Raw genomic sequence first — 288,358 nt, 5'->3', positions numbered from 1 at the left:
TCCAGCATTCAGCTTCGACCTTTCACACACACACAACAATCCTGGCTATTGTTTTTTCTACAAACCAACCAGATGAGGGGTGGGAGAAAGGCTCACCCATTTATTCTATGGCACAGAACAACTTCTTTGGATATTCTCAATTGTGGTACTTAACTAGCCAGCCAAAGCCATTACTTTGACAAACAAAGCCAGGCTTCCTCTACCCTCACAATCCCTGGTTTTGGAAGGGTCCCAGGGTGTCATTCAGACAGACCTCCCCAAACTCACAACACTATCACAAAGTTTTTATTATTAAACGCTGTACAGTGGTACCTTGGATTAAGTACTTAATTTGTTCCGGAAGTCCATTCTTCCCCTGAAACTGTTCTTAACCTGAAGCACCACTTTAGCTAATGGGGCCTCCTGCTGCTGCCGCGCCACTGCCGCGCGATTTCTGTTCTCATCCTGAAGCAAAGTTCTTAACCTGAGGTACTATTTCTGGGTTAGCGGAGTCTGTAACCTGAAGCGTATGTAACCTGAAGCATATGTAACCCGAGGTACCACTGTAGACACCTTTCTACAGGAAACCTGTCCACAAGGTGAGCTTAGAAATAACATAAACATGCTTCCACATGGTAAAAACCATGACTGTAAAATGAGTGAAAAGATTAAAACAATAAGTAAGTGTGTGAAAGCATGCAGTCTCTCTGGGATTCAAGAAACTTATTTTATAATCTTATGACTGTTATAATTGGGGGGGGGGGGACCTGCAACTAGAACCCACGTCCAATTTCTGCTGCCTTTCCCTTCCTGCTCCTGACAACCTTGAACAAGAGTAGAACATATAGCAGAAGAAGCTTTTCCTGGCGTGGAAGAAAAAATGGCGGGAAAAGGTTTGCTTGTTATTTGTGTGCACGAGTCTGCTAAGGCCGCAAGAGCAGGGCGGGTTGAAACCCTGTGAATTTTTTCATCGCGGGTGTCAGCTCCTTTAGGATTTTCCAGAGTCCCAAAGGAATTCTTCCACTCAAAAACTGATAGTTCCGCCCCCCTCTCGTCAACCTCCTGCCCCCTCTCTTTAAGGCAGTTACAGATCAGACCTAATGTTTGTGCAACAGCAGACAAAGAGCACATGCCTGCGTTAAGAAACCTTTTGGGGAATGATTTATATCCTAGGCACATTACACAGCGACCCACAAAAGTCACTGATATATTACTGCAAGACTGGAGGCAAATGGAGCATTTTGGAATGATCTGCCAAGTGATTTATACTTGAGGCCCAAAGGACGTCAGAGCCTGACAGGTTCATTTGGTATAATCCAAGAGCAGCTGATTGTGAGTTATTATTAATTAATTATTGCTAACAATAATTGTTCCTTTTAAAACAACATTTATTTAGTTTAGACCTGTTGTTTTCCATCTTTCCCCCATCGGAGACCCTTTTCCACACAAACTCAACTGCTAAGAAGCCCTGCAATATCTGCCGTAGAAACCACAAGGCAGAGGATTCTGGGTGATATAATAATAATAATAATAATAATAATAATAATAATAATAATAATAATTTATTTATTTATACCCCACCCATCTGGCTGGGCTTAACCCCAGCCCCTCTGGGTGGCTTCCAACAAAATATTAAAATACAGTACAGTCATACCTCGGGTTGAATACACTTCGAGTTGAGCGCGTTCGAGTTGCGCTCCTCGGCAACCCGGAAGTAACGGAGCGCATTACTTCTGGGTTTCGCCGCTTGCACATGCGCAGATGCTCAAAATGACGTCATGCTCATGCACAGAAATGCAGAAAAGCGACGTGTGCATGCGCAGATGTGCCATCGCTAGATACGTTTACCTCTAGATGCGAATGGGGCTCCAGAACGGATCCCGTTCGTATCTAGAGGTACCAGTGTAATGCATCAAACAGAAGCTTCCCTAAACAGGGCTGCCTTCAGATGTCTTCTAAAAGTCTGGTAGCTGTTGTTCTCTTTGACATCTGGTGGGAGGGCATTCCACAGGGCGGGCGCCACTACTGAGAAGGCCCTCTGCCTGGTTTCCTGTAACTTGGCTTCTCACAGTGGGGGAACCGCCAGAAAGCTCTTGGCGCTGGACCTGTGTGTCCAGGTAGAACGATGGGGTTGGAGACGCTCCTTCAGATATATTCTTAGGTCCATATTTTGTTCCTGTGGAGTATTGCTTGAATCTTCTCACCCTCACCATCATCTTCTGCAAACTATGGGTAAAACTATACATTGCGTTTAAAATGTAGCCTGGGACCACAGTTCATCGGGTATTTTTGATCCTCCTCTCCTCAGGCATGACATCCCAAATCTCGCACCACATATAGGAATGGGGGAGAAATTCATTTGCATGCCACTGGGTCAAGTTTAAGATCTTGCGATTGGCATAGAAAGCCCTGAACAACTTGGGACCTGGCTACCTTGGTACCAGGTCTTGCTCTGTATACCTTGCTTAGACATGCTTAGTGGTGCTGTGTGCTCCTGAGGTGCCTCTTATGTCCACTAAAACCTGGACTTTTAGGGAGGCTGTGTCTGCCCTTTGGAATGCACTCCCAGTGAACACCAGACAGGCACCTACAGTACTGGCATTCAGGTACCTGCTCAAAGCTCATCTATTCACCCAGGCTTTCCCGAGGTGTGATAACAGCTCTGCTGATGTATTAATTTCATCTATTGATTTGTCATGCATTTTGTATATGCTTTAGATGTGGAAGGTTATTGTTGATTGTGCGCTGTTCACCGCCATGATATTTTTTTCCTAATTGGCAGTACAGACTCCCCTCTTTCTGCAAATTAATAAAAATATATGTCCAAGCAGAGCAAAGAAAGCCCTTAACGCACATAATTCACGCTATCCTGAAACAGATGGGGAAGGCAACTCATTCCGTTCATCTGGAAGTGTTTGGGAGAGTTTTCGCTCATGTAAAGCTTTTCCACAAATGCTGCTGTTTCTTGGGACTGCCACAAATCAGTTTGTGACAAACTGTGCACTGTGTCCTTGGCAAGAGGTGGGGAAATGACTTGTGTGACTCATTTAAAAGTGCTTGTAAAAAGATTTAAAACAAAACAAAAACCACCTCTGGCTGTTTAAGAAAAGTGTTGTCTAGGTCTCTTTTAGCATCTCTTCATTGCTATGTAAATTGGCAGAACGGCTAGACACAAACCCTAGACATAAGCTATCATGGCAGCAAAAATATGTTTTGCCTAAAGTATCTAGGTCAAATCAAATCAAGCCTGGAGCGTTATTTTGAGTGTATTCTGTGACATGTTATTGAAACAATAATAGTGATTTTATGGAGGATTTAATATTGTCTATTTGTTGTTCTCTATTGTTTCCTCAATGCTACCATATTATTTCTGCTTGGAGGTGCTATAGCATAACAAAAGTGGGGTGGGGGGAACCCCGCTTGCCCCCCAAATTTATGGAATTTCAGCAGGAAGTTACAGGTCTGACTGGAAATGAAGCAGCTTGACCGCTTCAAAACCTTTGAAGGCACAAAGAGTTTTGAAAGAGGAGTCATGTTTGACCACTTTGATATCATCATGAGCACACATAATCAGGAATGCAGAATTTTTAAAAAGTCTACTGGGGCCCAGAATAGTACAGAGCCAGTGGAGACAGAGTATTAGACAGATTTCTAACATTTCTTTTGCAATACAGTACCTGTTGCATTCTAGAATTATGTCTTGTTTCATTCGTATACCACAATATCTCACTAACTTTTCAATGGCAGAAATGAACTGTATGCTGGGATAAAAAAAAAGGAAAAGGACCCCTGACAGTTAAGTCCAGTCGTAGACGACTTTGGGGTTGCAGCACTCATCTCGCTTTACAGGCCGAGGAAGCCAGCGTTTGTTCACAGACAGTTTTTCCGGGTCATGTGGCCAGCATGACTAAGCTACTTCTTTTTTTTTGGAATTATTTTTTTATTCATTTTACAATACAAAAATATAAAAACACATAACACAATTTTTCACAAATACATTTTTTGGAGTTCCCTCAGCTCTTCTGCAAATCCTCCGTATGACTAAGCAACGGAACACCAAAACCAGAGCAGCGCATGGAAACACCGTTTACCTTCCTGCCAGAGCAGTACCTATTTATCTACTTGCACTTTTTTTTTGGCATGCTTTTGAACTGCTAGGTTGGCAGGAGCAAGGATTGAGCAACGGGAGCTCACCCCCGTTGCAGGGATTCAAACCGCCGATCTTCTGATTGGCAAGCCCAAGTCCCTATGTATGCTGGGATACCTCCTCCTATTTTGTCAATGTGAAATTCCTGCGATTTTCTGAGTTAGGGATATTATAAACATATTTTTTTCTGGAAACAACACGGAAATGAGTGCAAACCTTCCGATTCCACTGGATTTCCAGAAGTGGCTCTTATGTCATGTGGAAGATCACATAAAACATGAAAATGAATAAGTAAGGAAATTTGAAGATGGAGTAAAGTGTACCTGAATGCAGCCATTGTCTATCTACACTGCAATGCTTTTGATGAATAAGTGTGTGAGTGCATATTGGAATGTGCATCAGCTATCTTAAATATAATTTAGTTTGGATTGTGGCTGAATTGGGCTGTAAAGGGCAGGAATTTTTAAAAATTGCATTATTTGCATAAAGATCTCTTTAAAAATCTGATGCGAAAGCCACAAAGACCTTGCAGGATCAGCTGCTTGAAATGTTAAAATACCTGCATACAGTGAGAGATTTATCCATAGAAAACTGAATGCTTGTTAGATAGATGCTATGGCTTCTGCACCAACTCTTTGACCACTTGACAATGAATAATAATAATAATAATAATATTGCATCCCTCAAAGCAAACACAATTCAAGCATGTAAAATGCTGCGGGGGTGAATTTTACCACCTCAAATGATCACAAAGCTGGGGAGGTGGATTCCTGATGTGGGAAGCAGAAGATCTCAACTGCCTGAGATGGAGATTACAAGCAAATATAAATACAATGTAAAAATGGACTTGCACACATGGTAAGTCCACATCTAGACTGACTCGTGTAGGGTTGATGTGAGGATAAAATGAAATAAGGACATAATGTAACCTTCCTGGAGCACTTGGAATAGGAGAAGAAAGTGCTGTGAATAAATTATTTCATAGCTACAGCATGCATGCACATAACACACTTATTTTTGGCTTATACTAGTATGCCTTCTAGTTATTCCTATGAAACTTATGGAGTACCTATTTGCCGATCATGAATACTGATTGCTGGCATTTACTAGATTCAATCCCTTGCCTTTTTGACTGTCTCTTTGGCTGGCTCAATGATGCCCGTGTTAGGCTGGAATCCTATATGTAAAGTGGGACTGTGGACTTTCTGAGTAGAAACACACAGCATGGCTTGTTAAAGTGTTTTCTTCAAACGTGCTAGCATCTACGATCGATTTAAAAGTGGATTTCACAATGCTGTTTGACATGACACAAACTTGGAAATTTGAAACAAATGATTATGCGGTAATCCAAAACCACACGTGTCTAACACCTAAATATCTCATTATGTTATTTTTTTAAAAAAAGATGAGCTATGTCCAGAATATGACCCTTTCAAAGAGATATTTCAGCCCCAGCTCCTCCAAGGCCACAGAAGAATGCCTTATATCAGTTAAATATAGCCTCTGGAGATTGATTCTCCATTGGAACCATAGGTGCCAGCTCCAGGCAGCTGAGTGCAGGATCTTACCACAGCATTGCTTTGTACACCCAAGGAGATGCTTAGGTCAGATTTCATGCTTGGGCCGACTATATAACAAAACTTTGGCTGACAGCTGTGTTTCTTGGATATGATTAAAACAAGGCAACTCCTAGGAAAGCCATTTTTTTGCAGCTTCCTTTAAACTTTTCTAATGTTTGTTAGGTTCCATATTCAAAAAACTATCCAAGCACCTGCTTAATTCCTCCTGGCGTCATCTGGATGTGTATTTTAAGTGCTTTTCTGAACCAAGGCCTAAGAAGCTTTCAGCACCAGCAAGTTCGAATTCTGTTGTCACAAGTTTGCTTAATTACTTTGGCAAATCAAGAAATGTGTCCAAATCTCTTTTCAGCATTCTTTATTCAGCCTCCCCCACAGCTGATTCCTCTTAAACTAGAAGGAGCCTCAGATGTGCCTAAAATATATGCGGGTATTCTTGAGATTCTCCTGCCAAGATTGAGCCATAAATAGTTTTTCTTTGACCAACTAAATCTTACAGACAGGACAAAAAGGAAGATGGGGATTTGCCAGAGATGCTCATATAATGAACTCTCTGATGCCATCTTTTACAAAATAAATTAAGTTGGTCAACTTTTATGGTTTGCCAAGTCCAGTATAATGCTCAAGGCTAGTTTCCACCTCTTTGTCACTTGCTACTATAATATCAAGTGATGACTCACTCACATTTGGTGAATGAATGGTCCCACATGAGTAGTCACAATTGACACACACAAAAGAGGAAATACATCATAAAAAGGACACCGATTTGCATAAAATTTGCAATGCTGTTGAACATTTAGAAATCATTACTGTGATTTAAATGGATACATGCCCTGATTCCTGCCCCAACACACGCAAGCAGAGGCTTTTACTTGTAAATAAGAAAGAGATATTTTTTCAGGCAAATATAGTTAACAGGCTCAGCAGCAGATGCAAACCTTAGGAGTGGTGATTGAGGATTTCAAGAGCAGAGCAAGAGGTTCAGAACCGGGTGGAAGCAATGAAGATGTCCCAACAAATTTCCCTGCCCCTCCTGCCAATTTCTATGGATGAGGCGTGCTGCACTCAATTGCAATACTCTCTTGCCTTGTGGGAATGTCACGATTGGAAGCATGTGGTCCTTCAGGTGGGTGGGTGGATCTGCTCCTATCCGCAAAGATGGCACCTGGTTCTACGTGACAAAGCTGCACCCTCCTGTTCAGGCTCTTGTTGAGTCATGGCCACCTCCTGTTTAGCTTCCCACCTTGGGTGATCAAAGCCCCCTCCAGCTCCAGTGAGGCCCTCTGTCCCACAGGAAGGGGAGAGGGGAGAGCCAACATCCCTGCTTCCCTTTCCAAAGTGACTGGAAGCGAGAGATCCCCTCCCCATCTTCTAGCCAGACATCCATCATCCACTCCCTCTCCTCCTCCTCCCTCTCCTCCTCCTTCTCCTGCTTTGGAGCCCCTGTTGAGAGCTAGTGTGGTGTATGTCAGGAGTTCAGCCTACACTCGAGTAGGACTCTGGCAGACTGGCATGTTCCCTCCCTCCTGGTCGATCGTTCGGGAGCTTCATAAGCTTTCTTCAGCCCGAACATCTTGGCGACCAATGCCAACTGACACTGGCACACTTAGAGATCCGCAGAGTCTTTGCAGCTTGCGTAACAGACCTCAGCAACTCAGCATTTTGGCTAATCTACTTTATTTAAATATAAACACACACAGAGCACTGCAACATGGCTCCCTCTCTCTCTAGCATCAGACAGCAAAGAAAATGAACAAAGGACAATAGTCCCACTTCATGGAACACAGTAACACCAACATCCTGTTTCCATCACTTCCCACTCTGTGGAGTCAAAACATATACCATCATGTGATAGACAGCAATCCCATGACTGCAGTCATGGATCAGATTGCTGGACTAGACCAGGGTTCAAATCCCTACTCAAGCCATGAAGCCCACTTGGGTGACCTTGGGCCAGTCACACTCTCTCAGCCTGACCAACCTCACAGGGTTGTTGTCAGGATAAAATTGGAGGGGGGGGGAGTGTGTACCACCTTAGACCCCTTGGAGAAAAGGCAGGGTTTGACTGTAGGAAGTAAATAAATAAATAGTAAGCTAATTGTGTGTGGGGTTTTTTTTTGGGGGGGGGGACTGTTGGGTCACAGGTGTGGCACCAAGGATTAGCCCTGCCCGTGTGTTGCAACCCTGAATCAAAAATGGGGGAAAGTGGAAGAAATACTGCCTATGGGGGAGGCTGACAAAAGAAGAAATGATGACCAAAAATCAGGCAGGGGAACTACTACCAACAGTGGTTGCTTCTGCTGAATTTCCTAGATTCCCCCCTCCCAAAAGTGGTGTAGTGGTTAGGAGCAATAGACTCATAATCTGGGGAACTGGGTTCGTGTCTCCGCTCCTCCACATGCAGCTGCTGGGTGACCTTGGGCTAGTCACACTTCTCTGAAGTCTCTCAGCCCCACTCACCTCACAGAGTGTTTGTTGTGGGGGAGGAAGGGAAAGGAGAATGTTGGCCGCTTTGAGACTCATTCGGGTAGTGATAAAGCGGGATATCAAATCCAAACTACTACTACTACTACTACTACTACTCCTCCTCCTCCTCCTCCTCTTCTTCTTCTTCTTCTTCTTCTTCTTCTTCTTCTTCTTCTTGATGATCCTCATGATCCTTCTTGATGATCCTCATCAAACCCAAACTCCAAACTCCTTCCCATGCCACAGCCCACCTCATACAGCAAGGCCCACCAACCCTCAGGGGATCCTTTTGGGAGAGGCTGTGGGGGCTCCCAGTAGATGAGGGAATGGGAAATTCAGTTCCAATTTGCCCCGTGACACTCGCATTTCCCTGGATCCATCCCATTTAAAATATACATTAAGTAGTAGCAATTGTAATGTTAGTTTCAGCAGCAGGAATAAATCACGGCCCTTTCCTAACTGAGATCTCTTCCACTCATTCATCCTTGTTGATTTCTCCCCTTAGGAAGGGGTGGTGGGAATACTTAGTACTTTCTAAAACAAACTTGCGCAGTGGGTGAGAGGAAGCTGTCGTTTAAACCTCTAATTTATAGGCAGGCAACACCTCCCCTAAATATTAGCTGGATTTTGCATCTGAACATGTGCGATCTATTAAAAGAGAAGACTCGGAGACCTTGGCCTGCATATTCCTCTCACATGGACAGGAAATGGAAAGAAAATTTTTCTACATACTCTATTGGTTATAATACTTTTATTAGATTCCAAGATAAATGTATATATATAATCGATGGTGCCTGCTTCAGCCCATGAAGGGGCTATTGTAAGTCATGCAATTCTTATAAAACAGTCAGTGAAGGGAGCAGACTTGAGACACAAATGGTTTTATTGGAGGAGGGTTGTTTTTTTTAAAAAAAAGAATTTGTGCTTTTTGTATTTTTCGTCTGTACAGTATCTTGGTGGCTTCAGACTGTAGAGTGGGTTATAAATTAATAAAATAAATAATACTCGGCTTTCCTGCATCAGAAAAGGTGTTTGTGCTTAATGTATCTAAAAGCCCCAGCGTGAAGAACAACAATTCCAATAAAACAACATTATCAGTATCCACAAAATCAGAAAAAACATGAATATAAAAACAGTTTAACATCATGAGTCTATCAGCTGAATACCACTGGGAACTTTGAAAACCTGCATAAAAAAGCCATATTTTGAGCTAGCGACAAAACGACAACAGTCACAATGCCAACTAAATTTCAAGGGGCAAGGATTTCTAAAGCCAGATCTACAGCCTGTTCTTCTACGTGTGTTGGGTCACTGAGAAGTTGAGAAGGCCCCATGGTTGTCATGTCAAGCATGCTATTAAGCATGTGTTTTTGCCCTTTTCTGTAGCGTGAAGTTGTCAGACATGCAGATAGATATGAGGTAAGGGAGTAAAGGGACATTGACAAGGAAGGTTTATTTTATTCTTTATTTATTGAATTTATATACCGCCCTATACCCGGGGGTCTCAGGGCGGCTCACAGAATAGAATCAAGACATAAAATCACCAAACACCCAACAAAATCACCAAACACCTTCATCCTGAAGCAAAGTTCTTAACCTGAAGCACTATTTCTGGGTTAGCGGAGTCTGTAACCTGAAGCGTATGTAACCTGAAGTGTATGTAACCTGAGGTACCACTGTGTATATATATATATATATATATATAGAGAGAGAGAGAGAGAGAGTTTTAATTCTATCAATATTTAACTGTTTTTTTTAATGATTTCCCCTTTATGTCTTTAGTTGTTCTTATTTTTATCTGTAAGCCACCTTCAGTACCTGTAAAGTAAAAGGTGAGGTATAAAACAACAACAACATTAACAACAACAACTTGCATAGGTTTGGAATGTTAATCCAGACCTAAGTGGGCATGAACTGTCAAAATGTAAACCTCTTTGAGATACATTCCATTTACCAGGTTTCCAGACTTTGTTATAGTAAGCATTCTCAAGGCAAAAGACAACAATTCTTAAGTTGCATGATCTAAGATACACTTTATTTTTATCCCACTAGAAAAGAATAGAGGAATGTGCTGAAGATTCAGTTCAATTGGCCCACATTCAATTGGCTCTGAATATTCGAATCTTGACTCGCAACCCTACTGTTCCTGTGACACTGGTCGTTCCCAAACTTAGCAACACCTACTTAGCGATTTCCCTTTTCCCTTTCTCTTCTCATAGCATTTCTGGGCAAGGTTCTTGAGAGGGTAGCTGCCAACTAGATCTAGCTACTTTTGGAAGAGACAGATTTTCTAGATCCCTTTTGATCTGAATTCAGGTTTGGTTTGGGTACAGAAACTGTCTTGGTCACTCTGTACAATGACTTGGGTTGGGAAGAAGATAGAGGGGGTACAACTCAGTTGATGCTCACTGATCTCTTGGCAGCTTTCAGTACCCTTTTGGATAAATTGTTTAAGTTGGGTACGAGAGACACTGCATTGTGGTAGTTCCATTCTTACTTAGATGACCGATTCCATAAGGTGCTTGGAAATCTTGTCACACTGTTGGATAAAATGTTTAAGGAACATCTTTTGTTTCAATCCTAATGAACCAATAAATTCCAATACACTTATAATTACCAGTTTGGTCCAGAGTCTGTATTTCGGTCCCATCATGTACCCCAGAGTTTGGCACTGAATATCCTTTTTTTCAGACTTAATGTGTAACATTAAACATTTTTTTCAAATCAACATCACATCTGGACATCATTGCTAATGATTTGGTAACTTCCAGAAATCCCTTTGTTGCATTGTTCCCTTGGAATGGTTGTTAGCATTTTTGTTTTATGTCTCCTAACAGCTAAATGTTCTTGGTTATTTTATTAATGTTTGAATTTTAAATTCAAATTTGTAATATTTTTACTTTCTTATTGAAAGGAATGGAAGAGTAATGTGATTCACTTTAATGGACTGTGACCGTACAATTTCCCCACAGCTTCCTTGCGTAAAGGGAACACATTGAAGGGAAATACCAATGACTACCTCTTTCCACATGAGCTTACCCAGACTCTGAGATCATCCTCTGAGGCCCTTCTTCACGTGCCTCCTCCATAAGAGGTCCAGAGTATGTCCACACGAGAACGGGCCTTTTTTGCAGTGGCTCCCTGTTTGTCCCCAGGTAAGTTCGACTGGCACCTTCATTATACACCTTTAGGCACTGGGCAAAAACGTTTCTCTTTAACCAAGCCTTTGGCTGATTGACATCAGATGCCCTTTTAAATGTGCTGTGGAAGGGGCGTATGTGTTTTGGATGTCTTTTTCTTTGTTTTTATTATTTTTATTATGTATTTTGTGTTTTTCATATTGTAGTGTTTTTCATATTGTAGTGGATTGAAGTTGAATCCTGACAAGACAGAAGTACTGTTTTTGGGGGACAGGGTGTGGAGGACTCCCTGGTCCTGAATAGGGTAACTGTGCCCCTGAAGGACCAGGTGCGCAGCCTGGGAGTCATTTTGGACTCACAGCTGTCCATGGAGGCGCAGGTCAATTCTGTATCCAGGGCAGCTGTCTACCAACTCCACCTGGTACGCAGGCTAAGACCCTACCTGCCCACGGACTGTCCCACCAGAGTGGTGCATGCTCTAGTTATCTCCTGCTTGGACTACTGCAATGCGCTCTACGTGGGGCTACCTTTGAAGGTGACCCGCAAACTACAACTAATCCAGAATGCGGCAGCTAGACTGGTGACTGGGGCGGCCGCCAAGACCATATAACACCCGTCTTGAAAGACCTACATTGGCTCCCAGTACGTTTCCGAGCACAATTCAAAATGCTGGTGTTGACCTTTAAAGCCCTAAACGGCCTCGGCCCAGTATACCTGAAGGAGCGTCTCCACCCCCATCGTTCTGCCCGGACACTGAGGTCCAGCTCCGAGGGCCTTCTGGCGGTTCCCTCATTGCGAGAAGCAAAGCTACAGGGAACCAGGCAGAGGGCCTTCTCGGTAGTGGCGCCCGCCCTGTGGAACGCCCTCCCTTCAGATGTCAAAGCGATAAATAACTACCTGACATTTAGAAGACATCTTAAGGCAGCCCTGTTCAGGGAAGTTTTAATCTGTGATATTTTACTGTATTTTTTGTTTCTATGGAAGCCGCCCAGAGTGGCTGGGGAAACCCAGCCAGATGGGCGGGGTATAAATAATAAATTATTATTATTATTATTATAGTTTTATGTTGTGAACAGCCCTGAGATCTTCGGGTATAAAGTGTTATACAAATTGTAATCATCATCATCATCATCAGGGCTGTCTTAAGCATATGCGGCGTCGGGGTGCAAAGATCTGCCCGACGCCCCCCCCCCGGTTGCCCAGTCCCAGGCGTGCAGGAGGGTGGAGCCAGCTAGCCGCCTCAGCGTCTCGCTGGCTCAATCGCCCCCAATCTCACAGCAGCAGAAGAGCCCTTCGTGGCGCTCTGACCAATGGGTGGGCTCTTCCCCGGACTCAACTCTCGGGCCCTGGACTCTCGGCCTGGCGCCCCTGAGAGCCCGCCGTCCGGGTGTCCTGCACCCCTTGTGCCTATGGATAAGACGGCCCTGATCATCCTAATCATCATCATCATCATCTTTAGGCTAGTTTCTACTCACTTACAAGCCTCTCTCTGTTCTCCATCCAAGGCAAGGGACATCATTATAGTTTGTGGACACATTCCAGCTGTTTCAATGGTGCTTGAATACTGGTGCTTATATGTCACAGTGCTGCAGAAGAGCTGCTTGAGTAGGCATGCATAGATGCTGCATTGCTATGAACGATTTCCCTGGATAAAATCTTTAAAAAGCATTTAACACTATCCCTGAAAGAGGGCATTGCAGCTGAGCAATGCGTTCCAGGAAATAAAACATCAAAATGATCCTGATATTTGTTTTGTTAGGTTTCCCTTTGCTTTTGACCTTTAAAGGGACACTGCTGCCACCCTCTGGGTGGGCGGAGGAGAAAACCTCAAAGCCATAATTTCCCCTCAGCTCTTCTTTTTTGTGTTCCCCCCACAAATGAATTGCAGGCAAGTTAGAGGGGATGTGAACTGAAACGACCCCCAAACACATTTGATTTTCATTAGGCTAAAAAGCTGTCAGCGGTTGTTAGAAGCGAAACGGTTTTGCTGTGGAAAACCTAAGAGTTGTTTACTTCTCCTTCGTTCGATAGGGTTCCCAGCTTTTAAAAGGCAAAATTTCTGATATCTGGGTGTGGGCTGAGTCACAGAAAACTCTCCCTATTTTATTTCTTTCTTTCTATGCCTTACAAATCCCCTGTTATTAAGCAATGCCATTTCATTGACATATAACAGGTGGAGCCAAAGCAAGTCTAGGACTCCAACAGGTAGGACGTTATGAAGCAGCAGGCTGAGATCAAACTCTGAATCATCTATACTTGATCAAGAATCCAATTCAAACAAGAAATTTGAATAGAAATACCTCAGTAACATATAACAGATAAACCTGGAAAAACACTGTAGCTGGATAAATAAAAAACTTATAAAAACTGTACAAAACGTTGATCTTCAAAGCATTTTGACTTTGAAGTCTTCTTCAGTGTTCCTAATCGCATGTATATTTATTTGTCCACTGTTTAGCACAAATACCAAATATCAAAATGCTATTAAAAAGGGGGGGGGGGCAACTAATAAATAAGATAAGTGAGAAAAACATGTCAAGTAACATTACCAGTCATGGCTAACGATAATGATATCTGTCTGTAAAGCACCTTGTATGCATATATTCTTCAGAATAAATGCTCAGACAATTGTGGTTACAATAGGAGCCTCCAAAGATTGTCCAAAATTAGACCAACTGCTTACCTAACTGTTCATTATTATTATTTTTGTTGCTATTTATTAAATTTGTATACCACCAGCCATAGATCTCAGGGTGGTTCGCAACATAAAAATACAAGAAAAAGCACAATAAAAGCACAAAATACATAATAAAAACAATAAAAGAAAACACAAACCAATAACCCCTGCCTGGTTTATAATGTCATTTGGCTGTCTACGGACAAGTGACTCGTTGAGCTAATTTTGGATAATCTTTAGATGTTCCTATTGGCAGTGGGGAAATTGAAAAGAAGATTAGAAGAAAATAAAAACGGAAGATTCACTTATTTTTGAAGTGTCCCCTGAATTCTTGCCTGAGCTTTGTGTTCCCTTATTTATAATTTCTAGCCGTTGCTTGGCTTTGGCACGATCTTTGTTTTTTAACAACCAACCATTCATTTCCCTAAAAACCACACATTCAGTCTGAAACTGTCCAACTCAACTCATTTTCTGGTTTATACCTAGCTCTCAAAATCCATTGAATAAAATCTGTCCCGCAGGGTTTTTAAAGGAAGCTCACTGATTGCCTCTACTTTTCACTGACAGTGAGTCATATATTAAATGTCCTCAGAGACAAGAGGAACACGTGCAGAACTGTTGCTTTTCGAGGTCCTAGAAGTCTGGTCAGGAATGCGATGAAACCAAACCTTGCAATTTCCTTGAATGAATTCAGAGCGATAGAGCAGTAACATTAAGTATTTCAGAGGATTACTGGATTTTGGATCCTCTGCATGTGAGTTCTTAAATGGTTTCCTCACACATTTGTGGAATCTCCCCCAGCCATGCTACATTCAAAGAGTGTACAGTATACCTGTGTAGGCAACAGCTGAGCTGTACAACAGAACAAGTGAAACAAACTTTTACACAAACACTTGAGTGTGTGTAGAGACAGCTTGAACTTAAGCTATGTGTAACATTTGGGCACCCTCCGTATCTCTCCAAAAACAATTCTGTTATTTTTCCTCAGACTTGTTTTCCCTCAGGATATCCCTACCACCTACACAAAGTATGATAATTAATGGATATTATTATATTGTTGGGAGAAAGCAGAACCCTCTGAACAGTGATCAGATGAGGGGCCACCTGGGAACCACATGTCTGCTAAATTGGATTCCATGATGGAAGAAAGCAGGATATAAATGTAAGAAAATAAATAGCACAAGGCAATGCAATTATCGCTTAGCGATCTTTTACCCAATGGAGGATCAAAAGGATGCTTAATTTATTTGAAAGTCATTGCTGGAGGTTTAATCCTCAAAGAATGGATCACAATTATTATTTTTTTGTGGGCATGTCTGATTATATCACTCTGGCATTGAATACGGAGATGGATTAACAAACTGTTACCGTAATTTTGTGCTTCCATTAAATCCAGCAGGAAGCTTTACAGTTTCTCATTTTCCCACTCTTAAGTTCTCCACATTCCCACATCACTTTGTGATAGGCTGAAGAACTGCATTGCAAAATCTGAAAAAGGACAAAATTTGTTTCACATATTTTCCCCAGAAAGTGTGAATTACCGTAGGTAGATTTGCCTTTAAATGCAAACTGAATCAAATTTATCCCCCCTCCCTACAAAGGAATGCCTATATTTGCCTTATAACAACTGATAAACACAGAGGATGATCTAGCGGGCTGATGAAGTGCATGACAAATTAGACGCGGCTCACACTTTAAAGTTGAATAGCGCCATTGACATCAAGGAGACTTTTCTGGAAGAGTTTGAGACTTGTAGCCCACAGCCATTTTCAGAAAGCTCTTAGGCTCTGAGACCACCTTCAGGAAGCTCTTTGTAATACGAAACTCTTTGTTCCATGCAAAGCTTTGGCTTCCCAAGAGCATCTCTCCAGCGGAAGTTCAGTATTGTCAGGTGGTGTGAAAGGACATTCCACAGTCCAGTGATCTGCATCTGTTCTTACACAGCAATTCATTTGGGTATTAATATTTGCTGAACAAAGGGCAATATATTTTACCTTTTTAAAAAAAAAAATTTTTTTTTTAAACCGTCCATGTAAAGGAAGAGGTTACTTTTCATCTACTTTTTAGCAAACCTTTATTGAATATTGTTCTTTCTATTTTTTATTGTTTTTAAGTTAACTGCTTACATATATTTACTTTATTGAGTGGTGTGTTTTAATGAATTAATTAATGTGCATAGGATTCTGCTGTCAGAAAACTTGGTCTGGAAATGCTTTATATAAATGATATATTTAGCAAAATGACAGATGTCTTTCATTCGGTTTTTGACTCTCACAGGTCTTCTAAAAGAAAGAGTATAGAAATACCTCCGTATTTTTAGAGGTTACTGAACATGGTTGAGGGACCTAAGGATACATGTGACCTATTCATTTTTAAAGGGTAGTGTCAGGGAACTGCCATCGGCAGGACAGGAGGTGCCAAGGCTCTCTGAGGTAGAGAGAGAGACTTGACACCTGAAGAGGGAACCAGTAGGGGGCGAACAGGAACGTCAAGGGAAGGGGAGTCGGAGGAATGGCTCAGAGATGCTTCCAGTGAAAACAGTGGGGAAGTCTCAGGGCCCCCTATAGGAACACCCGTTCCTCGGCGGAAACTGTCACGCAGAGAGTCCAGAAGACGTGTTTCCGTTAAGGAGCTTTTATGTTGGAAACGTTTCCGAAAGCAGCCACTTTCGGATTCTGCTAGCGACTGACGCAGCCATGCTGGAGGGGCTCCGTCACAGGCAGAGGTTTGAGAAGCGGTTCAAACTCTGAGGGATTGCAATTTACACACAAGCAGCTCTTCATCCCATCACAGCAATCCGAAAGTCATCGACAGCTAGCTTGTGCCAGGGAGAGGCATCATGAGCGAACCAGCAGGAACCGGAGGGGCAGCTGGAGGTCCAAGCCTGGAGGAAAGGTATAGGACGTTGGAAATCCAGCTTGCCTTGCAGACGGCGAGGCTGGAAGAAAGGAGGGCTCAGGATGCAGAGAGGGGGAGGGAGAAAGCCACCCCACTCAACAGAAAGATGCCAGGATTGGTGCAGAAATTTGGGGGGGACCCCAGGAACTACCATGCCTTTAGGACAGAGATGCAATATGCTCTCAATCTGCAATTCGATGACTTCCCTGATGAGGAATCGCGAGTGGCTTTTGTAATTAGCCACCTCGAATCAGGGGCGAAGGACTGGGTTAGACCCTTGATGGCAGCAAATAATGAGATCCTAAAGGACGCGATGAAGTTTTTTCGTGCCATGGACCTGATGTTTTCCAGTGACATTGAGCAGGGAGGAGTGCGAAGGCAGTTAATGGCTTGCAAACAGGGAAACCGGACTGTCCGTGAGTACTGGACTGAGTTCACTATGTTGATTCATCGATTGGGGTGGGACTTGGCTTCTGAGCCCATTCAAATGCTTTTTGAAGAGGGTCTGTCTTCGTCCTTGAAAGATGAACTTTCCCGGAACCCCAGAGCAGAGTCTATGGACCAGCTGACTAAAGCCGCGCTAGCCATTGGAGCGCGCCAGGAGGCGAGGGCTTTGGAGAAGCGGGAGGGGAAAGGAGAACGTTGGAGGGAGCTCCGCATTCCAGACATTCCAGAGCAGCCTTTCCCGCCGGCAGAGCCGATGGAAGTGGGAACAGCGCGTGCGCGCACAGTTTCAAACATCGGTGAAGGGCGGAAGAAAGAGGGAAAGGGCGGGAAAAAATGCTATCTCTGCCAACAGCCAGGACACTTTGCCAGAGTCTGTCCACGGAGAAAGGAATGGCAAGGCATGGCAGGAGCTGTTGGGGGAGAGGAGGAGGAAAGCACAGAGCAGGTAAAAGCCAACGCCTGGCTGCCACCGTCGGGGCACAGCAGCCAGGCTCAAAAGCAGTGAGAGTGCCCGCACCAGAACCTCCCAGGCCTGCTCTAGTGATAGAGGTGTTGCTAGAGCTGCCAAATGGACACCCCCTACAGATCAAAGCCCTGCTGGATTCAGGCAGCTCCTGTAATTTCATGAGTAAGGAGTTCGCAGCTGAGCACCAGATACAAACCCTCCCCTTAAGTAAACCCCTGCAGGTAACCACGATTGACGGCAGAGAGCTGTTGGGAGGAGAAGTGAACCAACAGACTGTTCCCATGATAATGAGGGTGGCAAGACACACCGAGAGGATAGCGTTTAATGTGGCCACATTGGGAGGAGCTCCCATTATTTTGGGGATGAGCTGGCTGGCACTTCACGATCCTCTAGTGGGATGGCACCAGAGGGTGGTCTCCTTTGGGTCGGCGCATTGCCTGGAACACTGCAAGCAGGGGAAGGATCCAGGGGGAGCCAAGATCACCTTAGCTGGGATGGAGGTAATGAAGCAAGGGGAGGTGCCTCCGCAATATGCAGATCTGAGCAACGTATTCAGCGAAAGAGAAGCGGACAAACTGCCGCCGCATAGACCCTTTGACTGTCAAATCAACCTACTCCCGGGGGCTCAACTCCCAGTGGGCAAGCTGTACGCCATGTCAGACAGGGAGATGCAGGAGCTGAGGGAGTTCATTGACAAAAACCTGAAGAGGGGTTTCATCAGAGAGTCCCGAGCGGTGGGGGGCAGCCCAGTGTTTTTTGTGGACAAAAAAAACACAGATAAGCCGAGACTTGTAGTGGATTTCAGGGCCCTGAACGCCGTGTCGGAACCCCTGGCCTTTCCTATGCCCCGAATTGATGACATTCTGACCAGGGTGAGGAAGGGGAAGATTTTTACAAAACTGGACCTGCGGGGGGCGTATAATCTGATACGAATAAGGAAGGGGGATGAATGGAAGACCACCATGTTCACCCCTTTGGGAGCATTTGAATACCTCGTAATGCCCTTCGGTCTCCAAGCCGGCTCCGCATGTTTTCAAGCTTTCATCAACCACGTCCTGGGGCCGTTGCTCTACAAGAATTGTGTGGCCTTTTTGGATGACGTGTTGGTGTATTCGGAAAATGAAGAGCAGCATGTGAGGGACGTGAGAGAAGTGTTGGGCCGGCTGCAAGCCAATCAGCTGTGGGTGAAACTGGAGAAGTGCCAGTTTCATGCCAAGGAGGTGGAATTCCTGGGGTACCGCCTGTCAGACCAAGGATTGGCCATGGATCCAGGCAAGGTCCAGGCGGTGCTGGAATGGAAGACACCGAAAACCAAGAAGGATGTGCAAAGATTCCTGGGGTTTGGGAACTTTTATCGGAAGTTCATCAAGAATTTTGCACACTTGACGGCGCCCATCACCGACTGCCTCAGTAGCAAGAAGAAATTTGTTTGGACGGCGGAGGCGGAGAGAGCTTTTGAAGAACTGAAAAGGGCTTTCGCTTCGGAAGAACAACTTCTGCATGTGGACCTACAGAAGCCCATGAGGGTGGAGACAGACGCGTCAGACAGAGCGGTGGGGGCTGTGCTTCTTCAGCCGGGAAGAAATACGTCAGGGTGGAGACCGTGTGCCTTTTTCTCGAGGAAGCTGAATAAGTCCGAGCGGAACTACACGGTGTATGACAGGGAACTACTTGCCATTCACGAAGCGTTCCGGAGGTGGAGACATTTATTGATTGGGGCACAACACAAGGTGCAAGTGTGCACCAACCACAAGAATTTGGAGTATTGGAGAACAGCTCGAGTACTCAACCAACGGCAAGTGAGATGGGCACAGGAATTTTCCAAATTCCACTTTGAGATTTGTTATGTACCAGGCCCAGAGAACGTCAGGGCGGACGCTCTCTCACGCAAACCAGAGTACTTGGAAGGGGAGGGGGCAAGCGAAGAAAGACATGTCATTCCTGAGGACCGCTGGGTGTGTGGGGCGGCGCTGGTGGGGAGACGAGAGCTGGTAGAAGAAACGGAAACTGACGAATATGCCCAAAATAAGCTCAGAGGCCTCAGGGGAGAGGGTGAGAGCCCGGAGGGTTTTGAAGAAAGAAATGGGGCATTGTATTACAAAGGGGCACTGTATATACCAGAAGGTGAATTGAGAGGGAGGGTACTCAAGCAGTTGCATGATAGTCCCACGGCGGGACATTTTGGACAACACAAGACCATGTGGATGGTCACCAGGGAGTTTTGGTGGCCCAAGGTGAGGGAAGATGTAAAGGAGTATGTAAGAGGGTGTGACCAATGCCAGAGGGCCAAGGGGGAAAGAAGGGCGCCGGCAGGGTTATTGGAACCACTACCCACGCCAGAACGGCCTTGGGAGGCGGTATCAATAGATTTTATGACGGATCTGCCCAAATCCAAAGGGAAGACGGCCATCATGGTAGTAGTGGACCTGTTAACTAAGATGTGCCACTTTGTAGCATGTTCACATGCAGTCACAGCGGAAGAAACAGCGAAGTTGTTTGTAGAACACGTCTTCCGGCTGCATGGCGCCCCCTTGAGGGTTGTCTCGGACCGCGGGAAACAATTTACTTCCAGGTTCTGGAGGAAGCTCATGAGCTTGCTGCACGTGGAAGTCAATTTTTCGACGGCCCGGCATCCTGAAACCAATGGGCAGGCGGAAAGAGCAAATGGCATCCTCCAACAATATCTGAGGTGCTATGTCAATGACAGAGGGAATGATTGGGTCGAAAAGCTGGCGCTGGCAGAATTTGCCTACAACAATGCGGAGCATGTGTCCGCAGGGATGAGCCCCTTTTTGGCCAATTACGGGTGTCACCCCAGGGCATTCCCGGGGGAGGGGGGCGAGAGATGGAGCGTCCCAGCGGCCGAACAGTTTGTAGAAGAGATGGAAGCGATCCATCGTCAGCTTCAGCTCAACTTAGAAAGGGCCAAGGCTCAATATAAGAAGCAGGCAGACAAGAGCAGGAGGGAAGGTGAAACCATAAGGGTGGGGGATCAGGTGTGGTTGTCCACCCAAGGGTTGCCGTTCAAAGGGGGTTGTAAGAAATTAAGACCCAAGAGATTGGGACCCTTTGAGGTCATTCAGCAGGTCAACCCAGTGGCTTTCAAACTCCGGTTACCCAACCACATGAAATTGCATCCAGTGTTCCACAGGTCATTACTGTCACCGTACAAGGGGGGAGGTGAAGAGGAGCACACCAGGGGACCGGTCTTGGAGGAGAGGGAAAGCAGTAACCATGTAGCGGAAATCCTCGATTCCAGGTGGAAGGGCAATCAGGTGGAGTATTTAGTGGCGTGGGAAGGGGAACCGGAGTCAGAAAACACCTGGGTGACTGCAGAGGAGGTCAATGACGAGGTTTTAACAGAAACGTTCCACCAAAGATTCCCGCGGAAACCACAGCCGGTAGCAAGGTTTAGAAGGGAGTATTTCGGCACCACAGACGAGGAAGAGGAACTGGAAGGATTCGCGGAGTCGGAGTTGGAAGAAGGAACGGACTCAGATGACGAGGAGTACCGAGAGACTAGGAACCACAACGAGTGGAGAAAGGTGTTCGAAACTTCAGACGATGAGGAAGGTTCTTTCCGGGGTTTTACCTCCTCACAACCCGTAGGGGAGGAGACGGGAGGGGGTGAAGGGGGCCCTGGAGGGGAGGTGGATGTCAGGGAACTGCCATCGGCAGGACAGGAGGTGCCAAGGCTCTCTGAGGTAGAGAGAGACTTGACACCTGAAGAGGGAACCAGTAGGGGGCGAACAGGAACGTCAAGGGAAGGGGAGTCGGAGGAATGGCTCAGAGATGCTTCCAGTGAAAACAGTGGGGAAGTCTCAGGGCCCCCTATAGGAACACCCGTTCCTCGGCGGAAACTGTCACGCAGAGAGTCCAGAAGACGTGTTTCCGTTAAGGAGCTTTTATGTTGGAAACGTTTCCGAAAGCAGCCACTTTCGGATTCTGCTAGCGACTGACGCAGCCATGCTGGAGGGGCTCCGTCACAGGCAGAGGTTTGAGAAGCGGTTCAAACTCTGAGGGATTGCAATTTACACACAAGCAGCTCTTCATCCCATCACAGGTAGTATCCAATTGGTGTCGCCCTGTTGATGGAATAAATCCATCAGTGGGACATGTGTGTGTGTGTGTGTGTAGCATCTTTCAGTAATTCTTCCTCTCAACCTTTAGATCCCTTTTCTGTCCCAAAAATCTTCTCTGGAAGATTCCCCAAACCCTCTAGAGTAGATTTAGCAGGGCTGGGGGTGGCGGGGGGGGGGGGAGAGGGTACAGTGGAGGCGATCCTTGAAAAGTGCCTTCTCCCCAGTTCTGTTGCCAAAAGCCTTCTGCTGGCAGTATACTGTTTTTGTGGAAAACATAGTTTTCGCAAGTTTTGCAGCAACAATGTTTGGGTGGGTCAAGGGTCTTTCTGTTGCCTCTGCATGAGGTGGCTTCTCTTTTGTTCCAAGTTGTTGCTCTCCCCTCTGATGAACACACTGGGCTTTGATTCCTAGACTCGCAACACAATGAGCCACATTGTTGCTTCAAAGCAAACTTGCGGGTCAGTTCGATGAACAGTGCTGGGGTGGAGGGTGAGGGGAGCTCTCTCTCTCTCTGTGTTTGAGTGTGTGTGTTTAGGGGGTAGGAAACTCCTTCACAGAGAAGCCCTTACAGAGCTGAGACGACTGAGTCACCAGCTAACCCACGAAAACAACTTGTGTTTGCAAAAGTCCCATTGACTATGGCAGGATTAGTCCACGGGCTGAGAGGACAGAAGCCATAATGAGTCAGGAAGTAAACACAGGACTGGTGTCTCAGAAGAGTAGGGCTGCTATATTTATCCCCAGTTTCATGATTCACAAGACTGTATTATTATTTTTATTAGTGCTGCCCACTGTTTTGCACCACGGCACACAACCAGAGGACAAGAAACATGATTCAGCCATTGTGAGCAGAGCCTATTTTTAACATCTTTAGTACTAGACCCGCAAGGGTCAGGCGGAGAGGAGGAGGCCCTCAGTCAGCAGAAGAAGTTGCTGATGGCATGCAAATACTGCTGATGCTTGCCCTGGAATTTATTTAATTTATTAAATGTTCCTCCCACCCTTCCTTCCAAAGGAGTCCAGGCCAGCAAACGATCAAACGATGCCATTTAAAATTTCAGCAGTGGTGAAGGAGGAAAGCAAGCAAGCAAATCTGTTCTTGAATTCATAGGTGTGCTTTAGGAAACTCCTCCCCCCCCAAAAAAAACCCCTAGCATTTTTGAAAAACACATTTGTGAAGATATATAGGCGTTATTGAGGACCAAACACATTTACCAGGAAGCATAGTTTGGTCAATGGCCCGCATTCTGTTAATGGCAGCTCTGAATATAGGGAGTTGGAAACAAACAAACTAGAAATGGCTCTAACGGAGTAGGTCACTGGGGCAGCACTGAAATGAAACCCCCCTTTTAGCTTTTAAACAATCAATAGAAGTCATTACTGGCTTTGGGCAGCGCTCTGCGGGTTTCCCACTGGTGACTGTAGCCAACAGAGTATTTCAGCTCTCAACGCATTGTTCCATGCCTGGTGTGGAAAAACTTTTGAGAGAGATTGTGTACAGTGGTACCTCGGGTTAAGAACTTAATTCATTCTGGAGGTCCGTTCTTAACCTGAAACTGTTCTTAACCTGAAGCACCACTTTAGCTAATGGGGCCTCTCACTGCCGCCACACTGCCAGAGCATGATTTCTGTTCTCATCCTGAAGCAAAGTTCTTAACCTGAGGTACTATTTCTGGGTTAGCGGAGTCTGTAACCTGAAGCATTTGTAACCTGAGGTACCACTGTAGTTGTGAGACTCTTCTTCCTCACAACTACTTCACTCCCACCAGTGTTCTGGATGAGGCAAGGGGTTCCACTCCATAGGTGTGGCCACAGAGAGGGCCTCTCCTCCTGAGTCCCAACCAACCCTGCATGCCACCATCATGACACAAATAAGAGCTTTGCCAGCAGATCTTAGAGAATAAGTATGATCCCAAGCTGCTTAGTTTTTTAAAGGTAATTGCTAGGCCTCCAACTCCCATCGACCCCAGCTAGCCAGGACAAAGGCTGAAGATTGTGGGAGCACCAAGGGTTTTCCATTCCCATTGTTGCTGTTATTTAATGTTTTGCTCTGAAAATCTAAGCCTGAAGTATTCTACATATGTGAACTGCCCTGAGACTTGCAGGTGTAGGGCAATATATAAATTCAACAAATAAATAAATAAAATTATCTGTTTCAAAAGCGGTGCCATAGCTACGGGGAAGGGGGCATGCGGGCCAGGTTTTTTGCCCTGGGTGAAGCTTCCAGAGGGGTGCCATTGAGGCTCCCAGCCCCCCTCTCTCTCTCTCTCTCTCAAATGTGCGTGGGTGGGTGTGCCAAACCGGGTTTTGACATGGGTGAAAGCCTAGTTTCACCCCCGGCAAAAGCTCATCTCTTCATCATTTTGATGTGTCCCCTATAAAATCTCAGCTTCTTAACTGTGAAATACTGTCAGTGTCACTGTATATTTCTGCCCCCACCCCATTTTTTTAAACACTAAAAACTAACATTTGTATATATCTAATCCTATAATACTGAAATAAAATATCAGATGTCAAACATTTGAAACCCACTGTTGGCTGGAAGACCCACAGAATCCTTGCCCAATATTTGAATATTCAGATATTTTTAAAGAACGTTACAGAGGAAAATATGTGGGAGCAAAACCCACTGGCTTTATATTTTTCACTTTGTGATCCTACCATGGATTTTACTGCTGCTCTTATTTACATGCTGACAGCATGCTCATCAGTGCCTGTCATTCCCGTCCCCCAAAAAACTTCACAAAAACTTTGTTAAGAGGTCTTAGCAGGCACACTGAGAATTTCCAGAGGACTTCAAGAGGAAAAAACGAAACGTAAACACAAAGCTGTCTTTATTCATATGGGCCACCAAGTCTGCCACACCTCCAGCTAATGTACATTTCCTCGGAGATAATGTGGGAGATCTCCTCATTGCCCTCTCCCAAGCAAAATCTATATTTATAATGCATAGTATCAAATTTAGAGACAACTGCAAGAATTGCAGCAGCAGTCCAACACAATATTTTCACTCTTGTCCGATGTTAAGCAAAACAAGACCCTTCTGTCGGATCCCCCCCCCCTCCTCTGCCCCCATTCCTGGGGCAAAATATAATGCTCAGCTAGTGTTCTCTTTGCCTGGGGAATCAGGATAAAATGTGGTGCTCAGTTGCTAAACTAATGGAGAACTAAGTAGAGAAAACCATTAGTTGCTATACGCAATATAGATTTGCTGGGACTTTCGTAGAAGAGTCATTTAGCATGACGCATGCTGGCTGCGAGTGGGATTAAGGCTTCTCCTGGCATTCCTTTGTAAATACCAGCCCACGTTCTTGCAGCCAGACTCATGCGCTGATGACTGGAGCATCTGTAACGAGACAAAGGATTTCCATACCCCAAAACACTTTCATTCACTTTCAGAAACTAATGACAGGCATTTCTGGGAATGGACTCACAATTTCTGACTCAATTATGGAAGAAATTAGATTAGAAGGTAGGCTGTCCTACAAGGACAGGATTGAACGGTGCCATTGTTGTTAAGAGTTCAGAGACAGACTGTCAACAACCCCATCCGTGATCCAGGAGACTTCCATGGAGTTGCGTCCTCTGGCTTAGCACTGTTGTGAACCGCAAGCCCAACCAATTAGGTCCTGCGTTTCTCTGATTGACAAAATAAGTCTTAATCTTGGATGGGAAAACCCAGCCATTTCCCATGAAGACTGGATAGGTTTACAGAGATTCTGGCAAGTTGCTTCTTGTCATCAGAGGATGGTAGCTCAAGAGCCACCCCTGACGATATGGACCTACCCAGACCATGAGATAATATTTTGAGGCCCTTCTTTCTGTGCCTCCTCCATGAGAGCTCCAGAGGGTGACAACTTGAGAACAGGGACATGGAGAATGCTCTTCCTGGGGAGGTTCGGCTGCCACTTTCATTACACACCTTTAGTTGCCAGGCGAAAACATTCCTGTTTATCCAGACCTTTGGCTGATATACACCCAATGCCCTTTTAAATGTGCTGTGGAAGGGGGGTTATTGGTTTGTTTCTGTTCTTATTTTTATTATGAATTTTGTGCTTTTATATTGTAATTTAGGAAAGTTTTTAATGTTTGATGTTTTATTCTGTTTAATATTCTGTTGGGAGCCGCCCAGAGTAGCTGGAGAAACCTAGCTAGATGGGCATGGTATAAATAATACATTTTTATTTTATTTTATTTTATTTTATTTTATTTTATTTTTATTATTTATTTTGTGAACCACCCTGAGATCTTGGGATATAGAGCAGCATACAAATTTGATAAATAAAATAAATAATATTAGGGGTAGAATATGGCCAGCAGACCTATTGCCACCACTGACAGCCCTATCCTCCATGAATTTATCTAATTATTATTTTATTATTTATTCCCTAAATCCGGACAGATTTGTTGAGCTTTTTTTTTTTTTTTGAGGGGAACATGTTTGGTTTTCCCAGACATTTTGCCGAATATGCCCAGAGGTGTCCGGGAAAACCCAGACACACGGCAACCCTAATTTATATACTGCTGTATACCCACAGGTCTGTGGGCAGTTCACAGAATAATCCTCTTTTAAAGGCAACCAAGTTGGTGGCTGTCACTGCCTTTTGTGGGAGCAAATTCCATAGTGTAACTATGTGCTGTGTGAACAAGTCTTTTGTTTGTCCTGAACCTTCCAGCATTCATCTTCATTGGATGCCTGTTCGTTGGCTTCCTTGATAGTGCATCTGTTTGGCCACTATGGAAAATAGGATGCTGGATTAGAGAATATTTTGTCTGATCCAACAGGGCTGTCCTTTTCTTCTAAGCTATGTTGAGAAAAACTTCACCAGAACAAGACAGTTTGAGCATATAACACCAATCCTGGCACAATTGCACTGGCTGCCAATTAGTTTCTTCTTTTCTTATCTCTGCGGCTGCGATCTCCTGGGTGACATGGATGTTAGAATTCCAGAATGGGATTCTTGTCTATCACATGACGGTGTATGTTTTGACTCCACAGAGTGGGAAGTGACGGAGACAGGATGTTTGTGTTACTGTGTTCTGTGAAGTGGGACTATTGTCCTTTGTTCTTTCTCTTTGCTGTCTGATGCTAGAGAGAGAGGGAACCATGTTGCAGTGCTCCGTGTGTGTTTATATGTAAATAAAGTAGATTAGCCAATATGCTGAGTTGCTGAGGTCTGTTATGCAAGCTGCGAAGACTCTGTGGATCCCTAAGTATTGGCATCGGTCGCTGTGATGTTTGGGCAGAAGAAAGCTTTTGAAGCTCACAAACGATCGACCAGGAGGGAGGGAACATGCCAGTCAGGCATCTGTCTCTGCCAGGGTCCTACTCGAGAGTAGGACACGCTCCTGACAACAGACACTGTTAGGCAGTTGAATGTGCATGCATACTCCATTTCCCTCCCACCCCCTCCACATGGCCCCGGGCACTGGCAACCCATGCTGTGCCACTGGCTGAAGATCAGATTAGCCCACTGTTACCAAATTAGTCCATGGCTAAGTTAGGATTCGTAACTCTTCTAACTGGATTCCAGCGCACATCAGTTAATAAATATGTCATAGAATGTTTTGACCAGTAACCCTGTGGAAACTTGTCTCCAAAGCCTTTCTCTAAAGCAGTGATGGGAAACATGTGGTCTTCTAGATAGTCAGCATCCCTGAACATTTGCCATGCTGGCTGGGGCTGATGGGCAGTTGAGTCCAACAAGATCTAGAAGGCCACAAGGTTCCTCACCCCAGCTTCAAAGAAATCTCCCATGGGAGCAAGCCAATTCCAGGATTTGGAGATGCGTATTAAGCTACCTTTCACTGTGTCAGACCATTTGTCCCAGGAACTGATTGACAGAGACTCTTCAGGCTCTCAGCAGAATTCATTTGCCGTGCTGCTATACAAGAACCTTTCAACTGGAGATTGAACATAGCACTTTCTGCATGCAAAATAAATGCTCTAAAATGGAATTATGTCTCTCCATGATATATTTTGCTTTTAATTTCTTTGCTTTCTGATGTGTACGCATATGACACCATATTAATTATAACACTATCTTGGAATGACAGAGATACTTCAAAGCAAATTGAGGTATTGCCAGGAACATAACGATTTTGTACTTGAGACCAGTGTCATTTAGCAACTTTTGCTTAATTCAAGACAACAACTGGCTCTAAACTCAGTAGATAAAGGAATTTCCATACAGTGTGTGTGTGTGTGTTGAGTAGGATCCAGATATCATTCCTCAAGGACACGCTGTCTTGTGTGCATTTTCCAAACATTCAAAAAGCAACATTTTGCACATGGAAAAATGCAATTAGGAAAACAGGAAGCTGCCTTGTTCTGTGCCAGATCATTGGTTCATCCAGTCTGTGCTCCAGAGTTCTCCAGAGTTTCAGACTGGAGAATTTCCCAGATGTAGGGCACTGGACCTCAAGAACTTCTGTATGCAAAGCAGATGCTTAAGCTACAGCCCCTTTGCTGAAGATGGTGCACATGCAATCGTATGTGTGTCACTCACGTATATCAGATATGAAGAGACTACATAAGAAATTTGCTGCTGCATCAAGCGAAGGATCTATCTCATCCAGATTAATCTGGGATATTTAAAAGCAGGAGATAAAGACAACTACGCTCCCTGTTTGTCACTAGCATTTGGCCTTCAGAGACATTCTGCTCATTCCTTTTCTGCAAGGTATACAGCCAGCTGCCTATTGTCTAGTGACTAGCTGCTTCCTCTGCAGGTGACAATTTGTGCAGGCTTGCTCCAAAGCATGTTAGACCTGCTTTGAGAGGTGAGTTGTTGTTGTTTAGTCATTTAGTCATGTCCGACTCTTCATAACCCCATGGACCAGAGCACCCCAGGCACTCCTGTCTTCCACTGCCTCCCGCAGTTTGGTCAAACTCATGTTCGTAGCTTCGAGAACACGGTCCAACCATCTCGTCCTCTGTCGTCCCCTTCTCCTTGTGCCCTCCATCTTTCCCAACATCAGGGTCTTTTCCAGGGAGTCTTCTCATGAGGTGGCCAAAGTATTGGAGCCTCAGCTTCAGGATCAGGCCTTCCAGTGAGCACTCAGGGCTGATTTCCTTAAGTATGGAGAGGTTTGATCTTCTTGCAGTCCACGGGACTCTCAAGAGTCTCCTCCAGCACCATAATTCAAAAGCATCAATTCTTTGGCGATCAGCCTTCTTTATGGTCCAGCTCTCACTTCCATACACCACTACTGGGAAAACCATAGCTTGAACTATATGGACCTTTGTTGGCAAGGTGATGTCTCTGCTCTTTTTAAAAAAATAAAATGTATGAGTAGTCATACATAAATGTAACCAAGAAACAAGGCTGAAATCTACTGTAAAACTACATGCTATTCCACAGCTAAGCATTAAGAACATAAGAAGAGCCTGTTGGATGAGGCCAAACAGCATTTAAAACTGGAGTGTCTTAAACCAATTATTCCAAATTAAAATGTGCTGTATATGCAATGTTCATGATAAAAAGCATTTGCGATGCAGCTGTACAGAATTGTCAGAAAGCATAGCTGGGGCGCAGTGTGTCCTTTTTGACTTCCATTGTGTTTTTATATGTTGTGTTTTAAATTCAGTTTGGAAAACAGTTTATAATAGCAATTAAAGGCAGCAAAATGAAAAGAGTACAAAAGTGAAACTAGTCCATCATGTTGTTGTTGTTGTTATTGTTTCGTATCCCGCCTTTTTCCCTGATGGGACTCAAGGTGACTTACAGAGAAAAACAAGAATTGCCAAAAATTTAGAAAAACCAATAATTAAAAACCAATTAAACATGAATAGAATTAAAGCTATATACATATATAAAATCTGTTTAAAACATACAAATAATTACAATAAAAGCAGAATGGGGCCCTTTAATTAAAAGTAGCCAGTTCCCGAAAGCCTGTTGGAACAAGAATGTAGAGCTGTACGTAAGTCGAAGTTCCATTGTAATGCAAAATGGATCAATCCGTTCCAGACTTTTAAAAACAACCCCTAAAACAGCAATTTAATATGCATTTTACTATCTAATGAGACCATTGATCCATAAAATGAAAGCAATAAACAATGTACTACAGCCACACCATCAATCTATCAGTAGCTGAACTGGGTTCCACACAGTCACAAAAACAAAACGAAGAAGCCACAAAAACGCAAAATAAATAGCAAACACAGACAGACCTCAGCATAACACTCAAAATGGAAGTGTGGCACTCAAATCGGAAGCATAACACTCAAAACGGAGGATGTTCGGCTTCTGAAAAATGTTCGCAAACCGGAAGACTTACTTCTGGGTTTGCAGTGCTTGGGTTCCAAGTTGTTTGAGTACCAAGGCGTTTGAGAACCAAAGTATCACTGTACACCACGTTTACTTTAAGGGCGGCCAACAGTAAATTGGGAACACCCTATGGAATTTTTGATGTCCCCCCAACCCTGTCCTGTGTGCTACCATCCCCTTGTACCATATTTTGAACGGCATATGAAATGCCTTCATTTCAAAAGAGATTTTGCCACCCAGGGCTGTTGCTTTTTGACATTGTGGGGGAGCCCCCCCTTTTTTGTTTACTTTTAGAGATGGAGAGGGAGGTGTTTGGCTGATATGCGGTCCGTCTTAAATATGTTCTATTGAGATGCTGCCGCTTTAAATTGTAAGGGTTATTTTTACTGTCTTCTTTGCATTTGCACTGACCTTTGTGAGCTGCTGTGGGGAGGGACTCTTTTTTAAAAAAAAAGTGTACAGAGAAATAAACTCTAATTAAAACTATAACATGATAGGCACCCCCCTGGCCGAAACTCTCCTGAGCCCATGAAACTAGTTGGGTAGTTCTTTGGCTCTAGGCCAGATCCTTACGCCACCATATTAGGATGATGTGATACGTGCCTTTATTGCTGATTAAAAATAAGTGTTCCGCAAGCGAAAACAAAGCTGAAAACCGTGGAGCATCCTAGCAAGTGCCTAATTAGCTCCTCTGTGAACTATGATAGCTTTACACCAGTTAAGGAGGAAATATTCAGGGTCAGTGAGGTTTTCTTTTGTGTTTTGCGAGGATCATCGTTTGTGTTCCGTAAGGGAGTCACCCATATCAAAACGTGGTTATATGTACCCATCTGCCCTTGTGTCACCATTTTGACCCACCGGACCCCCTCCCCCTTTCCCCTGCCATCTCTAGAGAGGCTGGGAGAGTGTTTCAGATCGCTGGCCTGCAATGTGATTCATCCTGGGATAAGCTAAAGTCAGATGCAAGGGGATACCGTCCCGCCGCTGAGAGCTATGTTATCATGGTCTATGCCTATAATGCTATCCCTTACAACCATCTCAATTTGATCTGGACATCCGGATTTTGTAACCTCATTTTATAACTGTTCCTCTGTCCCTAATTCCATCCTGTAGAGTTCTGAGGACATGTAACAAGAAGCCACTCAGCTACTTTCCCCTCGCTGCTCTGGGCCAGTGTCACCTGCTGTTTTGGCATCACCACCCAGGCATGCGCTGCCGCACTCCCCGCTGGAATGTCAGCTCGGCGTTTGAGATTCACACCCGCACTCGGAGTGCAGGGAGGGTTGGCTTCTGGAGCCAGGGCTGGTGTTTGGGAGCACATAAAAGCCCCGGAGTCCCCTCGCTCTTTGGCAGGACTTCAAGGGCTCTCTCAACGAAGAGGATCTTGACAGCATACTTGTAAACTCCACAGGCCCCAGGGGGGCTCAAACGCCACGATATTTATGCTAGGCGGTTGGGATCGTCCAAATGCTTGGCCTGTTATGCAGACATAGGTCTCCTGGTAAGAACCAGCATTTCTGACACCTGTTAATTGGCATTTAAAAGCATAAAGACTGTCAGAAGTCAATAAGGGGAAACGGAGCAGGGCGACATTTGTTCTTCCTCTACTCGACGAAACAAAGGGGGAGGGGGGAAAATATTGTTTTAAAACTCTTTGCATAAGTGAGGGACCTGTCATAACAAACTGGAGAAAATAGGGTTTCCAATATCTTTTCTGCCAGGGTCAGAAAAAAAATGTATAGGCTGCAATCATCCTACACCCATTTAACTGGAAGCTAGCCCCATTGAGAACAACCGGACTTCTTTGTGGATAGATAGGTATAAGGTTTCTTTCTCATTGGGCATGTAATTGTTCACTTTGATAGTAAACAGATGGCGTGAAAGTACTTCCATATGGACAAAATGGTTAATCTATTAAAGGTGGGTTTTGTATGCTTGTCTTAAAAAAAATATTAATTTTCTTCACAAGCATTCTGTGAACTAACCTAGCATTTACCTCATTTGACAGAAGTGGACTGAGTCTGGGAGACAGTGGACTGATCACAGACACACATGGGTGAACTGGACTTTGAATCCAGGTTTACATGTCTGAGGTTGTTCCAAGGCCAAATGAACAAGAGGCTGTGCCCGTTTAGAGGGGCTCTTTTGCACTCAAGCACAAAAACTGCCCTTCTCCTAATGATGCCATGACAACAAGGCCATAGCTGGCGAGCGACAGGGGTGCAAAACCCAATAAGCCAGTCATCAATAGGGTGATCAGATGAGGAAAGGACTGAGGTACAGCCCCTCTTCAGGACCCCGGGTGCCAACAGGGTGGCCAGGTGGGAAAAGGACAGGGCACAAGTTCAACATCTGGCACCTTCAGTGAAAAGGATCAGGTGGTGAGAAAGGCCTGGAGACCTAATGCCAGCCAGAGTGATCAGTACTGTATAAAGTAGCAGTAGCAGTATAAAGCAGTATCAGTATAAATCAGTATAAAGCAGTATCAGTATAAAATAGCTTCATCTGATGGTCCCAGGATGTATTCTGAACCTTGTGTGTGTTTTGTGCAAGACATGGCCATCACCTTCTTTTTAAAAATATGATTTTCTATGTTATCATCCTCCATGTCCCCCACTTCCTTTTATTTTTTATTTTTGCTGCAATGATTTGCAATGCATTGTTTAATTTACTGTGGTGGTGGGTTAAAAACAGCCTGTCCACAAATCATTTTCAAGGGCTGTTCACCACCATTAAATAAAATTCACATACCTTAATACCAGTGAATAACAAAAACAATGTTTCCTTTTGGTTTTAATACCCAGTGCTGGATGTAGGACTTGATGTGAGCCAGAGTGAGGTTCCCATGGTTTGGAAGATATAAAGCAGCAATAATAATAATGATGATGATGATGATGATGATGATGAAGAAGATAATAGGAATCACTGTGTCCGTAGGCAAAGCACATTTTCACCACCTCTGAGAAACTATTCAGAAGGAAGAACTTTTCACATGGCACATAGTCAAACTATGGTATTCACGACCACAATATGTGGTGATAAAGGGAATGCATGAATAAGATAGTGAGGTTGTATATGCAAACCCTGCCAACATTCCTACTACTACTATTTTTCTTCTTCACCCTTTATCCTACAGTCCCCGGACAGGTTACAACAATTATAACCCAATGCTAATATCAATGTTAACAGACTTACAACCACAGAAATAAGGTAGATTTAGTGCTTTTCTTCTGGCAGTACTCAATGGTACACAGTACCGGCACCTTCCCCCCGTTCCCCCCAAATCTTGCTGCAGTGGACAAGGCCCAGAGCTTTTGGTGTGTGTGGAAAGAGGGGAAAAGAAGAAAATTGGGACACAGGGGTGGATGTAGCCTGGCAGCTGTGAGGGGACGGGACAGGGCGTCTGTCTGTCTGTCTGGTTTGTCAGGCAGTGGACATTTTTTTGGAGGGGGAGTGTCCTTCTATGTGCCTTCTGTAAACAGGGCAGCAGAAGGCAAATCACCAGGAACCTGGTGAGTATGGGCATATTTTTTTCTAGAAAAAAGTTACATGCTAAAAAATCACATCATGGCTGGGTATTTAATGTGAGGTTTAATGTGAGGTCAAGGTGGCACAAACCAGACATGGGACACTGAGAGCAAGGGCAGCACACATGTCCCCATATTCCCTAAATGTGTCTCTCCCCCCCCCCACAGCCCTCATGGTTTGCCTGAGGGCCCGGAGAGAGCTATAGATGGTTTTAGGTAAAGGGACCCCTGACCATTAGGTCCAGTCGTGGCGGACTCTGGGGTTGCGGCGTTCATCTCCCTTTATTGGCCGAGGAAGCCGGCGTAAAGCTTCCGGGTCATGTGGCCAGCATGACTAAGCCGCTTCTGGCGAACCAGAGCAGCGCACGGAAATGCCGTTTACCTTCCCGCTGGAGTGGTACCTATTTATCTACTTGCACTTTGACGTGCTTTCGAACTGCTAGGTTTGCAGGAGCAGGGACCGAGCAACGGGAGCTCACCCCATTGCAGGGATTCGAACCACTGACCTTCTGATCGGCAAGTCCTAGGCTCTGTGGTTTAACCCACAATGCCACCCGCGTCCCCCATGGATTGTTTTAAAAGGGGATTCAATGGCTACCCATGGCCAGGGTCAAAGGTTAGCATGGGTGGATCTGTTGAGAGGTCAGAAATGGTGCAGGGTAAAAGGATTCACCTCAGGCCACCAATACCGACTCTCTGACGCCTTTTATTTTAATGTGTGCATTTTAAAGCTCACACTATCCAATTCTATAGAAGCAGTTGGTGTTAATTTTTGGCAGGGCAATTTGTACTCGGGCTTTGCGCAGCTAGGCCTGACTTTGTTTTTGTTTGTTTTTTGCCCTGCCCATGGGTTTGCTCCACGCTGCACCAGTGGAAGCCTATCTCCAGCTGAAGTTTTGTTTCTGCAGAAAGGAGGGAGGTGGGGTTACCCATGTCCTCCTGGCCATAGATTGGGTGAGCTGCTGATGCTGTAAGTGGAGGACAAGCCGTGGGGCTGGCCTTCAAGTAAAGGCATGTTAGTCTCTGGGCCTCCTTGAGTTACAGCTTGCTGAGCAACAGAGGCTGAATAGGTCTGCAGGAAAGTCAGGTAAGCTTATGGGTCTAGCAGGCTGTTAACCTGACCGTTTGGCTGGAACAATGCGAGAATCCTTAAGGGGTGGGTTATTAAAAAAAACAAAACCCACAGCAATTCTACATAGGTGGGGAAGTGAAGATTGATTTCACAAACTGGAAGTTGAAAGAGGGCAGATGTGGAGTAGAGCAGAGCAGCTTACCGGGGGGCAGAGAAGATTGGGATGTTGGCTGGTAGGTCTTAGCCGAATAATAATAAAAAAGTTGCAGATGTGATTAGGAATGGTGGGACTAACAAAGCAGAAACCATTCAGCAAAGCAACCTGTTTTCGTTCGCATCGTGAGGTGATGGTGGTGGGAAGGAAAAGATGGACAAGATTGCTCTCTGTATGGCACAAGGTAACCTGCTAAAATGTTGACCCCAGCAAGGAGAGGCTCTAGTGCGGAACAGAGAAATACATTTGGCTAGTATTGTATTAAAGGGAATCTTTCTCAAGCCTTAGTTTAGGACCATTGACTTTCACATCTCCTATTGCTGTTGCCCCTCCCCGTTTTCTATCACCTGGGTGTTAAGGTTCCCCATTCACCAGCATGCTGTGAACAATGAAGCCATTTTAAACCGAGGCAGACCACAAGCACATCAACTGCACCTGGATACGATTCTCCCGGGTCTCAGGAAGAGGCCTTTCACATCTCCCTGAGATTCGGTGGCCATCAAAGCTGATCAGCATGCAGGTCAGGGGCTTTACTTCTCAGTTCTGGCCCCTCCTTAAGTTCTTGTGAAGTCCCATGGGCACTGAGTGTGTGTTTACCTCTATCTAAAAGCTAGCAGGTGGCGACCAAGTTAAAATACACTTTGTGGTATAATGTAGCATGCGAAGTTAGTGTTTCCCTATCCCTTGGGGAGTTAGGGAGGAAGAGGGGGAAAAGACAAAATGGACATTTAAAGGAGTAGAAAACAAGCAGAAAAAAAAGACAACCTGAGCATCCCTTTTTGGCTTAAGTGGAATAGGCTAAATAATTCTCCAAACTGCATTGATAGTCCAAGCTGACAAAGAAATCATTGCAACTTCAGTTGTCAGAATCAACTGTTGGAATGAGCCGTGTATTTGGCCTCTCGTAAGAGATCCTGTTTCAGGCTGTGTGCAAACTTTGGAAAGCTTTCCCGCGCTGGTTTCCCATCGGCTCAAATTTTCTGGGTACGCAAAAGACTAAATATATTCGTTTGAAATGAAAGCTAGGAATATGGAGCATGGATTTGGAACCGTCGTTCTGCAGCTAGGATGAAAACCCCAACACCTGAATGTATGTACCACCAGCACTACTCCTACTACCACTACTACAATTACACTTAACCCCACTTAAGAAAAATCAACCCAGATTCATTGAACTGATGCGCCTCTCACTACAGTGGAATTGCACTCTCGAAAAACCTGTTTGAGTGACAACGAGATGCAGAGCCTAAGTATAGTTGGGCCTCAAGCCATCTTCTCAGTCATCTAATCTCATAAAATGCATCCAAAGTATGTCTTACTATGAAAACCATCTTGTAACTTTGATCACTGAAAAACAGCTACGTGGAAGTCCCCGAGACTCCTGAAATAAATCTACCCTGTCCCAGATTTTTTTCTGGCTCAGTAGGAGCATGAAACCTTTGAACAGGGAGAGTGCTATTTCTTAAAGTTACACCTGCAAACACAGTCCTATCCCAGTTATGTCCGCTCAGCAGTATTGAGACTGTATTTGTGTACTGCTTTCCTTTACTTCTGAAAACAAGATGCTTCACTCAAGATGTTCTAAACACTCAGTATGTTCTAAACTAAAGTATGTTTAGAACTGGTTTAGTTTAAACCAGTATGTTTTAAGCTAAAGCTAAGGGTAAAATCCTAAGCATATATAATTGGAAGACGTTTGCACTGTAAGTCTCAACTATTAAGTTATACATTTGCATTTACAGTGCTACCTCGAGTTAAGTACTTAATTCGTTCCGGAGGTCCGTACTTAACCTGAAACTGTTCTTAACCTGAAGCACCACTTTAGCTAATGGGGCCTCCTGCTGCTGCCGTGCTGCTGGAGCATGATTTCTGTTCTCATCCTGAAGCAAAGTTCTTAACCTGAAGCACTATTTCTAGGTTAGTGGAGTCTGTAACCTGAAACGAATGTAACCCGAGGTACCACTGTATACCCCCCTTCTCCAAGGAACTCAAGTGGCAAGCATTTGTTTTTCTCTCCACCCCCCTTCAATAATACAAACTTTCCCCTCACAATAATCCTGTGAGGTGCATCAGACTGAGAGAGAAAACGATTGGCCCAGTGTCGCTCTGTGAGCTCAATCCAATCCAAGGAAGAAATTAGAGGGCAACTGCACTCCCTTCCGCACTTAACCAAGAACTGCAAGTAGACACAGTTTTTGTACTAATAATCGCAAACATTAGTAGAATCATTAGTGTTCTGCTGGGTTTGAGCTATTAAACCTTGCGGACACAGTAATAACTGATTCTTCTTCTGTGTTGCACTGTTGAGTGACCTCCCTTATCAACCGAGCTTTATAAGGCTAAAGTCGCTCAATGCACCTTCTGAGAAAATGTATATAAGATTCCATGGTTGGGCACACTTACCTGAGCCGAGTAAGTCCTATTAAACACACTGGGATTTACAGCTAAGTGTAGATACGGATAGGGTTGCACCCAAAGTTAAGAGATTTTATGTATTTTAATTTATGTAGTTTTATTTGAGCACATTAAAAATGGTTTTCGTTAGGTTCATTAATAAGATTTCTGAAGCATTACAAGATTTGCCTGTTTCTGTTCCTCTGAGGAAAAGTTCTCACCTTGATTTGAAATCTCCTGTCAAATCTTGAGCAGTGGGCTGAAAGAGTACCTTCGCTGCCTAAGTAACTCCATGCAGATGTAGCATACAAAACTTGTGTCTTTGACTCAGGAATCCTTCAACACTTGCGTGAGAGACTCTATAAGTTCTGAAGGACAAACATGCATTATTCCTGATAGCTATTTCCAAAGGGAATATATATTTCAGACCCGTGTTGTTGTTGTTTTATTAAAATTTGTATACTGCCCTCATCCGAAGATCCCAGGGTGGTTCACAACTGAAAAATACAAAATGAGAATTCAAAATACCTTTTTCTCTCCCTGGGGGGAATTTTTGTAACTTGTAACTTTAAGTGCAATACAGTGGTACCTTGGGTTAAGTACTTAATTCATTCTGGAGGTCTGTACTTAACCTGAAACTGTTCTTAACCTGAAGCACCACTTTAGCTAATGGGGCCTCCTGCTGCTGCCGTGCCACCAGAGCACGATTTCTGTTCTCATCCTGAAGCAAAGTTCTTGACCCAAGGTAATATTTCTGGGTTAGCAGAGTCTGTAACCTGAAGCGTATGTAGCCTGAAGCGTATGTAACCTGAGGTACCACCGTATAGATATAGATATATCTAATCAACTAATTAGACAACTTCCGGCTTCAATGTGATTTATGAGATGGCACACACATGGCTTGTCAGAATACAACGGGGTTCCCCCCTTTATCTTGGTCTTAATTTTTGCTTGAACCTGTAAGCATAATAGCCACATTTATTTCCAGCTGTTCAGTCGCTGGTTGAACCAATGCTTATTATCTCATTGGATCGGTGTCCATGAAAAGAACACACTCCTCATTCAGGGTTTAAGAATAGACAAGCAGGTGCGGGAAAGAACCACACAAACAACCAGAGCTTCGACTGCTCTTTTTCTTTCCAGCAATTTCCACTACCAAAGAGACTAGCCACCTTTGAAGAACGCCCCTTATCTCTTCAACACAGGGAACCCAAGCGGCAAGTAGAGTAAGCAAAAGCCCCAGTGCATTTCTGTCTGTTTGGCAGAGGAGTTTAACTCATTCTCTCACACTGCTTTCAGTGTGGATTCCTACAAAATACAGACGAGGCAATTTTGGGAGAGGCAATTTTTGATGGAGTCATGACAAGGAGAGAAAGAGAGAGGGGGACTTAACTATTGACGCCTCAGTCCCCACATTTGGAGGACTGCATACATTACAAGGGACGCGTGTGGCGCTGTGGGTTAAACCACAGAGCCTAGGACTTGCCGATCAGAAGGTTGGCGGTTCGAATCCCTGCGACGGGGTGAGCTCCTGTTGCTCGGTCACTGCTCCTGCCAACTAGCAGTTTGAAAGCACGTCAAAGTGCAAGTAGATAAATAGGTACTGCTCTGGTGGGAAGGTAAACGGTGTTTCCGTGCGCTGCTCCGGTTCGCCAGAAGCAGCTTAGTCATGCTGGCCACATGACCCGGAAGCTGTACGCTGTCTCCCTCGGCCAATAAAGCGAGATAAGCGCCACAACCCCAGAGTCGGTTACGACTGTACCTAATGGTCAGGGGTCCCTTTACCTTTATACATTACAAACCAAGCATGTTAATTGTGTCCACACAATTAATGTTGTGCCTAGTTTGAACCCATCTCTCGGCTTTTAATCATGGCCTATCAATATTGGTATCTTGGGCCAGGTGGTGGCTGGAGAAGACTTTGAAGGTCAGTGACTCAACTTGCACATAACCCCACAGCTAAGTATGAATGCTCCTGCCAACCTAGCAGTCCAAAAGCATGCCAAAAAGTGCAAGTAGATAAACACTCCGATGGGAAGGCAAACGGCGTTTCTGTGCGCTGCTCTGGTTTTGGTGTTCCGTTGCGCCAGAAGCGGCTTAGTCATGCTGGCCACATGACCCGGAAAAACTGTCTGTGGACAAACGCCGGCTTCCTTGGCCTGTAAAACGAGATGAACTCCACAACCCCAGAGTCATCTGCGACTGGACCTAACTGTCAGGGGTCACCTTTACCTTTTTAAGTATGAATGAGGAGGTGCACGGAGTGAAAAATCATAGCCGCTTTGCTCCTCCTGTGAACCCGCTGCTGTCACACTACCCAGAATTAAGCCATGGTTTGGCTTATCATTAGGTGCTAGCCCTGACTCATTGTCCCTCTTGCTCCTTACAAACCACGAGTGATAGGCCAAGAGCAAACCTTGGCTACAGCTTATGGTTTGTTTGCTTGGAGCGAGACAAACCATGAGCCTAGGTTCACATGTAATGCTAACCCCAAAAATGGCTTGGCTGTAACATGGCAGCGGCAGGACAAAGAAAGGGCAAGGCAGTTCCATGGTGCTCAGTGAATAAGGAGTGCCCCTAGGCGGTGGCCAATGAAACCTCTGGCACACAGTGGCTTAGCTAACTAATATATGGCAGCTGCTGAGTGCTTGTTTATCATATGTTTGATCCTTTCACCTGTTTCTGTGCCTTCCATGTGAATCCCACTGTGGGAGCAAAAGCTGTGGTGCTGTGGGAAAGAATGGGCTTCTGAATCCACAGAGGCTTAAAACCATTCCCATGCGCTGCTCATGTTTACTGTGGATAATCAGTGCCCTCTAGTGAGCTGGAACAGAAAAGGCAGCATCACCTTTCAAGAGCTGTCGCTTGTTTTATCAAAGTGGCTTAGTGCCACTTGGGGAAGGTTTGCAGTTCAGTGGTAGAGCATTCGCTTTGAATACAGCAGGTCTCTTTTCCCTTTGGGGAATGATAACCAGCTTAAGAAAATGTTCAAATGTTCCTTCCCTGAAAAACCTGAAGCCTTCCTGCTAGGAATTATGGGTAATGAAATCCCAAAAAAGTTCAGGAGAGTCTTTATGTATGTTACAGTCACTGCCAGAATCCTAATCGCAAAAGGCTGGAAGGGAGAGGATATCCCATCTAAATTAGACTGGCAAAATAAAATAAGAGAGTACACTGAACTGGTGAGATTATCAGCAAGGCTAAGAGACGTTACAGATGAAAAATTTACTAGAGAGTGGGGTACATACAGAGTCTATGTAAAAGAACATTGTCAAAAGATCAATCCGTTGGTGGGTTTCTATTGAGCTTCGGTGTGTAAAGAGGCTAATTTTATAAAATAAAATCTATAGTAAGTTAAATAACATGGAGAAAGTAAAGTTTAAGTACGTATTTAAAGGAATTTAATTTGGGAACACAAGGGGAAGACTGGAGGTCTTGTCAAATCTAATCACAAATGGATGTACAAAGCAAGTACTAGTTAAAGAATGAATAATTTTTTATTTTTTATTTCTCATTTTGCCTATAACATCTATGAAACATTTCTGTTATAAAGTTTTCAACCAAGAAAGTATTCAAAACGCGAAAAAAAGAAAAAAAAAGAATGCAGCAGGTCTCAGGCTCAAAACCCAGTATTCCTGTGTTCCTAATGCCAATCCCGTCTCTGCCTGTGCCAGGGAAACTTGTGCCAGTTTGCAAGTGCCTTTCACCACTGTTCCCCTTCCGATAATCCCAATAGCTTTATTATTATTATTATCATTATTATTACATACTATAATCATTACATTTTGCAGTAGCCACAGAAATAGGTTCAATTCAAGTTCTTAGATGTTGTTGTTACAGATCAATTTTTATTCAAGGGAGGGGCAATACGGGGCCCTCCAGATGTTGTTGGACTCCAACTTTCATCAGCTTTGACCATTGGTCATGCTGGCTGGGACGGATGGGAGTTGTCAGGTCTGCCCCATTTGGAAAACAGCTCTACACACTCACTTTTGCACTTACTAATTCTCTGCACCATGCTTCTGCCAAGAAGAGAGTGTGCAAAGTGTGATCACACGCTTTGTTCACAATCACATTTCTATTTTTACTGGTTGTGATAATATACAGAATAAGCTGCATGTACGTTGTCACAAATTGCTTTCCATTCGTGCCCTCCTGTCTTTCAGTTTAATAATAATAATAATAATAATAATAATAATAATAATCTTCACTTTGAGATTACTGTATCTCACTGGCCATTGCTTTCTGCCAAACCATTCCGAAGAAAGCCAGGAGGGCTTTCTCTCAAACCGGGAGACAGCTTGAGTCTCAGCACTCCTGGTGTCAGATCATGCCCTGAGCCTTTGCTGTGTCCTGAATCCTGCCCGATCTTGCGGTTTGGGTGCTCTGTGCCCTGCGTTTCTCTGTTCCTCATCCGGTCCAAACTTACATCCCTGGCTCTTGGTCCAGCTATTCGGCTTATGTCCCCATGAGCCCCTGGCACGTACATATGTGCTTCCGCAGGATGACGATGGAGGGCGAAATTAATCAGCCTGATTTAGCCTATCATTAAGTTTCTCTGCTGTTTTTCTCTGCTGGCCCCTGTTTGAATCATCTCACTTGATGTACTCTGTGTCGTCCTGTGGAGATTTTCAGGTGCTTTCTCCTTAGGGAACCTTCCTCTGCGAAGGAACCCCCAGCACATGGTACTGATTCTGGGACATAGTTTAAGGTGTGTGCTCACCTTACACGAGGCAGCATTAAACTAAAGAGTCACACACATGCAAGGATTACCACTCTCACAACAGGACTTTCCTCATCCTGTACGTGCCCTTTCCTATCCAAATATGCTCTGGAGGGTTGGCGGAAAACCCCAGAACAGATTTAGAGAGGGAGGGGAGAGAATGTTTTGTTTCGTAAAGATAATTCCTTGCCCTGACAGAACCAGCAACGTAGAGTTAATGTTGAATGCAGTGCTTAGACAACACCATTTCCCTTCATGAACTGAGACAGCCTCCATAGAAAACAACACCCAACATGCTTCTCTATTCCTACTTACTGAGAGGAACTTTTAGATTCTAAGCCTCTCAGAAGCCAAATCCCTGTTTTTTTCTACTTAGTAAAGTGCCATGCATGTTGATGGCCCAGTTCATCTGTAAGATCCTGTAGTCAGGCAGCTGCAGTCAGACAGCTTTTCAGAGATTCTCATCTGCTATTGCTGAAAAGCTTCCAAGGAACCCATGTTTCCTTTAACCACACTTGGGGAGCCCCTGTCATACAAGAAATCACATTTTAATTTTGTGTGATACTCCATTATCCTGTTATTGATTTTTCTGCAAGGAATGAACTTGCACGTTCTTGCTGCCTCATTCAAAATTGGTGGGTTTGATGACTTGAGGTCTTATGATTCTCCAGGGCTTCCTCCCAATTGCCTGTTTATTGAACATTCGTCCTGGTTCCCCCCCCCCCAAACTTACTCAGAGGTCATCCAATGTCTGCACTTTACTGAGCATTCATTTTGATTTGTTGGTGGGAATTCTACAACAGTGAGCACTCACCCTGATTTGTTTGCCCATTAGTTATGCACCTTCCCATCAATCATTCATTTATTCCACACTTTTTAGTGAACTGAATTTTCCTATCACTGACAACAAAAAGCCTGTGCCCCCCCCCCACAAAGTTGATAACTTGCACCCAGTCACTATAATCTATTTTAATTGCACAAATCTAAATTTCCAGTATGCAACAGAATCTCTCCCATAAAATACTGACTGTCTGGAAGTGATCCAGGACTGAAAAGAGAACAGGATCCAATCAGTTTTGCATATATGGCACTAGCAGTCCTGAAGGACATGATTCATAACTTGAAATGAACATCCTTGAGACCTTTGTACTCACAAGACTCATTTGTATTTAGCAATAGAAATGGTCAGGTCGTAAATAAAACCTTAGAAGGTTGTGAAGAGAGAAAAAGGCTGTGTAGTTCAATTCCTCACTGCAAGATGGGACCTTTGACCACAGACTGAGCTGTGTGATCCAGAACACAGCCTTTGGAACTAAATGTGTATCATGCTTGAAGGCTGTGCTTCTCCAGATCTCTCATGCAAATGAGCCACCTCTCATCCTACAGCAGAAGGTGGGGGGGAAATCATTTTTAAAAGCCAAAGATTATTAGCTAATTTGTGTTGGGCAACAAGAGTCATGCCCAGTCCTAAATATGGCAGTAAGCCTGAACTTGAGCAGAACTCATCCAAGTGTGCTAGTCCAAACCAACTAGCATTATGTAGCTGTGGCTTTTTCTGAAGCCCCAGAGGAAGTAAGCACACATATACTGCAAAAGATAAGTGACATATAATGCAAGGCTAAATCTCAGTTTAATATACCAAGATACGAATGAGCATTTTGCCTGTACATTAAGCTCCTTCATTCCTGGCACAAAACAAGTGAACCAGGAAGTCTCTAATTAACCATAGGTTCTTATTTTGTTGAAGCAAGAAATAAGGGTCCCCAGCTCTAACCAACTTCAAAATGTGGTTTAATATCCTGGCTAGTCTGAAGATGGAATAATAGTTTCTTGGTTTGGATGAAACAGGAAACCGTGGTTAATTAAAGGCTTCCTGGTTTGATTGTTTGTGTTGCAAATGGTCTGCCTCTGCAGTCAAAAGTCTTGTTCATATCTCAGCATCTTAAGCTGAGATGCGATTGTCCGAACTGGGCCAATGACATCGCTTTAACTCAGGAAGTTCAAGATTATCCTCCCATGGCATTTAAGGAACCTAGGCAGGCATTCCTGATTCCAGTTGCCGCATACATGAGATACTTCCAGCAGCTGGCCCTCATACCTTTTATAGGATCGGATTCAGCCTTCCTCGCATGGTGCACAGAATGAAAGTCCGGTCTAGGATTTAACTGTACCTGGTAGGGATCCAGTCTGCAAACAATAACGTCTGTGTGAAGCTCGGCCAGCCTTGCTGGAGCTTGCTGAACACGGTCTTGGTTGCCATTTCTGCAAGCTGTTCACTCTGCACATTGCTCTGCAAATCCCTATCCCTGATCTCAGATTGCATCCCCTAAATAACATAGTGGGGGGTGGGGGCTGAGATCTAGTGGCATGTCCTGAATGCTGTTTTGCTAGAAGAAAGATGACTATCTTATCGGGTAAAGTTTCTTTTTCTCTCTGCATCCTACACTGGGCTGCTTTAAGTGCCTGGATAAATCACTCAGCCAAGCCATTAGTTCCTGGGTGGCAAGAAGACAGATATCATGTGCTTAGCTGTCAGTCTGGAGGTGAGAACATCGGACAACTGTGCGGGCAGGACATCCTCGGCTAAGGACCTTACACTGTGGAACTCACTTCCTCTGGCAGAAGATCAAAGGCAGATCTTTATCCCTCAGGGCATGGCACCGGGTTTATCTTTTGGGCCAAGTCTTTGAATTATTTTAATGTGTTGTTTATTGGTGGCTTGCAATAGGTTGCAAGCCCAAAAAAGGTTTCAGATACATCTAACACATTGGGATTATAGCTGAGCCTGGGGTGGAGTTAGGATTTCGCTGAGATAATTTCTGAAAAGATTCCAAGAATGTTAGAAATTGGCCGGGGCGGGCGGGGTGTTTGGTGCATTAGAATGAGCGGTTATTTCATACCGATTTTGGAGGGGAGGGGGCGGAAGGAAGGCGGAGAGTGGAGGAACGTGCTAAAGTAAATACGGTGGGACCTCAGGCACCGGCTGCGTCGACAGAAGTAGTTTTCTTCTTCAAAGTATACAGTCTTCTATGCTCCTTAACTCATTTTTCTGTTCTAACTGGGAAATCACCCAAGAAACACTAATAGCATGCTGAACATTGTGACCTGATGCTATGTAGTTCTGAGTCCTGCGCACAGGGCCACCCGCCTGCCCACGTTGTTTCACTACACTCCTCAAAGCGTATTATGGGCTACTACCCCACCATGACAGCATCTTAAAAAGCAGAGACATCACCTTGCCAACAAAGGTCCGTATAGTTAAAGCTATGGTTTTCCCAGTATGGAAAGTGTATGGAAGTGAGAGCTGGACCATAAAGAAGGCTGATCGCCAAAGAATTGATGCTTTTGAATTATGGTGCTGGAGGAGACTCTTGAGAGTCCCATGGACTGCAAGAAGATCAAACCTCTCCATTCTTAAGGAAATCAGCCCCGAGTGCTCACTGGAAGGACAGATCCTGAAGCTGAGGCTCCAGTACTTTGGCCACCTCATGAGAAGAGAGGACTCCCTGGAAAAAACCCTGATGTTGGGAAAGATGGAGGGCACAAGGAGAAGGGGATAACAGAGGACGAGATGGTTGGACAGTGTTCTCGAAGCTACAAACATGAGTTTGAACATGAGCTTCTGAATTTATTATGTCTTGAAATACACATTTTAAAATATGGTTTGATAAAGACTCTCCTCCCAGAAGGGAGGGGAGTGGTTGTGGACGGGAGCCCCAACCCCGCCCACGCAGGGGCGGGAGCCCCTGCTTCTTCCGGCTCACCTGGCCGGTGCCTCACGCCCAGGAGGCGGCTCCCACCTGGAGCCGCCCGTAGAGGGGGAGGGCTTGACCTTAGTATATATGCTGGGGCCGGCCCCCTCCTCAGCCTCTTTCTACGTCGCTGCTTCGAGAGTCAGCTGGCTCGTTGGTCTAGGGGTATGATTCTCGCTTTGGGTGCGAGAGGTCCCGGGTTCAAATCCCGGACGAGCCCAACTTTTAGCAGGATCCTTAGGCTTCGGCATGTATTTCAGGGGTCGTTGGTGCGCTCAGCAGTGGCCTGCGAGCTGGCAGGGTACCGCCATCACTCGTGACCTTACTTTTCTCGAGTTCTTCCCTATAGCAGTAGCGGTACACATCTGGACAGAGGAGTTCCGAAATCGCCGGGTGTGCTTCAGATCTGACAATCAGGCAGTGGTAAAAATCTTGGCGAGGCAATCATCAAAAATGGCAAGGGTTTCCGCCCTCCTGCGATCTTTCGTCCTCCGGTGTCTTGAGTATAATATAGTCTTTTCAGCCAAATTTGTACCCGGAGTAGATAATAACATTGCTGATGCTTTATCTCGATTTCAGATGTCCCACTTCTGGTCGCTAGCACCTGGAGCTCAACTGTTGCCCAAACCCTTTCCGGAGCACCTGTGGAGCGTTGGAGACGCAAAGTGATCAAGGGAGTATTAGCGTCTATCGTGCCTTCCACTCTTAGGTCCTGCAAGAAGGCCTGGTGTGATTTCCTGGGCTTTAGGGTCAGGGTATCCGGGCAACCTGCTAGCGTGCCACCCACCACTGATGACGTCTTAGAATACTTAGCCCACCTGGACGACTTGGGGCGAGCATCTAAAACCTTTAAAATACATACGGCCGCCATCAGTTTTTTCGCCAAAGCGACATTGGCCTCTGACCCTTGCTGTGACTTTCTAGTTCGTAGAGCAATAGAGGGATGGGGTTGATCGCAACCGTCCAGAGCTAGGGGCCGCAAACCAATCTCATATAGGCTGCTCTGCCAGATACGGAAAAGCTAAGGTCGGTTTGTTGGTCCAAGTTCGAGGCCAGACTCTTTTCAGCGGCCTTTGCCATCGCCTTTTTCGGCGCCCTCCGGGTGGGCGAGGGGGTGGTTGAGGCAGCTGGAAATGGGTCTATGCGCGGGCTCCTGATGGAGGACGTCCACTTGTCTGAGGCAGGCATGACAGTCCGGATACGTCAGTCAAAGACGGATCAGGCTGGCAGGGGGGTCCTAATAAAGCTTACAGCATCAGCGGAGCCCGGGCCATGCCCGGTCAAGGATACCAGGCGTTTTCCTCCGCCTGCGCCCTCCCGGTCCTGGTCCACTTCTAGTCCACGAGGACGGATCTCCTCTGTTAAGACACCAGTTTTCAAGGGTGCTCCGCAAGGCCATTGACGCTTGCGGTTTACCCTCACGGGATTACGCGGCGCATTCGTTCAGGATCGGCGCCGCCACAACAGCCGCCTGCTTGGGCCTACCAGCTGATAGGATTAAGGAGATGGGCCGTTGGAAGTCTAATGCTTATAAAACTTATATACGTTAAATCGTGTCTACTTCCAGACCCCCCGCTTACCCTTTTTCTCTCTCCTTCATTTTCATAGTGGCTTTCAGGAAGACCGTGTGGATTTGTGGCCACAGTATTGTCCACTGGGCCCACAAGAGGGCTGTCAGCCGGGGCCTCACCGCCAGCCTGGGCTTGCATCCAGGAGTACGTGTATATTGGTACGCCAGAAGAGGCATGCTCTGGCAGGAGCTTATGCCCTTGCTGAGGGCGAAGGTGGCAGCATTCGGCCCCCCCGACATTCTGATCATTCAGTTGGGCGAGAATGATCTTGTGAGCAGGAAAAGCGTGGACTTATCTTGGGCCATAAGGACTGATATCGATGAAATTGCGGCTTTGTGCCCCGGAACGACGTTGTTTTGGTCATCCCTCCTGAAAAGAACTGTTTGGCGCGGTGCGCAGAATTGTATGGCCATTGAAAGATCCAGGAAAGTCCTGAACCGGGCCGTGTCCCGCTGGGTGCGCTTTTTGTATGGCCAAGTTATCAGTCATGACCGCATCCGGATTGGCGATGGCGCCTTATACCGGGATGACGGGGTTCACCTCACGGATAAGGGGAATGACTTATGGTTGGACAGCGTAATCAGGAGTGTTAGGGATTGGTTACGGCTTTGAGGGTATTGGCGGCGAGCCTTTTCGGCTCGGGTGGCGGTTAGGCATTGGATTTGGGTGTTATGCTGTGTGGGAAGGCTAGGTGTGGCCATCGCCTACGCCTTCGATTTGGGTATTCCGTTAAAGGAATCCGGCGGTCGTGTATTCTGTCCGATGCCTGCTTGGCTGGAGGCCATGGCACGACCCCGGTGACATCAGGGGTGAGCCTATAGTTGGATAGGCATCAACTGGCTCCGCCTACCCTACGGATGATTCAACCCCTCTGCTGTGGTCATCCAATGCCTAAGCCAATACCTTTGCATTGCAGTAACCAATAAAGTTGTGGCCTTTTCCATGCCCATAAACCTTATACCACGCGTCCTTGTGTGTTTATTTCCACCTCACGGGGGTTGGGGGTCCTCGAACCACAAAGACTCTCCTCCCAGAAGGGAGGGGAGTGGTTGTGGACGGGAGCCCCAACCCCGCCCACGCAGGGGCGGGAGCCCCTGCTTCTTCCGGCTCACCTGGCCGGTGCCTCACGCCCAGGAGGCGGCTCCCACCTGGAGCCGCCCGTAGAGGGGGAGGGCTTGACCTTAGTATATATGCTGGGGCCGGCCCCCTCCTCAGCCTCTTTCTACGTCGCTGCTTCGAGAGTCACCCACCCTCCACTCCCTCTAGCTCAGGGCTCAAGTTTTCTTCTGGCCTTGCTATGGACCTTAGGTTGGTCGCCCGGTTGTCTGGGGGCCTGGTAGGAGTTTTTCCTGTTGGCATTAGGCCTATAGGTTTTTTCGCCTACCTCGTAGCAATCGTCACAACTTTTGTGGTATTGGTGGGTAGGTTAGGCATTGGATTTGGGTGTTATGCTGTGTGGGAAGGCTAGGTGTGGCCATCGCCTACGCCTTCGATTTGGGTATTCCGTTAAAGGAATCCGGCGGTCGTGTATTCTGTCCGATGCCTGCTTGGCTGGAGGCCATGGCACGACCCCGGTGACATCAGGGGTGAGCCTATAGTTGGATAGGCATCAACTGGCTCCGCCTACCCTACTGATGATTCAACCCCTCTGCTGTGGTCATCCAATGCCTAAGCCAATACCTTTGCATTGCAGTAACCAATAAAGTTGTGGCCTTTTCCATGCCCATAAACCTTATACCACGCGTCCTTGTGTGTTTATTTCCACCTCACGGGGGTTGGGGGTCCTCGAACCACAAAGCGTGTTCTCAATAAAGGAGAGCACGTGTTGCGGATGGGGCCAGACAAAGCACCCCAGGGTTAACAGGCAGGCTAGTTTCAAAGGGATGGAACTGGATTGGTGGTTGGTGTTACTGGGGTAAATTTGATGTTGCCAATTTAGGGGTGGGATCAGAGCTTATTTAAACAAGGTGCACAGCATTTTCCTTTCTCTTTCGCTGTGGGCACCGGATCACCCGCCCGCCCTCCCTTGATTGGGCTTGCGCTTTGACCTTGCTATTGCCTGTCTAGGGGTCGCCTGCATTGGTGCGGGGGCCTGGTAGGAATTTACCTTTTGGCTGATTAGTGCGTGCCAATTGGGTTTTGCCTACTGCGTAGCAAATCGTCACAACTTGTAAGGTTGGCGGTTAGGCATTGGTTAAAATTGGTTGGTGGAGGGGTGTGGATTGGCTGTGCCTACCCCTCCAATGCTGCTGCTGCACGGGAATTCCGTTAAAGGAATTCAGGGGCTTACCATCCCCCTCGTCCAAACCCTTGGTGCAGGGTGCGGGCCGCGTAAGCTCCTGGGAGCAGGCAGGGATGGTACTGAGGGTCTGAACGGCGCAGCTCCAGTAATCCCTGGGTCCTGTTCCTCCACACTGGCTCCCGCCGGAGTCCGGGAGTCAGTGCTGTCCCCCAAGGCGGGGGGGACAGCTAGTCATAACCAATGCCTAAGCAACCACTCACAATTTGTATGATAATAAAGTTGTGGCCAAAATTATGCCAAAAACCTTAAACAAAAATGATGTGTGAAGTGTGAGTTATTGGGTTAGGGTGTTTTGGGGGACCTCAGCACGCAATTTTGTTTTGAGTCAAGTGTGTTGGTGCATTTGGGAGTTGTAAAACCTGGGGGGGGGGGGTAAGTTCCAGGTTGCACATTAAGTCTGGGAGGTGTGGAATAGGTCAGTTCATGTTGCAATTTTTTATCTTTTAAGCAGCTCTAGGAAAATATGAAATTTTGGGGAGCTCTTAAAGGAACTTCTTTGGCTCTCAAAGGCATATCCATATTTTTGGTATATTGTAAGCAAAAGTACAGACAATTAAAAATGTGCATCAATTAATTACATAAATGACAAATTGAGTATACAATGTATACACACATACACACACTGTATTTTCCCATGTATAAGACTATATTTCCCCCCAATTTTTTAAATTTATTTATTTATTTTTATTTAAATTGGGGGAGGGCGTCTTATACACGGAATGTTTAAAATATTTATTTCTTAGTTTGAGGCTCAAAAAATAGGGGTTGTCTTATACATGGGGGCATCGTATACACAGAAAAATACAGTATATATATCTATATCTATATATATACTGTACAGTATGGTATAGTATAGTATATAGAATATATAGTATATTCATTGACTGAATAACCTATATATTCTATATACTATACTATATACTATATACTATATATATAGTATATAGTATAGTATATAGAATATATAGGTTATTCAGTCAATGGGTATAATGGGTATAATGGGTATAATTTTTTTTATAAAGCTAGACATTTTTTATAATCCAAGTAAAGTAAAAGTTCACTGGCACTGAATAGGCATTTGCTAATCCTTGTACTTTCTTATTCCAGTTAGAACTAAACTCCTTTCTTCTATGCAGTTGTTATCTTTGTCTGCCTTCTGCCAAAAGTTTGTCAGGAACTTTTGCCATCCAAGAGTCTATAGATGATGTTAAAGAGCTTTTCCATTATTACTTTTTTACACATCACCACAGCAGGAAAGGCCCATTCTCGTGTTGCCACCCTCCAGACCTCTCGCGGGGGAACCACATGAAGAAGAGCCTCTGGCTGGTTCATATGGCGAGAGGTGGTCCTTGAGGCATCGCGGCCCTGAGCAGGCTTAATCACTCAAAACCAGAACTTTGAATTGAGACCAGAAACTGACATCTAGAGATCTTTGATGCCAATGGTATAAAATGGATTGTGTTGCATATTGCTGCAGCTGTTGCTACCTTTGGTTATGAATATGCGAGAAAGAAATAGGATGAGAACAACATGATATTGATAGCATTGATCACTGCCTCAAGAATGAGGAAACCCAGCCAGATGGGCGGGGTATAAATAATAAAATTATTATTATTATTATTCCTTCCCAAATATACAGTATGGTTTTTAAAAATAAAAAAATAAAAATCTCATTGTTGGCTAGCTTAGGCTTTTTTTTTTTTTGTAACTGTATGTATTCACAAGAAGTATGTATTCCCACAAGAAGTCTCAAAATAATTTACAACCTGATTAAAATACAATAACAAAAATACATAAACATGTTTTTAAAATGCTTTCTCTCTTTTTCTGTTTACAATGTACAATGCATATTCATTACGGCTGTTTCAAGTGCAGCAACACAGTACTAATATTGTGTATTAATCTTCGATGAGGCATTGAAGTTGTTGGCTTGTGGGAGTGTGAAGTTGGTGGGGAGGCAACAACATTTTGCAGGAGGAATTTGGTGTGGGTGTTTGGCTTGGGCATGTACACAAACACTGCTGAAGGCCTCTGAGGGCTGGACTCAGTCCACAGCTTGCAGGTTACCCACAAGCAATTTAGGATATAGCTATCCTCCTCTGAACGTGTCCAGAGGAGGGCAACCAAAATGGTCAAAGGCCTGGAAACGATGCCTTATGAGGAACGGCTAAGGGAGCTGGGCATGTTTAGCCTGGAGAAGAGGAGATTAAGGGGTGATATGATAGCCATGTTCAAATATATAAAAGGATGTCACATAGAGGAGGGAGAAAGGTTGTTTTCTGCTGCTCCAGAGAAGCGGACACGGAGCAATGGATCCAAACTACAAGAAAGAAGATTCCACCTAAACATTAGGAAGAACTTCCTGACAGTAAGAGCTGTTCGACAGTGGAATTTGCTGCCAAGGAGTGTGGTGGAGTCTCCTTCTTTGGAGGTCTTTAAGCAGAGGCTTGACAACCATATGTCAGGAGTGCTCTGATGGTGTTTCCTGCTTGGCAGGGGGTTGGACTCGATGGCCCTTGTGGTCTCTTCCAACTCTATGATTCCATTCCATAGGCATTTAATCCGTTTTCCTTCTTGGGAGACACTGTGAATTGCTTGTCCTGGAAGGAGGCTGGTGATTACTCTTTAAAAATTCTCATTAGCTTTCCCAAACTACAGTTCCCAGGTCAGATTCTTTCAGAGAAGCCTCGAATATTAAATTGGTATACCATGGTACCTCGGGTTAAGAACTTAATTCGTTCCGGAGGTCCGTTCTTAACCTGAAACTGTTCTTAACCTGAGGTACCATTTTAGCTAATGGGGCCTCCCACTGTCGCTGCACGATTTCTGTTCTCATCCTGAAGCAAAGTTCTTAACCTGAGGTACTATTTCTGGGTTAGCGGAGTCTGTAACCTGAAGCGTCTGTAACCTGAGGTAGCACTGTAAAGCCAAATATATGTTTATAGAATGGCTCCCCCCTTATTTTCTCTTTCTCTCCCTCCCTCCACACACACACACACACACACACACACACACACAATCAGAGCTATATTTCTCTTACAGTGGTACCTCAGGTTACGAACTTAATTCATTCCAGAGGTCTGTTCTTAACCCGAAGCCGTTCTTAACCTGAGGTGCGCTTTCGCTAACGGGGCCTCCTGCTGCTGCCGTGCCGTTGGCGTGCGATTTCTGTTCTCATTCTGGGGCAAAGTTCTCAACCTGAGGTACTACTTCTGGGTTAGTCGAGTTTGTAACCCGAAGCGTTTGTAACCCGAGGTACCACTGTAATATAGTTCTAAACAGCAGGTCAATATTGCAAATGGCTCTAGGGCTATATTTCCATTTATTTATTAAATCTATCAGATTTTCCTTGGAAAGGGAAAACCTGGATAGATGGGGCAAAATGTGAGCTGGCATTGTGTGGTTGTGGCAAAAAACAAAACAAAAAAACCCCACTCCTGCACATGCGTGAGGAGCATCCATGACACGACTGACATTCTTCGGGAAGCACCCTTAGTAGCAGATGCTGCAGCTGATATTTTTCATTTCTGTCCACTAGATGTCAGACAAAGGCAGCAGATCTCTGCCATTCCCTTGCTTAGACTCTCCTTTCATTCATTAGGTCTGTTGATGAATCTTTAAAAAAAATACATTTTTTTTATTAAGTTTTGCAATTTTATATTCATCACAATAACATTATATCAAGAAAAAAGAAAACTACAATTTCCAATCTCCCCCACCCTTCCCTCAACTTATCCTTCTGGTTCTTTTCACAATAACTTCTACTGCCTGGTGTGTGTGTGTGTGTGTGTGTGTGTGTGTAGTAATTATTTTCACATTGTCTCTTACACTTTATTATTTTCATATTATTACATCTTAATCTCTATGTTTGTTTTGTTAATTCTAAGTGTTTACTCAAACCCTGCTAGTGAGTCCACTACTGTACAATGCTTGTGTAAGTACAACGTAAATGGTTCCCAGTCTTTAAAAAAAATCTCTATTGTCCTTATCTCTACGTTTTCCAGTTAACTTTGCCATTTCAGCATACTTCACCAGTTTTTCTTGCCATTCTTCTTTAGTTGGTATCTTGTGATTTCCCCATTTTTGTGCTAGTAATATCCTAGCCGCTGTTGTAGCATACATGAATAGTTTCTTCTGTTCTTTTGGCAAGTCTTGACCTGTAATGCCTAACAAAAACATACAAAAGTTATTCTTTTCATTTCATTATAAATAATTTCCCTTTTTTATTTTATCTTATCATTCCACCACATATGAAAAAAATGTGCCTTCTTTTTCTTTACACTTCCAACACTTATTGGAGCCTGTTCTGTACATTTTTGCCATTTTTACAGGCGCCATATACCTTCGATGCATCATTTTCATTTAATTCTCTTTCAACAATATACAGTCAGTAAATTTTAGATTCACTTACCATAATTTTTCCCAGTCTTCCATTAGTATGTTATGTCCTAAGTCTTGTGCCAGGTCTGTTGCACTGTGTGATGAGCACGATTTTCCATCCATCCATATGTACGCACAACAAACCTGGCATGAAAAAGATGGCAAGGCCTTTGAATCTGCTTTTGCAACAGATGTGGTAGAGTTTTTGAACAACTTTGACGAAGGAGAAGAAGCCCCTCCCAATTCTACAATGGCAGAAAGTAGTGTCTATAATAATCAATTCACATGTACAGCAAACAAGTTATTGGTCTTTTTTTGTAAGAACTTGCTAGATATAGCTTTGCTCCAAATCACTCTTGTCCTTGCGATTGAAATAAAACATTGCATTTTTTACTGAAATTATAGAGAGTGGGGGGAAGTTCTGTCAATAGCAATTAACACCTGTGTTCAAAATCACTTCTTCCTGGTGTGGATTTCGGTTCGTGTTCTTAGCATTTCCATTGACAGAGCTTTCTTCCATTGATAGACTAAACCATTTTATTAAAAAGACATTTTGCTGTACAATCTTAACCAGCTGTACTCAGAAGTAAGTCCTATTGAATTTAATGGTGCTTACTCCTAGGTAATCAGGATTAGGATTCCAGCCCCTGTTACCTGCTTCTGAGTAGTAGTGCAGTAGGGTGAGTATGGATTCTATGCATTACGTGGTTTTATGGTAATGTGCTTGACTTTGCTTATTCCAAAATGTAGTAAGCCAGTCTTGTTCATGCTTCTGAGTGGGGACCCTGCACTTCTGTCCTGAAGTCCTGCCTTGATGGTACCACTGTCTCTGAATATCAGATGCCAAGGAGACCTAGCAGGGGTTGGCAGTATCTCATATTCTGCTCGTGAGCTTGAATAGGAACCTAGTTGAATGCTGCTCTGATCTATCAAGTTATTTTGTTTGCTTGCCATAAGTTAGAATAGGTGCGGTTAGAAAGCCTTTTTTTGAGAAATGCAACTGTAGCAAGTAACCTTTGACAGATAAACTTTGATATAACCCCGTTGGCATTTTCCAGCCAAAGATGAGGATTTCAGTTTTCCATTGCAGCTATAGGTGTTTCATCAGGCCTTTGGATAATTATATAATTACATGTTTTTCTCTGTACTCGCTGAGCTGCAAATTGGGACAAAATGTCAGCTTGCTCTATGCCGCATAGCTGGCACTTACAGTAATTGGAACTATCTTGGCTGTGGTGTTGTGGTACGGCCATTTTATGTGTTGGTATTTTTCAGAATTTTCACATTTTCAGTTCATAGATTTAATTTAATAAATTTCATTGTCTCTCTCTGGTCTCGTCCCCCACACACAGAGAGGATGGACTGCAGGTAGTTTAACGCTTTGCAAAAGATTCTGGATTCAAACTGAACATCTATATGGAAAGTTTGAAAATGTTCTGGTCTGAAATGTTGAAGAATTGCTGGCCAACAACACAAGGCCTGGGTTTTCCCAAACTTGAGTGTTGACAAAGATTATTGCCCCTGAGGTAGGGATTTCTGGTTCATAAAATCTGTCAGACAACTGTAAAATATTATAGGCACTTTGAAAATTTATCTCTCTCTTGTTTTAGTCTTGTATTCTGTGCCTCTCTCCATTTTTATTTCCTTTTCCTTTTGAACTGCAGCTCCCATCCTCTCTGACCATTGGCCATGCTGGCTGGTGCCGATGGGAGATTGAGTCCAAGAACATCTGGGTGATCACAGATTCCCCACCCCTTTTGGATCAATTGTCATTTTTCTAGGTTCTAAGTCATGTTGTTGTTGCTTAGTCGTTTAGTCGTGTCCGACTCTTCGTGACCCCATGGACCAGAGCACGCCAGGCAATCCTACTGCCTCCCGCAGTTTGGTCAAACTCATGCTGGTAGCTTCGAGAACACTGTCCAACCATCTCATCCTCTGTCTTCCCCTTCTCCTTGTGCCCTCCGTCTTTCCCAACGTCAGGGTCTTTTCCAGGGAGTCTTCTCTTCTCATGAGGTGGCCAAAGTATTGGAGCCTCAGCTTCAGGATCTGTCCTTCCAGTGAGCACTCAGGGCTGATTTCCTTCAGAATGGATAGGTTTGATCTTCTTGCAGTCCGTGGGACTCTCAAGAGTCTCCTCCAACACCATAATTCAAAAGCATCAATTCTTCGGCGATCAGCCTTCTTTATTCAAAAGTCACTACACCTCTAAATACCAGTTGCTAGAGAACAACCGAGCGAAAGCTGTTGCCCTTGTGTCCTCCTTGTGGTCTTTCCAAATGCATCCATTTCACCTTTATCAGAAGCATGAGCTGTGAGCTAGATATGCAGGAATCTGATCAGGCAGTGATCGTCTTACCACTTTTCCAAAAGAAAAGAAAAGTATAATCTTTATTGGTTTTCAACAAAAATAAAACGTAACAACTATAATAACAACCCCACAGAGTATTCGAACATTTCCTATACAGCTTTATTAACTTTTCTCCCCCCTTTCCAGAACTGTAGCACCAAAGATTTGCCAGAAGCATCGTCCAATGGTGAGATATCAAAGCAATAATAATGTTTCCAAAAAGATTTCTGTATGCTCAGATGCCATCCAGAAATCTGGATCCCCTTTCTTATTAAATTCAGAGAATGGAAACAATGTCTTTATAAAGTCATCTTTTTGTTGCTGTTTTTGCAGCCCCTCCGATTGTGGTGCATATTAACCTCTCAGATAGAACTAATTTCCAAACCCACACAACCCCTTCATTGATCGTAGGGCCCAGCTGAGACGCCCAGTGTTGTGAAATTGTAATTCTTGCTGTCGGCACAAGGAACCTCATTACCTCCCTAGTTCTTGTGGTTTTATTAAGTTGCTCCCTGGTAGCTATTTGCATGAACTTTGGCGTCCTTGAGCTCGGTCACAAGTTTTCTCACTCGATAGTTAACGCTGGCCATCTGCCTTTGTCATTTTATCTTTTTTACTTCCATCACAGAACACATACTTGCTTATTTGCACTTGACTTGTTTATTTGCAATAAGGCCTGCTGGTTTTCTAATTTTAACACGGCTTGCTTTACATGTTGGTAGGCCAAGCTTCTTCTGCTGTTGATGAGATCTATGCATGATTAATACTGAATGTGTTGCTATGTTTGTCCTCAATTCTTGGAGCAGATTTGAATTTTGCTGAGGTTTACTTCAAATGGGAAAGCGCCAAGTTTGCGGAACTCCAATATGTATTGGGAAATATATTCATGGCACCCTCAGTCGGATCACTCTGTTTTTTGATCTCGCTGGGCTTTGAAGTTTTCCATTCCTTTTACACTGGCAAATCTCACTCTCTGTCCACAAAAATGAAATGCTATTATCACTGCATGGTTGATCTGCTGTGAGACAAACGAACCTTATTTTCTTTGCTGCAGATGTCACGTTGATTTGAGAACATTACCTGCTCATTAAAACTACTGGTTTAATTGCAAACTTGATATTGTTCAGAAATTAACAAAATTAATCAGCACACGCTTGGAAACCAAGTTCTTAAGCATCACTAGTGCATAACCCATGATTAGCATGCAGTTCGAAAATAGAATTGGCTCCATTTTAATAGGTTGGCTGCAGGCAAAATACTATGTTTGAGCAATCATCTCCAGACGGACCATTTTGGAAAATGGCAGCTGTTGCCAAATGAAGTCCACTGCAATTTGGTCCTATTTTGACCAGCGTAACAAACATGACATTTCACCCCAAAGGAGCATTTTCCCATAAGCTTAGCTATATGGCACTCCTGTTTTGCAGCCACTAGAGTTGAAAGCATATTTCGACAGTAAGGATCCTTCCATAATGTCACTATTTTTTGTTGGGATTCAATCACATACCAGCAATTTCCGATTGCACAATTTGGAGCTTTTGTCCAGCAAATATGCTTCCCCTACCCCCAGAGGGGAAAAAAAATATTTTTTTGTATTAAGGAAATCCCCTGGAAAGTATGGGAAGCCGCTTGCTTGATGCAACATAGCTTCCCTGCACATGAATCAAAACGAATGCTCAGTAAATATCCAGCATTGCTTAACGTCCCATTAATCTTTGTGCAAACAAATCAGGGTGAATACTCAATAAGCAGGTTATGTTATACTCAATAAGCAGGTTATCTGTGACCCCTAAAAACTCAACCTGCTCAGACTGTAGGCTTTCTGCATAGGTCCTATTAGCAGGTGCAAATATTTTAATATCAAAAAGCTTTCCCTGGCTATCAGTTGTACTTGCTGACCTGCAGTAATGCTGCTTTTAGTTGGCTTTGGGATTCTGTCTCCCCTTTTACTGTGCCAATTCTGTTGTGTTTAGTCAATGAACATATTTTAATATTTTTATTTTCTGCGTGTCCATGAGCGTACTGTATGTAGTGTGTGTTTTTGCCATCTTTGTGTATATCCTGACTGGATCTCATTCGGCCCAGGTACAGAAGTTTATTTTGGAGGGCTGGGTTTCAAAACCTTTGCATCTGGCAATCTGTTGCCTGTACACATAATCTTTTCCATTTCATGACTAGTAAGCTGATGAAGGATATCCTTATCTTCTTCTCATGGGTGGTTATAAATTGCTTTTTGTCAGGATTTTTTCCCTTCCTTTGTTTTGAAAATTTACACATCTTCCAATCAAGTGATTCTCAAGCCTGCTTACAAGTGATAGGTCATAATACAGAATCTGCAAAACTCATTCATACGCACTCAGCACTCAGCAACCATTAGTCTCTTGTTTGATGGATGGTCTGGGGTGTCCCTTCCCACCTCTCTCTGGTCCTTGAATTCTCTGATCCTTGAGCAACTGGAGGTTGTAGTGAGCATCTTTCTGGAAAGCCTGAGGGAACCAATTTCCTTGGAGCTGCTCCTTCTCCGGCCAACCAATTCCCCTTGCCATGGCGTTCATTCTGGGAGAAGCAGAGGCCACGTTCTAGTGGTGATGGGGCGCCAGACTCCAGAGGCAAAATGGGCAGAGCAATAAATGCAAATGTTAACTTTGTACAGTAGGCTTGTATCTGTCAGGAGTAGGACCCTGGCAGAGACACATACCCGACTGGCATGTTCCCTCCCTCCTAGTCAATCGTTCAGGAGCTTCAAAAGCTTTCTTCTGCCCAAACATCACAGTGACCGATGCCAACAAACATCGGCACACTTAGGGATCCGCAGAGTCTTTGCCCCTTGCGTAACAGACCTCAGCAACTCAGCATTTTGGCTAATCTACTTTATTTACATATAAACACACACGGAGCTCTGCAACATGGCTCCCTCTCTCTCTAGCATCAGACAGCAAAGAGAATGAACAAAGGACAATAGTCCCACTTGAGCCAGTATGGTGTAGTGGTTAGGAGCGGTGTACTCGTAATCTGGTGAACCGGGTTCGCGTTTCTGCTCCTCCACATGCAGCTGCTGGGTGACCTTGGGTTAGTCACACTTCTTTGAAGTCTCTCAGCCCCACTCACCTCACAGAGCGTTTGTTGTGGGGGAGGAAGGGAAAGGAGAACGTTAGCTGCTTTGAGACTCCTTACGGTAATGATAAAGCGGGATATCAAATCCAAACTCCTCCTCCTCCTCCTTCTCTTCACGGAACACAGTAACACAAAAATCCTGTCTCCGTCACTTCCCACTTTGTGGAGTCAAAACATACACCGTCATGTGATACACAACAATCCTATGACTGCAACCACGGAGCAGGAATTCTAACAGTTTCTACAAATGCTCAAATGTCCGTTTCTTTTCTCCATTCAGACAAGCAGGAGACAACAGCGTTCAAGAATTCATTTGAGCCAGGCAAAAACACCCAATGAAGGCGTAAAGCTGCATCAGTTAGGGGTGTGTCATGGGGAAAGTCCTAAAGGGTGGACAGAGAGACCTTCAGCCCCCAGGTTTATAATACCCTGGAGGCTGCATAGCTGGCTGATTGGGAGGAACCCCTCAAAATCCTGTCTCGTAGGAGGAGGAAATCTGTTGCAGGATTTTGTAGCACTGCTACTTAAGAAAGTCACATTTTGAAGCTAGTTTATATATTCTGCACTTCAGGGGTAGCAAAATAATGTTGGGGGCATGAAGTACAAATATGTGTGCAGTTGCTCTGCATTGTTACAATGTGAGGTGCTCAATACTACATAGAAAGTTAGCTGAATGTTATTGTCTAGCCAGATGGAACCCTTTGGAATAAAGAAAATAATAAAACGAGGAAAACTGTGGCAGGGGGACAGTTAAACCACAATATCTTGTATCTCTGGTGGAGAGAAGCTTTGCAATATATAATGCACATCAATAGCTGCAGGATTCTACCAACCTGTAATCACTACAGATGATTATCTTGGCTGCAATATTGCATATTAGAGGGATGGTTGGCAGTATATACGTTGCTTTCCTCTGACTGCTGCATCCTTTTAATTTCCCTTTCCTTTTATTTATCTATGCTTAAATCATTGTCCCCCTTTGTGCGCTGAAAAGCCCATTGAGATTTGGTTCGCAGGGAAAACGCTAGAAGAAATAAACGTTTTTATCAAATAAAAAAAAAGTGTTGTTTTTAAATGTTAGTCATATTGCCCATTGATTTGATTTTTATTGCTCTCCAAACTCACAAGCCACTTTAATAGCAAATTCTTATATCCTTAACACCAAATAAACAAGAAAGGAATGAATAATATATTTTATTTATGTTGCTTTCCACAAGTTCAGTCTGAGCCCACCGGGCACTGATTTAATTTTCATTGCGCTGTGTTGCTAGCAGTTATACATCTATAATCTCCCACGCAGTGAGATGTTTGTATTGATGCTGGTTCCCTGTCTGCCCCACAGTTCCGCACTCCCATCATATTCACAGATGTTGATCTGAGTTCACCCTGACAATAAACTTCTGAAACAATGCCATATTATACACCCATCACTGTATTTTCACCCGCAGCTCTTGAAATACCTACACATAAATGTGGGAATGGAGTGGAGAGGCTGTCCACAGGCCCCCTCAGCTTGTGTGTATATGAGAGGGAATAAATGCCCTGTTGTTTGGCTCCAGCACCTGATCGCCAGAAGCGAGACCTGCATTAAAATAAAAAGTTGCAGCGCAGAGTTTCTCAGCAGTCCAGCCACTCAATTCCACAGCCACTGAGCATTCTTGGTTCTTATTGGGCTGCTTTTGGGGGGTTCCTCTCTCTGGTTGAGGAAGGGCCTTGGCTCATTGGCAGAACATCTACTTTGCATGAGGAGCATGTCAGGAATTACACTCGAGTAGGACCCTGGCAGACACATGCCTGACTGGCATGTTCCCTCCCTCCTGGTCAATCGTTCGGGAGCTTCATAAGCTTTCTTCAGCCTGAACATCACAGCAACCGATGCCAACCGACACCGGCACACTTAGGGATCCACAGAGTTTGCGTAACTTGCATGACAGAGCACAGCAACTCAGCATTTTGGCTAATCTACTTTATTTACATATAAACACACACGGAGCTCTGCAACATAGCTCCCTCTCTCTCTAGCATCAGACAGCAAAGAGAAAAAGAACAAAGGACAATAGTTCCACTTCACGGAACACAGTAACACAAACATCCTGTCTCCGTTACTTCCCACTCTGTGGAGTCAAAGCATATACCATCATGTGATAGACAACAGTCCCATGACTGCAATCACGGAGCAGGAATTCTAACAGAGCATTCCTGGCTCAACCACTGGCATCTCCAGGTAAAGCGGAGAGGAACCCTGGGCTGAAATCCCAGGGAGCCACTGTCAGCCAGTGTAGACCGTGCTGAGACTAAGGGATCAAGAGCTTTAAGGCAGCTTCCTATGCTCCTGTGTGATTTTTGTTTCTAAAGCCTTGTACTTCAGCAATCCCAGACAGCTGACAGTGTTGAGGGGTAAATGGAATAGAATTGGCTGTATCTTTGAAAAGGAGCTCTCTGTAGCACAATGCATGGTTCAGATCCCACTTCTGACTTCCACCCCACCAACACGACAGCCATCATGGTTTTAGCTGGCCTTTCTACACGGCATCCCATTCGGAGGGGATGTTGAGTGACAATTTTGTACTTAAGGCAATGGCTCAGTTAACTCCCCACCTCCCTTGCTCCCCGTAGCCTTTTATCATATTTTCGGACAAGTTTCAGAGAAGCTGCCGCTGTAAAAGGTTTCGTTTCAAATGCCTGCCGCTGATCAGCATAGCTGAGGGGGCTACAATTTATGAGGAGAGCTAATTGCCTTTCACACTGTGCGGGGATGATGTTAATTTAGGAGATGCTGCTGAGACAAAAAGCTGGCTGATCAAGGAGGGAAACTGATCGAGATACTTTAGATCCACACGGTTGGGATTTTAGTCTATCGCTTGGAAGTTTAAAGTTCATCTTTGATAACATTCCCTCTCAGTCACAAGCTGTAGAATTTTTTTTTTTAAAAAAAGAAAATTAAACTAAACTCACCATATGATTGCATTATTTAAGCAGGTTAGTTTCTACATAGAAGTCTGTTCAGATTTTGCTTGCATATTTTGCCCCCGTGTGAAACTCCCTTTTGGAGAACGAATGATGGTTAGGACTGAATTTTGCAGTGAGTGGTTCTAGAATGCTACTCATCTCAGCCTATTGATGGGGTGTCGTCCTGCTGGTTCCAACATCCCACATTTCCTCCTCCAATAATACCCTGCCCCTGTTTGAGACAAAAACATCAGCCTCTTATATTTCAGTGCAGTCCTAGCCCAAATGAAGCCAATGAATCCCATTAATTTTAATGGACCAGAATGGTATCCTGGCTGCACTAGTATCTCCTTCTTCCGGTTTCTGCCATGTTGTTTTGGGAGTTGCCAAGGTGGTGTTTGTGGGTGCCAAAATGCCCGCCAGAGCCTCCAATGACACCTGTGAAACGGTCTCAGTAAAAAATCCACTCAAAAGTCTACGGTACATAAGATAATGTTTGCTTTTCCTGCTCAGTTTTTGTTTGCACTGGCTCAGCCTATCCTACATTCAACACACAGAGATAATAAATAAATAAATAAATAAATAATAATAATAATAATAATAATAATACTTTATTTATACCCTGCCAATCTGGCTGGGTTTCCCCAGCCACTCTGGGCGGCTTCCAACAAAGTATTAAAATACAGTAGTCTGTTAAACATTAAAAGCTTCCCTAAAGAGGGCTGCCTTCAGATGTCTTCTAAAAGTCTGGCAGTTGTTTTTCTCTTTGACATCTGGTGGGAGGGCGTTCCACAGAGCGGGTGCCACTACCAAGAAAGCCCTCTGCCTGGTTCCCTGTAACTTGGCTTCTCGCAATGAGGGAACCGCCAGAAGGCCCTCGGCGCTAGACCTCAGTGTCTGGGCAGAATGATGGGGGTGGAGACTCTCCTTCAGGTATACTGGACTGAGGCCGTTTAGGGCTTTAAACACACAGAGACTTAAACATGCCAAATTTCATTCGATGTCAGGATTGGACACCCACCTTCCCCTCCATTTTGAACTGAGGAGACATGCAAAGAACTTCTGTGAGCAAGTGTGGCGTGGGAGCGGGTGTCATTCATTTGGGGATCCTTTTGTGTTCTGCATGCCGCCATGGTGGGCCATTTTTTGACTGATGCCCACGGCACATTCTTAAAATCCCAGATGTTCCCAACTTGCTCCAAAAGCTCAGCGACCCTCTATCTTGATATTATCTCTGTTCTTGACGGGTTGCTATCATTGTTGCCTGCCATTGTGGGCACCCAGATCAGGGCTTTTTCTGTAGTGGCACCCCAGTAGTAGAGCACCCTTCATTTGGAGGCACAGCTATCCCAGGCTGGGATAGCTGGGATAGCAGGCTTGTTGGTTTTTGAATGTCTGATGTAGATTTTTTCAGTTTTGTTGTTTTTTGTGGGACAATGACAATAAAGATTATCATATCATATTGTCTCGTAGATGACCATGTCACCGATGGTCATCCATCACATGACTCACTTATTTCCTCAATTCTTTGGAGGTATATTATTATTATTATTATTATTATTATTATTAATTGCTGATTGTTAGCATACCTTAACAAATGTGTTATTCCCATCTGTATTTTATTAGATATTAGGAATATGGAAGCTGTTTTAGACAACCAATGAGTATACCAATCAACAGTTCTACTATACATTATATTCTCCAGTGAAACAGTTTTTTTGCAAAACAATGACTCCTCTCACCACACCAAGCATGTACAGATGCAGAATACAATGTGGGATTGTGTTGAAGGGATGCTTAATAGTGCTGTTCTATGTATTTCATCAGCTATATGCGGAAAAGGAGGAGGGGAATGAACTATGAAATTTATACCAAGAACAAGACACGTTTCTCAAATTCAGAAGCTGTTATTAAGTAGGGATCAGGGTGCAAAATCCTATTTTATTCAAGGAAATGAGCTCTTGTTGGAGGGAAATAATACAGAAAATACAGCACTATTGTGCAAAATAAGCTACTAAGATGAACATATGGGAATAGCTAGCCAGCTCCTTAACTCTTTAATGGGTAGGCCTTCCGTAAGCCATGCAATGTGATATTGTGGTGTGTTCAGACCTGCCTTTCTGTAATCTGCTAAAATAAAGCATATGAGATCTCTCATTTGCTGCTACTCCTCACTGCTGCACTTCTCAGCTTTAATTTAATGAAATATCTTTTTATTCTCTCAAGAACCCTGTGCATTTTTTTCTTGCTTTTACATTGAGCCATAGACTTTTACTCTGTTTTTATTGAGATATGATTAAATTACCAAACCCAGCCAAGCCCTGTTCAGGAGGATAGGAGGCTGTTCCTATACTGTTCATCTGCCTAGGGTACTGATGGAGAACCTGTGACCTTCCAGCATTCTGACTGGGACTGAGGAAAGTTCTGGAAGGCTGTGGGTTCTTCATCCCTGGTATAGTGGCATGTTTCCTGCTTTGGGTGCAAGAGGGCCTGGATTCAAATCCTGAGCATGCTCATGTACCCTGTGGAAAAGAGAGTCAAATCAGAGTATACAACACTGTTCTTGATGTGCTTCAGAATCCATCATATGGAGAAAGTGGGGAAAGCTGTGGGTGAAGTCAAATATTGCCGCACATTCAGTGTAATGCTGCTACTTCATGGCTGTTTTTTTTTTTAAAAAAAAATTATTTAATTTTCCAAAAACGGGTACATATATGTATTTGTAACAATAAATAAATAAAATTTTCAAAATAATAGAAAGAAAAAGGGCAATCAATGGCTACCCTTGTCCGAGAAACAATACAGTGGTACCTCAGGTTAAGTATTTAATTTGTCCCGGAGGTCCATTCTTAACCTGAAACTGTTCTTAACCTGAAGCTAATGGGGCCTCCTGCTGCTGCCGCACTGCCGGAGCACGATTTCTGTTCTCATCCTGAAGCAAAGTTCTTAACCTGAAGCACTATTTCTGGGTTAGCGGAGTCTGTAACCTGAAGTGTATGTAACCTGAAGCGTATGTAACCTGAGGTACCACTGTATGCTGTTGCCATAAACTTTTATTCTATTCACCATCAATCATAGAATCACAGAATTGCAGAGTTGGAAGGGACCCTGTGGGTCATCTAGTCCAACCCCCTGCAATGTAGGAGTCTCAGCGAAAGCATCCATGACAGATGGCCATCCAACCTCTGCTTAAAAATCTGTCACCACTTGTCCTGAACTGGCAGGATGACAGGGAGGAGGAAGAGGAACCCAGCGAGAGGTGTAGCCATGACTGGGGCACACTGGGGTAAGCAGAGGATGCCGAAGGAAATACAGGATGACAGAGGATGGCGATGGGATCAGTGCACAAGACCCAGAGCCAAGGGATCCCAGAGCCCACAAACACAACAGGCTCTGAGGCATAGGGGAGGAGTGCTCTAGAAGGCTGAGGCAGGTAAGGGACCACAGCCAAGCTCATTAGCTGGCCAGGTGGGGGCTCACTAGTTCTGTGAAATATACTCAGAGTCGAGAGTGGATTTCATGCTCTTTATTCAGCTCATAGTGATGAGGAGGAATGGAAGTTCCCCCAGGATAGACATAGCTTTATATACGTTATTTACACAATGGGCCCCACTTGATTGGCTAATTCTGGGATTCTCCTGTAAGCCAATCAGGTTGCGGATTCACTTCCACCTGGAGCTGGATTGGGTGGCTCCTGTGGACCAATCAGACTGCTGCATTCTCAATCCTACTGTTCTAGGACCAATCAGACTGCTGCATTCTCGATCCTACTGTTCTAGGACCAATCAGACTGCTGCATTCTGAATCCTATTGTTCTAGGACCAGTCAGACTGCTGCATTTTGGATCCTATTCAACTCAGTACATAAGACTCTGGGAGGTGGGTTGTGATTCCTCAGCTAGAGTAGGCTTGGAACAGGTGAGGGTCACATACCTCATCAAGCCCAGATGCTGCAATCAGCATGCAAAGTATAAAGGAAAGCAGAGCTGAGGAGAGATGCCTACTCAACTGTTGATGGACCTTGGCTTGGGTGCTCCTGGACCTTTCTGGGACTGTGTTTGGGGTTTGACTCTTGACTGTATCCTGACTGCTAGACTTGGGCTACTTGGATTTACCATGGACTGTGTTTCCTGAACCTTGGACTGGCCTTTGCTTGGGTGGACTGGCCCCTGGTTTTTGAACTTTGGACTTGGAATACAGGAATACAGGTAGGCTGGGGGTTCAGGACATTGCTGCTCATTGGCAGGTATCAAGTGATCTAAATACTGGCAGATCTTGCTGGGAGAGTTTCTCGTGCCCTCCTTGTAGATGCTGTGGGTTGACCTTGGGTCCTTCTAAATGCAAAGGAAGTTGCCACTGAGCTGCAGCCCTTTCCTGACACAACATGCCATGCTCTAGTTTCTCCCGCCTCTGGTGTGGCAGCAACAGGAGAAGGGGAGTAGTGGGAACGTTTAAGCACAGCTCTTGCCACTTCAAGCTGCATCAAACCTCGGTTAGTTCTAAACAATGGTTTCGTTTACTGGAGTGAGACATCACCTAAAAACTGTAGCTGCTTGTAGTCAGGCAGAGATTGAGCGTAATGAGGCACTGGGTTAAGCTTCATTTGCAAATCATCTTCCCATGGCAACTGCAAAGCAGTCCAGTTGCCAGTGTCCAGCGCCATTAAGACTGTATACATCTGTGACACTTGACCTCTGCTATTGTGGCCGTAAGAAGTAATCATATGTTCAGAAGCAGTTGGACTTCAAGCAGCTTGCTTCTTAATAACTTACTTGGCTATAAAGGAGCCCACTTGCTGAAGCGCTAGCCAGCTGCCCTCTGTCCCTCCAGGATTTATTATTTCATCGTTTGTGTTGTATTGTAGAGTTTCTGCTGGGGAGGAAACATTATAAAGGGTAGGCTATTACCATCCATGATACGATGCAAGCAGGTACTACCGCACCTTGCTGGTACCATAGCATCAGACTGATCGTGTTTCTAACTGCAGTGTCTTTCAGAGCTTACTTCCACAGGCGTGCCCCAAAATATTCTTTTCAGCCCATTCACCAGGGACATAAGTGGAAGTATGACTTCCTTCATGCCTTTTCAGTGATGGCTCTGACCTGGTGGAATGCTCTGTCCCATGAGACTAGGGCCCTTCAGGATTTAACCTCCTTCCGTCGGGCCTGTAAGACAGAGCTATTCTGCCTGGCCTTTAATTTGAACTCAGCCTGATCTTTTATTTCCCTTCAATTCCCTCCCCTTCCCCTTTTATGAAGATCACCCACTCTGAGACCCCACAGCTAATTCTCCCCTGGCCTCCTCGCTGGCCCAAGTAGGACCAATTCAGCCTGCTAGCCCTGGGGATTATCTAATTGATTTTTGATTTTTGAATTTTATTGTTATTCATGTTTTTATACTGTATTTTATGCTGCTTTTATAATTAAGCGTTTTAAAGTGTTTTAAGTTTGTTGTTAGCCGCCCTGAGCCCGGTTTTTGAACTAGGAAGGGCGGGGTATAAATAAAAAATTAATAATAATAATGTTATTAGTGCCAACATGAATGTGTAAAGCCCACTTAAATCAGCTCGTTCACTGAGAGCAGCAGTATTAGCTTCAAACAAACACAATTAATGGATGGTTCTGTGTCAGAATGTATTCATGAAACAGGAGGATCCTGTTCATAATGTGCTCACATTGCTCAAGTTGTGTACTACCTGAAGCAGGGGCAATGCTGATAAAGGGGTGGGGGAAGGGATTGTCATCAATGGGATTCTTTGAAGCCACGGGGGGGGGGGGACACCTCCATCCTGATGTTTCTGACGCTCACGGTGTGAGTGACGTCACATATGCAGCTAAAACAGCAGCAACGATGCAGCTATACCAATTTCAGTTTCTCGGTTTCTCATTTTTCCAATCGAAATTGGTTCTCCAGATTTTTTTCATCATTTTGCGTTATTTCTTAAGCTTTCATGAAAATTCATCAGCCATTGAGCATGAATTTGTATTGTTTTGGAAAGTCTGAATTGGGCAAGTCCACATTTCAATGCAAACTGAATTGAATATCATCCCTCTCACTTAACTGAGGCACAAGGAGTTATCAACTGGCTTGGAGAAACCCAAAGGTTTGCAGAAGTTCCAAAAATCCTTTGGGGGGGGAGCTGAAGGACTCTCCCAAACATCCCAGTGAGGACTTAAGTGTGCTCATTGGCCGTGAAATGCTGACAGTTTTTGGGGGGCAGGGTGCTGGCTTAGGGAAGAAGCTTGAATTATTCAGGGTCTTCTACTCCCAGGGCACTTTGGTAAGTTCTACTTAACTAGCTTTCTGGATTTAGCAATAGATTGGATAAACTGTGGGAACATCCTTTAGGAAAGAGATGCCTTTGGCTTCCATCACTGTAATCCATTTATTCCTCACACAAATACACAGCTCTATTCTTCTCTCTACATACATGTTAAATCTGGGAGCCGAATTCCATATGTCTAAGTCCCAGTGAGAGCTGGACCATAAAGAAGGCTGATCACCGAAGAATTGATGCTTTTGAATTATGGTGCTGGAGGAGACTCTTGAGAGTCCCATGGACTGCAAGAAGATCAAACCTCTCCATTCTTAAGGAAATCAGCCCTGAGTGCTCCCTGGAAGGACAGATCCTGAAGCTGAGGCTCCAATACTTTGGCCACCTCATGAGAGGAGAAGACTCCCTGGAAAAGACCCTGATGTTGGGAAAGATGGAGGGCACAAGGAGAAGGGGACGATGAGGATGAGATGGTTGGACAGTGTTTTGGAAGCTACCAGCATGAGTTTGACCAAACTGCGGGAGGCAGTGGAAGACAGGAGTGCCTGGCGTGCTCTGGTCCATGGGGTCACGAAGAGTTGGACATGACTAAACGACTAAACAACAACAACAACAACAAGAAGAAGTTCCTACCTAAACATTACTGATATGGCTGCACCACTTAGCCACCCACACCTCTCTGGCCTTTCACAGTCCATAAGTCTATTCAGTGCAGATCCTATCTTTTCTTCCTCATTCTGTATTTCAGATTTGCTGTGGAATCTGGTATATCAGATGCATCTCAGTAACTATAAAGGAAATACAGGGGAAGGAATGTGGCTCAGTGGGAGAGCATCTGCTTTGCATGCAGAAGGTCTCAGGTTCGATCCCCGGTAATGACCCCTGCTTGAAACCCTGGAGAGCTGCTGCCAGTCAGTGTCGACAAAATTCTGACCTAGATTGACCAATGGCTTGTCTCAGTAGAAAGCAGCTTTGAGAGAGGGAGAGGAGATGATCTGTCGTATGTGCATCCTTCCTAAAGCAGAAAAAAGAGGTTTCTTACACAGAGAAGCAAAGGAGTGGGGTTGGGAGGCAGTAAACAATTACTATTATAACTTGATTTGGCAGTATGTACCACTGAGAAGTTATGACCCTCAGTGACCCCCTTATGGGAAAATGAGAGTGATTTGTTTGTTTGCTTGCTTGCTTACGTTCCTTACAAGGGCTCCCGCAGTGGAGCTCCACATTGGTAACATTAAAAGAATAGAAAACAATTTAAAACCATAGATTAAATGCCTATAGCATAATCAACCGAACCAGCATGTTTTAAATCAAACAGCAACAACAAACCGCCAGGAAACTCTGTAGCGCCCTAACAAGGTCTGACTCTAAATCTAGGATCTGGGAGGCGAGAAGGTTCAAATCCCCACTCAGCCATAAAGCACACTGGCAGACCTTGAGCCAATCACAGCCTTCCCCAAAGGTGTTACAATGCTACAATAAAAATAAAAATAACTGACTGAAATTTGTAAGACATTCAGCCATGCTTACTTCTCTGGGAGTGAGTTTCAAAGGGAGGCTTCTTGGTGTACCACATAGGTTTCTAGTTTAAAGTTCAGATCTCTACTATTCCACAACAGTTGGCAGTTTGTCTGTTGTTGTCTTTTAAAAAGTTGTTATAAAAATTCACCTGCATTTTAGTGAACATCTCTCCAGGTATACATTTTTTTTTAAAGCAAATTTTCCTAATATTTTTTTCTATTATATTTTCACTAAAATGCCCATTGTGAGGCTGGGACAAGAAAGGGACGAGGGATAAGATCTACGTTTGATAGATGGCTTCGTATTTTTTTTTTTCCCTTCCACTTTCTCTCTTCGTTTTTTTCCTATTTTCTTTCTTTTTATTTAGATTAGTTTGGTTTTTATTGTTTGTCGAAAAGTTTCAATGCAAACATTTTTTTTTTTAAAAAAAAAGTCCAAATGCTTGTGCACATGCCTGGAAAAAATAAGGCCTCAATCGTAAACAGATTTTTAAAGGAATGATTCCCATTGAACTCAGTGCAAATGACTTCTCAGTTTTAAGGTGCATGAGAATATTGTGTACTTCTCTAGGTTAAAAGCCAATGAAGATTTAGGCTGCTGACACAAAGGGGAAAGGGAAAGAACACCCTACCCTAACAATGACCCTCTGGAAAAGGTAAGCAAGCAAGATACTCTTTTATGTGCAATGCAACTCTTTTATGTTGCATTGGCCATTTCCAGTCTCCAGCAGGGAAGTGTGTTAGAACTCCCTCTGGCTTAACCTCCCGATGATCATATATCTGCACTGACTCTGACCTTCCACAAATCCCCTTGGGATGAAAGGGGATTAATTCTCCCTGCTAACTTCAGTCTCCGAGGCAGTTGCTCGAACGCTAGCGAGCTGTACGAGATGAGGGGCTCCACTCTGACACCAGATATCAGTTCTCATCTGTTCTGACACCAGATCACTCTGTATATTTGAAATAGCTTTGGGGGATATGACCCCAGCTTATGTGGCTTAGCAATCTGTCTCTGTGAATAATGGATTTCTTTGAAATTATAGTCCTTTAAAAGAAATTAATTGAATGTGCTTTAAGGAAGTTTGGGTGCTTGTGCGGTGTGTATGTGCGTTCGAAATCCTGCTGTGCAAGGTTGGGAAAAGTCACTGTGCGAAGACTACATCGCCCAGTTAATTTCCCCCTACCTGCCTGGGAGCACCCTTATTTTTCTTTGAATGTAGGAATACTGGTATACCTGATCCAATGAGAAATGGGTTACACAAGAGCACATCAGTTATGTTCCAAAATGTAGATATCAGCTCACAGTAGCCTAACAGGAGACCAGAATGATTGGTGACAGTATTCACCAGGGTTAGAATAAAGAATATGGGGACATTAGCAGAACTGTAATCTGACGCTCATATCTCTACACACTGCACACGGAAATGTGGCTAGATAACTATTCTCCTATGCAGGTGGCGCTGTGGACTAAACCACAGAGCCTAGGACTTGCCGATCAGAAGGTCGACGGTTCGAATCCCCGCAACAGTGTGAGCTCCTGTTGCTCGGTCCCAGCTCCTGCCAACATAGCAGTTCGAAAGCACGCCAGTGCAAGTAGATAAATAGGTACCGCTCCGGCGGGAAGGTAAATGGCGTTTCCATGTGCTGCTCTGGTTCGCCAGAAGCGGCTTAGTCATGCTGGCCACATGACCCGGAAGCTGTACGCCGGCTCCCTCGGCCAATAAAGCGAGATGAGCGCCGCAACCCCAGAGTCAGTTACGAGTGGACCTAATGGTCAGGGGTCTCTTTACCTTTACCTATTCTTGCCTCTTAAGTGCTGCCTTCAATCCAGGGGCGGAGCAAGGTGGGGGTGGATTGCCCCGGGTGGTGTCATCTCCGAGGGGGGGGGGTGACATTTAGCGTGCCAATCCATCTGGGGAGGGGGGTAGCTGCGGTGTCCCCCCCTCCCCCCTTTATTTTGGCAGCCTTGTGCTCCGAGCTGCTGGAGGACCAACTACCAACTTTGGCCAACCCTCCCCAACAACAACTCCTGGCAAGATCACAGGCAGTCTTTTTATATTGTGCTTAGATTGCAGTCTCTTGGGAGTCCAACTAGATTACAGTGTGTAGGGGGGGGGGAGTGACAAGAAATTTTCCACACCGGGTACCACCTGACCTTGCTACACCACTGCTTCAACCCAGCCTCACTTGAGTGGCAATGAAATGGGTTGTTTCTTATTCCACTTTATGAATCCCATTCCCCCCACCACAAACACACTTTTCTTCCTGTTTTGGCTGCTGTTTTTCTCTCTCCCTTGCCCTCATTTGCCTGAAGGTTGTTTTTGGTAATGAATTTTTTTTGGAAAGAGTTTTATCACAGTTTATCATTTGCAGCAATCACTTTTATGAGTTATTATGCTAAAATGTACCGTGCGCATATTGAGCTCTCTATAAAACCTCAAGGTCCTAAAATTGTTGTTGTTAACAGAGAAGCAAACCAACACACACAGTGTACAAGACCCTGAAAGTGAGAAGGAGTTTATATACGTTATATGACAACAATACTTACGGCGTAGTCCTGCAGCACAGCCTGCAAATCTATTCCTTAGAGAGCACGAGGGAGGTGTATAATATGTGTGCTCATTTATGTTTTAGTGTTTTCAACAACAGGAAGGCCAAATCGAATCCCAGAATGTTTGTTATTGAGTGGGCCCCTGCAACAAGACCATTTTAAGCATTTCTTCCTATCCCTCTAAAGTTTATTGCCCATCCAAACAAGAAGTTGCAACTCTGTCCATATGTTAGGTCTGTGAAGGGGTAAAAGTAAAGGGTAAAAGGACCCCTGACCATTAGGTCCAGTCGTGGCCGACTCTGGGGTTGCGGTGCTCATCTCGCTTTATTGGCCAAGGGAGCCTTCCAGGTTCTGGGGATACCTATGTGCATAGGCTTGTTCTACCTCCACTTTCCACCTGTTAAGTATAATTAACTGACACTGAAATGGAAAATGCCTGTATGTATGTTGCTTTGGTGGGTGCACAGTTTATTAATGCACAAGCAGTATCACTGCAATGGTAACTTTAATAGTTTATAGACGAGGGGCAGAAGCATGGGGAGGGGCTACAGTTCAATGGCAGAGCACTTCCTTTGCATTCAGAAGGTCCCAGATTCAGTCCTTGGCATCTCCTCTTAAAATACAGATGATGGGAATGACATCTTCCTCAAGCTCTGGAGAGCCACTGCTAATCAGAGTAGATAATGCTGGTCTAGATGGATTAATAGTCTGATTCAGCATTACAGGGCAATTTCCTATGTTCCATCTCCCTGTATTTTACAATCCGCAGAGCTTTTCCCGTGTCCTTCAGAAATCAATAGTTTCACTAGTAAGTTCACTCTGCAAAACAGCACTTCTTGCATCTCAACAGCATCTAAATGTGTTGCCCTGAGTGCTTGATTATTAGAAACGTGGCTGCATTTGTCAATGCAAAATTCTGACAGTGGAAACTTGCACCTTGCAAGAGGCAGTACGGCACACACTTCACTTTCTCCCTCTGAGAATGGACAATCGGTTTCAAAAATACACAAGGACATTTTTAACATATGCCCAGCCCCACCATGAACTGTACAAAGACCCCCCCCCAAATTGAGATCATGTCATCTCCTTTATGTTTAATTATAGGTGCCTTCAAGTAACCGTTGTACACCTGTGACATACCACTGTGGTCCTCTCCATCTTAGCACTGGGTGCTCCTCCTGTCCAAGATTAATTTGCCCTCTCCGAAACATAAAATGAATACTGTAGAGTTAATTCCGCCTGTCTCTGGAACTCGATAAAGCCTCCAAGAAGCTTTTGAAATATCATAAAACTGAAAAAGGACCTTTTTTTATTTATAAAAAAGTAGTTTTTCATGTTTGCCTCAAAAGAGTAATAATGCCTTTTTAAAAAGAAATAGTTGGTTGCAAGATCTAATCAATACACCATTAAGTTACTGACAGAACTGAGATAAGATTACATGGTGAAGAAATTGTGAAACCTTTTACTTTTCCCATTTTCAGAAAGGAGAACCTAAGAAAGCATTTACTTTTTTTGCAAAAACTTCATATCAGCAACCCAAGGTAATCTCGCTTCTTTACTCGCATCAGAAGAGTCCATCTGGGGTTCAGGTGGTGCAAAAGGACAAGGATTGTAATAGTTTCAGTATATCTGATTTCCCCAACCTGGTGCCCCCAGATAATTTGGACCACAACTCCCATCAACCCCACTGGCCACTGCTATTTGGGATAGGTAAAATCATTTTTTGAGCTTCCCAACTAGCTATGAATTGGTACTTTCAATAAATAAAAGCCAGTTTCAGCCAGTTTACAGTTAATTCAAATATTTTAGCAGAGTATTTTGTTTGTTTTCATTTATATCCAACCTTTTCCCCCACCCAGAAACCAAAGGCTGGTTCCCTGGTGGTCACCCATCTTGACACTGACCAGATACAGACCTGCTTAGCTTTAACTTAGTGATGTTTGTATGTGCCTTCACACCCAATTGTGGGATGTTTTATGCGTTAGTTCCTTGGCATAACAGAATGAGATGAAGATTTCATTGGGTAAACTAATACTCAAAATGCTAGAAAGAAAACCTCCTGCTTTCACATACACAGACCTTCAGTTGTGGGCATGGAAAATAGGAAAGGAGATATTTAATTGGCCACTGTGGTTGGCTGTTGGCAGAATGTGGCTCTTTTTTCAGAAGAAGAGAAAGGCAAACCCACCTTACTCCTCCTCCTCCCCAAAATTCTGCTGTGGCTTTTTGCAATCTCACCCACAAAGAGGAGCAGAAAGGTTACTCAGGAGCATCTCAATTTAGGTTGCTTACTTAGGGACAGATCTGCTGGGAGAACATGCATATGCAGTGTTCACATGGTGTAGGGACAGGGGAGAAATTTGAATGTGTCCACATTTAAAGTCAAACCTACCCAGTGCTTTTTTCTGGGGGTACACATACCCCTAAACATTTTGTGAATCTTTGTACTTTGGTCCATTTACTGTATTACTTTTTTCCAATTTGAAGTATAAAATGGTGATTTTTCTTGCGTCAAAATGAGAGTACCCCTAAACATATATATATTTTTAGAAAAAAGCACTGAACCTATCTAAATCAGTTTCTGAAACAATCTAAGAACCAAAACACAATCGTCTTTCAAAATTTGCATTTCTCTGAATTTTGTAATGCATTCTTACCTCCCGCCAAGTAATATGTTAAAAAAATGCGTATGCTAGGGTAAAGTGCGCATAAAAATGCATATGGTATTGAATATGACATACAAAAATCCATTATAGTAGGGAAAATTGCTTTGCAAAAAGTTGTATATTAGTCTAAAGTGCATACAAAAAATGTGCATGTTAGAAATTCGCACTAAAATAATGATGAATGTTCAAGAGGACCTTTGGGGGACAGGGAAGAGGACATATCTCAGGAAAATACCTGCAGCATTTGCATGGGTTATGATTATGAATGTAAGAAGGCAGTGATTTCTGTTCTGGCTGATATTTGTCACCAACGTTTCCATTCTGCTGCAGTTTGTCTTCCTCCCAAAGCCCCATTATTTGCCTTGCTGCCTACTGTGATGTCATTAATTACATAATTCCACACCATTCATTTCATTGCAAAGGAGATTTCAGAAAAAATGGGGGAGTGGAGTCAATACTTGCGTATAATTCACAGATTATTATTATTATTAAAAAACCAACAGCTAATACAGATCGTGTTTGCTTGACTGACTTCTGTTGTTGACTGCCAATCAACAAGCAAACTACAGCTTGTTTCTGCTCCTAAGTCCATTTAGAATGGAGTTTTCTGTCATCCCGAGCTGTGATATTTGTCTTACAAATTGCCTGGCCTTTTTAGAGGAATTGGGTTTCGGGACCCTCCAACTTTTTTTTTTACAACCTGTAACCATCACATATAAACTCCAGCACTACTGTGTCTACAGACTGTCCTACTGTTATAGCTTTAAGAGTTTTAAGCTGCTTTGAGGGTGGAACTGCATTATACCCTAGTAAAAATGTATTTCCAAATTCATAGCTGCAAAGGTAACATGAATACAGGGCATTTGGTAATTTACAGGGGAGGACTGGCACTAAGAAACTGTACCTAACCCTTTCCCATCCACTAGCAATGGTAGGTGATGAGCAGCCATGATGGGTGATGAACAGATGACTGACAGAGGCTATCAGACATGTTAAGTGTTGTGGCAGAAATAGAATACAACTGGTATAAAACCTTCAGGTCATGCTGTGATGTAGGCTGTACAATGGTGGGAACAATCTTCTGAACTGAATTTGCCAGGAACTCTTGCTGGTACACTAGCCTATTTCTTCAATTTGAGGAGGGCCAGGAAGAGAATGGAGAGAGAGGAAAGAGGGCTGCCCCTTGTCTGTTCAGAATGGGGCAACAGAGCTCTTTCACCAAGCATTCTGGACGTAAGGGACTCCTTAAACAGATACATTTATTTCAGCTTTGCTTAGTGTGAACTCTGGGAAATGGAAATTGGTTTCCAAAGCAAGAAAAGGAAATAACAAAGTTAAAGGTAAAGGGGCCCCTGACCATCAGGTCCAGTTGTGGACGACTCTGGGGTTGCGGCGCTCATCTCGTTTTATTTATTTATTTAGTCGGCGTACAGCTTCCGGGTCATGTGGCCAGCATGACTAAGCCGTTTCTGGCGAACCAGAGCAGCACACAGAAACGCCGTTCACCTTCCCGCTGGAGTGGTGCCTATTTATCTACTTGCACTCTGATGTGCTTTCGAACTGCTAGGTTGGCAGGAGCAGGGACCGAGCAACGGGAGCTCACCCGTCGCGGGAATTCGAACTGCCGACCTTCTGATTGGCAAGCCCTAGGCTCTGTGCTTTAGACCACAGCGCCACCCGTGTCCCTAAGTTAAGCTCATCTAAAAAAACAAAAACAAAAACCCAAACCTTCAACAACAAACACTTTGTCAGTTCTTTACAGGTTTCCAAATACAGCTTGAGAAGAAGAAATAACAGACAGAAGCTTGCTTTTTGAGTCACATATCTGAGATACCATGCTGTGCTTTGGATGAAACTAATTTGAAGCTTATTGAACCTTCCTTTTTTCATTGCTGTTGGCATATCCAAGTTCAGGTCCTACAGACACAATATTCTGCATCTACCTAGGAATCGTCATTCTTTGATTTTATTTCTCGCCTTGCCTGGTCCCAGAGGTAAATAGTGGACTTGTACCAGCAGATTTTTAAAAAATAAATAAAGACAACCTTTTAATGTATGACAGTAGAACTCTAAAGCTTCTCAAGAGACTTACTATTATTAGGGACCTTAAGTTCTGCAAAGACCTCAATTGCATCTTTTGCTTTCTGCTGAGAGCATTCTCCTACCCCCACCCCATTCTCACATTACACTGGTGATGTAAGAAATGCTGCATTGCTGATCACTTGGGTAACATTAGGTGTCCTGGGACACAGGGGAGGGCCTATTTTGCTGCATCTCCCTACACCAACATCTCTCCTCCAGGGTACTGTTGGCATGCGATGGATCTGCAGCTTAGGTTCTACCTACAGAGCCTGGGACTTCTGGCAGAGCAAGGATCAGCCCTGCCATTGTAACATGAGCCCAGTTTGTGTTGTCCTCTCTGTATACCAAGCAACAGCAGCAAGGGAATAGAGGAAGGCCTTATCTGTGATAGCTCCCGAGATTGTCTAAGGAAACCTGGGTGTTCTCCAGAAGCACTAAAAGGTTGCTCAGTTTGGCCAAGCATTTAGGTGCAGGAGATTGGCAAGGGATTCCTTTTGATGCAGTGTATTAGAATCTTAGAAATTTATGAAGCTGCTTTCTGCTGAATCAGACCACAGGTCCATCTAGCTCAGTAGTCTGCTCTGGCTGGCAGTAGTTCTCCAGGGTTTCAGGCAACCCTACCTGGAAAAGCCACGGATTGAACCTCAGATCTTGTGTGTGCAAGGCTATGCTCTAACACTAAGCTACAGTCCTTCCACAGAAACATCTTGTAATGTTTGCTCTCTTTACAGTGTTCTGGTCTTCTATTATTTTTAAGTTGTTACATGCCCTGAACCTTTGAGTTGATTATTTTTTTAAAAAACACTAAAACTAAATTGTGTGCAGCGGAAATATTATTGCAGAGAGGTGGATCAACTTGGTATCACTGCAGATCTCTGGAATCAAGTAATTTGTAGGACTCCCTTGTTCTGCCTGTCTCTTTGCCCGAGCCCTCTGCAGTGGTGATGGAGGCTGGCTCACATTGCAGGTTTCCCTGTATTAGTCACATTGACGTAATCTTCACCATCATGAGTCCAAGTTTTGTGACAACCCAATGAAAGATGTTCATGCAATGTGCAAGTACACACATATATTGTATTAACACAGACCATAATAGAAGATGGGGATACGGAATAGGGAGAAGCAGTTAATGAGCCTTCAACCAAACCTCTCAGTTGTGCGTGTGTCCACCACTCCACTCCACTGTATGCTAAAGTTGTTGCCTGCTAGGGATGTAGACTGTGTCCTGGAGAATGCTGGACTTCCTTAGTAAGTAACGTTATAATGATTTCTCTGAAAGACAGCTTGCATTGATGTGTAGAACGCATGGTGGGGTTTCTTTTTTGCACTTCAGGCTGACAGAGGCTCTGTCAGGGCAGGGCTCAGGCTGATGTCCGGAGCCCCACTGAGCAGGAGAGCTTTCTGGCTCACATCATTATGAGGAAGTGAAGAAATACATGACCATCTGCCCTGCCTCCCCACACAGCTAGTAAGACCATTATCAGCAGACCCTAAAATCACTTAGCTCCACCACTGCACGTGATAAGCAACAGTGGAAGCCAAGCTTAGCCAGGGCAAACCTAAGGCATTTTGACACCTGAGGCGAACCACTAAATGGCAACTGCCACTAAATGGGGAAGAAGATGTACATCAGGAGCAAGGAGACTAGCAGCACCTCCCATTTGCCAAGAGGCCACTGTAGAGACGGCATTGGGGCAGCTACCAAAGAACAGCAGGCAGTGTATTTGTGGGATGCCGGATCTGCTGCCCCTGTGGATCTTGCCACCTGAGGCAGTTGCCTCACCTTGCCTCATGGGTGGACTGGCCCTGGGCCTAGCCTACAATCTGCGTAAACTTTGTGGGATGTGAAACACAAGAGCAGTCAAGTACAACATTCCTAGAGTGAACATGTTTACACATGGGGAGGAATGTTTGTCCAGCCAGCAGGTAAACTTCCTGATTCCTTCTGGGCTGGGACAGACTTCCTCTGCATGTGACTAGAGGTAGGCATGGTCTCACCTGTGCAGGTAACGACAAAAGCACAGGGCAGGGCAGGCATCTCTCTCTCTTTGATTACATGAATAGAAGAAGCAACATCTGCTTAACCAAAGATGCTCTCTTGGCTTCCAGCCAAGAGAGGACAAAGGGACTGTCTTCTTATGAGATAGTTTCCAGGTTTATGTTACTTTTCTAAGCTAAGTCTGCCTTCTGGGATCTGATTATGAACAGAATGTGAGTAAACTCTTTTTATACTTTTATAGAAGACTGTGTTGTGCCTTATCTTTTATGAGGGAATAAGGGGGAAATACCAGAACAGTTATTATAGAGGCTTTAGCGAGCCTGAGCAAACACTGCCGTTGCAAACTTAAAATAAAGGGGAATGTTTTACTCTGCTGAAATTGGGAAACTTGTTAACACAAGTTGGAAAGGCTATAATCAAACAATATATCCTCTCCTGCATCCCTGAACATTCCCACAAACTTTGTGTGTGATCTCAGGCCTTTTTTGACACCCACCTCTAGTCACATGTAGAGGAAGTCTGTCCCAGCCCAGAGGGAAACAGGAAGTTTACCTGCTGGCTGGACAAACATCCCTCCCCATGTCTAAACATGTACACTCTAGGAATGTTGTACTTGACTGGTCTTGTGTTTCGCATCTGTCAGGGGTTCAGGAGCAGAGGCACAGGAAAGGGAGGAAATAGAGAGCGAGGGGGAGGAGTCCGAAGGAAATGTTAGCGATGACAGCGGTCCGAGGTCTCTGAGTCTTTCCAGCGAATCGGAAGATTCACAGAAAGGGGCTCCCATGGTCAGAGCAAGGGGGGTGCCTAGGGGGGCACCCCAGGAAGAAAGGGCCAGAGGGGACTCAGAGAGCAGCCGTCAGGAATCAGTGCCAGCGTCCACACCAGAGTGCAGTAGGGGGGAGGAGTCCCAGGCATCGGGATCAGGCGGCGCACTGCCAGCGGGAGGACATGAGTCAGGATTGGCCACGCCTCCATCGGAGAGCGAGGAAACGGTCGAGAGGAAGGTTGAAGGCTGGGCGTGCGCGCCAAGTTCAAATGTACAGGAGGGCGGCGCAGTTGGCAGCCCGGATAGGGAGCCAGGTCCCAAAGCCCGCCGAAAAGAGCGGGAGGAGTCAGGGGGGTCAGCATCAGCGTCAGAGGAATCCAGGAAGGAAGGGACCCCGGGGGGTAGCAGGACCCAGAGGAGAAAGGAGAGACGGAAGAGGTGGAGTAAGGCTAGAATCTTAAACTGGTGTACAGGGGGCGGAGATTCAGATGGAGCTTCGCCGATCTAAACCCTAGACGTAGAGCTGGGGTGCTCCGGCTTGAAAATGGAAACTGTACTTCAATAAAGACTTTTGTACATTACTACCGGCTAGCGTTGGTCCTCTGTGAGCTGGGACCTGGAGCCAGCTCTGACAGCATCCCACATATTTATCTGGCTCCTGGGGCTCTCTCCAGGAGTCTCAACTCAAGCATCCATGACAGGTGGCTATCCAACCTCTGCTTAAAAACCTCCAAGGAAGGAGAGCCCACCACCTCCCAATGAAATCCATTCCACTGTCAAATGGCTCTTACCACCAGAAAGCTCTTCCTGAAGTTTAGCTTTCCTGATGTTTACATGAATCAAATGTGCCTTTGAACCCTGATAATGCCTCTTATCTGCATGGATGGAGGATAGAGATGTGTTGGTACAAACTACCATATAAAGGGGGGGGGACTACATTCGGTGCTCCACCCCCTTTTTTCTGTGGGCCCACCCATCACTGGGTGACACCCCTAGCTCTGAAGATTGCCCGAAAGTAAATGCAATCCATGAGCTGAAAAGTGCTCTCCACTCCTTCTCCAGAGCATCCCCCAGAATCCTTTGCAAAATATAGGATATCCATGACAGATACGCAGAGGTTGACAAGTTGGATGTGGAAAGGATTCCCTGAAGCTAGGAAGTTCGGAAACCACTTTCCCATTTTTGTGCCTGAGCACAAGAGTGACTAATTCATTTCATCTAATAGTTTTCTTTACTCTCAGTGCTTTAGTGCAATGAATAGCGTAAGATAAACTCCACCTGTGTTTATAGCACTGACTCAGACGGTTCTTTCACGGAGCTCTTTCCCAAGACAGAGATGTGCCTGTTTTTCCATCCATCACAAAATGAAATTTCTTGTAAGCCTGCTGGACACACTGCTATTCCTTTTAAGCCACAGGCTGCCCATTTAGCCACCCACAGGATAAGACTTCCTGATTTTGCCGGACTGTTTTCAACTAAATATCCTGTTGTGTGGGATTAAAAGCAAGCCCTTCCAGAGCAAACAGTTTCCAAAACGTTGAGGGATAAAACCAGGTGTACGGCGCTGAAATAAAGCAATTAATATGCAGCCGGATAACAGCTCGAGCATTTTTTGTTTTTTTTAAAAATTGCTTTATGAAAAAAACATTATTGAACTCTGCAGAATGAAATGGAAATTAGGGGGTTTGGTAATTGGTATCACTCCTCCCCAAACATACAGCTCTGGCATCTTTCTTTCTTTTTCTTTTTAAATATATTTTTGCTGTTTGCTTCTACAAATGCTGGTATTTTAATTGGCACTGTGGAAACGCACTGACTTTTGGAATGGCACTAGCATTTCCTGTGCAATGATTATTGCAGGCCTAATGTAGCCAGACATAAGGTCGTGCGTGCATCAACTTCAGAGGCTATGAGTCAGGTCTGTGAGGCAGGGAGCCTATACCAGTAAGGCTTGGAGAAGCCTATTAACATACATTTTGAGCAGCTGTTTTGCTGTGACTCGGTGGCAGAACACATGCTCTGGATGCAGAAGGTTCCAGGTTCAATCCCTAGCATATTCAGGGAGCACCGGGAAAGGTTTCTGCCTGAAACCCTGCCAGGCAGTGCTGACTAATGCTGTGATTTTTTTCGCCCTGCATTCCCCGCCATTCCTTCTCCCATCAATTACCGTATTTTTTGCTCTACAAGACTCACATTTTCCCTCCTAAAAAGTAAGGGGAAATGTGTGTGCATCTTATGGAACAAATGCAGGCTGCACAGCTATCACAGAAGCCAGAACAGCAAGAGGGATTGCTGCTTTCACTGCACAGCGATCCCTCTTGCTGTTCTGCCTTCTGAGATTCAGAATATTTTTTTCTTGTTTCCTCCTCCAAAAACTAGGTGCGTCTTGTGGTCTGGGGCGTCTTATAGAGTGAAAAATACGGTAATAAGGAAATAAATCACATTCAAAAATTATCAAAGGGGGGGGTCCTCACAGGTGGGGAACAGGGCTTTTGTCATATTTCTGCTGCTTTTGGGGGTGCTTGTGGCTGTCTCTCATTCTACACACATCTCACCAGGCCTGTGGCTCAGTGATAGAGCATCCATTTTGCAGGCCTAAGGTGCCAGGTTCAGTTCCAGGCTAGAAATGTCCCTTGCCTTAAATCTCTCGTCTGAAACTGCCCCTTGTCCGCTACAGCCTGTAAGATGGGACTAGCTTTTTAACCATAAATTGATTTACCTGCTTTTCTATTTCATTTTAGCCTGAATCAGTTTTGTGTACCAAAATGTCTGTCCTACAGTTTAATCTGCTTTTGGAGGTTCCACTCTAAATATGGTGTGTAGGGTAGCTTAATGTTTCCCCTGTCCATTATTTATGCAGTAATTTTCTTTATGACGACAACAAAAAGGGGAAACTTTTAAAAAGTTGTGATTAAGGAGCCTTGGTGGAGATGGGTTAGTGACATCACAGGTAGCAGCCAACGGGTACCCGCTTCAACCGTTTCCCCCCAAGCTGTTGGAAACAGGCCAAATCAGGTTTGTTTCTTAGTTTTTGCATTCAACTTGGAGCAGGAAAATATATATCCATTTGCAGAGCAGTAAAATGATCACCCCGTTTACAGTTATACATCTTAAAAGTGAGAGGGGAAGACGGTTAGCTGTTTACTTTGTGGAAAGGGACTAGCAGGAGACTTCCGCTCCAACACAGCTTTCTGTGCAGTGCAATCCCTTCTGTGCTTGCATCTGGCTGCCAGCTGGATTCTCTGCTGGAGCAATGCTGTGAAGATTCCCTAGGAGCCTTGCAAAGTGGCTCTGTGTGCAGCCACCTAGGGAATTGGTGCTTTTCAAACACCGGGAGTGTATTCCCACAGGAACCTCAGCAGTAAAATATTTCACCTCTTGTACCGTTTGAAAATCGCCACCACGGTAGCAATCAGATGGCTGCTGTCCGTTTCAGCATTTTGCCTACATGCTGAGATGAAAGGCAGCTTTTGTCCTATTGTCAGTGTTAACTGGTGCCCACAGGACCTGGTAGAGCCTGCTAGACTGTAATGGTGTGTTTTTGGCTAATGAGGTAATGGACTGTGTTCAGGTTGTTCAGTGCTGTCCCCCCCCCCCCAATGTCCTTCCTTGCAAAGATACTGTGGGCACTCAATTTTTACTGGCTTGCAGGTGTGTTTTTAGGAGTTGGTTTGGAGGGCCAGATCCTAGCTCTTTCGTACCAGACCCCAGATCTCTTGCTCCTCATTCCTTCTTCAAACTTATTTTTACAACTCTGCTTAGAAAAATGAACTTGACTATTCCCCATGTCCCTTCCTTTCTGCTACATACATCTGAAATTTGAGCAGGATTATGATGGCATAATTCCACTGGTAGCTTACATTAATTAGCAGAAGGTTAGGGACTGAAGATCCAAAGGTCTTGTCTACTTGATCATCACTTCTGAGGGATGTCAATTTACAAGCATGAGATGTAAAGGTATTATATGAGGATAATGCATCCTCTTAAGGCATTGGATTGAGGTAAGCTTCCTCCTTAAAGGGACATCCCCCTGCTCATGTTTTAGTCTGCACAAACAGCAGATGAGGTGGTTCCTGAGCTGACTGACCACTTCAGAAGGCCCTTGGGAGATCATATTATTGAATTCTGCTCTCATTGTGCTGTCTAAGGGGGATTAACAAATGGCACCTGCTACCTCAAGACAAGGTCAATTTACTTTGGCACCTGAGACACAAAATCCTACAAGCACCTCCCTCTCCCTGGCAACAGAAATATAGCAATAATACATTAAATAACCAACAATTTGTTCCCTTTTCCTGACACTCCAAATCTGCAACCACTTTGCTTTACCTAATAGTAGGGCTGGTCTAAGGGTCGCAGGTGGTGCTGTGGTCTAAACCATTGAGCCTAGGGCTTGCCAATCAGAAGGTTGGCAGTTCGAATCCCTGCGACAGGGTGAGCGTCCGTTGTTTGGTCCCAGCTCCTGCCAACCTAGCAGTTCAAAAGCAAGTACAAGCAGATAAATAGGTACCACTCTGGTGGGAAGGTAAACGGCGTTTCCGTGTGCTGCTCTGGTTTTGCCAGAAGCGGCTCAGTCATGCTGGCCACATGACCCAGAAAAACTGTCTGGGGACAAACGTCAGCTCCCTTAGCCAGTAAAGCAAGATGAGTGACGCAACCCCAGAGTCGTCCGCGACTGGACTTAACGGTCAGGGGTCCCTTTACCTTTACTTTCAGGGCTGGTCTAGTCTCCTTTTGATACAAACACTCCCCGTATAGAAAATTAAATGTCAGGAATGAGTATGCTAATTTTGTATAAAGAAAATAAACTTAGGGGACACAGAAAGGGCTGAACTCCTCAATGCCTTCTTTGCCTCAGTCTTCTCCGATAAAGAAAACAATGCCTGACCTGAAGAATTTGGAGCAAATGATTCAGTAGAGAATACACAGCCCAGAATAACTAAGGAGATAGTACAAGAATACTTGGCTAGTTTAGATGTATTCAAGTCTCCAGGGCCAGATGAACTGCATCCAAGAGTATTAAAAGAACTGGCAGATGTGATCTCAGAACCACTGGCAATCATCTTTGAGAATTCCTGGAGAACAGGCGAAGTCCCAGCAGACTGGAGGAGGGCAAATGTTGTCCCTATTTTCAAAAAGGGGAAAAGAGAGGACCCAAATAATTACCGCCCAGTCAGTCTGACATCAATACCAGGGAAGATTCTGGAGCAGATCATCAAGCAAACAATCTGCGAGCACCTAGAAAGGAATGCTGTGATCACCAATAGTCAGCATGGATTTCTGAAAAATAAGTCATGTCAGACGAACCTGATCTCATTTTTTGACAGAATTACAAGCCTGGTAGATGAAGGGAACGCAGTGGATGTAGCCTACCTTGATTTCAGCAAGGCATTTGACAAGGTGCCCCATGATATTCTTGTAAAGAAGCTGGTAAAATGCGGTCTTGACTATGCTACCACTCAGTGGATTTGTAACTGGCTGACTGACCGGACCCAAAGGGTGCTCATCAATGGTTCCTCTTCATCCTGGAGAAGAGTGACTAGTGGGGTGCCACAGGGTTCTGTCTTGGGCCCGGTCTTATTCAACATCTTTATCAACGACTTGGATGATGGACTCAAGGGCATCCTGATCAAATTTGCAGATGACACCAAACTGGGAGGGGTGGCTAACACCCCAGAGGACAGGATCACACTTCAAAACGACCTTGACAGATTAGAGAACTGGGCCAAAACAAACAAGATGAATTTTAACAGGGAGAAATGTAAAGTATTGCACTTGGGCAAAAAAAATGAGAGGCACAAATACAAGATGGGTGACACCTGGCTTGAGAGCAGTACATGTGAAAAGGATCTAGGAGTCTTGGTTGACCACAAACTTGACATGAGCCAACAGTGTGACGCGGCAGCTAAAAAAGCCAATGCAATTCTGGGCTGCATCAATAGGAGTATAGCATCTAGATCAAGGGAAGTTATAGTGCCACTGTATTCTGCTCTGGTCAGACCTCACCTGGAGTACTGTGTCCAGTTCTGGGCACCACAGTTCAAGAAGGACACTGACAAACTGGAACGTGTCCAGAGGAGGGCAACCAAAATGGTCAAAGGCCTGGAAACGATGCCTTATGAGGAACGGCTAAGGGAGCTGGGCATGTTTAGCCTGGAGAAGAGGAGGTTAAGGGGGGATATGATAGCCATGTTCAAATATATAAAAGGATGTCACATAGAGGAGGGAGAAAGGTTGTTTTCTGCTGCTCCAGAGAAGCGGACACGGAACAATGGATCCAAACTACAAGAAAGAAGATTCCACCTGGACATTAGGAAGAACTTCCTGACAGTAAGAGCTGTTCGACAGTGGAATTTGCTGCCAAGGAGTGTGGTGGAGTCTCCTTCTTTGGAGGTCTTTAAGCAGAGGCTTGACAACCATATGTCAGGAGTGCTCTGATGGTGTTTCCTGCTTGGCAGGGGGTTGGACTCGATGGCCCTTGTGGTCTCTTCCAACTCTATGATTCTATGATTCTATGACTTGCAGTTTGAAATCATCCCGCTAATGTACAGCGTTACCACATCTCCAGTTGCACATGTGAGCTTGGTTTGTCTTCCACCTTTCATTTCCCCCTCTCACCTTCCCCATCTTGTTCATGCAGCATGGGGGTCTATTCCTGAGTGGCATTCAATTAGGTTTTAGTCGTAGCAGACCTACTGAAATTAATAGACATAACTTAAGCTGTGTATACACTCCTGCTTATTCTGAATCCAGTGTGCTCTTACCATTGCATTGAGAAGTGGTGAACTCATATGACTAGCCACAATCCATATCTATTCTGTATCTATCCTGTTGTTTCCCATACTGCATTTTGATGTCTCTTCCTGCCCTGCCCCCCAGAAACCAGCTTCAAACTGTACTGAAGAACAATCCACCTGTGTTTTAAGCTGGTAATGTGTACACAACCGTAGTCAATGGGTCTGCTCTGAGTTAAAGCTTAATTGAATACCACTCCTGGTTCCCTATGGGTTCAGGTTACCTTCCCCCATTCCTATTCCCCAGCTTGTCGTCGTTGTCCTCCTTGCTACTAATCTGTATGGAAGTTACTATATTAGTCTGAGTGGCCAAAGTGGATTCAGCTTCCATCTGGAAAGATTAACCTTCCTTTATCTGCTTAACCCAGTATCTGCTAGGACACTTAACAACTCAATTCCCTAACCATATTACTTGGGCATCAGCCCCATTCATTTCAATGGGACTTATTTGCAAGTATTTGAGCTTACGGTTGCAACCCTAGCCTTCTGTCGCTCATATCCCTGTGCCAAAACTTAGCAGAATCTCAAATCCAAGATAAACTCAGTGGTCAAAATTCGCTATTAAAAATCCCAGTGGGTTCAGGTCTAGAGGAGAGGTGAGGAACTTCTGGGTCATGGGCTGGATGCAACCCTTGGGGAATTCGCACCTGACCCACAGGACCTCTCCTGCTTTACCCTGTTCCTCAGCATCCATTTCTTCTCATTCAGCCGGAAAACAACAAATTACAGGTTCCTGGAAAGGATCGGAGAAACAGAAGAACGCTTGAGACAACTTAAAAAATGTAATCCCTTCCTCTCCCATGTGAAGCGATATAGCCCACTCTACCACCACAAGACTCTACCACGTTCTTCAGCTGCAAGCTCAGAACAGGCTTCAAATTAAGCCCAGGAGAGATGGGAGCTGATTGTGCATTCTCTATTTTGCAGGAAGTATTTTAGATCAGATCTTCTGCAGAGAAAGTGGGGGAGGGCGGTGGAACCCAGAGTATGTTACGGATTGAGTGGCAGGTTCACAATTCTAATAATGCCCTTTGGGAAGTGATCTGAGCTTTTCTGAAGGAGTGGCATTGCAGAGCTTCTGGGCTGGGAAAAAAAAAGGTAATTTCATTTCAAACAGTGAGGGGCTGATACTTCCACAACTGGTAAGTGTCCCTTATTGTGTGGGGACGTGGGTGGCGCTGTGGGTTAAAGCCTCAGTGCCTAGGACTTGCCGATCGAAAGGTCGGCGGTTCGAATCCCCGCGGCGGGGTGCGCTCCCGCTGTTCGGTCCCAGCGCCTGCCAACCTAGCAGTTCGAAAGCACCCCTGGGTGCAAGTAGATGAATAGGGACCGCTTACTAGCGGGAAGGTAAACGGCGTTTCCGTGTGCGGCTCTGGCTCGCCAGAGCAGCGATGTCACGCTGGCCACGTGACCCGGAAGTGTCTTCGGACAGTGCTGGCCCTTGGCCTCTTTGAGTGAGATGGGCGCACAACCCTAGAGTCTGTCAAGACTGGCCCATACGGGCAGGGGTACCTTTACCTTTACCTTATTGTGTGGGGAAGTTTCTAATGTGCAATATGGCTCATTGTCCACAAGATTTATAGTACAATCCTATACATGTCTACTTACAAGTAGGTCCCACTGAGTTCAATAGGGCATGTTCCCATATAAACGGGTAATGGACTGCAACCTTGAAAGTGCTCTAATTTCAGCTTGTTTAATTCAGCACAGTATTTTTCACTTGGGAAGTTTATTTTGTGTTGCCTGCAGCATGAATACTTTATTTTTATTTTTATTTAAGGCTCGCTTCTGCTTTCTGTCCCATGCTTGCAGTTATGCAGAAGCAGTGCAAGAGAAACTCAAAAGCATGTTTTAATATCATGTGTGATGTAGAAAATGCCTACAATTTCCCCTAGGGGGTAGACTATTATGAAAGCCTCTCTGAGAAGTTTGGTTTGGCTCTGGGAGACTGTGGTTTAAAAAAACCAGGCGCATAAATCCACTTCTGCCACTGGATTCCACAAGCAGCCTTGGGCAAGTCTCATTACCTTTCCGAGTTGCAAGCTGGAAAGAGAGACTAAAAAAAAAAAAATTATTCTGAAGGGAAATGTCATATGGTCCTGAAAATCATTAGCCACCTTGGATTTATTTGTTTATTTTCCTAAGGAGGGATACATATTTAAATAAAAATGATGAATTAAAATAGCGTAGCCAAGGGGGCAGCTCTGCCCCAATCAATAAAAACACGTAGCAAACTGAGGTTCTGGCCACCTAACAAAAAGCCTGCCCCCCCCCAAAAGCTTGGCTACGCCCATGAATAACCCTTTGAAACTGGAACGTTTCAAATGAAGAGTAGGGAGGGGGCATTAATTTGGCAATTGTTCTATGGGGAAACTGGCGAGCCGACTCCCCAGTTGGAGGAGCGGAGGAGAAATCTAAGGGAACGTTTGAGGAGAGGCAGCGTGTTTTTGGAGAAGGGACCCTGCCACGGAAAGTGGGGGACTCGGGGAAAGAGCCGGGTGTGGTGGTGGAAAGGGCAGCCAACGGCTCTGCTCTTACTGCGAGAGGGAACCGGCCGTTTTGCGCGGTGAGCGTTTGGAAATACGCGCTCCGCTGCGGCGCGCAGGGAGCGACGGATCATCTTCCGCAGGGGGGCGTCGCTGGATCGCTCCTCAGGGGGGAGGTGGGCGTCTTGTTGGATCCATCCTCTCAGAGACGATCCCAGGGGCGGAGTGGGGCGCAAGTGTGTGTGGGGAAGCAGTTAAGAGGCGCCTCATCCATTCGTTATAGTCGCTGTGCGCCCTCGCATTACTGGGGATTCTTCTAATCCCATCAAAGGGCAGGTCCCCGCCCTGTTGCGTGCGTAAAAACCGTGCTGCTCGCTCCGTGCCAGACCCACTTAAACCCGTCTGGCTTCCACAGACGCCGGACTCGCGACTGGTCGTCCTCGCCCCCGCTTGCAACCCAGCACAAAGCTCCTCCCCGATTACCATAATCTCTAGGATCTTTTGGAGCGTCGTTACCACGGATTGCAAAGCCAGCCCTTCAGCGCGCTCTGCTCAACTTGCTCAAACTTTGCTTAAAATCATAATCATTCTCCCCCCCCCCCCCACACACATCGCAGCCGGTGTGTTTTGTTGGAAACAGGCCAATCCGATTTGAGCCAAAATGGATTTACACTGCCGGTCTCGCTGCAGCTCCCGCCGCCTGCTTTGGGTCCTGCTGGCTTGTTGCATCGGACCCTTAACCGCAAACAGAAGAAACATCCCAAGGAGGCAAGGTAAGAAAGAAAGAAGGAAGGAAGGAAGGAAAGAAGGAAAGAGGGGCGCGCCAAACTCTCGCCGACTCCAGTGCCCTCTCTCGTTTCTGAGTCCCTGGGCATCTTTTGGGAAGATCAAAAAAAGTGCGAAGGAATCGCAGGCACGCGCCCACTTGCCCTGCTACGTGGTGCGCATAGGTGGTGGGTGGACGGGGAAAAGTTAGAAATAAAAACAAATTAAAAATAAAGGGCTCCCCCGCCCTGCCAAGTAACGCGCGCGCTCTTAAGAGACGCACTTAAGCTCATTCGATCCCGTATCCTCGCACACCTACTCGCCACCACCAGCTCCTGCTGCGTAAACCTTAGCGGTCTGGGGAAGCCACTGTTTTGGGTTTCATTTTCATTTTAGCCCCCCGAAGAACGGCTGAGAGTTCAGACAGAGTCCATGTGATCTCAATTACTAGGCATTGGCGAGGGAAGAGAGCAAAGGGTGGGGCGGGGGGTTCCATGCCTTTAAAAGAACCATTATTTAATCCATATTGTCAAAACAGCTTCTCCATTTCCTGTTGGGAAAAGAACAATCGGACGAGTCATCTCTTTCTCCCCACCCACCCCACAAATTCCATCCCCCCCGGTTTATTTCGCGTAAAACAAATGAAAAAGGAGCCGAGGCAAATTGTAGGAAAGAACATCCATTTATTTTAGGTCATCCCCCCCCCCCAAAAAAGTAATAAAATTCCTGAGTTCATCATTGACTCCCGGGGGAAGAGTATGTTTATGGTTTTAACTAAAATTCATTAAAAAGAAAAGACATTAGCAGATGTGTCTTATGGTATTAATGATCTATGCGAACACTGGGAAAATATGTTGCTAGTTCAGAGTTTACATCAAGCTTTGAGACAGACAGACAAGTCAGGCTTACTCCAATGTGATGTTTTACTAGAAAGAAAAGTTGAAGGGATTTGTAATCTTCCTGTCCTCTGTCTCCCAGTGGTGCTCCTTTGCCTTTTAAAAAACAACAACAGCTGAGTCTTTGTAAGGCAGAAATTCAACCAGGTAAGTTTCTCCCCATCAACACCCCTCTTGTGGAAAAAGTTGAACCTGTTGAATTTCTGTCTGACATCAATTGCTAAAGGAGCAGAAACCCCGCTCTGTGGTCTGGTCCGTTTTACTCCAGCTGATTTCTTTCTAGCTAGCAAGTTCTGCTTTAAAAGTAAGTGGCTTTTTTGTCAAAAGTTATTTGTCATTTTCTCCTTTAATTGGAAGCGAGAATGCTCTGGGTGTTAGAAGCATTAGTACCTGGCTGATTAATATTTTAGTGGTTCATGATACTCCATTTAAAAATTAACTTTTTTTCTCCTGCCCTCTCATTAAAGACAGGCTCATTATACCACTTGATTTTCCTGTTAACTTGTTTCCATGCTAAACGGAGTCTGTGTAACACAAGCTCTTGGGAGAGTTGCCCCTTATTCTGTTTCATTCATTTCAAAAGTGATAGCTGATGTGAATGCCTGCCTGCCTAGTATTAGGTTCTCTGTCATCTTATTGTACAAAATGTCAGTGTGTTAATTGGATAGGGCTTCTGTCCTCGCCTTCCGTACAATCAGTGTTTCCTTTTGCAGATAGCAACAGAAAGTCTGGGATGATTAGGCAAATAGAAATATTAACAAAAATAGTAGGACTTCAGAAATGTAGATTGTTCCAATAGAAAGTAAGGTATCTCATAGACGTTGCCTAGCCCAACTCTTTAGAGTTATGCCTAAGTGGTAGAGCAATGCTCTACATAGAGGTTTCAGGTTCAACCCCTGAAATCTGCAGGTAGGTCTAGGAACCCAGCATGGAGAGCTACTGCCAGTCACTGAAAACCCTTTTGGACCTGGCATCGCCAAACCACCCCCATGGCTTTGACAGGTAGGTGGGGCAACCTTCCTGCCAATCACCAGGTGCCATTCTTGTTCTGTCAGCTGGGTTTTCCCATCCACCTTCCTGTGTGACTTGTGCAACACATCCGAAGCACCCTATAGCCAGCTAGTTGCCAGGTACTTGGGAACACAAGGGGCTTGCCAGCCCTATGGAAGCTGCGAATATAGGGTCACACAACTAATCCAGCAGGGTTAACTGTCCGGCAGTTGATGGGTGGTTACCTCAGTGCTGCTTTTTGCAGGGATGGGCTGTGCAGTCAAATTTCCCATGGCTCAGCCTGTCACATATAATTTCAGATGTAGGGCAGATGGGCATGGTTTGGAGTAAACAAGCTTTGTGGGCCAAATTGCGCAGTGCCAAATTTTGTCCATGGGCCAGATATTCCGCACCCTAGGTGTACACCATGGGTAGCCAACCTAGTGCCTTCTAGATGTTGTTGGCCAGCTCTTTCTTCATCCCTCACCATTGGCATGGGAGCTGTAGTTTTGTTGAACAACATCTGGAGCCCAGCCATATTGTGCTGGATGGACCAGTGGTCTGACTTAAACTATACCTGGGAAATGTTGAGCTCAGGTGAGCTCACAAAGCAGTCTTGCGGATGGCACCAGTATATGCTTATTCTGAAGTGCAGTATTGTTGATGCACCTGTTACTTATTCAGACAGCATCTCCACTTTGGACTCAAATGTGGAGAATTAAGGACATCCGTGCTTATAGACCTCTCCCATATGAGGGAGAACCCTAACCGGGTCAGGAGCTCAATGCATTCGTGTTAGCATGCAGATAGACGCCCTTCTCACATGTGCAAAATGGATGGGGTGTTTATTTGGTCATTAGGTACATTGTTGGGTGATTGTGACGTGGGTGGCGCTGTGGGTTAAACCACAGAGCCTAGGACTTGCCAATCAGAAGGTCAGCGGTTCTAATCCCCGCGACGGGGTGAGCTCCCGTTGCTCGGTCCCAGCTCCTGCCAACCTAGCAGTTTGAAAGCACGTCAAAGTGCAAGTAGATAAATAGGTACCACTCCGGCAGGAAGGTAAACAGCATTTCCGTGCACTGCTCTGGTTCACCAGAAGCGACTTGGTCACGCTGGCCACATGACCCGGAAGCCGTACGCGGCTCCCTCAGCTAATAAAGCGAGATGAGCGCCGCAACCCCAGAGTCAGCCACGACTGGACCTAATGATCAGGGGTCCCTTTACCTTTATCTTACATTGTTGGGTATGACCTTCATGCACCCTTTAAACACCTGAGGGATCATCTGAAATCCCTTCACTATGGACAGTAATTCTACCACTTGGTCCATTGCTTATCTGTTCTTATATATAAGAACTCTTTCCTGTTATGGAACTTAAAAGCATGCTATGTTGCAACTTGAGATTCTTGCTTTTTCATCAGCTTCTTTCAGTAAATATAATACAAGTTCTCAGTTTTCTTTATGGAGACATTTTCAACATTTGAAAAACTACTCGTTTGGATACTTTGTAAGCAGCTGCGACGGGAGGGACACGTAATAACTTCTGCACATTTGTTAAGTGATTCAGTACCCTTCTTTCAAAAAATGGTGGTTGAGTCCTGCTTCATTCATGGAGTTGGACTTATTGATGACCCTTGGGGTTTCTTCCAGTATTACAGTTCTGTGATTCTGTGGAGCCAAACTCTTGTTTGGGGAGGAGGGGTCATACTTAACCAAGGATAGCTCAGTTGGTAGAGCATGAGGCTCTGGATCTCAGGGTTGTAGGTTCAAGCCCCACATTAGGCAGAAGATTCCTGTGTTGCAGACGGTTGGACTATTGTTAAGCCTTGTGGTCCCTTTCAACACTACAATTCTATGATTCAGTGGTAGATCACATGTTTTGCGTGCAGAAGGTCCTGTGCTCAATCTTGAGTATCCCCTGTTAAAAGGATCAAGTAGCCAATGATGGGAAAGTCCTCTTCCTGAGACCCTGGAAGGCTGTTTAACTAATGGTCTGACTCATTACAGTGGTACCTCCGGTTGCGCACGGGATCCATTCTGGAGCTCCAGTCGGATCCTGAGGAATTCGCAACCGGAGGTGCCTGTTCCGTGCATGTGCGCGGCGTGGTGTGGTAGAGAGCTTCCGCGCATGTGCGTACAGCGCTTCTGCGCATGCGCATGTGGCGAAACTCGGAAAAATACTTCTGGGTTTGCTGCGTATGTAACCCGTAGGATACGCAATCAGAGGTGTGCGTATCCAGAGGTACCACTGTATAATGCTTTCCTTACTGTATGCGCTTACATTACAGCCTACGAGGCTTCTAGGCTTTTGCGTCTAGTCCAAACTTTACTGTAATTTCCCTAGAGACCATCAGTTAGCACATCCCGTCGTGCAGCTGCAATATTAGTATTATTGCTGGTGAAACGCCCACCAGATAACATAAGGCAAGTTTATGTTTTAAAGCTGGAGAATGTCTCTTGACTAACAAGTAGACTTTGCTGTTTGTGCAAAACCTTGGACAATTAATAAGCCTACACACTTAACCCCTTCCCAGGGAATCAGTACTGTACTTATCTACCCTGATTGTTGCCCATTTCCGAAGGACTATGTTCAATCTTAGCCATTTGATTACAGGCCTGTTCAGCGGGGCAGTCATTTCCCCCCACTTTTTAAAAGAGTGAACTGTTTTGACATGCAAATAGGTACAGTGGTACCTTGGTTTACAACCACAATCCGTTCTGGAGGTCCATTTGTAAACCAAAACAGGTTGTAACCCAAGGCGTGCTTTCGCCAATGGGGCCTCCCAAAATTTTTTTGTTCGTAATCCAAAAGACAACAACAATGGTTGTAGTAAAAAAAAAAAAAGGTTGCAAACTGGGACACGCACTTCCGGGTTTGACGTGTTTGTAATCCAAGACGTATGCAAACCAAGGTACCACTGTCCTGAGAAGAGAACAAAGATTGGGATAATGGCTGTTGATGCCTTTATGGTTGCCCTAAATCAGCTACGTGCTGTAATGCTTTCATATGAAGTTCTTAAAAAGTGCATAGGGTTTCAAATGACTCATGTGTTGACAAATAGGGAGAGGATTCATGCTTGTTGACCATGCTCCTGCAAGCTGCTTGTTTGACAGAAGTGTGAAGGCGCCATATGCGCTTCTCCACCTGAGGAGAACCTTGGACCACTTAAGCTCTTTCCCTTTCTTACTGTTTCACAGCTGGTCTTTGGTAGCATGCTGGATTTGCAATCCATTTAGGAAGACTGAGGGGAACCACTTGCATGGGATTTATTCAGATGTGCTTAATTTCTTTTCTTTTTAAGTGCTTGGCTTGGAAGTCAGGTCGTACCCCCGATCCCAGACGTGTGCAGTCTAGCAACAGCCACCTATTGGGATGGAAGAAAGTGTACATTTGTATATATTCAGAAACACTTTATTTTGCCTTGCTGCTTCACACAAATAACGTCTTTTTGAACCCAAGTCCCACGGGACTGAGCTGTGTTGATCCCTGGCACAAATCAAGCCCTGCTTTTAAGCCTCAATACTTGCACATAACACACACACACAATCGTATTGATCATCTGAGGGTCCAGACTGGATGACATGATGCGTACACTCTGGTTTAAGTGGCCTGTGCTTTGGTGACTGCAGGATTGAACCCTGGAGCATCTGGGATGCTAAACAATGAGGATTTTCATGTCCATGTATAGCAGCTCCTTTAAAGCATAAAGATGGGGCTTTCATGGACAGGCAGTTTTTGTAAACTTCGTTGGGGCTCTTGAAAGAGACTCTTAAGGATACATAAAAGGCCTTCAGAATCTAATGCTACTTTTGATCTGTAGCAGAATCCCTGCTGACGTCAGTGAGTCTTTTGCATAGGGATCAAGGGCACGGGGTTTGGTCCTTGATGTTGAAATAGTAGAGAGCCAGATTAAAATGATCTTTGCACTCGGAATGAATAGATTTGGAGGCAAAATGCAGGCTCTGATGAAATATCTGAGGAGGATGCTCACTGCATTAGGTCACTGCCATAGTTGGGGGCCCACTGCACTGGGCACATCTTTGCAAGCATGAGTTAAATGCATGAGAGCTGCATAAGAGCATGGTGGTTTAAAGAAATATATACATGAGTTAGTTAGGAAGTATAGGGAAGTTTTAAAAAAATGTTTTATTGTGTTTTTATATATGTTGGAAGCCACCCAGAGTGTATGGGGGAACCGTCCCGTAAGATGGGTCTCTAGTTTTACAAATAATAAAATGATGATGACGACGATGAACGTTTAAAGCTTTGCTTCATGCAGGGATGCCACAGGCTCAGTACAGTGGTACCTCGGGTTACATACGCTTCAGGTTACAGACTCCGCTAACCCAGAAATTGTACCTCGGGTTAAGAACTTTGCTTCAGGATGAGAGCAGAAATTGTGCGGCGGCAGCGTGGCAGCAGCGGGAGGCCCCATTAGCTAAAGTGGTGTCTCAGGTTAAGAACAGTTTCAGGTTAAGAACGGACCTCTGGAACAAATTAAGTTCTGTACACACAAACTGTGGCTTAGTGTGACTGCACTCAATATGAGAGATTGAGGCTGCTTCACTCATTCAGTTCTTCTGCTGTGCTGCTGTGAGATAAGCCATGGCTTAGCATGTTGTCTGAACCCAGCCTCCTGTTTCCTCTAGACAGACCATGAATCCAGGTTTGGATGACATGCTAACCCAAACCGTGGTTTAGTTTATAGCAGCAGCAGGACTAGAAGGGGAGTATAGTGGCTTCTACCTCCTTTTCTGTGAGCCCACATACTCACATGTTCATGCTAAGCCTTGGGTTTTCCCCCTTTATACATACATGCTTCTTTCCAGCTGAGGTTACATTTCACGCAGAGGGCTTTAGTCCACAAAGGCAAATGCTGCAATAAATTGGTTTGTCCTTAAGGTGCTGCAAGATTATTATTTTCCTGTTACACCATCCCTCTGAAATTTAAAAATTATGGCATTCCGATGTGCTGTTTGCTTATGACTTCTGGTAGTTTCAAATCCTAGGCTCCGTGAATGAGCCAAAAGTCTTAATGGATCAGTCAGTGAAATTAACTGGGTCATTTGTTAATTTGCAGGATAAAATATGCATTTCAGTCAGATTCTATTTGGGGATTCCTCTGTTGTGAAGGGGTGGTGGGATAACCTACATTCATCTTCCTGAATCGAGTGAAGGGATAGAGTGGGCCATGTTCAAATCAATGATACGATGAATTGAAAGATTGTATCTTAATGTCTTTAGGATGATTTTCTACATAGTAAGCATTTTCTTTGGGATATTAAGAGAAACTTTGAGGATTTTTTAAAAATATATTTGACTTTCCTTGAAGTAGTTTAATTTTTACTTGGAATAACTAAGTGGTTGATTAAAACGAAGACAGTTAATCAGTCAGTCATCAGTAGCTGTGATAGCATTGCAATGAGAAAGGAAAGACTCACCTGTTGCATGAAAACAGCATTTTTTTTAATAGGCTGATGTAACCCAGTGATTAGTTTGTGCAAATTCTACACAAGAACTCTGCAGAAAAGATAGCAATCTCCTGTAATATAGTACTATCACACATTATGTTTTTATACATAAGCCTAAAACTTTAATGGTGACAGCAGCCACGAAATTAAGCGACGCCTGCTTCTTGGGAGGAAAGCAATGACAAACCTAGACAGCATTTTAAAAAGTAGAGACATCACCTTGCCAACAAAGGTCCGTATAGTAAAAGCTATGGTTTTCCCAGTAGTGATGTATGGAAGTGAGAGCTGGACCATAAAGAAGGCTGATCGCCGAAGAATTGACGCTTTTGAATTATGGTGCTGGAGGAGACTCTTGAGAGTCCCATGGACTGCAAGAAGATCAAACGCATCCATTCTTAAGGAAATCAGCCCTGTGTGCTCACTGGAAGGACAGATCGTGAAGCTGAGGCTCCAATACTTTGTCCACCTCATGAGAAGAGAAGACTCCCTGGAAAAGACCCTGATGTTGGGAAAGATGGAGGGCACAAGGAGAAGGGGACGACAGAGGACGAGATGGTTAGACAGTGTTCTCGAAGCTACAAACATGAATCTGACCAAACTGCGGGTGGCAGTGGAAGACAGGAGTGTCTGGCGTGCTCTGGTCCATGGGGTCACAAAGAGTCGGACACGACTGAATGACTAAACAACAACAAAACTTTAATATGAAAAAGTGTGAATTAAACAAACACATATTTGCAAACAGGCGTATTAAACAGGATTTCTCGGCAGAGAGCCAGGATTGATGGCAGCTCATTGTTGATACACAGCCTTGTACTTTTCCTCTTATCTTCAATGCACCAGAGGATTAGATCAAAACTTCTACTTCCACTTTTAAATAAGCCACAGTTCCTTGTGATGTGTGAACTCAGAGAACTGTGTTTTGCTTAAATTATGAGTGCCAAAAAGCCAAGGGTTTAAGCCGCAGCAAACCATAGCACTCTAAGTAGTGAAACCACAGTTTAGTTTAAAACCAGAGGTGGATGCTTCCAGTGCTCTCGTTTGGTGCACCAAAGAGGGGTCCTGGGTCTGATGTTGAAATGCATGGTTTCTGAATTAGAGGTTTCTTCTTCAACCCAGCCACAATGCTTGGCAAAATGTGTACACCTTTTTCAGGCATGTGTACACCTTTTTCAGAGGTCTCAGAATGGGATTAGCTCCATAATGACAGGTCCTTCTCAGTTGTTTTCCCAACACCCTCCTCTCCTCCTGACTGCCACACACCTTGCCCAATGTGAGGTTGGAAAGAGCTGCTACTTACAGTGGTACCTCAGGTTACAGATGCTTCAGGTTACAGACTCCGCTAACCCAGAAATAGTACCTTGGGTTAAGAACTTTGCATCAGGATGAGAACAGAAATCGTGCGGCAATGGCGCAGTGGGAGGCCCCATTAGCTAAAGTGGTACCTCTGGTTAAGAACAGTTTCAGGTTAAGAACGGACCTCCAGAACAAATTAAGTTCGTAACCCGAGGTACCACTGTATTCTTTTTTCCTGACACCTCACAGACTGCACCAAGGAAAATAATAGCAGTTAAAATTGCTTATCGCAAGCTTGAGTAGTCACTCTGAATTCCAATTCTGTGAGATTACTCCAGAGTAAGAGGTTTACAGATTGACAGTTCTATTTCAGTGGAAGTTTGTATTAGTTGAGCTCATCATAATTTGGCTTATCCAGAGTACCAAGCCTTATTCCCAGTCTGGTAAATTTGGCCTATTTCGCTCATTAGGGCATAACTTGCATGCAAAGTTCAGGTCCTTTAAAAAAAATGTTTTGGTCAAACAATAGTGTAAAGGGAGAAACAAAATTATAAGATGAGTCATATTGTTGGTCATGTGCAAACAGCACAGTTGGAGGCATAATACTTAAGAGCAGGCTGAGCTTAAAGCTTTTATTGGACAGATGGCTAATTTTACTGGCCTGACCTCAAGGACCTAGCTCTGTGATCCCTGGTTAGCTCAATAGATGCCAGTAAATACTAGGATAATTGAGATGGACAGTGTTTGTGAATTAAATGGCCATCAGCTGCAGAGACAAGCAGGAAAATAAAAGGACAAACGAGAAACTGCTTTTAATGTTTCTCTAGCTTCTGATATATTAAAAATATAATTATTTGGGGAGGAGGGGAAAGGCCCATATTTGAGCATTGTCCACTAAAAAAAGATATGTTAGCTGTAAGTCAGAGAGATGGTTTGGGGCTGTTACGCAGGCTTGCCTACGGCCACCTGCCAGTTTAAGATGCCCCTGTATCTCTTTTTCCCCTCCATCCTATCTTAGCAGAGAAGTCATTTTTCTGTCAATCACAAGAATGAATCCCATCTGGCAGTGAGGTGGAGGAATCCAATGGTAGTTAACACTGGCCTCGGTCCAGTATACCTGAAGGAGCGTCTCCACCCCCATCGTTCTGCCCGGACACTGAGGTCCAGCTCTGAGGGCCTTCTGGCGGTTCCCTCACTGCGAGAGGCCAAGTTACAGGGAACCAGGCAGAGGGCCTTCTCGGTAGTGGTGCCCGCCCTGTGGAACGCCCTCCCATCAGATGTCAAAGCGATAAACAACTACCTGACATTCAGAAGACATCTGAAGGCAGCCCTGTTCAGGGAAGTTTTTAATATGTGACATTTTAGTGTATTTTTCATCTTTGTTGGAAGCCGCCCAGAGTGGCTGGGGAAACCCAGCCAGATGGGCGGGGTACAAATAATAAATTATTATTACTATGATAACCCATCTCCCAACTTCCCAAAGGTGTCAGACCATCAAAACTGCTGCATTACACATGAGGAGACCAGTACCCTGTTTGTAAGTCACTGAAATTCATAGAATCATACAGTTGGAAGGGACTCCATGGGACAACTAGCCCAGGCCTTTTGCAATGCAGGAATTCTGCCCATAGCTGTCCGTGTGTGGGCTGGAACCACTAACCTTCTGGTTAGATGCACTGTCCCACTGCACCACAGTAGGATTAAACTGAATGTGTGTGTTTTAAAGTACCATTCTGGTTTTACATTCCTCCTGCCTTTTCTATTCTAAATAATCTTCACACCAAGGGATACTGCCAGACTCATGTGCCTAGATAGTCATGATTCCTGCTATGTCATGGGCAATATGAGCGGGGTTGGGCAGAGAAAATTCAGCCACCTTGGGCTCTGGAGAAAGGTAAGCTGGATGCTCTCTCGCAGTGGCGTAGCGTGGGGGGTGCAGGGGGGGCCGGATGCACCGGGCACAACATCGGGGGGGGGGGTGCACTCGCACTCGCAGCTCTCTGCCCCTACCTGGCTCACTCACTCTCTCTCACTGCAGTGCTGGCTGTGCGAATCCGATCCGAGCCGCCGGGTCGCCGCCCACTGTGGAGGGGAGGGTGCCAGGCGTGCGGTGTGGTGCGGAGAGAGAGCGAGGGACTATCTGGGGGAGGGACAGTGCAGCGGGGGGGGGGGCGCAAATTACTTGCCTTGCCCTGGGTGCTGACAACCCATGCTACGCCACTGCTCTCTCGGTTTCCCCTTTTAAGATTCCTGGAAAGTTCTCCTGTCCAGGGACAGAGGAACTTAAAAAGGAGTGACAACTGACTTGAAAGCACACAACTGGCCTACGCAGACTGGCTGTCATGGAAAGAAGTGAGGATAAAAGGTCTTCCCCACTCTGCCACCACTAGAAGATGGACATACAGTGTGACCTGACCTAGGGCAGCATCCTTTGTTCTTAGTGTGGTCTGATATTTAAGAGAAGGGGCTTGTGTTGATGTGGACTTATCTGTCCATCTGCTTTATCTGTTCATCATGAATGGGCCACAAAAAGGATGTCTGGAAAAGCCTTTTCAGACGTCCTTTTTGTGGCCTATTCATGATGATTCGTGCTCACAGTGCTATCAGGGCTGTCAGACGCAATCCCACTGTCAACACTGTGGGTTATATTCAACTAAGTCATAAGAACAGAAGAAGACCCTACTGGATCAGGCCAGTGACCCACTTAGTCCAATGTCCTGTTCTCACAGCGGCCATCTAGATGTCTGTGGGAACGCCTGCAAGCTGCCATGAGTGCAACAACACTCACCTCTGATTCCCAGCAATGTTGGCTCTGACAGTGGATACAGAACAGAGCTGTCATGGTTAGTAGCCATTGACAGTCTTGTCCACCATGAATTTGTCCAATCCTCTTTTAAAATCATCCCAGGTTGGTGGCCATCCTTAGTTTAACTGTGTTTCAGCCCTACTCAGAGTAGACCCATTGCAACTACAGTCATACCTTGGGTTAAATATGCTTCAGGTTGAGTGTTTTCAGGTTACGCTCCGTGGTGACCCAGAAGTAACGGAACGTGTTACTTCCGGGTTTCGCCACTCGCGCATGCACAGATGCTCAAAATGACATCACACGTATGTGTGGAAGTGGCGAATCGCGAGCCACACATGTGCAGACATGGGTTGCATTCGCTTCAGGATGCGAACGGGGCTCCGGAACGGATCCTGTTCACATCCAGAGGTACCACTGTAATGGACTAAAGTTAGGCTCTACTCTGAGAAGTGTTCACATTGGATGCAACCCTGTTGGTGCCTACAGATGTTTGGGGAGCAGTCTAACTGCTTCATTTCCAATTAGTGTGTGTCCCATAACATCCTGCTGGAATCCCATAACTTTTCCTACTAGAAATGTTCTGCTTTCATTGCACTGTAGTCCCTCTGGAGAACCATAACATGACAGCACTGGGGAAGCATTGCAGCACAAACTAAAGCGGAATAAATCCACCACTAAGGCACTATTCTTGTGTCAAAAACACGTAGCAGAAAACACCCGCAATAATACACTTTTCTGGTGGAGCCCATAAAGCAGCTTCTTATAGAAGATTCCTTCCTTGGAGGGGGTTCGACTAGATAACCCTCATGGTCTCTTCCAACTGTACAATTGTATGGTTCTTCTCATGCCAGCTTCAATCCAAATTTAGGAAAAACTGAAATTTAAACTGGTAATGTGTACAGAGCCAAAGTGTGTGTGTGTTCCTTCTTTGTAGAGGTTTGCTTCATTGCATACTCTGTATATAATACCACAGCACTTATCTACTGGAGCCATTATCCCTTAAGACACCTGTTTTCTCCTATTTGTCTTTAATTTTGTTTCTGCTTTGTTTACCTTCTTGGCTCCGCTTCCAGTGAAGTCCTTATGAGTGGCAGAAAAACATTTAGAAGACTCTTTGCAGATGGGGGCTGCAACCTGCCCTCGTCTCCCCCACTTGCAGCTCAATTTAGGGAAGGCTAAACCCCAGGAGAGAAACTGCAGCCGTGTGCAATTTAAATCCCACCTACACTATTCCAAAGGCTATTGGAATTGTGGGGTTTTCTGAGAAGGCTTCGATTGAGTCCATGCTGTGAAATATCGTTTTCAATAAGCTGAGTACAGAGATCGTTCAGGTAGCTACGCAGCTCTGTTTCAGTCCTGCTGTTTATCATATGTTGAATGGTTAAAAAAAAAATGAAAGGCACCTATCATTTACCTGGAGGAGAGGCAGCCCCAGAAAACAGGGGGAAGCAGCAACAGGTGAAGAGGTGGTACCTAATTCTGAGAAATAATAATTGTTGAATGTAAATTGCCCAATGCATTTTATTTCTTCCTCACAAATAACAAATAGGAAGGCGAAAGAGATGTTGAAATGAGTGCAGGTAATTGCTTTAGGGTGGTTTTTTTCTTTTTGCATTAGTTTTAAAATCTGCATGTTATTTGTGAGCCTCGGTTTGAGATTCTGCTTCTACTTTCTTTTAAACAACAACAAAAAAAATCTCATGTACAGAGACATCAAAAAGAAGTGGGTGGACAGACGAGACAGCAAGGACTGTTTCTTCCATGGTTTGCTCTTTTAATACTGATAGACAAAGTGAGTTAATGCTGGAATTGCATCTGGAAAAGGTCAAATTGAGAGTGGCAATAAAACTAGTCCCGTTTCAGTAATGAGATTTGACCTTGAAAGGGCTTGATGGAGTAAAAGGAGTAGCCAAGCTCACCTTGTAGTTTTTCTCTCGCTCCCCCCCTCCCCCACAAGTTCTTCTGCTCAGAATCTTGCTGGTGTACACAGATCAATTTTGTAACCCCCAAGAAACAAGCGACTGAGAGAGAAATCTATTTCTGAAGGTGGGGGGAGGGGGGAAAATCAGCTGTAAAAATAAATGCCACAAATGCAGCTTGCTAAAATTAAACTCCAAGATCAAAAACCCTTGTGGGTCCGATTCGAAACCTCTTGATGGCTGCTGGACTCATTCTGAACATTTATTTATAGTCATATTTGAAATGCATTATGGATGAGGAAAAAGGAAGTCAAGCACAATTTTAAAAAGGGCAAAATGAAACTGTAGCTGTCAGGAATCTGGCTATATCAATAAGTGAAATAGACTTAAGTTCCCCAAAGACTTGAATATTTCTATCCTTATTTCCACCGTGTTTCTATATAATTGCCAGCGGTGTTCATTGCTTAATATTCATGCTGTTCCTTCACTTTAGCTTTGCGCTCGGCTGCTGTTTTGCGCATTCTTTCCAAATCTCATTGGATGGTTTGTTGAAGTAGTTGAAAAACACAGCATTCACCATGTGTAATAATAATCACAATAATCATAATAATGAGGCTTAATAGTGCTGTAATTGTGTGCAGGCAGTGAGAGAACAGTTCCCTTAGGATAACTTAAACTGTACACTGTTCACTCTCTAGCTCATTGCAGTTTCCTCCATAACAAAATATTCTAATGTTAAAACCACAACAGGGCAAGGTAAAGAAAATGCAAACCATATTAAAGCACTCAAGAGCAACTGCGTATTAGAGATAATGGACACACAGCAAAGCCTCAAAATTAACTTCCAAGCTTCTCAGGAATGAATCCCAGTAGCTAAGAAGGAATTGCAACAGACCAAGGGAGGATGCTCGCAATCCTGATATGCCCTGATTGTATGTTCACCCCTTTATTTGGGGTGATCGGTACCCAAATCAACAACTAGGTTTGTCTGTTCAGGTACAGTGTGATTCCATGGGGCTATTTTAGCACCTGTGCAACTTAACTGTTGCTCCTATCAACGCACAGTAGTTGCTCCTTTCTAGTGATGCTTAAGGAATTCAAGTTCTGTGAATTTCATCGTGAATTGACCTAATATGCACTTCCCAGACTGGTAGGCAGATTGTGAGATACCAATCCTTCAGATCTCACACTTTTCTGAATTCTTGTGGTGGAAAAGAAAATAGTACCAAAATGTCTTTTAAAAACATGCAATTCAGGACAAACCCTGTTTAGAACCGTGTGCATTGGTATTTAAATGTGCATTTTCTGATATTTAAGTCTGATTTTTAATGCAGATTTCTTTGGGGTTTTTTTTTTATAATCATAGATAAACAGGACAGAACAGGCTTAGGAATGAACACTTGTGAAATTGACAGGGCCTGGAAATAGATGGATGAGTCAGTCCCTACTCCTTACTGCAGCTCCATAGGCTAGTTCTCCCCCCTTGTGGGAGCGTGGGTGGTGCTGTGGTCTAAACCACTGAACTTCTTGGGCTTGCTGATCAGAAGGTCGGCGGTTCAAATCCCCGTGACGGGGTGAGCTCCCATTGCTCTGTCCCAGCTCCTGCCAACCTAGCAGTTCGAAAGCATGCCAGTGCAAGTAGATAAATAGGTACTGCTGTGGCAGGAAGGTAAACGGTGTTTCTGTGCATTCTGGTTGCCGTCACAGTGTCCCATTGTGTCAGAAGCAGTTTAGTCATGTTGGCCACATGACCCGGAAAGCTGTCTGTGGACAAAACACCCGCTCCCTCGACCTGAAAGCAAGATGAACGCCGCAATCCTAGTCGCCTTTGACTGCACTTAACCGTCCAGGGATCCTTTACCTTTACCTTCCCTCTCCCCTTTTGTGGTTTCCAGCAACTGGTATTCAAAAGCAAGGTTGCCTCTGCCACGGGTACCAACTTGAATAAAATAGCACGGGCAGGTAAGCCCCACAAAATCGATCAGAAGATGCATACCATTTGAATGGCAATGCGCATCAACATTTGGGGCCCCAGTTCCCTCAGTTTGGGGGAGGGTTGCAGGGACCTCGACCCCTAGGAATTAGCTCCTGTGCTTCTGACTGTGGAGGCAGAGCCTGACCATCTGACCATCATGGTTAGTAGCCACTGATAGTCTCACCCTCTGCTGCTTTGCTGTGTCAGGTGGGTTATTGCGTGTTGTAATCCAAGATTCCCGGAGGATAACCCAGTTGGGGAAGGCTCCTGTAAGTGGTACAGTTCTAGTTCAAACTGTACATGTACTGCAGGGATGTCCAACCAGTTGACTGCGATCTACCAGTCAATCGCGGGTTGTCCCTTGTTGTTCTCGTCATCTTGATTGATAACCCAAAAACAACAACAGCAAAACAAATCTGACCAATGCTCTGCAAAAAAGCTCAACAACTTTGGTCAATACAATGGGTAGATCACTGCCAGGTTTTTGTTTTTTTCAGTGGGAGTAGTTTTCTCAGTAGTGATTATGGAAGTGAGAGCTGGACCATAAAGAAGGCTGATCGCCAAAGGATTGATGCTTTTGAATTCTGGTGCTGGAGGAGACTCTTGAGAGTCCCACGGCCTGCAAGAAGACCAAACCTATCCATTCTTAAAGAATTCAGCCCTGAGTGCTCACTGGAAGGATAGATCCTGAAGCGGAGACTCCAATACTTTGGCCACCTCATGAGAAGAGAAGACTCCCTGGAAAAGACCCTGATGCTGGGAAAGATGGAGGGCACAAGGAGAAGGGGACGACAGAGGACGAGATGGTTGGACAGTGTTCTCGAAGCTACAAACATGAGTTTGACCAAACTGCAGGAGGCAGTGGAAGACAGGAGTGCCTGGCATGCTCTGGTCCATGGGGTCACGAAGAGTCGGACACAACTAAACGACTAAACAACAACAACAGATCGCAGTCTCTTGGAAGTTGGACATCCCTGCTGTAATGTATCACTTCATACTACAGGTGAAGGGCGGATGATATGATTCCATGCTCCTCCACATAAAAACGCCTTGCACACCCACAAAAAGCAGCTAGGATAAGGGTTATAGCCCTTTTGTCCACCTGGCACACCAGTATTCTATGGCCAATGATTTGCTTTATTGGGGAAGTCTTCCAGTTTAATGGGAGAATGGCTCCACCACCTGCAATTCAAAGCTGTGCTACCAAGGAGCAGTTCACGTACATCAGGCCACAAGCGGGGAGGAGACTTTTAGCAAACTTTGCCGACACACTCAAGCCACAGCTTCTTCTCTTAAAAATTACATTCGCTTTCTATTCCTTAGGTTTGTAAGTTTCCACCGGCTGTCCTCCAACTTGACATCTTGAGAGATCTTGAGTAGCAGAGCTGGGAAAGGCCTCTATGCCTGATTCCCCAGAGAGAGAATAAGTTTCACGATGTGCTGCCAATTAGAGCTGACAGTCGTGTCCTAGCTGGAGTCTTGGTCTAACTTTGCTTATGTCACAAATGGCCTTTGTTCCAAAGGGAGTGGGTGATGGGTGGAAGCCACAGCGTTTGGACTGTAAAGCAGCACCTAGTGCTTCATGGTTAGAACCGTTCTCCGTTCTTAGATGAGTGGCAGGAAATGCGCGCTCATTACGTGGTGAGTGTGAAAAAATGCCACATCAGAGGTGGGTGAGAAAATGGCTGCAGAAATGCTCAAGAACAGCTTCTAGTGACTGATGTTTACTTGGGAGTGTCGCTCCTTTGTGTACCAGCTCAGACTTTGGGCCTGTTAAAAAACAAACAAGACAGACAAATGTCATTCCAGCATTGACTTTAGCATTCAGGTCTGATCCTTTTGGAGTTCTGCAACTTATTCTAGTGAGGTTGCAGATTGGTTCTTGTTGCTATGTTTGTTTATTCTGCATGCTGACTTTGCTTCCTATCATGTTGATGTTAGAATTCCTGCTCCATGATTGCAGTCATGGGATTTTTGTCTATCACATGACGGTGTATGTCTTGACTCCACAGAGTGGGAAGTGACAGAGACAGGATGTTTGTGTTACTGTGTCCGTGAAGCGTCCTTTGTTCATTCTCTTTGCTGTCTGATGCTAGAGAGAGAGGGAGCCATGTTGCAGTCCTCCGTGTCTGTTTATATGTAAATAGATTAGCCAAAATGCTGAGTTGCTGAGGTCTGTTACGCAAGTTGCGAAGACTCTGCAGTTCCCTAAGTGTGCCGATGTCTGTTGGCATCGGTCGCTGTGATGTTTGGGCTGAAGAAAGCTTTTGAAGCTCCTGAACGATCGACCAGGAAGGAGAGAACATGCCAGTCGGGCATGTGTCTCTACCAGGGTCTTACTCGAGAGTAGGACGAGCTCCTGACAGTCACATGCATGCTACTTATCTGTATACAGTTTGTGGAAAAATATTTTCTTTGTTTTTCATATATAATTTACACTCTTACAAATTTTTCACGTTCACACTCACCTGAGGCAAAACAGGAATGTGCACCCCCACTGTGTCCCCCCTGCAGCCTGAGATTGTTGAGAGGAGGGTGTTCCAGTGGAAGTGGCAGAGCAGGTGGGGCTCCGCCTAAGGCAGCCACTTAACCCCACCTCATGGGTGGGCCGGTGCTGTTCTACACACACACACACACACACACACACACCCCTACACACCCCTCTGCCTCTAGGCAAACAAGAAGAATGTCCAGAGTTCATGGAAATATCCCATCCAGATAAAAACACTCAAGGAGGATGCCAACCAGGTGTGTGACTTGGGGAGAGCCCTGAGGTTCATGTAGAGAAGCCAGTGTGGTGTAGTGGTTAAGAGCGGTAGTCTCGTAATCTGGGGAACCGGGTTCGCGTCTCCGCTCCTCCCCATGCAGCTGCTGGGTGACCTTGGGCTAGTCACACTTCTCTGAGGTCTCTCAGCCCCACTCACCTCACAGAGTGTTTGTTGTGGGGGAGGAAGGGAAAGGAGAATGTTAGCCGCTTTGAGACTCCTTAAAGGGAGTGAAAGGCGGGATATCAAATCCAAACTCCTCTTCTTCTTCTGAGTGAGCTGCTCTTGGTTCCTGAGGCTGAGCTTCCCCATCTCAGATTGAGAGGAAGATGGAGAGAAAAGCCCATAAACTTGATAGCCAATGTCAACGTGTGAGGAACATAATAAGAACGTTTATGAAATGACTTACAGGTTCATCCATAACCCAAGATAGCCAATTTCTGTATTTACTCATGGGTAGTTCTAAGCTTCAGTCAGTGTTCAGGAAGTCATAATTACGTTTCGCAGCGCAAGCTCCCTCCCTCGTAGGAACTTGGGCTTTGTAATAAAATCAGCACCTCTAGCAGTGAGGGCTTTGGGGCTGTGGAGTTTTGGCACGGCAGGCAGCATTTTCCAAAAAGAGATGTAACATTTTTAAAGCGTGGACTTTCTATATCTCTCATCTTTTTTTAAAAAAAGTAATTTTCTTTTCATATAGTGAAACCGTGGGCAATATATTTTATGACAACTTAATTAGAGTTTGGCTGAGCCTCTGAGACTAGATGAAATTGCTTTGTAGGCCACATTTGGCCTTTGGACTGCAAATTAACCATCCCTAGTGTAAAGATTTATTATTATTATTATATAGGAAATTACTGAAATCTATTATTTCTTACGTATTGTAGCGGATTAATTATTTAGCACTTCAGTATATAATATGGCATGCTTTACATCCCTTTTCTCAGTCAGGCTGCAATGCTATGTCCACCTATCCAGGAATAGGCACCATTAAACTCAATAGGGCTTTGTTGTTGTTGTTGTTTAGTCATTTAGTCGTGTCCAATTCTTCATGACCCCATGGACCAGAGCACGCCAGGGACTTCTGTCTTCCACTGCCTCCCGCAGTTTGGTCAGACTCATGCTGGTAGCTTCGAGAACACTGTCCAACCATCTTGTCCTCTGTCGTCCCCTTCTCCTTGTGCCCTCCATCTTTCCCAACATCAGGGTCTTTTCCAGGGAGCCTTCTCTTCTCATGAGGTGGCCAAAGTATTGGAGCCTCAGCTTCACGATCTGTCCTTCCAGTGAGCACCCAGGGCTGATTTCCTTAAGAATGGATAGGTTTGATCTTCTTGCAGTCCATGGGACTCTCAAGAGCCTCCTCCAGCACCATAATTCAAAAGCATCAATTCTTCAGCGATCAGCCTTTTTTGTGGTCCAGCTCTCACTTCCATACATTGCTACTGGGAAAACCATAGCTTTTACTATACACACCTTTGTTGGCAAGGTGATGTCTCTGCTTTTTAAGATGCTGTCTAGGTTTGTCATTGCTTTTCTCCCAAGAATCGGGTGTCTTTTAATTTCGTGACTGCTGTCACCATCTGCAGTGATCATGGAGCCCAAGAAAGTAAAATCTCTCCCTGCCTCCATTTCTTCCCCTTCTATTTGCCAGGAGGTGATGGGACCAGTGGCCATGATCTTTGTTTTTTTGATGTTGAGCTTTCAGACCATATTTTGCGCTCTCCTCTTTCACCCTCATTAAAAGGTTCTTTAATTCCGCCTCACTTTCTGCCATCAAGGTTGTGTCATCTGCATATCTGAGGTTGTTGATATTTCTTCCGGCAATCTTAATTCCTGCTAGGGATTCATCCAGCCTAGCCTTTCATATGATGAATTCTGCATATAAGTGGTAGAAATCTGCAGAAGGTCGCAGGTTCAATTCCTGGCACCTCCCAGGTAGGGATGAGAATGTTCCCTGTCTGATAACCCAGAGAACGACTGCTTGCCAATGTAGGCAGCACTGAACTAGGCAGATCTATTTAAGACAGCTTTCTAGGTTGCTGCACTACAAGTATCTTTCTTTGTTTAAGGTTAGGAGTCTAATTCACCAACAGTTAAATCGTATCAGTTGTTTGCTGATTGGCTATTTGGAAATATTTGACCATGGTCAAATTTTCGATGGAACTAAGACAGGGCTTGCAAGAGATGCAAGTCTGTTTCGTTACTATTAGAAATGTATGGATTACACTTGTTGGCTACTTTTCTAAATTAGAAATGTATGATGCTGTAGGAAATAGCAGGAGGGAAGCCTGGGATTTGTAAACTACTCTACCTCCTTATTCAGGTTGGGAAACAGTTTTCGTTTTACAGTGGTACCTCGGGTTAAGTACTTAATTCGTTCCGGAGGTCTGTTCTTAACCTGAAACTGTTCTTAACCTGAGGTACCACTTTAGCTAATGGGGCCTCCCGCTACCGCTGCACGATTTCTGTTCTCATCCTGAAGCAAAGTTCTTAACCCGAGGTACTATTTCTGGGTTAGCGGAGTCTGTAACCTGAAGCGTATGTAACCGAAGCGTATGTAACCCGAGGTACCACTGTATTTTCATTTCGCTTTTAATTTGCATACCACCTTTCTATATTACTAGGATTTACAAGCTGAAGAAACAACGATCACACACCTTATAGCAATCTGATGCAATACAAGAAAGGTCATAGTAAAAACATTACTTTGAAATAAACAACTTACATCAAATAAAGTATTCTTCAATAATTCATTAGAATAAAACAGTACACAATAAAATTAAATATCAGGAAATAATTAAACAACTTCAATCTCAGCAGTTACAATAAATAATTACAAAACTATAATCAACAAAAACAGCAGCAAGTCGCAAAGCATAAATACCACAATGCATACAAAAACATGTAGAAGGATCAGATTGAGAAACAAAGACACACACATTTATCAAAACAGGAAATTACAGGTGGCTTATTAGCAAATGACTGGGCAGAGCTTTTCAAACCTTTCCTGTTGGTGGTACACTTTTTAGACCTGTATCATTTCACAGCACAGTAATTTAGTTTTACTAGCAAACCAGAGGTTAAACTAACCCCTTTCCAGCCCCGGGAGGAGTGCAGGGAGTGGTCGCACAACACACCTACACACTGCAGCCGACACACTAACGTGTTGTGATACACAGTTTGGAAAGCTCTGCTCTAGTGAGTAAAGGAGTAAGAAGACACCAATTTCCTTTCTGCCTGGCATTTGTTGCATGCAGTGCTGTTTCCATTTTGCTGCAGTTTGGCTTCTTCTGACAAAAACTTCATTATTCACCCTGCTTTCCACGATGGCGAAATTTTACATAATTGATTGCACAGTTAATTTTGTTGTCATTACATTATTCCACACTATTCATTTTAATGCGAAAGAAAGGCAGTGCAAATTGGTAATAATAATAATAATCAGTCACATATTGTTATGTATTGCTTGCAGACTGAAAACAGCAGCAGCGATTACTGATCCTATTTGCTAGATTAGTTTCCATTCAGAACATGAGAGGAACAAGCAAATGCTGGCAATTTGCACAGCTGTTTTCATCCGAATTCCCCAGCACTGCTATTAGTGATCATCCCTTATTATTATTATTATTATTATTATTATTATTATTATTATTATTTGCAAAGGGGTTGAGACTAGAAGGAAGGACAATGTAGCACCAGAGCCTTTGAAACCTAGAACTGATTCCAGGGTGGTCTGGTTCCAGTTTGCAATGGGTATGTTCGAATTTTAATTGCAAAGCATTGCATTTGAGGTGAGAGACTGCATCTTCCATTAGGACCGCTTCGTATGTGCGATTAACCACTTGATGTTGCAGTAGCCAAGGCAAGAACAATCATGTGCGAACCAGTCCTAAGAAGCCAGGTCACTCTTTTACCACCAAAGCAGCTCCTTAGCTGCTGCTTCCTCTGTTGAGCTCCCTGTAGCTGCACTCATGTGGAAAAGGGTTTACAGAACTGGAGGCACTGAATGAAGAAATACGTTTTCTGTGATGAATTCATTTCAGTAAAATAGTGCTCCGTGGAGCCCTGTATCGCTACTTGCCATTCCTGTGAAGAACTGTTTCTGTCAGCCGGTAATCTTATCTGAGCCCTTTCAGAAACTGGGAGCTTAAAAGATGCATGCACACCGCAGACTCCAATGTTATTATTGCCAGAGGCAACTCTTTCTAGATTTGAGAATCCAGTACCAGCTAAGTCAGATATGTACCTCAGAAACATGGTTTGCCATGGTCTCCCCAACCCTTCCCATAAAACAGTTTAAGAGATTAGCCTTTCTAAGGAGCAATGGGCAGTTAAAGGGATAGACATTGGCGTTGTTCCTCTCCTCCATGTTTTTTTTTTTAGCAGTGCCCTGTAGTGGCTAGAGGGTTGAATTTGGATTTGGGACTGAATTCAAATCCCTCTTCAACCACAAAACTTGTTTGTTGACCTTGGACAGAGAGGATTGCCAATGCAACACCTATGGGTGCCCGGGTGCCCACCGCTACTTCCTATGGCATACACAAAGGAGCTTAGCAAATACCCCCTCAGAAATTCACAATGCATGACAGACGGTTGGCTCTGCCTGTTCCTTTCCTGTTTGCACTTGTTTGGCATCTCTTACACTGAAATCAGCACCTGCTTCCATATGCCCACATTAAATCTAGCAGAGGGTAGCCGACTATTTGAGTCCAGAGCATTGATATATACAGTGGCAGTTTGGGTTAAGTACTTAATTTGTTCTGGAGGTCCGTTCTTAACCTGAAACTGTTCTTAACCTGAAGCACCACTTTAGCTAATGGGGCCTCCTGCTGCCACCGTGCCGCCGGAGCACAATTTCTGTTCTCATCCTGAAGCAAAGTTCTTAACCTGAAGCACTGTTTCTGAGTTAGTGGAGTCTGTAACCTGAAGCGTATGTAACCCGAGGTACCACTGTATATAAAATTGAGCCCATTACATCTTGGGGGTGGGGGCAGGCAGTTTACCTGTGAGAGCACCTTACCCCATATATGCCCACTTGACCACTTTGATCCGCAAAACTGGCACTGTTACAGGTGCCACATAATACACCGTTCAACTTTGTAAGAAATCACTTGTTTAGTGGGGCAGCAACTACACTTCGGAACTCCCTTGTCTATTGACATCCTGGCAAAAACCTGTTTCCGTCTACCCAGTCTAAGTCTACCCAGACATGTGGAGAGTGTTTTTTTGTTTATTGCTGATCTTAATCTTTTGTATGTTCTAAATAGTTGTTTTGAACTGTTTTAACCCGCAGTTTTATTGCTTCACTCATTTGTAAACTGCTTGGAGAGTTTTGTTTTTGTTTTTACAGTCAAGCAGTATATAAATTTCATGAAATGAATACATAAATAATTTTGTTGGATCCCAGGATTGGACACCAACCCTCCCATCTTTGTTCTGAACAGAAGAGGGACACAAAGAGCTTCACTCTGCCTTCCCAACCCATCCAAGTGATGGCGTGGGTAGTGGAGAGGTGCCCTCACCATTTTTCAGTCCTGTCTCTCTCTCTCTGCTTCTTTAGGTGCAGTAGTAGTAGTAGTAATAATAATGATGATAGTAAAATTTATTTATACCCTATCCATCTGGCTGGGTTTCCCCAGCCACTCTGGGTGGCTTCCAACAAAATATTTAAAAAACAATAAAACATCAGACATTAAAAACTTCCCTAAACAGGGCTGCCGTCAGATGTCTTCTAAAAGTCAGATAGTTGTATATTTCCTTGACATCTGATGGGAGGGCATTCCACAGGGCGGGTGCCACTACCAAAAAGGTCTTGTGCTTGGTTCCTTGCAACCTCACTTCTCGCAGTGAGGGAACTGCCAGAAGGCCCTTGGAACTGGACCTCAGTGTGCGGGCTGAACAATGGGGGTGGAGACGCTCCTTCAGGTATACTGGTAGGCTTCTTGTGTTATGCCACACACCCAAAGCAGCCATTTTGTATCATGGACCATCCGTCTAACTTGGCATAAGGCGCCTTCCTATATTCCTGCTGGTACTACAAAGAGTAGGCATTCTTCCAAGGAAAAAAAAAAAAGCTCAGCTTATCATAGAATCATAGAGTTGGAAAGGACCGTAAGGGTCGTTTAGTCCAGCCCCCTGCAATGCAGGAATCTTTTGCCCAACGTGGGGCTTGAACCCACAACCTTGAGATCCAGAGCTCTACCAATTGAGCAAGCCAAAAAACTACAACAACAAAACACCTAGACAAACTTGTGGAAACTGCAAACTTTACATATCTCATGAAGATACACAACTTCTGAAATGAGTTTCAAGTTTTAATTATACCCTATGCTGTTTGAACAAGAAAAATAGGCACTTAAAATTGCTAGCACCTGTTTGTGTGAAATCTCCTGCTACCTAATGTGCATTAGGAACATTAGGGAATTCTGTAGATTGGTGAATATTTTCTCAAAATAGAAGAGGCACTGCGAGTGTACACAGTGTGTTGTTTTCAAATTCACGAGACGATAGCATGCCAAAAACATTAGTCTAAGTATCTTTTGGTAAAAAAACAGAGCTAGCTTCAACCTCCCAAAACACATTGGAAATGTTCTTAGAACTTACACAGCTAAACGTGATCATTAACTGGAAAAGGTTACAAGTATAGCAGAACTCTGAACTTTACTAGTGCAACAGAGATCATTTCAAGCCATGGAGTTTAGATATTTGAAGAGATTCTCTGTTGCTGGTTGACTGACCAAACCCAAAGAGATCCACTAACCCAAACTCACTCATAGTTCCTCATCATCCTAGGAAATATGAAAAGTGAGGTGCCGCAGGGTTCTGTCTAGGTCTTGTTGGTTGTTCAACATCTTTATAAACGATTTAGATAAAGGTATTAAGGAGATGCTCATCCAATTTGCAGATGACACCAAACTGGGACGGGTAGCTAATGTCACTGTAGACAGAGTCAGGATTCAAGATGACCTTAACAGATTGGAGAACTGGACCACAGCTAACAAAATAAATTTCAATGGGGAAAAATGTCACATTCTGCTCTTAGTCAGGAAGAACCAGCTGCACAAATAGAAGATGGGGGACACCCGACTTGGCAGTAGTACATGTGAAAAGGATCTGGGGGCTTAGTAGACCACAAGCTTTGCATGAGTCAACTGTGTAATGCAGCAGCAAAAAAAAGCTAATGCTATTCTGGGCTGCACCATCAGAAGTATAGTATTCAGATCAAGAAAAGTCATAATACTGCTCTATTCTGTCTTGGTCAGACCACACTTGAAGTACTGTGTCCAGGTTCTGGGTGCCACAATTTAAGAAGGATATCGACAAGCTGGAAAGTGTGTAGAGGAGGGCTACCAAAATGGTGAAGGGTCTGGGAGCCAGGCATTATGAGGAACGGTTGAGGGAGTTGGGTATGTTTAGCCTGGACAAGAGGATACCAAGAAGTGATATGATAGACAACTGGAAATTGCAGAGTTTAGAAAAGATGAGAGACAAAGTGCGAGACTGGTTACAATATGCTCAGATTAAAGAAGTGTTTAAAAATGACAAAAAGCTAGGATTCCAAGTGGAAAAGTCAAAGTTAGAAACTGAACTGTTAGAACCTAAGACTAAGGTACTTTCAAGAATGTATAACTTGCTGCTGAAATGGAACACACATGACGAAATGGTAAAATCAACAATGATAAAATGGGCGCAGGACATTGGGTATAATATTATGTTTGAAGATTGGGAAAGGTTGTGGACCTCTGGGCTGAACTTCACTGCATGTAATGCGTTGAAGGAAAATGTGATGAAAATGATGTATAGATGGTACATGACCCCTGTTAAACTGGCTAAAATATACCATTCGTCTGATAGCAAATGTTGGAAATGTAAGGAAAATGAAGGAACATTTTTTCACCTCTGGTGGACCTGCCCTAGAGTGAAGGCCTTTTGGGAGAAGATATATAATGAATTAAAAAAGGTGTTTAAATACACCTTTACTAAGAAACCAGAGGCCTTTCTCCTGGGTATTGTAGGCCAGAGTGTGTTAAAAAAGGACAGAACATTCTTTATGTACGCAACAACAGCAGCAAGAATATTAATTGCCAAGAATTGGAAAACTCAGGAGCTACCCACTGTGGAAGAATGGCAGATGCAACTGATGGACTATATGCAATTAGCCGAGATGACCGGCAGAATTCGAGACCAGGGAGAAGAAAGGATGGAAGAAGACTGGAGGGAATTTAAGATTTATTTACAAAAATATTGTAATTTGGCTGAGTGTTGAATTGGATGCCAGTGCAGATAATTGTCTACCATTAAATTAGATTTAAGGCTGAATTATATGTCAAACCAAATTAAGATTATTAATTAAGATGAGTTAAATGATAATTTGTTTGAAATAAATTTAATAATGATGTAAGTGTATGCGGGAGGTGTGGGGGAGTCCCATGTAATAATTGAGAGATGTTAAATGGACAATGATAAGTTGTGCTTATCTAATATATGCTTTATTTGAAAACTTCAATAAATATATATTAAAAAAAAAAAAAGAAGTGATATGATAGCCATCTTCAAATACCTAAAAGGATGTCACATGGAAGATGGAGCAAGCTTGTTAGATCCTGCTCCAAACCAATGGATTCAAGTTACAAGAAAGGAGAGTCCAATTGAACATCAGGTAGAACTTTATGACGGTAATTGCTGTTCGACAGTGGAATGGTCTCCCTTGGGAGGTTGTGGACTCTACTTCATTGAAGGTTTTCAAGCAGAGGTTGGATGACCATCTGTCATGGATGCTTTAGTTGATATTCCTGCATTGCAGGGGTTGGACTAGATGCTCCTTGGGCTTTCTTCCAACTCTGTGATTCTAATAATTTGAAGGTTTGACACAGCCTCATTCGTTAAGCACTCAACCTTCCTACCTCAACCATGAAAACTAGTCACTGTCTGGATTTAACATGGAGATTGCCCAGCCTTACGACATTTCAAGTCTTCCATTAAACAGGCTTTCAAATTATAACAATATGATTAAAGGGGATGGCAGTCATGTAAAAGGTTAAAGCATGTGCTGCCTGTTTTCAAATTGCTCATTTCCTAGCTAAGAATGGAATTATGCAATCATGTTTTTTAAGTTGGTCTATTACAGCTGTCTGGCTGCCATCAACTTACTTTGCAGCAGCAGCAGTGTCTGAGAAATCTTTGGGATTTTATTCTTACTCATTACGGCTGAGCTGTGGTCATTCAGACACACGCAGGAGAAAAGAACATTTCACATCCCCTGCTCCATTTTGGATTTGTCGACCTTAATTTCTGCCCCACCCCGCTATTTTGCCTTGGAATCTCCATCTTTGTTTCTTTAACCCAGCCGGATGTGTTTTTACTTTTACATTTTATTGAAATGCTTTCGTCTCCTCTCCATCTCCCTTCCCTCTTTACTTCTATTTTCTACTGTTATTGTTGAAAACTGCTGTGCTGCAGCAGAAGGGTGAGGTGGAAGTTTAACAAGCACAATAAATAAACAAATAAACTGCTGTAGCTGTTCATAGTTTCAGGAAGCACTTTCTGCACAGATCAAGCAGATTCCATGGAGACACATTGTACTAAACTTACCCACTGCCAGAAGTGTTGTAATACTGGTATACTAGGTCCAGTCGTCACCGACTCTGGGGTTGCGGCACTCATCTCGCTTTATTGGCCAAGAGAGCCGGCATACAGCTTCCGGGTCATGTGGCCAGCATGACTAAGCCGCTTCTGGCGAATCAGAGCAGTGCACGGAAACACCGTTTACCTTCCCGCCAGAGCAGTACCTATTTATCTACTTGCACTTTGACGTGCTTTCAAACTGCTAGGTTGGCAGGAGCAGGGACCAAACAATGGGAGCTCATCCCGTCGCAGGGATTCGAACCACCGACCTTCTGGTCGTCAAGTCCTAGGCTCTGTGGTTTAACCCACAGCGCCACCCGTGTCCCGCTATACACACCTCATTAATCAAGAATATTCTTGAGAATATTCTCCAAAAGATTATTCTCAGGAGTTTAACATCACTACCCATGGGGAGTCTCAAGGGCCAGACAGAGAAGCATGGGGAATCACATTTGTCTTTGGGGTGTGAGGCTTCCAACCTCTAAATTGAAGACCGCCCCCACCCCCACCGCCCCATTGGCCTGTGAACAAATTTGGGAAAGTTTGAGAAAGCTCGTACTACAGTGGTAGCTCGGGTTAAGAACTTAATTCGTTCCGGAGGTCTGTTCTTAACCTGAAACTGTCCTTAACCTGAAGCACCACTTTAGTTAATGGGGCCTCCTGCTGCCACCGCGCCACTGCTGCACGATTTCTGTTCTCATCCTGAAGCAAAGTTCTTAACCTGAGGTACTATTTCTGGGTTAGTGGAGTCTGTAACCTGAAGCGTATGTAACCTGAAGCGTATGTAACCCGAGGTACCACTGTACATTTGAGACAGGCACAGCAATCATGTTTCTCCTTGATCCCCTGCTCCAGCTCACTTCCATCCCTCTAAGCTCCCTTCCCACAAATTCTCCCATAGCAGTAAACAATCAGATAAATTATTTAAAAGTCCCAAATGTCATCTCTCTGCTTGCTTTCCCTCCCCATCTCTGAACATCTTGTTGCTGATCAATACCGGTGAGTATTTGTATGGTGTTAAGTTTTGTGTTTAGCTGAAGATCAAATGTTTGTGGAAATGACAAGAGCAAACCTGATGGAAGCCTCATCTCACGTTTTCCAAAGTGACCTTTAAGATAACTTCATTTCACCTGGCATTTTTGTTAGAATTGGTTGAAAAGCCCTCTCTTCGCAGCTTTCCACCTCTGTCACAACAGATAAGGTCGGCAATATCATTAGCTTGCAGAAAATAAAAGTGGTGTTTGTGTACTTATAAAGACCTTTTGCCAAGAAAATTGTTATCTAAGAGGTCTCTATAGAATGTGCTTTTGGTTCCGAGATCATATTCTTTGATCACTTTTAAGTCCTTTTAAAGAAATGTAAGCCTTTTATTTTGGTTTCAGTTCCTATTAAATATAAACCTCCCATTCTATGGATTAATATTGAAATATTTAAAGAACAGAGAAGAGTAGCCTTGACTCTTTAGTTACTTGGTCTCCATATATCAAGATGCTCATGCTCTAAGATCAGCATATGAGGTGATGGTCAATATGAGGAAGGTCGGGTAATAGGGCCTTTTCAGTGGTGGCTCCTTGCATGTGGAATTCTCCCTGAGGTGCATCTGGCTCCACCTCTTTATAGTTTTAGGTAGCTATGCTCCTGCTCCTGGAAGGCATTTGAAGGCAAAGAGACCTGACTGCCCCTGCTGTTCTCAATAATTGTTCTTTACTGACGTGTTATATGTTTTTAAGGATTGTGAGTTTTCTATAATCTGTATTCCTGCTGTAAACTGCCCTTATGCAAATGGCAGAGTATATATTATGTAATAACATAAAAATCGTATATGAGGGGTGGGAAATCTCAGGGCTTGGGACCAAAGGTGGCCCTCCAAACTTCTTTATCTGGCCCTCAGGACTCACCCCAGGCACCTACTCTCACTGCCCTTGGGATGATAAATTTTTTGGCCCAGTATACCTGAAGGAGTGTCCAGTGGCGTAGCGTGGGTTGTCAGCACCCGGGGCAAGGCAAGTTTTTTTCACCCCCTAACCCATGGATTTGTGCCCCCTAACCCGTGGATTTGCGCCCCCTAACCCTAAGCCCCAGATGTTGCGCCCGGTGCGGCCGGCCCCCCTGCACCCCCCACGCTACGACACTGGGAGTGTCTCTACCCCCATTGTTCAGCCCGGACACTGAGGTCCAGCTCCGAGGGCCTTCTGTCGGATCCCTCCCTGCAAGAAGTGAAGCTACAGGGAACCAGGCAGAGGGCCTTCTCAGTGGTGGCGCCCGCCCTGTGGAATGCTCTCGCATCAGATGTCAAGGAAATAAACCACTATATCTGACTTTTAGAAGACATCAAAGGCAGCCCTGTTTAGAGATGTTTTTAATGTTTGCACTTTTATTGTGTTTTTAATATCCTGTTGGAAGCCGCCCAGAATGGCTGGGGAGGCCTGGCCGGATGGGTGGGGTATAAGTAATAAATTATTATTATTATTCCCACCTCAGTAGTAAACAGTAACATGTTGGCCTGAGACCAATTTTGCTGCTCCAGACATTCTGGTTGCACATTCTAGATCACTTGCAAACTTGCAGAGGCCATACTTGACAAGGTGCTGCACCCCTTTTACTCCTGTGAGTTTTAGTCTCATGCTCTATGTTTGGCTCTCTGAAAATGTTGCCATCCAAGCTTCTTCCATTGCTTTTGCCAGTCTATGCTTGTCCCATGCAAAAAATTAAAAATAAAACCCCCACCCTCTACTACAGCCACCAGTCCCACTGCGTATGAGTGAGTTCCGTGAACCGTGTGCTCCTGTGCTGATTTTCATAAAAGGAACAATAATGGGTTTTTGTTTTTGTTTTAAAAAAACACTCATAAAACATACAGGAGGAAACACTAATGTAACAAAAAAAATGTGCAAGTTCCATAACAGAAATAATAATGAGCTGGGAAGTAGGGAAAATAGTTCAGGTTATACTGAAGTACTTGAGTAGCTGTATGAGTGGCTGGGGCAAGCCAGCCAGATGGGCAGGGAATAAATAATAAAAATACTATTATCATTTATAGGAGGTTAGAACATCCAACCAGAGCCACACATGAAGTCTTGCAATATGTCAACAGGTTAAGTGTTTGTTTGCATATGTTATATCAGGATACTAGCTTACGGCGAAATTGTCACTATGCAATTACCAGGTGAAGACTTTGAATTTGTGTTTCATAAACAAAGCTAACATCTGCCAGCCCTGCCCAAATTTTGCAGTTGACATCCATTCATTGTTCCTAATGTACTGATGCAATAGAAGATTTCCCACCCAAAAAATTACGCACTGGAAATTTTTCCACTTTACATCACTGGGGAGGGCTACTGTTAGTTGCTGTACTATTAAGCTTGGGACAATGGTCTTAATTGGTATAAGGCAGCTTCCTCTGTCTTGGAAAATTAGCTTCCAGTATTTTAACTTGGTATTAAAGGTAAAGGGACCCCTGACCATTAGGTCCAGTCGTGACCGACTCTGGGGTTGCGGCGCTCATCTCGCTTTATTGGCCGAGGGAGCCGGCGTACAGCTTCCGGGTCATGTGGCCAGTATGACTAAGCCGCTTCTGGCAAACCAGAGCAGCTCACGGAAACGCCGTTTACCTTCCTGCCAGAGTGGTACCTATTTATCTACTTGCACTTTGACGTGCTTTCAATTTTCACCCACCAAATGCACAAGGACATTTCTCTTATCCCTGCCATGCTGTTCCTATGTTGAAAGAAGAGGCTGTTGATAGTACTGTTGTAAATAGCACCATTTGTATTTTCAGATTGGTCCAAGAGAAATACATTTTAAAATAAAGTATGTAAAACATGCCTGTACCTGTGACCTACTAGTCACCTGTGGCGAGTAAGAATTGTGCCCTGGCAATCAGGCAGAGAACCGTTTGTGTATCGGAAAACAGCTATCAAATAATGGGGATTAGTTTGAGGTCTGATCAATTTACTTCATTGCTGAAGTTATTTTGATGAGAACTGTCCATGTACTGGATAGATTCCCTGCCTTAAACCTTTTTTAAAATTATTAGCTGCTAAAATCGGACTAATCCGGCACAGCAGTAATTCCAGCAGTCATGGAGGGGCCAAAATGGTCAAATTGATAGATGAGTTTTACCACAGAAGCAGATCTAATCTCTTGCTGAACCGAGAGAACATTGGACTCATTCATTTTATACCAGAAGCACACGTTGGATTGGATACCTGTCCCCTGATCCCGCTTGCTCTGTGAAGGGAAGTAGGTGTACACACACATCTGTGCAGGGGTGTAAAGTCTGAATAGAGCCTACACAGGTAGAATGAGCTCCTGCAATCGACCTGAAAGGTGAGGATGGAACATCTATTAAAAAGCCACCCAGTTTTGCTCCAGGCTTTTTGGATGTTATATGCATGCTATATGCCATGCATAGGTCTATCAAATGGGTGAGCAGGACATATATGGGTGAGCAGGACATATTATTATATATTATTATATAATAATAATATATAGTGCTCTATATATGTATACATGCACAATAATAATTTTATTAATAATAATTGATATACAGCTTAATACCGCGTCTTAGTTCCTAAGCAGTGTACAATATGGATAGAGCACACATCATAAAAGCAGTTCAAATGAACCGTAACATCATAAAAAGATTCCAGTGTGATGGGCAATCCAACCTATGATTATATAAAGATCAGAATCTCTCTTGATAATATAAATCTTTTTCATTGATTTTTTTTAAAAGAATTAGTATCTATTCTCCTTTTACTCGCCTAATATAAACATGTGTGTTGACTAGCAATGGTTTTAATGGGCTACTAATGTTTGAACATTTTATTTCCAAGACAGGAAAATAAATAAATGTGCAGGTAGATCGAACTTGTGATACGAACAGCTTTAAGCTTTCTTCTAGCCGGAAAATAACTGGACAAGCTCTACTGATTCTTTGCTAGCTGAGGATGTGTGTGTGTGTTGCAGTGTGTGTTGCATAATCTCTCCCTCACCCCCAATATTCATTCTTTCTTTGATGGTCTTGCCAAGGATAACCAGCAATTAACCAGGAAGGTCTGTTAGCTTCAGCAACAAAGGGGTCCTATGATAAAAATCAAAAAAGATCCATGGCAATGATGAAATGAACGCCCATGGCAAACCTTTCAGACCGAAAAACAGCTGAAGAGTAACTTGAAATACGGGGCAAACTGCTCCTATAATTGCAGCTGATGTGCATGAGGGATAGCCAACCTGGCGCCCTCTAGATGTTAAGATTACAGCTCCCAAAGCCGCTGACTGTTGGCTAAGTTGGCAGTGGCTGATGGGATCTGGAGTTCAACAGAATCTGAAGGGCACGATGTTGGTTAAGCCTGATGTACAGGGTAGAGTGGCTACATTCTGGAAACATGATGGGATATGTGGATGTCTGAGTTTGAACAATCTATCTCCCTTCCCAGGGATTTGTAGCTCTGTTAGAGTTGTAGCTCTGTGCTCTGTGAAAGGAAGAGGAGCCTCCTAACATCTCTCAGTAAGGGACGCAGGTGGCGCTGTGGGTTAAACCACAGAGCCTAGGACTTGCCGATCAGAAGGTCAGCGGTTCGAATCCTCGCGACAGGGTGAGCTTCCGTTGCTCAGTCCGTGCTCCTGCCAACCTAGCAGTTCAAAAGCACATCAAAGTGCAAATAGATAAATAGGTACCACTCTGGCGGGAAGGTAAACGGCGTTTCCGTGCGCTGCTCTGGTTCGCCAGAAGCGGCTTAGTCATGCTGGCCACATGACCCGGAAGCTGTACGCCAGCTCCCTCGGCCAATAAAGCCACGACTAGACCTAATGGTCAGGGGTCCCTTTACCTTTACCTAACATCTCTCAGTACCCTTGACAAAATGCAGCTTGGAGGAAGCTGTGGCTGTTTAAAGTGGTATCATAGGGCTTTAAATGTATAGTGTGAACATGGTCTTTGGCTTGAAACGCAGTTAGGTCGTTTTTTCACGCTGCATTTCAAGTTGAATTTGCTTGTCACCGTGTGCATCGGAGGGGTATTCAGTGCAGCCTGAACGAGTATATCATGCTCAAGTTGGATTGGACTGCATCAAAACACAGCATCTCGCCAGAGACTACAGGATAGCTCTGTGTCCCTGGGTAACGCCATGTGTTCACAGATTCAAAAACAAACAGTGGGAGCGGAGGACTGGTGCCACAGTAACTGGTAATGTGTACACAGCTTTAGGATTACTAGGAAAGTGGCAACTCTGCTCCATATGGTTCTAAAACGAGAGCTGAGCATTTTAGAATTTAGAAGTACAGTTAGCAGAATAACTCAAATATGGCTCGGGGAAATTGGATGGATTCGGTTCATATGATCACTTTGCATCCACTGTGAGATAATTATTACTCAATCAAATCTCAAAGCTTCATGAAAGCTAAATAGATATCACAGCAAGTCCGTTATGTCTTCAGGTTTCTGTGCGTAAGAAAAGGTAATACATATCTACCCACTGAGTGAGCCCAATATGGTCCTTGGGCAAGGACGGTTATTAAATGTAGGTGCCAGATTGAGACTACCAGCTCAGCTGTCCAAGATGCATGGTTCTGCTCTGCTTGTCTTTTTCCATTGACACGTCTCACATGGTGGTTTGGGGTGTGCACGAAAATAAAGCCCAGTTCAGGGGGTTGTCTACTGCACCTCTTGGGTAATCTGTTAAAAACTGAAACTTCCAGTGTAAAGAAGCAGCACCACTGTACAAGTCTAGGAACACAGGAAGCAGCCTTATGCTGAGTCTCAGACTATTGGTCCATCTAGTTCAGTATTGTCTACATGGAGTGGCAGTGGAGTGGGACCTTTTACATGCAGAGCAGATGATCTACCACCAAGCTTTGACCTAGTTTGAAAGCTGCTGCTCTACCCCTGAGCTACAGTCCAGTCTATCCCATTGATTTTAGTGGTCCTCCAAGGTAGGTTTAAGGATGCAGGCTGCCGTATCTGCAGCTCCACAGCTTGCAACACGAAGGATGGAGTGGGGTGGGTCTTCTTGGGTTGTTGTTTTGCTACAGTAGCTCTCTGACTGGCGCAACAACAGACCTAGATCAGGCCCCTTGCTGACACTTGCCAGAATCCAGCAACTTTAACCTCTCACAACCCCCCAAATGCCCCGTTTGGGTGGTTTACACTAGCTTTCACCCACCCACACTTTGGGCAGGTGCATCAAGGAGTTCCAGGGTGGCAAAGGCCTTACACTGGCACAGCAGGGCCAGGCTGGATGGAGCAGTATTGCCACCTTGTCGAAATGCCCCCCAGTCCAGCAGTTCTGGGGTCTGGGCTGCTCTGCCCACATCTTAAAAAAAAATTAAAATTCAGGAGGGCTTTCCTAAAAATAGAGGAGATTCAGCTGTTCTCCCCCCACATGCACTTTTTGTCCTCCATATACAAACAATATTTTTATACCCTACAGCTTCTTGTCCTTTGCCATTTCTTTGCCACAGATAGGCTGGGGCCACCTCTGGATATAACCCTGGATTCGCTGAACTGCACGGCATTTAGTATACAATGGAGAATGCCTCGGCAGCATGCAAGTTCCATCACCGGGTATACTGTGAGTACCTTTCTATTTTGGCTATGCAAGGAGGTATTCCTATGCCCATTTTCTCCAGGGCCGGATTTAGGTTTGATGAGGCCCTAAGCTACTGAAGGTAATGGGGCCCTTCATATGTCCAGCTGTCCTTTGTCAACAACAAATTGTCGCTGTTTTTTGTGTTGAATATATGCTATATGGTAATTTATGGACATAATAGGTATCTAAAGCCATTGGCACATAACAAAATATGTACAGCCTACACAACACAAAACACTGTTGCTGCATGTAGGTTTTATTTTATTTGTTTTTTATCTTATATTTTGGAAATGTACATTCAGTTTTTTTGCCCTTTAAATTTTCTGGGGGCCCCCAAGAGAGTGGGGCCCTAAGCTATAGCTTGTATAGCTTATACGTAAATGCGGCACTGAGTGTCTCAATAGCTCGTGGTGTCATGTTTATGTGAATACAAAATTCTAAGTACCAGTGATACAAATTCAGGGAGGAATTCGGCGTCATGCTCTTGTGATTGTTCTTTTGGCACAAGTTGCATATACCTTGAACCCTGAGCTTGTTGTGGATGTGCAGCCAGCTTTTTTTAGCCGAATGAGCTCAGGAGCAACCCCTTCTTCTCTTTCCAGTAAAAGCTGGCTGTGCCGAGTCCTGATTGGTTGGACCTTGTGACCAATCAGAATACCTCTTCTGTGCAGACTGCAGATTGGCTGGCTCTCAGAGGAATCACAAAACTGCTTTCCTAACCAGAGCAATGTTTCCAGTTTGGCCAGTGATCAAGGACAGTAGGAACTGTATTCCAACAACATCTGGAAGGCTGCAAGGTCTCCACCCCTAATTTAAACTATTAAAGGAAAAAGAGTCCTGTTCCTTGCAGAATTTGGTACTCCAATTGAAGAACTGACTCTGTGCATACTTTTCAATAATTATGATATCATGGGCACAATGTTATTCCTAAAGCGCTCTCGAATAAATAAGAAACAAGACAAACCCTGACCTCCAGGCTTGCAATAAACATAGGGAAAGGACACACAGGAAAGGTCATGCCTGATTTTGTGTAGGGCTGCCACCTCCATTTCTGCCTAAAGATCCTGTGACTTTAAAATCTGTAGGGCTAAGAAAAAGCCCAGCAGGTCTGGGTTTCTTTGCTGCTGTATACGCAGCCAAAGTCTTTGGTGGTCCAGCTGTCCAAACTCTCCTGGGCATGTTTAAGCTAGGTTGGATTTCAAGCAGATGGGATGTAGCACACAGCAGGCAGCATTAATCTGAAAATCTAAGGGCAGGGGAATCCAAAACTACCATACGTTTTGCCTTTCAAAGGATTATGGTGCAGTAGTCTAGTAAAGGGTGTGAGAACCCTGATATTGTTTTGTTAAGTATGGTTTGGTTTCCTGTTCGCTTTCATATTTTATCTGTCTAATAGTTCTTACAGAGCCAGGCAACCACACTCCTCAGTATCTTTAGGCTTAGCTATCCCCCTTTGCCCTCTGACCCTTTCAAAACTAGCACTTTCCCTATATTTTGATGAAATGAGAGAGTTAACCCTTCCCTCTCCCAACTGCAAGTTTTCCTCCTGAAAGGGCCCTCCAGGATCACAATTTGGCTTGGAAAAAATGTTGCTGTGATATAAACCCAAATCAGTGTTATTTTTTTAGAAAAACGGTGTTGGAGCTCACCATGAACGTCTCGCCTTCTCTCTTAGAATCTGGCAACCTAAAAGCAACACACTCCTCCACTCCTTTTGCACCAAGAAGAGTATCCCACCACAATTGGATATGTGTGTGTGTGTGTGTGTGTGTGTGTGTGTGAAGGGGTACTCCTCCTGTCAGAGCCAATAAAAGGCTCCTTTCATGCCTAATTGCCTTGGGGGTAAAAGCTGAGTTGAACGTCGATATTGCTTATACTCGCAATGCTTCATTTCACTGCCATTCTTACTAGTTTACCTAACCTAACCAATGTATTTTAAAGGTCTATTACACCGAGTTCAAGGCAGATAAACCAATTAAACAGCAGTCCCATGATGTGCCTCTTAGCCTGGACATGCTCAGTATGGTGAGTATTTGATATTAAGCATATGCGGTTCTTGTAGGTCAGTTTAACTGATCAATGGAATTTTATCAGCACATGGGCTCTGCTTAGATCAATAAAGTCTGGAGCAATGTTTCTCAAACTTGGGTCCCCAGCAGTTTCTGGACTACAACACCCATCATCCCTAGCCAGCAGGACCAGTAGTGAGGGATGATGGGAGTTGTAGTCCAAAACACCTGGAACAACGCCATTTTGTTCCCGTAGACTTGAGTATCATGGCTAAATGACAGCTTTCCATTTGCTCTGGAAGGCCAGCCCATGGCCTGGCTCACCCATCACATTAAACCATAGTTAAAAATAAACTGTGCAGCATGCTGGTGCGTTCTTTTGCAAAGTTCTTGCTCCTCCACTCCTGCTGCTACCGCTCCACAAGGAAACAAACCAATGTTTGGCCCTGCTGTGATATCAAAAACTTCTGGAGGAAGAAAGGGGAACCTGCCCCGTTGTATATTTGGGGGGGGGGGAGCTGTGTGGATTCCTGGGAGTATTCCTGGGAGTTTACCTTAGTGAGGACCTCGCTTGGAAGATCTACATAACTCAGGTGGTCAGAAAGGCCCAACAGAGACTCCATTTCCTCGGGGTCTTGCAAAAGAATAATGTTAAACAACAACTGATGAACTCCTTTGACCGGTCCACAATAGAAAGTGTCCTTTCATATTGTATCACAGTGTGGTATGCTGGCCTGACAGCCACGGACAGAAAGTCTCTATAGAGGGTGGTGGATACAGCACATGATATCATGGGCTGTCCCTTGAGCCTGCTAGATGACATCACATGGGATCGTTGCCTTAGGAGAGCGAGAAAAATTCTCAGGGATGACTCACACCCCGGCCATCACCTCTTTAATCTTCTACCCTTGGGCAGGAGATATAGAAGTACAGTGGTACCTTGGGTTACATACGCTTCAGGTTACATACGCTTCTGGTTACAGACTCCGCTAATCCAGAAATAGTACCTTGGGTTAAGAACTTTGCTTCGGGATGAGAACAGAAATTGTGCTCCGGAGGCACGGCAGCAGCATCCCTCTCTCTGCATCCCTCTTTGTTTTGGGAGGAGCTGCACCTATTGCATCTCTTGGTGCCATGCAACTGTTAAAAAGTCCCAGCAGCCTCTCAGAAAACAGACTTGATGTTACTAGGCCTAATTGTGTGTTCTATAAGAAAACCAATGTCTGACTTTACTATTATCTTCCATTTTTGTTTTCCCCCCTATTTTCTAAATATATATATATATATAATTTCAGAAATTGTAATCTGGGAAACATGGCTGTCTAAATTAAAAACATGTGGTAGCCTTGTTACAAACTGACTTTAAGTATGGCATTTTAATTAAGGAGACATCTGCATGTGTGTGGAAAAATATACGAGTAAGTGAACAGCTCTGTTGGTCATTCCCAGTGAACTGTGCCATGTGGGACCGATCAGAGCTCTTCCATGCACAAAAGTCTTTCTAGGGTGTGCTCAGGCCCGTTTTTATGCAGCAGGAATGGAAAAGTAAGTGGGTGAACAAAAGCAAGCTATGAACAGCAATCCTGCTTGCTTTGTGTGCTAACAGGACTTGATCCTTGTGGGTGGAATTTTAAAATAGCAGACACCCGATGCTCCTGTTTGCTAGTGTATAATTCCTGGCTTATAGGTTTATTATTTGAAGAGAAATTCTCATACCCCTAAAAGTAGTGAGGCCTTTAAAAGAGGATTAGACAAATTCATTCAGGGTAAGTTTGTGTTCTGCCTCAGCTGTCAGAGGCAGTATATATCCCTGAATAACAGTTGCTGAGAACCACAAGTGAGAAGAAGAAGAGGAGTTTGGATTTGATATCCTGCTTTATCACTACCCGAAGGAGTCTCAAAGTGGCTAACAAAATCTCCTTTCCCTTCCTCGCCCACAACAAACACTCTGTGAGCTGAGTGAGGCTGAGAGACTTCAGAGAAGTGTGACTAGCCCAAGGTCACCCAGCAGCTGCATGTGGAGGAGCGGAGACACGAACCCGGTTCACCAGATTACGAGTCTACCGCTCTTAAACACTGCACCAGTTGTGTTGTTGCAGTTAGGTATTGTTTTGAGGCTTGCCATAGGCATCTGGTTGGCCACACTGAGAACAGGATTCTGGGCTAGATGCCTTATTCTTAGAGACACCAAGCCTTGCGTGAGCATATGTTGCAAAATGGCAAGTGATGGAAATACCCCAGGGAAGACCAGGACCCAAATTTCTGCATTTCCGCCTCTTGGCACCTTCTTTTCTTTGCATTGTGTTTTCTTGTGTCTTTTTCGGCATCCTTGCTCCCTTCTCAGGGTCCCACTTCAGAAGGAAAGGGGGTTTGCCTCACTCTTTTCTGCTGCCTCCTCTTGTTCTGACCTGGGGTTGCCTGCTGGTTGGCTCCTGTGCATTTGCTATGCAGAAATCAGTGGCTGACACTTCAGTGGCGTGGAGTTAAGTATTGCCACTTGCCTGGGAGTTTGGTTCAGCTCACATTTAAAAGTGAGCTTATCTAATATTCACTTTCAGGAACCATTCGTGAGCCATCCTTCAGTGTTCATTCTTTTCTTACTTTTGAGATACAGTTCTCCAGCCAAGTAATGTGTACAAAAACACAATTTCTAGGGTAAATGTAAATGTATATGTTTTTTGAAAATAGCATATAACATGTATTACGTTAGGGAATATTGCTTTGCAAAAACGTGCGTATTGCAGCCAATATGTTTAATCCGATATGTTTATTTAATTATGGCACTTCATTAAGAAGTTCTTTTTCTTTTCCTTCTACCAGGGTCAAATGGATGGGCAAGCCATTTTTGTAAGTATTATATTTCCGGAGATTATTTTTTTACATTTCTGGGCAAAGTGGCCAATTTCCACTTACCTTTTCCAAACCCCGCCACAGCATTTATGGCCAGTATTCTCCAGCTCTGGTAAATGACTAGCAGGCAAGATAGAAACGCCTCTGTTGTTCTTCCTTCTTCCTCCCTCAAGAGAGATGGATGGTTGTTGCTGGTGAAAAAAAAACAAGTGATCTTTCAGTAGCCGGAACATGTGTGCCCGAGAGCTTGGACTCTAGAAGTGAGGTTACAGGGAACCAGACAGAGGGCCTTCTCGGTAGTGGTGCCCGCCCTGTGGAATGCCCTCCCTTCAGATGTGAAGGAAATAAGCAGCTATCTTCTTTTTAAAAGACATCTGAAGGCAGCCCTGTTTAGGGAAGTTTTTAATATTTAATCCTGTATTGTTTTTAACACTTGATTGGAAGCCGCCCAGAGTGGCTGGGGAAACTCAGCCAGATGGGCGGGGTATAAATAATAAAATTATTATTATTATTATTATTATTATTATTATTATTATTATTGAGTCCAAATCACGACTTTAGTAGAGAAAGCCATTTTCTTTTCTCCCCACCCCTCGTTGACCTGGGGGTGAAAATGAAGAAGCCATGGCAAGGTCTTCATGTGAATCTTTCTGACAAATGCAAAGAGAGAGAGTTAAAAGAAGGGGGGTGGAGAGAAGAACACAATGAGATTTGGCAGGCAAATCATTAGTTTTCTGCACCTGGAAATAGAATTTCAAGCTGTTCTGAAGTTTTCTGTAATTTTCCATGTACTGTGAGTAAGATTTTAGGTATCTGCAAACAAGAGGGGCAGGGAAGGAAGAGCACTGACAAAGTTTGCAGAAATGATTCTGATGTGTCATAACTGAATTTTCCAAGTGCTCTTACTTCAAGTCATTTTGGCCATCAATATGCATCCGTTAGACTAGTCCTAGACTGTGATTTACCACTGACAGAGACTGGGACACAGGGACTCTGTGTAGGGGCAGTCGGAGCCTATGACATTCGCCTCAGATTTAGCAGCTCTGAGCTGTGTTATCCAAAGGACAGACTAAAACGTACAACTTGGGTTCTGTTTGGTAAAAATGTCAGCACATCTGTTTCCATTGTGTCCTTGTGGGCGTCAGTGAGGTTAGAATTTCTCTTCGCACTGCTGTGGGTTTAAAATTAAACTAGATCGTGCACTTAGTTGCTTTTGATGCTGGAGGAGGATGTGGCGTAACTTTGCTTTTGACAGCAAACCTCTGTCAGCGGCAAATTTACTTCCAGCACAGACGTCGGAACTGTGCTGAGAGATGGGTGTAGGCCAAACAGATACGACTCCCTCAGGAGAATTTTTCAGGGGAAATGCTTGACCTTACTTGTAGTTGTTTACACGCTCAAAAAGAAAAGGAAAGGCACACTCTAATTGGAACCCAGAACTGGATGAAGTGCTGATCATGGGATTGCTACCAACAACACCAGTCCTGTGTTGAGTTTCTCTTTCCTTCCTTAACCTAGTATCCTCTTGATGTTTTGGATTACAACTCTCATCATTCCTGGCTGGGGCTTATGGGAGTTGTAGTTGAAAACAGCAAGAAGGTGCCAGATTTGGGAAGGTTGCACTAGCCATCACATAGTTAAGGAAATAATAATAACAGTTTATTATTTATACCCCACCCATCTGGCTGGGTTTCCCTAGCCACTCTGGGTGGCTCCCAACAGAGTATTAAAAACACGATAAAAGATCAGACATTAAAAACTTCCCTAAACAGGGCTGTCTTCAGGTGTCTTCTGAAAGCCCGGTAGTTGTTTATTTCCTTGATGGGAGGGCGTTCACAAGGTGGGCGCCACTACTGAGAAGACCCTCTGCCTGAAATCTAGGATGTGACCTCATCATACACATTTTGGCCCTCTAGTCCATATTTTTGGCTGCTGCTTGCATTGGAAAGGGACCTGCAGAAACTCACAATGTGATGATATCATGTCTTGCATTTCCTCTACTACCCATTATGGGGAGAAGGCGAGGACCTAAAGAACTTGGGGATGGTGATCCAAAGGGCTGCCTTCTTCCACATGAGCCTTCTTGAACCTTGCAATGGATATTTAAGTCCTTCTTCCAGGCCCACTGCCATTTGAGAGAGGCCTTCTTGGTTGTGGCCCTTTACATTTTGGAATACCCTCTCCTGAGTAGCTGAGATTTTTAAAAAAAGCTTTGCCCAGACATTTCCTCAAGTCAGATAGTTACAATTTTTATTGCTGTTTTAGCCTGGGTTTATTCTTGGTTGGTGCTGCTCCTGTACTTTAATGTTGTTTTATAGTGGAAGACTTCTTATTGGATAGTTTTGTTCTTTGAAGTGTGGAGGTTTTAGTTGCTTAGCGTTATTCTTTTAACTGTGTGCTGCCTTGGTTGCTGAAGGGTGGCTTAAACATCCCCTTAATAAGAAAATGAACAAATTCAGCCTGAAGTTGCCATTTCTAGCAGAAAGAGGATTTGTCTAACTCTGCTGGACCACACAAGATTTTACTTATAATCAAACAGTTATTTGTATTTTTTAAAAAATACATATATATATTTCTCCCCAATTTATATTTCAAACAGGAAGTTGTCATTGGAGATTTGAAGCCGGGCACTTTCCACCGTGTAAGTGTAGGAGCTTACGGCTGGGCAGGAAAAGGCAGACCCAGCATGCCCAGAAATGTAACGACTTTATCGCAAGGTAAAAGCTGAGCGAATAGCTTGCTATTGTGGATGCCGGTTGGGGCAGAGATAATCCCAGGCATTGTGTTTTGCTGGCAGGTGAATGCATGCTGACAGCGAGAGGGTACAGCGTGCAAATTGCAGCTGGGGATGGAGGGGGATGAAGATTTCAGAAGTACTGCTGGTGAGAGGGCAAGATGTAGATGTATTGGCAAAACAGCCAGGAGTGCTATTAAAGATTTAAAAGGAGAAATGCAGCCTGATGTGGTTTCTTGGAACCTTCGTAAACGTCCTTGAAATGTCTCCACAAGGGCATCGAAGCATTTGCTTTGCTTCATACAGTTTCTGGCCTGCAAGGCTGCCTCCTTGTCACAGCCAGGCACTTCGTTGACCTGGAGATGCCAGGAGTTGGATCTGGGACCTTTGGAATGAAAAAACATGCGCTCTATCACTGTCCTGTGGCACTAACTACAGCCACTAGGTCTAGGGGAAAGAAAGTGGGTTGCAGGAGCTGGAGGTAACTGTGAACTAAGGAAGCCAACAAAAGATTCTGATGAGATGTCCGGTACCTTTAAAAATAGAGTTGTATAGATGTGTTTGCCACAGCAAGAAGTACTTTCTGGGATTCTCCAAAGTGATTGATGACATGGTATGATTGGCAGACACATGCTCTTCTTCTGTTTTAGATAAATGCATGCCTCCAGATCCACCATACCAGCCTCAAGTACTGGTCGTTTCTGACTCAGAAGTTGCTTTGTCGTGGAAACCAGGACCCAGTGAAGGAAGTTCCCCAATTCAGTACTACACAGTGGAATTTATAAGGTGATTTTGCTTATAGGATTCGCATTTGCGTACACTCTTGGCTCATTCTAGGTGGAAGTTGGTTCTCATTTATTCATTCATTCAAATGTCTTGGGCCCAAAGAAAGCTCCTTCCCTTCTTATGTCCTATTGAATCTTTTCATGTGCTCCTCTTTGGACAGCGAGAGCATACAGAGAACATAATCAGTGTCCTGCTGGATCACACCAAAGGCTCATCTAGTCCAGCCTTCTGTTCCCACATTGACCAGCCAGGGGCCTATGGTAAGCCTGCAAACAGGACCAGAAGCATACTGCCTCTGATAATGGAGGTAATTTGAAGCCATTGGGACCAGCAGCCATTTCTGTTGCTCTCTACAACTCCTTTTCCTCTGGAGACACTTGGAAAGCTCAACATCCTTCCAAAGCTTTGCAAAACCACGTTATTTCTCCCAACTTTCAGTGGCTGTGAGTTTAGGGATATATAACGCCATGTTCTAGTTGTTTGAAATAGGTGTTTCATATTATTGCATTCACCTTTGAGCATCAGCAAGCTCACCTGTTTAGATGTCAAGCTGGAAATGAGCAGGAAGTGGAGTCACGGCCCCTTGGCTGCCAAATCTCAGTTGTTCTTGGCCGCCTTATGCCAGGCAGGTGAGTGGGAACTTAGAAAAGAGTGAATGGGTACATTTTGTTAAGTTCAATATACAGATGATTGCCTTGACACCTTGTTTGTGCAAGTCGGTTGAGCAGGTGTGGAGCCTTTTGGTGAACACAGATGGACAACAGCTGTGCTTATCATGAATGTGATTTATTTTGTGTATTGTTAACCATCTTCAGGATAGCCATTTTATGTTTGTTTGCAAATTGTTGTCTGGGTCACGGTGATCTTGCATTTCCAGGAAAATGTGAAATGCTCAAAGCCATCATAATAATGTTTTGCTTAGAAATGCGACTAACGCATTTCATTACATGATTTACCTGAATGCATATGGTGCTAAATACTAGTCAAGGCAGCTTGCCTTCTGCAAGACATATATTTGTGGTCACTGCTGGAGATGTTTCTTCTCCCGTTGTGATGATTGTTAAAGGTGTAATGGCCATTGGCTATGAAAAGTAAAAATCTGTTAGACCGATTCTTGAAGGTGTTTGGTGGAAAGGCACTCCTACGCATTTCCATTATATCTTACATGAGACTATCTTGTTTCTGACTCATGTTCCTGGCTGCCACTGCAGGTCACCTCCCAGTCTGAGCATCAATCAGCTGTGTGAAACAGGGAACTCCCCCACATATACACCTGTATTCCATTGTATATCTATATTGTCTTGTTCCCTACCAAAGTGCTGGCTGTTATTGTGCATTTGACTATTAGATGCAAAAATATCCAAGGTTCAGGCTTACATAGTAATTAGGTTACCTTGGACAAATTTCAGCTTTCTACCCATTTTGGAAATGTCCTAACCATTTTGCTATATCCATGAGCCATTCATGTTGAATATATCTATTTATATCTCTCTCTATGTATTTCATTCTTAGTTTATTTGTGTAAGACAGTTGCCATCTTAAAGCAAGTTAAATATTCTCCATTTGAATTAAGATATTTCGTTCTGACTTGTTTTAATTTTTTTAAAAATTATGTTTATTATGTGTACCCCCCAGAACGCTAGTAAATCACTTCTAAATGCTTGTCCCTATTGTGTTCCTAAGAGGAGTTTTGGTGCTTTTGCACAGTTTTCTCTGCTATCAACTCAGATATATTCAAATCAGCTTAATACATTTTAGTTCTGCAAATGAGTGGTTTCCAAATTCTCCCTGTGTGTATGTAACCCCATTCTGAAACTTGTGTTTTCCCATGACCCAAGACTGCATCTTGATTTGGAAGCCAAGAAACTGTAAATTAAACGTGTTTTACTGCACTGACATTATTCTGTTGTGCAACTCATGGCTTTTGGTGGTCTGTAGGGATTAGACTGGATTTCATGTGGATCCTGTATCTTTGACCCCCCAAATTGTTACCCAGCCATCCAGAAATTCATTGTGTGCTGTAACATTAAATCAGTTGTCCTGAAACCCCCTGTTTAAAAACACAAGGCACATAATGGCTGAGACAAAGAGACAGTTAAGTAGCCATAGAATGGGATATGGACAGGATGGTGGGAGATGAAGGATTGTGTGTGTGTGTGTGTGTGTGAGAGAGAGAGAGAGAGAGGGGGGGGGGTTCTGAAATTTTCTCTATTAGAATAAGGTCTGGAAACATTTGCATCTTCTGCAGTTTCATATCCATTCTGATGTACATATGAAAATCCTAAGCATGCAAGTGTTTCATGTCCATTGATAGGGAGCATATGCAAACAGATCCTTATGTAGAGCTTCATGATTTGTAATTTATTTTTATTTCACAAGATTTATATACAGCTTGGTTGTAATGTAGACACATGTTTGAGGATCGGGACATTCACAGGGAAACCAAAATGCTTGTTTACAAAGCTATTATACTACCAACCTTACTGTACGCTTGTGAAACATGAACCACTTCTAAACGCCATCTCCAACGCCTCGAAAGATTCCATCAACAGTGTCTCTGAAAATTTTTACACATCACCTGGGAGTACAGGCGAACTAATGCCAGTGTACTGGAAGAAGCAAAGATCACCGGTGTTGAATCAATGATTCTTCAACATCAACTTCGTTGGACTGGTCATGATGTGCGGGTGCCTGATTATTGTCTTCCAAAGCAACTCCTCTATTCTGAACTTATGGATGCGTAATGCTGGTGGTCAACAAAAGAGGTTTAAGGACTATCTCAATGCAAGAAAAAAAAAGTAGCATAAACACTGACAACTAGGAAACACTGGCCTGCAAGCGCTCCAGTTGGAGAACAGCCTTTCCCAAAGGTGTCATGGGCTTTGAAGACGCTTGAACTCAGGACGAGAAGGAGAAATGTGCTAAGAGGAAGGCATGCTTGGCAAACCTTCACCGTGATCAACTCCCACCCAGAAACCTATGACCCCACTGTGGAAGGACGTGTGGATCCAGAATTGGCCTCCACAGTCACTTACGGACTCATTGTTAAAACCATGTTTATGGAAGACTTTTTTACCCAAATATGAGTGATCGCCAAAGAAGACGACGTAGTAGACACATGTGCATTCATGACTGTGGTAGTATATGTGCTTTTTTGCTACATATGCATTTTAGATTTCTTTTATGGGTAGTGCAACCTTATACATGTCTACTGTAGCAAGTTCTGCTGAACTTAATTGGACTTCTAGGTTTAGAACTGTACCCTCGTAAAGCAGCAGAGACAGGATATCATAATTAGGCTTTGGAAGTCTGGGATCACACCCTGTAAAGCCAGGATTTTTTTTCCACTTTTGGTCTTTGTTCAGAAAATACTATACCCTACTGACTGTCTGGGAAGACAAATAAGACGAGGGCTAAAGTGTACATATGTACTCTAAGCTAAATGAAGATTGATGAAAATGAAAGGAAACTGTATAAGATGAGATGGATGCTGACATTGTTAGCATAATTTCCATCTTCCTTGCCCAGCTTTGGAGAAACAGGTCTAATAAAATATGGGAATGTGTAATTTGTAACATTCTGTGAATTACACCATAGGCAGAGTATTTTTCATAATTGTGAATTCACCATTACTGGCATTTAACTAATTACTAGGATTCATAGAAGTGCAAGAACAGGGCCCTCCCCAAACGGAGCTTGTTGGTTCAGCTAAGCGTGAGCCCTGCATTATGGACTTGAGAATTATATATTTCAGATTGCTAGCAGATGTTTTTACAGGAAAATTATTCTCCCACATTTCCAGAAGAAAGAAGTCTAAACATTGCACTTTTGCATCAGGGGGAAAAAAAGAACCTCTTTCCAAATTCAGTTGGACATTAATCAGAAGGAATGGTTGTAAAGGGAAAAAGCAGATGGTACGTGTAAGATAAAATGGTACGAGATAAAATTCTCCTCCCAGATACACCTGCAGGTGCCTGGTATGTAGTAGTTCATATATTTGTAGTTGGCACTTCAACACTGTTACAGAATTTCTATCAAGGCCATTTGAGAGCCAAAATTGTTCCTCAAAGCCTTCTGGATGATTTGTTCACTGGGGCGTCTTAAGATGCTATATTATAGTATTTTGGCCTTAAAGCTTTATAGGCTGTTTGGTGCATATATATATATATGTGTGTGTGTGTGTGTGTGTATAGCGAGAGAGAGATCAAACAGCAGCTTAAAATGAGGCCGCATGCACACATTTTATTCTAGAATCAAAGTAAGCCACATACAGTGGTACCTTGGTTTACAAACTTAATCCGTTCTGGAAGTCTGTTCTTACATCAAAGTGTTCTTAAACCAAGGCATGCTTTCCCATAGCAGCAGGGGACTCAATTTAAAAATGGAACACACTCAACAGAAAGCGGAACATGTTCCGCTTCCAAGGCAAAGTTTACAAACCAAAACACCTACTTCCAGGTTTGCCACATTCTTAATCCAAGTTGTTCATAAACTAAGCTGTTCTTAAACCAAGGTACCACTGTACTTGTATTTTCCATGTAGTCTGCAGACAATCTAGATCAACCTGCATAGTTTTTGCCCCCGAAAAGCACCTTATGAGAAACTGGCTTCATTCTGAAAGCAAAAGCTGATGGGCGATTGATTTGCTTTACTTCACAGTGTGCCCATTTGAGAACAGATGAAAAATGATATAGGAGTTCCCGGCAATGGGAGTTGTATTCACAGCAGCCCAATGACATGGGTGGCCATATACCAAGATTACCATCACCGCTTCCTCTTTGCATGTGCAAGGAGAAATAGGCATGGATAACCTAATTAAGAGGAGAGTGTTGAAACATGTATCAAGTAGCTAGGCCCACCCTTGTGGACAGCTGGATCTAGATTGGAATCAGCACATTGATTATAAATGTGAATGATTCTGGATTGAGAAAAACTACATTTTTGTGCCCCCAATGGTTTAGTGTGTAAATGACAACAGATTGCCTTCCGATATCTGTTTTCTGTCCCATGAGCAGTTGGCATTGTGTGTAGAATGCCATTTTAAGAAGAAGCTGTATTAAAGAGTGGGGGGGGGGGGAAACCATCCACCTATAAAAACGAAGACTGCTGTTAAACAAAGAAAAGTGAACAGATGCTCTTAATTAGTAAAAATGGTGGAGGCCCTCGGTTTGTATAAAAATTAAAAGTTGAATGTTCAGGTAGGTGCACATCATTAGGCCATCTTTTTCTTCTTAGCATGGGGGAAGCAACATGTCTGGAGAAAATTTATTTTCTTAGAACCGGCACAGAGGTTTCAGACAAGACAATATTTTAGAGGTGAGTCATCCTTCCTTGGGCTGTTGTGTAGAGGTTTTTTCTTTGGTCTCCTGTGACCAGAGAATTTGGTTTCTCCAGTTCACAGAGTACTGACCAAGCTGAAACAGAACAGTTCCAATTTGTGTCCACCCTTCTTGCTCAACTGAAGTGACCCTCGAGTGATACTGGCTGATAAAAGAATTTTGGCAGCCCTTGCTAGGCTCCAAATAAATAAGGAATACACAGCCTGCCTGCCTTGGACTGTTGTTTTCATTAGAATATTGCCAGAGTTGTTTGCAACTAGTTCTGCATATAAACAATAGTAGATCTGAACCTTGGAGGTTATTTCCTGCCATAAATATTACAAGGATATGGGGTGGACAGCAGCTTTATTTTCCCTTTAGATGTCATTTCAGTCCTTGTTATTTTCAGGCACTTCAACTGGAAAGACTTCAGTGGGATGATGTGGGGTGCTCTCCTGCTTGCCTCCCCGCCCCATAAAAGTGTGGGAGATGCCCCATAGAAGACAGTGTAACCCCTCCAGCATTGTAGCTGGGTTCCTGACATGCCAGTCCTCCTTTATTTCTCCCATTAACATCTCCCAGCTGCTGCTGCTTTTTAAAATAAAATTTTATTAAAGCTTTTTCATGATACAATAAAAGAGAAGAAACCGATCTAAACGAAAACAAAAGCAAGGAGAGAAAGGGAAAATAAGCCACCAAAGGAAAATAAAAATATTCAAATCAAAAAGAAAAGTGAAGATCAGAAGAAAAACAAAAGGGACTTCCAGTTTTCCATCTGTTTGTTACATAAAAGAAATGATTCAAAATATTCACTCTAGAACAGGGGTTGGCAAGGTTTACATCGCTTGGGTTGGTTCACTCCTGCGGACATCGCTTCGTGGGCTGGATCGTGTCTGTGCAGACACAATTTCCGGTGTCCCAGAAGCGAGTCCCCACTCTGTGCTGCGCCGGTTTAGCGCAGCGCGCGGGGAGTCACCGAGTGGGAGGCTTGGTTCAGGGACGGCTCGTAGGCCATTTAAACAACTTCTGTTGGCCACTTGTGGCCCATGGGCCGCAGGTTGCTGACCCCTGCTCTAGAATGACATCTAGCTGATCTACTTTCTGTTAGGCAATATTTTCCCAGTCTTCAACCTAAATTGATTAATTCATTTTCCTTTTTAAACAAAAAGTCCAAGAGGGCTTCTCTAATTATTATTAATAAATGTCAGCAATAATTTTCTCTAATCAATCAACTTTGTCTCCAGTAACTTCAACAATCATTCCTTCATGTTAAACAATAATAAGTCTTTCCATCGTTGTCTCTCTGCTGTGATCCTATATTAAAATAATGTTCCACCCTTCTTTACTTAGTATCTATTCATTAGTTCACACCTAATTACACAATTTCTCTGTGTGGTTTCGCTTCTGTTTCTTCCTGGGAATATCCCACTTGGTATTGACCCATGGCAGGGCCTTCTTAGTGATGGCTCCCCATTAGTGGCATGCCCTCCTTGGCAAGATGTGTGCATCCCTCTTTTGCACACTATTGACATTCAAGAGAAAGTTAAAAGCGTTCCTGTTCACCCAGGCATGCGATGGATGAAAGAGACTCTCCCTGGCAACCTCAGCATTCTTAGTTCTAAGGTTGTGTGACTGTGAGCTGCACAACTTTGCAACGGTGTCCCTTGGAGGTTGTTCTTAATCTTTTTGCCTCCATGGTAGGAATGTGTTCATTTTTAGAGTTCTCTTATTTTGACACTTCTCGTTGGAATGAAGGGTCTGGGAGTTGAGAGAGGTCCCTCTCCTCTGTACACAGCAGCTGGAGGCTGTTTCCAAGTCCCAAGGACCCTAATCCCCATGCTAGCTATCCTCCTTTCTTTGAGAAGAACAGACATTCACTGGCAAGTACAACATTTCTGTTCTGGTAGGCAGAGTGGATCAAAGTATATTTCTGTAGATACAGTCATAGCTAAATCAATACTGCACACGCCTGTATCATAAGTCACAGCAGATCATTTTTACATTTTGAACCTGGGTACAAAAAATATCCAATGTTTGATTTCAGTATTTCATATTTGGCATAGGTGGCATGCAATGGTATGCAGTATTTTACCATCATATTTGGTAGCTTATAGGAAATGTTCACTGGGTTTTTCTTTTCTTTTTTGACCTGAAATGGCAATGGACTTGGGATTTAATGTGTGAGGTTTACTTAAAATCAGAACATCCAGGAGACACCAGTACATTTACAGCAGTCAAGTTTCATAGCATTAATTCCAGTTTAGAATGACAAGTTCAGTAAATCTCTTAACATTTGCAAATATTTGGCTTCAGCTGATTGACTTGGCGGATTTGAATTACACCTTGTGTCTTCTTTGCTCATCCTAATCAGACCTGATCTCGACGCCAATTGGACAGTAATTAGAGAGCAGATCCAAATGGACTCCATGGTTCTGAAGGGCCTCACTCCAAACAACAAGTACCAGTTTGCAGTCCGAGCGTCAAATTCATATGGATCCAGCCTGCCTAGTGCTCCCAGTGATGCTATCAGAATGTTCAGTGAGTAGAATATCCTTCTTTGATTGTTTGGCACTTAAAATATTCACGGTGGCGGAGAACTCTCTTTAGCCACTGATGGTATTTTTTAAACACTCCCTTCTTCCCTGTTCCTATGCTCCCTGAATCTGGCCTCGCCGACTACCTGGAGGTTAGCAGCTTCCAGAATTCTGTAACAGTCAAGCCATGGGTGCAATTAAAGGAAGCCCCAGGCTAGAAAGCAGCCTCACGCTTCTCCCTTGCAACCACAGAATTCTCATTTTTTTGTTTTATAGCAGCTACATACGGAATTGATAAGCAAGCATCTTAGGGAGAAGAAACACAGACAGGCCTGTTATTCACTTTCTCCTGCAGTTCTTTAAAACGGAATTGTATATATTGCGTGCACAATTTAAAAACGACTACAGAAAAAGACCAAAGTAAACCTGTGATGCTGTGACAGAAGGTTGGAGGTGCTTGCACAACTTTGAGCACTGACTGAGGGGCGGGTAATGGGATGAGCCAGTTTGCGTCCGTTTTTGGATCAGATGTTGTGGAGTGAACATTGGACTCTTTCATTGTTGTTGTTGTGCATGCGTGTGTGAGGGTTGTCGTCTCTTCAGCCTTTGGCTATCCTGCCTGCATGCCTTGAATTTTGAAAACCCCCACGCTCTTTGAGGATGCAAGAGCAGAAATAAAAGCTATGTGAAGTATAGCTAAGGTAAAGGTAAAGGGACCCCTGACCATTAGGTCCAGTCGTGGCTGACTCTGGGGTTGCGGCGCTCATCTCGCTTTATTGGCCGAGGGAGCCAGTGTACAGGTCATGTGGCCAGCATGACTAAGCCACTTCTGGTGAACCAGAGCAGCACACAGAAACACCGTTTATCTTCCCGCTGGAGTGGTACCTATTTATCTACTTGCACTTTGACGTGCTTCCGAACTGCTAGGTTGGAAGGAGCAGAGACTGAGCAACGGGAGCTCACCCCGTTGTGGGGATTCGAACCGCCAATCTTCTGATCAGCAAGTCCTAGGCTCTGTGGTTTAACCCACAGCGCCACCCGCGTACCTGAACCAGCAGTCCATTCTTGTACAGCTTACCCCGAGTCCCCCTGATGACTCTACTCTGGTTGTTTCCCTATCCCACTTCATGTCACTGGCTGTCTTTGGTGTGAGGAAAGTCAACTGTAGTCCATGGCCAGCCCTGCCATTAGACAGAGGAACCCAGGCTCTTCGTGGCAGATTCTGCAGGCAGGGAGAAGGGTTGGAGAACAGAACAGTGTGTGTCATGTGACTCACCCTGTGCACCAGTAGCTGGTATGCAGTGAAAGATGCTGTCCCATCACCTGTGTAGGAAGTGAGGTCACATCTGCTTCCTGTCCAGCTTCTAAAACGTTCAAAAACTGAGGTGTGGCTTCCCATTGGTTGTAAGAGCTTCTTGCACTCACCGGAAGCCGTGTCGCACGTTCGGGTTCCAAAAAACGTTCAAAAACGGAAGCATTTACTTCCATGTTTTTGGCGTTCGAGAACTGAAATGTACGACAACAGAGGCGTTTGCAAACCAAGATTCCACTGTACATTTAAAGCACTCTTATACCACTTTAACAGTCATGGAGAAATCTGGGAACTGCAGTTTGTTGAGGGTGTTGAGAAGTACAGATCTGTGAGGTCATCACCCTTAGCTTCCAGGACTCTTTGGGGGAAGCCATGGCTGTTAAAGTGGTGTCAAAGTGCTTTAAATGGTTTACAAATATGGAACCAGGTGAGCTGCCATCTTGTCCTTCATTGCAGGCAGGAAATAGCTAGGGCTAGCGCTGATGTAATGGCATCAAAACACAGAGAAGTTCATGGAGGAGTGGGGAGTTTTGACGGGGATGCCATTTCTTGTTGAGTCCCATCCTGTGTGTGGACAAAAATGAAAACTGGCCGCAAGTTCAGGATGAAGCTGAGCAGAAGGATTCATTAAAAACCATGGTGGGTTTGGGAAAGAGAGCAGTATTCTGAATTATCAGACTTGAAATGTTAAACCTGAATTCTATTGGGGTGGGTTTTGTTAGCAGTGCTATTTTTTTAATCCAAACTTCCTTTTCATGCCAGCCTCTTTCATCTCCTGTGGTCTTGGCCTTCATTCCTTGGTCCCAGTGGGACAACTTCGTTGCAAGTTGTTCAGAATCTTTAGAATTATGATACCCGTTGAAGTTTCTTGGGTTTAAATTTAACTTCCAAACAGAATGTTTATGGAAACCTCTTCCAGGTGCAATCTGCTCTATGGAATTTGTAGTCTGGAATTCCTCACAGAAGGTCATCTGTCTTTGTTGCTGGACACACGCTCTTCCCACATCCTGTTTATCTTTAGACATAAATTTTTCAGATCCTTCTGTATCCAAAGATAGATGTCTTTTCCTCTGCTGTTTTGGGTATGATTGGCTCCTCTTAACACAGAAGCTCAGTTATAGCTTATCACAATAACAATAATAATGCTGTACAGTGGTACCTTGGGTTACATACGCTTCAGGTTACAGACTCCGCTAACCCACAAATATTGCTTCAGGTTAAGAACTTTGCTTCAGGATGAGAACAGAAATTGTGCTTCGGCGGTGTGGCAGCAGCAGGAGGCCCCATTAGCTAAAGTGATGCTTCAGGTTACGAACAGTTTCAGGTTAAGTATGGACCTCTAGAATGAATTAAGTACTTAACCCGAGGTACCACTGTATAACAACAATAATATTGATATGTATGATATATAAAAAGCCACTTTCTGTTAGGTGCTCGTATAGTGGCGGCCCATGAACTAGAGCAGGCACCCCCAAACTTGGCCCTCCACATGTTTTGGGACTACAATTCCCATCATCCCTGACCACTGGTCCTGTTAGCTAGGGATGATGGGAGTTGCAGTTCCCAAACATCTGGAGGGCCGAGTTTGGGGGTGCCTGAACTAGAGGGAACCTGCCAGATCTCTCCCATCAATCTGCAATGTGGGCCCAGAGCTATCTTGAACCATGCAATCTGACTATGCAAGAAGCTGCCTGAATATCTAGATTGCTTTGTGGTGTGGGTGGTGGGGGAGAGAATGGAGTGTTGTGGTATTCTTTGTTGTTGTTGTTTAGTCGTTTAGTCGTGTCCGACTCTTCGTGACCCCATGGACCAGAGCACGCCAGGCACTCCTGTCTTCCACTGCCTCCCGCAGTTTGGTTAAACTCATGCTGGTAGCTTCCGAAACACTATACAACCATCTCATCCTCTGTCGTCCCCTTCTCCTTGTGCCCTCCATCTTTCCCAACATCAGGGTCTTTACCAGGAAGTCTCCTCTTCTCATGAGGTGGCCAAAGTATTGGAGCCTCAGCTTCACAATCTGTCCTTCAAGTGAGCACTCAGGGCTTATTTCCTTCAGAATGGATAGGTTTGATCTTCTTGCAGTCCATGGGACTCTCAAGAGTCTCCTCCAGCACCATAATTCAAAAGAATCAATTCTTCAGCGATCAGCCTTCTTTATGGTCCAGCTCTCACTTCCATATATCACTACTTGGTGGTGTTCTTTACAGGACCACAACCTTTGAGTATTCTCAGTTCCCTCCCATGTTAAGAAACAGGGCTTGTAGCCACTCTTGGTCTCTGCTCTTGGATCTAAGCCCCCTGATTCATCATGGAGGAAGATGGAAGACAACCTATCATTCCCTGTCCTTTTCTAAAAGCCAACTAACAATTATTACAATCTTATTTTTCCAGTATTATTATTTTTTGCTCCTCCTATTGCACCCAGGCTGTTTCTCTTTGTTTGGCCCTTCCTCAGCTTCTTCTGTTGCTTATGAAGCAGAATCAGCCCTAGTCATTCCCCTGCTTCTCCAGACTCACATTCTTTCACACCTGAGCTTAATTTTAGGCAGCTGCTGTCAGTGGAGAGCCAAAATGCACTGGCATCTCTTGGACGTATCACAGGCATATTTATTCATATATTTATTTCTTCTGTTAGGTATTTATTATTGTCTCCCCAGTTGGGATTCAGGGTGGCTTCCAACATTTAAAAATAGCGTTCTAAAACACAAAGTAATGAAAGCAAACTAGCTCAGAACAATAGCTAAAATACACCAAAACCTGCAATTAAAATACTTTTTTGCCCTGACAGCAGCCCAGTGATCAACATTGTCTGCTCCTTAGTTTTCAAAGACCTGAACAGGATCGCGAAAGGATAGCAAAAAGGGAGTCAATCTTATTTCTCCTGGGAGAGAATTCCATAATATGAAAGCAGCCCCATTCTCAACTGAGGATCCTAACACCCAGGCAGGTTTGAACAGGGAGAGGCAATCTCTCAGGTAGCCTGGGCCCAAGTGTTGTGTGTCTTGTGTATATGTGTTTTGCTGTTTTGGATATGCAGCCTTTTGACCATTTTACCCTTGCTTGTGTAACTGAAGAGAAAAGCCACTTGGGGCTGTGGAGAAACAGGTTTTGTTCCCAAAGGCTGGAATCACAAAGTCACTGTGTGCAGGAGGGGCATTTAACTCATTCTGAGTCTTAATTCCATGTTCATCCATACATTTACTTTCAAGAGAGAGGCATAGTTGCCATTCACTCCTATAGGGAACAGTAACAAGCAGCTCATGGAAGCTTGATTATAAGGAAGGACGAAGCTGCCTTCGGTCTCTGATTCTAGATAGCTTGGCCTTCAGGGACTATGTGTGTTTGTGCAACATATCTCTGTCCATTCCATTTGCCCAGAGGTCTTTGCAGTGTACAAGCCCCTAGCCTCTGCTTTTGTTTTGGTGGGGTAAGCAGTCTTTGGTGGTGGTTGTTTGGTTTTTTGACATTTAACTTAATCATTACCAGATATCTCACTTGGTTAGAGCATGGTGCTGATAATGCCATGGTTGCAGGATTGATCCCCATATGGGACAGCTGCATTGCAATGAGTTGGACTAGGTGGAGCCTTCCAACCCCTTCCAACAATTCTATGAAGGACCTGGTGTGCAGCCTGGGAGTCAGGAGGCCTTCTGTGTCCAAGGCAGCTGTTTACCAGCTCCATCTGGTATGCAGGCTGAGACCCTACCTGCCCATGGACTGCCTCGCCAGAGTGGTGCATGCTCTGGTTATCTCTCGCTTGGACTACTGCAATGCGCTCTATGTGCGGCTTGAAGGTGAGCTGGAAACTACAACTAATCCAGAATGCGGCCGCTAGACTGGTGACTGGGAGCAGCCGCTGAGACCACATGACACCCGTCTTGAAAGACCTACATTGGCTCCCAGTATGTTTCTGAGCACAGTTCAAAGCGTTGGTGCTGACCTTTAAAGCCCTAAATGGCCTCAGTTCAGTATACCTGAAGGAGCGTCTCCACCCCCATCGTTCTGCCCGGACACTGAGGTCCAGTGCCGAGGGCCTTCTGGCAGTTCCCTCACTGCGAGAAGCCAAATTACAGGGAACCAGTCAGAGGGCCTTCTTGGTAGTGGCGCCTGCCCTGTGGAACGCCCTCCCATCAGATGTCGAAGAAATAAACAACTATATGACATTTAGAAGACATCTGAAGGCAGCCCTGTTTAGGGAAGTTTAAAATGACTGAGGTTTTAATGCATTTTTAATCTTTTGTTGGAAGCTGCCCAGAGTGGCTGGGGAAGCCCAGCCAGATGGGTGGGGTATTAAATAATAAATTATGATTATGATTATGCTTCTGTGTCCTCTGAGCAGTTCACATAGCAGAGCAGGACATCTGGCTTCTTCCCCATTGTCAAGGCCAGTAAATTACCCATCAACTGGAGTAGAAGAGGCTGGTCTTTCTGCTTAGTTTTAGCCATTAAGCAAAGCTACCTTGTGAAGACTTAAAATGCAATCATTTCCCAGATGTAAGTGGTGTAAGCTTGTGACATTGGCCTCTTCATGAAAAGGCATTGTAAGCTGTTGATCAATACTCAGTTGCCACCTAATTAGCATCAGCACGAGGTTTTTTCAGCTCCCTATTTATTTTAACAGGGTTGATTTGCTATAACCTAATCCTTGATTATTTGGAGAGAGGCTTCCTTTCTCAATGTCTCCCCTGCAGGGCTTTCAATTAATTACGGGCGCAGGATTACAGGGATGGTAGGACATCTTAAGTTGGTGTCGGGTCATTGCAAGATCAAGACTTTGTAAATGAAATACTGCATACCCTTAACAGCTGTCGCCCACTTTTTTTTTTGGATTTTGGGAATCACCATTCCTTTAATGGTTAACTGATCAGTTGCCCATTATGATCTAGTGAGCTCTTCCATCAGTTGCATAAAGCTTCATCTCATTCTCTCTCTAGGAATAATAGTAGAGCCTTTTACAAATATCCCTGCTTTCTTACAGAGACAGTGCTATTTTATGGCACTGTTGCGTTGCATGACATGATCCAACAGAGGAAATGAGAGAACACAAAGAGCTGAAAACACTACGGGGGGTTAGATAGCTTCATCTTCATGTGTGAAGACACCAAAATAGGAGGAGACTGTAAAAACACATGGCCATGACACTTGACTTTAAAACAAGATCTCTTCAGCTAACAACATAAAGAGTTGATATATTCTTTGCAGCTGAAACTTTTTCCGCAGGCTTGGAGAAGTAAGATGAAAACTATTTCTGACTGTGGGCCCATGTTTTCCAACTTACATTGGTCTAAAACAGTATTATCATCATCATTATAATAATAAAAATGAGTACAGTGGTACCTCTGGTTACGAACTTAATTTGTTCCGGAGGTCCGTTTCTGGTTGTGTTTTTTTTTTAATGTACCGCTTTTCTTAAATGTAATCGAAAGCCCACAAGTAAAAAACACAACTGAAAATATAACAGTACAATAAAGGATCAAAAGGCGGCTAAAGAGATAAAAGTTGTAAAAAGCAGAATTAATGCAGCCATATGTAAGAGAGTGAAATGTTAACATCTAGAAATGCTTTGTGCACAGGTACTTGGCTATCAAAAAAAATGAATGAAATGAATAAATTTCCTGTTCCTGAAAAAAATCATCAGGATTTTGACTTGCGGAAAGAAATGAGATGTTTTAGGCTGTTCTGATGCTCTATCAATATCCAAAAGTGAAATATTCCCCTGTGAGCTAAGGCTGTCTTGCCGGGCTCTACCCTCACACGATGTTCTCTTCAAGGAGCAAATACCGGATATTCAAGGATATTTGAGTAGAAATTAGGCAGCATTCAGCAGAGCTGTAGCTACCAGGATGGGATGATAGCTGGGTTGTTTGCCCCAGGTGAAACCTCCAGAGGGGCGCTATTGAGGCTCCCAGCCTGTGTTTGTGTGTATGCAAATGCAAGGGTGTCTGTGTGTGTCCCAAACTGGGTCTTTGACCTGGGTGAAATAAAGTCTAGTTTTGCCCTGTCTTCAGGACCCTTTAACCACATTGTTCTATTTTACATATACCATGCAACTGACACAATATGTGTAGGTGACTATACCAACTTTATCTTTGCAGACCTGGAAGAGTTAGGGAGTGGAAGCTACGGTCACCGTTACATTACAGAATCTGGACTTGGAGACGACGAAGGAGCTGACCTTGATGATTCAGACTACGATATTTACATTGATGAGGTAAAGCTAAAAGTGCTACTCTGGTGTTTTGGTCCCTCAAAATATTTTTGGGGGAGGTTACAGTGTTTAGGTCTGAAAAATATAGGGTAAAAATGTATAAGCTCATGGACATTCCGATGACGTAATACGCTTTTCTCTGTATGTTGGGGGTGAGGAACCTTTTTTGTCCTGAGGTCCGCATTCTCCCAAGGGACAACCTTCTGTGGGCCACATGCCACTGGTGGGCGTGGCCAGAGGAAAAGTGGGTTGGTCAAAGATTCTTGTCTTTGTTTTGTCGGTTGCTGCATGCTGGCCATGCAAAAGCCAGAGGTTTTTAACATACACATAACGGCCTCCATTCTCCATCCAGGCAACAAAATGCATTACAGGGGTGCCCCAGGTTACATACGCTTCAGGTTACAGACTCTGCTAACCCAGAAATATTACCTCGGGTTAAGAACTTTGCTTCAGGATGAGAACACAAATCGTGCTCCAGCGGCGCGGCGGCAGCAGGAGGCCCCATTAGCTAAAGTGGTGCTTCAGGTTAGGAACAGTTTCAGGTTAAGAATGGACCTTCGGAATGAATTAAGTACGTAACCCGAGGTACCACTGTATTACAATGCAGAGGCACATTCCTTCCATGCAAAAGCACTCGAGAAGCGTGCTGTTAAGGGATGGGGCAGCAGTTCCAAGAGACAGATAAGAGACACATATTTGTCTCCTGGCCTGAATTTTCCCACCCCGCTGTATGTCTTCATTTGCTTTGGTCTCACTGACTCCTTTTGATTCCTCGTGTGATCACATGAAGCCATATCCTTTTTCAGACACAATGTGTGTTCACTGGGTGTGTGGAGGAGAGTCTGTTTGAGTGCAGCAGAAGGACTGTGAAGAGTTGGGGAGCCTGCTTTTTGCAGGACATGTAGAGCTGCCTGACCATGGATCTTTGTCACAAAATGTAGAGAAAGGGGGAAGTCTGAGGAAGATGCATGGAGGATCCAGTATATAGGATCTGGAGTGGCCCAATTAGTTCTGGTGAAAATAGAGGGGAAACGCTTTTAAAACTGGAATAGTGAAGTCTTAGCCTTGCAAGGGAATATGGAAAACAAAGAGGAAAGGATTTTTAAAGATAATAAAAGCCGGTGTAACTGTATCTAGCCAAAACCGTTCATGGGACTAGTCTTCTGGCTCAAAACAGCAGTCTCAAAATAAAAGAAAGAGAGAGAAAGGAAAGCCAGGAACAGCTTCAAAAACTGGAGGTGAAGCATGCTCAAAGCAAGACATCACTTCTGCTAGCAAAGAGAAGGCAAACAGCCAAGCTGAGCTCTAGGAATCCCCAGCACAAGCAGAAACCTGCCAGCAAAATCAGAGTGAAGCAATAATAAGTGGAAGAAGAAGAAGAAGAGCTCAAATGCTGAAGGGTAGCCACATTTTGATCCCCCCAACACATCCAAATGTTATACTGGTTTGCTTCATCTCGCCCCTTCTTTTTCTCACAGAAGTTCAGTTTTTCTCTGCTAGATTCAGGGGGAAGACACCTGCAGAAACAGTTTTCCACTATTTTGGGGTATTGGTATTCTTGAGGTTAATCAGGGTATATGGAGACTCTGGCTGAGAGCCGCTAGCCATAATTCTTGTATCTTCTTCACACGGGTAAATGATCTCAGCTCAACTAAGGCTGGGCCAGACTTTCTGCTTCCCATGCTCTAGAACGGCCACCCTAGCGCAGCCAGCCATACAACATGAATAATCTTCACACTGGCCCATGATCTCAGTTTGACTAAATCCTGGCCAGCTTTTCTGCTTCTCATGTATCAATGGGGCAGCAGATGCAATTCTACCCTTAAAGGTAAAGGTAAAGGGACCCCTGACCATTAGGTCCAGTCGCTGATGACTCTGGGGTTGCGGCGCTCATCTCGCTTTATTGGCCAAGGGAGCCAGTGTACAGCTTCTGGGTCATGTGGCCAGCATGACTAAGCCGCTTCTGGCGAACCAGAGCAGCGCACGGAAACACCGTTTACCTTCCCACTGGAGCGGTACCTATTTATCTACTTGCACTTTGATGTGCTTTCAAACTGCTAGGTTGGCAGGAGCAGGGACTGAGCAACGGGAGCTCACCCTGTCACAGGGATTCGAACCACCGACCTTCTGAACAGCAAGCCCTAGGCTCTGTGGTTTAACCCACAGCGCCACCCGCATCCCAATTCTGCCCTTAAACTTGCTTAAACAAGGGTTAGTGAGCAAACACTGCTCCCTTTCCACTCCATAGCTCTCTAGGGCTCTTGACTTCATCTTGTGTGCAAACAACAACAACAACAACAAGGTTTTTCAAAAGGATCCTTCCAGTCCGGATGACTGGGCATTAAAATAGTCAATGTGGTTCATTTTGGTCAGTGCAAAGTGGTGTGCTCCGGGGCAAAATATTTTAATTTCACATGTAAACAAATGAGGTCTCAACTGGGCTTGACAAATCAGGAACAAGATGGGGTTGTGGTGGGTAGCTCAGTGAAATCATTGTCCTTTTGGAGAGACCCCTTTGGCACTTCCCCGATCCCTTTTTGTTTATATCAACTGGAATCATTTTGTGTTTTTTTGCCTGCTGTACGGCAGCTGTGGTGGTGGGGAAACAACAGACTTCATGCCAGGTATCATTAGGCAAGAGATCAAAATAAAGATGCCAGTATCACAAGGCCTGTGCACAAGTCTATGGCATGACCACACTAGGAATCCTGTGTATCATTTTTGTTTGTTGCATCTCAAAAAGGATATTGTAGAGCCGGGACAAGTGCAGAAAAGGGATACTAAAGAAATCAAGTCTCTGGAGCAACTTCCCCTACAAGGAAAGGTTATGACATTTGGAGTTATTTAGTTTAGAAGAAGGTGAGTAAGGAAGGACATTATAATGCTGTATAAAATTATGCATGGTTTGTAGAAAGTGGATATAGAGGTGTAGGAGAGCTGGGGGGGGGGGGATCACATTTGCCAGCCAATACACACCTTTGGTTTCAGATAGTACATGGGTAGACAAGTCTAAAAAGCCTAGGACACAAACTTTCATGGCCCTCTAGTGGCTATGGTGGCTCATTTACCAGAAGTAATGTATTTAGTATACATTACTCTGGTAGTGAAGGGACCCGGGTGGCGCTGTGGGTTAAACCACAAAACCTAGGACTTGCCGATCAGAAGGTTGGTGGTTCGAAAGCACATCAAAGTGCAAGTAGATAAATAGGTACCGCTCCTGTGGGAAGGTAAACTGTTTTTCCGTGCGCTGCTCTGATTCGCCAGAAGCTGCTTAGTCATGCTAGCCACATGACCCAGAAGCTGTACGCCGGCTCCCTTGGCCAATAAAGCGAGATGAGCGCCGCAACCCCAGAGTCGGCCACAACTGGACCTAATGGTCACAGGTCCCTTTACCTTTACCTTACTCTGGAAGTGTATACAGTGGTACCTCGGTTTTCAAGTGTCTCGGGAGCCGAACATTTTGGTTTTCAAACGCCAAGAATGCTTCCATTTTTGCACGCACCTAGGAAGTCGAACAGCTTTCTTTGCATGTTTTTCGATTTTCTCAATTGAACTTGCAGCCAGCCCTTTGCGCCTGGGTTTCTGAACGTTTCGGAAGTCGAGCGGTCTTCCAGAACGTATTACGTTCGAGAACCGAGGTACCACTGTACTTGATTCTGACCAAACTAAACCAAAATCTGCAGCTAATTATGCTAAACTTACTTTTACCTTTCTTTCTATCATCAGCTGAAACCACTTCCTGCTATCAAAGGTGGCAACAGGAAGTTTTTGGTTGAAACCAAGCTCACGCAGGAGTCTAACGCAAGGCTTCTTTCTAGACTGCTTTCCTCGACTTCCTCTCCTATTAGTTCCCCTACAACAACTACGCTGCCGCCACGTACCACCACAGCAACCAGCGTTACTGCCAAGGCCACCAGGTGGAACAATGGGGCTTCGGTGGTGCGGCAGTCTGACCTGTCCTGCGATGAAACCATCTGCTCTACCGACAGCTTCTGTGTCAATGATTACGAGCGAAGTGGTTCTCGTTGCCATTGCAACCTTGGCAAAGGAGGAGAGAGTTGCTCAGAAGGTTGGTTTACTTTGGTATTTGCAGTGTATGCTCTGCAAGTTGTTTTTACCCGGGGAGATTTGCAAAAGAGCATCCTGTATGTTTGGTTTAGCAGTAGTGGACATACAGGGAACAGTTGGAAAAGGGTTATGGGAAGGTGGTAAGCTATAGAAAAACCTATGGAGAGAGCACACATGTACTCTCTTGGGCGTTAGCTGGTGTGGGTTCTTCAAAACCTAAGGCTGTGAAAGGCTAAAGGGAAGGCAGAGCCAGACTGTCAGATGTGGCTGAGAAAGAAATTTTCAATAGAAGATGCCTTTTCTAATTCTTAAATGTGTCCATTTTATTTAGAGGTGAACTGTTAAGCAATATGTTCTTATTGTTGTCTTCCAGATGTTAGTATTCAGTATCCTCAGTTCTTTGGCTACTCATACATGACCTTTGAACCTCTGAAAAATTCCTACCAGACATTTCAAATTACTCTCGAATTTCGGGTAAGTGTGTATGACCTTGAATCCACAAAGCCATTTTAAATAATGGGTTACATTTTGACTCCTGGGAAGAATAGTCAACTGGAAAGTTTTGCAAAGCACCCCTTCTCCTGAAGCATCTGAGAAGGGTTTGTAGGGTTGGAGATGGACTGCCGGAGATTTCGGGACTAAGTTGTTTAAGACTTTTTAAATTTTATTTTTCTATTATCTTTTTAATTGATTTTCAAAAATATTAACATACAACATAAAACAATTCAGAATCCAAATATCAAGATTACTCTGAATCTCCCAACTCCCCCCTCCCCATCCCTTCCATGGGTCCTTTTGATTCTATTTTCCCAATGTTTTCATCTTCCTTAGGTTATCTATACGTTCTGTTAGATTACAAGTGTATTTAAAATCCTGCTAATATTTTGGCCTGCTTACAATGATTTTGTATATACATTATAAGCATTTCCCAATTTTTTTTTAAATTTCTTGTCAGGAGCTTCCTGGTTAATTTTGCCATTTTGGCACAGTCCATCAACTTGATTTGCCATTCTTCTCTGGTTGGGGCTGTCTCTTCCTTCCATCTAGTTGTTTAAGACTTTAAACACTTCATTGTGAGCATCTTGAATTGTGCCTGAACAACCTCCTCAGATCAGGGTGGTGCTGGCAATGCTGATTCCTCTTGTGCTGGGACTTCCAGAGTGGGGCGGGGGGCTGTTGCCTGAGGCTGTTTCTTTGGTCCTACAGTGGTGCCTTGCAAGACAAAAAGAATCCGTTCCGTGAGTCTCTTCGTCTAGCGGTTTTTTCGTCTTGCGAAGCAAGCCCATTAGCGGATTAGCGCTATTAGCGGTTTAGCGGCTATTAGCGGCTATTAAAGGCTTAAGGGATTAGCGGATTAGCTGCTAAAAGGCTATTAGCAGCTTAGTGCCTTAGAAAAAGGGGGTGGGGAGCGAACCCCCCCCCCAGGAATCGCAAGACATTTTCGTCTTGCGAAGCAAGCCCATAGAGAAATTCGTCCTGCGAAGCACCTCCAAAACGGAAAACCCTTTCGTCTAGCGGGTTTTCCGTCTTGCGAGGCATTCGTCTTGCGGGGCACCACTGTATATCGTCCTAATATGTCCTCCAAATCTCCAGACTTGTTGTCTTGAAGATGGGGAATCAGACTCCCCCCCACCTGTGTATAGGTGTTGAAATCAGTCACAGGTCCCAAATATTAGAAACAGTGTTTTCACTTACATATCTGACGATTCACACTCCTGCTTTATTGCTATGGCCCTGGAAAAACATATGTACGTGTGTGTGTGTGCGCGCACACACGTGTGAACTGATTGAATTATATTTTAATATATTGCTAGGGGGTTGCTGTTTTTTCCCCTTTTGTTTTCAGCGTTTTTTGGAATCGTACTGGTCCATTACCATATTATTGAATTTTTATGCTTGTATTTTCTCCAGCGCTTTGACTGGCCATATTCAGAAAGGTGGCTTTAAAACATTTAAATAAATAGAGTAACATATAATGGGCTAGTAAGAAAAGCAGGGCCAAGGAAGTATAAAGGCACAAATCATCCATGTTGAAGGTCTACCGTTCCACAGCTTTTGAGGGGCAGTTATAGGCAGGAGCACAGTTAACACAGAGACACTGCTTTATCAACTGTTAAGATTAACCTTTTCACGCGTCATTTTATTCCCAATTTTGTCAGATTATTATTATTAATTTTTGCCCAAAAGACAGATAATTTATTTGAAGCAGCTTTGGTATTGCTGGTTTTTCTTAAATAGAATATTGAACGGTTATGAATCTAACTTTGCATCTTGTTTGCATTTGAGGGGAGTTAATGGAAGCAAAACTGAGCTCCCGGTGCAAATCTGAGATGTGCATCTCTGTACATCCCTTGTATAAAGCATGCACTCCTTTGTTTGGAGAGCATTCTGAGACATCATAGCCACCACCAGTCTGGTTTTGCTTGGTTCACTACCCATGAGACACAAACCTGAGTCACCTTAGCTTTGATTGTCTAGTGAGAAGCAGGAAATGACAGACCCGTTCCTTTCAAAACAAAATCACTCCCCATCTCTCATACTTTTTGTATTTTAGGGCATGTATTTTAGGGTCCTGTGTCTTAGCAATTTTTGTTTTTACCTGTAAGCCACCTTGAGTCCCATCAAGGAAAACAGTGGAGATATATATATATATATATGGAATATAATAATAACAATAAATCCAAGCAGAGAATTGCAATTGCTGCAGCATCAGAAGGGATCCTGGGACATGTTTCTTTGGTCATGTGACCGAGCTGTCACTGTGCTGTGGTGGCTAGAAGGACTGGGCTTATTACCAAGCTCAAATCCTTTCTCAGCTGTGGAATTCCCTTTCATGTTGCCTAACCTACCCTTGCCAACAAAGGTCCGTATAGTTAATGCTATGATTTTCCCAGTAGTGATGTATGGAAGTGAGAGCTGGACCATAAAGAAGGCTGATTGCCAAAGAATTGATGCTTTTGAATTATGGTGCTGGAGGAGACTCTTGAGAGTCCCACGGACTGCAAGAAGATCAAACCTATCCATTCTTAAGGAAATCAACCCTGAGTGTTCACTGGAAGGACAGATCCTGAAGATGAGACTCCAATACTTTGGCCACCTCATGAGAAGAGAAGACTCCCTGGAAAAGACCCTGATGTTGGGAAAGATGGGAGGGCATAAGGAGAAGGGGACGACAGAGGACGAGATGGTTGGATAATGTTCTCGAAGCTACCAGCATGAGTTTGACCAAACTGCAGGAGGCAGTGGAAGACAGGAGTGCCTGGTGTGCTCTGGCCCATGGGGTCGGACACGACTAAACGACTAAACAACAACAATAACAACAACAGCAAACCTACCTCAAGTGGCAGTTACTAGGATCCAAACAGGGTGCTGTGTGCACTGCTCTGAGCAATTTAGAAGAGTTTTGGAATAAACAACAAATGAATAGAACAACTTGGGCTGACCTCATTCATATTTTTGCGTGCTTCTGTATTCCCAGGCTGAAGCGGAAGATGGTTTGCTTCTGTACTGCGGAGAGAATGAACATGGGCGTGGGGACTTCATGTCCGTGGCAGTCATCAGACGAAGCATTCAGTTCAGGTAAGAACTACAGAACGATGCCAGTGGAACTTGGGTAGCTTGGCTCCATGTCTGTAATATAAACATTGTCATATCCTTAGTGAAGCTTTGGAGAGAGCTCCTCAGGTGATGCCTTGGCCAAGCTTCTATTTAGCTACTCTCCTGGCTGCCCCTGGTTGGGTACACATTGCCTGGAGGCAACCAAGCAGAGATGTTTTTAATAACTGAGAGGGAGGAAGAGAAAACAGGCTCCCGCTCCCTTTTCAGACTTCCAGAGTGCCACAAATGAGTTGCAAGTGGCACGGGCGATGTTGCTGATGTTGCCTGTTTTGAGCATATACAGCTAGATTCTTTTCAGGGGGACGTCTCTGTGAATGAGATATGTCGCAAGGATAAGGGTGCAGGCAGGGATCTCTCAGAAACCTATTTCTTATTTTCTTTTAATCACACCCAAGATGGAGCACATTTCACACATGTGCATCTTTGTGTTGGCTGGCTGCTGAGGCTTCCTTGTCAGTCAGCTCCACCAGCAGCTTGCGTTTCATATAAAGAAAGCCGGTATTATTAATACAGGCCTACCTCTCACCAGGGAGCCAGGAGAATTCCCAAGATAAATTATTGTGATAGCAGTAAGTCAGATTCTAATCCTGTGCATCTCCAAAACCATTTTTGAAATGTGTTGGTTTCTTGTTTATATATGTGATATATTTTCCTGTCTGTAGCCAGAGGATGTGAAAAGCTCAAACTCCTCTCTGTGGGGAAAGGAAAGAGATTAAAGAAAACTCTCTCTCTTTCTCCTTCTCCCTCTCCCTTTTTGTCCATAATAAAAGAAGGTTAGATATAAGCGTCCAGTGAACAGCCTTGGAGTATGAGAGAAGATTGCATCATCAAAGCTAAATAGGTGTGGACCTGGTTACTAATCTGGATGAGAGACCACTTAGTGTGTTGTTTTAAATTAAAATATATGCTTAGTTGTTATAAAGAGATAAATGTGAGCCATGTGTTTGGATCTCATACACTGCTTTTGAATGTTAAAAAGAAGTAGAGCGCTGTCTTAAGGTAAGATCCTTTAGGGCATTGGTCCTCAACCTTGGGTCCCCAGATGTTTTTGGCCTACAACTCCCATGATCCCTAGCTCACAGGACCAATGGTCAGGGATGATGGGAGTTGTAGGCCAAAAACATCTGGGGACCCAAGGTTGAGAAAGGCTGCTTTAGGGTGAGTTAAGTTTGGTCATTTCCTGAGAGGTTGTCCTGTTGTCCTGTTGTCAGGTTCAACTGTGGTACTGGAATTGCAGTAATTACAAGCGAGAACAAAGTGAAGCTGGGCAATTGGCACAGTGTGACTGTGTTCAGAGATGGACTAGATGGATGGCTTAGGCTGGATAACAACCGTCCAGTTTCTGGTAAATCCCAGGTGAGTCATATACCATTTATGAAAGGGAATGCTCTTTTAAAAGCGTTTTGGCAGTGGGAAGGTGCTGGAGTGCCAGGGAGTCCCCAGAGCCAGGAATGGCCAACTCACCCCATTTTCTGGGAACCAGAGCAGCCCAATGTAGTTGTGTCTTGTGACTTTTCCGGAGACGTTTGGAGAGTCCTTAGTGCTCTCCATCCCCCATCTTCCCACATGTCACTACGTATACCTGTTGCTTCACGTTTACCTCTAGGATTAAATCACTCTAAAATATCCCAATATCAACAGCTGCCCCCAGCTACCAAATTGAAGAGCCTGTCAAATATTATACATGGTGAAATGTATGCAAGGTACCACCTTATAAGTCTGCTGGCTTCCAATGTCTAAATCGGCCAACGACGCTAGAGGGTTAAAAAGACCGTTTGCAGTAACTTTGCTGGATAATTGAGATGTTAATGTAGGGGTGAGATAAGCCTAATTTGAATTTGTTTAAAAATAATAATTAATGGGGGGAAATGAGGATGATGTGTTTTTGATAAATTGTTATGTTGAAATTCCTAATAAAAAATATTCAACCCCCCCCCCCCAAATAATTAATGGTTTATTAAGCAACGCAGAGAATTGCCATCAGGTAGCTAAATTGTGAAAACCTGTTTGGTTCAAGCTTTGAATGCCTTTTCTAGCTGATATTATAGTCAGCCTATTTCATTTAATTCTATTTTATTTTTCATTTCACTTCACTTTATTTTTACTTCACTTCACATCAATTTACATGACTATGAAGGTTGGACATGTGGCTCTCCAGCTGCTGTTGGACTTTAACTTCCATCCACGCCAGCCGCCATGTGCAATGGTCAGGGCTAGTGGAAGTTGCAGTCCGGCAACATCTGCAGCCTACAGGTTCCCCACCTGTGCATTAGCTGAAGCAGAAATCAAGGCCCTTCTCTCCAGCTTCCTGGCAGAAGAGGCAGTGTGTCATCTGGAGAGCACACCTTCTCCTCACCCCAAATGAAAACATTTTAACAGACTTCAATGTATATGTATAGGGTCTTGCTTCCAGAACTAATGCAGTGTATTGGACCTGCATGTTTCTTTTCCTTAGAAACAAAACTTTGAGCCATTAAAACTATATATGGATTACAATTTGCTTGGGGCATCTGAGAGCCAGCTTAGAAGGTTTTCTGCGGTTTGCCATCTCTGCCCCGGACGTGTGACTAGAAAATTGCCTCCCTTCCTCAATCCTGGAGGAGGGCATGTTTTGAAGCTGTTTCTTATAGCAAGGCACTGAATTCTCTAGTTATGATGTTGCCCAAGGCATGGACTGAAGGCACATGATGCAGCATAATTGCTAAAGCTAAGGAAATCTGAGTCTGGTCAGGCTAAGAACATAAGACAAGCTCTGCTGGATCAGAACAAAGGCCCATCTGGCCAGCATTCTGTACTCAGAGTGGCCAATGAGAGATACATGGGAAGCACACAACTGGGGTCAGAGCACTACCCCTCTCTCCTCCTCATGATCTCCACCCAGGAAGTGGTATTCACTATCACAGATGGGGCCAGCCCTATCGTTGGACAGAGTGATGCAGCTGTGGCACATAGTGATGGAGGAAGAGCGGACAGGAGAGTGTGAGTCATGCAGCCACCTAAGTTTAGCCCCCTGCTCTCAGGTGTAACTCTTGTCTCCAGTGTTGAAATAAGAGCTATTCTGGCCAATTTCTGCACATGGAACTGGGAGTTTCCATCTTGGTTTCTACCTTAGGAAGCACAACGTCTTGGGCCAGCCCTGGAAGAAAAGTGATATCTCTAAAAGCTCTGAATAAATTAACAGGTCTAATTATCCTCCTTCCGCCAAATTTCCTATCAGTGTTTTCACCCCACTTTCTAGGGTCAATACAGCAAAATTACTTTCCGGACTCCCTTCTATCTTGGAGGTGCTCCTACCGCCTACTGGCTAGTGAGGTCTGCAGGCATCAATCGTGGCTTTCAAGGCTGTGTCCAGGCACTCACGATCAATGGGAAGATCATGGACATGCGGCCCTGGCCTCTGGGGAAAGCTCTTAGTGGGGCAGATGTCGGTAAGTGCGGTCTTCTTCTCATCCTTGTCCATAAGAGAGAGAAATGGGTTGCTTCCTTCCATATAGAAAAGCTAACCATCTCTGTCCAGTCATGGTTTAAGTTTAACCTTGCCCTGCCTTAGAGCTACGTTTTGTTTGCTTTCGTAAACTTTAAAATGGGCACAACAGGAACCCAATAAGAGCCTTGACAAAATGGGAGCTTTCTTAGAAAGGGGGCTGGCTGTTGCAGATAACTAATAATATTTTTATTTTATTTTATTTTTCTAAGTGCACAAGCAAAAATAAGACGAGAAAAAACCAAAAATCCTATAGACATTTCATGATTGCTATTGCAGCTTAAACTTAACCTAATACTGCATTTGTAAAAGTGAATTCTAAATACCATTCAATTTGTCTAAGGCGAGTCTACTTTTGTACGGAACTTGTTCATGTGTTGCAAGGTTGTACATATCTTCTATCCGTTCAAGGGAGCTACATTTTTATTTTTCCAGTTCACCAATACCTGTCTTTTTGCTGTAGTAAAGGCGCAGAGAGTCCCTTTGTTAGGTTACTGTCAGGGAACTGCCATCAGTGCCGGAGGGAGAGAGCAAGATCCAGAGGGATTCCAGAGAGCGTCCCGGGATTGGGAGAGGCAGCCCATCTTCTGGGGAAGAGAATCAGCGTAGCACCAGTGGAGAAGGGGGGCAGATGGGGAAGCGGCGAGGCGGTCCCATGACTCCTTGCCGGGGACCAGCGGGGAGAGTAGAGGTCCTCCGCTGCCTACGCCCTCCTTGCGCAGAAGGCTTTCACGCAGAGAGAGTAGGAGGAGACTAGGCGTCAAAGAGCTTCTTTGCTGGAAGAAGTTTAAGAAACGCCCACTGACGGATTCTGCCAGTGATTGAGACAGCCACGGGTGAGTGGCTGTCCAGACAGAAAAAGTTCACTCAGGCAACCCAGCCAGGTGTTGGCACCGGCTTACGCACGAGCAACCCCTAGAACCACTACAGTTACATGTGTTGGATATATAATTCAAATAACAAATAATCTTGACTAAGATAGGCCAGCATGCACACGGCATCCCAAACTCACTTGCTCTCAGGTTCCTTGTGTCCAGTCTGACTTGGACCCCACTCCATGGTAAACCTCACTAGCCTAGACTCCTGCTGACATTTGCCAGCACCTCTTGTGGTCTCTAGCCTGGAAAAGAATAGAGAGCCTGTTTTAAGTCCTTGGTGAGCCACAACTTCCTGTACATGCTGCCCAGGCCTGGTCTGCCCATGAGGCAGACTGACGCATCTGCCTCAGGATGCAGAATCCCATGGACTGGTGCCCCCACAGGCACCCTGCCCTGACACCACTGGGATCACGTGATCCCATCTTCCCTTTTCTCCTCAGCCTGCAGAATGGAATGGGGCACGCTTGGTGCTTCTAGTCAGGCCGAATGTCTTTCGCCTTAACCTTTCTCATGAAACCTGACCTGAGCCATTGGGTCGAGGCAACCAAGAAATATAAATTAACAAAAGCCTCACACTGCTCACCTGACCGAAAGGTTTGCTCAAGTGACTGCACCTTATTAGTGGTAGAAATGGCTGTAAATCCTGGTTTCAAGTCTAATGTTTCTTAGGTAACAAGCTCAACCTTCCCCACCCCCTTCTGTATTTTTACAGCTGGTATCAAAAGAGGCCACTGGCCTGCGTCACTACCTTCTGGAAAAAAACACCAGAGATCCATGAGATACAAAAATAAAGCTAATAGATTGGCCTGGAAAGCAGGCAGTGATGAAAATAAGGTCTTGGAGAAGCACAAAGGGTCGATTTCATGATAGAGTGAGAATCTGTGGAATACATTCAGAGCTTGGAACATATCAAATGTTCCCTCTGATCTGTATTGGTTCCTAGATTTCAGCTATTGCAGCCCCCAATACCACAGTTACTTCAGCAGCTGCTTTCACTTCAAACAAACAACTCTTTTGGGGTGTTTTTATGTGTGGCCATTGGTGGCCTGATGCCGAATAACGAAAACAAAAAGTGTGAACGATGCTACTTGCAGCAGCAATGTGGTGGGGGAGCACATTAGGGTGATCTTGGTGCTTCCCAATGGATGATGCTGAGTGTCTCTTTGAAAAGATGCTGAGCACCCGTGGTGGCCTCACCTCCTTCACAGCCATGGCTGCCAAAGGCAATGGCATGCTCCTCAGTCATGTGGCCTTCACTGAGCTATCAATGGCTACTAGTCATGATGGCTATCCTCTGCCTCCCTGGTTGGAATAGCAGGTGCTGGAAGCCACAAGAGGAGAGAGGGCTCTTGTGCTTGAGGGTTTCCCACGGGCATCTGGTTGGCCACTGTGAGAACAGGATGCTGGACTAGATGGGCCATTTGCCCAATGCTCTATTGAGCTGCTGGTGCTGTGTGAAAGACGGACACTGCTGGGGTCACCACCACCAAACTCTCCTTTGTCAGGTTCAGCATGTGCCACAGCAATATCTGCAGCAACCTCTCCCTCTCGTGCTGCGGAAGGTGTTCCATTGCTGATAAGGGCAGTTTCCTAATCCTTTCCCCCCACCCCATTTTCCCTGGGAGACACCATTATACGTAGGGCTTGCCTCTGAAGACAGTTCAGAAACTTCAGCTAGTACGGAATTCAATGGCCAGGTCGCTCACCAGAACAAGGCGGTTGGGCATATTACAACGATCTTGGTCTGACTGCACTGGCTACCAATTAGTTTCCAGGCCCAATTCAAAGTGCTGGTTTTGACCTATAAAGCCTTAAACAGCTCATGACTGCAATGCCTCAAGGACCGCCTCTTTCCATATGAACCTACCCGGACCCTGAGATCATCTTCTGAGGCCCTCTTTCATGTGCTCCCTCCTCAAGAGGTCCGGAGGGTGGCAACACAAGAATGGGCCTTCTCTGCAGTGGCAGAGGGAACTTCTCCCCAGGGAAGTTCGGCTGGTGCCTTCATTATACACCTTTAGGTGCCAGGCAAAAATGTTCCTCTTTAACCAGGCCTTTGGTTGACCTGATTGACATCCTATACCCTTTTAAAATGTGGTTCTTTTGGGGGGGGGCTCTTGTGGGTGTTATTGGGTTATTGTTTTTATTTTGATTTTATATATTGTGATCTTTTCTGTGAACCGCCCTGAGACCTCCAGGTGTAAGGCGGTATATAAATTCAATAAATAAATAAGTTATCACATTGACCCCTGGGAGGACCTCCATATTGACAGCCAAAGCACTGCAGTGAAGTGTCATCAGGTGGGAGCCTAGCTAGGGAGCCTAGCTACAGAGATCTCCATGGTCCAGAATCTGAGGCCTGGCAGTCCAGATTTGGACTATGGTCCCAAAGTTCTCCAGTCACAGGCTAGCTGAGGGGTGGCCAACATAGCACGCTCGAGATGTTGTTGACCTCCAACTCCCACCAGCCTCATCCAGCGTGCTCAGTGCTTGGGGATTATGGGGATTGTAGTCCAGCAGCATCAAGAAGGTTGGCCAGCCCTGGGCTAGATGGGCCAAAAGTTTTGACTCATTCGGTGCATATCAGACCCTCACAGCCCAAAGATGTTCACAAGATCTCTATTCACCATCACTGCTAATTAGAAATAACCTGGTGTATCTTCTAGGACCAGATCTGATCCTCCCAGTGGAATGCACTTGCCCTCCAGTTGCCAGTCTCAAAAGTTCTTGCAGAAGGAGTCAAGGGCTTTAGCTATGGGTCTTTGGAAGTGGGGCTGAAGCCAGTGACCCATTCACATCCTTCCCATTGGCCCTCCCTTGAAACTAGTTCTACTTAGTTACTTATTAAAAGGGTATATACAGTCCCATTTTTTTCTCCAGTGAACTTGGAGTTCGGGGAGGGGTATTCTTAGGCTGGATACTTAAGGTAAAATGGTAAAGATCTGAGAAACCCACCTCTTCAAAGCGACAGTTTTCTTAGATTTGGAAGAATTTCAGTCTTTATAGAAAGCACGTAGGGCTGCGAAGGTTGTCTTTCAAAATTCAGACAGCCGTTCAGTTTAGCTGCTTGCAGCATTCATTAAATTAAGAATGAGATTGTATACAGCTCATGTTTTGCATTGTCCAAGAAGTCCTGAATGCCCCGGTTTGAAGATTAAAGCGATAATGTTGATTTGAGTGAACAGATGGGAAGAGAAGAGTGATCAATTGATGGCATGTCTCTCGAAAAGGTCTTTGATTGGATTAATGGGCTTTTATTCGTAAACCTTGATAACTCAATTCAGTCCCCTCAACGCTTCCTTTTCAGCAAGTTGTCAAGGCTGTCTTTCAGTCTTTAGAATTTCTTGCTAGTGGCATTTCTATCAACTCATTCATCAGTCTTTAGGGAAGAGATGAGTTGGGATTTTATTAGCATAGAAGTCAAGACAGGTTGGTTGACAGCCTCTGCACACTTACCTAGGATGAAGCCACACTCAGTGGAGCTTACTTCTGAGGAGACAGGGCTGGGGTTTCACTGTCAAGTCATTCATTGTTGCCTGAAATGGGTGGGGATCCTGTGGATTACAGTGGTGCCCCGCAAGACGAATGCCTCGCAAGACGGAAAACCCGCTAGACGAAAGGGTTTTCCATTTTCAGAGGTGCTTCGCAGGACGAATTTCTCTATGGGTTTGCTTCGCAAGACGAAAATGTCTTGCGATTCTTGAGGTTTTTTTCGCTCCCCACCCCCTTTTTCTAAGGCGCTAAGCTGCTAACAGCCTTTTAGCAGCTAATCCGCTAATCCCTTAAGCCTTTAATAGCCGCTAATAGCGCTAATCCGCTAATCCGCTAATAGGGTTGCTTCGCAAGACGAAAAAACCGCTAGACGAAGAGACTCGTGGAACGGATTAATTTCGTCTTGCGAGGCACCACTGTATCACCACAAACAGTTTTTTAATAGAGCCCCAGACTGTATTTTGGAGATATTCAAATTCTCTGGCAATGTTAACAGCTGCAGATAGACCTTGAAGCCAAACTCATGGGCTTCTCATCCCAAGGTGCCTCCAAATGACCACTCAGGGAGCAGCAGTGGATGGGGCCTGTGACAAACAGCCCCACATGGCTTCAAGACCTCATTCTGGCAGCCTGGGGTCCAAGACCACGCCAGAGCCCACAAAGTGTTTTGTTAGTTGGTACAAAATTCTTCCTTCCTTCTTCTTTTAAATATAGTATAGTCAGAGTGGCCAGCCTAGCATCTAGAGAGGCTATTTTATTTTATTTTAAATAATATGTTCTTAGGCGCTTCTGCAATGGAATAGTGTTTATTCCCAAGTAAATGCATTCAGCACAAGGGAGGAGGAAGCAAACTCTGCACGATGGTGGCAATCCGGATTGACAGACTTTATTTATTGATAGTCTCTGATATAACAGGAATGTAAAGGTAAAGGGACCCCTGACCATCGTGGCCGACTCTGGGGTTGCAGTGCTCATCTCGCTTTATTGGCTGAGGAAGCTGGCGTACAGCTTCCGGGTCATGTGGCCAGCATGACTAAGCCGCTTCTGGCAAACCAGAGCAGCTCATGGAAACGCCATTTACCTTCCTGCCGGAGCGATACCTATTTATCTACTTGCACTTTGATGTGCTTTCCAACTGGTAGGTTGGCAGGAGCAGGGACTGAGCAATGGGAGCTTACTCAGTCGTGGGGATTCGAACCGCCAACCTTATGATCGGCAAGTCCTAGGATCTGTGGTTTAACCCACAGCGCCACCAGCATCCCCAACAGGAATGTAGAAGCAGTTAAAAAGCATGGGATGTTGGAGCAGGTGGGAGAAGAGAAGTGTTAATTGTGTGCTGTCTTAAGACACAGCTCTCTGACATTATGCAGAGAGGACCTTTCTGTGCCACAGCAGAGAGACAGAGCCTTCATCTCTTCCAATGCCCACGATCACTGCCGCCCATTGCCAACCCTTGGATGCCCAGTGACTGTGTTGGTTCCTGGAAGGGCAGGCTGGGTGACCAGACCAGATGGGGAACCTGCTTCATTTTGTCTATGCCTGTCCTATAACGCTCAGCAGGGACTGTGGTGCAGCTCATTCTGCTCACTGTCTGGAGGTGTCACACTATAGCATCCACCTAAGCTTAGCAGCCTGGTACTGCTGCATCCCATAGAGTCGCAGTGATTTCCAAATCATGCCTGGACTTCATGTATGGGATGGGAATTTCCTGAACCACATGCCAGGATTCATGTTGGCCCCAAAGTGCTCTATTGCCCTGGTAAGGCCCCAAAGTCTAGGGTCTGTGTTTACCTAACTGCACCACTGTCCTATGGGAACCATCTGAGGAGACATTGCCAAGACTGCTTGTCCTTCCCGCTTTTTGGGGAGAGAGGCACTGCAAAAATCCTGAGAGCAGCTCTTCTTCTTCTTCAAAGGTTAAATTGCAGACCCTGCCTCTTGAGAGTTTTGAAAAATCCGGGCAGTGGCTTAGCCTTAAAGTTACTAGCAACTCCCATAGGTGACAAGCCCCAATCCACTTGTGATATAATTATGGAATATCCTCAGGGAGGAAAAAACCTTTTCATTGCCAAGAACAGAGTTGCTTCTCTAAGGAATTCAGCCTTGCTTCAGGTTTGTGATCGATCCTGGAAATCAGTTAGGGGAGAGCACGTCCTCTATTGTTGCTGCCACATGTGTGCAAAAGCAATTCAAAAGGGAATTCAAGTCTAGTCCTTATAGTTGCCAGAGCTGGGGCTTAACTCCTGCGGTGGAGAAACAAACTCTCTGTGTTTTATTTCTCCCATTTTTTATGTTCCAATTCAAGCTATGCCCATGGGTCGTCTATAGCTGGACATAGGCTTCTAATAGATTTTGAGAGCCAGTGTGGCGTGATGGTTAGAGTGTTGCAATAGGAGCTGGGAGAGCAGGGTTTGAATCCCCACCCAGCCCTGAAGCTCACTGGGTGACCTTGGGCCAGTTACCATCTCTTAGCCTAACCCATCTCACAGGGTTGTTGTGAGGATGAAATGGGGAGCAGGAGAACCTAGGAGATCCTAGGAAGATAAAGGTGACATACTACTACTAATAATAATAATGCCAAGGCAGGTTTGTATAGATGCAGGCAGTTCGCTGTGGGTTAAACCAGAGTCTAGGGCTTGCCGATCAGAAGGTCAGCGGTTCGAATCCCCATGACAGGGTGAGCTCCTGTTGCTCAGTCCCTACTCCTGCCAACCTAGCAATTCGAAAGCATGTAGTGCAAGTAGATAAACAGGTACCACTCTGGCGGGAAGGAAAACGGCGTTTCCATGCTTCTCTGGTTCACCAGAAGCGGCTTAGTCATGCTGGCCACATGACCCGGAAGCTGTACCCTGGCTCCCTCGGCCAAGCGAGATGAGCGCCGCAACCCCAGAGTCGGCTGTGACTGGACCTAATGGTCAGGGGTCCCTTTACTTTTACTTTTACCATTGGGATACTGGCAAGTCTTAAGATCCAAGCTCCATATGACAAGGGTGGTCCATGATTAGATTGCCTGATGACTTCTACATTCTAGATTCACTAAAAGCAGCCATGACTGCTCCACAAACTATTTGGTCTGGGGCCATGGTGCAAGGCAAATTGTTACATGGCTGACAGATTCCCATGACAAAAGTAACTTCCCCTGCACAGATAACTGTGGGTCAGGGAGAAGGATTCTAGCCTAGACCTGTGCCAAGTTAAGGCTAACTTGAGCTGTTATGGCACCAAGTCTGGTTGTTAAAGATGTAACATACTCCTCCTAGTGTCTCCAGTACTAACTAATAGACATACTTTACTGCAGCTAAATGCTTCGTGATCCTAATTATTCTTTTGGAATTGAAATAATGCAGATTTGTGGCAATGGGTTTGAACTATACCTAGTTCAAACCCATTGAACTAGGTATAGTTCAAACCCATTGCCACAAAGCGCGGGTGGCGCTGTGGGTTAAAGCCTCAGTGCCTAGGGCTTGCCAATCGAAAGGTCGGCGGTTCGAATCCCCGCGGTGGAGTGCGCTCCCGTCTTTCGGTCCCAGCTCCTGCCAACCTAGCAGTTCGAAAGCACCCCTGGGTGCAAGTAGATAAATAGGGACCGCTTACTAGCGAGAAGGTAAACGGCGTTTCCGTGTGCGGCTCTGGCTCGCCAGAGCAGCGATGTCACGCTGGCCACGTGACCCGGAAGTGTCTTCGGACAGCGCTGGCCCTCGGCCTCTTTGAGTGAGATGGGCGCACAACCCTAGAGTCTGTCAAGACTGGCCCGTACGGGCAGGGGTACCTTTACCTTTACCTTTATGTTTTTTCAAGTGATACCAGGAGTTTGGGCCTCTCCCTTCAATTGGCTTAATATTCTAGGTTAGATATTGTCTGAGCCAATGCATTCAGTCATATTACACTGACTCTTGGAAGATGCCACTTCCAACCCTTTCAGGTGGTGCCTTTCGAGATTTTCATTTAAGCAGCCTAAATATAGAGACTTAAAAATGATTGGGCTGTAGAAATGTTCCTGTTCTGTTTGTGCAGATTTCCGCTTGCACAACAGATACTCCCATTCCTGACCTCTCCCCTGCAGCCCCCAGCACACCCTCAAAATCTGCTCCAGAGCAATGAGGGACTCTCTGGAGCAGATTTTCAGGGCACACAGGGAGAAGAGAGGAAGGAGAAGTCTTGTTGTGCAAGCAGAACTCCACCCATGACCCAGTGGTTAACTGGGTGAGCATAAATTGCAGCAGACTATTGTTGGACTAAGGGATGCAGGTGGCACTGTGGGTTAAACCACAGAGCCTAGGACTTGCCGATCAGAAGGTCGATGGTTCGAATCCCCATGACGGAGTGAGCTCCCGTTGCTCGGTCCCTGCTCCTGCCAACCTAGCAGTTCGAAAGCACGGCAAAGTGCAAGTAGATAAATAGGTACCGCTCCAGCGGGAAGGTAAATGGCGTTTCCGTGTGCTGCTCTGGTTTGCCAGAAGTGGCTTTGTCATGCTGGCCACATGAGCTGGAAGCTGTACGCCGGCTCCCTCGGCCAATAAAGCGAGATGAGCGCCGCAACCCCAGAGTCGGCCACGACTGGACCTAATGGTCAGGGGTCTCTTTACCTGTTATTGTTGGACTTGTGTTCCTCCTTGACTATGAAGCTCCCTGTGTGGCTTTGTTCCAGTCACTCTCTGCAGCTGTCATTCAACTTTTCACCTTCTCAAGAGTTTTAGGGAAATTATTTGGTTATTACGTTTTAATTCCTCCCTTTTAAAACCCCTTTGAGGCATTATTTATCACAAGGAAACAAATTGCTTACTGTATTCATATTTCTTTTGCTGGGATGTTTATCTGTGGATCTGTGTCTTCTTTAACTCGGCTCTCTACTGTGCTGTGGGGAAGAACAGTGTAAATTACTGCCGCATTTTTTTTTTAAAAAAAGAGAAACACCTTAACTGCACATTTCACAAGATGATGTGTGCTGAAATATTTAAATGCTCCTCAGAAGTATCTTTGAGGCATTCTCATCTGTCAGTCTTCTGACAGTTTCTGTGCTGTTACCTCCAGCCATCTTCCTGTTAGATGGCAAGATGATAGAGATGTTGATTATAAAAGCCCGTATGTTGACAATATGGATTACCTGCCACACAGATGGAACTGTTAACAGTGTAGCAGCAGCTAATAAGCTTAGACCCTGCTGCTTAACACCTCCAGCTCTTACTACAGCTTCCCTCAAATGCAGAAGGAACAAAATAGCACTTAAGATAATTGAGGTTAAACAACAGCAAGAGAGAGAGAGAGAGAGAGAGAGAGAGAGAGAGAGAGAGATGGTACTTGCGATGTAAACAGTCTGGCAGTGTGTGGAGATTTGAGCAACCTGTCCAAGTAAAAAAAAACTAATGAAAAGTGGGAGACACCACCAGTCTGTTTGGCAAGTGATCACTTCTGGAAAGTCAATGCAATTAGTTCCTGTTGCTGCCATTTTGTAAAGCCTCTGTGGCCTGCAGCTCAGCCACTTAATCCGGTGCTTAGACTTAACGCGTTGCCTGGGAAAAGATGCATTTACGTGGCAGATCTGGCGCAGATCTCTGTGTGCATAAGTGATCGAAAACAAGTAGCTAAATTAACCCATCCTTCGGGTACCTTGAATGACAAATCAGTGTGTGTGTTGTTTTCTCCTTTTAGGTGAATGCAGCAGTGGAATTTGCGACGAGGCTTCCTGCATAAACGGTGGAACTTGCACAGCGAGCAAGGCGGACAGGTACATCTGCCTGTGCCCGCTTGGATTTAAAGGGCGCCACTGCGAAGAAGGTGAGAGGAGGACTCGCTGTTGATCTCTGCAGCTAGATGCCAGCATTTGGTGTGTTTTATGGCAGTGGTGTCTTAAGCGATGCCTCCAGATGTTGTTGGACTACAAATCCCATCACCCACCTCCGTTGACCCTTTATGCTTTGGGTGATCATAGTTGGAATTCAACAAAGTCTGGAGGTCTTTTCATTGGCTACCCCCTGTTACTACAGGCTGTGTCTGCACCCAGTTTAATCATAGAATAGAATCATAGAATCATAGAGTTGGAATAGACCACAAGGGCCATTGAGTCCAACCCCCTGCCAAGCAGGAAACACCATCAGAGCACTCCTGACATATGGTTGTCAAGCCTCTGCTTAAAGACCTCCAAAGAAGGAGACTCCACTACACTCCTTGGCAGCAAATTCCACTGTCGAACAGCTCTTACTGTCAGGAAGTTCTTCCTAATGTTTAGGTGGAATCTTCTTTCTTGTAGTTTGGATCCATTGCTCCGTGTCCGCTTCTCTGGAGCAGCAGAAAACAACCTTTCTCCCTCCTCTATGTGACATCCTTTTGTATATTTGAACATGGCTATCATATCACCCCTTAACCTCCTCTTCTTCAGGCTAAACATGCCCAGCTCCCTTAGCCGTTCCTCATAAGGCATTGTTTCCAGGTCTTTGACCATTTTGGAACTGTTTGACTGACTTGCACAACTAACATCCCATAGCTGGTTGGCTACGCACTGGTTTAATGCTGCTGCATACCTCACCACTGTGGTTTGCTTGCAATTTAGAATCTCTTACATTATTTCTGCTTTCTGAAGTCCTGCTTTCTTTCCTCTTCCTGCCTTCTCTTTTGTTACTCAAGTGTGGAATGCTACACACACAAACTTCCCTACATTGATGGCATCCCTGTCCAAAACAATGTCATACACGAGTGATCATACTGACCTGGTAGTTTTTTATTGTTTCCAGGCCGAAGCAAGTGATTTCTCTGCTACATTTTCACATCATTCGGTTCTGTATCAATTGGGGGAATGTTCATAAATGCCCATTTATATCCCTTTGCCTCCCGGTTATGATTGAAATGGAGTTTGCTTCACTTGTGGTTAAGAAAAAATATCTATGGAAACCATATTGACCATAAATGGGTAAGGTGGAGAATCTGATATCATTGTGGACAAACCCCGGTTCCTACATAATGGGTAGCAAAGTGCTATAAGTGACATGGCCTTCTCTAGCCTGCTCCCTTTGAGATATTTTGGACTACAACTCCCATCATCCCTGACATGCTGTCTGACACTGATTGGAATTGTAAACATCTGGAGGACCCTAAGTTATGGAAAGCTAGACTACACAGATGTGTGCTATTAAAAATTATTATTAGTTGTATAATAAACCATCTCATTTGTAGGTTTCTCAAACAGCTTTGGGCTGTTTTGTAAGTTACTTATCACTATTTGTAATAGTGTTCCAACTTTATATGTGGTATGGTTTCTAGTACTGCTTTCTACAATGAAGTTTGAATTTGAAGTAGACTTCGTTTTCTTGAGGGCTTTTAAGTAATGTGTTTGCTTGCCCTGGTCTTTCAGCTTTCATTCTCATCATACCTCAGTTCAACGAGACTTTGAAATCCTTTGCCACCATCCCCTGGCCTTTGGAACCACAGAACTACCTTTCCTTCATGGAATTTGAGGTCACCTTTCGTCCCGATTCGGCCAATGGTGCCCTTTTGTACAGCTATGACACAGGCAGCAAAGACTTTCTGTCCATTAGCATGGCAGATGGCTATGTGGAGTTCAGGTTTGACTGTGGTTCGGGAACTGCTGTAATCAGGTAAGTGCAATTTACTAATTATTTCTAGAATTAATTAGCCATAATTTTTTTTTGCTGTGAAAAGTATCTGTAATTCTATACTAAAAATAAAAATACGATGGGTGGAATCCAAAGTAGTGCATGCCCCCGGATTTTTTTCTTTGGGTTACCACAACCCTTTGTAGCAAATTTGGGGAGGAGAGGGGCACAGGTCCCATTGCACAAATGGAAATACATGTGCTGATGGGATGGGCTAGATGAATACCTCCCCTGGAATGCAAGTTGTCCACCAGTGTCATAAACTGTGGTTATTTTCATGGGAAGAAGCTTCCCCTGGTCTCATGTGCTCCTTCCTCTTCCAGCACAGCAATGATAAGTACCGTATTTTTCGCTCTATAAGATGCACTTTCCTCCTCCTAAAAAGCAAGGGGAAATGTGTGTGTGTCTTATGGAGCGAATGCAGGCGGGAGGCTCTGCTCAGCGCTCCCTTTAAAGAGCTGCGTGGAGCGTGTGTGCGGCTCTTGGGGGCTTTTTCCGAGGAGGGAGAAGGGCTGCCTTGGGGGAGCCTTAGCCGCGCACAGCCTCTCGTGGGCAGGGGATGAAGGCTCCCCTTGCCCGGAAGAGGCTGCGCGCGGCCAAGCAAGAAGCCAGGAGATCAGGTAGAACCTTGTGCACCTGAGTAATTGGGGCATGGGGATTGCCTTGTTTCCTTCATGAGAAACCAGGTCATCATAAACCATGGATATTCATGGCACCCCCAAAGCATCCAGTTTATTGTGAAGTGGCCTCCCCTTATTCCCTGCCCCTATTAGGCATTCATAACCTGAATTTTCAGCACACACAAACATCCACTAGTGCACTTCACAGAGAACCAATGGCCCATATGACTCTTCAACTCTTAGAACTTCCAACAGAGCATTCTGTCTAGTCATTATGTAACCACTAGGTAATACTATGAAAGACCCACATTTTCTTATTTTTCTCTTCCCTCCTTGTTTCTTTTTGTTTTGTATCGTAACTGCTAGTCTTTATTTTGAACTGTAAACTGCCTTGTCAGCAAGGCAGTATATAAATTAAAAAATGCCAATCACCATAGTGTCATGGTGTGCACAAGTTTTCAACATATTTCACACTACCTGAACATTTTAACTTAAAGATGTCAAGGACTGAACACGGGATCTTTTGCATACAAAACATGGTGTGTGGTCCTCACCCCCATCTTAGCTATGGCCTTGGATAATTGTAACACTAATTGCTGAAAGCAGGAGGCTTTCTGTGACAGAGATCTGTGCTGGAAAGAGGACGTAATGTGCATATTGCTCATTATTAAGTAGTCAGCCCCATCTGGCTTTTTAATTACATATTGATCTGAGGTGATTATTACCCTATTATGTATCGATTTATCTTAGGTAATTAAAGCCTAATTGTTATTAAACGTAGACCGTGAGTGGAAAGGCTGGATGACATTGGCAGATGATGATTATTCCTTTTTTTTCCCAAGAAAAAGAGATGGCGGGAGGATTATTTAGTAAAATGTTTTTCTAGCATTTCCGAGTAGATATTTACTTGAAGAAATGTTAAGAGCTCATCAGTGACAAGGTGTAAAATGTGACATGCATTTGAAATCCAAATTTGTGCGCTGTTAAAATTGACATGACATTTCAGCTTCTTCCGTAAGTCTTTACTGAAAGTAACATGTCTGGCGGGAATTTAATTTGCATCTATCCATTATATATCAGCTGTTTTTCTGTTTTCTCAGATTAGTGACAATTTGTAAAGATTACTGCGGTGCTTTTCAAATTTTTCCTTTGGGATGCATGGAAACGTAGTTGCGAATTACAATTTTTTTTCGTGGTCTCTCTTCATAATTAGGCTTATGGTTACAATGGTTCACCCTCAGAGAACGCCTGATGTATGAAAAACATTGCTTGAAATTTAACCGTAACAGGTTGTGTAAAACATACAGCACGATTCATACACTCCTGCAGATCTCCATGGAAGGTTCTTGGGTCTTTCAACTCATTCTGCTTCCAGCTTACTCAACTGGTTCTTCCATGACTTGCATATTTTGTTTCCATCTACCCTGCTCTTGGGGCCAACTCACCCATGAGGCAAGGTGAGGTGACTGCCTTGGGCAGCAGGATCCACAGGGGCATCAAATCCTGATATACCATATTTTTCGCTCTATAAGACGCAGTAGACCATATGATGCACCTAGTTTTTGGAGGAGGAAAACAAGGAAGAAAAAAATTCTTAATCCCAGAAGCCAGGACAGCAAGCGGGATCGCAGTGATCCTGGCTTCTGGGATAGCCGTGCACAGCCTCTCCTGTGCAAGCGGGGAAAGGAAAAAACCCCCGCAGGAACTCGCAAGACATTTTCGTCTTGCGAAGCAAGCCCATAGGAAATTCGTTTTGCGAAGCACCTCCAAAACGGAAAACCCTTTCGTCTAGCGGGTTTTCCGTCTTGCGAGGCATTCATCTTGCGGGGCACCACTGTACTTTTGGTTTATTCTATACTGATTTGGTGAGTGAGTTGTACAGTAGCTTAGATCTCCTTAGAAGTCATGGCTTTGGTGTAAAATGCTAGCCATCATATCTGCTGCTCACTCCAGACACAGTACAGTTGGCATGCTAAACACCTGAGCACCTGAACTTTGGAGAACGACAGTGTCTGCAAAGCAAGCTACCTTCATAGCCCTCTAGATTGTAGAGATGCACTGAGCTGGAATGGGAACTTATTCTAAAGCTGGCTTGGTGAACTGGGAGCCCATGAGCCACATTTGGTGCATGAAGCATTTTCAGCCAGGTCCCAATTGCAACGCCAAGTTTTAATTGTGGTGTGGTAATGAGTTTACCTGCGATTTCACGGCAAATTTATTTTAAGAAGTTAAAAGCAAAATGTATATTCCACATGTTAGCATTGACTTCTCTCTTGGTGGTGATGGAAGGGGCACCATAACTGTGAAATGTGGCTCATGGGCTAACTATTATAGAGGCTGAGCATCTGTGAAGTAGCAAAATACATTTCTGGCACCTAAATCAGGTAAAGTCCTTGTAATCCTATTTTTGCTAAGTATCGCCAGGAGAGAAAGTACAGGCAACTCTTAGCTTACATGGGGGCACAGTCTGGATATATAAAGCCAAAATTGTGTATACTCAAAACATATTGGGTTCAGTAGCAGGTGGGATTGCCAAATACTTTCCCCCTGGATGCCCACCTCCTTTCCTGCTCTATGGCTGTCAGGCATCCATGGGGTCAAGGTAGGCTGGTGGTTGCAGCACCATGGATAGCTCCATGGCTTGGAGGTGAACCGAAACCTTATGAGTCTCTCCCTCCAGTCCACCTTTCCTAAGCTTCACCCCTTGGCCTGAGGAATGGGTCCACTGGCCTGAATATGCGTTCTTCATCTTTCTGTGGGCTCCCTCCTGGTGCATCCCTTGTGCATAGGGTAGGCATAATAGGTTAGGAAGCACTTGGTTCCTTTGCTGGCTCAGAGTCAGGAGACAGCATCTGTGAGGGTCGTCTCAGGCTCTGGACCACTAGCCTCAGATTGTATGGGCTTGGCCAGTTCCTCCTCCTCCAATTCCAAGCTTTCCATGGAAGAGTATAACTGTTTGATTCAAATCTAGGACCCACCTACCTATGGGACCGCCTCTCCTGGTATGCCCCGCGGAGGACCTTAAGGTTCACAAATGACAACATTTTGGAGGTCCCAAGTCGTAAGGTGGTTAGATTGGTCTCAACTGGGGCCAGGGCCTTTTCAGTACTGGCCCCAACTTGGTGGAACGCTCTGTCACAAGAGACTAGGGCCCTGAGGGGACATGACCTCTTTCCGCAGGGCCTGCAAGACAGCGCTGTTCCGCCTGGCCTTTGGTTTGGACTCAGTCTGACCTTTATGTTTCCCTCCTCTTATGGTTTTGATCTATGGGCTGCATTTTAAATTGCATTTTAACCTGCATTTTAAATTGGTTCCCCCCCCCCCATCCTATTATGTTTTTACTGTAATTTTACTGGTGTTAGCTGCCCTGGCTGGGGAGGGCAGGGTATAAATAAAATTTATTATTATTGTTATTAAATGTAGGAAGATACAAACATCTTTGGGCCTCTGGCCTTTTTGTTCCATTTCCTTTTTAAATAGGAGTGAAGAACCCATCAGTTTGAACCAGTGGCATGAGCTCAAAGTGTCTCGCACCGCAAAAAATGGCATATTGCAGGTTGATCAGCAAAGACCAGTTGAAGGAATGGCAGAGGTAACAAAAAAGTTTTATTTATATATTTATATGTACATGGAATGGCTTGGTTTTAAATATTGGATTTATTCGGGTTTTGGATGTTTGGTTTACTTATTTTCTGATTCACTGTCCAAAAAAAAAGTAAGTGGTTGAACAGAAATTCAGCTATGTTGTAGCAAAATAAAGCCAGTGGCACTGTCCCCCATGTAGATATAAAATACTGGGGAGGTATAAAAAATGTTTGGGAACATAATCTAAAGCAACCTGACCCCCTGATTAATTCTGGTGCATTTTTTTTTCCTGATAGGGAGCTTTCACACAGATTAAGTGCAACCCTGACATATTCATTGGTGGAGTACCAAGTTATGACAATGTAAAGAAGAACTCTGGCGTCCTGAAACCTTTCTCTGGGAGTATTCAAAAGGCATGTGTGTGTTTGCCTGTATTTATATAATCTGTCCTTCCTGCAAAGAATTCAGACCTGTCCTTCAGAGAAGGGGTAGAACATTCCTCAGTTGTCTCCTATCCACAGGTACTCAGCTAGCCCAAGACTGGATTAACTTCAGAGATGGACCGATAAGAGGTGCCTTCAGATCTTTCTGTGCTCTCTGCACACTCTGTGTGCAAATGCATTCTGGCTGTTGCTCAAGCTGCCTCGGAACATTTATTTTTGGCGCTTGAAATTCTAGCACCCTAACAGAGCAACCCAAAGCCCTTTGAGGCTGAGCTGAGCTTGAATGGAGCGGAAATGTCCCTCCCTCTGCTGGTTGAGCTACTGCTGGCAGTCAATGGCAGGAGGGAACCCACTAGCAGTACTCCCACTGACTGGGGCCAGCAGAAAGCCCTGAAACAGGGTGTTCGGAAGGAGGGCCTGAGCTGAGCAGCTACTGGATCCCATGTGTCAGCACTGAACCTGATTCAGATATAAGCTAGCATGGGGATAAGGCCCAGTCATTCCGCCCCTGCCTTCCACTGTGACTTCCATGAGCAGCCAAGGTCTAGGTGAGGCAGTAGCTAAGCCTCTCTGGAAAGTCTCATTGTAGAGTGGAGGATTGGACTGCACCTGAAAGTATCTTCTCGATACATTCTTTTAGGATTCAGAAAAACAAGTGAACTAATGATGGTGGCAGGTTTTATCAGGTTTTAGGTTTCTTTTGCTTTTTCCAAAGTGCATGGAGATAATCCATATGAAGTGGCTGCAATATTCTGTTTGATTGCGAGTGCCTCTTGAAATGGGGAGTTAAGCACTTGCTTTATATGAAATTCTGAGCTGCCCGTAGGAGCTAAGCTACTTGGAGCACTCCCTTGGGCTTGTAAATTGCCAAATGCTTGATCATCTGGAAGCTTTAGAAAATAGTGAGAGGTTCTTCGGTTGTTGTTTTTCCTTTCAGGCCATCAGATATTGTGATCTCTATACAGCTGAGTGACATAGCTGCTTTAGGAGGACACGTATCCTGCATAAGAGCAGCCTCTTTTGCATACACCCTATAATAGGTCCATTCCTTTTCCTTCTTTCTTTCTTTCTTTCTTTCTTTCTTTCTTTCTTTCTTTCCTTCCTTCCTTCCTTCCTTCCTTCCTTCCTTCCTTCCTTCGCAGATTTTAATCCCCCCCTCAACACTCACATTTACAGCTCACAGAATTTTCCCTAAAGTGCACATTTTGTAGTCTTCCCCTCAAGTATTCATTTTTGTATGCTTTTCCCTAAAATAACGTTTTGCGTGAATGTTTTAAACTAGAATTTGCATTGCTAAATGTGGAGAAGTGTGTAATCTGATTGAAAGCTGTGTTTTAATCCAGGTATAAGTCAGGGAGTGGAGAATTGGGTCAGTTCGCTTTAAAACATAGACTGCAAAAATTTCTCCTTCCTCCTTAATATAAAGCTAACTCAGGAGGAATTCTCCTATTTTAAGGTGAAATTGGTTTCCGCCAAGAAACTTCTTTTATATCTCAGATTTGGCTCAGAGCAGAGCCATAAAATGTGCTCTAAAGTTCAGGCACAGTGTTAATAAATCTGACTCAACTTTTTTTTAAAAAAAAATAGAGGTTAAATACTTTTGAGCTACATGGCTCAAAAGAACTCATCCTACTTCCCTTTGAGGATAAACAACAGAATCCTCTGGAAGGCTGTTCTCAGGAAACATACTGTTGAAAATAAACAGATGTTAAAGTGATCTCTTCATATAAAATTTACCACATCCAATTTTGGTCTTTTTTAAAAATAAGAAAACACTTTTAGCTTATGATACTGAGTAATAAACTAAAGCATTGAAAAAACTCTTCAACTTCTAACCTTGTCTCTTACACAAAGATTGTTCTGAATGACCGGACAATAGATGTGAGGCAGGATTTCGCATCGGGAGTCAACCTGGAGAATACTGTCCATTCCTGTGTGAATTCCCCCTGTGCCAATGGGGGCACCTGCGTGCCCAAAAAAGATGGCTATGAATGTGATTGCCCATTGGGTTTTGATGGGCAGCACTGCCAGAAAGGTAAAGCTTTTATTTTGTGTTGGAACTGCAAAATCTCCTTGATTGTAGACAGTAGTCTTGCTCAGATAATGAACTTGCGGCAGCAAAGCCGACAGGGGAATGTCAGTACAAGGTGATTGTTTCTTGGTTATTTGTGATTATTTCTTGGTTATTATTGCTGTAATTATCTCTTGGTTATTTGCTCTCATAAATGTGCTCTTCTGTAGCAGAGAGAGGAGGCACAGTTGGCACTAATAACAATTGAAAGACACAGTTTGCTTCTTTTTTTATTATCTTACATCCCAACTTTCCTAAGCAGCCCAGGTGGTGTATATAGTTCTTCCCCCTCACAACAACCCTGTGAGGTAGGTTAAGGTAAGAGGCAACACCTGGCCTAAGGTCACTCATTGAGTTTCATGACTTGAGTCAAAAGTTGAACCTTGTTCTCCCAGGTCCTTAGGCTGATGCTCTAATTCATTCTTGAACTCTTTAAACTGGTTTCCATCACCACATTCTGTAGTAATGCGTTTAAAAATTCTGTTATCTTGTTTGTGGTCAAGTATCTTCTTTTAACACTCATTTGCCCACAGTTAGATGAATGGGGTGGACCACAATTTCTAATATTAAGAGAGAGAAGAAACATTTTCACTACACCATTATTTTATAAAGCTCTATGACTGGCCATGCCCCTTCCTGGTGGTGCACCAGGACTGACCTGAGAAGCCTTCTTTCATACATAACAATAATAATAATCATTATTATTATTTATACCCCGCCCATCTGGCTGGGTTTCCCCAGGCACTCTGGGCGGCTTCCAACAAAAGATTAAAAATGCATTAAAACATCAGTCATTAGAAACTTCAAAAGATTAAAAATTCATTAAAACATCAGTCATTAAAAACTTCCCTAAACAGGGCTGCCTTCAGATGTTTTCTAAATGTCATATAGTTGTTGGGTTTTTTTGACATCTGTTGGGAGGGCGTTCCACAGGGCGGGTGCCACTACCAAGAAGGCCCTCTGCCTGGTTCCCTGTAACTTCGCTTCTCGCAGTGATGGAACCGCCAGAAGGCCCTCAGCACTGTACCTCAGTGTCTGGGCTGAACGATGGGGGTGGAGACGCTCCTTCAGGTATACTGGGCCAAGGCCATTTAGGGCTTTAAAGGTCAGCACCAACACTTTGAATTGTGCTGGAAACGTACTGGGAGCCAATGTAGGTCTTTCAAGACTGGTGTTATGTGGTCTCGGTGGCTGCTCCCAGTCACCAGTCTAGTTGCCGCATTCTGGATTAGTTGTAGTTTCTGGGTCACCTTCAAAGGTAGCCCCATGTAGAGCACATTGCAGTAGTCCAAGCGGGAGATAACCAGAGCATGCACTACTCTTGCAAGAAGGTCTGTGGGCAGGTAGGGTCTCAGCCTTTTAAAAGGCTTCTATCCTCTGTCCTCTCAGATCATGTTGGACTCCAACTCCCATCAGCCCCAGCCAGGATAGCCAACAGTCAGGGATGATGTGAGATGTAGTCCAGCAACATTTGGTGGACATGAGCTACATTTCCATTATACCACACTAAGTCCCTGACTTGCTCTCTTCTGGAATGATAGTGGTAGCAGTGAGTTGTGTTGAGGTTTGAGTACAAGTGAAGCAATCATAAAACGACTTGAACACATGCTTAATAACAAACTAACCGATTCAGCATCCCAGTTTGCATTGTGTGAACGGGCCTTTTGGGGAGGAAATTGCTGTTAACAATGATTAAATACAAATCCTGAACACAAGATTCCAGCGTCGAAGGATTTGTTTGCTTGTTTGCTGCTGCTGGTTTTTTGTTTTTGTTTGCTGTATCCACAGAACTTGCATTTTGCTGTTGGGGTTACAGTGCCATTCACACCCCCAATTTTTTTTGTTTCTTTTCTGGGACTTGCAAAACTCTGGTTTAGATGGGCACAACTTAACAACAACAAAAAGATGCATGTGATTCCTGCACTTCAGGGGGTTGGACTAGATGACCCTTGCAAAATAGCCCTTTGACACTTGATAATTACAAATCGCCATGATTAAATGGTTACAGCTCCCTATATACACTAGTGAAGTGCCTGCACTCTTTCATAGCAGTTTGAAGTCTAAAAAGCTTCCATTGCCAGAATTAAAAATCTCTGTTGCCTCACAAAAGAGACGGAAGCTCCATCTTGTCTTATTCAGTGGGACTTAGCTCATGCCCTTAAGCAAGGGGATTTATAGGCCTTGTAACTTTATCCTCATTTGTGTTAACCGCCGGTGCTGCAATGCAGCCTCTAATCCTCAGCTACACTTTGGCTCCCTTGTAATTTGACAGCAAGAACAAATCCTCCCTCAGTCACACACCAGAGACCACCAAAGAATTCTTTACAAAAGTAAAGGGTCTCCTTTTTGTTGTTGTTCCTCTGTACTCAGAGGAGCTAAGAACTGAGATACTTCAATCCAGTGGGTTTCTTAAAGCGGCAGAAATTCTTAAATCGCATGCAGATTTATTCCACTAGGTGGTAGCATCCTTCTTCCATATCTGCCTGGCTCTGCTAAACAGGAGTGGAAAAATATGTTGCTCTCCAAGTGGTGTCTGAGTTTAGGGTCACCCGCAAGCGTGAGTTTACTGTGGACTCTTTTCTCATGCGTGCAGGTTTTTCACAATGTTCATGTGACATTGTTCTCATCCAAGTAGGCTGGACTATGGCACTTTGGCCACAGGCCTCACAGTCCAGTGCCAAACCTGAATGACTACCCAGAGATCACCAGGTGATGAGGTCAGTGGCTAACAGGTCTCATGCTGGCACCTGGGCTGGCTTCTCCTTCCGCTGATGCTGCCCCATACAGCATCTTTTAACTGCAACAAAATGGTGCTTATTCTTCAGTAATGTGTTTAGCATCAGAGCAGAAGAAACCAAGGTCCACTATTTTCCTGCAGGTAGGTCTGCCGTAGTCAAAAAAATAAATAAATAAAAATCATTCCAGTAGCATGCACATGAAAGTTCATACCAATAACAAACTTAGTTGGTCTCTAAGGTGCTACTGGAAGGAATTTTTTTATTTTCCTGCAGTCACAAGAAGCACTTAATTGAATGCTGATTTTTAAAATTTGAGCTGGACCCACCCCCTTCCATCAACTTACTCCAATAGCTAATGGCAGGTTCAATAATTACAAAAGCAAAAAATGATGAGATTTTGCATAGTTAAAGCTGGGTGCTCCTTTTCAAAGATGGGGAGAGGGGTTATTTTGCTGCTGAAAAGTAAAATCTGAATGTTCCTTCCGTTTTATGCTGCTGCACTACAGAATGTGGAAATTACTGCTTGAACAGTAAGTAACAACTGTCAGACATGTCCTGTAACTGTGAGTGTATGATCTGTGTGCGTTCCTACCTCCATCAAGCTAATGGTGTGATTTAGGCCGCTTTTTGCAAATGTCTGTAGATAACGGCATAATCTGTAGTCATTTCCTGGATTGCACTGCAATGCTACAGCACTATTACGATGAAGCTCCTAAAATAGTCTCCTTCCTTGCAGACTGTGACTAGTGAGAATTGCCTCCAGGTCAATATGAGTGTATGTGACACCAAGTGGTTTTATAAACATTGATGGAAGTGGTGATTTTGTGGGGTTACTTGCATGGCTGATATAAAACAAGAACTACAACAAGATTTTGAGAGAGAAGAAGAGAGAGAGAGCTAGTTCTACAATCAACCAGAAATCCATTGGCTTGCATTGCAAACATGGGAAATCATTTAATTTGCAAAGGGTGGAAGAAAGCTTGAAACTATGTGTCCCCTATTCCCCAAATTTAATTCCTGCCATTTTCTTCCCAAAGAATTCAAATCATGTGGGGGCAGGAAGCAGAAGGAAGAGTCCCTAATTTGTGTTTCAGAGCCTAGTTGCAGCATTTAAAGTGGATAGAATTGGTCTTTGGCAGAATGGGGAGCTCACTAATTTCTAAAAACGTCCTGCCATAATTAATTTTAAAGTCCTCTTTGTTTTAGAGGGAGAGTTTTAAAAGAATGTATCAATTTCTCCATTGAAATCAATGGAATGTGCCTGTTGATTCAGGACCAAGCCTCACTGCATTCAATGCAACTCTGTAGTCCAGCAAGTATGTTTATGAGAGCAGCCCTCAGAATGCATTATGTTTGGCCGGACTGTGCTCAGAGAGAACGAAAGTTTCCTATTCCTTTATGCTGAATAGCTCTCTTGTATCCACACCACGATAAGTTGATTGAGAAATAGTATCTGAGCTGTGTTTTGCCCCTTGGTCCTGAACCAAACTTCAGATAATTTCCTGCCTTCATTGCCTTGTCCATATCATCTGTGACAGAGATGGGCAAGCTGTATCTCTCTACAACTCCCTTCATCCTTGACCACTGGTCATATTACCTGAAACTGATTGGGATTGGAGATGAATGCCACTAGTTCTGCAACCGAGGCATCTTTGTGCTGCGTTGGGCTGAAATGGATTATGGGGTTTATATCTAGGGAGGGTGGCATCCTCCATCCTTAGCTAACATTCTTGCTAGTAAGCACCATTCAATTCAGTGGTATGTGGTTCCAAGAATTACCATATTTTTCGCTCTATAGGACACACCCGACCATAGGACGCACCTTGTTTTAGAGGGGGAGAACAAGGAAAAAACACCTCCCCCTCTCTGCTCAGCGCCCCTTCAGCGAAGCGGCAGGAGAAACGGAGCCCCTTCCATTTCTCCTCCCACTTCGCTGAAGGGGCGCTGTGCAGCTCTCCCTCTCTGCTGAAGCCAGGAGTCTTGTTCTCCTGGCTTCAGCAGGCTCCCAGCTCCAAAGGCTTCAGGCGGCTATCCCCGAAGCCTGGAGAGCGAGAGGGGTTGGTGTGCACCGACCCCTCTCGCTCTCCAGGCTTCAGCGAAAGCAACGCGAAGCCTCCGGAGCGCAGAGGGAATGCTCCCTCTGCACTTCGGAGGCTTTGCGTTGCTATCGCTGAAGCCAAGGAGCCTACATTCGCTCCATAGGACGCACACACATTTCCCCTTAATTTTTGGAGGGGAAAAAGTGAGTCCTATAGAGCGAAAAATACAGTATGATGTTCATAGTTACATAACTGCAGCAGGATTGAATCCAGCAGGTGCAAGGTAGAGAAACCTAAGGGTTTGTCTCCATGTTATGCTCACTGACCCTGCTCATATGTAGTGCTAAGGCAAAGCATGGAAGTTGGAGCATATGGATGCTCACAGTCAAAATTAGCGCCTGAGTCACTCCTCCTTCAGTCAACCTGCTGCCAATCTACTACCTATAGCTAAGCCATGGTTTGGATTAGCATTACATCCGAACTCAGGCTTGTGTTTTGGAGAGAAACAAACCATGAACCCAGGTTTGTACATAATGCTAATCCAAATCTCGTCTTAGCTGCAGGTATCACAGCAGTTGGTTGACTGTGGGAGGTGTCAGGCAGCTGCAATTTTTACTATGAGTGCCTTTGCCTTTACATTTTCATTTAGCCATGATTTGGTCTTGGGTTACTTGCAATCTGGATTGCTGTGTAGAAGCCCCTGAGTCCAGTCCCCACACAGTCTGAAATAGAAGGCTCAGGTTATAGGGTTTGTCTTTGAGGCACACCTAATTTTCACTGGATTGCTCCCAAGGCGTTCATTTGCAGGAACTAGCAGGGTGTTGCTGGGAACTCCTGGTGAGGAATCAAATCAATGTATAAGAGAAACCACTTGGGTGCTTCCCCATGCCTGCCCATGCCAGACCATAGTCTAACAGAGTTTGGCATGTTTAAAGCCTTTCATTTCAGTGGCTTTATATGTGCCGAATGTATTGCTGGACGGTTTGAGGGGAAGGGGAGCATAGGATGCCTTTGGCACATCTAGTGCAAGGCACACCTAGGAAGGTCAGAAAGTGCTTGGCCCAGAGTGTTGCTCTAGATGTAGAAAATGGCTGGCTCCATACAGCCCAGGCCTTCCTTTGAAGCCTGCAAAGAGTGATGCACAGCACTGCTTGTGTCGTGGGTTGCATTGCATTGTGAGCGGCAGGGTGCAAGATTTGGGTTCCTGCTTCAGCCACACTGGACATTTTCCCTAATTTCATTTGCAGATGAAACAGCCATTTGCCTACCAGGTATTTTTCATATTTTGTTACCGTGCCTTTTCTACCCTGCTTTTCCTCCTTAGCTATTCAGGGAGCAACAGTATTCTCTGTAAAGAGAAAACCAGGAGCAGCTGCAGCAACAGGCAAAAGCCAAAATCAGTGACCACTGAGGGCCAAAACCATACATAATGCAGCATTTCAATTATGGGTCTCCTGTATATTTTTGGGATTTTTTTTTTTTAAATACAAGTGTAGGGGTGGGTTCCAAATTGGGCCTCATCTGCACTATAAATTTGATGCAGTATCATCCCGCTGTAAACATTCATGGCCTCCCTCAAAGAATCCTGAGACATGCAGATTGTAAGGGCTGCTGAGAGCAGTTAGGAGACCTCCTGTTCCTCTCACAGAACTACAAGTCCAAGAATGGGTTAACAGCCAATCCCTTTTCTCAGGGAACTCTCAGAATTCTAGCTCCATAAGGGAAATCAGGGCCTCCGAACAATGGTGAGAAGGATTGAACCTGTGTCCAGGATGTGCGCTTTGCTGCTGAGCTACACAGGCACCGCTTCTGGGTCTGTCTTCTGCTCCCACCACTCAGGGGGACTATCAGCAGCTCTGTGGGCATCAGGGAGGGGGTTTGGAGAGGTTTAGATTGGGGAAATAGCATGGGGGGTAAAGGTAAAGGGGAGGGACGCAGGTGGCGCTGTGGGTTAAACCACAGAGCCTAGGACTTGCCGATCAGAAGGTCGGCGGTTCGAATCCCCATGACGGGGTGAGCTCCCATTGCTCAGTCCCTGCTCCTGCCAACCTAGCAGTTCGAAGGCACGTCAAAGTGCAAGTAGATAAATAGGTACCGCTCCGGTGGAAAGGTAAACGGTGTTTCCGTGTGCTGCTCTGGTTCTCCAGAAGCGGCTTAGTCATGCTGGCCACATGACCCGGAAGCTGTACGCTGGCTCCCTCGGCCAGTAAAGCGAGATGAGCGCTGCAACCCCAGAGTCAGCCACGACTGGACCTTTAAAAGGTAAAAGGACCCCTGACCATTAAGTCCAGTCACGGACGACTCTGGGGTTGCGGCACCCATCTCGCTTTACTGGCCGAGGGAGCCGGCTTTTTTCCACAGACAGCTTCCGGGTCATGTGGCCAGCATGACTAAACCGCTTCTGGCGAACCTATTTATCTTTCCCGGGGATTTGAACTGTTGACCTTTTGATCGCAAGCCCTAGGTTTAGACCACAGTGCCACCCACTGCACACAGCATGGTGGTAGGGGAGGCTTAATATCCACGCACCCTGCTGTTGCTCAAGCAGATTTGGATCAGCCCTCCCACAAAAATGAGGGGAAGCTTTGAAATATTGAACGGGTCTCATTTTTGGTTCTCCTCCTCTTTACTCATAACTGAGCCTTGCTCAAAGGGCACTATAAGAAATGTATAGGAAATGCTTGCCATGAATTGTGTTAGCTGTCTCGTTGAGAAGCCCGAGGTAAAAAAACAGTGACTCATTCTCAGTATATTGCTAATGACAGTCAGCCTTGATAGATTGAGGTGGACAAACCCCAATGAGCCATGATAAATACTGGTCTCACGTCAGAGGAAGATTGCATTGGTACTGCATGTCGTTGCACTTTCTTCTTTAATGCTGTTGAAGGGAATATTTTTACATGCAAATCCTGCCATCTCAACATTGGGTTTTCCTTCATTTCCCAGCTGTTATGGAAGCCATTGAAATACCGCAGTTCATCGGCCGCAGCTACCTCACATATGATAGCCCAGATATTCTTAAAAGGTAAATGAAGTTAAAGGTGGGGTAGCGCTTATTTATAGAGATACGATCTGAGGAACCCTTTGTGTGGGTATCTGGTTGTAGAAAGAAAGCAGTGTCACTTTGTGTCATGCAAACAAATGGCAGATGCTAAAATGGGACCTTTGGCTAAAGGGCAAATTACCAAGTGGTCATAATGAACAAAAATGAAATAATACATGAATAAAATAAGGCTGCTTACAAGGATGTGGAGGATACAGAACATGCCTTATGGGATCAGACCAAGGTCCATCTAGTACAGCTTTCCTCAACCTGGTTGCCCTCCAGACACTGTTGGACTACAACTCCCATCAGCCCCTGGCAGCATGGCCAATGACTCTGTAATTTTACCCCACCAACCTGATTTGGGAAGATAGCAGAAGTAAGAACACTGCTGCTACCTACAACTACATGCTTGTATATTTAGCAAGGGTGCTGGTTATCTACTGTAGTACTGTACTGTACTTTGGTCAGCCAGTAGTTAATATGGTCCCTTCATGTTAGTTGTTTTCCTTTATATTAATGTTTAAGAGGATCTTATCTGAGGGGGGCTTACCTAATTGTTCTGTGCCACTTAAAATGTGAATTTCTATTGCATTTTTGTGGTATTTTTAAACATTGCAAACCACTTAGAGAAATCTTTGAAGTTTGAAGCAGTATATAAATTACCCAAACAAACCACATAAATAAATAGATGGTGACAAGAGCTGTACCCAGTCAGATGGGTGAGGTACAAATAATAAATTTAGTATTATTCAAAATCCAAATATTTGGCACTTTTCAAATCAGCTGGTACTTCATTGTCCTGGAAGCTAAGCTGATAAATGTGGATTTATAGGGAGAGTAGATTCAGCTAGAATTGTAGCAAAAATATACATTTATGAGTTAGAGTTGGTATGTTCAACTATGTGTGGGAGGGGGGAGATTATTGATCACAGAGCTTCAGAGGTGCATTATTTTCACTGCACCATCCAGATGTTGTTTTGTACAATGTGCCTCTCCCCTAAACAGAGTAGCGGGATCAAGAACAAATGTCTTCATGAGGTTTAAGACTACCCTGATGGATGGCCTCTTGCTGTGGAGGGGAGACAGCCCCATGAGACCAAACAGTGACTTCATCTCTCTAGGTCTTCAAGATGGTGCCTTGGTCTTCAGGTAAGCTGCCTGCATCTTCTTTCCACCCCTACCCCTTGCTTCAGCAGGGGACTTCTGACTAGGAACAGGATATAAATTTGGTCCAGTTTGCAGACCTCTCTGAATTTTGCGGTGCAGTTCTCCAACCAACAATGTTCACTAAAAAGCATACATTGCAGGAAAGCATGTATAAAAATGAATGCGTCAGTGAAAATTATGTACAAAAATGGATTATATTGGAAGAAATTGCTCGTGAGAATATGTAGTTGGCAAAACTGCCTATGAAAATGTGCTTCTTGAGACTAAAATGTTGCAGAAATGTGGGGAACTGAATTTGAGATTAGAACGATGAGAAGGAGAAGAGTTTGGATTTGATATCCCGCCTTATCACTACCCGAAGGAGTCTCAAAGCGGCTAACAATCTCCTTTCCCCTTCCTTCCCCACAACAAACACTCTGTGAGGTGAGTGGGGCCGAGAGACTTCAGAGAAGTGTGACTAGCCCAAGGTCACCCAGCAGCTGCATGCGGAGGAGCGGGGAAGTGAACCCGGTTCACCAGATTACGAATCCACCGCTCTTAACCACTACACCACACTGGCTCTAAAATAGATAGGTCCTCCCATCTCTACTTCTGACTCAAGCACACTTACAGCTCTGCTACTTATCAGAAAGCTCCATTTACCTCAACAGAGAGGAGGAGCTCCATATGCCTAAATTCCTTTGCATATATTGAAGCAAATGACAGCAAGTGTCTTGTGAGGACACTTTGCTTAAAGAAGGCTTATCTTCACCAGATCAGAGAGCACCCAGCATTTGAATAAACCTGGGCATTTAAGATTTGGTTGCTCACTTACTGCAGTGAGAGAAACCAAGGACGCGATTGAAACGCAAGGCTAGGAAAGTGAGCAGACCTGTTTCTCCCTGGGTACAATCTTAGGGGAAGATAATTTGTGAACGGGAGCACAAGAACAAGAATGATTACTTTTAATAGGACAAGAATTTACCATTTGGTTTAGTCCCATGGGAAATCGGAGGCGAGATCTACCTTGCTCTTTGGGTTTTGTCTTTAATCCACTCACTGTCTCCGTAATGTAGTGGAGCATTTTCCGACTTGTTATTCTCAAAAGCAAATGTTCCGTCTGCCAGAAATGAAATGTAAACCCAGGGAATGATAGACAAAAAAACTAGCTGTTTGTCGTCTGGGGATTACGCCCCTGTACTTCAGTGCCTCGGGAAGTTTTCAAATGTACTTCTTCCTCCCCCCCCACCCCCGGTCAAATTACGAGTTTGTCAAAGAGCCTGCTGTTTCTTTTTGTTACTTTCCTTACTTCAGATTAAGTAACCACAGAGCATTTTGAGAAAGCAGTTGTCACTCCCGGTATGATTGTACATGGATATGATGCAGCAAAGTGCTATTTTCTCAGTGCAGTAGAACACACAATAGGAGACACCTCAGGCAACGTACAAAGACATATTATGAGCAGTTGATATTCCAAATGAGGGTAATTATATTCAAATAGTGTTAGGCTACCCAACAAATGGGACGTGGGTGGCGCTGTGGGTTAAACCACAGAGCCTAGGACTTGCCGATCAGAAGGTCGGCGGTTCGAATCCCCACAATGGGGTGAGCTCCCATTGCTCGGTCCCTGCTCCTGCCAACCCAGCAGTTCGAAAGCACATCAAAGTACAAGTAGATAAATAGGTACCGCTCCGGCGGGAAGGTAAACAGTGTTTCCGTGCGCTGCTCTGGTTTGCCAGAAGTGGCTTAGTCATGCTGGCCACATGACCCGGAAGCTGTACGCCCGCTCCCTCGGCCAATAAAGTGAGATGAGTGCCGCAACCCCAGAGTCGGTCACGACTGGACCTAATGGTCAGGGGTCCCTTTGCCTTTACCTTTACCCAACAAAAGCTTCTTCTTAACAAACCATCCACAACACTTTTTTGAAATCTGCCTGATACTCGCTTCCATTTGGGCAATCACAATTTGCCCTTCTCACTTTTATCCCTTTCTTAAATCCCCGCAGTTGGCTTCCAGTATAAACCCTGTGACCTTACCTTTATTACCCTTTGGCGTCCTTGTCTGCCCCCTCTCCCCATCCCCCATTATATATGAATGGGCTCCAGCTCAGTTCTGGAGCAGGTATTTTATGCAGAAAGTCCTGGGTCTAATCCCCAACATCTCCAGTTAGAGCAAGGAGAGTCACTTTACAACTCTCAGAATGGGTTAACAGTCAGTCCCTTTTACAACACCCAAAGGAGTCAAGGATGATGGGAGCTGTAGTACAACAACATCTGGAAGCCGCCATGTTGGCTACCCCATACTTTTTGTCCAGCTACACTTGACTAATAAAAACAACTCAGGTGAATCATGATTGTGAACTCTCCAGAACATGATGAGCTTCTCTCTTTTGGTTTCAGCTATAATCTGGGCAGTGGCATTGCTACCATAACGGTGAATGGCTCCTTCAACGATGGCAGGTGGCATAGAGTAAAGGCAGTTCGGTAAGTTGTTTGTTGTTATCGTCGACTTCCGATGTGTTGCTTTGAGGAATATTGGCAAGAAGTCAGGTTCCTTTTCTAAGAGATGGGTAATCTAAATGTTAGTTGCATAAATGCAAGGAAGGGATGAGAGGGACAAGGAAGGCGCAAGGTGAAAACGACTATATACAACTCTTAACAATTGGTAGAGCATGAGACTATTAATCTCAGGGTCGTGGGTTAGAGTTTCACCATCTGAATGAGCCACAGGAGAAGAGGTCACAGCATCTTTTTCACTGCCACATGCAGGCTCCTTGAGGGGACTCTGCAACTCATTGACTCAAGACCTTTTTGCTGCAGGAGGCATTTGGGAGCGAGACAAATCAAGTCGGGTTCCGTGCAAAACTGATGCTGCAATTGTTTTTGTTTTGTTCCTCTATGCTGGCTCTGAAGACTCCCTTAATGTTTTTTGTTTATTGCTCATTTTTATTACAGTTGGAAATGATCAATTTTATTATTCTGTGGGTTTTTATCTACTTTTTGTTAATTGCCTTGAGTGCTGGTAAAACAGAAGGCAGGATATTAAACCTTCTAAATGAATAAGTCAATCTGGCATCATATTGACTGGCGCATGTGAACCAAGTGACTGTGCCAAAGCCTTTGCAGAAAAATGGGTTTTGAGCAGAAAGATGCCAGTGTGGCCAGGTTTCTCGAGAGAGCATCTTATCCCCTGTATATACTCAGTAGGTCACTACATTCTACCAGAGAGTTTCTCCTTCAAACCCTCCCCCTAAAATCAGAAGCCTGCTACACTGTCACTCAGCGCAATACTTTTGCTGTGGCTGCCCATTCTGTGGAAGAACATCTCTGTTGAGATACAACAGGCACCCACAATCTTTACTTTCCAGAGCCAACTGAAGTCATTTTTGTTTCCACAAGCTTTTCCAGCTGGACACCTTAGATGTCCATTTTGTATTGTTTTATTTTTTAAAAAATAATTTTTTTATTAAGTTTTACACAAATATCTCCAATTAACAATTCCTAATTAACATATATTTCTCTTTTGGACTTCCCTCAGCTTCTCTGACAATCATCCGTATTTGAATTTATTATCTACGCATTCCCAAAATTAATATCGCCTTTTAAAATACCTTTACAAACATATTTGCATTCCATTTTGTATTGTTTTAAAAGCTGTCTTCAGTTGTTTTTTAATACTGAATTACTTTTCGATATTTTTATGGCTTGTCTGTAAGTTGCCTTGAGACATGTGACAATTCATAAATTTAACAGCAGCAGCAACAACAAAAACACGAACAAACAAATAATATGAAGCCCATGAATGTTTCTCCAGCTCAGATTAGAATCCAAGCTGGAGAATCCACATTTTACCCATCCATTTCTCAGGCACCCCAACTCTCCCCCAGCCTCCCACAATTTCCAACTCCCCAACCATTCCATATTAAAGACCACCAGGTGTTGGAATGATCAACTTCTATTTAGGCTGTGTACACACCATACATTGAAAGCCTATTATTCTCTCCCCCCCCCCCCAATAATCCCAGGAACTGTTGTTTGTTAATGATACTGGAAATAGTAGCTCTGTGAGGGGTAAACCACAATTCTGAGGATCATTGTGGGGAAATGATGTGCTTTCAAGGTGCTTTAAATCTAGGGGCTGGATTCAACTAACTGGTCCTGTTTGTGGAAGCCCAATGCAAGGACTTCTGCTAGCACAACAGGGCTTTCCCCCCCACATACCCAGTGGTCAGAATAACCCCCAGAAGAAGAGTTCATGGGTGGAAGAGAGGAAGAACGCTTGCACCGATGGGAGTGTTTGTAACAGTGTGACATGGAATTCCTCCCTTGGAGTGTTTATTAACATGGTGCAGCTGCACAACTCATATGATACTACTTACACATGTTACAATAGTAACAATGTGAAAATGTGCATGTATTTAAGGGATGGGCAGTCCGGGAAAGTAACGGTGGACGACTATGGTGCTAGAACTGGCAAATCACCAGGAATGATGAGACAGTTGAATATCAATGGGGACCTCTTCGTTGGTAAGTTCCTCCTAAATTCTGTTACCTACCTTTCTTAAGAGTTGTAGAGAGGCTGGTTCATGCACACAAGCCATTCGAGACAGTTGTTTACTGTAGGATGTTTACTGTAGGACGAGTAGTGCTCATGCATGCAGTTGTTGTTTTTCAGTGTCCACACAGCACTGTTGGGATCAACATGCCAGTCTGCACCGTATCCCCCACCCCCCAAAAAAATTAATATGGATTTTTACTTTCTGGGGGAAATCCAATTACAGTGCAACCTCGGTTGTCAAACGCTTTGGAAGTCGAATGTTTTGGCTTTCAAACGCCGGCAACCCAGAAGTGAATGCTTCCGTTTCTCCATTTTTTCAATGGATTTTGCTGACCGACAGTCGCGCCTCTGTTGTCTAACGGTCTTCCGGAATGGATTATGTTCGACAACTGAGTTTCCACTGTATTTATCTACCTAACAAAAACAACCTGTGGCTTCTTTACAATGATTGGTTGGCCACCATGGGAAAGAGATGCAAGACAAGGTAGGCCTTTGGCCTGATGGAGAAGGGCTACCCTTTGGTTATCGTGAGCTGCTGAGAGGACCTTTTAAGGGCCCTTAAAAGAAGCATGTAAACCTTTTTAAATACTGTATTTTTTTGCTCTATAAGACTCACTTTTTCCCTCCTAAAAAGTAAGGGGAAATGTGTGTGCGTCTTATGGCGCGAATGCAGGCTGCACAGCTATCACAGAAGCCAGAACAGCAAGAGGGATTGCTGCTTTCACGGCACAGCGATCCCTCTTGCTGTTCTGGCTTCTGAGATTATTGTTTTTCTTGTTTTTCTCCTCCAAAAACCAGGTGTGTCTTGTGGTCTGGTGCGTCTTATAGAGCAAAAAATACGGTAAGCACATCCTTACTTACTTAGTTTCTCCATCTCTCTCTCTCTCTCTTTCTGGCAGGTGGAATGAAAGAGATCGCTCTGCATACAAACAGACAGTATATGAGGGGCTTGGTGGGTTGCATTTCCCACTTCACGCTTTCTACGGATTACCATATTTCACTGGTTGAAGATGCGGCTGATGGGAAGAACATCAACACTTGCGGGGCAAAGTAACAGGTGGGAAATAGTCAGAGGGAAGAGCCTTTCACCACTGTTCTTGCACACAGAGGACTTGCCTTCTGAGCGAGGCCTGGAAGCAAGAAGCAACCTGAAGCAAAAATCACAGAAGGGGACCATTTGCCACTCTCCTTTCCTTTGGATAACATGCTCTCTCTGTCAGTGCAGGAGCACAGTGCAGGAGCGCCACCCTTTAAACTGCAAATAGTTGTAGAGTCCTGTGCAGCAGAGCACCTATGCTGTTGTCTACGGCCTCTCCCTGCCCATTAACATGCATCCTCCGCAGCAGGGCTGGCTTCAAGCCCACTTGCCTTCGCAGTAGCCTCTTCACACAGTGAGCAAAAGCTGGGCAGGTTGGGTAGCAACATGCCCCATTTTGCTGGCAAGTGGAGCTTTTGGCTTTTGTGGCTAGGAACAAGGGCTCTGCTGCATTGCAGAGAGAGAAAGATTGGAAGCCTCCATCTTGGTTCCTGCTGTGCCCCTAGGCCCTTCCCTGTAGTAAGAATGTGCAGAATTAAGAGGGTGAAAATGGTAGCAGCGCTTGTTGTGACCACCTCATCGTTTCAGCCACAGAATGTCTACTAGCATCCATGGCTGGAGAATAGTATAGTCTGCTTTCTTGTGCTTTGAAGAACAGATCCGCCTCCCTCTGAATATGCCGTCGCACAGCACGTTGTATCAACCACTATTCTAGTCTCATTCATAGGCTGGGCCCAGGAGAGACAAACAGCAGATCACAGCATCAGAATTGTACTGCTCATCTTCAGGCTGCAGACAGAAAGGCTTTGTTTGCTTGAATCCCCAGAATCTCTGCACCTAGAAAACTAGCGTGGTAAGGATTATAGCTTTCCATCTGCAGGGAATTTTTTTTTAACATAGAAAGAATGATCATTTATGCAATATCCTGCTGACATGTTACAATCCAGGAAGAGCTTTAACCATGCGATACGCTGGTTTTGTACACGAAAGGCTATTGCTTTACTCCCATTTTCTCTCTGCCTGGGGAGCAGCACCAGAGCAGGGAGTTCCCTTAGGTCTTTAAGCCTAGAAGGGATGGTATTCGGCATTGGTGTTGACGCTCACATGGACTGTGTTGCTGGCCAGTGATGGTTCTGCATCAGTCCAGCTTAACAAACAAGCAAAAAGAGGGGGAGAGAGGATGTAATGAGTTACAGACCATACCCTTGGCTCACACCGTGTGTCTTTATGACCTATGGGTCAGTTCTGAAATTGTGGTAACTTATGCAGCCTTAATGGCACCGCAACTGTATCATCCGCACCACTGAGTGGCATATTTTGAAAGTGCTGTATTTATGCATTCCTTTATCCTATTCCAGCCTCAAAATCAGTTGCAGGTATTTGCAGCTCCAGTCTACCCAGTGTAAATACTCACAAGAAGTTATACTCTATTCCAGAGTTCTGTTGTTTCCCAAAGAGAATCCTCCTTACTATTTTGAAAACTCTACTTTTTTATTACATGCAATTGGGGCGGGAGGGGGGGGGACCGGGACCCAACAACCACATTTTATAGCAGTAATTTTGCACCTGTATTTTTATATAGCAGAGGCAGCGGCAGTGATTGGCTAGTTTTGTAAAAGGATTAGGTGTCTTCACACAGAGTTTAGCATGCTGCAGATCTTTCCCTAAAGGAATAAGGAGTGCTAAGATTCTTACGTTTGGGGTGGGCAAGGATGTTTTGCTTGTGCTTATTCTACAGTTTTAGTGGGAAATATTTGTGAAATGTAACTGGTTTTACAATCATCATCTTTGTTTTTGTAAATTTAGACTGCTGAAAATGTACATTAATGAAGCTTTTCTGGCTTGAAGTATTGAAAAGATGTTAAAAGTTCTGTTCTACTATGATATTTGGCCTTCGAGTATCATTTATTTTTTTTAAAATTGAGCACCGTAAGCTTAGGTAGAAGTTAAGATTCATGGGGTAACTTCAGAAGGTGCCTGTAATGCGTCATGAATTCATAGTACAAGGAAAAAAAGGACACGGATGGCACTGGTCTAAACCACTGAGTCTTTTGGGCTTGCTGATCAGGTTGGTGGTTCGAATCCATGCAATGGCGGTGAGCTCCCGTTGCTCTGTCCCAGCTCCTGCCAACCTAGCAATTCAAAAGCATGCCAGTGCAAGTAGATAAATTGGTACCTCTGTGGCGGGAAAGTAAAAGGCGTTCCCGTGTGTTCTGGCACTTGTCACAAAGTCCCGTTGTGCCAAAAGCAGTTTAGTCATGCTGACCACATGACCCAGAAAGCAGTCTGTGGACAAATGCTGACTTCCTTGGCCCCAAAAGCGAGATGAGCGCCACAACCCCATGATCACCTTAGACTGGACTTAACTGTCCAGGGGTCCTTTACCTTTTTACCTTAGTAAAGAAAGTGGAACAATGTCAGGATAAGAGTTTAGATACACATAGCGCAAAGTCATGGTGTCTAAAACAGACCATAGTTTATCACAAACTTGCATGAGTTGAGAAGACTATGTATGTGCAAAAAATGGAATAAAAACAGGTTTGAAAGGGGAAAGTAGTACAAACTTCTGAAGAGTAAGAAAATACACATTTATTTAACTCCATGACAGTATTCTGCCAAATTCTTAATACATGCATATTACAGGCATAAGCAGTACATTGCCATTTATGTTCATGCTAAAGTCAGTATATCAATACTATATCACTTAAACTTTGCCACTCCCTAGTTGTGTTCCACAATATTATCCTCCACTAAAGTTGCCTACTTGGGAAATTTCACCAAGGCTAAATATTTAGCTGCTACTGTTTCTATCATTTGGATGTTTAGGGGAGGAAACATTGCCCTTTCCCAGGCTTGCTTTGCACAAATACTCAAGATGTTCATTACTACAAAGTCCCCCTAACCCCAAGGAGGTTTATTAGCTTTGGAATGGATGCACTTTTATCACAGGATGGCTGGGTTTTCACTCATGCACTTCAAATTTTGCAGCTTTCCCAAAGTAAGCACGCCCTCCTTTCACTGGTGCGCAATGTTTCTAAATTCCAAGGGCACTGTGTGAGATTGAAAGTAGTCTCAAAAAGACATCCCCGAGATTTAAATATGCACAACATAAGTACATTCATTTGCATACATCACATAGGTTTGCTTAAGAGACACAACAATACCTGACCTGTTTTGGCTTCAAATCACCAAATTCAGCAATCCAAAGTACAAAGATAGGAAGCAAGGCTAAGTTAGGGCAAACTGGTTGCATAGGAATTAAAACACAGGCAATGGTTCAGTCTTCCAGTCAGTTCAATATTATAATGCTCATTTAATATTTTAAAAAGTATTGAGATTAGCTTCACATCTATTACACATTATCCATTTGATATGCTATGTACACTTTTAATAAAAACCATCATAATGTACTGAACTATAAAAACACAGCATATATCATACAAGTAACGGCTTTACTTACAAAGTCCCTCCCCTAACCCCATTTATGCTCCCACCCAACACAACTCCCCCATCCTTACTTCCTTCGAGTCTATGCTTCATCTCACTGCAGGAGATTTCACATTCACAATGAAGGCCTAAAGGAGACCACACAGCCACGTGGAAAGTTCTCTCCACCCTCTACTATACACAGAGGGGGCAATTCACAAACCAGCCACAGTGGTTCTGTCAAAATCGGTGCAAGTCAGTGGTTTGCAAGCATCCTACCCATTAAGAAACACACTCCACACCAACAGGTCTGCTGAGCAATCCCACTGAGCCCCTCAGAGGATCTTACGGCACATTTTAATGCATGGATGCGGGCTTGGACCATCCAGCGCACAGCACCTGTGAACTAAGAGTGCCCCCTAAAATAACAAAACAACTCTGCATATGCACATCACCTGTAAGATCAGTAGTGGCTCTTCAGATAAGATGGGCTGTCACTGCTGATCTTTGGACTGTGGTTTGAACACCACTGCTCCCTCTTCAGACAGTTCTTTTCCAGGTCCCTACATCTTAACTTACAGGCCAGCTAACCCACAGCCACAATCTATAAACAGCAAGTGTGGGGTCTCTCAGTGCACAGCACAACTGAAATTTGTGCATACAACCTAAGGCCTTTCCCTCCTTTAAATTTGGGGTTTAAAGGGTGGAAGGACCGAGACAACACTGGGATAGGGAGGACAGGTGGGTGCAACATTTTGCTCGGGATGGGCCAGACCCCTAGATCACGAGGAGCCCATTAACCTTTAGTGGCTTGAAGCGCTAGAGGCACATTCCTGCTGAACCCTCTTAAGTACAATTGCACAAGCCCTACTGAAATAAATGGAGGCTGCCAAGCAGAGTCCTTTAGGGGAAAATCAAGTATTTCAAGCAGGGCTTTTCCAAAACAGCAGGCAGCCCCAACCTCCTGCCCATTTCCCTTTCATACGAGAAAAAGCTTTTCAGAGACAAGTCATGACGGATCTTTGGGTGTTCCTCTACAGTAGCTTCCACATACTTTGTTTTGCACTTCAGCAGTCATGCTGGATTACAGGAAGCATTCTAGAGCAGCAAGACATAAGTGCCTTTCCCCTTCAGATGCTCCCTCCTAGCCAGCAAATACCTAGTTGTCTGCCATGGAAATTGACGGCTTGTGCTAGTCGCCCACAGTGCCCCATGCTACTGACAGGCAGGGGATAGCAGCTTTTTGACATCAGGCATCAGAAACACTCTAATCCCTTCCCAACTGCTTTGGGCAGTGTACTCTAAAAGACAATAATGGGCACCCAAATGGAGATATAAATACACACTGGTGTTGTCCCTGCTGCTTCCCCTGACAAGAGCCGCACTTTGCAAGCATTTTAGGGAAGAATCCACCTGCCCACTCCTCTTGCATAGTCACCACTGGATGGAATTGCCACGCAGCAAAATTATTCCAAGATCTTCACATAAAGGGAAGAAAGTGATTCAGAGGGTGAAAAGAAACCACTCCTATGTTTTCAGCATTATAGCTTACTCTTATCTGCTAATAAATCAGGTTTCCTCAACCTGATGCCCTCCTGAAGGCCTTGCATACAACTCCCATCAACCACTAAGGCTGATGGTAGTTGTTGTGGTGCAAAGCAGCTGGAAAGCAACAGGCTGAGGAAGCCGGCAATAAATCATGTTTATGAGGTATATTGTATGCAAAAGTTCTAAAAAAAAAAAAAGTACATCCTACAACACTTCAAAAGTGCCATCTCTCTCTCTCACACACACACATACAACACGCACACACACACACACACACACACACACACACAGGATTCACAGTCCCTTTCCTCCCATTCAGTCAGCACAAAACAACAAGTATGACTTAAATGCCATGATGCCCTTCAAAAATTCTGCTCTTAAAAACAAAATGACAAAAAAAGTATTAAAAACATATGGCTCAAATTAAAAGCAAAAGGAAGGAACCCTCCAGAACAAAATGAACACTATATACTAAACGCGACAAAAAGGTTTAAAATGTTAAAATGAAAGGGGTGACCAGACTCTTAATTTCTCCCACCTTCTGAAATAGGTGCCATACCTCCGCCTCAGAAATACTTCTTAGAACTGCTCTAGAAAAGATGGTTTAAACATTTTAGTTGAGCCTATATGAAACATACTCCAGATGCTAGAAAACCACTCAAGCTAATCTTTCACTTTTAAGGGCAGAAAGCACAAGATAATTAAGGCCTCAGCCTTTACATGAAACACTGAAGCAGACTTCCTAACCTACTGATGCCTGTTATAGCACCACAGGCGGTAGGGGGCCTGGTTGGGATTGTGGCAGGGAGAGGAAGCGTTATACTGCCCTTTCCCAACCGCTTATTCTTAGACAGCTCAGGTTTCCCCCAGGGCTGCTTGTTACATAACAAACTTCATGCACATTAATGGCTGGCATTCACATGATGTGTCACGTCTAGTTGAAAGCACTATCAGGGTGCAGCATGGGAAAAGGATGCGAGTGAGCAAGGGCAATGGTGCTTGTTTGCCCTAGTGGCAACGCCACATAATAAGCACATCCAATTGGCTATGTAGTGTAGTGTCTAAACCCTGATAGGCTAGCCTGTATGTAGCATCTCACCATTCCAGCTTGCTATCTATACCCTAATAGACTGGAATGGCATTGTGAGGGGAAACCAAAATGGTACTGGAGAAGCAGCAGAATGGGAAAACAGGGTAGCTTTGCAGATGAAAGCTCAGTGCAAAATTCAGGGATGTTGATTTAAAAAGAAAAGAAAGAAAACACCACATGCATTATTTACCCAACAATATGTTGTTCCAAAAAGTTTTAGTTCAGTTTGTGGTTTTGCAGTTACTACATGTTTCAGGGCATTTTTCTGATGTGTTTCTGCATTTCAAGATCTCTGATATGCTGCAATGGACTACTTCTTGATATGAGGCAATTACAAAATTAAGGATGGGACAAGATGATGAAGGGGGGAGGGGAATACTATCATGATATTCAGCTGGAAAGAAGTCACTCCTATCCGCTTAATGGACCAAAACAAATCCACATGGTAATCTCACACTGGTGGATAACAGGCTGTCATTGCACCACATGTTTTACCACAGAAATGCAGCAAATGTGTGGTCAAAATTCTCTTGTAACACTTTGCAGGATGATACAAACAACCTCATACAAGACATATTGTTTTACCACATGCCAGGGATCAGAAGAAACCAAATCTAATTCCTGAGGGGAAAGCCTTGAAAAAGCAGCTTAAGAAAATAAAAGGCACTCTGCTAATTAAAAAAAACCCCATCAGCGCCATACACACCCTAGTCTAGATTTTAAGGAATGTTTGGTTTCACGACTAGCCAACGTTACAGCCTATTTACAGTCCTTGAAAATAGAGTAAACAAGACTACTGTGTTTAGCACCTGAGGGATGAGCGCTATTGCCACGTGGGGGGAAAAAGGGATAGTGATGAATACTAGAAACACCCTTGTGTTTTTGTGTTTATGTGTCGGGGGGGGGGAGGTCCCAGTTACGAAAAGTAATAAAGGAAGACTCCTCCATATTGAAAGGCAATCTACAAGTGTGACTTCCTTCTGACAACCGTGAATCAAACCTATAAAGCACCTCCACCAAATTTTGCACTTAAAATAGACATTCGAAATATAGTAGACCTGAATATAGAGAGGATAATTCTTTCAAAACAGCTGGAAAACTCAGGACCATTCCATGAAAAATGCCCATCATAGTCGAGCTAACATGTAGGCTTCAGTAGCTCAGAGCAGGCCTATTACATTGGTCCCTTGACTCGATTTCTAAAGAATTTGCTACATACAAAGTGTTCAACAGGCAGTTGCCAATGAGGGCATCTGAAATAAGTTTATATACCACAAACATATATATATATTCTATGTGTATGTAAATGCCACTTCCATAAGTAGTGTGTAATTATAGACTTGCATGAGCAAGAAATCTACTGTAAATGCAAGGATCTGATTAAGCTTTGCTTTAAGGCTGCAACCCAGGGGGGAAAATATGTTGTGGTTTTAAAGAAGAGCTTCAATGTGCAAATTCCAGAGTATATGTATACAAAACGAGACATCCTCTCCACTTGTTTTCTGGGCAAATATTTGGAAATAAATTCAGGAGAGGAAAACTCCATTTGCATGGAAACATAACCATGCATGGGGAAAAAAAAAGTATTCATGCATGAAATGTATTGCATGGAAATGGATTCATTGCAATACACATGCAAACGTATTCACAGGTGGCCACTTCCCCATGAGTAACAGTTTCCCACAGATATGATGGATGGAAAACCATTCTCGGGTTTGCCCTGATTATGATTTCGGTGCTCAAGCAGGGGAAGAGCTTTGGAAGACGAAAGCTAAAGATCCAAGACCCAGGATGGTAAATCTGCCTCTGCAAAAATGGTGCCTTCACCCTGCACTTCAGGTTGCAGGAGGGGGATGACATGACTGGATGGTCCTCAACAAAGAAACCAAAAAAAGGCCCCCACAGAAAAGAAAAAAATAGCATGTCAGGGAGGTGGATTCCTGCCTAGCATGACTATTTGAGGTCAAGATGATTTTATATTAAAAAACATTGCTTAAAAAGCTGGAAGCTTCACACATTTATCTATTCCTGACTGAGATTTTAAAATCAGTGTTACACTTTTTGTTTTTGCACCCCTGAGTCATCTATTGCAAATTGGTTTATACAGTAGGTACAGGAACTCGTGTCCCGGCTTGTCAAACTCAGCCTCCCCACAGATCAGCTGTAGCCATGGCTGATCAGCTGTTTGAAGATGGAGCTCTTCCACACAAACCAGTTTAAGTCCCATAGAAGTCAAAGGGAATGCTGTGCCTGAAAGCAGTAAGGTGCTTCTACAGGTTGAGGAACGGAGCCTTCAAACCGCCAGCAACTGCAAAATGGTAGTGTTTGGGTACTGTAGTGTTTGGTTGCACAGAATCATAGAAAAACGGATTAAAAAAGAAAAAAATATATACCTTTGACGAAGCAGCAAGGCCCTAATCCTGCACATACCTGATGTGCGTCAATGCCTTTAAAAGCCTAACAATCCAAGTGCGTGATCTTTGTAATAATTTCTCCCTGCTATTCAAAATGGAAAACCAGAAAAAAAATAGTCGCAAAAGGAGAGCGCTATGCTCTATTGACAAGGCAGATTTGAGGAGGGGACTGCCCCTCCCCCAACAGATACAGACCTTCTGCTACTCTTTGGTTTCATAAAGGGTTACCTCAGAGCACCTGTTCCCCCATTGGGGCACAATAAATTAGCATCTCTGTCGTCCGAAACGAATATTGCCACTTCCACTGTTAACGTAAAACAAGGCCAGCGTTCAATTTCAGCGAATGACATTATAAACCCTCCAGTATAGTGTCTCCAAGGCTGACAAGCAATTTCTGCAGCAATTTCTGCTTTCCAGAGCAACTTGTTACCACCTCAAGGCTGCTAAGCATTTGGTTTGTTGTGAAAGAAGTTAGCAAAGGACCACCCTGTGTTGGTGGCTTTGGGGGAGTCTTCGTCCTCTTTGGGTGGGATCAAAAACTGCCGAGAATTAATGGAGCAAGGGCTCCCAAAGGAGGTGTTTTCATTGTTGCTCCCAGTAGATGCAGGAGAATCTGGGCAGTCTGTATTCCAGGAGGAAGTATTCACTTGAGGTCTGTAGCCTGCAGCCTTGTCCAAGTCCTCTTCGACGGATGACGAGTCCTCCATTTTTATCAAGCTATTCACCGGCAGCTGCATTTGGGGTTTATAGCCTGCTGCCGCCACACAGTCAACTTCTGGTTCTTCCTTCAGCTTCACTGGAGCTGGGTACATAGTCTGGATGTCAATGTAGACAACTTGGGAAGACCCCACCGATTCGTCGTTTGGTGGGTTAGAGATCTCCTCCTCGATGATTGGCGGGCAGTAGGAGACGACGATGTGGCTCTCATTGTCAGAGTCAGCGCCATCTTCCGGAAGCTCTTCTGCTACGGGCGATGTAATGGCTGTATCTTCAATCTTCAGGCAAGGGGACTGTGTTTCAACCACTTCAATGTTGTTGGGGGTGCAAGGATTCATCTCCAGGGTTTTGGAATTGGGGTTACCCTATAAATCGGAAAACAAAGCAAAGAACGTTTAGCATTTGCAAGTTTAAAGGAACTGGATTCTTCTGGGTTAGGGAGGGAAATCACAGAACCTAATTTTGAAAACTCTCTATTTTGTTATTCAAATAACCTGTTCATATACAGATTGTTCCTATGAATATTTCTAACTCATAGCCATCAGCATTAAGAACATAAGCAGAGCTTGCTGGATCAGCCAAATGGCTCATTTAATCCTGTATCCTTTTCCCCCAGTGATCGACCAGTGAGAACCAGTCCCCTCCCTGCCTGCCCCTGATTTCAGTCTCGCACAAAAGCTAACTAAATACTGTGAATCTCACATCACCAATTGCCAGCCCTGTTCCTTTCTCTCCAAAGGTTGACGGCAGGTGACAAAAACAAAAATAAAAAATGCTACTAAAAACTCGTAAAAGAATAAGAAAGTAAGGTACTTTTAACGTAACCCATACAGTCGTAAACTCTGCCACCTCCTCCCTAAAAACAAGCTGCCTAGGCTGTAAATCGAAGGAGTTGCTTCACAATATCTCATAAAAATGAAAGAGACCTTAAAAACAATACAACTTTCTCCAACAATCACTGCCTTTCTATATTTCACACAGGGCAGCCCTAGGCTGGGAGAATCTGGATCCAAACCAGGGATGGGTGACATCTGTCTATTTTGGTTTCAGTTTAGAATTTCACCAGCCTTCAATTCAGTTCCCCACATTTCTGCACCAGTCTGGGGTTCTTTAAGTCCTCATGAAAATTCATCCAACATTTGGGTGAGAATATCCAGTAACTCTTTGTGAGAACTGGACCCATCTTTTCCAGGTGGGGATGGACTCCCTCAAAAGCTGGTGGACTCTCCTTCCTTGGAGGTTTTTAAGCAGAGGTTGGATGACCAATGGTCATGGATGCTTTAGCTGAGATTCCTGCATCGCAGGGAGTTGGGACTAGAAGACTCTCGGGTTCCCTTCCAACTCAACAATTCTATTAATCTATGTGCTAAACATCTAATCAGTCAATGGCAAAATGTGTAAAGTTACCTCTGGATCCTTCGGGAACTCTAAAGCTTTGCAGTTTTCTGGGTTTGGAATGTCGGGATAGAAGGTTTCTTTAATCCTTTGGAAAGAGGAAAACAGGTGTTAATGTCAGGAATCTCTGAGAAGCTGCTGGGGGAGGGGATGCTTATCAGCTTGAGGGCCACATTCCCACAGGGTAAACATTCTGGAGGCCGTATGCTAGTGCAGGGCCGGGGCATAGAAGCAAAAAGGGGAAGAGTCGGGACACCTGCCTTTTGTACAACAGGCTATATTCTAATCTTGCTGAAATCAGAGGCACACACACACACACACTGCACAAATCGAGGCAAGCAAGAGGATTCATCATTATCAGAGCACGGCCAGTCAAGAACATGGAGGTCCGCATTTGCTGCGCAAGCCAGAGGTTTTACAGCCCTGTTCTACAGTATTGTGTGGGTCATATTCAAGCAGCGTCTTGGCTTTATATGCCGTAGCATCCAACACCACATCGCAAAAGGAAATAGGAAAAAATCCAGCATATAATTTAGTTACATGTAAGGCGTTTCCTCTGATCCCACAAACATGGGCTTCAATATGTGTAGAGAGCCACACACACCCTTACATTTTCTTAATTTACTTCTGCACCCCTCTCTATAGACCATGTCCTTCAGTTGGCCTTTTGCCTCAATCATCATCATTATTTTTCCCTCTTGTTCTGTACATCACTGAAAAAACACCCCTGGAATGAGGCCCTTTGGCTAAAAATGCCCTCCACTGCTGGTGTAGCAGTTTAGCATTAAGAGCTAACAGATCACAGGGCCGTTTACAGTGTTTACAGACTAATATTCCACTTATTAAAAAAATAACCTTTAATTTGAAACTCACTCCCCAAAAATTTGAGGTTTATTAAGTGTGGAACAGATAGCATCACCCAAACAAAAAAAGCAGAGCTACTGCCTATCCTTGTTTGACAAGAAAATAAAGTTTGCTGAATACCAAATATTCATTATTATTGTTGTTATTGTTATTTTAACACATTACCTACACTTCACTCTAAGGGCCCAGGGCAGGTCACAAGCCATTTAAAATTGCAACATTAAAAACAGATACAAAGCTTACAATTAAAAAGACGTGATCACAAAAAATAGTTACCATTCTCTCTTCCTGTAGCAAAGGATGCTGGTCACCACTCCCAACACAATAACAATAATTACTGGGACAAGGATGGCAATGATTAATCCCACAGCTGAAAAATTAAGAGAGAGAAAAGCTAATACAATCAACTAACGGTCCTGCTGCACCTGAAATAATTTTAAAAAATATATACAGCAGAAGCTTTCACGGACTGCACTTGGGGTGGAGGGGACTAGCAAAGCAGAAATAATTCAAGTAACCAGCAGTGGTTCTTAGTGACCCAGGATCAAGTTACAGGCTTCCGACCGTGGGTGTCTTGTAATATAGCAAAGCAGACTTCCAGGAAATGGCTGGTCTCCCATTAGACATTGCTTATTGGAAATAGAATAGAGATTGATGGGAAGCTGCACAATTTTGCTCCTGCTGCCTGTGCACTAAAAACAAACCCACAATGAACTACTGCATTATTCTCAAGGCTCAGCCCCACATCCGTTTGCCCTGCCGATTTCCCCCTGGAAAACGCATGGCATAGAGCTGAATCAGAACAAACTGCCACTGGGTTTCCCACGGATTGCTGTTTGTTCTGATTTAGCACTAAAGAGCAAATTTTCCAGGGGAATGTTGGCAGGGCAAAGGTAAAATTGCTCAGACCTTTACCTTGAAAGCATGGGAGAAGCAGCAGTGTGGGCGACCCCGGAGTCAGGGTTGCAAGACCTTTGCTATTACCAGTTTCTTTTAAATATGTTTGCCTTTGTCCAAGCACCTGTCATTCTATTCTGAATTGCAAATTTATTGTGCATGTGGTGGTGATTTTTTGCACACCACCTTAAAAACCCTCAAGAACCTCCTGTTCTGCAGAATTTTGGCTTAATCTTCACCCCCATATGCTGCAGCCAATCATATGCACACTCTGATCTCTACCCACCCTCCCTCACGGACCATAAACTCAGTAAGGTCCATGGGGCAGGAACCCACCCAACATTTGCTTCTGAAATCCTGCAAAGTGTCATCTACACCAATGGTGCCTGAACACCGCCACCGATAACCTTTGAGGGTTATTCAGGAATCTGAGAGGTGTTCATTGTGGATTGCGTCATTATCCGGCGAGAATTAAATACGCCACTCCAAAACAACCCTCCCCCGCTAAAAAGACCCCCAACAAAATACACCCTCCTTCACCCCAAAAAACTTACAATTCTCCTTTGTAACCACAGACAAGCTGCTTGGTGGTCCAATTCCACCAGCTGTGTAGGCTCTTAAGTTCAGGTGGTAGTTTGTTTTCCCTTGAAGGCTTGATATTTTTAAGGTGTTTTGCTTTAAGTCAGTAATATTCATGTAGGTCTCTGAGTGGCCTGGTGTTAGGGGGGGAAAGAAAAGAAGAATTAGGGTGGGGGAGAATTTTAAGAAAAGCACCAGTTATCACAGAGCAGATTCACACATGCTGTTTTGTCAAATGAACTTTCAAAGGGGAAGGGAGTAAATGCATATAGATAAAAAGGCAATCCAGTCCTATCACCTCACATATATATTTATTAAAATACTACTATCTTGCCCCTTTTCACAATATTCCATTCTATTCCCCCCCCCCTTAAAAAACCCCAAACTCCACATCCATGGCCACTGAGCATGCTCAGACTTCATTAGGCTGCTTTGGGCGTTCCTCCTGCCACAAACAAAGCCCTTTCCTGCACTCCTCTTGCTGCGAGCTGTATGGTTTAAAGCCAAACTTACTCTACCTTCCATTCAGAGGCTAGATACCCCTTCTTGTAAAAGGGCAGCAAGACAAAGCCCCATTGTTGTGTTAGGCAACCATAATTGACTTTGAGGATAGATTGGCAAAGACCACTGACTGTGGCTGTGCATTGCAATACTTGAAGGTTTTCCCCTAGAAAATTCTTAGTAAATAATAATATTTTTTTAATATATATATATCCCGCCCTCCCCAGCCAAAGCCGGGCTCAGGGCAGCTAACACCAGTAAAATTACAATGAAAACATAATGGGGGGAGGGGAGGCAAAACCCCAACTTAAAATACAGGTTAAAATGCAATTTAAAAAGCAGCCTCATTTTAAAAGTAGCCCATAAATCAAAACCGTAACGGGAGGGAAGACATAAGGGTCAGACTGAGTCCAAACCAAAGGCCAGGCAGAACAGCTCTGCCTTGCAAGCCCTGCGGAAAGATGTCAAGTCCTGCAGGGCCCTAGTCTCTTGTGACAGAGCATTCCACCAAGTCGGGGCCAGTACTGAAAAGGCCCTGGCCCTAGCTGAGACTAATCTAACCACCTTGCGACTTGGGACCTCCAAGGTGTTGTCATTTGTGGACCTTGAGGTCCTCCGCAGGGCGTACCAGGAGAGGCGGTCCCGTAGGTACGTGGGTCCTAGGCTGCATGTTAAAGAATTAGTTGGGTGCTGCTGTGCATCCAGATTCAGGAGGAGTTCTGAGCACTTCTACCAATAGAAAATGACAGAGGGACTAAATACTAACAGGAAAATAACCCCCCCTCAAAAAAAGAACCCATCACCAGACACTTCCTGCGCAAAATAGGTTGACCTTGAAATGTGCTGTCAAGCTGCTGTTATCTAGCTCTGCAGGGAATGATTCCTCCCAGCTGTATTTTCCAAAACAGAAATAAGTCTATTTCCCATAAGACACCCAGTCGCAAAGCAGCTATCAAGGGCAGGGCTAACAGAATCCCAAAGGTGGCTCTTTCTTGTTCCCAGGCACATCCTGTTCTACAGGAGCTGGGATGGATGTGGTTGCTTGTCTGTGCTTGCACACCAGAGATGCTTCATTTATCGCATTGGTAGGAATAATTGGGGACGATCATCAATCAAGTATTCAGGGCATCAGCAACACACTCCCAACTGAGTTGCATTTTCAAGTGGTGTTGGCCATTGTGTGGCTAGAATCCCATAGAACTCAAAAATCTGAATGTTGGAAGATTCAGGACAGACAATAGAGAGCACTTCTTCACACACAAAGATTGCATTCTTTAAAAAATGTAATCTGCTCTTGCAAGAGGTAGTGATGATGACCATAGAATCATAGAGTTGGAAGAGACCACAAGGGCCATCGAGTCCAACCCCCTGCCAATGCAGTGTGGTTTTAAAAGAGGATTCGGCAAATTAATGGAGAATATAGCTTTCAGTAAAAAGTGATGTGGGTGGCGCTGTGGGTTAAACCACAGTGCCTAGGACTTGCTGATCAGAATGTTGGCGGTTTGAATCCCCGCGACGGGGTGAGCTCCCGTTGCTCGGTCCCCGCTCCTGCCACCTAGCAGTCTGAAAGCACATCAAAGTGCAAGTAGATAAATAGGTACCACTCTGGTGGGAAGGTAAACGGCATTTCTGTGCACTGCTCTGGTTCGCCAGAAGCGGCTTAGTCATGCTGGCCACATGACCCAAAAGCTGTACGCCGGCTCCCTCGGCCAATAAAGTGAGATGAGCGCCACAACCCAGAGTCGGCCATGACTGGACCTAATGGTCAGGGGTCCTTTACCTTTACCTTTATAGCTTTCAGTGGATCCTAGCCCTAATGGCTATGTTTGAACCCTCCACCCCACACAGGTTCACATTTTGGTCAGCAAGGTGTTAAAGACGGCTGAGCCAAGAAAGTGACTTTCCCAGTAACATAAAATGACTTAAAGTGTGAAGGTCAAAGATCGGTATTGTGCACATCTTTTCAAGGTCTCTGCAATATTGTGTCAGTTGGCGGGGGAGGGGGCATGTTGCCGAGAGCAAAGCTGTGCTTTCAACAAGTATTCCTGGAAAGATGCAATTAAGCTGTCCTAAGGTCCCTTTAAATATTATTCCCGTTGCAAGGCTGCTACTGAGCTATGCAGGCAGACAAGATTATCAGTGAGTGGGAAGTTTGGGGTGGGGGAGGTGGCTGTTTCCGGGCAGAATGAGACCAGAGAGCAAGTTCTGTGGAAAATGACAGTGAGACCAGTAGGTTTTATTTTCTATTAACTCTGTAGTTGAGTGCAACATACCACAAGCTAGGATTAAGACAGGAAAGTAGTTTCGGGTGTAATGGCAAACCTGGGTTAAGACAAGAAAATATTCACTAGCTAATGTCACACCATAGCATCAGAGCATGGTTTGTTGCCCCCAAACAAACCATAGCTAATTGGCCAGGGCAGGATCAGATGTATAAAACCAACCAAACCATGGCTTAGTGTTGGGTCTGAACACTGCCAACAGGAATACAGATTTATTAGTGTTTTGATCGCACTCATGAGTTTTTTCTTCCCTCTGCCAAATTATTATTATATTTAAAAACTTTGCTTTTTGTTTGTGAGTGCCATATTATTAATCACGTCGGAGTTTGGTCAGAGCATGTGGAGCTAACTTATATCAGGTCAGAGTGTTGATCCATCAAGCTAGTCCAGCACTATGTACTTTCTAGGGTCTCAGGCAAAAGTCTTTCATTTCATCTATGATCTTCTGACACTGTATCCCTAAGCTACAGGATGCACTCAAAAACTGGTGATTTATAGCCACCTGAACTAGAACACAAAGACCAGAGTACGAGTTACATTTGGCAGGGTTACGCTGCCAAAACCAGACATACCCTGCTGAATGCTTATAACTTGATCGTATTGAGCGCCATCATCATGTTTGGATTTGGCAGTGCAACTGGCATGGCAACTAAGATAATAAATGTGACAGCACTGCCTCTCATGATAAAGCACTTGCAAACCTTGCAGTGGGGCTAAAATCACAGAACTGTTGAGTTGGAAGGGATCCTAAGGATCATCTAGTCCAACCAAATCTTGACTAGATCAGATAAGACAGATGGCCATCCTACCTCTTCTTAAAAACTCCAAGGAACTGCCTCCACTGAGGGAGTCCACTGCCTCCTGAGGGAGATTATTCTACTGTCGAACAGCTCTTCCTGTCAGAAAGTTCTTCCTCAGAATCTCCTTTCTTGTAACTTGAATCATGAAAGGTTTTATTGATAGCCGAGCTATTAACCTGTTCCCTCCCCCCTTTTTTGCATTTTTCTGCCTCCTTATTTTAACAATGAACGCCACCAAACTTTGCTGCCTTGCCTGAAATGAGATTTCTAACGAAGCGCATTTGGCCAGTGGTGAGAGACAGTCAAAAACGCATCATTTACCTGGCTCAAAAGCTTTCGGCTTTGTGGTGCTTTCGTCACCTTTCCCAAAGTGAAGCAGATAACCTTTTAAAAAGCCCCGGCAATCTTCGACAGACATGTTCTCCCATCTTATGACGATGGAATCTGAGGTGGCACGCTCCACTTTGAAAACTGGCGCAGCGCTAGGTTCTAGATGGAAAGCAAGAAAGAAGGGAAAACATTTTTTTTTAACAAACCCGAGATAGGTGTGTTTTGACAAAAATATATGTTACATGCAAACATTACTGTAGAGTCTTTGTTGAACCTAGGGGTCTACAACCTCTATGTCAGGGACTGGGTGGATGACATTGAGTGGTGTTGAGACGCCAGCCCAAGAACTCCCACCCACCCAACCCAAGGGATGGAACAGAGGAAGAAGACTTAGACCCAGGACAGTGGTGGTGGGACACTGAGGACCAGTGTGCAGAAGGGACAAGCTGGGAGGTGACAGACCAGTATAAAGTAAGCAGCACATAAGCGGCACACAAAACGCTACCAAACCATTCTACGTTCTAAATCTTATATTAATAATCCCAAAATCGAGAGAGCTGTGTACAAGATGTACTACTGAAGCCACAAACAGAAAACTCATTCAAATTGTATCCAAAAGGAAGATTCAGCCTTTAAAGTTCCTTTAGCCAGGTTCCTGTAGATATCAACAAAGGTAAGTCTGATCAAATGAAGTGTCGGCGATGTTACGCACAAGAGTTAGACAGGGTGCCGGCCTTTGTCACCTGTTTCGCCCATGAAGAGTCTCGGGCTTCTTCAGTAAATGCTCTCTCACAGTTTTGATATATTTAGAAACATTCAACTTCATATGCTAAGTTCTTTCTTGACTTAAGCATTTATTCATTTACTAAGCAAAACTGATTGTGTTTGGATCAGATGTGACAGAAGCAGGAGGTTTGAGTGAACACAGCGGGTCAGAAGAAAAAACCCGTTCCAGGCTTGGTGTCAAGGGTCGTGCTGCTTCAGTTGCCCAACAGCTGGGCAGTCCTCCCTCAGCTAGCTCTCCACCTCCACTGACACTCAGATCACGGAGAGCCTTGCATGCTGCTGAGGAACAAGCCAGACAGGCCCAGAGGGGATTCCTCCATCTTGCCATAGTTTATGTCTGCTTGGGAGGAAGAGCCAGAGACAGAGACTACTGGAAAGGAAAGGAAAGGCCAGATGCCAGTCCCAGCAACATCTTCAACTAGGGCCTAGGTGAATGAACTCTGTTGTGTTTTTACTTTTTTGTGAAGAAAAACCGATTCCATTTTTGTGTCTCGAGTCCTTTTCCTGACCTGAGGATGAATCTGCATTCCTGGCAGCCCCTTGACTATCTTCCCTCATCACTAGCCATCCAGGCTGGGGCTGACAAGAGCTGTAGTCCAACTCCTGGAGGCCATCACACTGGCTAAAGGTAAAGGTAAAGGTACCCCTGCCCGTTTGGGCCAGTCTTGCCAGACTCTAGGGTTGTGCGCCCATCTCACTTAAGAGGCCGGGGGCCAGCGCTGTCCGAAGACACTTCCGGGTCACATGGCCAGTGTGACAAGCTGCATCTGGCGAGCCAGCGCAGCACACGGAAACGCCGTTTACCTTCCCGCTGGTAAGCGGTCCCTATTTATCTACTTGCACCCGAAGGTGCTTTCGAACTGCTAGGTTGGCAGGCGCTGGGACCGAACGACGGGAGCGCACCCCGCCACGGGGATTCGAACCGCCGACCTTTCGATCGGCAAGTCCTAGGCGCTGAGGCTTTAACCCACAGCGCCACCCGCGTCCCTTATCACACTGGCTACCCTGACGTAAATGCAAGACTGCTGGATCAAACTACAGGCCCATGTTATCCAGCATCTTGTTCTCACAGTGGCTAACCAGATGCCAATGGGAAGCCTGAAAGTAGGACCTGGGGTGCAACAACACTCTTCCTACTTGTGCTCTAGACAGGAAGATATGCCACTGAACCATCTTCAGCAGGAGAATCTATCATGTAAGTAACAAAGGGAACAGGAATGCAATCCAGAAACAACAAGGTTATTTCAGACGTAGTTGAACCCTGCACATTTTAGGGGGAAATGTTCATAGAACTGCATATATTGGAGAAAAATGCATATTATTAGGGAAATTTGACTGCAAAAATGTGAATAGTAGTCAAAACGGATTGCAGAAAGGAGCTGGTTAACAGAAATGTGTACAGATTTTTGTTAAGTTTGTGTAATGCAAATTGTTGCAGAAATGTGGAAGGGTACAGAAATTTAAGACTCGGGGGACGGGATTAGCAATGGAGAGAGACTGATATTGACAGTTGCAATCCTGCTGATGCAACCCACCTTAGGATATATTTACACAATTGACTAACTCACCTCATTGGTCTTGATGCAAAACTAGGCTATGAACCTTCCTAAGATAATTGCTAAGATAATGCACTTTCACTCTGTCCCTATTTCCCTCTTTTATTTTGGTTCAATAAACCCTAGAAGTGTCAACACATTTTCTCTTGCATCTGAATAATCTTTAGCAAAATTAAAGGCACTTACGCAGCTCTTGTGTGTAGCCATTTATATACTTCAGTAGTTGATATCCGTTGTCTTTGCAGCCATGGACAGAAAATCTGTATCTGATTCCTGGCTGAAAGAGATCTGTGGGACAAAATAATAATTACATATCTTATTTTACAGTACTCTACATTCTGAGAATAGAGACATTCAATCCTTTACAAGAAGGGAGTTGCTCCTTTATGGCTAAATCTGGCCACAATTCAACTCTTAAAACCATGAAAATAATGTCAGTTTCCCCAAATCAAATCTGAGAGTTGCTTCTTGTATTTATTTATATTATTTTATCAGGCACTAGCAAGTAAATTATAATTCATTTGCAACAACCCTACTAAGACTTTAATGTTTTGATACATTGCAAAATGTGTCTGTTTCTCAATAAAGTGATTTTCCACCAAGGGATTCAAAGGTAAATCCTAACCCATCATATTCTCCATTCTATCAAGATTCATGTTCACAAAGATTCCAACCTTGGGGCAGTTGTAATAAATATGATCAATATCCACTTCTATGCAACAAGCCTTTAAGTGACTCCAATATTTCCTGGCTGGCCAACTCTATCCAATGTGTCATTTATTTAATGCCTGGGTATCCATCACCATCATAATACCAATTTCACACACCTAAAGCCTAAAAAGCAAGCCTCAGGTGAATGGATGGCAGCATGATGATACAATGCTTATTTACAAACTGCCCTTGACCTTCAGATACAGGCTCTTAACATCTCCACCAACCACACACTAAAGTTCAGAAGCAGCTCTAAAGACACACAGACCATTTGCAAATGCAAAGCCAAACCACCGTTTTTAGAATGACATGCATGAGACTTGCACACACCCAACCTCAGCCTCGTAGCAGTCACAAGGAGAGAGGCAGCTTTGACTTCTGCATTCAAGTTCCACAGAATTGCCTGTGATATTTAAACAAACCAGAGTCCGTCCGTCCCCAAGTTTGAACTATGATTAGATTGATCCTGGATTGCTTGAGTTTAAACCAACCAGAGATCTCAAGCTTTGAACAAGGTGTGGCAGGCCCTGTTCTGTGCAACTGCTTGCCTTCAGAAGTTTGGCAGGAATCATCCCTAATCATTTCTACATCTCTTCTAAAAACTGTACTGCTCAGACAGGGCTTTCAAACCTAATATGCTTTTGCCAACCAGCTTCTACAGATACATCTGGCATTTTAAATTTCTTTTTACCGTGTTTCTTTGATTGCATACCATATGCTAATATTTTTTCATGAAAGTGTGGTTTATCAATATTTTACATAAATAAGCAAATCTTAAAGAAAAGAAAAGATAAACATTGCAGCCAAGGAATAAACTCCATTTGGAGAACAAAAATGCTTTCCTGAGACATATGTGGATAAGTACCCAAACTTTACAAGCAAGCTACCATTAAAAGGGTAATTTCTATCTCAACATAGGAATACATAAAACAGAAAATCATGGGGGGGGGGGAGGGGTCAGGAAGAAGCTCTAGCTTGAAATGCAAACTCTCCTGCTCAAAAACAGCAGAGTCCCAAACACATGCCCTGTCCATAGCTGTCAACTTACAAATTTGAAAATAAGGGACCAGCAGCCTCGAAAATAAGGGATCAGCAGCCAAAATAAGGGATTTTCCGGGCACAGGTATGTTCAACTTCTGAGCCACTCCGAGCCAAAGGCACAAAGCCCAGCCAGCAGCCAAACAAAGCCTCAAGCAGTGGTTCCCACAGCACAGCAACCAGGCAAAGGGGATGCAGCAAGGAAAACCACCATCACCTCTCTGCTGGAAGCGCTGAGCAAAGGCGAGACCCCAGGCAACGTGGCCAATTTGATTGGCACAAGGTATGCAAGCTCCACCCCCCACTCGTTCTTAGACTCCTTATTGGGTGAGCAATGCAGCCAAGCAACACAGTTGGAGCCTCCCTCCTCCCTGGCCAGAAGGGAGGGAAGGAGAAGAGCTGCTTCCTTTGAAACCCAGGAAATTTAAGGGACATCATCAATAAGGGACAGCAGCGGGACACAGCGCTGGGATAAGGGAGTTTCCCACCAAATAAGGGATGGTTGACAGCTATGGCCCTGTTCCTAAATCATGGTGATTCTCACTTTCACATGCAAGCACAGTTCTTTGCAGAAACAAATGTTAAGCAGTTATTTCCTACCAGATTTGATCACAGCATCCGACACGCCTGATGGAAAAGTTTCCCAATTCACAGCAGCACTGGGCTCAGGCCCCTGACGCCACCTCACAGTATAGCCACAGGTGACGTTGGGGTCAAGCTCCCAAGCGACGTAAATACCATCTCCTTTGGCAACTCCGATCTCTGTTGGGGCATCGCCTGCAACATTGATAATGTCAAAGGTTAGTCCCTGGGGCCTTCTTAATGCATTTCACAATGCCTTCCCAATTTCCCATTTGTTCGAAGACACGTGCAATAAAACTACACATATAAAAATGCAAAAGAACCTAATTGATCCAGAATAAACATACACAAATTTATCATTGGTAACATATAGATAGATAAATTAAGGATCTTTACAATTTTATAATATGCAAAGAATAACACGTGCTGAAAAAACAGAGTAGCTGAGGGAAGGGAGAGTGGGTTTTTCTTTTAGGGAGGGGGTGGGTAAAATGGGGGGGAATGAAGATGGCATGTTTTTGATAAATTGTTATGCTGAAATTCCTAATAAAAATATTTTTTTAAAAGAAGCTAATTGGTCCAACTGCTCTCATTTAAGAGAAACAAATCCAAACAATGCTTAACTCAGGTCCTCCCGACTTCATTCATCCTTCCTCATAAAGATTACTTTTATTTCCTTCTCCCAGTTAACCCATTCATATTATTATTATTAGTAGTAGCAGTAGTAGTAGTAGTAGTAGTAGTACCCTGCCCATCTTGATTTGGTTGCCCCAGCCACTCTGGGCAGCTTCCAACAAATATAAAGCATAATAAAACATCAAACGTTAAAAACTTCCCTATACAGGGCTGCCCTTCAGATGTCTGCTAAAAGTTGTATAGTTATTTATCTCCTTGGCAACTGATGAGAGGCTGTTCCACAGGGTGGGTGCCACTACCAATGAGTCCCTTTTGTCTTTTTAGACAACCACAGAAGGAAAGCTGGACACATCTGGCAGTAATTGGAGGTGCAGCATCCATGCCCTCTTGAAGACAACCAGAATTTAAGAGAGACCAGCTCCTGGGATCTCTGTAATCTCAATCTAAGCTTTGCTGTTCAGTTTGGAGCAGAAATCTTGGTCAACGGGCTGATTGACTTGACCAGGAGCCTCAGTTTTGCATGCCAGCACATCTTAGAAAGATGTAAGCTGTATATTTCCTCACAAAATATCTAATAAAATCTTATCAGAATATCATATTGATCTTTGAGTAAGAGAGTGTAAGAGAGTGTGAGTGAGATAAGCAAGACACTGTTTTTGAGTCTTAAGAGCACACTTAATACACTAGATTGGTAATACATGTCTATCTAAAATCTGTTTACATTGGAGGACCTGCTGGTAATTGGATTAAGTTCTGTGAGAAGTTCAATGGGATACAGCAGCTTAAAATCAGGTTCTCCAAATCAGCATGACAAATCAGCCTGGATGAACTGGACTGCGGCTCTCACAATATAAGCGCATGAAACGGAAATCAGGTCCAAGGAAAATCAATAGATCTTCCACGAAAAACACCTCCGGGTTACATTAACTGTATAATTACATTTTCTCCCCATATGGCTTGGGCTAGTAGTGAACGACTGCCAAGTCACGAGCTGCTCAACTTGGAACAGCATCAAATACCAAATATAGAACTGAGCTGGCTTGCTACAGAGAAAAGGGGGGGGGGGAGGCAGCAGAGGAGAAATACTGCTGGGTGAGAAATGCAATGCATAAATGTTTTACTTTGGCGACAAGCTGCCTATTGCAGGTGCACAATTCCAGGTGGAAGCTAAGAAATCTCCCAAGGAAAGAAACTCCCAAAATGTATAGAACGGGGAGGAGGAAACACATCTGAAGCAAACGATTTCACCTTCCTCATAATAATGGCCTACGATTGGAATGTTGCCATCTGCAACCCAATGCAATATCAGAGGGAGATGAATGTAAGAGCCTCCACTGAAATGATTTCTGCGGCCTGGATCCCTGCGCTTTCTTTACACAGGTGTGCCAGATCTAGCATCAACTGGCAGATCAACCTGGAGCTGTATGTCTCCTATGTGTATCTCAACTTGTCCTACTATTTTGACTGTGATGATCTAAGCCCTGGATAACTTTGCCGAACGCTTCCTATTCGGCAATGTATAAGGAGGTTTTTAATGTTTGATGTTTGGTTATGTTTTTACAGTGGTATCTTGGGTTAAGTACTTAACCTGAAACTGTTCTTAACCTGAAGCACCACTTTAGCTAATGGGGCCACCCGCTGCTGCTGCGCTGCCGGAGCACGATTTCTGTTGTCATCCTGAAGCAAAGTTCTTAACCTGAAGCACTATTTCTGGGTTAGCGGAGTCTGTAACCTGAAGTGTATGTAACCTGAAGCGTATGTAACCCGAGGTACCACTGTATATGCGTTGGAAGTCGCTCAGAGTGGCTGAGGCAACCCGGTCAGATGGGTGGGGTATAAAGAAGAAGAAGAAGAACACTTTTTTCTGTCTTCAGTCTTCCAACATTCAGCTTCATTTTATGTCCACGAGTGTTATGAGGGAGAAAAACTGTTCTCTATTCACTTTCTATATGCTGTACATAATTTTATAAACCTCTATCATGCCACCTCTTTCTTGACTGTTCTCTAAACTAAGAAATCCCAAATGCTGTATTTTTCCCCCTCAGAGGGGGTTGCTCCACCCACCCCCGCCCTGATAATTTTGGCTGCCCTTTTCTGAACCTTTTTCAACTCTACAATATCCTTTTCCAAGGTGAGGAACACACAAATGCACTATTATCTCTTCCAGGCATCCAAAGCATTTGCAGAATGTAACGGAGCCCAGGCTGAAAGGACCTGCTTATTATTCCTCGTGCTGCTTTCCGGATGAGTCACCCTCCATGACTACGATCTGTGACTCACAGTGCCTCAGAACTGAGTTGTGCTGCGGGTAACGCCAAGCAAGGCATCCAGTCATTCAAAAAGTTCTTTTCTAAGAAGCGTCTGAGGAGGCGTAAGAACTGCCAGCTGCTCGCTTCAGTCAGAGCCACAGAAGTGCATGACCTGGAGCAGCCTACAAGTCTGTATTACTCACCAAGAGTGCTTACATAACTCCATAAAAGTTGCATCAACTTGTTCAGCCAATGAGCGTGAACAACAAAAAAAGTAACCCTGAAATCTTGAACAGCATGAAGACTACATATCTTGGATCATATTCAGTTATACCAGCAAGTCCAAATCTTTTCACCCCTACCCTAGAACCAACAAACAAATACAGTGGGTACCTCAGGTTACATACCCTTCAGGTTACAGACTCTGCTAACCCAGAAATAGTGCTTCAGGTTAAGAACTTTGCTTCAGGATGAGAACAGAAATCGTGCTCCGGTGGCACGGCAGCAGCAGGAGGCCCCATTAGCTAAAGTGGTGCTTCATGTTAAGAACAGTTTCAGGTTAAGTACTGACCTCCGGAACGAATTAAGTACTTAAGTACTTAACCTAAGGCCCCACCTGCACTATAAATTTAAAGCAGTATTATACCACTTTAAACAGCCATGGCTTTTCCCAAAGACTCCTGGGAACTGTAGTTCAAGAATGCTGAAAGTTGTTTGGAGACCACTATTTCCCTCATGAAGCTGCAAATTTCAGAACTGACTGTTAAAAACCACTCTGGGAATTGTAGTTCTGGGGAGGGACTGGGGGGAGCTCCTAGCAGCTTAGCATCCTTAAACTACAGTTCCCAGGCTTCTTCATTGCTTTAAATGTATACCGTATTTTTCGCTCTATAGGACGCACTTTTCCCCCTCCAGAAATGAAGGGGAAATGTGTGTGCGTCCTATGGAGCGAATGCAGGCTCCTTGGCTTCGCAGCGATGCGCCTGTCCTGGAAGCCGGAGGAGGAACAGAAGGGTCTCCTTCTGTTCCTTCTCCAGCTTTGCTGAAGGGCGCTGCGCCGTCTCTCTCTCTCTGCGCAGAGAGAGAGAGAAGGTGCAGCGCCCCTTGAGCAACGCACCTGTCATGCGAAGCCGGAGGAGGAACAGAAGGGTCTCCTGTTCCTCTTCCCGCTTCGCAGCGGCGTGCCTGTCCAGAGAAGCCCGAGGAGGAACAGAAGGTTCTCCTTCTCCAGCTTCGCTGAAGGGTGCTGCGCCTTCTCCCTCTCTGCGCAGCACCTTTCCTGTGAAGGAGGGGTGCTGCACAGAGAGAGAGAAGGCGCAGTGCCCCTTCAGCGACGCGTCTGTTCTGGCTTCTGCCTTAGCCATGCACAGGCTCTTCGGGCAAGGGGAGCCTTCATCCCGCTGCCCTGAAGAGGCTTGGCGCGGTTACCCCAGAAGCCAGAACAGCCACACGGTATCCCAGAAGCCAGATCCCTCTTGCTGTTCTGGCTTCTGGGGTTCAGAATAATTTTTTCCTGTTTTCTGCCTCCCAAAACTAGGTGCGCCCTATGGTCTGGTGTGCCCTATGGTGCGAAGAATACGGTAGTTCAGATGGGGCCTAAGGGCCTACGTATAAATTTCAACCACATATTCTTCTATGGTGTATTACCCCATCCCAATTGAAGGCTTCCAACACATATTAAAACACAATAAAAACATGAAACAGTAACAATAGCAGTTTGATCCAATACAAAAAGTCACAATAACTTTTAAACAATTTATATCAAACAAAGCATCGTTCAACAATCCATCAGAATCTAACAGTATACAGTGGTACCTCAGGTTAAGTACTTAATTCATTCTGGAGGTCCGTTCTTAACCTGAAACTGTTCTTAACCTGAAGCACCACTTTAGTTAATGGGGCCTCCTGCTGCTGCCGTGCCGCCGGAGCACGATTTCTGTTCTCATCCTGAAGCAAAGTTCTTAACCTGAGGTAATATTTCTGGGTTAGCCTGAAGCGTATGTAACCCGAGGTACCACTGTATTAGGAGATAGATACACAAAGTACACACATTTCATGCATTTTTTTCTCCAAAAATGGGGCATACAGATAGGAACCACAATTGACAAAGAGTTTTATCTCATACTTACTGACTGGAATATCTGCACTGTTTATCTGAGAAGGAGGAGAGTGGCCAGCCTTGTTTTTTGCCACCACCGAGAATGCACAATCATTTTCCCCAAGCTTTATTGAGATGTTGCTGGCAGGCGCAGAAACCGACTTGTTGTGAGTGGAGCCCTCTGGTAGGGACCAAGACACTTCGTAAGCCTCTATCAAGCCATTTGTGTCTGAAACGGGTAGTGGCTGTTGTAAAAAGAAAGAGAGAGAGAGAGAGATAGCAGGTTCAAGGGAAATAGAAAAGGAAGTATGCAAGAAAAGCATGCTTTCACAAAGCCATTTTCAGAAAGGTACTTAAAACAGCCCTATAAGCTGGGCCTCGTTGCAGTTTACTCGCTGACTGCTGGGCAACCCATTTATATATTTCTAGCAAACCAGCCATCAAAGAAAGGCTCATAGGAAGCTGCCTCCTACAGAGCCAGACCATTGGTCCATCCATCTCAGTTTTGTCTGCACTGACTGGCAGAGGCTTTCCAGGGTTTCAGACGGGAGGCATGCCCTGGAGATGTCAGAGATTGAATTTGGACCTTCTGCATGGAAAGCAGATGCTCTAACACTGATCTTACCAGCCCCATCTGGTACGTAGGCTGAGACCCTATCTGCCTGCGGACTGCCTCGCCAGAGTGGTGCATGCTCTGGTTATCTCCCGCTTGGACTACTGCAATGCGTTTTACGTGGGGCTACCTTTGAAGGTGACCCGGAAACTACAACTAATCCGGAATGCGGCAGTTAGACTGGTGACTGGGAGTGGCCGCCGAGACCATATAACACCGGTCTTGAAAGACCTACATTGGCTCCCAATACGTTTCCGAGCACAATTCAAAGTGTTGGTGCTGACCTTTAAAGCCCTAAACGGCCTCGGTCCAGTATATCTGAAGGAGCATCTTCACCCCCATCGTTCTACCCAGAAACTGAGGTCCAACGCTGAGGGCCTTCTAGCGGTTCCCTCAGTGCGAGAAGCCAAGTTACAGGGAACCAGGCATAGGGCCTTCTCGGTAGTGGCGCCCTCCCTGTGGAATGCCCTCCCACCAGATGTCAAAGAGAACAACAACTACCAGACTGCGAGAATTGTTTCATAACAGCAGCAATAATAAAAACAGCAGCATATAACAAATGCAAGAGCATACAGATAACAAAATTTCAGTACTATAAATGTAGCAATAATGATACCATAACTTTCCATCTTACCACGTGGATTGTGGGTTGTTTTTTACAAAACCATTTTTTGTGTGACTGGGAGGAGAAAGTTCACCTTATGTCCAATATTGCACTGCAAAATGAGTTGTGTGAATTGGCTCAGAAGGAGCAAAGTTTGCAAGCAACAAGCAGTATTGTCTGGGAGGCAGTAATTTAAGGACAAATTAAAAGCAAAAACAGCAGCCGAACACATACCTTCCAAAAGAGGTTTACAGTCTCACCATCAAGACTTCTCTCTCTCCAGAGATCTAGACTTCTTGTTGGAGCTGAAAGAGGAGATTTTCGATTATACTCAAGAAAATATTCATTGCTATCAGCTGACGTATACAGAATTGCCAAACTGTAACAATGACCAAGAGAGACAGCTGCTTAAGAAGAAGACCCACAATTTCCAGCACTCTTACATTGAAGAAACATCTCAAACAGCTGATACTTCTTTATCCCAAAACCTATCCAAGCCTGCACAATGTCTTATCAACTTTTGTAATTATTATAAAGTGCAGAGTGGGGTTTTTTCATCATGGCAAAAAAACCTCTCCTCCCCTCCTCATCCAAACTGGAAAAAAAGAGTTATTGCTATATATTTTTTAAAGTTTTTTTTAAAAAACAATGTTAGGTTATGAAGAAAAGGGGGAAGAGGGGGAGGGGGGAATTATGAGTGGGGTGGGGTTGCAATGCTTCTTTTCTTCTACTTAGTGTATGTGTGGGGTTTTGTGTCAGCATCACTTGTGTGGGTTCTCTTTACTATTCGCTTGTAATTCTTTGGTGGTGAGAGAGATGTGGGTGGCCTAGCTCTAGGGTGTGGTTGGTTGTCTTTGATTGGCTTAAGTCATGGGTAGGCAAACTAAGGCCCGGGGGCCAGATCCGGCCCAATCACCTTCTAAATCCAGCCCACGAACAGTCCGGGAATCAGTGTGTTTTTACATGAGTAGAATGTGTGCTTTTATGTAAAATGCATCTCTGGGTTATTTGTGGGGCCTGCCTGGTGTTTTTACATATGTAGAATGTGTGCTTTTATTTAAAATGCATCTCTGGGTTATTTGTGGGGCATGGGAATTTGTTTGTTTGTTTGTTTGTTTGTTTGTTTATTATTTGTTCATTTATTTCATTTATTTTTTCCCCAAAATATAGTCTGGCCCCCAACAAGGTCTGAGGGACAGTGTTGAAAAAGTTTGCTGACCCCTGGCTTAAATAAAATTTGCTTTTGTGTGTGAGTGGAGTGTGTGTGCGTTTTTGGATCAGGCTAGCCATATTGATTTGAATGCTATTGTCCTCATTGTCATGTTGGGCTATGTATGTGATAAAGGGGAACCATACCGGGGTGAAGGCGCCTTCTTCTATTTGTCCCCGTGTCAGTGTCAGTTTATTGGTTAGTTTTTCTAAAAAGGATGTTTCCCATACTATTTGATACCATTGGTCCATGCTGACTCCTGACAGGTCTCTCTAGTGTCTGGCTATGATGCTTCTGGCTGCTGAGAGTAGCTGGGTTATGAGCTCCTCATGATGTGAGTGGGCATTATTACCTTGGAAGATGTTTAGTAGGGCCGTCTTCCCTTAGTTCAGGGGTGGCTTCTAATACTTTGCTTAGTTATTTTGCATATTTCTTGTATGACTGATGTTCAGAAGAGTTGGATTTTAGGACATTCCCACCACATGTGGAGGTATGTATGTTCCTATGGAGGTGCATCCTCTCCACCATTTTGGTGAGGTTCCTGGGCATATTAGCATTAGTTTCCATAGTGTTAGGTACCACCTGTAAGTGAGTTTCAGAGTGCATTCTTTTCTTTTTACTGATATGGATTTAAAGGGAGGTTTAGACCACATTCTGGTCTATTGGGTGGGGTTAATCTCATAGCCTATTGTCATCCTCCCATTGTTTTTTTGATTACGTTGAGGGGTAATTTTGGAGTAGTCTTTTGTATATTGTGGATACCATCTCTTTGCTGTATCCCTTTGCTGTTAGGAGGTTTTCGAAGGTTGTCAAGGGCCTAGTTGCTGCTGATTTTACTACTGGGTTGTTTGTTAAGAGGGCATGTAATTGGTGGTGTGTTAGCCAGGACATTTGGGTGTCCCGTAGTTTGTCTTGTGTTGATATGGGTTTGTAATTTTTTTGTAGAAGTCTGCTAGGCAGTATAAGCCTTTGGCTTGCCAGGTTTTATCTGGAAGTTTTGTGCTGCATGGTGAAATAGTGGGTGGTGTGCCAGGGAAAATAGTGAGGATGGGGTTGGGGACAGTTTACCTACTTCTCTCCATGCTTTAAGCATGGTCTGTGTGACGTGTTGCGGGGATTTTCCTTAGTTTGTTTGGGAGAAATGGGTATGCAGAGGTGCGGGTATTTTCAATTGTGTCCCTCTCCATGTGTACCCATTTTTTCGTCTTGTCTTCTAGGATATACGGGATTATGTGGCGTACTTGGTTGGTGATGCAGTATGCTTTTATGTTGGGGATTCCCCATCCTCCTGCTGAAGAGGGAAGGTGCAGGTATTTAGGGCTTATTCTCAGTTTTTTGTGTGAAAAGATAAATGAGTGTCATTTTTTCTGCCATTTGTGAAGTTGGGCTGGGAGAATCCAAATTGGGAGGGTGGTCATTTTGAGCATGGCTATTGTGCCAGAGTGAAGCTGCGGTGCTGTTCCATTTCCTCAAGTCTTTGTTGATTTGTCGTCACAAGGGGTTGTAGTTGTGGAGGTATAATTTGTTGGTTATTTGTACCCCTACGTATCTGAACATGGTGCAGCAAAGTTTTATATTGGTGATGTTGGCAAATTCTTTTTGTGTATGAAGGGGGGTGTTGAAGCACATAGCCTCAGATTTTGCAAAATATACCTGTAAGCCCAACCACATTGCAAACATGTTGAGTTCTCTGATTAGGGAGGCTGCTGTGTTTATGGGGTCTGGTGTTGTGACCATTAGGTCGTCTGCAAAGAGCCCTAATTTATAGGTTCTGCCTTTTATTTCCACTCCCTTGTCTGTGGCTGCTCAGATTCGGATTGCTAGAGGTTCCAGAGCCAGGATGAATAGGAAGGGAGACAGTGGGCATCCTTGTTTTGTGCCTCTTTGGATTGCTATGGCATTAGAGTCTATACTGTTAGTCCTGCATTTTGCTGAGGCTCAGGAGTATATTTGTTTGTGGGTTTGTAAGAAGTTTGGACCAAATTTCATGTTAGTATTGCTAATAAGTACCACATTTTTTGCTCTATAAGACTCACTTTTTCCCTCCTAAAAAGTAAGGGGAAATGTGTGTGCATCTTATGGAGCGAATGCAGGCTGCGCAGCTATCCCAGAAGCCAGAACAGCAAGAGGGATGGCTGCTTTCACTGTGCAGCGATCCCTCTTGCTGTTCTGGCTTCTGAGATTCAGAATATTTTTTTCCCTTGTTTTCCTCATCCAAAAACTAGGTGCGTCTTGTGGTCTGGAGTGTCTTATAGAGCGAAAAATATGTATTTCCACTCTAAGCAATCAAAAGCTTTGAGGCTGTCTAGGGACATAATTGTCAGTGGGAGCTTAGTTGCCTTGCTGTGTGCTATCAGATTCAGTAGTTTCCTGATGGGGTCTGTTATATTGTGACCAGGGACAAAGTCAGTCTGGTCTGGGGCTATAAACTTGTGTAGGAAATTTTTTAGGCAGTTGGCCAAGATTAATATGAATATATTATAGTCTTGGTTCATTAATGAGATTGGGCGGTATGATTCTACTTTGAGGCTGTCTTTGAGTGGTTTTGGGATGGAGACTATCTTTGAGGAGGTCCAGGTTTTAGGAATGGGGGCCCCTTTTATGATGTCATTGAACAGGCGGGTCATGTAGGGCATCAGAGGTTCTTTGAATTTCTTATAGCATTCTGCTGTAAAGCAGTCTGGGCCTGGGGCTTTGTGTGGCTTCAGGTTTTTTGAGGATCGTATCTATTTCCTCCGGGGTGATAGGACTGTCCATGAATTCCTGTTCCTCATCATTTAAGGTTGGCACGGTCAGTCCTGCTAGGAATTTTCTGATTTCCTCCTCAGGTGGGTTATGGGAGGTGTGTAGGTTGGAGTAAAATTCTGAGGGAGAGAATGTTAAGTTGCCGTCTTTTTTGGTGATGCAATGTATTCTTGTTTTGAGTGATTTTCCTACACCTGTTTGCTAACAGTTTGGAGTTTTTCCCTCCATACTCGTAGAAGCGTTGTTTTGAGTATAGAATTTTGAGTCTAGTTCCCTCCTTTTTTGTTCTATAAGTTTAAGGAGTTTTTTTAGCTCCTGTTTGTAGCATGATGAGAGGGCCATGATGTCTTGTTCTATTTTGCTAATTTTTGAGGTGGTTTGTTTTTTAAGGGATGCTTTCTCTTTTATGCAAGCTCCTCTGGTGACCACTTTCATTGCATCCCATAGGAGGGGGGGTTGTTATATTGTCTATATAATTTTCTTTGAAGTAGTTTGAGAGTTTTTGTGAGACTCTCTCCAATTTGTTTATTTGTGGTTAGAATGGGACTGAAGGACCATGATGGGGTGGTTTGTGTTTCTTCTCCTATTTTAAGGGTAACTTCCACTGGGGCATGATCTGTGATTTTAATGCTACCTATGTTTGTTGATTCAACCAAGGGTATCAAACCTTGTGTGAGCAGAATGCTATCTAATCTGGACACTGTGTCATGGCGCCTGGTCAGGCTGGTGTCTCCCAGGTTTTCTTCACCCCAAATGTCATAGAGACCCCTGGTTTTTTTTAACATTTTTAGCAACTTGTAAGAGTCCCTAATTGTCTGGGGTTTCCTTCGGAGGAAGGTTGCCCATGGGGTTGTAGGGTGGGTGTAGAAAAAAAGTGTTATGATGAACTCAAAGGCTTGCTCACTGCTTTGTAACATTTTAATTGGTTCTGGTAAGTTTATTATGCAACTGTTTGTTTTGTAATTCTTAGAATGGACTGATGAAGATAGCTTGCAATTTTAGCTTGCACTGGAGCTATGGTTTCAATCTCAGAATTTTATAAGCTATAAAATGCACAAAAAGAAGAAAAAATGAAGCTCTGGGGGCAGATATTTGTAATCTGAAAATTCACACTTGTATATTCCAGGTGTGTTTTCATTCAGGAATAGATTTTGAACAGTCTTCCCAAAGCTTCTTGCTCGCTTTTCCCGACTCATTAAGAGGACTGATGAAGCCTATACTTCAGAATGTTCCATTACTCCAGGGATGCAGATGTTGTTGGACTCCGGCTCCCTCCATCCCTGATGGGACATGTCACTTCCGCAACATCTGGAGGGCCGTGTATTCTCCCATTATGCAATAAACTTACGGGCTTGCAGAGTTGTGTGCCGCGTTGTCTCGACCCAGTCGCTCCACTTCCAGAAGAGGGGTGGAGCAGCTGAGCAGCGAACTTTGAAAGTGTATGTTGTGTAGGGACGCAACTTGCTCACGGAGGTTGTGTAGAAGGAGTCTTCTGCACCATCCAGCAACACATTCAGGGTCTTTTCCTTCTTAAAGAAACAAATGAAATTTCTTCATGACAAAAAGTACTGGGCTGCTATAAATCACTATTAACATTACTGCTACAAGTACGGTTATCATTTCTACACATCGTTCTTTAGATTGAACAAAAAACGTGGAGGGAGAGAGATTGCAGCAAGACGAGTTCAGAATAGATTCTGGACCCATGAAGCTTATAGGCTTATTTCTTATATAATGCAGCAATGTGGTAAACTGCCTTCCCTCTAGTGTTCAATCCCACAATTGTGGGCTTTCTGCAAATGATGAATGCTATTACATGGGCATGGATCCTACACGGGTCTTTCCCAGCCAATAGGTACCCAGCAGTAAGAAGCAACACTGGAACAGACAGGCCTCTAGATTTTGATGGATTTTAGACTTTCTACTTTATCTTACATTTCACATTGCTGCACACTGCTTTGACTTGTGTTAGGCCACGAAGCGGCTTATAAATTTGTAAAAACAACAACAACAAAACCCCACAACCCAGTTATCATAAAACGCCATTGATGTACAAGGCAAACCAGAAAACACCTACCTGTTTCTCCATGCAAATAACGTGAACCTGACACTGCAGCTTGATTTGCTTAAAATTGCCATCCAAGTGCCATGACAAAGTGACATTAGTTGGGCTTTCGTTCCTCACAGTGAACTGAGAAGGTGGTCTTGGATGAACTGGGGAGGGGGGAGATGCAAAGTGTTAAAAACAAACCGTTGTTTTTATTTATTTTGTGCCAAACATGTGCTAGGTGCAGTACGGAAAGGTGGGCTAAAGGAGGGCCAGTGTGGTGCAGTGGTTTAGAGTTTTGGATGAGGACTTGGGACACTAGGGTTCAAATCAGGGTGGATAAAAGTGAATGATTTTTTTTTAAAAAAAGACCAAAAAAATCAGATTTTTTAATTTTAATCAGATTTTTTTAAAATTTAAATTGGATTTTTAAAATCAAATGCTTTTGGAGGGGAAAAAAATTCTAAAGATAATTTTCTATTTAAGTTACATTATAGTCCAAAGGCTATACATCAGGAAATAAGGATTTAAGTTTTTCATGTCTGCTAAAACTCCATCTAAGGGGTTTTAAAAAAAATGGTTAACCACATCAGTTAACAAACATGGATACATATGCTATAATGTTACTGTTTTGGTTAAATAAATTGTTTAAATTGTTATTAAGGAAATGATTATTTTCTCCTTCCAATAAAGCACAGCAGAAAAACAGTGAACCTGTTAAACCTCACAAAAATTCCATAATTATTGGTCTATGTATTTCTAATAGTATAACCAAATCAGTAATTTTTGATATACAGTAACTGTAAAAACTACTCTGAAAATGTATTATTCCAAAAATGAAACCTTCATCTGGTTGTCAACATTAAGATTATATTAGCAAGAATGAGTCTTTCTATAAAAAATGATTTAAATCAAGTCTTATTGACTAGTGATTTAAATCATGATTTAAATCTATTTGATTTAAATCAAATCCACCCTTGTTCAAATCCCCACCGAGTCATGAAACTTGCTGGTTGACCTCGAGTCATTCAGTCTCTCAGCCCAGCCTAACACACTTATTGTTGCAATGATAAAACAGGGAATGGGAGAATCAAATAAGCCACTTGGTGCAGTATCGCTTGCCTGTCTTCTGTCTGCCTTAGCCACCGCTGGACACCAGGACACAGAAGGGTAGCAGCAAGGGAGCAATGAGGTCAGCAGGATGCAAACATCCTGGCAGCAACATCAGATAGGTTCTGCTGGTGTGTTTGCCCTGCACTCACCTTGCTCCTCTCCATTCCAGTATTCAGAAGTATGCTCCCAAGGGCAAAACAACCTAACACCGAGTAAAAAATGATCCACAGAAAACATCTGGCTTGGAGTTGGGAGTGTGGCGGAAGGGAGCCACCAATAAAGGTATATAAGGACATAATTTGTGGGACAGGACACTGCTGCCACCACTGGGTGGGTGCCATTATAGTGAAATGACACTTTGCGATGAGGTCGTTTCACTAATGGCTTCTACCAACAGAATTTCACCTCTGATGGTGCCTGAAATGCCCTGATTTTCTGGTCTGCAAATTAGGCTGCCCAATTAGAAGGGCCATTTCAAGGCAGCCTTAGAGAATATATGAATAAGGTAAAAGGTAAAGGACCCCTGGACAGTTAAGTCCAGTCATAGGAGACTATGGGGTTGCGGCGCTCATCTTGCTTCCAGGCCAAGGGAGCTGGCATTTGTCCACAGACAGTTTTCTGGGTCGTGTGGCCAGCTACTGGCACACGGAGGACCATGACGAACAGTTCACCTCCCCACCACAGTGGTGCCTATTTATCTACTTGCACTGGTGTGCTTTTGAACTGCTAGGTTGGCAGGAGCTGGCACAGAGCAATGGGAGCTCACCCCGTTACGGGGATTTGAACTGCCGACCTTCTGATTGGCAAGCCCAAGAGGTTCAGTAGTTTGGACCACATCGCCACCTGCATCCTGAATATATGAATAGGATGCCCCTATAATTATCAGATTAAATCCAGCGGTTAAAACAAACAGTCAAAATAAGCTTTAGTTCTGACTGAGACAGAGAAGAACTACATAATGAACGTTAAATACGTACATGGGATATCTCTGCTTTTTTGTAAAATGATCATTATAGGGTTGCGCACGGATTACTGAATGGGAACTTCTAAAATGCAGTAAGCCCAAGAAACAGATTCTTACCTTTACGACGTATATCAATTAAGAGGGAGGCTTCTGTCTGACCAAGTTGATTGGAAGCTTGGACTGTGAAATTATAGACTGTCTGGTTGTTCTGAACTTGAATCGTATAGTTATATTCTACGTTGGATTTTGCATGGAAAAGTGGAACATTAATCCCAGATACACTGCAAATTTAAAATTTAAAGGGGGGAAAAGATCAATATCCAAGCAATACCTTTGATAAAAAGTTAATTCAAAGCCTTTTGTTATTTGCTGAAGATGTATATAGTTAGATTGCATCAGATCAGCTTTAAGAAAATTGGGGAACGTTCATGAAAAGATGTTGAATTTAAGTGTGAAAGAACCTAGAAGTCCCGGGTTCCTCTCAACTAAACCCCCAATTGTAAAAAGTACATCTTTACTTTCATTTTTAAGGACGCAGAGTAATTATCTTGGCTCAGCTAATGTACTCACAAAATATTTTTAATATTTACTTCCTCTTCATTTTTCCTTTCCTCCATTCTTACTAAGTAAACCCAAATTAAAAACTTAGCTGAGCCCCAGGGACTATCAATGGGCCTTGTTAGCAGTGGCTCGATTTTGACTACTAAAGGTTTTGTAGAATTCTTCCCAGCATTGCCAAGAGGGCCTTATCTTTTAAACCATTTTTTGGCACAACGATTTTGTTGTTGTTTATATTGTCCTAAGTGCTGTTACCGCACAGCAAAGTTTGACTGACTAGATGTCATCAGGGCATACATCTGTTCTCTGATGGGGTAGTATCACTCAAGTGAACAAGGCCACGAAAAAGCAGCAGCTGGGATTGGGGTGGAGAGGTCAACACAGCCAGAAAAGCAGCAGCTATGGGAACATATGAAGCTGCCTTATGCACACCTAAGAGGTGACTTAATGTGCCTCATAGAGGCCAACTTCCAGGGGCTGAGGTCACTTTGCCCCCCTCAATAAAATATTTGAGGGGACCGTGGTCCCTCAAAGTTGACGGAAGTTGCCTTTCGAATGATTATGCAGGGTAGGCTTACTTGGGCTGCCCCAATTTTTATTCACGTTGGCACCTCTGATGTGCCTTATTCAGATATGGGAAGACATTCCTTCATTCCCATAGCATTAGTTCAGAAAAGAAGTAAGTAAGTAAGTAAGTAAGTAAGTAAGTAAGTAAATAAAATAATTTATTGCTTATACCCTGCCCATCTGGCGGGCTTCCAACAAAATTTTAAAAACACGATAGAACATCAAACATTAACAACTTCTCTAAACAGGGCTGCTTTCAGATGCCTTCTAAAAGTCAGAAGGGTGTTTATTTCCTTGACCTCTGATGGAAAGGCATTCCACAGGGAGGGCGCCACTACCGAGAAGGCCCTCTGCCTGGTTCCCTGTAACCTCGCTTCCCGCACAGAGGGAACTGCCATGGTCTCGGTGTTACATGGTCTCGGTGGCTACTTCCATATCTCTATTCATTACTTTGAATATCTACTTTGTGGTGGGAGATGGGGAATGGTGGTAGCCAAAATCTAACCCCCATGGGCAATTCTTATTCCAAGGAGGGGAGGGTGTGTGTGTTTTTGAGAGAGCTGCTGTGTTGGTTTGTGAGGATGACTGTTTGAATAGCCATCTGCAAGGAAAACTTGGACCAGAGGGCAAACATCTTCTCCTCTGTGGAAGATCCTTGGGCTAACTGGGTCTCCTTTTGGGGTGGCCACTGGTTCCAGCCAATCAGTTCTCCTGTGATTCCCTCCTTAAGTCTTCTCATGACGACAACTTCATCTGAGCTACAGAAGGATTCAGGGGCCTCTCAGGCTCGACTCTCCTCTAAGGTGAGCGTTACTAACTCCCTGAGATTTGTTTCTGATCCTGAGCTTAGCAAAAAAAATTAAGCACCAATAATCTCCACCCATCATAGTTCAGATATGTGGTACATATAGCACTATGAACTGCACAAGCACACAGTACTGCTAGGATTTTAGATTTCTTGTTTTTAGACAAGCCCCATTCTGTAGACTTAAAAAGCAGTTTAAAAGAAGTGGCACTTTTTATCCATAAAAGGGTATCTCACAAGACATGTCTGCAAACTGTACCATGTTTAAGGAGACCATTAACATTCACCTTTCAGAAAATCTGTAACGTGTTCCTCTTAATGGGCCGAATAACCAAGTGGACCTTCCACGTTTCCAAGAGCAGGTTATTTTTTTCAAGTCCCTGGTTTCGCAACTAACATTCTGAGGAACATCGGGAGGGTCTATAAGGAAAGAAGAAAGAAGGAGGGGTGTGTGTTAGCAGTTAAAATATACATGCACACACTTGCTGAACCCTTTTCAACATTCATCTTCAGAAGTTAGTGTTTAAGTCAGAAGGTCTCTTCTGTGATATCACAGAAATTTGAAATTTGCTTATTTATTTATATACTACTATTCACAAAAGAAATGAGAGCAGTTTACAACAAGTGCACATAAAATCATGCAATAAAAAACATATGAAGAAATCAGAAACCAGCTAGCTATCATGGAAATATGTAATAGTAGTAATAATAATAATAATAATAATAATAATAATAATAATAATAATAATTTATACTCCACCCATCTGTCTGGGTTGCCCCAGCCACTCTGGGCGGCTTCCAACACACATAAAAACATATTAAAATGTCCTGATACAGGGCTGCCTTCAGATGCCTTCTAAAATTTGTGTAGTTCTTTGAAGCAGAAAGATTTTCATTGGGCGTTTAAAAGTTGAAACAGAAGGCACTTGCTGAATCTCTATTGGCAAAGCATTCCAGAAAATAACAACTCTTAAGGCCCCGTCTCTTGTTTTTGTTAAACTTGAGCCTTGCCAGCTCAGGGAATGGCTCACAATGCTCTTGCAGATGATCTCAATGATCAAGCTGGAATATCAGGATTCAGGCGGTTCCTGAAGTACCTATGACCAAGGTTGTTTAGAGCTTTGTAGAATAAAACAAGGCTCTTGGAACCTGGCTCAGTAGCAGATGGGCAGCCAGTGTGAATGTTTTAGCAATGGCGTCCAATGTTGCCAACCAGATGCCCACCCCGGCAATATGTCTGACACATTCTGCACCAGCTGGACCTTCTAAACCAAGCCAAGGGCAGCACATTACAGTAATCTAGCCTCAAGGTTGCCAGCGCATGGACTAGAGTAGCTAGTCTATCCCCATCTAAGCTGGGGAACTAGACAATGCTGGTAAAAAGGAACTGCTAGCCACATGGGACACTTGGGGCTCTAGTCACACAGATACAGGTGAAACTCAAAAGATTAGAAAATGGTGGAAAAGTTCCTTTATTTCACTAATTCAACTTCAAAGGGGAAACTAATATATGAGATAGACTCATGACATGCAAAGCAAGATATGTCAAGCCTAGATTTGTTATCATTGTGATGATCATGGAGTACAGCTGATGAAAGCCCCAAATTAACAAAATTAGAATATTCAATGAAATCAGCAAAACAAGGATTGCAAATTGAGCAAGATTGGACCTCTGAGAAGTAGAAGCACATCTCACTCTGCTTGTCATGAGTCAATCTCATATATTAGTTTCACCATTCAAGTTGAATTCCTGAAACCAATGAACCTTCCCACGATATTCTAATTTTTTGAGTTTCACTTGTATATCCAGGAGGATCCCCATGTTATCCCCATGCTCCTTCAGAGGGAGTGAAACCCAATCCAGAACAGCTAAGCTTGCCCATCTCCCAGACACAAGAACCACACACCCAAAGAGTCTCCAGGATTCATGCAATCAACCACCAATCCAGAGCTTTCACAGCCTCTCCTGATTCAGACGTTACTTGCAGCTATCACTAGAGAAGTGACCGTTCCGAATGTTTATATACTTACAGCCAGCAAAGAGAACGCTTCCTTCATATTTAATCCCATCCAGTCGACAAACTACATTTTTGCCAGTAACCCCAGGCATGGCGTTTTGGACATGGCCTGACACGCTCCAGTTGGAGAGTCGAGTGTAATTCAAGACCTGAATGTCATACGTCAGGTAGTCCAGGTGTTCTCCTTTCTTCCACACACAACAGAACGTCATATTGGAACCTACTGGCACCACTCTGTCTTGAGGAAACACAGCTCTGTAAGAGCCCGTATCATTCCCTAAAAACAGAAAGGAACAGAGATGACCACATCCTCTAGGTAATTTAAGTTCAGTTCAGCAGCAGCAGCAGAATGACATTTGTAGCCACAATCTCTCAGGAATTGTTCTGAGGTAAGCAGCAGGGACGAGAAGAAAGTGTGCCAGAAGACAGAGGAAGGAATTGTTTCCAATCAGCAGTTTTCAAACAACTGCATTCTTTGTCCTCATTTTCTCTACAGATTGTGTGTTTGAGGAGTCGTTTCATTTCATCTCAGGAAAAGGGAATGGGTCCTTTGTCAATCAATACAGTAGCAAAAATATGGAGCGCCCCCCCAGCAAGATGTTCCGAAATACCCGGTCAGGCAAACAAATATTGCTTACCCATTTACATTGTGAAAAAGGAGGGCAATACACTCTCAAATCTGCAAGAAGAGGTCACCAGCCCTCGCCTCAGGGATGCTTGAGGGTTTTCACAGAATCATAGAAACATAACTTATTTTGCAGCACCCTTCATTCATTCAACACACCAATCATCCTGTGCATCGGGATCGGGACTCACAATTTTTGTTCCCATTTTGAGCATCTTACCGGGAATATTTGCAAGCTGGCTCCATTCACTCCACTTCTTGTCCCCAGGATATGTGTCCTCGCGGAAAAAACAGCGGATCTTGACATAGTGTGTGGTGCACTGAAAATCCAGGTCGGATTTCCAGCTCCACCGGAGGAGGCTGCCCTCAGAAGTTAACTTGGAGTGATAGGTCTCCTAAAGATGTAAAAGAAATGTCACTGTGTGCCTTTGTGTATAGAAAACCTGCACATTTCTGCTTCCTGTTGGTATTTTCAGATTAGGTTTAAGATTCTGGCTAATAAGCTGCAGATATTTACTTACTTATTTATTTAAACAATGTATATACTCAGTTTAATTACAATAACTTCTAAGCAGTGTATGAAAAAAGCTCTCAATTCAATGAAACTGAATTGAGCATGAATCTGACATGCTGTTTGGTGGGTTTCTCCACCCATATAAAGTAGGTTAGGCTGACAGGCCACAATTGTTCCAAGATCACCTAGTGAGTTTCGTGTGTGTGTGTGTGTGTGTGTGTGTGTGTGTGTGTGTGTGTGTGTGTCTAGAGAGAGAGAGAGAGAGGGAAAGAGATTTGAATCCAGATCTTCCTAGCCCATATCTGACATTAACCACAATCTCTACATATACAAAGAATGAATTCAAGCAATACAATTGGCACTTCATTTTTTGGAAAGCATTGGAATATAAAGTTGAGAAAAAGAGATAGGCCATCAGGCAGGCACACACAAACACACACACACACACACACAGAGAGAGAGAGAGAGAGAGAGAGAGAGAGAGAGAGATGGACCACGTACTAGTGCAACTTCTTCCATGGGATCTTTACGCAGGATCTGAATTTGCCAAGTGGCCTCCATCTCCATTGGAAAGGCTGAGCCGCCATCGTACCACTCCAGAGTCAATATGTCAGTTGAGAAGTTGGCAGTCAGCTTGTGAATCACTGGGGTGGGAGGGACAAAGGCTGTGTGGGGAAGAGAAAGGGACAGGAACCCAATTCAGAACTAATTTAGTGTCAATAACAGTCGTAAGAACACCACATAATTCCTGCTTCTCCTCCCCAATCTGAGTTTTTAAAAAATTATTTACATGAAACCTTTGTGCTTATTCATAAGGTTGGATGCCCTCAGCTGTTTTTCTACCACAAGGAGAGTTCCACTTATTGTCCAGTGCGGAAAAACATAAATTCCCCCTGAAACTGGGGTGTTTTTTTTTAAGGTTTCCCCAATATGTATTTTTTCAGAGTGTGCCTGACCCTTTACATGAGCTAGCTTGATGCAACTCTCAGAAGGAATGTATCAGCTGATGAGAGCAACTGAGGATATACTTTAAAAGGGGGGGGGGGAACCATGCACCAGGTGGATCTTCTGGTATAAAAATAAAGTACAGTGGTGCCTCGCAAGACGAAAAGAATCCGTTCCATGAGTCTCTTCGTCTAGTGGTTTTTTCGTCTTGCGAAGCAAGCCCATTAGCAGATTAGCGCTATTAGCGGTTTAGCGGCTATTAAAGGCTTAAGGGATTAGCGGATTAGCTGCTAAAAAGCTATTAGCAGCTTAATGCCTTAGAAAAAGGGGGTGAGGAGTGAAAAAAAACACCCCAGGAATCGCAAGACATTTTCGTCTTGCAAAGCAAGCCCATAGCAAATTCGTTTTGCGAAGCACCTCCAAAACGGAAAACCCTTTCGTCTAGCGGGTTTTCCGTCTTGCGAGGCATTCATCTTGCGGGGCACCACTGTAGATCTCACTAGTCTGAAGTTGGCCCATCCCTGCCCTACAGTAAGTTTCCTATTAAAAAGGGGGCACAATCCAGGAGAAGTTTTAAGGACAGCTAAGTTCCACAGATTCCAACAAAAGGGAGTTTAGCACATGTTTGGCGACTATGGAATTTGCAAGCGCTCAGCTTTGGCCAGACTGCACTCAAAGAACACAATAGCCTCTTTCAGCTTAGATCTGCTATAAGTACCTCAAGGCAGGCAGCAGCGTCCAAGCCATGCTCTTATATAGCAAGACCCTGAAAAACCTGTACTGTTGAACATTACAGCATTGTCAAACATTACTGTTTCAAAAGCTAGAGAGAGCAGTGGCGAAGAGAGAGCGCTTTATGTTCACACAATATTGGGCTACTTCCAAACATATAATTAGAGGCCAGATTATTATGAAAGATGAGGTGCTTTTGTGGAAGATTACTGCCTGGCTGAATTCCAAGACAGAAAATCGCTTCTAGTTAATCCCACAACCTCTGAATTCTCAACATGGAGAACTCTCCCTTTCAATTTTTAAACAGAAATTGCAATATGGTTTTATGAGGGGCAAAGCCCCAAAGCGGACTATACTTCTGGGGATATGATGATTACATACAAACACACTCACACACTTTGTGCTACGCATTGAAATCTGAGACCATCAAATTTTAAAACTCCAACATATAACTTTTTATGCAACACCCTAGGTCCTGAGTGACAGAAAGAGACTGAGAAAAGGCATGGCTGCACACTAATTTTGTATTTATTTATCAGATATGTATACCTGCCCATCAATAAACATTCCCCAGGTGGTAACTTAACAAGCTTTGTAGCTTACAAGCAAAATAGTACATCCACATCATTAAAAACCAATCAGAAGAAGGTTTTCTGCCATCTGTGTCAGACACAGCATAAAATAATTGTACAGTCTGGATGAATAAAAAGGTTGTCAGCTGGTGCCAAAAATATCACAGAGAAGACACACAGGAGAGCCTATCTGGGGAGGCTGCTCCAAAGCTGAGGCGCCACCACCAATGAGGCCCTCTGCTTGTTAGCCACCCTGCTTCACTTCACATGTGTATGAGTTAGAAGACCAGGAACAGTCACCTTCTATGTGGATAGAGAGGTCCAAACTGAGTATAATGTCTACAGTTCATGGGACCCTAACCCATGCAACTATCTCAAATGTGGCTGTTACATTTTCATATAGGCTCATGCCTGGTCCACACATCACAGTGAGCCAAAATATGGCTCTCACAGCTATAACATTATTCATCATATTAACTAGGCCTGATAGAAATTGGGAGTCTAACAACCTATGGATGGCCATAGATCCCCTATCCAAACACTAGGCCTTTAGGTGAAATATAGCCTCTACCTCATTGGTTGACCTACAGGGTGTATTGTAGATTTTCTGTTTAAAGGAAATATGGTTTAAAGGAAACTTCAGTGCTCTAACTTATTATAGGAGCTTGGAGCAAAGAGGAGGGATGAAAAGGCTCTGTAAGCTACTCAAAGGCTTGAATGTATCTTGACTTAATGATGAACTGAGATGTCATCAGCTGAGCCAGCTTGTTAACAGTGTAGAAGAAAGGCCAGACTTTGTATAAAGACAGCGTAAGCTTACCAATATCCTTATCAGTCAGCTCAAATGTGTTTTCAGCTATCACTTTTCCAGACTGACTCAAGGTAGATATCTTTATTTGATTAGAGGCAAATGAGATCAGTTTATCAATCTGCGCCGTTTTCTCCTTTGTTGTTAAGCAGGAAGTCCTGGAGGGGTGGGGGAAATTAAGATGAAATTAGTCATGTCACAACTCAGGCAGGGACGGGCTGCAATCAAGCATTTTAAAAACATTCATGGAAGACCAGCAAAATCAACAACAGAGTAGTCTGCAGAGCGCCATCTTCCCTCTCTTGGTATCTCCATATCAAAGCCTGCCAAAATAATAAAATAAAATACTCATACCTTGGGATAAATATGCTTCAGGTTGAATGCGTTCGGGTTGCGCTCCGTGGCGCTGTAAAAATGACGTCACACGCATGCGCGGAAGTGGCGAAACGCAACCCATGCATGCGCTGTCGCGTCTTATGTTATGTTCAGGATGCGAACGGGGCTCCGGAACAGATCCCGTTCACATCCTGAGGTACCACTGTAAAATAAAATATATTATTCATACCCCACCCATCTGGGCGTCTCCCAACAAGAAGATTAAACAGAATAAAACATTAAACATGTTGCGACAATTTATAATTCAGAATTGAAACGTACTGTGTATGAGCAAACACCTTCGCTACCCAAATTATGCACTTAGCGGTGTTAAAGCGAAAGTTTAAAATGTTTATGTGTGCTGTTGTAAATGTATGAACAAAGCAGAAATTGCATTTTCGCAGCAAAATGTTCCAGCTGTCTTCTTCATTTGTTTTGCTTTTAAATCAGAGCAGCTAACGAGGGAAGAAGCCACAGAAAATTTTGCCACAGGAATAAAATCTATGTTTATTTCATCACGGTGATTAACCGAATCCCAAAAGAGATCCAGGGAAAACTCATTCAAAATGCTGGGTGTGTGCACGTGTGAGTATTAGGACCCCCTAATCCCAAGTTATTCTCCCCCCCCCCACCCGTCATTGCTATCCCCATACTAATATCTGGGGATGGGAGCCATAGTTCAGGGTGCACAGCAAGGGATGGGCAAATCTATCTCAGTCTTTACTGCCTTGCTTCCACTTGTGGATGTCTTGAAGTGGGCCTTGCAGCCTTCTCATGCAGATTTTTTAAGGATAACTCCAGAGAAGTCCTTAAAAAATCTGCGGGGGGGGGGGGCGACTGTTAAGTTGTGGGTGAACATATCAGACGACACAGCGATTCTTCAAACAGCTCTTGTTTATTCGCAAGCCAGGACAGAACTGAACTGAAGGGTTCAGTCAGCCTGCTTATATAGAGCTCCAGTACGTTACTGTAACAACTTTCTAAAACTATCCAATCACTGAACGTCACTTTCGATCCCTTATTTGCATAACTATCTACAGTATCCCCCTACTGGCCCAGGGTGAGAACTTCAGTACATAACAGCAACACACTAAAAAACAAAACAAATTGAGGTATATGTACAGCACCTTGGTCTCTTTCACTTGCTTGAACACTGCAGCCCTGACACATAATGTAAAAAAACATTTTTAAAATATTTGGAAAAAAGCAAAGGAAGCCATTTCAGTTTCTTATGTAATTTTACATACAAAGGGCCTATTGTGGGTAGAAAATGTTGTAGCGCTGAAACATATCCTTTTTTTTGTACTGCTGAGCCTTTTTTAAAAGGCATACAATTGCCCTTCATATATGTACAATTACACAGAGAGCTTGCTACACATTTTTTCCGTTTCCCTACACTGTTTTTAAAAGCATTTAAACCAAAACCTCCAGGTGCTGTACTTTTGAGCTGCTCTTCAAGCAATTTAACAGTGTTCCAGGAAGAAAAAAGAGCGAGCGAGCAATCCCTCAGTAAATATTTCACCTTGTTCAGCTTGTAAATATTGCACTCGAAAAGTCCTCAGAAAGGGTTTATAGATCCCTTGGACTGAATTGCACACCCTTCCCATGGACTGGTTGAATAAAATAATTGATTTTAAAACATAAATTTTTTAAAAATTCTTTTAAAAACTTTTTTTTGGTTTAAATTGGATTTTTAAAATAAAATGCTTTTGAGGAAAAATGTTCCTAAAGATTGTTTTCTATTTAAGTTACATTATAGTCCAAAGGAAATAAGGATTTGTTTTAAGTTTTTCATGTGTGCTAAAACTCAGTTTAAGTTTTTTTTAATAAAAAAACCCTGTTTAACCACATCAATTAACAAACATGTATACATATGCTATAATGTTATTGTTTTAGTTAAATAAATGGTTTAAATTGTTATTAAGGAAATGATTATTTTTCTCCTTCCAGCAGAAAGTACAGCAGAAAAGTTGTCCAAATATAAACAATTAACTTATTAAACCTCACAATAATTTCATAATTATCTGTCTATGTATTTCCAATAGTATAACCAAATCAGTAGTTTTTGATATAACTGTAAAAGCTACTCTGAAAATTTATTATCCAAAAATGAAACCTTCATCTGGTTGTAAATATTAAGATTATACCAGCAATAATAAGTCTTTCTGTGAAAAAATTATTTAAATCAAGTCTTACTGACTAGTGATTTAAATCAATTTGATTTAAATCAAATCCACCCTGTTTGATAGGACAAATGAGATGGGGTTCGCAGCAGACTCTGGCCTAGACTTTTCTTGTCATATCTAGATAAGAGCCCATACATGCGCATGCAAGAAACTCCCAAATTCACCCCTCAACACGGGCTGCATAGCTCCTTGGCTCTCTTTTAGTTATGGCTCTGGTCCCAAAAGGTTCTGAGAACGGCTTACAAAAGATGCTGACAATAAAGTCATATTAAAACGTAGGAATGGAAATAACTTGGTGTCCATATGATGCCAGGAGTACTAAGTATTCCCTATACTTCACACCAAAGTTTCTCTTCCGCTGCTGTGATTGCTCTTCACCGCCATTCCCACCTGCTCAGTGTCATACAGTGCAACTCTTCTGAGTAGCACAAGATTTAATCAGAACCAAGCCCTTATCTGACAACGTCGGGCTGCTCAGCAACCGTGCTGTGGCTTGTTTGCTAAACACACTTGACCTCGCACTTGACTTGTCTCGACTTGGCCATTTTGTTGATAATGCAGAGGTATCCTCACATTGCCTTATTGCTGTTGCTTGAGTGAGTTTAGCCCTTGGATGGGGATGAAAGTTCTGGGAAAGGCCAAATGGATCTGTTCCAATGATCTTTATCTTTGGAAGTTTGCAGTGTTGTTTTTCTAGACAAAGAGGTCCCAGAACTCACCATGAACACCTCCCTCGTTCTTAGAATGGCAACGGTGCTCATCTGAGAGATGCCAGAACTGGGGGGGGGGGGGGGAGCCCTGGATGTTTGTTCTTCCTGGTTGGCGCTTGGCCGGTTTTGAGTATGTTTCCCAAGAGAAGGAATGGTTAAAACAGGTATGGGAAAACCCTAGCCTATAGGTCAGACTTGAACCAGCAGGCTATTCCTCACAAGCCATGCCCACCTTTTCCACAACTAACATTGTCTGCAGTAAGTCAAGACAGCACTGCTTTTCTATACAGTGGTAACTTGGGTTAAGTACTTAATTCATTCCAGAAGTCTGTTCTTAACCTGAAACTGTTCTTAACCTGAAGCACCACTTTAGCCAATGGGGCCTCCTGCTGCCTCTGCGCCGCCGGAGCACGATTTCTGTTCTCATCCTGAAGCAAAGTTCTTAACCTGAAGCACTATTTCTGGGTTAGCAGCGTCTGTAACCTGAAGCGTATGTAACCTGAGGTACCACTGTACGTTGCAGATTTGGGGGGTTGAGGCCTAAAGCCACCTCCGGGGTTCATGACAGTGATGAGATCCAAGTTGTGGATCTATAGTTCAGCTCTTCTCTACTCCAGCTTAGGAACACTGGAAGCTGCCTTATATTGAGTCAGACCATTGGGTCCATCTAGCTCAGGACTATCTACACTGACTGGCAGCAGCCCTCCAAAATATCAGGCAAGAATCTCTTCCAGGCCTACCTGGAGATTCTGGGGATTGAACCTGAGACCTTCTGCTCACAAGGCAGATGTTCCTCCACTGAGCTATGGCTCTTCCACCCTCCAGCTTACTAAACAATGACTACAAATTTCACCCAGGAACATAGCTTATAGGGCATCATGCCCAAGAAGGAAAGGAAATCGGTGTTACCTGCCACTGTGACAGAAAGAATACTCCACTCCATGACTAGCTGCGGAGGCAGTTGTCCATGTGCAGATAACCGTTTTGAAGTCGTGTGTAACACATGTCAAATTCTGAGGCGTGTGTGACGGATCTGGAATTACAACACAAATGAGGTTGAACATGAATGTTACTGAACAGTATCATTATTATTTTTCCCTATAGATAATTGAACATTAATGGAACAACAGCAGAAATCTGTGCTCTGAAATAAAATCAAACTCAATCCGACATTCCTGTTTTCAAACAAATTTTCCAACAGGAGGAAATGAAGGACAGTCTGAAACTTTAAAAAACACTTGCAGCTGTTTAGCAGTCTAGCCAGGATGCTCAAATATTCCAAACACATTTGAAGCATATTTACACCATGGACAAGCTGCTTGGATAGTCATTCCCTGTCCTGGGGGAACTCTGTGAGTTGCAACTGTGAGGGGGTGCTAGTGATCCCTAAGCAATAATACTCAGCCCACTTGCCATATTCTTTTAGCTTCCAGGATTCTTTGGGGAAAGCTGTAATAAAAAAACAATTATTGAACAAGTAAACAAAGTTCTAATTATTTTAGTGTCCAAAGTCATGGTGCTTTAAAGGAATTTGACTTGGGGGAAAATGGCCACACAAGTACAGAATTATTCCATGAAGGATTGGGCAATATATGGGTCCCACCCAAATTTCCAGCAACAACTGTGACTGGCTGTGCTCCAGACCTGGCTTCCTAACACCCTGTGTCACTGCCATTTACTGAGAAGGAGAGGGGCAAGCCAGTGGGGAACTTGGGGCAGTGCAGAGCCTGAGCCAATCCAACCCTCCAGATGCTACGTCAACACCATGCCAAACTCAATTTCCCCTCCCCTTTTCGGTAACTGGCAGCAACATGCACCACTGGGAAGCCTGGAAAGCAACATAGCCCAAACCATTCCTGCTGCTAAATTCAAGTGGATGGGATGTTGGGGGGGGGGGCTGGGGAAATAGGTAGCCAAAAAGAGGGGAAGGGGGTGCCCCAATGTAACAAAGCACCCCTGAGAAGATACCTCTGTTTTGGCCTGGAGAAGAGACTCCATCACATTCCTAGCCAGCTGATTTGTAGCACCTGGTAGGCCCAGGCGATTGCCTCCTTCCCGTGTAAATCTCTGATCATCCTCCCTTATGTGTAAATTTGAAGTAAACAAAAGAACACTGGACTTCTTCTAGAGGTGTTAAGCCATGGTATGAGAACCCTAAATAGGTTACTTTTTCTCTTCCTCGTAATTACTAAGCAAGCAGTTCCAGCGGGCATGAGGCTTCCATCAGAAGAGAGATAGGTGGATTTCTTTCCCCCTTACTCTCCTGGAAAGATGCATTTTTAAAAGCCAGTTGGTCAGAACATGGGGCTGACAATGCCATGGATGCTAGTTCAATCCCCGTAAGGGACAGCTGCATATTCCTGCATTGCAGGGGGTTGGACTAGATCAGCGGTTCTCAAGCTGTGGGTCCCCTGATGTTAACTCCCATCATCCCTAACTAGCAAGGCCAGAGCTCAGGGATGATGGGAGTTGTAGTCCAACAACATCTGGGGACCCACAGCTTGAGAACCACTGGACTAGATGATCCCTGGTGTCCCTTGCAACTCCACGATTTCAATTTAGACAAACTGTTGCTGACTGGCACCATTTAAAACCTTTAATGTCCATCCACTGCCAGGACTGCAAGCTTCTCAAGCATTTAAGGTGGCACTTTTCTCCATAGAAAAACTTTGGGCCCCTTTAAAGAGGCCTTACTTTTCCCCTTACATGAACATTTCAATCTCTCTCTTCCGTCCTTCGCTTTCTTTCACTCTGTCCCTGAACAGATCTCCATTCTACCACCAACAGTTTCGTAAGACTTCCAAATGTCCCGAGGGCTGAAAAGGGTTCGAAGTTGCTGCTTGGCCTCTAAATACCAACCAACACTGGTAACTAATGGGGGACGGGCAAGTTGCTATATTGTAGCAGAAGCCACAAACCACCAAGCCACAAACCGCAACCAAAAAGTAGAACAAAATACAGGAAGTACTTTACTATCTGCTTTATGTGAAATCTCATCTGTGTGCGCCAAAGTTCCTTTAAGTTTATCTAGAACTGAAACTTTCTTCAATTAAAGGAACCAATTGATATTTGTACCTTGTTTAAGAAAAAGTACAGTGGTTAATTGAGCAGCTCTCAGCTCCCATTCTACATATAGCCCCAACCCAAATTAGTTCAGTATGGTTCTAATTGTTTTTAGAGCTTGTAGAAATGGTTTTGTTTCTAGAATTTGTTTGTGTCTGTATATAGAGATAGATATCATTTTAAGATTCTTGCTGCACACCTCTTTGATGGCCTTGAGCTTTGAAGTGGTTTTAAATTTGCAAAAATAAAACAGAAATAAAATGCATGTCACTATAGCGAGGAAGACTTGAGACCCTCTGTCAATCTGCTGTCTAAATTCTGACTTTGACTATGTACACTCCACCAGCTTAAAACATAGCTGGGTATGGCATGATAAAAGTCTGTAATTTCATCAGGACATGTTATTTGTTGCTTACTGTTGTAATAATTGTGTTCTCAGAATTTATCTTCTGTACCATGAAAATAAATAACAACATTATAATTATTTAATAAATAAAACATAGCTGGGCTGTTCTTTTTCTCCATTGGGATTGCATCTGATTTAGGGGGGAAACTCATCAAAACACAGTATTCCATATGGATTGTGGCCAACATTGTGTGCCCACTGCTTCCCAAACCAGAAATCGAAGCACAGTGGATGCGAAGTAAACAGGAGCATATTCACAGCCAATCAATGGACCCTTGGCTCTTCCTCCATAAATATCGTTATTTATGTTTAAGCCAGAACTGGACCAGTTAACCCTTCAAATATAGGATGCCTTCACATAGAGAATTGCCTTCTGTAAACTAGGCCACATGGAGACTTCTGACATGAAGCCAGGAAAACCATTTTGTTCAGTTTTGTTTAAGAGCTAAAAAAAGAGTGTCCTTTATACCCATGAGGACAGCTGCCTGATCTTTTCAATATGTTGCTACAGAATGCATTCACCAAGCATCTCAACCCAGGGAAACGGCTGGACAGGAATGTGTTTTGGCTTCTTGCGCCTTGTAAAATGCCTCATTCCTTTTAAACACAGCTAGAAGCTTGACTATAATCCAAGTGGTCAATCTTCAGCTGCACTGAATAAAGTTTCATGGTTTGAGGGGGGGGGCAGGCTGAGAGTAAAACAACTGAGGATGTACTGAAATTTCACCTTGCTCCCCACGTAACTCAAAGGCTTTTCCCTTGCAACTTTTAGTTTTTTTAGTACTACAAAACAGAAATAAGATAAAAAAAAAAACACTGTAGTGCAGTGGTACCTCGGGTTAAGAACTTAATTTGTTCCGGAGGAAACTGTTCTTAACCTGAGGTACCACTTTAGCTAATGGGGCCTCCTGCTGCCGCCGTGCCACTGCCACACGATTTCTGTTCTCATCCTGAAGCAAAGTTCTTAACCCGAGGTACTATTTCTGGGTTAGAGGAGTCTGTAACCTGAAGCGTCTGTAACCCAAGGTACCACTGTAGTTGGTTTCCTTTTTCTTGTTTTCTAATGTTGTTTATATTTGTAATTCATTACCCAGGTTTTCTTCATCTTCTATTGTACTTAATTATATTGCCTAAATCTATAAACTAGCTAGGCCAGTGGTTTTCAACCAGTCTGCCATAGCATCCTGGGGTGCCTTGAATGACGGTCAGGGGTGCCGCGGGCAACACTGGCCTCTGTCCCTCTTTCCTTCCCTCCCACCTCTGATGCCCTCTTGCATCTCTGCCTCCCAAAGGCTTGCACAGCTGTTTGTTGCAGCAGCCCTGGCTACATACTCCACAGGCGAATGGTGCCTCTGGCCAGGGGGTGCTGGTTGCCAGGAGCTGAGGCGGCCTCAGAGTAAGCAAGCAAGTGGGCGAGGGAGCCAAGCCAGCCAGCCTACAGCCCTTGCTGTTGGGAATGGATAGACAAGTCCAGGGGGACTTGTCGGTCTCCTGTGGGGCAGTGTGAGGAGACACCTTTCTTTGGAGCAGGCAGAGCAGCTCAGAGACTCACGAGACCCAAGCAGAGTGGAAAGGAGAGGAGGCTGAGGAAACACTCCACAAGGGAGGGTGAGAGACTGCCAGCTCTGCAGGCAAGGGGTGATATAACTGGGCTCCCGAGCCCCACAGGGGTGCTGCTGAAAGAAGGTAATTGGTCAAGGGAGCCGTGGACTCAATAAGGTTGAAAACCTCTGAGCTAAGCAGTATCTCCGAGCTCAGAAGGAGTCAGGGCCGTCTTAAGCATATCTGGCAGTGTGATGCAAAGCTCCCCCATGTTTCCCAGAGTTTTTTAGGGAGGACGGCGCTGCCAGTGGGGCTAGAGGAGGCAGGCAGCGGCTGGAGGGTGGCTCCTCTGATGGGGAATAGGCGGAGGCTGGTTGTGATGCCTCCCAGCTCAGCTGGTCGCTTTGTGCCATGGTGGGCACGGCAGATGAAGGCACTGCTTTGGTGCAGCATGGCAGAGGCGGGCAAGGGCAGCGAGCTGATGCCAGGAGGCGCTGCGTCCAGCCTCTGTCTCTTCCCTGGCGCCCTCCAAAACTTGGTGCACTGGCGCCCCGCACCACTAGGCCCTATGGGTAAGAAGCCCCTGGAAGGAGCACATCTCCAGACTTTGGATGCTGGAGAAATAGGGGAGGTTAGGGCTGGGCAATATCAGCTTTTCAACATCGCGATGTATCACCAACTAAACATCTCACAGGACAGCATATGCAAATGTTTTACATAAAAGAAAAACATGCAAAAATGAAGGCTTTTCTTCGTCTCTGAAAAAGTCTTCAGAGCTCAAAAGCAAGCTGGCAAGAAAAGCAAAGCATTACCTCTAATGTACAACTGACCACATCATTAGGTCTTAAAAATAATCCAAGGCACCACAATGAGTCACTACCAATTACATGGCTTCCCCACAATGACTTTTGATGTGCGCCGTGCAATCCAAGTAAGGTAGTGAACTCGGTTGAACTCCTTTTCCTCCTGGCATTCAGATGCTGTTGGTGCCACGAGGGGCACAGCAACCTTGGCAGCTGCCGTCCACTAAACCAGGCACACAGAACATGCACGCATGCCCAAAAATCATTCAAGATGGAACTGGGCTTTCCGTAAGGTAAACTACACAAGCCACATGAGAAGCCACAGGATCTTGTGCTTGAATCATGCTTGCTGGTTTGCCACAAGTATCGGGTCTGCCAGGATGCTGTCTTAGATGGGCCAATAGCCCAAGACAGCAGGCTTTTCAAGAAGAAGAAGAAGAAGAAGAAGAAGAAGAAGAAGAAGAAGAGGAGGAGGAGGAGGAGGAGGAGGAGGAGGAGGAAGAGGAGGAGGAGGAGGAGTTTGGATTTGATATCCCGCTTTATCACTACCCAAAGGAGTCTCAAAGCGGCTAACATTTTCCTTTTCCTTCCTCCCCCATAACAAACACTCTGTCAGGTGAGTGGGGATGAGAGACTTCAAAGAAGTGTGACTAGCCCAAGGTCACCAAGCAGCTGCATGTGGAGGAGCTGGGAAGCAAACCCGGTTCCCCTGATTACGAGTCTACCGCTCTTAACCACTACACCACACTGGCTCTCAGCAGATTTAAAGGTAAATATAAAGGGACCCCTGACCGTTAGGTCCAGTCACGGACCGTTAGGTCCAGACTCTGGGGTTGCGGCGCTCATCTCGTTTTATTAGCCAAGGGAGCCGGCGTACAACTTCCGGGTCATGTGGCCAGCATGACTAAGCTGCTTCTGGCAAACCAGAGCAGCGCACGGAAACACCGGTTACCTTCCCGCCAGAGTGGTGCCTATTTATCTACTTGCACTTTGACGTGCTTTCGAATTGCTAGGTTGGCAGGAGCAGGGACTGAGCAAAAAGGAGCTCACCCAGTCGCGGGGATTCGAAACACCAACCTTCTGATCAGCAAGCCCTAAGGCTCGGTGGTTTATACCATAGCGTCTCCCGCATGGTCTCAAGCAGATTTAGGGGACGGCAGATTTCATCTCAGGAGCTGCTGACTTGGCTGCCCCATTTAGTGGGGGAAGAGGAGATAAGGTGGTAGAGAGAAACCAACATGTCAGGGGAGCCATGTACCTTTTTAGCTTTCTGTACTTCATCTACATTTCATTGTAAGGTTATTGCAAATCTGCACTTTTAAAAAAATCTGGGCAAAATATATCCAAAACATCTATATCCAAAAAAGATTACATGGAACTTGAAAGTTAAGTGTCTTTACGTCAGTTTTCTTATGCATCTATTTACTCAACTGGTGATACAGATCAAAAAGCTAGAGAGACTATACTGAATCTCTACCCACTTAAAAGCCTCTCAACCACCTTCCCTACAACTCCCATTAAATTTCTGGCTTGTAGCATTATCCACCCTCTTTCAATATCATATTTACAGTCTTTTTTTTTCTTTTTAAAGATAATCTTTATAGTCTTATGGCCTAGAACCTTGACTTTTGAAAACAAACAAGGAAAACAGAGATTCATTCAAAACTGCAAACCCTACATTGCAATGTATGTACAAAATGTAATGAGAGAGGGAGAGATATCAGATTATACCAACCTGTTTCCTGACACTGCGCCAATTGGTTCAGGACACACAAATGCACTACTGCCAATAGACAGCAGGGAATTTGGTTAATCCACATTCTTCTACAATTCACTATGGAGATGGAGAATCGGTCACTTCAAGCAGCAAAGATCATCCTCTTTCACACAGACAGGCTCTAAAAATTGATAAGAGAGAGAATGAATTGTAGATATTCAGGCAACGTCACTAGTTTATATACTTGAAATATACACAATGCCAATGGATTGCACAATGCCTGTACAATTCTGGACAGCAGCCTGTGGGGAGAAAAATGTTTAAAAGTAGGTATTGGAGCCTATTTCTGGCTGGAAGCCGCCTCATAGGGAGAAACAACTTTAGACAAAATCTGTTCCTTATTGTCCACTCAGGAATTGTTTCTGCAGAAGCAGCAAGGCAAATTAGTACCAATTTAGCACAGGTCGATGCTGTGCCAGGGTTATGGAGGTAGCTTTTTTTTTTTTGTTTTAAGTGTTTTCATTTTAATCTTCTATGATGCCTGATGGTTTGATGCCCAAAAAAAAGCTGAACTGAACAGAAATCACCTGGCATTACCGGAAGAAGTTTCCCATTATAAACCGAAAGCCAAAGTGGACATAGATCTGGTTACAAGACAGAAATAATAATAATAATAATAATAATAATAATAATAATAATAATAATAATAATTATTATATATATATATACCCTGCCCTTCCCGGGATGAAAGCAGCATAAAATACAGTTTGAAAACATGAATAACAATAAAATTCAAAATTCAGCAATCAATTTAGGGGAAATAAGCATTAGATAATCCCCAGGGCTAGCTGGCTGAATTGGTCCTACTTGGGTCAGCGAGGAGGCCAGGGGTGAATTAGCTGTGGGGTCTCAGAGCAGGTAATCTTCATAAAAGGGGAGAGGGAGGGAAGAAAAGGGAAATAAAAGAATATAAATAAAAGAAATGCTGCTAAATTGGTTCAGACAGTTAGTGATCATATTGAAAAGGCATGACCCTGAAGGAGTCCATTTATTAGAATGGGGAAGCTGGGAACCACAGGGAGGCAGAGCGCTCCTGTGCTGGGGGGGGTCCTGCTTGCAGGTTTCCTACAGGTTGGCCACTGTGAGAAGCGGATGCTGGAACAAATGGGCCCATTGGCCCATACAGAATCAGAGCATCACGAAATGGTAGAATGGGAAGGGACCCTGAGGGTCATCAAGGCCAACCTGCTGCAATGCAGGAATCCCAGCTAAAGCATCCATGCCAGGTGGCCATCTGCTTAAAATCCTCCAAAACACCCACACACCCACACACAGAGGAAGATGCATCATTACAGACCAAGGCATAGGTCTGTAAGCCTGGCCCTGTCTACTCTGACTAGTTTCCTCTTTCCAGATTCTCGAGTGGGATCTTTTCCAAGACTTCTTCCCACGGAGCCTCTGGCCTGATTCAGATGAGGCAAGATACCGTATTTTTTGCTCTATAAGACTCACCTTTTCCCTCCTAAAAAGTAAGGGGAAATGTGTGTGCGTCTTATGGAGCGAATGCAGGCTGCGCAGCTATCACAGAAGCCAGAACAGCAAGAGGGGTTGCTGCTTTCACTGTGCAGCGATCCCTCTTGCTGTTCTGGCTTCTGAGATTCAGAATATTTTTTTTCTTGTTTTCCTCCTCCAAAAACTAGGTGCGTCTTGTGGTCTGGTGCGTCTTATAGAGCGAAAAATACGGTACTCACAAGTATTGTGTGTTCTCCCCGTCTCTTTTTCTCCCCACATCACCCCTCCCCACCCACACCCACCCTGTACAACAATTAACCCAGGAAAATTGTCACGCAACCTTCCAAACTAGAAACTGGCATTGACAAGATCAGAACAAGTCGGGATTTTAAAACAAGTTCAAACTGTCTAAGCCAGGCATCTCTCGGAAGAGACCAGGGACTTTCCTCCAATGTAGGAAGATGTCTTACACGGATTCAGACAACTGGTCTATCTGTATCCTAGGGGTAGTCTAGTCTAACTGCCAGCACCGTAAGGAAAAACAACAGAAGTAAAAGCATTCATTGCAAGCATTGGTTGCAGTGGAGTGGCAGCTGGCTGCATCGTAGTTGCTCCACTGTGTTTATTCTATTTTACAGTCATACCATGGATCTCAAATGCCTTGGCTCCCGAACAAATCGACTCCCTAACGATCAAAACCCGGAAGAGACTATTCCGGTTTTCAAACGTTCTTTTGGAAGCCGAATGTCCGATGGGGCTTCCGATTGGCTTTAGGAAGCTCCTGCAGCCAATCAGAAGCTGCACTTTGGTTTCCGGCCATTTTGGAAGTCGAACGGACTTCCAGAATGGACTCTGTTTGACTTCCAAGTTATGACTGTATTTTCGTTTGAAATGAACAACACTTCTAAACCAGCGCTGAAAGAGAGCTAGGGCAAGTCAGCCTTTTGACATATTCAAACACCTCGCAAGGCTGTGCCCCTTTTCACAAACACCAAACATAGGGACATGTCTTATTCAAAGCCAGGTCCGGCGAGCTCAGTATTTGTCAACACAGGCTGGTACCATCTTTCCAGAGTTCCAGGCTGGAAGCCTCTCCCAGTGTTTTCTGGAGATTCCAAGGATTAAATCTGGGACATTCTGCATGCAAGCTGCACCACTGAGCTACACCCTTCCCCAGAGACACAACAGTTGGAAGGGGGCAGGAAGAAACCTAGCACAGGAACAGGCAATTTCACCAGACAAATTCTTCATGATCCTCCTATTAGCACCAGGGGGCAGGAAGGAAAACAGACACAACATAATTCTGGGGGAAGAAGGGTAAACATCTGTTCCAGCCACCCCACTGCCTCAGCCTAAATTCTCCCATGCTCTTGGTTTTTAAAAAGAAAACTAAATGCATCAGGAGATCCGATCCAGTACTTTCCACATCACATCTGTTTTGACCATCCTTTCTAAGACTGCACTACAGTGCATTATAAAATTTTATGCGCAGGGTATATGTTTACTTTTTAGCACCATTGCCAGCAAAGCAAGTGCACTGTGGTTGGGTCTTCTGGGCCAAAGCATTTCTTTGCAATTAGTTGAATCAGTCTTTGGCTTCAAAGAGAGTCATCTGAGCAGAGGAATGAACATTATGCTATTTTTAAAAAGAACCACAGCTTCATAAAATTCAATTATTTGGCAGCCCCTCCATTTGACCACACTCATTTTAACCCAATGCTCCCTACAAATTTTCCAAAAGCAAAAAACTCTGGACCTCCTGTTTCTCCTCATAAGACAGCAAGAGTCTTTCTAAAGGCTAGAAAAAGGCTGGGGAATGTTTTGACTTGCAGAGGAAAAAAATTGGTTATCAATATTTTTTACAAAGACTGCAGAAGGAAGTAGAAAGCAGCATTCAGCTATGCAATTATACATTGCAAGAATGCAACACTCAGACTCATTTTTAGATCAACTTTAGAAAGTTCAGATAAATTTCACTCCTGTTCAAAGTCCACTGGGTATCATCAGCATGAACAAACACATAGCAGTGCCCTGTTGTTCAAAACAAGATGCCCAAAGCCAGATGCATGTTTGACATGACCTGGAATTCTCCCTAAATTATGGAGAACTAGGGCTGTGTACACCTAACACCTTTAAAGCACTTTTGGAAGCAAATTCTTTTCTTCAAGGAATTCTGGGCACTGTGGTTTACCATCATATCATGCTTCCTCTACATAATGTTAGTTCTCGCAATAGGAAGCAGCTCTCCAACCTATAAAGCAGAGATTTCCCCCCACCCTTCTGCCTAGAGAAATTGGGCATTGAGAAACTGGAACCACCTGCATTTTTTTCAACACATGAAGCTGCTATAAGCAAGTCAAACCACTGGACCACGTAGCCTAGAGCTGTATTGTTCCAGCCAAGGGTTGACCTTCCAGTTCCTGGGACCAAAAAGCCCTTCCCAGTCCCCAAATTCAAAACTGTTAATGAGAGGAGCTGGGGCCTGGACTTTGGACATTTTGCAAAACATGCACTCCACCTGTGAGCTACGGCAAGCACTGGCCAGCTGCAGCCCTGAAAACAGAGTCAACAAACACACCACATTTTAAAAGACTTTCCACATGCTCTTAGCTTACCTTAAGGCAGATCACGCAATACATTCAAAGCACTAAGAATGCAGCTTAAATAGTAATGGGTTCCCCCAAAGAATTCTGGGAGTTGCAGCTTGTTAAGGGTGTTGAGAGTTGTTAGGAAACCATTAATCTTCTTGATCAGCTACATTTGACAGAGTTCCCCCATGGGGGAAGCCATGGTGGTTTAAAGCGGTATCGTAGTGCTTTAAATGTAAGGTGCGAATGTGGAGTTAGAAGGGAAAAGGCTAAGTTGCCACAGGGTGGTGATTATGTGGCTACCTCCTCAGCAGAGGAAGTAGCAAAAACAGCCTCTCCTAATTCAATGTAAAACAGCCAGAATGGGATGCAGCTGTGATGGAGGAAGAAGGTGCAAGCAAGGAGGAAAGAACCTTCTGTAAAAGGAGGGAATGAGTAGTTTCAGACTCAGCTACTTTCTTGGGGGAAACTATGGATACATACCCCCCCCCCACACACACACGTAGCACAGTTGATCTGTTATCAGGAATGGATAGATGCCAATAATATTTTCAGAAGCCAGGACGAAACTTTAAGGCGCCCGTCGCATGGGGTTTTCCAGATCTGTTTCCTGAGCCTTTTGGCTGTGGAACTGATTTGGGAAGGCAGAGCTTGAGCAAGCTGGAAATGTGGATGGCGTGGGCACTTCAAAAGTTACATCATGTCGTTTGTATTTTTTTCCCTAGCTAATGGCTCCTGCCAAGCCAGATAGTACTAACAGTACATAGCTACAATACATGATACTTCAAGCGGGACATTTTTCTGTTTGCTGAAGCACAGACAAGATGAGGCAAGAGTGAAATAACTCATCAGGTGCGTGCTGTCACTCAGTGCAGCAGGTAGGCTTTGAATATATGCTTTTGAATATATATTTGGCCTCAGCACAGCGTGTCTGAACAAGAGCAGTTAGAAAGAGAAATTCAGCAAACCGATAATGAACTTGTGTTGCTATTTACTTGCTTTTTTAAGTGCTTGCCTACACAAAACCTTAGCGCTGGATACAGGGAGCCTGCTTTTTAGCTTGACAGTGATGTGACAAATGCAGGCTTGATTACAAGCGAGGCAATGCGATTAGCAGTCATAAAAACATGAGAAAGTGCTTTATAATGAGTCAGACCATTGGTCTGACAGAGTGCTCTCCCAGTCCCACCTGGCAATGCCAGGGAATGGTTCAGACATCTTCTTCCTGCAAAGCAAGATCATCTGCCATTCAGCTACTGGACTTGGGGCAGTGGGTGGAAAAGACGACTGTTTAATTTCGCCTCCAACTCACAGATGGTTTATACCCCTCAGGCCAAGATTGGCTTAATTTCTATGGTCCAAGTTTACAACTATGGGGGGGGGGTTGCATGTTGCTGGGAAGGGTGCAAGGCCAAATCAAAAGTGAGTGGGGCCAAATGGACAGGACCACCCCATAATCACCCACACTGTTCTCACATCACCTGCTTGACTGATGAGCAAGGCTGGGACCTACATCCTCACTGTTGCACTTGTCTAGGCAAGTGGTTGAAGGCTATCAATACTGTCAACATAGCTACAGCCAAGGCCTGGTCTTTACCTCCTTTTCTTGGCTCATATCCTTCTTCCCATTCTTTCTCTCTTCTTGTCACATGGGAGCTAAACCATCACCATTAGGATGATATGCACCACTGCTGTTTGATACCCACAGCTGGAATTCAAAGAACCATTTGCAAACCTTGGTTTCACATGCAGTTTAGTGCCAACCATGGTTAGTGAAAATGGGGGTGCCCAACCGTTGCAACAACACTTTAGTAGGGGAAACGTTGCATGACAGCACATGGGAACCCATGAGGCCACTGGGAGCTCCCATTTCCTTAACCATACTTCAGCCACCAATAAACATTACATATTTACTGGGCTCTTGCGTCTAGTCGAGAGACAGGCTGCAAAAGGCCCGATTCTCTAAACTGTTGGAAACCCGACTCAGTACAGTTTCTGAGATTTCAGGTGACATGGCTCCTCAGCTTTCCTAAGTAATTTCGTTGTCCCCGAAGGGGGCAATGACAATAAAGATATTATTATTATTATTATTATTATTATTCCTCACGGACTCAGGAGGCATGATGTGGTAGTTAAGTTGAACAAGAGCTGGCAAGTTTAGGGTTCAAATCCTGCATAGCTATGAAACTCACTGCGTGATCGTTCTCCAACTGAGACTACCTCAGAGGGTTATTGCAAGAAAATGGGAGAGAGATGCTCAAGGAGTCCTGCTTTGTGGGGAGGGCAGGATAACAACCACACAACTGCTATCTATTTTCACTGCTATAAGGCAGAGGAGTTTGGTTTTCTTTAAAGAATCCCTACACACACCCACACCCCAAAAAACCAAGCCTCTCTTTTTCATAATTCAGCCCACACTTACAACCTTTACAGAGGACTTGGAAAAACGGATAAATAAAATATGTAAGCTGTAATGAGCATATGGCACTGCTATCAGGACAATACTACCGGTCAACTCAACACTGACCAGCACCACATTTATCACAACGGTTCCTGCGCAAAAACAGCCCATGACAGCAAGATGCCGACTGAACACACAGAGCAGTTTCCCACTCAGCTCTGACTCACAAAAGCTGTTGAAGGCTAGCAAGAGACAGATGTGTAAACTATAGAGGAAAGGGATAATGAGCAGCCAGGGCCACCAACATACACACAGTGCACGATACAGAGAGAAAGATCGATGATGGATTGTAATGGGTGGCCAGTCCATCCTAGTGCCTCACTTTGGTCCTGGCTCAGAAATAAGCCAAATAAAGTTACTGCCAAGACATACCAGAGAATATTTCAGCTTATTTCTAAGCCAAAGTCACATACTCAAAAAAGCTGGGCCTACTTAACCCCTTCCTCTCTTCCCTCTAAGCATCACTTACTGCCCCTGTACAGTGGCAGCAACACTCCAACGACAGGGGAAAGGGAGATCTCTCTAACACACCTCTGTGGTTTCTGGTAAACTGTGCCGTAGTGTGGCATGACAAAAGGCTGTGGTTGCCTTGAGAAATGTCTTTCTTTATTGTTTTCACTCATTTGTATCGTCTTTTGTATTATATGTTATGTATATTTGTCTATGTGAAAATTAATAAAGATTTTCTAAAAAAAAGAGAGAGAGAGAGAGAGAAATGTCATTTCCCTCAAAGAGCTGCTGATCTTGGGAAAACTATGTTTCCTCAAGGCTACTGGACACCTTTCATCCTGGCCCCAGAGATGGGATACAGGGGAAACTCTTCCTCTCCACATCACTGGGATATTGTTTCTTTTGCCACCTCCAGGCTGGCCAGTAAGTGGAGTTATAGGGGGGCAGAATTGAGGGCTGGGGGTTCAACTTGGGATAAGCCAGGAATTCTTCTCTGGCTCAGGTTTATATTCCAAGTTGAAAAACTCAAGGCTTGAAATACATACCTCTCAAACTTATATTGCAGTCCTGGGTTAATGAGTTTTCCCTGACATCTCTCATTTCTGCCAAGCCTTTTAAAGAACTGTGCTGAGTTGGATAAGAAGGTTTACATTTTTGTTGTATCCGCGTTATCTGTTTGGGATTACTAAAAGCAGTACATTCCACAGGCGGATAATTAGGGAGTTGCATACAATAATATTTATCTAAGACTGTGTTGGAAGCAGAGCATTTCTGAGGGAACAGGGCAAATTCACAAGGGAGGAGAGCTCAGACCGAGAGCACATAAACGTCTCTCCCTGCAGGGATTTCTCCCCCTCTCAGCAAACCTGCTGTCTGACCCATAATCAGAACCTGCCCTCCAAGTGTGCCAGAATGAGTCAGAAGATTTATAGGGGGCCCCCAGGAGAAAAAGCTGGTGTGCATCCATCTTTAAAATTACATGCTTGGAAAAATCACCCTCTTCCTTCCCTTTTCCAAGCAGTTCAACTCAGGGCTGCCAAGTCGATCCTACTTGCAAAAAATATGTGTCAGGAAGCCACGACCCATCGCAGGGCAACTACTGCAGCCTTCCCCGGAGGAACTGGAAAGAGATAGACTTGAGGCTGAAATGAGGGGTGGTCAGGGAAAGGGTTGTGGCCCATAAAGATTTGCTTGCTGGGAATGCCTCAGTCCGATTCCTGGATACACCACAGATATGACCAGGGGAACCGTTTCTCCAATCAGCATGACACAGAGTCAGACCACTGGTTTCTAGCTCAGTACAGTGGTACCTCGGGTTAAGTACTTAATTCGTTCAGGAGGTCCGTTTTTAACCTGAAACTGTTCTTAACCTGAAGCACCACTTTAGCTAATGGGGCCTCCTGCTGCTGCTGCGCCGTCGGAGCACAATTTCTGTTCTCATCTTGAAGCAAAGTTCTTAACCCGAGGTACTATTTCTGGGTTAGCGGAGTCTGTAACCTGAAGCATATGTAACCTGAAGTGTATGTAACCCGAGGTCCCACTTTATTGCCTACAGCAGTGTTTCTTTAACTTGGGTCCCCAGCTGTTGTTGGACTACAACTCCCATCATCCCTGGCCACTGGTCCTGCTAGCTAGGGATGATGGGAAGTTGTAGTCCAACAACATGAAGACTGCTGACACACGTTTGTCCAACCTGAGCAAGTTCTGAAAAGAAACAGCTCAGTGATAAAATGTATCCATGCTCCCATATTCCTGTAAGAGTTTTGCAATTGTTTTTGAAATGTTGCTGGATTTGTTTGATTTTGTGATTGCAAAAGCCAGAACTAAAGGTTGCCATTTCTCACATTCCTGAAAAGATCTGAGCTGGCACCCGATATAGGAAAAGGAAAAATAGGTGCTAAGACCAGAGATGCTATCAAACCCTTTCAGAAAAGTCTCCCATATGAAAGAAGATACTATAGAATTGCATGCAGGCATATGTATCAAGTAGACATTGTTTCAGCAGGAAAAGGAAGGCACTCAAGAAATACAAGTATCATATTACACATCCTGTTATCATTGCCAGCATAAAAAGCTTCCAAAATTTCCCCCTAATTAGAAGTCCACGCCAGAAGCAGCGCACATTTCTGGGAAACTAAAGCAAATTGCCAATTTGGCTGACAGCAACAATAACGATACAGAAATAGAAGAGGAACTTGTTTTCTTAAGAGCAAACTGTCCTGACCTACAGCTTTCAGCCCCTGACTTCCATCACATCAAACTTGGTTTTGTGCTCTCTAAGCTGTCAGGACAATGCCTTCCCTCTTATCTTTTATAATTAAGAGATTGTGCTACTTCAAAACAAGTCCCCTGGGTAAAAAAAAGGAAAAGGCAATTCTACTTCACCACCTACATTTTCCTCCTTTTTTCTGCAACATAGTTTAGTCATTTGAGACAGAATAAAAGTTAGTCAATTAAAAAAACTGAAATAGAAATAATTGCTCCACTGGCAACAGAGGTCCACTAATGTACTGACTCTCAAAGAGGCTCATTGAAAGAGGTTTTAAAAGAAGCTTTGCGTGTGCATGAAAATACAGTGAAAGTACAATGTGATCATGTTCATCACGTATCATCTAGTTTGGTCTTAAGGCTAAAGAGAAGCAGGGCCAAGCCCCTGTTCAGTCACGCAACTTACTGAGCAACCTTGAGCCAATTATTGACTGCATTCGGACAATCATCTCTCTGCTCCATAAGCCAAGATATATGTGTGAGCCTTTTTGCACCCCCCCCCCCAAAGTCTCAAGCAATCAAACCAGAGAGATGCTAATCATAGTTTCTCGAGCCAGGAAACCATGGTTTGTTTCAGACTTTCTGGGAGGACCAAAAAGGCAGAGATATGATGATCTGAACCAGAATACTCTCCCATATCACCCCCAACAATACACTTTGCAGTGGTGCTGAAAGAGCAAGACCATGCTGTCAGCTGCTTGGAGGAAGGATAAAGAGAGAGATAAGATTGGTAGCCCATAACTTATTTAACAGGACAAGCTAATATTCCAGAACTTATTTATCAGGGTAAGCTATCAGGCCCCATGAAAAAAGTGTGTGAATTTGGCTTGTTCTGTTACCATACTACAAGCCAGACATAAGTCAACTGGCATACCACTTACCTGTCGTCACAACAACAACAACCATTTATTACCAACCATGCAGTAAAAGAATCCAAGGGCACGTTTTTGGAATGAACTGGCATTCACACAGCTTGAGGCCACCGAAGCAGACTTGGCCAAAGCAATTCGCTTATGACACAAACTCCAAAACCTAGCCAGGACAATAAAGCAGCCTGAGTTAAGCAAGACCGTTTAATATTTTACCCAGCATTTTCTCGCTTTCCTGATTTCCCCCCTTTCCTTCCCCGTGTTTCCTGTGAGTTAAGATAAACTAATCTGTCACCGGGCTTGTCTCTGACAGAGGATCGATAACAGCTAATTATAGCCATGATAAGACAATCTGCCTCAGGTCCCCAGGGAAGGGTGATTGACATGCAAACACACAGTTGCTAAGACCAGTTGTGGAGGGGGCAGGGGAATGAGAGCAGATGGCCCTAAACCTAGCACCTGGCTTACATCAATAAGGCACCCATGATAGCAGGGCAATAGTGGGCTCTTCTTGTTTTATCTTTAAAACCAAATGGGTCAGGCAAATGAAAGGAATTCAAGGATTTGGCAACCTGGGAGCCTTTTGTGAGTAGCCTGAGGACACATAGCACACCCCTGTGGTCTTCTTTCCCCAGACTCCTCAATGGACAGGGCATGCCAGGCAATTTCTCTCCTCTAAAGATTACAAGTGGGACGCGGGTGGCACTGTGGGTTAAACCACAGAGCCTAGGACTTGCCGATCAGAAGGCCGGCGGTTCGAATCCCCGTGACGGGGTGAGCTCCCATTGTTCAGTCCCTGCTCCTGCCAACCAAAAGCATGTCAAAGTGCAAGTAGATAAATAGCTACCACTTTGGCAGGAAGGCAAACGGCATTTCCGTCACTGCTCTGGTTTGCCAGAAGTGGTTTAGTCATGCTGGCCACATGACCTGGAAGCTGTATGCCGGCTCCCTCGGCCAATAAAGCGAGATGAGCGCCGCAACCCCAGAGTCGGCCATGACTGGACCTAATGGTCAGGGGTCCCTTTACCTTTAAAGATTACAAACCGCACAGTATGCCAGAGGTGTCCCAAGACTGATTTCGAGAATGCACAAAAATACTCTAGAATAGGTCCATTAATAAGCACATAAAAGTAATGGCAGCCTCAACTGAGAGATTTATTTCCAAGTTGAAAAGGCAAAGATGAAACAAGCCCAGATGGCAGAGATAGCAAACCTCCCACTGGCAGGGAGCACCGGGGGTGGAATGTGGCCCTGCAGATGTCTCTATTGGCCCTCAAAAGTTGGGACTCTTCCCAGGTCACACCGCCCTTCCTCAGCCCACCAATTCCTTGAGTGCTTCTGCTGGATGGAATGTGTCTTTGAACTGCAATCATGCCTCTTGCTTGCCTGGAGAAGCGTGTTTGCATACATACAAACCTCTGAACTCTACATAGCTGGAATGTGTAGAAATGGTAAGAGCCATATCCATTCGCTCTGAGCATTTTGGGGGGAAATGGTTTCTTAAAGGACCTTACAGATTTGTCAAAGGAAAAAATGGGAGGGCAGTGTGCCTGCTCTCCAAGGCTCATTCTCAAATCTAAATTTCTCTACAGGTTTAGTATAATGTTAAAACCCAAGCTGTTTTGTTGCAGCAGGCTATACCTCAGAACTATGGTTATTTCCATATTTCCACAATGTGCTTCAACCATTTATTATACTTCTGAGTTTTCCGGGAAAGCAGGATTGAGCAGCTCACAATCAAAATCCCTGTGCGTCTCCCAGCCAAGTGCTGATGAGCTTTCAATAATGCTAAGCAGAGTTAGAACTTATGAAAACAATATTGTCATTCCAGTCACTCTTCTCCCACTTACTCCAATTTAGATTAACTTCTTCAACAGTTTTCCAAAAATTAAGGGAAAGGAAAAGAAGAAGAAGAGAGAAATAAAGAGTGTATTCTATTCAAACATGCAGATTATAAAAGAAATGGCTTTTCCCAAGCTTGGCTAACCTAAATAGATCCTAGCCAAGCCTGGAGAGAGTATGTTTTACAGTCAATAAATACTACATCTTTTTACAACTGCAAAACTGTTGAACGTGTTCCATCTACGCTGCAGTAAACTAGAGGAGATTCAGATTTGACCAAAATATTGTTCTCATAAAGTAACTACAAAGTGATCTGCTCCAACGAGGTGCATATATGTTCAAAACATGTCAAGATCAGCTTGATAAGAATCTCACGTGTATCCACTGTCTTTTTCATCATCCTTTTGAATGATGGGACTTTCCTGGTTGTTTTGTTTATTTAAAACATTTTTATCCCAACTTTTCTGCCTCAGTGTGGAAGCAGCTCAAGGCAGCTCAAAATATTTAATCAAAGATACAACAATTACAAACTAACTCACAAGATTAATCAAATATACAAAAATTACAAACTTTAAGAGATGTAGGAGAATGCAATAAAATAAAACCAAAATACAAAAAGAGCAAGACACCAGCAAACTGAATTGGATCATTCCACCAGCGAAAAGTCTTGAATTTTGTCAAGAACATCAACAGGGAAGGGAGATGAAGAGTAAGAGAAAAATTGTACAGGGTTGCAAGTGAACTAGGACTTACATCTACAGCAAGACGAGTCCTTTCCATTAGTTGCTTCCAATCACCTGCGTGGATAAAAAGCCATCCTAGCATAAAATGATGTGTGCCCACAAAAATAGTTTGAAGGCTGGCTGTTAGAGGTGTGTCAGGTAAGAACTAAATAGGCCACTTCTCTTCCTCTGAAATTAATAAATGAATAGTGAAATGAGAAGATTTTGAAAACTAAAAAGGAGGTATTATTCAATTTCAGGCAAGAAGTGGAAGTTCACAATTTTTATTACTGCTAGGTGAAGCAGATGGGGGAAAGAGAAAGCGTAGAATAATACAAAACAATAAACCTTAATAAGAGAATACTTCCATAAATCAATCAACAATGAGGTGCTTAAGCCCAGTTCAGCACTTCCTCAAACTTCTCTTGATCTCTAGTCTCCTTCTGAATTTACTCTACTCCCTGGGCTTCCCAGCCACTGCCTCTTTCGCAGACAAATATTTAGAATTATTGTGCATTGTGTACAATACATAGATATATCAGAGTGGGGAACATTCAATCTCCTATCAGTAATTTATTCTCTTTTTTATTTTGTAGTGCATATTTTTTGCTGTTGTTCTGTTTTGTTTTTTTACATAGGTATTATTTATTTTCTTCCTTTCTCTGTGCACTTGCAATTATGTACTTTTTAATCTTTCAATAAAGCATGTATGCAAAAACACGTACACACACACACATTTCTGGAGGGCCTCAGACTCCTGAGGCCTGAAATTAAAGTAAGGGTGTGTTTCTGGGACATTAACCCAACTCTCAAGCTTTGGAAGAGAAGTAGGACAGGGTATCTCAGCTTGGCTCCTGAAACCAACCAGAAATGGAGTCATGAGAGGGAGGAGCTACTGCAGCCAGAAATTCCAGAACACTCCCTGCTTTTCCCCAGCTTCCAGGTTTAGCAGCTCAGTACTATCATAACAATGCATTATATTTCATGTCATCCACTTCAGGCGGAAGCCTTGGGGAATGATGTATAGATAGTAAGCGATAGAACAATCAAAGCATTCAACAAACAGTCTGTAAGAAAGCTAAGCTGGCTCCACTTCAGTTCTGGCACAACCTTATAAAACTAAAAAGAAGAGGAAATTAGGAACAATAATGAGAAAGTGCTTTATACTGAGCCAAGTCTTTGGTCCTTCTTAACAGAAGCTCCAGAGTTCTAGACAGGGTTCCAGACAACCCTACCTGGAGATGCCAAAGATTGAATGTGCAATGCTCAACCACCAAGCTACATCCGTTTCCCTAGCACCATCAGTTTAAGGAGAAGATGAAATTTTAAGTGTTGAAACTAAGGTTAAAATGAAGTTAAAAACCTGGCACTGAAACATGATCACGGGTACCAGGTGAGCCTCTATAGGGAGAACAAGGGACACCTGCTTTCAGAATGCCGTCATGCTTCTGGGAAGAAAGTATTCCAGCTCTGCCTCATCCAGGAACCTCTCCTTTTCCTAGAACTCACACTTTACCTTTCTGCCTACTTTAGAAAAAAGGGTGTGGCAAAGGTGTATAAATTGTGTGTTGTATGGAGGATGTGAAAGAGATTTTCTCCCTGTATAATGGAGAACCAGTGAAGCTGAATGTTGGGAGATTCAGAAGAGACAAAAAGAAGTTCTTCAATGATACAAGACCTGTCTCTGCATGCCACCTCCAAGGCATATCCAAAGGGTGGTGATGAGAATCAGAGAAATGGAGAGTTGGAAGGGACCACATGAATCATCTTGTGCTACCCCCTACAATGCAGGGGGGGGGGTTGCCCAAGGTGGGGCTCGAACCCACAACCCTGAGATTAAGAGTCTCATGATCTACTGAGCTATCCCACAGAATGGGCTTTCTCTGTAGTAGCTCCTAATTTATGGAATGCTCTACCCAAAGAGGCCCATGTCTTGTCATCATTTCAGAGCCAAGCAAAGGCGTTTTTGTTTTTCTGGACATTTGGGCAGCACTAATGATACATTGTAATAGGACCTGGGTGGCACTGTGGGTTAAACCACAGAGCCTAGGGCTTGCCGATCAGAAGGTCGGCGGTTCAAATCCCCGTGATGGGGTGAGCTCCCGTTGCTCGGTCCCTGCTCCTGCCAACCTAGCAGTTCGAAAGCGTGTCAAAGTGCAAGTAGATAAATAGGTACCGCTTCGGCGGGAAGGTAAACAGCGTTTCTGTGCGCTGCTCTTAGTCATGCTGGCCACATGACCCGGAAGCTGTACGCCGGCTCCCTCGGCCAATAAAGCGAGATGAGCGCTGCAACCCCAGAGTCGGTCACGACTGGACCTAATGGTCAGGGGTCCCTTTACCTTTACTAATGATACATTGTACTGCTAAATCTGTTTTTATTATGTTTTATGAAATATTATTGTGGGGTTTTGGTTTTTTTCCTTGCATTGTAAATTGTTTCAGGACTTTCTTTTTTACTGTGAAGTGACATGTACATTTAATAAACCATGTTAAACTATGGCATTCACTGCCACAAGATACAGTCACCATTTTTAAGACAGCTTTAAAAAGGGGAGTGTGACAAATTTAAGGAGAATGAGGCACGGTGGCTCCAAGAGGCACTATACTTCTGAATACCAGTTTACTGGGGATCACGGACAAAAGAGTGCTATTGCCCTGTTTATTGCTTCCTATGGCATCTGGTTGACCATGGTGGGATCCAGTAGGGCTCTCCCTCTGTTCCTCTGTTACTAACATAAATCAATAGCCATAAAAGCATGGTGGTAAAGAAACATGATTGATTTTGTCTAACTTAAACTCCACTCCTTCAAAACATGACAGCAGGTAAGCATAACTTTCAAGCTCTGGAAAGAAACTGAAAAAAAAAAAAATCCAACAATATATTAAGCCAGCAGCGATTTACCAGAAAGCATAGACCTATGCTTTCAGGAATCGTAGAATATCAAGAAATCAATTTAAATTACTGTAAATGGCTCTCGTTTCTACTAATAAAACTCTAAAAACCACTTTCAGCTAGAAGGATATTCCATGACCACAATGCCCCGTACACAATAAATTACTTAGAATTTAACGCATGCACAAGTTGGGAGTTATCTGTACGGTACACTGACCATACCAAGATGCCTTAGAAGAAAGGGACCAGCATATTTTTTTAAAGTAGACAGATTCCAAATTGGTATTAAAGTCAGCAAGTGCCCATCAAATTGACCCTATACTACATCTGCTTAAGCTAAGAATCTCATCTGCCACACGTTCCTGTATGACTGTTGTTCTGGAAGTGCACATTTGTGCTCTTTTCCACTGGCTTACCCAGTTACCCCTACTGGTGCAGAATCTGCAGCTGAATAGTGGTTACTTGGTGTTAAGGGCTCAGCTATGTGTTCTGTAGAACCAGGTAAAAAGTAAATGACCCCTGGATGGTTAAGTCCAGTCAAAGGCAACTATGGGGTTACGGCACTCCTCTCACTTTAAGGCTGAGAGAGACAGCATTTGTCCACAGACAGCTTTCCGGGTCATGTGACCAGCATGACTAAACCGCTTCAGAAACACCATTTACCTTCCTGCTGCAGTGACACCTATTTATCTACTTGCACTGGTGTGCTTTTGAACTGCTAGGTTGGCAGGAGCTGGGACAAAGGGAGCTCACTCCGGCATTGCGGAGATTCGAACCGCCAACCTTCCAATCAGCAAGCCCAAGAGGTTCAGTGGTTTAGGCCACAGTAGTCATGCTGGCCACATGACCCGGAACGCTGGCTCTGGACAAATGCCAGCTCCCTCAGCCTGAAAGCAAGATGAGCGCTGCAACCCCATAGTCGCCTTTACCTTTACCTCTGTAGAACCTCTTTCCTGGGACTGCACCACTTTAGAATACAGGCTGAGCATCAGAATGGATGCTCTTGCACACACACAAACTAGAACATCAAGCAAGGCATTATGTAGCTTACTCATCGCCTCCATAGGCTGCTTTTCAAAGTTTAAGAACTTCTGGTTTACGGCTGTGCTTTCCTTTGAACCACATCCGTGCCCAGGCTTGTGCCCCAAGGAGGTCACTTTGGTGATGCTAATACAGTGGTTTGACTTCGCCAATGGAAGTGGGTGCACTCCATTGTCTCTTGAGACAGACAGATGCCAATAACTTCAAAGAGAAGTCCCAACGGGCTCATTTCCCAGCATCACAATTTGAATGACAGAGGAAGCTGCCTTAAGACCGCCTCCGATCCATGGGTTGATCTAGCTCAGTATTGTCTATTGCACTGACAGGCAGCAGCCCTCCAGAGTTTCAGACAGAAATTTCTTCAGCTGTACCTGCAGACACCAGGGTTTCGAACCTGGGACTGCCTGCATGCAAGGCAGAGCTTCTACCACTGCACTATGGCCCTTCCCCCAAAATAGGCATTCTAGCAAATCCAATGATAATTCAACTAACCTACCTCACACTGAGCTGTTGTGTGGATTAAATGGAAAGGGGTGGGGGGTGGGGAGAGAACCATGTGTGCTACCTTGAGCCCTTGGACAAAAATGCAGGATGTTGTTGTTGTTGTTTAGTCGTGTCCGACTCTTCGTGACCCCATGGACCAGAGCACACCAGGCACTTCTGTCTTCCACTGCCTCCCGGAGTTTGGTCAGACTCATGCTGGTAGCTTCGAGAACACTATCCAACCATCTCCTCCTCTGTCGTCCCCTTTTCCTTGTGCCCTCCATCTTTCCCAGCATCAGGGTCTTTTCCAGGGAGTCTTCTCTTCTCATGAGGTGGCCAAAGTATTGGAGCCTCAGCTTCACGATCTGTCCTTCCAGTAAGCACTCAGGGCTGATTTCCTTCAGAGTGGATAGGTTTGATCTTCTTGCAGTCCATGGGACTCTCAAGAGTCTCCTCCAGCACCATAATTCAAAAGCATCAATTCTTTGGCGATCAGCCTTCTTTATGGTCCAGCTCTCACTTCCATACACCACTACTGGGAAAACCATAGCTTTTACTATACGGACCTTTGTTGGCAAGGCGATGTCTCTGCTTTTTAAGATGCTGTCTAGGTTTGTCATTGCTTTTCTCCCAAGAAGCAGGCGTCTTTTAATTTCATGGCTGCTGTCACCATCAAAATGCAGGATACAAATGCAATAAATAAATAAATAAATATCCACCCATTCTGTCCCGCTCCTCCATGCATCAGATGGGAAGGCTAGCCTACCTTTTTTTTTCTTTTTAAGAAAAATAGTTTGTATGTGTGTTGAACAATCTTAAGCGATCCACCTGTAACTTACTGAAGAAAACCAGGGATAAGTTACACAACAGCTTGCATTTTCCAGAGCTTGAGCCTGCAGGTAGTGTGGTATATTTGTACCAAATCAGGGGGCAATGAGTCCACAGAAGCAGCACTGGCCAGCAAGTGTTGCTATATAAGTTTCCTCATTGATGAGAAGATCTGTAGACTGTGACATGGCAAAAACATGGACCCTAAGGTGGGATTTAACTACAAACCACTTGATCAGCTAGGATTCCTGTTTGCCAGGCTTTGCCATTAATAGCACTAGGTGGCAATATTTTGACATCTCAGGTACATGTTAACTAAACTGATACTCAAAAACTTTAACCCCCTGAAGTGTTTTGGCACAACCTTCTCTTTGCTGACTAGCTGCCGTGCAAGGTGAATTCAACCTTGGGTCACACCAAGTCTAACAGGATTAAAGAGTTCGTTTCCATAGCATGAAGCCCTGCAATTATTTTCTTCTTTGAAGCGGAATTTCACGTGGTGATTTTGCAAAAAGGAAAAAGGTGAAAGAAAGCAGGAATGTAACAGCCAGCTGGAAAAGAATGCAGGTTAACAAATGTAGTCTGGACAAACCTAAGACTTTGAGTTGTACCCAAATAAATCAGGATTTGTCCATTGATTTCGGTGAGTCTGCTCACTGACTAAGTTAGGTATAGCTGTTCATCATTACCTCCACATTTCAGAAGGCAGTACTATGCTATTAGTTTTATTCTAGCCAGTAATACACTAAAAGACTTCATTTATTTTCTTCACTGTTGAAATAGCCAGTGTTGCTCAGGAAATCAGTGTGAAATATTATTTCACATATGGAACAACTAAACAAAAAGCGATATACCAGCTTTGTATCGTTGGTGATTTAAAAATAAAACAAGGGTAACTGTTCAAATCTAACTACTCAGGAAAATGTTTAAAACTGATGCAAGTCTGAACTGTTAAAATTCTACCTCAAAATAGGATTAAGAACATTACTGTCCAGTTGACTATAAACCTGATGCCAGTGGCCATATTTCAAGATGTGGTGAATGATACAATACAACAAATATGGAGATAAAAGGGCAACAGTAGTAAAAAGGAACAGTCCTTCTAATGAAACCTCATAAGACTGAGGTTCCCTAATAATTATTCCATTTATGAAAATATTTGACTATTTTAGAGCATTCCGCCATTTATTTAAGAGGTTTTTCCTCTGAAATCTATCCTAAGGGGGTGTCTACACCAACTGTTTTTCTCAGAATACATATATAGTGCATTGTGGAGGCTGTTGGTGTAATCACAATATTAGAGCTGGTGGCAAGAAATGTCCAATAATCCAAAATCCCATTTTAGCAAACTGGGAAATGCACAAACTGTGTGGACAAATGCAGGCCTTCACATGAGTGGCAATAGAAAAACCAGGAAGCCATAACTGGCCATAGTTCTTCATTCACATGTAACAGAAAACCATGGTTAACAGCTTTGAAATAAGCTAGGATTCAGAAGCCACATGATGCACCCTCTGACCACCCTAATAGTTTATTTTTTATTTAAGAAGACTGCTCACGGTGATGGCAAATCTGAAAAAGGCCTAATGTTTGTAAATAATAAGGCACGGCATTAAGAAATGCATCAATAGTATACAGAGCTCCTCATCCATCTCACTGCTTCTAAATAACTTTTGCAAGACAGAGTCATTCAATACCCAAAGCGTTCCTTTGCAATCTTTGCACGAGTCAGGAAAAAAAGAGTTAAGAACTACCATTAGCCTGTTGGCCCATCAGAAAAGTTTCAAAAGTAACAGTCAAATTTTATCATGTTGTTAATGCTAACATAAAAGCGAGTAAGCTTTTCAAAGTTTGCTTACCTTTCTGGCCTTTTTTGTGGGCTCTGACAAATCCATTACCTTGTTACTTATTATTCAAAGTTGACATCCTGGGAGGATACAACAGTCTAAGGCTTGATTAAAATCTTTACCATAGAAAGAAAGAAAGAAACCAAGATGCAACAGTGGATACAGTCCCAAATGTATCTCACAAGTTTGAATCTGTAGGCGATCGATACCATGTAATACTAACACATACAAAACTTTCAGGACATCAAGGCTGAATACACAAACAAGAAAACATACAAGGGGCCGTTCTATGTGTACTTACCTAGAAGAAAGTCACATTGAACTCACAGCAGCTGAATTCCAGGTAAAATGCATAAAAAGGACCCAAGGAAGCTGCACAGATCTGAATATATTCACCAGCATTAGGTACAAATTCAGTACCTATCACCAAGGTACACAAAGTCCAGTTACATGAACCGGCACCTTCAACTGACCGTTTGTGTGCCTTATTCCAAGCCAGATATGCAGGGATGAAAAAATGAGAGCGCTATGTCTATTAAGACAGACGCTTTACAAAACACACTGCACGGTTCAGTAAGATTAACATCGTTGGCTCGGTTGCCTTTTGAGCGTCGGCCGGATTGAAAGCTTTGCTACAGAAGAAGAAGAAAAACGCCGTCCTTCATGGGAAGAGCGCTGCTTTCATAATCGGCAGAGCCACATTGCTACAGCAACCTTGTACTCCATGTACCCAAAAATCTAGGCAGCAAAAATAACAAAGCACTGGAGGCCAAGAGAAAATATTCCCAGGCTCTCAAAATACTACAGTGCTCATTACATGCTACTCCGTATTTTCCGTAGCTTAAGAGCTGCTTGCAGACCTCAGAAGGGTGGCTAAGCTTCATTTCACCATAATTACCATGACCATTCTTAAAATCTATCTACTGTATTATATATAAATATATATGGTATGCACAAATCATTTTTGGCTTTATACCAACTTTAAAAATAATTCTTCTGAGTTTCCTGCATAGAATGCAGCTCATTTTAACGACCACTGCCTATAAGATTGGGCACCTCCTCTAAAACAAATGGTTCTCTCCAAACCAGCAATGAGCATTTCCCTATTTTCTGCTCTTCAGTAACCAACACCAGTGATCTTTCAACTCCATCTTTAAGTAGGATCACCGAGGTTGATGAGCCCATGTGTACACTGTCAAAAACAGCACTCCTGGCTGTGAAAACATAAGAAAGCTGAAGCTCTGTGCTATAAAGTGTCCAATGTATGGATAGCCATGAAGCAAATAAACATGGCTGCTCCTGAACTGCCTTTTTGGGGTGGGGTGGGGAGACTTAACTCACCTTGCTGGGACTTATTTCTGAGTAGACATGACTATGATTGCACTGGAATTCTCTTGAAATTAAGAGGACATGGTTGTTGCAGTCCTACAACATCCTCTCGGCAGCAGGGAAAATGAAAGGGCAACACACATACCCTAGTCCTGTGTTATTTACCATCTCACACATTTTGGAATCATTAACTAGTCGCCTTTGTCCGGCCTGCGGTATCATTGCAAACTGAGGGAGAAATGCTTTTCTGGACTCTTACCAGCAGGCAGAGTACAATAACTCATTCTCAGTTTTTTGCCTTCAAAGTTTGGAGAAGGAACGGGGAACCTGTGCCCCCACTCTGATGTTGTTGGGGCTCCCAAACCCTCTGGGTCAGGAACGATGGCAGCTGGAGTTCAGCAGCATTCAGGTTCCCCACTCGTGGTCCAGAGCAGGCTTCCTCAGACTCAGCCCTCCAGATGTTTTGGTCTACAACTCCCATGATCCCTAGCTAGTAGGACCAGTGGTCAGGGATGATGGGAACTGTAGTCTCAAAACATCTGGAGGGCCGAGTTTGAGGAAACCTGGTCCAGAGCATAGACCGACTGGTTAGGCAATGCAAGACCCCACCAGATCCCACCTCCAGCGTTCTTTTTTTAAAAAAAGAATTAAAACAAAAAATTCTTATTTAGATCAGTATGAGAGAGGAAGAAAACAGCAAGCTGCTTTAAGAGAAAGAAAGCATGTCTAAGGAAGACCTAGTAACTTACAAAACCTCTTCAGCCAACAAAGCAGCATGAGTCACTCTAGGCAAGTTCTACGAAGCATTGATGGAAGATATCAAGAACATTGAAAGCTTAATCCTTTTATCTCAGAGGGTCGGGGAAATGACCGTGTGTGAAGGAGATCCACCAATCAGGCGAAGCCAGCTCTACTTGGAATCTCTGACCACTAGCATTCGCCAACAGCCCAATCAGGTGGGACAAGAGGTGCAAATGGCGCCAGCTTCCTCTTGATGTGTGTGTGTGTAGGGGGAGAGACATCCCCAATGAGGAAGGAGGAGATGCTTTGAGCATAACATGCACTCAGCATGGAGCACCAATAGGAACTCAAAGGTTCTCTGAAAAGGACAGAAATTGTGGGTGGGTGCTGCGTTTTTGTTACTGGACCTCATTCATTACAAAAAGCAATTGCAGGATAAGCAGATGTTCAAAGAACATATTTGATGGCTGGGTTCACTCTGAGCCACTTTATCTTTATGGCCTTACACTGTGCACAGATTAGCAACTTCCAAGAATAGGTCCTCAACCTTGCCAGATTCCTACTACCTCCAGAACTGTCAGATAAGAAAAGAAAAAGAACACTTTCAAATAGCACAGAATGAGGAACTTATGGCCAGCCAGATGTTGATGGCTGTGCTGGCTGAGGCAGATGGGAGTTGTAGTTCATCTGAAGGGTTAGCTGTCTACTCACTCATCATTGGCCACCAGCTTGGGAAAGGGGGAGTACCGCTGTCTTATCTAAGTCCTCCCTAAATATGGAGCTGAAACAGACTCAAATTTTCATGAACACACTATCTGGACTTAGACAAGTCACTTCTCTGCAGTATGGAGATAAAATTACTACTGACCTGTCTTACAGGGCTATTGCAAGGATTACAAATGATACAAAGTTAAGTGCTTTGAACACTTGCAAGAGCTGCTATAAAAATGCCGAGGCCAATTCTCATCACCGAAAGTTGTTGTGAAACTATCATAATTTTTTCTATGTGTTTATGGAATTCATGCTAGGGCCACCCCACCCCACCCCCAAAAAATATTGCCCCTCTTTGTTTTTGCAGCAACATTTTTTCCCCCAATCAAAATGGGAAAGGCAGAGAGAAATTTCAGAAAATTTTGAAGACTGGCTTACCTTAGTTTTATTTTTTCAAGACAATGTGCAAAAATGGGGGGGGGGCAGGCAGTTGTGTGTGTGTGTGAGTGAGTGAGTGAGTGAGTGCACTCATGCACACACACTTTGTAAACTTTAAAAAGCCTTACAAACTTTCGTGACAGCAGTCACGAAATTAAAAGATGCCTGCTTCTTGGGAGAAAGGCAATGGCAAACCTAGACAGCATCTTAAAAAGCAGAGACATCACCTTGCCAACAAAGGTCCGTATAGTTAAAGCCATGGTTTTCCTGGCAGTGATGTATGGAAGTGAGAGCTGGACCATCAAGAAGGCTGATCGCCAAAGAATTGATGCTTTTGAATTATGGTGCTGGAGGAGACTCTTGAGAGTCCCATGGACTGTAAGAAGATCAAATGCATCCATTCTTAAGGAAATCAGCCCTGAGTGCTCACTGGAAGGACAGATCGTGAAGCTGAGGCTCCAATACTTTGGCCACCTCATGAGAAGAGAAGACTCCCTGGAAAAGACCCTGATGTTCGGAAAGATGGAGGGCACAAGGAGAAGGGGACGACAGAGGACGAGATGGTTGGACAGTGTTCTCGAAGCTACCAGCATGAGTTTGACCAAACTGCGGGAGGCAGTGGAAGACAGAAGTGCCTGGCGTGCTCTGGTCCATGGGGTCACGAAGAGTCGGACACGACTAAACGACTAAACAACAACAACAAACTTTAAAAGCATTGCCCCCTCCTATTTTCTCTAAAAACTCCTGAAATTCTCCTAACATTCTCCTGCACCCCTCAGTCTTTGGGGTGCTCTTTTCACCTGTCCTCCTGCTAATTTCTAAATAGGCTGATATTTCTGGTCCAGCTCTGTCTCTCATTATCAGCCCGGCTTCAATTCCTTCCATCAGATATTTGCCTGCTTCAAGAGTTTGATTTGTTTAGACAAGCAGTTAAGCCTTTCCTATTCAAGCAGACATTTGGCCTTTCCTAAACGCTGGAGTGTTTCTCTGGTTTTTGGAATTTCCCTGCAAATGTTTGCTTTTAGATCACATTGTTTCCTTTAAAATCTTAATTTTCTTGGAGGGTTACATTTTACATTAGTTTCCGATCATTTTGCCCTTTGAGAATCAGTATAAACAGAAAAGAGAGCTTTGTACATTTCTAAACAAAAACAATAAAGACCAACAAATTGAGTCTAGTAGCTCATCTGATGCAAAAGAAAACAGCAACATACAATCCAGTTGGACAAATAGTAATTTGTGCAATTCTCGTAAGTTTTTTTAAAAAACAATCTAAACAAATTATTCCACCATTCATTTTTACAGTACAATACAAGTGGCAATTTGAACTAATGAAAATGAAACAAATTCATTCTTAACCGCTTTGCACGGCAGGCATTGTTTTGCGTTTTAGGAATAGGCTAGAATGCTATGTACAGTTCACAGAAAGGTCATGTAAAGGGTGGAGAGGGAAAAGAAGAGATACGTGAAACTGACAGAACAGACGCCTCTATTTTAGTTTAGGTCGGGGTGACCAAACTTCAAGGGCCCAGTGGCCCTTTTGCAAACAAGAGAAACTGCTGTAGGCAGAGCACACAAACCACATCCTAATGCTATTGGCTACAGTAGACGGCTTTTTTCAAGTCTAATTTCAGCATGGGGGGGGGGGCACTTTAGGCACCACAAAATGCCACTTCAAGCCCTATATCATTAATTGCCCTTCACTTTGCCATACACAGAAAGGAAGCCAGAAGAAGAAGAAGAAGAAGAAGAAGAGGAGTTTGGATTTGATATCCCGCCTTTCACTCCCTTTAAGGAGTCTCAAGGCGGCTAACATTCTCCTTTTCCTTCTTCCCCCACAACAAACACTCTATGAGGTGAGTGGGGCTAAGAGACTTCAAAGAAGTGTGACTGGCCCAAGGTCACCCAGCAGCTGCATGTGGAGGAGCGGAGACGCGAACCTGGTTCCCCAGATTACAAGACTACTGCTCTTAACCACTACACCACACTGGCTCTCCAGTGCTTCACACATTTTGCGCAGGCGTTTTCTGACCCATAAGATCATTCAAGACCCTGTTTTGTGTAGCAGAACCCCCCAAATTCTTATTCTATATTCTTTTAACATTGCTGTCTCATTGGTTTTGGGCTGCATTTTTAACTACATTGTGTGTGTGTTTTTAAATACAGTATACTGTTGAGTGGTTTATATAAATGCTTTTAAATAAACAAAATTTGATTTATTTACATAATTAAGGCCACCATGTTGACAACCCCTGGTTTAGACAGCTGTTAGGCTGCATTTGTGGCCTATAAAATTGTGACCTCTGGTCCAATCCATCTGAGATTTAGGAAGTCTGATGTTCAGGGGTGAACCTGATTGGACTGAACACACCAGAGTTAGCTGCAGCAGAAGAATGGCCAAATCTTTCACTGAAATCGACAAGAAAACAAAGTGATATTTGCACTCCCTCATTAATTCCCATAAAACCACATGAAATAGTGGGGCTGGCTGCCACCCAGTTCACTGAATATACTTCTTTAAGATTTATACCAGAAGATTAGAAAATGGCCATAGTAGTGAAGTGACTGAACGTACATTTTGCATGCAGAAGATTCTAACCAGGAAGGGCTAGGAAGACTTGCCCAAGACCCCAATCAGTGTAGACATGAACTGAGCTAGATGGACCAAAAATCTGCCTAAAGCAAAGTCCTCTGTTCCTCAGATTCAAGTATAGGTAGGTACCCCTGCCCATACGGGCCAGTCTTGACAGACCCTAGGGTTGTGCACCCATCTCACTCAAGAGGCCGGGGGCCAGCGCTGTCCGGAGACACTTCCGGGTCACGTGGCCAGCGTGACATCGCTGCTCTGGCGAGCCAGAGCCGCACACGGAAACGCCGTTTACCTTCCCGCTAGTAAGCGGTCCCTATTTATCTACTTGCACCCGGGGGTGCTTTCGAACTGCTAGGTTGGCAGGCGCTGGGACCGAACAATGGGAGCAGACCCCGTCGCAGGGATTCGAACCGCTGACCTTTCGATCAGCAAGCCCTAGGCGCTGAGGCTTTTACCCACAGCGCCACCCGCGTCCCTGCTAGATTCAAGTATACACATGGTTAAAAAACAGACTTGGCTTCTGCTGCAACCATTATATGTGCTGCATGTCATTAACATTTCTACTGCAGCAGTCTCTGCTGAGAAGTATCATTGACTTTGGTTCACAGAGGTCTGCCTAATGTGCAGACGTATGGTATTAAAAATGTCTGGAGGAAAGCATCATGACAGACAAAGGTGCCGAAGAACTTCATAAATTCGAAGGAGAAAACGTTCAATCTGCATATGCTCTTGGAAAAATATTCTCCCCAAACGCCAACATTTCTGTTGCATCCATTGCTTTTACCAGTGCACTGGAGTTTTCAGTTACACGTTTAAGAAGCTGAGAAAAATGACTAAACTTTGATTCCATCATCGTACATTTTTATAAACAGTCTCATTGCTAAATCCACGTCAGCCCAACCCAAACAGTGTTTCTCTCCAGACACAGAGGCAACTGAACCAGAAAGGGAATGTGGCAACATGGCAAGTTGAGGAAGATGGTCACAATTAAGACCCTTGCAACTGCCCTAGACAACTAGAATGTTGCATCTCCCCAAGAAAGTCATAGAATTGTACATTTGGAAGGGACAACGGAGGTTGGGGGGGGTTATCTGGTCCAACTCCCCATGTCAATTGTGAATTATCTGCACAATTTCATATGGGAGGGAATGTTCAGTACGGAATTGAGACACACACAAAGCTTTATTCCTTTTCCTCTTTTCTCTAGTACAAGAGGAATTTAATTTCCAAAGTTCATTTCTGCTGTTGCAAGGTAACAATATCAGGCTTCTGACCCTATTTGGTTGCTTACATTGCCAAGGATGAAAATACAGATTTCTATTTCGTCAATAGGTTTTCTTTTCCTGCAGTAACTGAGGGTCCCCTCTGGCACCGGGACCCAAGGTCATCCAAAGAGGCTCAAAGCACAGAAAAAAACTGAATCCAATCCATACCTAACATTCTATCCATTTCAACAGCACAGCAATCTTCCCTGGAAAAAGTACTAAGCTCCTAGGCAAATTTCAGCACTATATTTAGAGAGCCACGGCTTAATGCAGGGACAAAGCCAGCATCCAAACCGATACACAGCCAGAATCATGTTTCACTTGTTTGCATAGAAACATCTCCAGTCACTATACAGTTACACCATTTTATAACGTTCCTTTCTTTATTTTTCCCCACAATCCAGACATGGAGCATCCCAGAACCAAAGAATCAACACAGGGTTCAAAGAGAAAAAGAACAATTTCATTTCGGGCACAATTCTAAGTGCCAGCTTTCACCTCCAAAGCTCTAAGGCTGTGGCCCTCCAGATGTTACAGGTGAACTACAACTCCCCATCACTCCTTACCACTGGTCAAACACTTTGGGAATGATGAGAGTTGGAGGACAGAGGTTCCCCATCCCCACCTTCAATTTGCTGAGTTTTCTCAGGAATCATCTAATCCTGCATGAATCAGCCTGGAAACTCCACTCAGCTTCTGGAAGTCCTTCTTCCAGCTCCAGAACTGGCATGAATGGATGCTTTAGTTGAGTTGCTGCTACAATTTACTTTAAACAGATATTAACAACCAAGGCTATTTTCATAAGATGGATCTCATTGTCTACATTTCCTTCCTCCTAAATTCCGATCTAGTACACATTTGTTGGCCGAGAGTGCATACGGTTTCAAAGCCCTTCACTTCTTCAATACCCTACTCTGAATTTTAAACATTCAATACAAGTTCTTAAGGGTTTTCTGTTCCATTTTGTCACAGGTGAATGGAAAGGGGGGAACCTTCCAGAAATTCAAAACACCTCTACAGTTCCACGGCAATTGCTCACACCTCTACACTAGTATTTTGAGCCAAATAAACCTTGTTGTATTTATCTAAGCAAGACGTAAACAGGAAAAAAAAAGAAAAGGCGGCGTGAGTAATCGTTCTGAATTTCATCTGCAATCAAAACATATCTACAAATATTTCAACTTAAGGTGTCTTCTCTATTCAGAGAGGGAGAAACTCCCCACAGTAAGCCCACACAGATCATGAAACGACCACACGACCAGCTAAATCATTTCCACTTACAACGGCCTCTTCCCACATGCAGACCTCAATTTGGTTTCATATTTGCGGATTACATGCATACATATCCTGCCTTTCACCCATACAACTCAGGCAGCAAAGAGACCCAAACATGCTCTGATTCGGCAAACCTGTTGCATCATGTACCTTCAGGTATGTGTTAGTACAACGGATGAGGGCTGATCAACATAAACTCAATCCAGACAAGGTGGGAGATCCTGTTGCTGGGTGGTTCATCTCACCAGCTTAGTGACAGTCAATGGAAACATGAAGGTTTCCAAATTTTGGGAAACAATTTGTTCTGGTTTTTCTTCCAGGCCTTCACATCTGTAATGGTCATCCCAGCACTGGAGAGGGTTGCACGCCCCCTGAAGAAAGACATTCCCAGTCTGGGGGTGCTCTGCTCAGTGACCCACCTTTGTCATTGGAGGTGCAGGTTACTGCCATAGACTAGACCATTTGCTACCAGGTTATGATAGCATTCCAGCTTCCGCTGATACACCAACAAAGGGCATCCCCAACAGCCTGGCCTCCTCATTCTCCAGCTTAGACTGCTGCAATTCATTACACATGGGACTGCACTTCACAGATGGCCTGGAAGCTTCAATCAATGCAAAATGCAGCTGATAGGGTCAACTACATGTTACAGTCGTATGACACCTGGGCTTTGCCAGCTGTACTGGCTCCCAGTAAGATATCCACACTCAACTGAAAGTGCTGTTTTGACCTTTGAAGTACTCCATGGCTTGCAACGAGGGCACCTAAAGGACTCTTTTTCTCCACATGTGCCTGCCCATATACTAAGGTCTTTCTTCAGGTGCCCCTCCATCTAAGATATGACTACAGGGTCCACTTCGTAATGGCATCTCCAGGAGGCTTCGCTGGCTGCCTACCTTAATGCAATTCCGGTACCTAGCAAACCCTTCTAACCTCTGTGCATTGCCATAATGCTGTTCCCTGCTTTGTTTTTAAACCCTTTCAACTGCCACTCCTGATATTGTGTATTTAATGTTGCTCAATGTTCTTGTTTTAAAATGGCAATTGAACCAAACTGCCCTGGGAATTCACTGAAAGGTGAAGTACAAATGAAATAAAGTGCAAATACAAAACTTAAGCTGGCAAGACTACAGGTTCGGTTCTCCCTTCATGAACATTATTTACATGTGCTCAGTGAGCTCAGTATGTATTTTTTTACAGCCTGAACCTACACGTGCTTACTTTAAGAGTAAGCCCATTTGAGGGACAGGATCCCAGAATTTCCCTACAAACTTTATTGCTGCCTAGTGCCATTTTAAAAAAAATCTCCATCAATTAACTGTTTTAAAAATTAGCAAAATGGAGAGAAACTTTTCACAGAGTGCCGTATTTTTCGCACCATAGGGCGCACTGGACCATAGGGCGCACCTAGTTTTGGGAGGCGGAAAACAAGAAAAAATTATTCTGAACCCCAGAAGCCAGAACAGCTTCTGGGATACCGTGTGGCTGTTCTGGCTTCTGGGGTAACCGCGCCAAGCCTCTTCAGGGCAGCGGGATGAAGGCTCCCCCTGCCCCCCTCTCTCTGTGCAGTGCCCCTCCTTCACAGGAAAGGTGCTGCGCAGAGAGGGAGAAGGCGCATCGCCCTTCAGCGAAGCTGGAGAAGGAACAGAAGACCCTTCTGTTCCTCCTCCGGCTTCGCATGACAGACGTGTTGCTCAAGGGGGGCTGCACCTTCTCTCTCTCTGTGCAGCGCCTCTCCTTCTGTTCCTCCTCGGGCTTCGCTGGACAGGCGTGTTGCTGCCAAGCGGGAGGAAGAGCAGGAGACCCTTCTGTTCCTCCTCCGGCTTTGCATGACAGGCGCGTTGCTCAAGGGGCGCTGCGCCTTCTCTCTCTCTCTGCGCAGTGCCTCTTCTTCACAGGAGAGGCGCTGCGCAGAGAGGGAGAAGGCGCAGCGCCCTTCAGCGAAGCTGGAGAAGGAACAGAAGGAGACCCTTCTGTTCCTCCTCCGGCTTTCAGGACAGGCGCGTCGCCGCGAAGCCAAGGAGCCTGCATTCGCTCCATAGGACGCACACACATTTCCCCTTCATTTTTGGAGGGGAAAAAGTGCGTCCTATAGAGTGAAAAATACGGTACTCAGTGGCACAGTGCAGGGGTTTGATGCAAAGTAATATCTTTTGAGGGAGCTTGCAAGTCTCATTTCTTTCATTCAACAAGCCATCTCTCCAGTGGTCTAAATTCTGCTGGCTTCTCAGAGGCCCTGCGCTTCCTGAAAAGTTCACGAAGTCCCAGGCTGGGCTTTCCTGTAGGTGTGGGAACGTGGGGGAGCTACATTTCATGTACTGTACTTGGCAGCCAGCTGTTGCTGCTTTTAAGTTAAGACTTTATTCAAAAAGAAACCACTATGGAAAAGGTATATAAAACAACTTGCTTTAAATAGAAAATCAGCTCACCCACTGCTCTCAGGCACTCTGTACCAACTGTACAGGCACTCTGTACCAACTGTACAGGCACTCTGTACCAACTTCCCCAAGGTTTCCAGGCTTCAGTTTAAGCCCAGGGGAAGAATCTCATGGGGCTTTATCAGGTAAGAATTCTGCTGCCTTCCCAGGGGACCATGCTTCCTGAAAGGCACATGAACTCTGAACCCAGGGAGGGTATGGAGCACCGGAGAAGCCTTTTCTAGAAAGAAAACATGCACCACCTGCAGCCCTCTCACAATACAAGGTCTGCTCAAGACTGTACACACAGTATGCAAAGTTCAAAACTGCCCTGAGAAGGCAGTTTGGCAAATCTGCCAATTTCTCATCCCCCCACTTTTCAGTTCGGTTCTCTGCAGTTCCATTAACCATTTTCAATTTTTTTGTTTAGGTCCTCATGGAAATCCACCAGCATTTTAGTGCTACTGTCCTTTGCTATTAACGGATGGGTGCAACTTTGCTCGATATACCCATTTCCGCAGAGCAAAGCAAATGCATGTTTGCAATTTCATTTAATATCTGCATTTCTACACCCGTTACTCGGCTGGGGAGTGCACTGCAGAATTCAGAAAAGTGCTGATTTTCGAAGAAGGCCTTTTGGTTTCAGTTTGCCTATTGTTTTGAAAAGTGAGAATTAGGTTGGTTTGCCTTTAAATGCAAAGTGAATTGAACCCCCCCCCCCAATTTCTAGAAAACCCCAACACCTCTTATGCAGGTGTGGAATTGGGGTGACTTTTGGGGGCACAGGGCTTAACTGCCTTTTTCTCTTACCTGAAACCCTTCCTGGGCAATTAAAACAAACTGGTTCGCTGAAATGGCCAAAAATTGCTTTCAAGCAACTCTGTTGGAGCCAGATACTCCTGGCAATGACCTTGGATTACTTTCACTGGATGTTCTGCCAATACCACCTCCAGATGATCTCTCCAGAGAGGAAAAGGAATAGCTCTGAGTCACTCTTTGCCCTCTCACTCTCTCCAATGTATCACAGGCCATCTGCAATCCGCAACCGTGATAACTCAAACAAAATCCAATATTCCCAAAGGCTTAACTTGGGAAAGAAAGGGAAAAAAAGATGGGGGGGAAACCAGGCAAGGGTCTTCAGCAGCCTTTTCCAACTTTGGGTCCCCATATTATTCTGGACTACAACTTTCATCAACCCTAGCTAGCAGCACCGGTGGTTAGGGATGGTGGGTCCCCAGTTGTCGTTGGACTACAACTCCTATCATATCCAAACTAGCAGGTTAGGGATTAATGGGAGTTGTAGTCCAACAATATCTGGGGACCCTAGGTTGTAAAAGGCTGGTCTACAGGTATAGACAAGAGAGAACACAAATATTTTTCTCTGCGTTCGCTGCCATTACACTGAAAACAACTCATCAGAACCGAAACCAACATCCTATACTCGCAAACTGAAGTGCTGATTTACTCTCCCACGGTCCTAAGCGCTTTTTGAATAAATACAAATTTAAAAACAACTCTCAGTGGGATCGAGGGTGCTTAGGGAACCGCCGATTGGCGGATCCCGGAATTCAAACGGAGAAATCGATTATCCAGCTGCGGCTGCCAATTCTAGACCGCGTCTCTGAGCAGCGTCTCGACCTTTAGGAGAGCCCAGCTTAGACCGGGTCGTCTCTCCGGCTTCCCCTCCGAAGGCATTGATCCAACAGCCGGGGTGGGCGGAAAATGGGAATCGGTTTCCCTTCTGGGAAAATAATCACAGCTGGGGGCGGGGAAAGGGGGGGGAGAGAAGTCGCTGTTCAGAAAAAAGGGGCAAAAAGAGGCAAAAAGGACTCAGCTGTGAGCAAGCAACTTTGGGAATAGCGTCCCAAATAGGGAGAGATGTTGGGGGTGCAATGAAAGAGAGAGATGTGGGGAGGGGGGAGTGTCAAGCTGCGTCTCTAAGCATTCCTCCCGTCCCAGAAGTGGAATCCGAATCAATGGAAGTCGCTGCCCAATAATTTCGGGTCGAAGTGCCCTTCCCCACGAACCCAGGTCTCACCAAGCTTCCCTGGACGCAAACCTCATAGTAGTCCTGGGCACTTACTCCCGAGTAAGCCGCTTCAGAACCGAAAGCCGTACCAGCGCCGGCGAGACCGGGATCGCCCTGCCATTCCCACGGCTTTCCAAGCCCGACACCCCCTTTGAAACACACCCGCCCACCCCAAAGAACTCTCCCGGTTGCGCCCCTCACCTTCTCACGCCGCCTCTCCTCCGCCCCGCCGGCGCGCTTCTCCATAATCCGCGGTGCCAGGCGTGCTGGGCCGGGCCGGCCCCACCTCCGCTGGGCTCGGCTCCTGCGCAGCCCCAACAGGAAGCCGGAGCCTGGCGGGGAGGCAGCGGGAGCAGCCCGGTGCCCTCCGAGAGGGATGGGCGCGCGGGGACCGAGGAGACGGTCTGTGCGCTTTGGCGCCGGGCCTCGTGCGCCCTGGAGCTGGGGAGCTTTTTGGAGAGGTGGCGACGGGCGGATGGGTCCGAGCGAGAGGCTCCGAGGCCTGGCAGGCGGCGAGCGCAGTTCAGAAGAGCAGCAGCAGCAGCCTATGGAAAAGGTTCGGCTTGTGGCTCCAGCGGCGGGAGGAGGAGCTGGAGAGGGACAAGCAACAAGCGCCTTCTGTGCGGCTGCCTGCGAGCTGCCAAGTGTCGCGCTGCCCCTGGCCGCCCCTTGATCCCAGTGGTGGGGCCTTCAGGGGCAGGACTTGGAGGGCAGGACTAGCCCAGGGGTCCGCTCAGCAGAAGGGGCAGTAGGACCCCCCCCAACTCAACTGGGCACATTTTGAAGTACAACTAAAGTCTTCCCCACCCCCGCTGTCAGACCAAGCAGTGCAAAGTCTAAAATTACCACTTAAGCTGCGCCACTGTGGGATAACGCCACAGGTCTAACTAATCCCGTATTTCATATCAGATCATCTTTTTCCGTCGGAGCGCCCACGTGTCTGGATACCTAGGCACGGGCGGCAAGAAAAGCTGCGTTCTTATCATGAATTGTATTGGGAGTAAGACTCCTTGCATTTGTTTTCTGAGTAAACAAAAACAAAAAGCTTGTGATCATAGTGCACCTGCGTGTGAAAACCACAAAATGCCTTACAGTGAACTGGCAACATCATACAGTACCTTCCAGGTTCAGGTGGTGCCCTGCAGTTAAATAGGCAAATTAGATAGGTCTCTGCCCTCAAGGAGTCTACAGACTAAAATAAGGGACAAAGGAGGAATCAATGTGCTGAAATGCTTTTACATGTACAGTGGTACCTCGGGTTAAGTACTTAATTCATTCCGGAGGTCCGTTCTTAACCTGAAACTGTTCTTAACCTGAAGCACCACTTTAGCTACTGGGGCCTCCTGCTGCTGCCACGCTGCTGGAGCACAATTTCTGTTCTCATCCTGAAGCAAAGTTCTTAACCCAAGGTACTATGTCTGGGTTAGCAGAGTCTGTAACCTGACTAAGCCGCTTCTGGCGAACCAGAGCAGCACACAGAAATGCCGTTTACCTTCCTGCTGGAGTGGTACCTATTTATCTACTTGCACTTTGATGTGCTTTCAAACTGCTAGGTTGGCAGGAGCAGGGACCGAACAATGGGAGCTCACTCCGACGCGGGGATTTGAACCGTCGACCTTCCAATCGGCAAGTCCTAGGCACTGTGGTTTAACCCACAGCGCCACCCGCATGCAGAAGGAACCAGGTTCAATTTCTGGCATCTCCAGACAGGGCTAGGAAAGTCTTCCCTGTCTGAGAAACCCTAGATAATCATTGCTGATGTTAGATGGATCAATGTCTAAGGCCTCCTTCAGGCTGCCGCTATTTTGTGTGAATGATTCAATCACATATCAAAACTGTAGGTTTGGGGCAATTAAAATATATTACAGCTCTGCGTCGTCCAAGCACAACACGGCCGCTTTTTAAATACTTTCTGTGGTTTGGAAAAGCAATGGGGAGAGCACTGAAAGTGGGATGAATGAATGACTAATGCGAAGATGAGCAAATACTACCCCCTCCGCAGGCCAGGATGGCTGCTCATTGTCATCCAAGAGCCCCATAAAGAAATCAGAAGAAATGCTCAATAAAGATTGGGTGTAATCTAAGCTCCACATAAACCTTGTGCAAGCAAATCAGGATGTATTCTCAATAAATAGCTCATCCGGAGGGGCCCCTAAGCAGCTTCATATATTCCTGTTAGGAATACTTGAAATGTGCTATTTACGTTATGTTGGAATCCCTAATAATTTTTTTTTAAAAAAGAAAGAAATGTGCTATGTGTTATGTGCTATTTAAATGTGCTCTGTGTTTTTCTTAGAGCTGAAATGTTCAGTCAGTCAGTCAGTCAGTCACGTAGCTTAATCAATTAAAGTAAGAGTAAGCTCTGTTGAACACAGTAGGGTTTACTTCCCAGTAAATAAGCACAGAAGAGCACTGTTGGTCATGGGGGGGTGCCCTGGTTAATCAGGCAGTGGATTTTTTAAAAATAAGAAATATAATTTTAATACATGACCTAATCAAAACTGCACGTGGTGGGACCCATCTTATAGCCTGCAATGGCACATGTTTGCATTAGCTAAGAACAATAGAAATATTTTTGAGAAATAAGATTTTAACCAGGTGAAATTTTATAGATTCAATCCATTAAACCTCTTATGGTGAATTGATTAAAATGTATTTACTCGGTTGCAGCCCTTTCTTCTTATTTTTGAACTTTCATAGGTGGAAGAAAATTAAACAGGACCTGAAACTTTAAAATCAAATTCCCACGCAGCTGATCACTGGGTGACCATGAGCCAGCTACTATCTATCACTCAGCTTACCTAATCTGCCTCACAGGGTCGTTTTTAAAGATAAAAATGGAGAAGGGTGTGGGGAAAACCATATATGTTGCCTTGAGCTCCTTGGAAGATAGGTGGGATAGAATTGTAATAAGTACAATAAAACCCTCAGACTGTGACTGAATTAGCCAAGGGTAAATAGATTTGCCCTCTGATAGAAGTGTCCCTTCTCAGTGTATCAGAAGTCTGGTTTGCAACACACATTGCTGCGATAATGGTATTAATGGGCTTCTGGTGCTGAAGCAAGAACGGGCAAATAAAAGGGTTTCTTCTTATCACTTACGTCCTGCTCCTCTTGATCTGCAACAAATAAGCTCTCCCTTTATTCTCCCCTTTGCATCGTCCAACCTCTCCCATCACAACTGCCGCACTTCCTGCCAAGATGATGTACTGTCGATGTTAGAAGAAAAGAGCCAAAATAATATATTTACTGTTTATTACATTGATATTCCACCTTTTCCTCCAATAAGCTCAATGTGGCATTGCATGGCTCTCCTCTCCTGATTTTATCATCTCAACAACCCTCTGAAGTAGGTTGTGCTGGGAGAGAATCACTGATATAAAGTCATCCACTCATGTGGACTCATGGCTGAGTGGGGATTTGAACCCTGGTCTCCTTGCATCAGAGTCCAACACTCTAACCATTACACCACACTGGCTCTCGAAGAAAGACAGACATGCTGGGCTGCTGCTGCTGCAGAACAAAGCGATACATGGGGCTACCTTTGAAGGTGACCCAGAAACTACAACTAATCCAGAATGCAGCAGCTAGACTGGTGACTGGAGGCGGCCGCCAAGACAACATAACACCGGTCTTGAAAGACCAACATTGGCTCCCAGTACGTTTCTGAGCACAATTCAAAATGTTGGTGCTGACCTTTAAAGCCCTAAATAGCCTCGGTCCAGTATACTTGAAGGAGCGTCTCCACCCCCATTGTTCTGCCCGGACGCTGAGGTCCAGCGCCGAGGGCCTTCTGGTGGTTCCCTCATTGCAAGGAGCAAAGCTACAGGGAACCAGGCAGAGGGCCTTCTCAGTGGTGGCGCCCGCCCTGTGAAACGCCCTCCCATCAGATGTCAAAGACATAAACAACTACCTGACATTTAGAAGACATCTAAAGGCAGTCCTATAATGTGACTATTTTATTTTTAAATCTGAACTGTGGTTAATCAAAAAATGGAAGGAAAAGTCCAGGGTGAAGGAGGGGAGCTTGCCTACGCTCATTCCCCAACTGAGCCACCACATCCAAAGAAAGCAGTGAGAGCAAAGCGTTAAAATGGGTTTAAGACCAGTGTTAAAGGTGGGTCCTCCTGGGCCAGAAAAGAACTTATGGACGGAGCCTGTCCAGCTGGAGCCTGTCCTCACAGTGGCTATAACCAGACTCTCGCAAGAATCGCGAAAGCAGGACTTGAGCTCAACAGCACTCTCCCCCATGTGTGATTCCCAGAAACTGCCAGTCAGAGGCATACTTCCTTAGATAGTGGAGGCAGAACATAGCTAGTAGCCTCCAAGAGCCTCCATGATTTTGTCTAATCCACCCAAATCGGTGGCCATCAATACTTCTTGCTGGCTGAAGATTGGTTGCTCTGCTACAGGGGTGGGGAGCCTCCATGTGGTCCTCCACATATGCCTGGACTACAACTCCCATCATCGCAAACCACTGGCCATGCTAGCTTAAGGTTACCAGATTTTTTTCAAAGAATCCGGGGACGCTTTTTTTTTGTAAAGAGAAAAAAAAGTTATTTTTTAAAAAATTATTTAAAAATATATATTAAGAAGTAATATCTTCTCTTCTGTGGTCTCCTCTGTCGTGCAGCCTTCCTCTGGGCCCCAGCCTGCTCTCTTGGAGTGCTATCCGCCATGGAGTAGGCTCGGGTTGGACCTGGGCTCGGCCATGTGTCCTTGCCCTCCCGGTGCTCTCCTACCTCTTCTTCAGTGACAGCGGCGGCAGCGGAGTGGCAAGGTCATGGCTCCCCTCTTTCTTTCTCTTTCTCTTCCTTCTTCTTCTCCTCTCCTCCTTCTCCCTGCGTCAGCTCCAGGGTTTTCCTGGAGTGCCGCTGGGTGGGTGGCCGGGCGCTCTCGCTCCCAGTTTGATTTGGGTCATGGTGTGTGTGTGTCAGTGGTTTCCCCAGTTGATGCGCCGGGCGTCCCCAGTTCCCCCTTGGCAGTGGCGGCGGCAGTGACAGTCTCAGCAGCCCAGAGCCAGCCTGGTAGCACAGTTGGCTCTGGCTGGCTTCAGGAGCTGCTCGCTGCTGTGGCCCCTGCCTTTGCCTTGTCGGAAGTCCCCATATGATGTGTCTTGTGCCATTGAACCAATCACGCAACATTCATTGCTTACTAATAAATCTAATAAACACTTAAAATATGAATCCGGGGACATTAAATGAAATCCGGAGACATCCCGGGGACGGATTTTGTCCGGGGACAGATTTGTAAATCTGGTGTCTGTCCCCGGGAAATGGGGACAGCTGGTAACCATATGCTAGCTGGGGCTGATGGGAGTCCCCAATGACATCTGGATGGTCCGAACTTTGCTGTGGTAAGTCAGAGGAACCTTCTCCGTTGTACAGTCATTTCAAAGGAAAGCGAGAAACACAGGGTACTTGGCATTGCAAGAATTCCTCGGAGACATTTTGTCCTGGCTTTTAAAGGCATGTGGATTTCGAGATTTATTTAAAGAGGGGAAAGGGGGGGGGGAGCAGATGCCTTCACAGAGTGTGGGACTCCCCACTGTAAGTAATTGTTTCCCATTTCCGCAATTTTTACTTGGTACCTCCTTTCCGCGCGATAACGAAGGATATGGGAAGCCTATTCTTCAGCAACACTCCTGTCACAAACTCACTTCTGTGTTTCCTGTTAGCGTTTTCAAGACACAAAGGGCCTGGTTTGCTCAAAAGTCTTTCTGCCCAAGACCCAGATAAATGACTAGGAGATGCAAAACCACACGAATATTTTCATTTCCATAGGGCTTTCACAGGAGAAAGTTCTGGTGGGATGTCATTGGGCTGGGGGTGGGAGTCATAAAATGGTTAAACCTGGAACATCTCGAGCTGGTCAAGAACCCTTTTTCAAAATCTTAACCTTCCAAAAAATAATAATAATGGAGCTGCAGGGTGTTTTTTTGTTTTTAAACAAAATCTATGGCCTTGTTCTTTCTCAGCTCTTGCCTGTACTTTTGCTTTTTGCAACAAGAAGAGCTGCAATCAAGTTAATGAGAGCAATGGCCTTATGTGACTTCATTCCTCCTGGATGAAATTCTGGGGGTTGGACTAGATGACCCTTGAGGTCCCTTCCAACTCTACAGTTCTATGATTCTATAAATCTGTGTTGGAAAGGGGCAGGGAAATAGTAAATTTAGGAGGGGAGCCACTGGCAGGCACTGTGCCAAAGGCCGTCTCAGGAGATTTGTAAAATCCTATAGCCCCTGGAACATCGTCCCAACTACTTTAGAACTGTCTCCTTTATTAGAATTGCCATCTAATCCCTGGAAAGGCAAAAGCAGTGGCTAGAGTTTCCTCAAATTCTTTTTCACTTTAATATTTTATCATCCATTTAAATGTTAAAACTCAAGCATCCGTTTTCAACCTTAAACGTTTCCCAATGACTGGCAGTAACGAAAGAAGATGCACGAGTGATATTGAAAACATATATTCCGGAGTCTACATCTGAACAGCTCTGCAAGTAACAAAAATTTTCAAAGTTATATTCTAATAAAATTAGGGCATCTCACACAGAAGGAAAAATGTATGGTGACGAAATCCTGGCAATGAGACATTAAAATGAATTCTTCACAATGTTATCGGTGGTTGAAGGACAATTTGAAGCCAGACTTACGATTCTGGAGGTTTACAGCTCAGCAAATCCTGCGCTGGATGGACTGCATGTGTTGTGTTTCATTCACAAGGAAACAGCTTTTGCCCAAGGGGGTGCAGAAGTATTGGAAACAACAAGTGTTGTCAGGCTGGGCCCAGAAGGAACCTCTGCAAGATTGCTCCTACCTCCAGAGGATTCTAGCACTGAAGTGAACATTTTTTAAAGGACCGGGAACAAATTGTACATCAGATGTCACCTTATTCTGCCAAAGATTCTAATACGATTGCCCAGTGCGATTAAAAGGAGCATTCCAGTTCCCTGCCCCACCCCCCATAATTTCCTTCCTTACTAAGTAAAACAATTTCCTTTGGAAATAAATGTGCATGTTCAAGGAAACGGCAACAAGCTCCTTAATTAGAAACCAGGCAGAGTTGGGGGAGCAGAGTAGAACTTCTCTTGAAGTTTTATTTTATTATATTTTT

General features: G+C 44.2%; 2 protein-coding genes across 12 annotated transcripts; one reads left to right on the top strand and one right to left on the bottom strand.

The window, feature by feature from the left end:
* Positions 1 to 89,544: 89,544 nt before the first annotated feature.
* EGFLAM (EGF like, fibronectin type III and laminin G domains) lies at positions 89,545 to 200,806 on the top strand. 2 transcript variants are annotated; one of them, XM_083402737.1, is made up of 23 exons: positions 89,545 to 90,407; positions 125,600 to 125,709; positions 127,669 to 127,752; positions 130,557 to 130,583; positions 133,186 to 133,303; positions 133,971 to 134,106; positions 141,796 to 141,962; positions 149,366 to 149,481; positions 153,205 to 153,547; positions 153,920 to 154,020; positions 157,025 to 157,125; positions 158,376 to 158,520; positions 160,403 to 160,592; positions 170,668 to 170,793; positions 172,364 to 172,607; positions 176,726 to 176,837; positions 177,127 to 177,243; positions 179,128 to 179,308; positions 187,068 to 187,146; positions 188,173 to 188,316; positions 190,713 to 190,796; positions 192,736 to 192,839; positions 193,770 to 200,806. In XM_083402737.1, the coding sequence occupies exons 1-23, from the start codon at positions 90,296 to 90,298 to the stop codon at positions 193,922 to 193,924; spliced, it is 3,096 nt and encodes a 1,031-aa protein (XP_083258863.1). In that variant the 5' UTR covers positions 89,545 to 90,295; the 3' UTR covers positions 193,925 to 200,806. The 2 variants fall into 2 exon arrangements, with proteins under 2 accessions (XP_083258863.1, XP_083258864.1); XM_083402738.1 differs by lacking the exons at positions 89,545 to 90,407; positions 125,600 to 125,709 and adding an exon at positions 126,501 to 126,740.
* LIFR (LIF receptor subunit alpha) lies at positions 196,471 to 288,151 on the bottom strand. Of its 10 annotated transcripts, none has more exons than XM_083402714.1 (20): positions 287,898 to 288,151; positions 248,666 to 248,828; positions 242,026 to 242,149; positions 237,858 to 238,003; positions 235,290 to 235,453; positions 234,495 to 234,669; positions 233,663 to 233,926; positions 231,919 to 232,051; positions 229,819 to 229,982; positions 227,655 to 227,791; positions 226,926 to 227,106; positions 221,857 to 221,927; positions 220,437 to 220,650; positions 215,441 to 215,617; positions 213,278 to 213,379; positions 210,741 to 210,908; positions 206,812 to 206,970; positions 205,637 to 205,730; positions 204,509 to 204,584; positions 196,471 to 203,466 (listed from the first exon to the last, which is right to left on the bottom strand). In XM_083402714.1, the coding sequence occupies exons 2-20, from the start codon at positions 248,748 to 248,750 to the stop codon at positions 202,828 to 202,830; spliced, it is 3,273 nt and encodes a 1,090-aa protein (XP_083258840.1). In that variant the 5' UTR covers positions 248,751 to 248,828; positions 287,898 to 288,151; the 3' UTR covers positions 196,471 to 202,827. The 10 variants fall into 10 exon arrangements, with proteins under 10 accessions (XP_083258840.1, XP_083258846.1, XP_083258845.1 ...); XM_083402720.1 differs by having other exon boundaries at positions 226,926 to 227,103; XM_083402719.1 differs by lacking the exon at positions 287,898 to 288,151 and adding an exon at positions 281,448 to 281,899 and having other exon boundaries at positions 226,926 to 227,103.
* Positions 288,152 to 288,358: the final 207 nt, after the last annotated feature.

This window comes from Podarcis tiliguerta (assembly GCF_965153285.1).
Source record: "Podarcis tiliguerta genome assembly, chromosome: 11".
Classification (NCBI taxonomy): domain Eukaryota; kingdom Metazoa; phylum Chordata; class Lepidosauria; order Squamata; family Lacertidae; genus Podarcis; species Podarcis tiliguerta.
The sequence above is the reverse complement of the archived record's forward strand: the minus strand, read 5'-3'. Positions and strand labels throughout refer to the sequence as shown.

Excerpts from the sequence above, each read along its gene's own strand:
- EGFLAM (XM_083402737.1), top strand. The coding sequence starts at position 90,296 with ATGGATTTACACTGCCGGTCTCGCTGCAGCTCCCGCCGCCTGCTTTGG. Across the intron at positions 90,408-125,599 it reads AAACATCCCAAGGAGGCAAG|ATAGGCTGGGGCCACCTCTG; the intron begins GTAAGAAAGAAA and ends TCTTTGCCACAG. Across the intron at positions 154,021-157,024 it reads AAATTACTCTCGAATTTCGG|GCTGAAGCGGAAGATGGTTT; the intron begins GTAAGTGTGTAT and ends CTGTATTCCCAG.
- LIFR (XM_083402714.1), bottom strand. The coding sequence starts at position 248,750 with ATGTGGATTAACCAAATTCCCTGCTGTCTATTGGCAGTAGTGCATTTG. Across the intron at positions 238,004-242,025 it reads TCTTTCTGTCACAGTGGCAG|GACTTCCTGCTTAACAACAA; the intron begins GTAACACCGATT and ends CCACCCCTCCAG. Across the intron at positions 227,792-229,818 it reads AATTGATATACGTCGTAAAG|TTCATCCAAGACCACCTTCT; the intron begins GTAAGAATCTGT and ends CCCCCTCCCCAG.